The sequence below is a fragment of the Myxine glutinosa genome, chromosome 7 (assembly GCF_964187855.1).
Source record: "Myxine glutinosa chromosome 7, kmMyxGlut1.1, whole genome shotgun sequence".
Taxonomy (NCBI): domain Eukaryota; kingdom Metazoa; phylum Chordata; class Myxini; order Myxiniformes; family Myxinidae; genus Myxine; species Myxine glutinosa.
The window spans coordinates 40,197,047-40,485,404 of record NC_136267.1 but is presented as its reverse complement, the minus strand read 5'-3'; the positions used below and the strand labels follow the sequence as shown (position 1 = coordinate 40,485,404).

General features: G+C 46.5%; 3 protein-coding genes and 1 long non-coding RNA gene across 6 annotated transcripts in view; 2 read left to right on the top strand and 2 right to left on the bottom strand.

Moving 5' to 3' along the window:
- The window catches only part of LOC137431156 (long-chain fatty acid transport protein 2), a 64,681-nt gene extending 797 nt beyond the window's left edge, over nt 1-63,884 (top strand). Inside the window, exons 1-10 of one of the 2 annotated variants that reach the window (XM_068122163.2) lie at nt 1-123; nt 33,512-33,718; nt 34,511-34,669; nt 34,859-34,983; nt 45,264-45,458; nt 47,203-47,293; nt 47,853-48,051; nt 48,790-48,887; nt 56,245-56,375; nt 62,974-63,884. The exon at nt 1-123 is cut by the window's left edge and continues 797 nt beyond it. In XM_068122163.2, the coding sequence (XP_067978264.1) occupies nt 1-123; nt 33,512-33,718; nt 34,511-34,669; nt 34,859-34,983; nt 45,264-45,458; nt 47,203-47,293; nt 47,853-48,051; nt 48,790-48,887; nt 56,245-56,375; nt 62,974-63,150 (1,505 nt within the window). In that variant the 3' untranslated portion in view covers nt 63,151-63,884. Of the gene's footprint in view, nt 124-33,511; nt 33,719-34,510; nt 34,670-34,858; nt 34,984-45,263; nt 45,459-47,202; nt 47,294-47,852; nt 48,052-48,789; nt 48,888-56,244; nt 56,376-58,754; nt 62,213-62,973 lie in introns of those variants that run through there. The other variant, XM_068122162.2, reaches the window with a different exon arrangement.
- An 85-nt stretch (nt 63,885-63,969) lies between these two features.
- Nucleotides 63,970-96,069, bottom strand: LOC137431160 (uncharacterized). 2 transcript variants are annotated; one of them, XR_010985205.2, is made up of 3 exons: nt 96,020-96,069; nt 66,362-66,505; nt 63,970-64,365 (listed from the first exon to the last, which is right to left on the bottom strand). It is a non-coding gene; the product is annotated as an uncharacterized LOC137431160 (long non-coding RNA). The 2 variants fall into 2 exon arrangements; XR_013624063.1 differs by lacking the exon at nt 96,020-96,069 and having other exon boundaries at nt 66,362-66,748.
- Nucleotides 96,070-103,591: 7,522 nt separating this feature from the next.
- CDC42SE2 (CDC42 small effector 2) lies at nt 103,592-168,456 on the bottom strand. The gene is made up of 5 exons (XM_068122158.2): nt 168,289-168,456; nt 162,350-162,725; nt 156,166-156,270; nt 154,338-154,476; nt 103,592-105,216 (listed from the first exon to the last, which is right to left on the bottom strand). Exons 2-4 carry the CDS (start codon nt 162,401-162,403, stop codon nt 154,378-154,380), a joined length of 258 nt encoding a protein of 85 aa, XP_067978259.1. The 5' UTR covers nt 162,404-162,725; nt 168,289-168,456; the 3' UTR covers nt 103,592-105,216; nt 154,338-154,377.
- Nucleotides 168,457-186,332: 17,876 nt separating this feature from the next.
- On the top strand, nt 186,333-226,529 carry SQOR (sulfide quinone oxidoreductase). The gene is given in 10 exon segments (XM_068122150.2): nt 186,333-186,638; nt 188,180-188,350; nt 189,543-189,596; nt 191,576-191,770; nt 194,951-195,110; nt 195,113-195,159; nt 218,273-218,456; nt 218,598-218,665; nt 218,796-218,974; nt 222,349-226,529. Coding segments are annotated over 10 exon segments (1,314 nt in total). The 5' UTR covers nt 186,333-186,443; the 3' UTR covers nt 222,410-226,529.
- The last annotated feature ends 61,829 nt before the right edge of the window (nt 226,530-288,358 follow it).

Here is a 288,358-nt window from a genome sequence, read left to right as displayed (position 1 = left end):
TGCTCATGCTCGCCATGGCCAAGCTCGGCTGCCCCACGGCGTTCCTCAACTACAATCTCCGTGCTTATTCCCTCTTGCATTGCTTCCGCTGCAGCGGCGCCAGGAGCCTGATCGTAAGCGCTGGTGAGGTTCGAACACCACCTCCAACCACACGACCACACCGGTACCTTTCCTCCTTATAGTGGGGCGGCTTAGCCCAAATATTCAAAAGAATTGTGCATTTTGTGATACAAGCACCAAATTTGGCACACTAGTAGATTATCATATTATGAAAAGATCTGGATATTGGGCCATTTCAGATTCAGAGATTTGATTTTTGCAAGATTTGCAGATTTTGCAAGCTGAGATTGCAACGCCAGGGACGGCCGACTCCTTCCTACGAGCTGCCCACGTCACCCGCACAAGAAGAGCTCATCAAATCACTGCAGCGGCACTGCACATCCTGCAACACCGTGCGTATGAACGCCACTGTATGACATATGCTGATGATGCAGAAGACCTGCCTGAGTTCGAAGACTGGTGTCACCAGAGAGGAGAAGACATTCCCAACTTTCAGTACTGGGCAACTGTGCTGGAAGTGGAACTAGAGATGTTGGTACTGGTCTACGTGCGTTCTCTGCGGCAGGCTTCATTCACGACGTACCTTGATGCTCTGACGGAACTGGTCCCATGGTTCCATGCCTTAGACCACACACACTATGCCAGGTGGGTCCCTGTTCACCTGAGGGACACGGTTGCACTCCCAATGAAGCACCCAGATGTAGCCAGAGAATTCAGGGCTGGCAACTTCACTGTACAGAAGACGAAGAAGGTGTTCTCTTCGATCCCAATCGAATCGAAATCTTGCAAAAATCAAATCTCTGAATCTGAGATGGCCCAATATCCAGATCTTTTCATAATATGATAGTCTACTAGTGTACCAAATTTGGTGCTTGTATCACAAAATGCACAACAGGTTTGCTATGCTGCTACACTATTATGCAGATGCGTTTGTATGAATCGATCAAATAAACATATTTTTGACACGAGCGCAGTAAATAAATAAATAAATAAATAATAAATAAACAAATAAAATAAATAAACATATTTTTGACACGAGCGCAGTAAATAAATAAATAATAAATAAACAAATAAAAGAACTAAACATATTTTTGACATGAGCGCAGTAAATAAATCAATAAATAATAAATAAATAAACAAAATAAATAAACATATTTTTGACACGAGCGCAGTAAATAAATAAATAATAAATAAACAAATAAAATAACTAAACATATTTTTGACACGAGCGCAGTAAATAAATCAATAAATAATAAATAAATAAACAAAATAAATAAACATATTTTTGACACGAGCGCAGTAAATAAATAAATAAATAAATAATAAATAAACAAATAAAATAAATAAACATATTTTTGACACGAGCGCAGTAAATAAATAAATAATAAATAAATAAACAAAATAAATAAACATATTTTTGACACGAGCGCAGTAAATAAATAAATAAACATCGGCCAATCGATCGATCAATATTTTTCATTGATCACATCTCGATCTGTAGTCGAATGTGATGCGATGTGTTGACAAAGTGAAAATATGTGTTTGCAAGTAAATACATTTTGTTGAATCACCATCAAACACCATTTTTTTATGTTGCATATACTGTCATCCTTCCAAGGTCGGCAAATTGAGTACCAGCTTGCTGGGATGAATGATCCCGGTGTGTACCCCGGTTTAGAATAGGTACACCGTGTCCCTGCGCATCGTAAGAGCATGACCAAGGGTTGGCGTCAGGAAGGGCATCCGGCCATAAAAACATTGCCTCAAACAGGGAACCATGATTGTCATGGGGCCCGCAAGGCTAACCCCCGCTCTAGCGAGGAAAATGGCCTTAAAAAGATAATTCATTCATTAATTCAATCATACAGGGGTTTCAGTACCCATGATGCAGTGCGCGGGCGCCATGTTGCTTGGCAAGGTAAACAATGGAGAAAAGGTAAAAAGGCCAGTGTGGTACATTGTTTTCAGGAATCGTCAGAGAAACGATGTACCACCACCTAACACAACAAGAAGGCATAGAGACAGAACAGAAGGTATGCAAGAGAGGATGTTACGGAACAATAGACCACCTACTACTAAACAAGGCCAAACTCAAGAATTGCGATACCAAATTGTCCACAGCATGGATAGACTACAATAAAGCTTTTGACAGTGTTCCACATTCATGGATGATAACGTGCATGCAAATGTACAAGATAAATGCCCAAATAATTAAGCTGATAGAGAAAGCCATGGATCTTAGGAATACCACACTAATCCCGCAGCACTCAGAAGGAAAGATTGAAATACCAGGAGTAAAGATACGACATGGGATCTTCCAAGGAGACATCCTTTCCCCTCTCCTGTTTTGCCTGGCCCTGGACCCACTAAGTAACCTCATAAATGAGCAAGGACACAGATACACCCGAACATCCAATAAAACAAGCGTTACGCCTCGGGCCCCCGTCGGTGAAGTGATGTGAGTTGACAAAGTGGAAGACGCAGAAAACATGGAAGAGTCGATAATATTTGCGAGTGGGTTGAAGACACACCCACACACCAGATTAGAAGTTAGTAGTTCGTTTATTTTTCAAGATATTCCGCTCACAAGGTTCAGACATATGTGGTGGCGGCCATCTTGGATTTTGACGTGGGTTGCACCCACACACAAAATTAGTATTCGGTCCTTCGCTTACGCACGCACGTATGCACGCACGCACACACAGACCGACGCACGCACACACGCAGGCACAGACCGACGCACGCACGCACGCACGCACGCACAGACCGACGCACGCACGCATGGACGCACGCACGGACGCATGCACGGACGGACGCACACATGGACGCACACATGGACGGAGGAGAAAACCATAGTCCCCCATAGGAAAACCATAGTCCCATAAGGTCACAGGTTCAAGTATCGAGTCGAGTCGTGAAGTGAACTGCGAGGTCACAGGTTCAAGTATCGAGTCGAGTGGAGTCGTGAAGTGAACTGCAAGGTCACATGTTAAAGTATCGTGTTGAGTCGAGTCGTGAAGTGAAGTAAACTGCAAGGTCACAGGTTCAAGTATCGTGTCGAGTCGAGTCGTGAAGTGAACTGCAAGGTCACAGGTTCAAGTATCGTGTTGAGTCGAGGCGTGAAGTGAAGTAAACTGCAAGGTCACAGGTTCAAATATCGTGTCGAGTCGAGTCGAGTCGTGAAGTGAACTGCAAGGTCACAGGTTCAAGTATCGTGATGAGTCGAGTCGTGAAGTGATGTAAACTGCATGGTCACAGGTTCAAGTATCGTGTCGAGTCGAGTCGTGAAGTGAACTGCAAGGTCACAGGTTCAAGTATCGTGTCGAGTCGAGTCGTGAAGTGAACTGCAAGGTCACAGGTTCAAGTATCGTGTCGAGTCGAGTCGTGAAGTGAACTGCAAGCTCACAGGTTCAAGTATCGTGTCGAGTCGAGTCGTGAAGTGAACTGCAAGGTCACAGGTTCAAGTATCGTGTTGAGTCGAGTCGAGTCGTGAAGTGAACTGCAAGGTCACAGGTTCAAGTATCGTGTCGAGTCGAGTCGTGAAGTGAAGTAAACTGCAAGGTCACAGGTTCAAGTATCGAGTCGAGTGGAGTCGTGAAGTGAACTGCAAGGTCACATGTTAAAGTATCGTGTTGAGTCGAGTCGTGAAGTGAAGTAAACTGCAAGGTCACAGGTTCAAGTATCGTGTCGAGTCGAGTCGTGAAGTGAACTGCAAGGTCACAGGTTCAAGTATCGTGTTGAGTCGAGGCGTGAAGTGAAGTAAACTGCAAGGTCACAGGTTCAAGTATCGTGTCGAGTCGAGTCGAGTCGTGAAGTGAACTGCAAGGTCACAGGTTCAAGTATCGTGATGAGTCGAGTTGTGAAGTGATGTAAACTGCAAGGTCACAGGTTCAAGTATCGTGTCGAGTCGAGTCGTGAAGTGAACTGCAAGGTCACAGGTTCAAGTATCGTGTCGAGTCGAGTCGTGAAGTGAACTGCAAGGTCACAGGTTCAAGTATCGTGTCGAGTCGAGTCGTGAAGTGAACTGCAAGCTCACAGGTTCAAGTATCGTGTCGAGTCGAGTCGTGAAGTGAACTGCAAGGTCACAGGTTCAAGTATCGTGTTGAGTCGAGTCGAGTCGTGAAGTGAACTGCAAGGTCACAGGTTCAAGTATCGTGTCGAGTCGAGTCGTGAAGTGAAGTAAACTGCAAGGTCACAGGTTCAAGTATCGTGTTGAGTCGAGTCGTGAAGTGAACTGCAAGGTCACAGGTTCAAGTATCGTGTTGAGTCGAGTCGTGAAGTGAACTGCAAGGTCACAGGTTCAAGTATGGTGTTGAGTCGAGTCGTGAAGTGAACTGCAAGGTCACAGATTCAAGTATCGTGTTGAGTCGAATCGTGAAGTCAAGTGACCTGCAATGTCACAGGTTCAAGTATCCTGTTGAGTCGAGTCGTGAAGTCAAGTGAACTGCAAGGTCACAGGTTCAAGTATCGTGTCGAGTCGAGTCGTGAAGTGAACTGCAAGGTCACAGGTTCAAGTATCGTGTCGAGTCGAGTCGTGTCGTGAAGTGAACTGCAAGGTCACAGGTTCAAGTATCGTGTCGAGTCGAGTCGTGTCGTGAAGTGAACTGCAAGGTCACAGGTTCAAGTATCGTGTCGAGTCGAGTCGTGAAGTGAAGTGAACTGCGAGGTCACAGGTTCAAGTATCGAGTCGAGTGGAGTCGTGAAGTGAACTGCAAGGTCACATGTTAAAGTATCGTGTTGAGTCGAGTCGTGAAGTGAAGTAAACTGCAAGGTCACAGGTTCAAGTATCGTGTCGAGTCGAGTCGTGAAGTGAACTGCAAGGTCACAGGTTCAAGTATCGTGTTGAGTCGAGGCGTGAAGTGAAGTAAACTGTAAGGTCACAGGTTCAAGTATCGTGTCGAGTCGAGTCGAGTCGTGAAGTGAACTGCAAGGTCACAGGTTCAAGTATCGTGATGAGTCGAGTCGTGAAGTGATGTAAACTGCAAGGTCACAGGTTCAAGTATCGTGTCGAGTCGAGTCGTGAAGTGAACTGCAAGGTCACAGGTTCAAGTATCGTGTCGAGTCGAGTCGTGAAGTGAACTGCAAGGTCACAGGTTCAAGTATCGTGTCGAGTCGAGTCGTGAAGTGAACTGCAAGCTCACAGGTTCAAGTATCGTGTCGAGTCGAGTCGTGAAGTGAACTGCAAGGTCACAGGTTCAAGTATCGTGTTGAGTCGAGTCGAGTCGTGAAGTGAACTGCAAGGTCACAGGTTCAAGTATCGTGTCGAGTCGAGTCGTGAAGTGAAGTAAACTGCAAGGTCACAGGTTCAAGTATCGAGTCGAGTGGAGTCGTGAAGTGAACTGCAAGGTCACATGTTAAAGTATCGTGTTGAGTCGAGTCGTGAAGTGAAGTAAACTGCAAGGTCACAGGTTCAAGTATCGTGTCGAGTCGAGTCGTGAAGTGAACTGCAAGGTCACAGGTTCAAGTATCGTGTTGAGTCGAGGCGTGAAGTGAAGTAAACTGCAAGGTCACAGGTTCAAGTATCGTGTCGAGTCGAGTCGAGTCGTGAAGTGAACTGCAAGGTCACAGGTTCAAGTATCGTGTCGAGTCGAGTCGTGAAGTGAACTGCAAGGTCACAGGTTCAAGTATCGTGTCGAGTCGAGTCGTGAAGTGAACTGCAAGCTCACAGGTTCAAGTATCGTGTCGAGTCGAGTCGTGAAGTGAACTGCAAGGTCACAGGTTCAAGTATCGTGTTGAGTCGAGTCGTGAAGTGAACTGCAAGGTCACAGGTTCAAGTATCGTGTTGAGTCGAGTCGTGAAGTGAACTGCAAGGTCACAGGTTCAAGTATGGTGTTGAGTCGAGTCGTGAAGTGAACTGCAAGGTCACAGATTCAAGTATCGTGTTGAGTCGAGTCGTGAAGTCAAGTGACCTGCAATGTCACAGGTTCAAGTATCCTGTTGAGTCGAGTCGTGAAGTCAAGTGAACTGCAAGGTCACAGGTTCAAGTATCGTGTCGAGTCGAGTCGTGAAGTGAACTGCAAGGTCACAGGTTCAAGTATCGTGTCGAGTCGAGTCGTGAAGTGAAGTGAACTGCAAGGTCACAGGTTCAAGTATCGTGTCGAGTCGAGTCGTGAAGTGAAGTGAACTGCAAGGTCACAGGTTCAAGTATCGTGTCGAGTCGAGTCGTGTCGTGAACTGCAAGGTCACAGTTTCAAGTATCGTGTTGAGTCGAGTCGTGTCGTGAACTGCAAGGTCACAGTTTCATGTATCGTGTTGAGTCGAGTCGAGTCGTGAAGTGAACTGCAAGGTCACAGGTTCAAGTATCGTGTCGAGTCAAGTCGTGAAGTGAAGTGCAAGGTCACAGGTTCAAGTATCGTGTCGAGTCGAGTCGTGAAGTGAAGTGAAGTGCAAGGTCACAGGTTCAAGTATCGTGTCGAGTCGAGTCGTGAAGTGAACTGCAAGGTCACAGGTTCAAGTATCGTGATGAGTCGAGTCGTGAAGTGATGTAAACTGCAAGGTCACAGGTTCAAGTATCGTGTCGAGTCGAGTCGTGAAGTGAACTGCAAGGTCACAGGTTCAAGTATCGTGTCGAGTCGAGTCGTGAAGTGAACTGCAAGGTCACAGGTTCAAGTATCGTGTCGAGTCGAGTCGTGAAGTGAACTGCAAGCTCACAGGTTCAAGTATCGTGTCGAGTCGAGTCGTGAAGTGAACTGCAAGGTCACAGGTTCAAGTATCGTGTTGAGTCGAGTCGAGTCGTAAAGTGAACTGCAAGGTCACAGGTTCAAGTATCGTGTCGAGTCGAGTCGTGAAGTGAAGTAAACTGCAAGGTCACAGGTTCAAGTATCGTGTCGAGTCGAGTCGTGAAGTGAAGTAAACTGCAAGGTCACAGGTTCAAGTATCGTGTTGAGTCGAGTCGTGAAGTGAACTGCAAGGTCACAGGTTCAAGTATCGTGTTGAGTCGAGTCGTGAAGTGAACTGCAAGGTCACAGGTTCAAGTATGGTGTTGAGTCGAGTCGTGAAGTGAACTGCAAGGTCACAGATTCAAGTATCGTGTTGAGTCGAGTCTTGAAGTCAAGTGACCTGCAATGTCACAGGTTCAAGTATCCTGTTGAGTCGAGTCGTGAAGTCAAGTGAACTGCAAGGTCACAGGTTCAAGTATCGTGTCGAGTCGAGTCGTGAAGTGAACTGCAAGGTCACAGGTTCAAGTATCGTGTCGAGTCGAGTCGTGTCGTGAAGTGAACTGCAAGGTCACAGGTTCAAGTATCGTGTCGAGTCGAGTCGTGTCGTGAAGTGAACTGCAAGGTCACAGGTTCAAGTATCGTGTCGAGTCGAGTCGTGAAGTGAAGTGAACTGCAAGTTCACAGGTTCAAGTATCGTGTCGAGTCGAGTCGTGTCGTGAAGTGAACTGCAAGGTCACAGTTTCAAGTATCGTGTTGAGTCGAGTCGAGTCGTGAAGTGAACTGCAAGGTCACAGGTTCAAGTATCGTGTCGAGTCGAGTCGTGAAGTGAAGTGAACTGCAAGGTCACAGGTTCAAGTATCGTGTCGAGTCGAGTCGTGAAGTGAAGTGAACTGCAAGGTCACAGGTTCAAGTATCGTGTCGAGTCGAGTCGTGTCGTGAACTGCAAGGTCACAGTTTCAAGTATCGTGTTGAGTCGAGTCGTGTCGTGAACTGCAAGGTCACAGTTTCAAGTATCGTGTTGAGTCGAGTCGAGTCGTGAAGTGAACTGCAAGGTCACAGGTTCAAGTATCGTGTCGAGTCGAGTCGTGAAGTGAAGTGCAAGGTCACAGGTTCAAGTATCGTGTCGAGTCGAGTCGTGAAGTGAAGTGAAGTGCAAGGTCACAGGTTCAAGTATCGTGTCGAGTCGAGTCGTGAAGTGAAGTGAACTGCAAGGTCACAGGTTCAAGTATCGTGTCGAGTCGAGTCGTGAAGTGAAGTGAACTGCAAGGTCACAGGTTCAAGTATCGTGTCGAGTCGAGTCGTGAAGTGAAGTGCAAGGTCACAGGTTCAAGTATCGTGTTGAGTCGAGTCGTGAAGTGAAGTGAACTGCAAGGTCACAGGTTCAAGTATCGTGTCGAGTCGAGTCGTGAAGTGAAGTGAACTGCAATGTCACAGGTTCAAGTATCCTGTTGAGTCGAGTCGTGAAGTCAAGTGAACTGCAAGGTCACAGGTTCAAGTATCGTGTCGAGTCGAGTCGTGAAGTGAACTGCAAGGTCACAGGTTCAAGTATCATGTCGAGTCGAGTCGTGTCGTGAAGTGAACTGCAAGGTCACAGGTTCAAGTATCGTGTCGAGTCGAGTCGTGTCGTGAAGTGAACTGCAAGGTCACAGGTTCAAGTATCGTGTCGATTCGAGTCGTGAAGTGAAGTGAACTGCAAGGTCACAGGTTCAAGTATCGTGTCGAGTCGAGTCGTGAAGTGAAGTGAACTGCAAGGTCACAGGTTCAAGTATCGTGTTGAGTCGAGTCGTGAAGTGAACTGCAAGGTCACAGGTTCAAGTATGGTGTTGAGTCGAGTCGTGAAGTGAACTGCAAGGTCACAGATTCAAGTATCGTGTTGAGTCGAGTCGTGAAGTCAAGTGACCTGCAATGTCACAGGTTCAAGTATCCTGTTGAGTCGAGTCGTGAAGTCAAGTGAACTGCAAGGTCACAGGTTCAAGTATCGTGTCGAGTCGAGTCGTGAAGTGAACTGCAAGGTCACAGGTTCAAGTATCGTGTCGAGTCGAGTCGTGAAGTGAAGTGAACTGCAAGGTCACAGGTTCAAGTATCGTGTCGAGTCGAGTCGTGAAGTGAAGTGAACTGCAAGGTCACAGGTTCAAGTATCGTGTCGAGTCGAGTCGTGAAGTGAACTGCAAGGTCACAGGTTCAAGTATCGTGTCGAGTCGAGTCGTGAAGTGAAGTGAACTGCAAGGTCACAGGTTCAAGTATCGTGTCGAGTCGAGTCGTGAAGTGAAGTGAACTGCAAGGTCACAGGTTCAAGTATCGTGTCGAGTCGAGTCGTGTCGTGAACTGCAAGGTCACAGTTTCAAGTATCGTGTTGAGTCGAGTCGTGTCGTGAACTGCAAGGTCACAGTTTCATGTATCGTGTTGAGTCGAGTCGAGTCGTGAAGTGAACTGCAAGGTCACAGGTTCAAGTATCGTGTCGAGTCAAGTCGTGAAGTGAAGTGCAAGGTCACAGGTTCAAGTATCGTGTCGAGTCGAGTCGTGAAGTGAAGTGAAGTGCAAGGTCACAGGTTCAAGTATCGTGTCGAGTCGAGTCGTGAAGTGAACTGCAAGGTCACAGGTTCAAGTATCGTGATGAGTCGAGTCGTGAAGTGATGTAAACTGCAAGGTCACAGGTTCAAGTATCGTGTCGAGTCGAGTCGTGAAGTGAACTGCAAGGTCACAGGTTCAAGTATCGTGTCGAGTCGAGTCGTGAAGTGAACTGCAAGGTCACAGGTTCAAGTATCGTGTCGAGTCGAGTCGTGAAGTGAACTGCAAGCTCACAGGTTCAAGTATCGTGTCGAGTCGAGTCGTGAAGTGAACTGCAAGGTCACAGGTTCAAGTATCGTGTTGAGTCGAGTCGAGTCGTAAAGTGAACTGCAAGGTCACAGGTTCAAGTATCGTGTCGAGTCGAGTCGTGAAGTGAAGTAAACTGCAAGGTCACAGGTTCAAGTATCGTGTCGAGTCGAGTCGTGAAGTGAAGTAAACTGCAAGGTCACAGGTTCAAGTATCGTGTTGAGTCGAGTCGTGAAGTGAACTGCAAGGTCACAGGTTCAAGTATCGTGTTGAGTCGAGTCGTGAAGTGAACTGCAAGGTCACAGGTTCAAGTATGGTGTTGAGTCGAGTCGTGAAGTGAACTGCAAGGTCACAGATTCAAGTATCGTGTTGAGTCGAGTCTTGAAGTCAAGTGACCTGCAATGTCACAGGTTCAAGTATCCTGTTGAGTCGAGTCGTGAAGTCAAGTGAACTGCAAGGTCACAGGTTCAAGTATCGTGTCGAGTCGAGTCGTGAAGTGAACTGCAAGGTCACAGGTTCAAGTATCGTGTCGAGTCGAGTCGTGTCGTGAAGTGAACTGCAAGGTCACAGGTTCAAGTATCGTGTCGAGTCGAGTCGTGTCGTGAAGTGAACTGCAAGGTCACAGGTTCAAGTATCGTGTCGAGTCGAGTCGTGAAGTGAAGTGAACTGCAAGTTCACAGGTTCAAGTATCGTGTCGAGTCGAGTCGTGTCGTGAAGTGAACTGCAAGGTCACAGTTTCAAGTATCGTGTTGAGTCGAGTCGAGTCGTGAAGTGAACTGCAAGGTCACAGGTTCAAGTATCGTGTCGAGTCGAGTCGTGAAGTGAAGTGAACTGCAAGGTCACAGGTTCAAGTATCGTGTCGAGTCGAGTCGTGAAGTGAAGTGAACTGCAAGGTCACAGGTTCAAGTATCGTGTCGAGTCGAGTCGTGTCGTGAACTGCAAGGTCACAGTTTCAAGTATCGTGTTGAGTCGAGTCGTGTCGTGAACTGCAAGGTCACAGTTTCAAGTATCGTGTTGAGTCGAGTCGAGTCGTGAAGTGAACTGCAAGGTCACAGGTTCAAGTATCGTGTCGAGTCGAGTCGTGAAGTGAAGTGCAAGGTCACAGGTTCAAGTATCGTGTCGAGTCGAGTCGTGAAGTGAAGTGAAGTGCAAGGTCACAGGTTCAAGTATCGTGTCGAGTCGAGTCGTGAAGTGAAGTGAACTGCAAGGTCACAGGTTCAAGTATCGTGTCGAGTCGAGTCGTGAAGTGAAGTGAACTGCAAGGTCACAGGTTCAAGTATCGTGTCGAGTCGAGTCGTGAAGTGAAGTGCAAGGTCACAGGTTCAAGTATCGTGTTGAGTCGAGTCGTGAAGTGAAGTGAACTGCAAGGTCACAGGTTCAAGTATCGTGTCGAGTCGAGTCGTGAAGTGAAGTGAACTGCAATGTCACAGGTTCAAGTATCCTGTTGAGTCGAGTCGTGAAGTCAAGTGAACTGCAAGGTCACAGGTTCAAGTATCGTGTCGAGTCGAGTCGTGAAGTGAACTGCAAGGTCACAGGTTCAAGTATCATGTCGAGTCGAGTCGTGTCGTGAAGTGAACTGCAAGGTCACAGGTTCAAGTATCGTGTCGAGTCGAGTCGTGTCGTGAAGTGAACTGCAAGGTCACAGGTTCAAGTATCGTGTCGATTCGAGTCGTGAAGTGAAGTGAACTGCAAGGTCACAGGTTCAAGTATCGTGTCGAGTCGAGTCGTGAAGTGAAGTGAACTGCAAGGTCACAGGTTCAAGTATCGTGTCGAGTCGAGTCGTGAAGTGAAGTGCAAGGTCACAGGTTCAAGTATCGTGTTGAGTCGAGTCGTGAAGTGAAGTGAACTGCAAGGTCACAGGTTCAAGTATCGTGTCGAGTCGAGTCGTGAAGTGAAGTGAACTGCAATGTCACAGGTTCAAGTATCCTGTTGAGTCGAGTCGTGAAGTCAAGTGAACTGCAAGGTCACAGGTTCAAGTATCGTGTCGAGTCGAGTCGTGAAGTGAACTGCAAGGTCACAGGTTCAAGTATCATGTCGAGTCGAGTCGTGTCCTGAAGTGAACTGCAAGGTCACAGGTTCAAGTATCGTGTCGAGTCGAGTCGTGTCGTGAAGTGAACTGCAAGGTCACAGGTTCAAGTATCGTGTCGATTCGAGTCGTGAAGTGAAGTGAACTGCAAGGTCACAGGTTCAAGTATCGTGTCGAGTCGAGTCGTGAAGTGAAGTGAACTGCAAGGTCACAGGTTCAAGTATCGTGTCGAGTCGAGTCGTGAAGTGAAGTGCAAGGTCACAGGTTCAAGTATCGTGTTGAGTCGAGTCGTGAAGTGAAGTGAACTGCAAGGTCACAGGTTCAAGTATCGTGTCGAGTCGAGTCGTGAAGTGAAGTGCAAGGTCACAGGTTCACGTATCGTGTCGAGTCGAGTCGTGAAGTGAAGTGAACTGCAAGGTCACAGGTTCAAGTATCGTGTCGATTCGAGTCGTGAAGTGAAGTGAACTGCAAGGTCACAGGTTCAAGTATCGTGTTGAGTCGAGTCGTGAAGTGAACTGCAAGGTCACAGGTTCAAGTATCGTGTTGAGTCGAGTCGTGAAGTCAAGTGAACTGCAATGTCACAGGTTCAAGTATCCTGTTGAGTCGAGTCGTGAAGTCAAGTGAACTGCAAGGTCACAGGTTCAAGTATCGTGTCGAGTCGAGTCGTGAAGTGAACTGCAAGGTCACAGGTTCAAGTATCATGTCGAGTTGAGTCGTGTCGTGAAGTGAACTGCAAGGTCACAGGTTCAAGTATCGTGTCGAGTCGAGTCGTGTCGTGAAGTGAACTGCAAGGTCACAGGTTCAAGTATCGTGTCGATTCGAGTCGTGAAGTGAAGTGAACTGCAAGGTCACAGGTTCAAGTATCGTGTCGAGTCGAGTCGTGTCGTGAAGTGAACTGCAAGGCCACAGTTTCAAGTATCGTGTTGAGTCGAGTCGAGTCGTGAAGTGAACTGCAAGGTCACAGGTTCAAGTATCGTGTCGAGTCGAGTCGTGAAGTGAAGTGAACTGCAAGGTCACAGGTTCAAGTATCGTGTCGAGTCGAGTCGTGAAGTGAAGTGAACTGCAAGGTCACAGGTTCAAGTATCGTGTCGAGTCGAGTCGTGTCGTGAACTGCAAGGTCACATTTTCAAGTATGGTGTTGAGTCGAGTCGTGTCGTGAACTGCAAGGTCACAGTTTCAAGTATCGTGTTGAGTCGAGTCGAGTCGTGAAGTGAACTGCAAAGTCACAGGTTCAAGTATCGTGTCGAGTCGAGTCGTGAAGTGAAGTGCAAGGTCACAGGTTCAAGTATCGTGTCGAGTCGAGCCGTGAAGTGAAGTGAAGTGCAAGGTCACAGGTTCAAGTATCGTGTCGAGTCGAGTCGTGAAGTGAAGTGAACTGCAAGGTCACAGGTTCAAGTATCGTGTCGAGTCGAGTCGAGTCGTGAAGTGAACTGCAAGGTCACAGGTTCAAGTATCGTGATGAGTCGAGTCGTGAAGTGATGTAAACTGCAAGGTCACAGGTTCAAGTATCGTGTCGAGTCGAGTCGTGAAGTGAACTGCAAGGTCACAGGTTCAAGTATCGTGTCGAGTCGAGTCATGAAGTGAACTGCAAGGTCACAGGTTCAAGTATCGTGTCGAGTCGAGTCGTGAAGTGAACTGCAAGATCACAGGTTCAAGTATCGTGTCGAGTCGAGTCGTGAAGTGAACTGCAAGGTCACAGGTTCAAGTATCGTGTTGAGTCGAGTCGAGTCGTGAAGTGAACTGCAAGTTCACAGGTTCAAGTATCGTGTCGAGTCGAGTCGTGAAGTGAAGTAAACTGCAAGGTCACAGGTTCAAGTATCGTGTCGAGTCAAGTCGTGAAGTGAAGTAAACTGCAAGGTCACAGGTTCAAGTATCGTGTTGAGTCGAGTCGTGAAGTGAACTGCAAGGTCACAGGTTCAAGTATCGTGTTGAGTCGAGTCGTGAAGTGAACTGCAAGGTCACAGGTTCAAGTATCGTGTTGAGTCGAGTCGTGAAGTGAACTGCAAGGTCACAGGTTCAAGTATCGTGTTGAGTCGAGTCGTGAAGTCAAGTGACCTGCAATGTCACAGGTTCAAGTATCCTGTTGAGTCGAGTCGTGAAGTCAAGTGAACTGCAAGGTCACAGGTTCAAGTATCGTGTCGAGTCGAGTCGTGAAGTGAACTGCAAGGTCACAGGTTCAAGTATCGTGTCGAGTCGAGTCGTGTCGTGAAGTGAACTGCAAGGTCACAGGTTCAAGTATCGTGTCGAGTCGAGTCGTGTCGTGAAGTGAACTAAGTTCACAGGTTCAAGTATCGTGTCGAGTCGAGTCGTGTCGTGAAGTGAACTGCAAGGTCACAGTTTCAAGTATCGTGTTGAGTCGAGTCGAGTCGTGAAGTGAACTGCAAGGTCACAGGTTCAAGTATCGTGTCGAGTCGAGTCGTGAAGTGAAGTGAACTGCAAGGTCACAGGTTCAAGTATCGTGTCGAGTCGAGTCGTGAAGTGAAGTGAACTGCAAGGTCACAGGTTCAAGTATCGTGTCGAGTCGAGTCGTGAAGTGAAGTGAACTGCAAGGTCACAGGTTCAAGTATCGTGTCGAGTCGAGTCGTGTCGTGAACTGCAAGGTCACAGTTTCAAGTATCGTGTTGAGTCGAGTCGTGTCGTGAACTGCAAGGTCACAGTTTCAAGTATCGTGTTGAGTCGAGTCGAGTCGTGAAGTGAACTGCAAGGTCACAGGTTCAAGTATCGTGTCGAGTCGAGTCGTGAAGTGAAGTGCAAGGTCACAGGTTCAAGTATCGTGTCGAGTCGAGTCGTGAAGTGAAGTGAAGTGCAAGGTCACAGGTTCAAGTATCGTGTCGAGTCGAGTCATGAAGTGAAGTGAACTGCAAGGTCACAGGTTCAAGTATCGTGTCGAGTCGAGTCGTGAAGTGAAGTGAACTGCAAGGTCACAGGTTCAAGTATCGTGTCGAGTCGAGTCGAGTCGTGAAGTGAACTGCAAGGTCACAGGTTCAAGTATCGTGTCGAGTCGAGTCGTCAAGTGAAGTAAACTGCAAGGTCACAGGTGCAAGTATCATGTCGAGTCGAGTCGTCAAGTGAAGTAAACTGCAAGGTCACAGGTTCAAGTATCGTGTCGAGTCGAGTCGTCAAGTGAAGTAAACTGCAAGGTCACAGGTTCAGGTATCATGTCGAGTCGAGTCGTCAAGTGAAGTAAACTGCAAGGTCACAGGTTCAAGTGTCGTGTCGAGTCAAGTCGTCAAGTGAAGTAAACTGTAAGGTCACAGGTGCAAGTATCATGTCGAGTCGAGTCGTCAAGTGATGTAAACTGCAAGGTCACAGGTTCAAGTATCATGTCGAGTCGAGTCGTCAACTGAAGTAAACTGTAAGGTCACAGGTTCAAGTATCATGTCGAGTCGAGTCGTGAAGTGAAGTAAACTGCAAGGCCACAGTTTCAAGTATCGTGTTGAGTCGAGTCGAGTCGTGAAGTGAACTGCAAGGTCACAGGTTCAAGTATCGTGTCGAGTCGAGTCGTGAAGTGAAGTGAACTGCAAGGTCACAGGTTCAAGTATCGTGTCGAGTCGAGTCGTGAAGTGAAGTGAACTGCAAGGTCACAGGTTCAAGTATCGTGTCGAGTCGAGTCGTGTCGTGAACTGCAAGGTCACATTTTCAAGTATGGTGTTGAGTCGAGTCGTGTCGTGAACTGCAAGGTCACAGTTTCAAGTATCGTGTTGAGTCGAGTCGAGTCGTGAAGTGAACTGCAAAGTCACAGGTTCAAGTATCGTGTCGAGTCGAGTCGTGAAGTGAAGTGCAAGGTCACAGGTTCAAGTATCGTGTCGAGTCGAGCCGTGAAGTGAAGTGAAGTGCAAGGTCACAGGTTCAAGTATCGTGTCGAGTCGAGTCGTGAAGTGAAGTGAACTGCAAGGTCACAGGTTCAAGTATCGTGTCGAGTCGAGTCGAGTCGTGAAGTGAACTGCAAGGTCACAGGTTCAAGTATCGTGATGAGTCGAGTCGTGAAGTGATGTAAACTGCAAGGTCACAGGTTCAAGTATCGTGTCGAGTCGAGTCGTGAAGTGAACTGCAAGGTCACAGGTTCAAGTATCGTGTCGAGTCGAGTCATGAAGTGAACTGCAAGGTCACAGGTTCAAGTATCGTGTCGAGTCGAGTCGTGAAGTGAACTGCAAGATCACAGGTTCAAGTATCGTGTCGAGTCGAGTCGTGAAGTGAACTGCAAGGTCACAGGTTCAAGTATCGTGTTGAGTCGAGTCGAGTCGTGAAGTGAACTGCAAGTTCACAGGTTCAAGTATCGTGTCGAGTCGAGTCGTGAAGTGAAGTAAACTGCAAGGTCACAGGTTCAAGTATCGTGTCGAGTCAAGTCGTGAAGTGAAGTAAACTGCAAGGTCACAGGTTCAAGTATCGTGTTGAGTCGAGTCGTGAAGTGAACTGCAAGGTCACAGGTTCAAGTATCGTGTTGAGTCGAGTCGTGAAGTGAACTGCAAGGTCACAGGTTCAAGTATCGTGTTGAGTCGAGTCGTGAAGTGAACTGCAAGGTCACAGGTTCAAGTATCGTGTTGAGTCGAGTCGTGAAGTCAAGTGACCTGCAATGTCACAGGTTCAAGTATCCTGTTGAGTCGAGTCGTGAAGTCAAGTGAACTGCAAGGTCACAGGTTCAAGTATCGTGTCGAGTCGAGTCGTGAAGTGAACTGCAAGGTCACAGGTTCAAGTATCGTGTCGAGTCGAGTCGTGTCGTGAAGTGAACTGCAAGGTCACAGGTTCAAGTATCGTGTCGAGTCGAGTCGTGTCGTGAAGTGAACTAAGTTCACAGGTTCAAGTATCGTGTCGAGTCGAGTCGTGTCGTGAAGTGAACTGCAAGGTCACAGTTTCAAGTATCGTGTTGAGTCGAGTCGAGTCGTGAAGTGAACTGCAAGGTCACAGGTTCAAGTATCGTGTCGAGTCGAGTCGTGAAGTGAAGTGAACTGCAAGGTCACAGGTTCAAGTATCGTGTCGAGTCGAGTCGTGAAGTGAAGTGAACTGCAAGGTCACAGGTTCAAGTATCGTGTCGAGTCGAGTCGTGAAGTGAAGTGAACTGCAAGGTCACAGGTTCAAGTATCGTGTCGAGTCGAGTCGTGTCGTGAACTGCAAGGTCACAGTTTCAAGTATCGTGTTGAGTCGAGTCGTGTCGTGAACTGCAAGGTCACAGTTTCAAGTATCGTGTTGAGTCGAGTCGAGTCGTGAAGTGAACTGCAAGGTCACAGGTTCAAGTATCGTGTCGAGTCGAGTCGTGAAGTGAAGTGCAAGGTCACAGGTTCAAGTATCGTGTCGAGTCGAGTCGTGAAGTGAAGTGAAGTGCAAGGTCACAGGTTCAAGTATCGTGTCGAGTCGAGTCATGAAGTGAAGTGAACTGCAAGGTCACAGGTTCAAGTATCGTGTCGAGTCGAGTCGTGAAGTGAAGTGAACTGCAAGGTCACAGGTTCAAGTATCGTGTCGAGTCGAGTCGAGTCGTGAAGTGAACTGCAAGGTCACAGGTTCAAGTATCGTGTCGAGTCGAGTCGTCAAGTGAAGTAAACTGCAAGGTCACAGGTGCAAGTATCATGTCGAGTCGAGTCGTCAAGTGAAGTAAACTGCAAGGTCACAGGTTCAAGTATCGTGTCGAGTCGAGTCGTCAAGTGAAGTAAACTGCAAGGTCACAGGTTCAGGTATCATGTCGAGTCGAGTCGTCAAGTGAAGTAAACTGCAAGGTCACAGGTTCAAGTGTCGTGTCGAGTCAAGTCGTCAAGTGAAGTAAACTGCAAGGTCACAGGTGCAAGTATCATGTCGAGTCGAGTCGTCAAGTGATGTAAACTGCAAGGTCACAGGTTCAAGTATCATGTCGAGTCGAGTCGTCAAGTGAAGTAAACTGTAAGGTCACAGGTTCAAGTATCATGTCGAGTCGAGTCGTGAAGTGAAGTAAACTGCAAGGTCACAGGTTCAAGTATTGTGTCGAGTCGAGTCGTGAAGTGAAGTAAACTGCAAGGTCACAGGTGCAAGTATCATGTCGAGTCGAGTCGTGAAGTGAAGTGAACTGCAAGGTCACAGGTGCAAGTATCGTGTTGAGTCGAGTCGTGAAGTGAAGTCCCCCAAATTAAAAACATTTTTAGCCCACAGATTGCTATCGCAGTGAAGACGAAGGGTTCCTGGGGGCCAGGGGCACGGCTCGCATGGAGCTCGCAGCTCTCGACGGAGTTGAAAAAATATCTGTGGGAAAGAAATGAAACAAAGTTCAGTTATATACAACACAACCCTCTGCAATGATTACTGTAGCTCTGGCAAGGCCTTCAATGCCTTGAAAACATCAGGGCGAGAAAACTGATACAGACCTGCAGGGCTGGAGGCACAAACTTGTCCATCAAAACAACATTCTTCCCATTCTAGTGGCTCCTCCATGCACCTGATTCTGATGTACACTACTCTGTTGCAGAGCTTGGCAAGGGGCGAACCAGGTGATTTGCCGCTGCCTTACCAGTTGTTAAAGCAAAATTTGGAATTTGTTCATGTTGCCGGCGATAGCTCGCCTACTTTTCGCGAAGGACACCAAGGAATCTTGAACGTTCACAAACTAATACCGCAGACGGGACGCCCAGTTTAACGTCCATCTGAGGGACAGCACACATTGACAAATCACCCCGCCTGGGAAACTGCGGGATGACAGTTTTTTGCTGGATGGAGATTCAATCCAAGGCCGGACAGCTTCGAGGTGAGTGTGCGTACCTATTGTACACCGCTCCTTTCCTATGCCATCTCCAGGCATTGCAAATCGTCATTGCCGGGCACCGGAGGGGGCTCGGCAGTGACGCGCGCTGAAAGAGAGTACTCGGTTTTCACTCTGGTTTCTTTCTTGTTTTCTTGCTTTCTTGTTTGTTTGTCCGGGCGATATCTCAGCCATCCTTTGAGCTAGGAAGCTGAAATTTCGGCACAATAGTGAGAAAGTGCTTTGTCAAAAACGGTATTTTTTGTTTTTTGATTAATCAATTAATTGAGGAGTTATTTAATTATTAGCGATTAATTAAGTACTTATTTAATTAATCAAATTTCCTTTCTCTTCTGACCATTAACTCAGGCACCTTTTGAGTTAGGAAGCTGATATTTGGACATGCCAATGACCAGGTGATTGTGCTGCAAAAGATATTTTTGTACACTGCTCCTTTCCTATGCCATCTCCAGGCATTGCAAATCGTCATTGCTGGGCACCAAAGGAGGCTCGACAGTGACGCACGCTGAAAGAGAGTACTCAGTTTTCACTCTGGTTTCTTGTTTGTTTGTTTTCTTGTTTTCTTGTTGTACACCGCTCCTTTCCTATGCCATCTCCAGGCATTGCAAATCGTCATTGCCGGGCACCAAAGGGGGCTCGGCAGTGACGCACGCTGAAAGAGAGTACTCAGTTTTCACTCTGGTTTCTTTCTTTCTTGTTTGTTTGTTTTCTTTCTTGGTTGTCCGGGCGATATCTCAGCCATCCTTTGAGCTAGGAAGCTGAAATTTTGGCACAATAGTGAGAAAGTGCTTTGTCAAAAACGGTATTTTTTTTTTTGATTAATCAATAAATTGAGGAGTTATTTAATTATTAGCGATTCATTAAGTACTTATTTAATTAATTAAATTTCCTTTCTCTTCTGACCATTAACTCAGGCACCTTTTGAGTTAGGAAGCTGATATTTGGACATGCCAATGACCAGGTGATTTGGCTGCAAAGGATATTTTTGATTTATTAATTAATCAATTAATCGATTAATTATTTAATTATTCGATTAATGACCAAAAATTTTTTTTTTTTTAAGTTACAGATTCTGATGAAATAGTGGTAGTTTATGTGTTCTCTGACCAAATTGATTAATAATTTAATTTTTTTATGATTACTATTTATTTATTTTCATTATTAATCATTTATTTATTTTCTTTCTCATTTGTCCAATATCTCAGGCACCTTTTGAGCTGGGAAGCTAATATTTGGACATGAGTGACCAAGTGATGTGGCTATCAAGGATATTTTTGATTTATTGATAAATCATTTCATCTATTAATTATTTATTGATTAATCGATTAATTATTTATTGAGTAATCAATTAATTATTTAATTTTTTATAAATGACTTATTTAATTAAATTTCTAAAAGATACATCTTCGGATGAAGCACTAGTGGTTTAGTTATGCGATTGGCCAATTGATTATGAAAATATTTTGTGATAATCTTTTATTGATTTTAATTATACAATTAATCAATCAATTAGTGTACACCTCTCCCTCCCAATGCAGCCCCAATGAGCTGCACTGCGGTATTGCCGGGCGCCGGAGGCGCCCCGGCAATGCCGCGCTGCAGCATATTTAATTATTTGGCATGGGGCGGTGTACTTTGAATGTATGTGTACTTGTTTGTTTTCTTTCTTGTTTCCTTGGTTGTCCGGACGATATCTCAGCCATCCTTTGAGCTAGGAAGCTGAAATTTCGGCACAATAGTGAGCAAGTCCTTTGTCAAAAACGGTATTTTTTGTTTTTTGATTAATCAATTAATTGAGGAGTTATTTAATTATTAGCGATTAATTAAGTACTTATTTAATTAATCAAATTTCCTTTCTCTTCTGACCATTAACTCAGGCACCTTTTGAGTTAGGAAGCTGATATTTGGACATGCCAATGACCAGGTGATTGTGCTGCAAAGGATATTTTTGTACACTGCTCCTTTCCTATGCCATCTCCAGGCATTGCAAATCGTCATTGCTGGGCACCGAAGGGGGCTCGGCAGTGACGCACGCTGAAAGAGAGTACTCAGTTTTCACTCTGGTTTCTTGTTTGTTTGTTTTCTTGTTTTCTTGTTTGTTTTCTTTCTTGTTTCCTTGGTTGTCCGGACGATATCTCAGCCATCCTTTGAGCTAGGAAGCTGAAATTTCGGCACAAGAGTGAGCAAGTCCTTTGTCAACAACGCTATTTATTTTTTTTGATTAATCAATAAATTGAGGAGTTATTTAATTATTAGCGATTAATTAAGTACTTATTTAATGAATCAAATTTCCTTGCTCTTCTGACCATTAACTCAGGCACCTTTTGAGTTAGGAAGCTGACATTTGGACATGCCAATGACCAGGTGATTTGGCTGCAAAGGATATTTTTGATTTATTAATTAATCAATTAATCGATTAATTATTTAATTATTCGATTAATGCCAAAAAAAATTTTTTTTTTTAAAGTTACAGATTCTGATGAAATAGTGGTAGTTTATGTGTTCTCTGACCAAATTGATTAATAATTAAAAAAAATTATGATTATTATTTATTTATTTTCATTATTAATCATTTATTTATTTTCTTTCTCATTTGGCCAATATCTCAGGCACCTTTTGAGCTGGGAAGCTAATATTTGGACATGAGTGACCAAGTGATGTGGCTATCAAGGATATTTTTGATTTATTGATTAATCATTTCATCTATTAATTATTTATTGATTAATCGATTAATTATTTATTGAGTAATCAATTAATTATTTAATTTTTTATAAATGACTTATTTCATTAAATTTCTAAAAGATACATCTTCGGATGAAGCACTGGTGGTTTAATTATGCGATTAGCCAATTGATTATGAAAATATTTTGTGATAATCTTTTACTGATTTTAATTTCACAATTAATCAAGCAATTAGTGTACACCTCTCCCTCCCAATGCAGCCTCAATGAGCTGCACTGCGGTATTGCCGGGCGCCGGAGGCGCCCCGGCAATGCCGCGCTGCAGCATATTTAATTATTTGGCATGGGGCGGTGTACTTTGAATGTATGTGTACTTGTTGATTTATGAATTAATCAATTAATCGATTAATTATTTAATTATTCGACGAATGACAAAAAAATTTTTTTTTTTTAAGTTACAGATTCTGATGAAATAGTGGTAGTTTATGTGTTCTCTGACCAAATTGATTAATAATTTAATTTTTTTATGATTATTATTTATTTATTTTCATTATTAATCATTTATTTATTTTCTTTCTCATTTGGCCAATATCTCAGGCACCTTTTGAGCTGGGAAGCTAATATCTGGACATGAGTGACCAAGTGATGTGGCTATCAAGGATATTTTTGATTTATTGATTAATCATTTCATCTATTAATTATTTATTGATTAATCGATTAATTATTTATTGAGTAATCAATTAATTATTTAATTTTTTATAAATGACTTATTTAATTAAATTTCTAAAAGATACATCTTCGGATGAAGCACTACTAGTGGTTTAGTTATGCGATTAGCCAATTGATTATGAAAATATTTTGTGATAATCTTTTATTGATTTTAATTATACAATTAATCAATCAATTAGTGTGCACCTCTCCCTCCCAATGCAGCCTCAATGAGCTGCACTGCGGTATTGCCGGGCGCCGGAGGCGCCCCGGCAATGTCGCGCTGCAGCATATTTAATTATTTGGCATGGGGCGGTGTACTTTGAATGTATGTGTACTTGTCAATCATTTATTTCTTTGTTTTCTTGCTTTCTTTCTTGTTTTCTTGTTTGTTTGTCCAGGCGATATCTCAGCCATCCTTTGAGCTAGGAAGCTGAAATTTCGGCACAATAGTGAGCAAGTGCTTTGTCAAAAACGCTATTTTTTGTTTTTTGATTAATCAATTAATTGATGAGTTATTTAATTATTAGCGATTAATTAAGTACTTATTTAATTAATTAAATTTCATTTCTCTTCTGACCATTAACTCAGGCACCTTTTGAGTTAGGAAGCTGATATTTGGACATGCCAATGACCAGGTGATTTGGCTGCAAAGGCTATTTTTGATTTATTAATTAATCAATTAATCAATTAATCGATTAATTATTTGATTAATGACAAAAAAAATTTTTTTTTTAAAGTTACAGATTCTGATGAAATGGTGGTGGTTTATGTGTTCTCTGACCGAATTGATTAATAATTTAATTTTTTTGTGATTATTATTTATTTATTTTCATTATTAATCATTTATTTATCTTCTTTCTCATTTGGCCAATATCTCAGGCACCTTTTGAGCTCAGAAGCTAATATTTGGACATGAGTGACCAGGTGATGTGGCTATCAAGGATATTTTTGATTTATTGATTAATCAATTAATCAATGTATAGATTAATTATTTAATTATTTGATTAATGACAATTTTTTTTTTTTTTTTTTAGTTACAGATTCTGATGAAATGGTGATGGTTTATGTGTTCTCTGACCGAATTGATTAATAATTTAATTTTTTTATGATTATTATTTATTTATTTTCATTATTAATCATTTATTTATCTTCTTTCTCATTTGGCCAATATCTCAGGCACCTTTTGAGCTCAGAAGCTAATATTTGGACATGAGTGACCAGGTGATGTGGCTCTCAAGGATATTTTTCATTTATTGATTAATCAATTAATCAATGTATCGATTAATTATTTAATTATTCGATTAATTACTAAAAAAAAAAAATTTCCCCATTTACAGATTCTGATGAAATGGTGGTGGTTTATGTGTTCTGTGACTGAATTGATTGATAATTTAATTTTTTAATGATTATATTATTTATTTATTTTCATTATTAATCATTTATTTATTTTCTTTCTCATTTGGCCAATATCTCAGGCACCTTTTGAGCTGGGAAGCTAATATTTGGACATGACAGTGACCAAGTGTGACCAAGGTCACTCACTCGCCCTGCACTGCACTCTCTCCACCTCACCCCCAGGAATACCTCTGGCTACGGCTTCCCCTTCGCTCCCACCTCTTGTTCATATGTGTGTTGTACCGTCCACCAAACAGTGATGACTCCATCTACATCTCGCTGTCTGATGATATGGACCAACTTCTATCTACTCATCCCAACTCTCTCTTCCTCATATGTGGTGATTTCAATTGTCACCATGCCAGTTGGCTGGGTGTGGGTACCTCTCTCACCAGCCATGGCTCTTCAGCAAAGGACTTCTGCGACTCACTGGGACTGACACAATCTGTCAATTTCCCGACCCGGATCTCAGTCAACGGAACATCTTCTCTTCTGGACTTGGTTATGACTAACTTCCCTGAAAATGTCTGCTGCTCTTCTTCTGCTCCGATCGGATCATCTGATCATGTCCTTGTTAAAGTGGACATCTCTCTGACCATCCTCAGGGAGCCTGCTCAGCGTCGACGAGTCTGGCATTTCACTCAGGCCAACTGGCACAGTCTTCAAGCAGCCATCAATCATCTGGACTGGTCTCCCATCTCTACCACCTCTGACATCAACTCATCCTGGGAATTCTTCCAAAGTAAATTGCTCTCTCTCATGCACAGATTTATCCCATCTCGTCTTCAGTTGTCATACCCTTCCTCCCGTCCATGGTACACGGAATCTTGTGGTGAGGCTGTTGCCCAGAAACAACTTGCCTTCGTCTCCTGGAAAGCAAATCCAACGGAAGGAAATCTCATTTCCTTTCACAAAGCCAGAAACAAGTGTGTGTCCACCCTCAGGAGAGCCAGGAAACAATATCTCTCCGTTCTCAAGACCGAACTCTCTTATCTGTCTCCCTCTTCCAAATCCTGGTGGCGTCTGGTCAAATCCGTTTCTGGTGTTTGTTCCCCCTCCATCCCCTCCCTTACCTCAAACGGCTACACAGCTGACTCTGCACGTGAAAAAGCTGAATGCCTCAACTCTGTGTTTGCCTCTAAATCTTGTGTCCCAAACCCATCCCTCTCTGTACCCACCATACCCAGTCGTACCCTGCTGCTCCTGGACTCCGTGTCCTTTCCTCCTGACAAGGTGGAAAAGTTTCTGTCAACCCTCGACTCTGATTCTGCAACTGGACCCGACGGCATCAGCCCACGGGTCCTAAAATCCTGCTCTGCCGCTCTATCTCACCCTCTCTCTGTTCTCTTCACCCTCTCTTTTGCTCAAGGTAAACTGCCATCTGCTTGGAAATCAGCCAACATCACCGCTTTGCACAAAAAAGGTGCAAAAACAGATCCTAGCAACTACAGACCAATCAGCCTTCTCCCAATTATCAGCAAAGTCATGGAATCCATCATTGCTTCGGATATGAAATCTTTCCTCTTCTCCAATGGCTTGATCTCTGATCATCAATTTGGTTTCAGACCAGGTCACTCTACTCTGGACATGCTGCTTCTGCTGTCTCAACAATGGATGGAGGTCCTCAATGCCAAACAGGAAATTAGAGCTGTCTCCCTCGACATATCACGTGCCTTCGACACGGTCTGGCACCCCGCTCTGCTCACCAAACTCTCCTCCTTTGGTATCCATGGAAATCTCCACGCATGGCTGGCGGACTTCCTCTCTAGTCGTCGTCAACGTGTGGCCCTGAATGGGTTTCTCTCATCTCCTCTTCCTGTTCAGGCTGGAGTTCCCCAAGGCAGTGTTCTGGGCCCCGTGCTTTTTCTGGTCTTCATCAATGATCTCTCTGACTCTCTCGAAAATCCTCTCTATCTCTTTGCTGATGACTCCACTCTCTGCCGCTCCATTCCTCTTCCCTCAGATCGGCAGTCTGCTGCCTCCTCACTCTCTGAAGACCTGGACAAAATCACAGACTGGTCAAACAAGTGGAACATGTCTTTCAATCCTGACAAATCTCACACTCTTACTATGTCTCTCCGAAAAGATCGACTGGACAACCCTCCCATCTACTTTCTCAACAATCCTCTCCAAGAAGTTCTGTCGCTCAAGATTTTGGGTCTCACTATCTGCCATGATCTTTCTTGGGAAAACCACATTTCCAAGCTGGCCTCCAAAGCCAGTCGCCGACTGGGCATCCTCCGTCGTGCGAAGTCCTTCCTCGGCACACCTGAGCTCCTCACCACATACAAGGCTTTCATCCGCAGCTCAATGGAATACTGTTCTCCCCTATGGGCCGGTGCTCCTGCCTCACACCTAGCTCGGCTTCACGCTGTTGAAACCAAAGCTTTCAGAATTATTGGAATCTCCCGCGATGAAGCTATCTCTGAGGGCCTTTCACTCACTCACCGCAGGCAGGTAGGTGGTCTTTCTGTCTTCTACCGACTCCTCTCCGGCCTTGCACCCCCAGCTCTCTCTGTGCTCTGTCCCCCAAATATTCCTACAGGTCGCACAAGATCTGCCAGCAACCCTCTGATGGTTAAACTGCCGAAATCTCGGCTCTCTGCTCACCTTCACTCTTTCATTCCTCTTTTCTCCCGCCTCTGGAACAAACTCCCTCACTCCCTTCAATCCCACTCCTCCCTCCAGGTCTTTAAAACAGCTGTTCACCACCATCTCTTATCTTCCCCCATCCAAAACCTTGATCTTTTCTACCCCCGCTAATTCACCCCAGATCCACCTTGTTTGAAATTCCAACTTCTTTCCTGGAAGTCCTGGCAGTGTCCATATGTTTTATACCTCTCCCACCGCCCCCTTCCCATGCCCCCCCCCCCCCCCCAAAGCCCTCGCCCTCTCTCAAATCTCTCGATGTCTCCATGTCTCTCGGTCCCTGCTCTCAAATGTTGTGTTTGTGTCCTTCCCCCTCTCTCCCCATCTTGTCTACCGCTCCTGATGTTATATGTTTTATGTGTCGGTTTGTCTTTCTGTGTGATTAATGTTCGCTCTTTCACGAGCCTCGATCTTGTATACAAAAAAAAAAAAAAAAAAAAAAAAAAAAGTGATGTGGCTATCAAGGATATTTTTGATTAATTGATTAATCATTTAATCGATTCATTATTTATTGATTAATCGATGAATTACTTATTGATTAATCAATTAATTATTTAATTTTTTATTAATGACTTATTTGATTAAATTTCTAAAAGATACATCTTCGGATGAAGCACGAGTGGTTTTGTTATGGTATTAGCCAATTGATTAAGAAAATATTTTGTGATAACCTTTTATTGATTTTAATTATACAATTAATCAATCAATTAGTGTACACCTCTCCCTCCCAATGCAGCCTCTATGAGCTGCACTGCGGTATTGCCGGGCGCCGGAGGCGCCCCGGCAATGCCGCGCTGCAGCATATTTAATTATTTGGCATGGGGGCGGTGTACTTTGAATGTATGTGTACTTGTTGGCCATTCTTCCAGCCTCTACGCACGATCAGCAATGAAAATAGAAATGCATTGCAAATAGCCTGCAAGTAGTCAATCTCTCAATCAATCCCTTTCCCAATGCTTTGAACATCCAACAAACACTCGTCGTCTCAAACAATGAGCACATGTGTCAAATTTTCCAAATCTCTCTTTGCAGGCAACTGAGCTACAGGTATTCTTCTTTCAAATTGCACATTTTAACAGGTGGTGCATTTGTCCAAACTTCAAAAACAAAACTTGAAAATGTCTCGAGTTCCTATATTCCGAAGCTTACACAATTCCCCCACCAATCTCTTGCTGAAAAGCAATGGCAATGCTTTGCCTCCAGCAACCGCCCATCTTGAAAAGTCAATCACATGATCAACGTGTCTGGCCAATCGCACAACTTCTTTCTGCTGTATCCTCAGTTGCTCCTGCCGCTTTCCACTCATATGCTGAGGGCACAAATGATAAACTATGTGTTAACAGACTGAGATGGTAGCTTCGTCGAAACAAAAGCCAAAGAAGATCAAATAAACACCCACTCTATATTGGTGCCAATAAAGAGCGAATGATGGTTGGGAAAAGAGGTGGAGTGTGATGAATGAACTGGGTTGGTGAAGGAGATAGGTTTTCAAAGCATGTGGTGCAAAATGGTGTGCAGGTGTGAAAAGTCAGGCGATACCTCAAGCTGCTGCATCGGAGACTTTCCCTTGCGGTTGATTTCGCTCATCAGGGTAAAAATGGTAACTTTTATGTCATGCTCAACTTTCTACTTCACCTCTTGTTCCTCTGTAAGCCTGCAAAGAATCAACATCATCGAGTGGAGACACGATGTCGCAAGACACAAAGCTCCGTCGGCAACGACTTTTTCCGATATTGATGTATCGGCGGGTTCAAACCGGTATTTTTTTTTTTTTTTTTTTTTACCGCAGATTCCAAAAATATGTAATGTCCATTACTGATTCATATATGACGTACATATCATTCACACATGGCAATTCATGGCATACGTCATGCACTCAATCTTTACAAATTATGCTAAAAAAAAAAAAATTCATTTGAAGAATTTCAAAATGAATTTGGTTGATAGAGAGAGCAACAAGCGTTACGCCTCGGTCCCCCGTCGGTGAAGTCATGTGAGTTGACAAAGTGGAAGACGCAAGGCGGCCATCTTGGATTTTGACGTGGCGACCCAATTTTCAATAGCGTTCTTTCTTACGCATAGATACACCCACACACCCGATTAGAAGTTGGTACTTCACTTATTTTTCAAGATATTCCGCTCACAAGGTTCAGACATACATGGCGGCGGCCATCTTGGATTTTGACGTGGCGACCCAATTTTAAACAGCGTTCTTCCTTATGCCTAGATACACCCACACACCCGATTAGAAGTTGGTACTTCACTTATTTTTCAAGATATTCCGCTCACAAGGTTCAGACATACATGGCGGTGGCCATCTTGGATTTTGACGTGGGTTGCACCCACACACCAAATTAGAATTCGGTCCTTAACTTACGCACGCACGCACGTACGCACGCCCGCACGCACCGACGGATGGATGCACGCATGCACGGACGGACGGACGCATGCACGGACGCACACACGGACGGAGGGGAAAACCATAGTCCTCCTTTCGCTCTGCGGTGCGACGGGGGACAATAACGTCCAAAGAAACAGGAAAGGAAACAACTGAAATTAGTGAAACGGTTTTCCGACAACATCCAAATGGAATTTGCCCTAGATAAGTGTGCCAAAGTGCACATTCATGCAAGGTAGATCAACAACAACAGACAACATAAAAATCGACCGAGATACAACAATACAGGAGCTATACAACGAAGCATCTTACAAATACCTTGGAGTACAAGAGGGCCACCAAATCTGTCATAAAAAATGTGCAAAAAAATTACCAAAGAATACCTGCATGGTACGAGGCTGATCCTGAAAACATGTCTCACCCCAAGAAACAAAATCAAAGTGATAAACCAACTTGCAGTACCAGTGTTCCAGTACAGCTGTGGAATAGTAAACAGCTGTGAGGGTGGTGAAGGTTGACTCGTTTTTTACGGACCGCTTGCCAAGCCGAACGTTCGCCTAAGACTAGCACAGGTATTTGTAATTTTCCCAGGGTACCGGCGATGGCTCACCTACTCTTCACGAAGGATGTCAAGGGATCTTTAGCATCCAACAACTAATGCCAGTGGAGGGCATGCCAGTTTAATAATGGCACCCACCCTGCGTATGAAAAATCGAGATGACCGTTTATAGCTGGGTCGAGATTCAATCCCACGCTGGACACCTTGGAGGCGAGTGCGCGTACCTCTAGGCCATCATGCCACCCATCTTCATGATCCAACAAAGCTACTTATATATGGCGCTGGAAAAAAAATCACTTTCACTTCGGTACAAAGGTCATTGTTGCATTATTTGGCTTAGAACCTCCGCTCTGCTTAAAATTAGTGAAATGAAACATTTAGAACATTTTGAATTATTCTCACTCAGATTTTAACATCACCATAATGCATAGTATCAAGTTGTTCAAACTTTCTTTATTTAAAAAGATGATTTGTAATATTGGCTACCACTGGGTGGTGCTATACAATGCCCATTTACATAGAGAGATTTTTGGGTCCTCCCCCCACTCTGAACCCTCTCCTCCAGATATGCTACCCAGACAGAAACCCTCCTTGGGGTACCCTTAGGCAACATTAAAAATTTGGTTGGATTTAGCTAATAGTTTTTGAAGTATGTAAGAACAAACAATCAAAATATATATACATATACATATACATATACATATACATATACATATACAGACACAATACACATATACATAATATACACATATACATATACATATACACAATTACACATATCCATAATACACATATACATATACATATACATATACATATGCATATAGACATATACATAATATACACATATACATATACATATACATATACACATATACATAATATATACATATACATATACACATATACATAATATACACATATGCATATACATATACATATACACATATACATAATATATACATATACATATACATATACATATACACATATACATAATATACACATACACATATACATATACATATACACATATACATAATATATACATATACATATACATATACACATATACATAATATATACATATACATATACATATACACATATACATAATATACACATATACATGTACATATACATATACACATATACATAATATATACATATACATATACATATACATATACACATATACATAATATACACATATACACATACATATACATATACATATAGACATACACTACTCACAATAAGTTAGAGATATTGTGGGAGTGAGTTTTTTTTTATATTGGGGTTGGGGTTATGGTATTGAAATCAAGAATGCTGTGTTTTTTCACACTCATTTATAACCATAGAATTAGGACCAACAACTTTTTTCAACATAATTAATACACAAAATCAACCACATCGAAGAACCTGCCAATATCCCTAACTTATTGTGAGTAGGTTATTTATATATATATATAAATATATATATATATATATATATATATATATATATCTGCATCTGAGCTCTGCACAGAATCTTGTTTCTCACAGTCTGAGAGTCCTTTAGGTGCTTTTTTGCAAACTCCAAGCGGGCTTTCATGTGTCTTTCACTGAGGAGAGGCTTCCGTCTGGCCACTCTGCCATAAAGCCCAGATCGGTGGAGTGTTGCAGTGAAATCTGAACACACAATCCTGTCTCTGAGTTCTGCAGGCAGTTCCTTCGACCTCATGGCTTGGTTTTTGCTCTGATATGCATTGTCAGCTGTGAGACCTTATATAGACAGGTGTGTGCCTTTACAAATCATGTCCAATCAATTGAATTTACCACAGGTGGACTCCAATCAAGGTGGAGAAACATCTCAAAGATGATCAAGAGAAATGAGAGGCACCTGAGCTAAATTTCAAGTGTCATAGCAAAGGGTATGAATACTTATGTAAATGTGATGTTTCAGTTTTTTCTTTGTAATAAATTTCTAAAACTTTCTAAAATCCTGTTTTCTCTTTGTCATTATGGGGTATTGAGTGCAGATTGATGGGGGAAAAAAAGAATTTAAACGATTTCAGCATAAGGCTGCACAATAACAATGTGAAAAAAGTGAAGGGGTATGAATACTTTTTGAATGCACTGTAAATGAACAATTTCATAATTTTAATGAAAATCTATACATCATTCCACCTATATGTGCTCCATCGTTCATTTGTACTGCAGCTGTAAGTAGTTTGAATTTCAAACCAAAACCTCGTCCAATGATCTGGGGGCCCTGATCTGGGGTCTGCAAACTGGAAAAGTATCCCCAGTACGTTGTGCTTTGCTCTCAACCTAAAACAGCAATTTCTATAAAATGGTAGGGAAATAGGCAAAGTTAATTGTTCTACTCAATGGCAATGTGTAGTCCTCTTCAAACCTAACATTCTTGCTGAATGAAATCTGAACAAAGGTTCTGAACAAAAATTGCTAATTTGTTTACACATTTTGACGTTGATCTTCTTCATTATCACAATCACTGTCACAATCATCTGTCGCTGTCATAATCAACATCTTCTTGTGCCATGTTGGAGCAACTCTGCAGTTCACATGCAGCAGTGCACTTCGGACTGTTAAACATGCAAGAACATCCGGAGTGGCGGCAACTCCGCGTACACTTGCATGAGATGAGACTAAGCACGACATCTGGAGCTGGCAAGCCAGTCATCCACTGTTTCATTCCCAGCCATGGCCTCCTGATGGCTTGGGAATGTCTGGAAAGCAATCTAGGCTGCGCCTCCAGATCGCAGCTTGGTAATTTGCACGGAGTGTGTGCTGCAGCAATGTGTCCGCGCAAGGTGGGAGCTGTCCAGATTTGACGGCACCCTTTCTTGCACAGAACACATATCCTCGTCTTTTTATAGGAAAGCTGACATGTGATCTCTTGGATTTGGTTGAAAATGTATTGTGGCAGGTTTCACTCTGCTCCGAGAGACAAACACACGTCTCAGCATTTCTGGTTTTCCCGAAAAATTTTTAGACCTTACATTTTTCCTTGTTCACCAGTCCATGCATTTTAGACCTTGCAAGAGCATTGATAGTGTCGCAACCAGTCCATGCATGAAGCCCTGGCAGTGCAGAGCACACCTCAGGCCCCAATGCTGTAGCTTTTTTGTGATGTCAATCATCCTAATGTGTGTCTTTAAAAGTCCCATGATGGATGAAAACGTTATTCTTGATAGCACTGCTTAGACTGAGACAGATGATGAAAACATCAGTTCCTTCTGCCACCAAAACAATATCCTGGTACTTCTCTGCAACAGCATATTGTGCATATAGAAACCGTAGAGTGTCCGCTTCCTCGTAGCTGGATCTGAGAGCCTGGACCTCCTCACAATTCCCCCTGTTAAGTTTGAAGCATTTTTCCGCACATGTGACGAACATTTTTTGGTCACCTAGCTTCTCCCTTTTGGTTTCTTCTTGCCATGATTCTGCCAGAAACTTATTGAGATTTTTTTGTTTCTTTTACTGCACACACCAGCAAGCGTCTCCAATAGTTTTTGTCTTGCGACCAGGTCTTATTCTGTTGAATGTGCCACCTTCCTGTGATCCTCGGCTCACATGTTCACCAGATTTAATGGGCTGATCCCTGTAGACATTGAAGATCACATTGACACAATCAATTCCCTGAGCAGCATACAGGGATGACTCAAATATATGATCAGAGAGCTCTTCAAAATTACGATTTTCTCTATGCAGCGTCTGTATGTGAGCCATCGCATAAATCAGTGTTGCACGTGGTTCAGGAACATCTGCTGCAGGATCCACCATACTTTCTAGATTTCCGGCAAGCGTAGCTTTGTTGGTTTTCTTAAGAGTACCATCAACATTTGCCAGCGACCATGGTGCCCGCCCAAGAGGTTGACAAACCACGTTATGCATGTCAAGCTTTCAGTTCTGTGCAATGAGTGTCATAGTGACAAACAACCTCCTGTCAGCCTTCAGAACTATTTCCTTGTTTGTGCCCTTCACAGATTTCTTCTTTACTTCACCAAATGCTTTCAAGTTCAGCTTTTTGATTTTGTCATAGAAACCTTCAGCTCCTGCAATATCTGGTAAGCCTTCTTCCCTTTCTGCAGTGCATGTAGTAGGTCGCTAAAAACTTTGGGGGTGGCAGCTACTCCAGTCGAGATTCTGACAAGATCTGAACGGCCGTGGCCAAATGGATTTGCCCACTCGTTCTCCAGTAAACCAATAATTGCTCCAACATATGATTTGTCTTTCTGGATGCGAGGATTCCCGAGGTCAGGATGATTTAATTGACTCTGGTCCTGGACGATTGCCTCACGGTAGCAACATTATGTTCTGCTATGAGACAGTAGCGTGATATAGCTCCTGGATGGAGACTAAAGCCGCGTGTTCCTCCTGCAGTTTGTGTGTCCTTCTTCACTGGTTCTATTGACATGCTCTTAATTATATAATGAACAACTTTTGATCAGTACAAATTAAGATTTGACCACCAGAATTTGCCATGCAACCATAGTTTTGAATTACATGAATATTGCTTGAAAATGGTGGCCATTTTTAAAGATGGCGTCGAAAATGGCAATAAGCTACTCATTTGAAATGTCCATCATTCATTTTCATGGATGTCATACATGGATGTTAGTAAAAATCATAATGGGAATTACTTCCCCAACTTGATTCTCAACTTAAAAGTTTTGCACCTGCCCTCATGGACTAATGGACCCTCAACACCGTTGTCCTCTACCATGTGTCCACCCTTCATCTTAACCTATTGCTGCACATACTGTCAATTTGCTGTCACATTGTCCACAACTACATGTTCAAGAACACCTGGTGGGTGCTGGGCTATGCCTCAGGCCAGCAAGAGGTCTTGGAGGAAGCTATGCCTGAGTTGTGTGCGACTGGAGTGACCGTCTGGGTGCTGGGTGGACCTGCCACATTGCCTGGAGCGAAAGAGCTGGGAAGCTACGAGACCGAAAGTGATGAACCTTTGCCCCCTGCGTTGAGGAAAGGGATATCGCTGTCTTCGCATTTATTCTTCATCTACACATCTGGTACAACAGGTATGTTTTCAGGTACAGGTCCAGGCAAGTCTATGTAATAATTGGAAGTTTTTCACATTAAAAAAAACCATTAAAAACGTTTTTCACAACAACCAATTATTTTTGAGGTCACCACAGGCCAAAAGGTCAACATAGGCTGAATTTATAAAATCATCAATTTTCATCTGATTGACTTGAAAGAGGATTTGCATATTTGGTCACTGAATTGAACCACCAATTGTTTTTAAGGTAAAAATTTGTTTTATAGATTTCGCAAATATCGTGCTACGCATGACATATTTCTTGTTTGTTTGTTTGTCTGTCTGTCTTTCTGTGAATAGAATATCTTTTTAAAAAGTTGTATACGGATTCAGACAAAATTTGGTGGACAGGGGGGCTGTGTGACAAGGAAGAAGTTATTAGATTTTGGTGAAGATCCGAATATGAGAATTGAGTAATTCTTCACCATTGAGAGATAGGGCCAAAAACGATATCATAAAAAGTTGTGGATGACTTATGGCAAAACTAGGTGGATGACTTGGGTAAGTGACAAGAACAAGCTGATTAGCTTTTGGTTCAGGTCCAGATCCAGATCCGACCTATCGGTGGGATACAAAACGTAAACTGTTCAGCCTGGCGGAGGTGTATGCTCTCTACCCAGTGCCGTTCTAGTTTTTAAAAAATGTATTATGTCAATTGAGGACTATGTTGTGCTTTTTTTGAACTTGAAGATGTGGTAATTTTCAATGCGTGCTCAAGAATGCAGCAGAAACTCTGTGATTTAACTCAGATGTTTGTCATGCCAATGCACAGGCCTACCGAAGGCAGCCATCATCAGCCATGACCGAGCTTTGCGTGGCGCATGGGTTCCTTACTTATGTGGGGCCACGAAAGACGATGTGATCTACACAGCCCTTCCACTCTACCATAGTGCTGCCTCCATCATCGCCCTCTGTGGCTGCATCACGTTGGGTAGTGAAAACATTTTTCACGAGTTGCTGTATCCTGTCTAAAGATTTCGGGTCATATTAGCTGCTCAAACTGAAACATGAATCATCAGTAACCTGAACGATAACCTCAGATTAAAATAGAGGAGACCCAAAGAACTGTCAAAGACTTCCTCCCTCGTTTACTAAAAGTGTTCTTCCTTTTCTTTTGCAGGTGCTACACTGGTTCTGCGCAAAAAATTCTCTGCAAGCCAATTCTGGAATGACTGCCGCAAACATAACGTGACTGTGATACAGTACATCGGAGAGATCTGCCGATACCTCTGCTCCCAGCGCAAGGTGACTTCCATGGCTTGTGTGTCCTTGTTGACTGGTTCTATTGACATGCTCCTAATTATATATTGAACAACTTTTGATCAGTACAAATTAAGATTTGGCCACCAGAATTTGCCATGCAGCCATAGTTTTGCATTTCATGAATATTGCTTGAAAATCTGTGTGCTTCATCTTTAATCTTGCCCTTCATCTCCAGCATGGGACTTTTTAACAGTAGTCTACTGCTTATTGATGAGCTAGCTACATGCATTACAAATAGAACCATGACATTCAGTGAAAAATATAGTGGGCAAAAAAATAGAAACACCAGGGTACACATGCCGTACAACAAATATGCATGCAAAGTATGGGGCCACCACACGGACGTCACCGAAGCGTAACAAAAAACCACCTTTAGAGGCCATTTTTCCCCACAAAGCGGGGGTTGGCCTTTTTCGGGAACCGTGGTTGTTGTTGTTTTTCGGTCCCCTATTTGAAGCAATGTTTTACGGCCGGATGCCCTTCCTGACGCCAACCCTTTTTGCCGCCTTTAACGACAAACAGGGAATTACCAGTGAACTGGTACTCAATTAGCCGACCTCGGAAGGATGACAGGCTGAGTCAACCCCCCCACCGAAGACAACGTCACCGAAGCGTGAAAGATGTAAATCTCTTTCTGACAGTCCTCTCATTGCGTACCGTGTATACTCGAGTACAAGGCTATCCCAACCTTTTGCCAAAAAAAGTCAGCTCTTTTTCATATATACTTATATAGTCAGGTTCACTATGTCAATAAATTATATTTCGTTCAAAATCATGGTAGATTAGCAAACCTATACATTTTTGGAAAGGTTATAGCATAAGGAAACTAAAAATCAATGTTTACATTTGGAGAGATACCTGTATGGCGGCCATTTTGGATTTTCAAAATGGCCACTGTAAAATACATATTTTGTTCTATTTCTGCCTCTAATTACCCTAAAAACTTTAAAAAATATACTAAACCTATATTTTCAGGGACAAGGAATCCAATGAAAGTATCAAATTAGTGCTATGGGGAATGGTAAGACACGAATCAAAGGTTTTGAATTGCAAAATACTGTCTTTATATTCGCCATAAGTTGCATAATCAAATACATGTTATCATTTTGTACAGGCAGTTAATAACATCAAAATGTGTCACAATAATTCATATCACCAAACATACACAGGCAGTCAGCAAAATCATATATACACATGCAGTCAGTATAACTTCACATCTACACAGGCAGTCAATGACAAAATATACACAGGCAGTCAATGACAAAATATACACAGGCAGTCAATAGCATCAAACATACACGATTACAGAATATGCCATTTAGAGTTTGTCATCACTGTCCTGTGTGTCGTATCCGACAATATAGTCCGCATCGTTTTCACAGTCCGTTCCACACAAGCAAAGGTCGGTCAAATTGATTGGCAAATCGAATTGGTCGAATGGTCGATCGAATCGAATTCGATGAATCGAATCGAATCGAATCGATCTAATTAGTCGAATGGTCGAATGGTCGATCGAAGCGATTGGTCGAATGGTCGAATTGGTCGAATGGAATTGGTCGATTGGTCGAATTGGTCGAATCGAATTGGTCGGAATTGGCAAATGTAAACATTGATTTTCAGATTTTCCATGTAATAACGTTTCCAAAAATGTATAGGTTTGCTAATCTACCATGATTTTGAACGAAAAAACATAGTGAACCTGACTAATATCCCGTGTATAAGGCGGCCCCAGTTTTTTACCTAACATATTTTCCCAGGCGCATGCTTTGCACGTGAGCCAACCAACAAGCAAGACTAGAAACATCGAGAAACTAGAACGGCACTCAGTAGAGAGCATACCTCCTCCTGGCTGGCCATATCACTCAATGGTGAAGAAACACTTTCAAAATTCTACTAGCTGGATCCGGATCTTCATCAAAATTGAATCGATTCTTTCTTGTCAAACACACAACCTGTCCATCAAGTTTTGTCCAAATCCATTCATAACTTTTTGAGATATCCCACTATGTATCGTTGTTGGCCCTATCCCTCAATGGTGAAGAATCACTTAAAAATTAAATAATTCTCATATCCGAATCCATATTCAGATCATCACCAAAATCGAATCTATTTGTCCTTGTCGGACGTCCAACCTCTCCATGAAGTTTCGTCCAAATCCATCCATAACTTTTTGAAATATCCGGCTATGCATCGTTTTTGGCCCTATCTCCCAATGGTGAAGAATTACTTTAAAATTCTAGTAGCCGGATCCGAATCTTCACCAAAATCGAATCATTTAGTCCTCGTCACATACGCTACATCTCTGCCAAATTTTGTCCGAGTCCGTCCACAACCTTTTGAGATATTTTGTTCACAAACAAACAGACAGACAGTGGTGAAAACATAACCTCCATCCACCTTTGGTGGCGAAGGTATTCAACGGCAATTTTCAATGAGTAGCCTATGCATGTCGTCATCATCCATGTTTTTTGTCTGGTCGTTTGTTTAGAATTTAGATCACTAGGGCGTGCCCGCACGTACGTGCTTGCCCATACGTGCTTGCCCGTACGTGCGTGCAAAAAAAAAATGCGTGCAAACAACAACAACAAAAAAAAACTTTGAAACCACGTGGCAGTAACGACCACAGAACCCCCCCCCCCCCTCTATTTACATGAAATGGTTTGGTCCATTCGCAAAGCCAAAGCGAACGGCTTGCGAGTACGGTAGAACCCCCCCCCCCCCTCTATTTACATGAAATGGTTTGGTCCATTCGCAAAGCCAAAGCGAACGGCTTGCGAGTACGGTGACCATACCTTGGGAACCACTTGTCCGATTAATTTCAAACCTTGAAAAGGCACATCCTCGGGTCCCCAGCAATATACCTGGCAAGTTTCAATTAGATCGGACCCGTGGTTGTCGAGAAACAGCAGTCACAGACAAACACACACACACACACACACACACACACACACACAGACACACACACACACACACACAGACACACACACATACACACAGAGATTACTGGAATTATAGATAGATATTGCATTACTGATTATTGTCGATCTGTGTACCGCTAGTGTGCGCAGGACTCGGCATTTCTAAGAATCACGAACCAGGAAGTGGTGTCCGAGTTATTCTACCGGTACTAGTCTCTGTCGCCGATGAAGACTCACTTCCTTATTGAAAATGAATCCGAATGTATTTAACCGTATTTAACAGTATTAATTTATTATTACTAATAGTAATTATTGTGGTGCTGCGCACACACGACTCGGTTGCCAGAGAGGTAGCCCACAACGCGTTGCTACAACAAGTCTTTATTCAGAGCTCGCACTTCAGCACTGGGCGGGCTCGAGCTTAGAGCCCGCATATATGTCCCGAGGCCACGCCTTGCCCCCGGGTGTGGCCGTTCGGTCGAAAGGCGGGGCATGCCTTTTAGTTCCCCGCCTGGACGCTCGCGCCACCCACTGGTGCGCGGAATTATTGCCCCTTGTGCCCGCCACACGCGCCCCCCCAGAATTCCTGCGCACCTGAAGGGTGAGCTTGCGGGGAAGCCGGATGACCCAACCGAAACGCCCCCTGGCGATGCGTGCAGGGCTGGGGGGTAGCGAGACGGCGGGGCTGAGGGGTGCCGGGGTCTGACCGCCGGGGGGCGGCCTCGATGCGGAGGCAGAGCTGCTTGCGGCGGATGGTCCAGATCGAGGTGGGCCGGCTTGAGGCGGTCCACTGAGATACGATCCGGGGCACCGCCGATGTCGACGGTGAAATATTTGTCCCCAGTCTCCAGCACGCGGAAGGGCCCGTCGTACGGGGGCCATAGCGGTGCCCGGTGGGCGTCGTGCCGGACGAAGACGTATTCCGCCGTGCGAAGCTCCGGGGTGACGTGGGAGGACGGGCAACCGTGGTGTGCCGTCGGCACCGGGGCGAAGCTCCGTGCGGTCTCCTGCAGGGTGGAGCGCCGTTGCGCAGCGGATCAAGGAGTCGTGGAGTCGGGGATAAATTCGCCCGGTACCCGCAGTGGTTGCCCGAAGACCAGCTCCGCCGAGGACGCGCGCAGGTCGTCCTTGGGCGCCGTCCTGAGGCCCAGCAGGACCCAGGGGAGCCTGTCGGCCCAGCTGCCGTCGCAGAGGCTGGCCCGGAGCGCGGCCTTCATCGAGCGATGAAAGCGCTCGCACAGGCCATTGACCTGGGGGTGGTAGGCCGTGGTGCAGTGCAGTTGGATGCCGAGCCCTTACGCCACCGCGCCCCAGAGCTCCGAGGTGAACTGGGGGCCGCGGTCGGACGAGATGTCCGAGGGGGCACCGAACCGGGCAACCCAAGTGGCGATGAAGGCTTGCGCCACATCAGCCGCAGACGTCGCCGCCAATGGCACGGCCTCCGGCCACCGTGTGGTGCGGTCCACCATGGTGAGGAAGTGGGTGAACCCCCGCGAGGGGGGCAGAGGTCCCACCAAGTCGACATGGACATGGTCGAACCGACGCTCGGGCACCGTAAACGGGGCCAACGGGGCCTGGGTGTGGCAGTGGACCTTTGCGCGCTGGCACGCGAGGCACGTCCTGGCCCAGTCGCGGACGTCCTTCCTGAAGCCATGCCAGACGAACTTCGCCGCGACGAGCTTCTGGGAGGCCTTCGTGCCCAGGTGGGACAGGCCGTGGATGGCGTCAAAAACCGTGCGCTGCCAGCCAGCGGCACGATGGGGTGAGGCCGGCCGAGGGAGACGTCGCACAGGAGGGCCGCGCCCGCGACGTCGAATGGCACCTCGGTGACGCGGAGGCCCGTGACGGCGGTCCGCAAGGCCTGGACGCCGGGGTCAGCGGTCTGGTCCTCCACCATCCGGGCATAGTCGATCCCGAGGTAGACCGTGTGCGCGACGGACCGGGAAAGGCAATCCGCCACCGGGTTGTCTTTACCCGCGACGTGACGGATGTCCGTCGTGTACTCGGACACGGCATAGAGGTGACGCTGCTGCCGTGCCGACCATGGCTCAGCGACCTTGGCCATCGTGAACACAAGGGGCTTGTGGTCGACGAAAGCCGTGAACGGGCGGCCCTCGAGCAGATGGCGGAAGTGTCGGATCGCCAGGTGGAGCCCGAGCAGCTCGCGGTCGAAGGTGCTATAGCGGCGTTCGTGCGGGCGAAGTTGCCGGCTAAAAAATGCCAGCGGCTGCCAAGCACCACTCACCCACTGCTCGTGCACCACGCCCACCGCGTAGTCCAACGCGTCGGTGGTGAGGGCGATCGGTGCATCGGGCACCGGGTGCGCCAGCATGGTGGCGTTGGCCAGGGCCAGCTTTGTGCCTGCAAACGCCGTGGCCATCGGCTCCGACCAGGCGATGTCACCTTTGCCCGGCTTGCCCCAGAGGGCCTCGTGCAGGGGGCGGAGGAGCTGGGCGACGTGGGGCACGAAGCGGTGGTAAAAATTTCCCATGCCCAGGAACTCCTGGAGCCCCTTGATCGTGCGGGGGCGTGGGAAATCCTTGACCGCCTCCACCTTGGCCGGTAAAGGGATGGCCCCGTGCCTGGTGATGCGGTGCCCCAAGAAGTCGATGGCGGCGACGCCGAAACGGCACTTTGCGGGGTTGATGATCAGGCCATGCTGGCCCAGGCGTTCGAAAAGCGTGCGGAGGTGGAGCAGGTGCTCCTCCCGGGACGCGCTCGCGACTAGGATGTCGTCCAGGTAGACATAGATGAAAGGTAAGTCACGCAAGACGCTGTCCATGAGCCGTTGGAACGCCTGGGCCGCATTCTTCAACCCAAAAGGCATTCGCAGGAACTCAAAGAGGCCGAAAGGGGTGATGACGGCCGTCTTTGGGACATCGTCTGGTTGGACGGGGACCTGGTGGTAGCCCCGGATGAGGTCCACCTTGGAGAACATGGTCGTGTTCGCCAACCGGGCGGAAAAGTCCTGGATATGCGGGACCGGGTAGCGGTCGGGGGTGGTGGCATCATTGAGCCGGCGGTAGTCACCGCACGGCCGCCGGGCTTCGGCACAATGTGCAGAGGAGAGCCCAAGCGCTGTTGGAGCGCCGTACGATCCCCAGCCGTTCCAGCGTGGCGAACTCCGCTTTCGCCACGGCGAGCTTCGTGGGGTCGAGTCGGCGTGCCCGGGCGTAGACCGGCGGCCCGACCGTGGGGATATGGTGCTCCACCCCGTGTTTGACGGCCACGCTGAGAAGGTGGGCCGCGTGAGGGCCGGGAAACTGGCGAGGAGGTGGGTAAACTCGTCCGCTGCCGGAAGCGTGCAGACTAACCTCGCCGGGCGGGAACCTTTCAGCAAGCCGCTTAGCAAGCCGCTCAGTGAGCCGCTCAGCGAGCTGCTCAACGAGCCGCTCAGCGAACAAGCGAGCGAGCTGAAGGTTTCGGCCTGGACGAGACGTCTGCGCTTAACGTCGACCAACAGCCCATGCGCACATAGGAAGTCCTCGCCGAGCAGGGCCATTGGCACGCTGGCGGTAACGAACGACCATTGAAAGCGCTGCCCTCCGAACCGCAGTGAGAGGCAACGCTTCCCGAATGTGCGGATGGGTGTACCGTTGGCCGCAAGCAAAGCGGGGCCCCGGCCCGCGGTTTGCTTGTCGGACGTGGAGGCAGGGAGGACGCTTACCTGCGCTCCTGTGTCGCAAAGAAAACGGCGACCGGACAAGGTGTCCGTGATGAACAGGAGGCTGCCGGAATGGCCGACGCTCAGGGCCGCAAGTGAGCGCCGGCCAGGTCGTTTCCCGACCCATCAAAAGAACACGGCGGGCGGCACGTTTTAGCCTTGTGGCCGAACCTGGCATGGTAGTAGCACCAGGATTGCGGCGGTGGTGGTGGCGGCGGCGGTAGTGGGCGGGGCGCAGCAGCGGCCACGAGGGAAGCCGGGGGCGCTGGAGCCTCCTCACCGGGAGCCACTACGGCAGCACCGTAAATCGACCGCGTGTCGCAGGCTGCGAAAAACTTGTCGGCCTCTCCGGCCAGGGCGCGGGGTTCCGTTAGTTTGGAACCGGCCAGCGCGAGGCGCACCTGTATCGGTAGCTGGCGGAGGAAGAGTGCGCGGAACAAGAAATCCGGGCGCTGGTCCCCAAGCAGAGACAGCATGAAATCCATCCGGACGGATGGTCGTGTGTCACCGAGGGCGGGAAGGTCCAGGAGGCGGTCGGCCCATTCGATCTCTGTGAGCCCGAACGTGGCGAGGAGGAGATGTTTGAGCGCCTCGTACTTGTGGTCGCCCGGCGGGCGCCGAAGGATGGACACGACTCGGGCGGCAGTACCGGGCCCGAGGGCGGCGACCACGTCGTAGTACCGGGTCTCGTCCGCCGTGATGCCTCGGAGCTGAAATTGAGCTTCGGCCTGCACAAACCAAACGTCGGCTTGCACTTCCCAAAACTCCGGGAGTTTGACTGCGACGGCGTTGGTAGCCATGGCACGTTCGGGGGTCAGCAACGGCTGAACCAATCGGGATCACCAGTGTGGTGCTGCGCACACACGACTCGATTGCCAGAGAGGTAGGCCACAACGCGTTGGTACAACAAGAGTCTTTATTCAGAGCTCGCACTTCAGCACTGGGCGGGCTTGAGCTTAGAGCCCGCATATATGTCCCGAGGCCACGCCTTGCGCCCGGGCATGGCCGATCGGTCGAAAGGCGGGGCATGCCTTTTAGTTCCCCGCCTGGACGCTCGCGCCACCCACTGGTGCGCGGAATTATTGCCCCTTGTGTCCGCCACATTATAATAGTTTTAATAATAAATTAACACTGTTGTATTATAGCATATAATGCCTATCGGTGTGGGACATGTTTAAGTCTCATCTCGTACACAAAGTAAAACGTGCTGTTCGATCTCAGAATACGGATATTGCCCTCATCCCGGGAGGACTCACTCACCAGGTAATTTCTGGTCTTGTGTTTCTCTCTATCATGCCTGTAGAGGATACAAAATGGCGGCTACCAGGCATGAACATGACGAGTGTGGTCATCCTCATCCATCATGTTCCTTTGTCATTTTTGACCTACCCAGACTTTCCCGGACTACCGACTCAGACTTTTGACCTACCCAGACTACCCAGACTACTGTTTCCTATGACTTTTTTTTCCTTGTTTATAACTTGCAGAATCATCCCACAAAACAGTACTCGTGCATAAGACGACCCCCGAAGTTTAGGCCGTGAAAATCATCTCAAAAACTCGACTTGTACACGAGTATATACGGATATGACACCTGAGTATATATTGAGTATTATTATTGAATATTATTATATAATAAGCGAGATGCGACAAGCGTGATGCACAGGCATTCGTCCGGACTGCAATGTGAAACGGGAGAGCAATGGCGGACAAAGTGTGTGCGGAGTTCAATGTGGGTCATGAGCATCCTGTATCATCAAACAACTGACTGAAGGGAACTTCACAGCATGGGATACCATAGCCGGGTTGCTATGCACATGTTGCTCGTAACACGTGGACACCTGGCAATGCCTGCTTGCGAGTCCAGTGGTGTAAGGAGCATAGGCAATGGACTGTCGAGCAGTGGAGGAATGAATGTGTTATGGACTGATGAGTCGTCTTTCACCATGTTCTCAACTAATGGACATGTGCACGTGTGGTGACAGCCCAGGGAGCTCCACATCCCCGAATGCCTGGTTCCAAAAGTACAAGGTTCTGGTGATTCCATAATGGTTCCGGGCATGCTTTCCTGGCATGGCCTGGATATACTCATTCCATTAGAAGACAGGGTTGATGCAGCGCGCTAAGTTACCATCCTGAGCGATCATCTGCAAACCACGATACAGCATTTCTTCCCTGCTGGGAGGGGTCCCTTTCAGGACGATATAATTCTCCAGTCCGCAGAGCACGTGTTGTCATCGGGTGGTTTGAGGAGCACGAGGAAGAAGTTTTCCATCTTCCATGGCCCTCCCAATCGCCGGTCCTCAATCCCATAGAGCACTTGGGGGATTGCCTGGAGTGCTGTCTAAGTTGGGTTTCCACCTCCATCAAACCGACGAAGAACAGTGCCATATTCCTGCAGAACAATTTGAGACCATTCTTGACTCCATGCCATGTCGTATCCATACCATCCTGGATGCATGAGGTGGCCCAATACTCCAAGGCTCAAGTGCCATTCTGTTAGTGTTTCCATTTTTAAAATCCACGACCAGTACTTTCACATTAATTACAAAAGCATGATGAGACAAATATTTTGCGTTGGAACTATTAGGGTTAGGGCCCAGTAGTAGGGACGATCTGCTTCAACAAGCATGACAAACTGGCATCTCCCACCTCCCCTCCTCCAAACCAGTTCTCAACAAGTTCCTCCCACCTGCCCAGTTCAAAATCTCTCCCCACCCACCTAATTCCCCAACCTCTCACCGAGTTCCCAAGCTCCTCTGCCCACCCAGCTCCACAGCCCCAGCTTTCCTGCCCCCCCCCCTCCCCGGCGAGATTCCCAGCTCTCCCCCCTTCCCACCCATGCCGTCCCCTCAGAGCCATCCCACCCAGCTCATTCTGTCCATTCCGCCCCGGCCCGACCCACCCATCCCCCTGGCCATCTCATCCTTCCCGTCCACCCCGGCTCAACCTACATATCCCGTCCATCCCGCCTGCCCTGACTACGCTGTCCGTCCCAGCTCAACCCACCCATCCCATCACGCTCCATCCTCCCAGTCAGTCCCATCACCCCGGCTCAACCAGCTCGTCCCGTCCACCCCTCACATACCCCACTCCCGGCTCAACTTATCTTGTCCCGCCAATGTGACTTGCCTGACTCATTGGGTCGGACAAAATCTGTACCAACCCCGATTTGTGCAACTGGAACATCTTCCAAACTGGAGCTCGTGACAACTAATTTTCTACTCAACCTTTCTCCTCTGCCACTCTTGCTTCCTGGCTGAAAAAAGGAAAACCCTGGCACAACAACAACACACAACAACATGCATTTTAAGGCCATTTTCCCTGCTAGAGCGGGGGTTAGCCTTGCGGTCCCCATGACAATCTTCTCCATTTTCCCATATTTTCTGCATCTCTCCTTGTTAACCCCCTTGCCCGCATATATCCAGATTGAGACAATAAATCCAGATTAAATTCCCACATCCCAGATTTACTATTAAGGTATACTGACGTCTACAAATTTTTTTGTCCTATATACGTGACATGTTTTCGCTCCTCCATGAACCTGAGATCATTGCAACAAGAACATGAAAAATGTAATGCCCCTAAAATGAATGTTTTCCTCCCACTATTGTCGTTTCAAGTGAAGCAAATTCTTTCCTAGAGTGCAATAACCTGGACCTTCCATCCCCTTTTTTTAGCATGCAGATGACCGGGAGCATACCGTGCGTTTAGCTATTGGAAATGGTCTGCGCGCCGACGTGTGGCAAGAATTCGTCCAACGTTTCGGGAATATTCGCATGTGTGAGCTGTACGCGGCCACCGAGGGCAACGTGGCATTCGTGAACTTCCAGGGAAAGCTGGGCTCCATAGGCAAGAGTTCTTTTCTCACCAAGGTACTGCAACATTGATTCTCCAATCAAAATGTGCCCTTGATCGGCATGTCTGATTCCAGTAGTGAAAGCGATTTTTTTTTCTCTCTCTCTCATTGCACTTATATGAATGTGATTGGATGTGGCAATTTTTCTGGTCAACCTCTTGGTTGGCCAACCCCCTGCACCACTCAATTTCCTGGTGTAATGTCCTGCCTATTTGGTCATTACCTCTTGGGTGGCCAACCCCCTGCACCACTCAATTTCCTGGTGCAATGTCCTGCCTATTTGGTCATTACCTCTTGGTTGGCCAACCCCCTGCACCACTCAATTTCCTGGTGCAATGTCCTGCCTATTTGGTCATTACCTCTTGGTTGGCCAACCCCCTGCACCACTCAATTTCCTGGTGTAATATCCTGCCTATTTGGTCATTACCTCTTGATTGGCCAACCCCCTGCACCACTCAATTTCCTGGTGCAATGTCCTGCCTATTTGGTCATTACCTCTTGGTTGGCCAACCCCCTGCACCACTCAATTTCCTGGTGTAATGTCCTGCCTATTTGGTCATTACCTCTTGATTGGCCAACCCCCTGCACCACTCAATTTCCTGGTGTAATGTCCTGCCTATTTGGTCATTACCTCTTGGTTGGCCAACCCCCTGCACCACTAAATTTCCTGGTGTAATGTCCTGCCTATTTGGTCATTACCTCTTGATTGGCCAACCCCCTGCACCACTAAATTTCCTGGTGTAATGTCCTGCCTATTTGGTCATTACCTCTTGGGTGGCCAACCCCCTGCACCACTCAATTTCCTGGTGCAATGTCCTGCCTATTTGGTCATTACCTCTTGGTTGGCCAACCCCCTGCACCACTCAATTTCCTGGTGTAATATCCTGCCTATTTGGTCATTACCTCTTGGTTGGCCAACCCCCTGCACCACTCAATTTCCTGGTGTAATGTCCTGCCGATTTGGTCATTACCTCTTGATTGGCCAACCCCCTGCACCACTCAATTTCCTGGTGTAATATCCTGCCTATTTGGTCATTACCTCTTGGTTGGCCAACCCCCTGCACCACTCAATTTCCTGGTGTAATGTCCTGCCTATTTGGTCATTACCTCTTGGTTGGCCAACCCCCTGCACCACTCAATTTCCTGGTGTAATGTCCTGCCTATTTGGTCATTACCTCTTGGTTGGCCAACCCCCTGCACCACTCAATTTCCTGGTGTAATGTCCTGCCGATTTGGTCATTACCTCTTGATTGGCCAACCCCCTGCACCACTCAATTTCCTGGTGTAATATCCTGCCTATTTGGTCATTACCTCTTGGTTGGCCAACCCCCTGCACCACTCAATTTCCTGGTGTAATGTCCTGCCTATTTGGTCATTACCTCTTGGTTGGCCAACCCCCTGCACCACTCAATTTCCTGGTGTAATGTCCTGCCGATTTGGTCATTACCTCTTGATTGGCCAACCCCCTGCACCACTCAATTTCCTGGTGTAATATCCTGCCTATTTGGTCATTACCTCTTGGTTGGCCAACCCCCTGCACCACTCAATTTCCTGGTGTAATGTCCTGCCTATTTGGTCATTACCTCTTGATTGGCCAACCCCCCTGCACCACTCAATTTCCTGGTGTAATGTCCTGCCTATTTGGTCATTACCTCTTGATTGGCCAACCCCCTGCACCACTCAATTTCATGGTGTAATGTCCTGCCTATTTGGTCATTTACCTCTCGGTCTTATTTGAACTTATTTAAACCATCTCACAGATGTTCATCCCGTTTGAACTGATCCAGTATGACGTTGAACGAGATGAGCCACTGAGAGATACCATGGGTCATTGCATACGAGCTGGTCCTGGTAAGTCGGCCGGAAGCATCTGCGGGGTGAGGACTTTGGGTGAATAATCGTCACTTGATAACCAAACTGCCATATGAGGCAAACAAGCAGCAAATCTGTGAACTTGAAATCCTTTAAAGGCCGAGAAAAGGAACTCTCTGTGTACTCGGGAGTTTTGCTAGTATTAACACTCGGCGGATGCTCAGAGATAGAGCGTCTGCTCTGGGTCTCGTAGGTCAGTGATTTGACACCAATTGCGTCGTACCAAATACTTTTTTTTAAATGGTATGTGATGCTTCCTTGCTTGAATGTCAGCATTTATAGGATAGAGCATGGATAAACCCCATTGGTTGGCATCCATGGATATAAGGGAATTCCTTAAGTGCGGAGAGAAAAGTGTTGCCATAAAGATACCCAGAGTCCCTGTAGGAGTTGGGGGGACGGAAAGAGCGGAGTATTTTAAAATTTATTTAATTATCTTACCATGAGCTCCAATTATGATTTGGAAGTTCTCATTTGGTCTGTTTATGTAGAAGGGTGCAAGTACTCATCCAACACAAAACTGATTCCTTTTCCACAGGAAAACCTGGTCTACTTATTGCTCCAGTAACCCGACTGGCTCCTTTCTTTGGCTACATCGGTAACAAGTCCCTGTCGGAGCGGAAGTTGCTTCGGGGTGTTTTCCGATCTGATGATGTCTATTTCAACACCGGTGACCTAATTGTACAGGAAAGCGATGGCTATTTGTACTTTAACGATCGTATTGGCGACACGTTCAGGTGAGCCTTAACCCAATCGTAGTTGCAAAAGTACTTTGTATCTTTACATGGATGGGGATTTGTGGGATGAATGAAACTATGATTAGGAGTAATTGTGGAAGAAACACACCATTGGGTTCCTGTTTGCCATCATTACTTGGTGGACGTTACAGATCCCACGGTTCGCGAAGATTGGGCGAATTATCACCGGCACCCTGAACAAATCCCAAATTTCTGCGCTAACCTACAGAGGACACTGCATTGGTGGCAATTCCACGCCCCTGCAAGAACTGGCGCAAACCCTTGGCCACATCCTGCATACGAATGACCACGACCACTGGGTTACCAAGCTGGTAGACGGGGTGCTAATTTGGCTGCCAATTGGAAGGTTATTGAGTTAATCTCTTCATCTGTAGTTTCTATTCGAGAGAATACCCCCATCATCTGATAGGCAAAGAGGGAGGACATCTCTGCACGTTATATTGAGAAATACCAACGATCCTTGGTATGCAAGCAGCGTAGTGGTTACAAAGCACCGATTTATTATTGTAGAGTCAATGATGACCCCACCACCACTCACATGAGAGCTCACAGGTTGTTCAAAGGTCTTAGACTCCCTACCACCTTACCGGCAAACTTATATGTCGGCCTCTTGCCGAGTGCCAAGATTTCCATTAAACAAAAGTTTACATCATTGGAGTAAGGAGGTGAACTGATCTAGTTGTGTTACTGATGGATCTTTCTCCTCATTTATTGCAGGTGGAAGGGTGAGAATGTTGCCACAACAGAGGTGGCAGACATTCTGTCTATGTTGAGTTTCGTGCAGGAAGCTAACATCTATGGGGTCCACGTTCCCGGTGAGGTTAGGATGGCTCTTTTGGTATCCCTAAAAGGATTTCAACTCATTATTTCCTGCTTTTCTTTACTGAATCCTATTTTTACCCTGCCTTGTACATTCGGTTCCAGTAAATACTTTACTTGGAATGGGATTTTGTTGGTCGGTGTATTTGTGGTTTAGTGTTGTTTGGGTGGAATCGCAATCCGACGTTGTAAAAACGGTGATCTCTCCAGTAAGATGTGTTTGTACTTGTTGACCCTTAGTTGGTGGTCTTCAAATAAGCTTTAAATTCAGCCATATGGCATCGTAGAAAATGGTCTAGTTCTTTTGAGATCTGTGGCAACTGCTATGTTCACAAATAAATGTTTATTGTTCTTTCGGATGCATCACTTGGCTCCGGGTAGCATCACTGGCTGAGAGCGTGACTGTGCCACTGATGTAGTTCCCCCTTTAGTTTAGGGCAGGAATTTATAATTTCTTCAGTGCCGACGATTGCTCGTCTTCTCTACACGTAGGACACTGTTGGATCTTTGACGTCCACCAAATAATGCCGGCAAAAGGGGACGCCCAGTTTATCGTCCATCAGATGGATGGTGTACCATGTGATGCAAAGCCCGTCCTATGAAGAACCAATCTGACAATTTGTATTCAAGGCAGGAATCAAACCACCACTAAATAAGTCAAAGTTTCCTATGCACCATCCTGTCAGAACAACCTGATATTCACCAGACATCAGTAAATAATGACAGTGACCACATGCTTGGCTTCTTACTTAAAAGGTTAGAAACGGGGTGACAGAGCATTTGGGATGAGTGATCATCGTACTGTAAAAGGAGGGAAGTTTATTGTACACAGCTCCTTTTCTATTCCATCTCCTGGTGCTGCATGACGTCATCGCCGGGCACCGAAGGGGGCCTGACGATGACATGCGCTGAAAGGGATGACATGCGCGTTGGTATTTCAGTTTTCACTCCAGTTTCTTGCTTTCTTTCTTTCTTTCTTGTTTGTCCGGGTGATATCTCAGCCATCCTTTGAGCTTTGAAGCTGAAATTTGGGCACAATAGTGAGCACGTGCTTTGACAAAACGGTATTTTTTGTGTTTTGATTCATCAATTAATGAATTAAGAAATTATTATCGATTAATTAGGTACTTATTTATTGATTTCTCATCTGGGCGTTATCTCGGGCACCTTTTGAGTTAGGAAGCTGATATTTGGACACGATAATGACCAAGTCCACTGACGACGATAATGACCAAGTAGGACTTCCGGTTTCTCGATCGTGGTGGCGACTTTTGTTCTCTCCGTGCATCCAAAGTTGTTATTTTTCCATTCGTGTGTTTGTCAAATTTCCACTCGTTATTTTATTGTCTATGCATTATTGTTTGTTTATAGTTCGTTTTGGTTTGAATTTCCTGTTCAAATTAATCGTAATAAATTAATGGTTTTCTATTTGTCCGCGTACGCGGCCTTGTAGTCTTGTAGCCTGAGGCTTCCCCCGTCGAAGTTTGTTCACTTAAGTTCCTTCCTTCGCTGTTTTTCCTTGGTTCTTAGATTTTTCCCTTCTCCCCCGAACTTCCCCGAACATCCACTCTTTGTCTAACGTTTTAAACCCCCCCCCCCCCCAAAAACAAAAAAAAACAAACATTTATTTCCCTTTCTCCGCGTGTGCTGTCTCATCGTGTGTGTCTGTCCACGTGCGCTGTCTCGCCCGACCCCCATTATCTCCTTGCCTTCCACCTTTTACCCTGTTCATGTGACTCGTGTTTGTCCCTCTCGGCCCTCTCCCCGTTGGTATTTTTGTGAATATACAGTCACGTGAAAAAGTAAGTACACCCCATGTAAAGTTTTGACTTTTTCAACATATTTCAACATACAGCTATTTGATCTTCATTTCAACAATATTGATAGATAAAGGTGATATAATATAACAAATATCATGAAACATTTACATTTTGTAGTCCATTGTATAATTTAAATAAACATAAATGCAAATTTCGCATGTGGAAAAAGTAAGTACACCCCTACATTTATCACTACTTCAAATACCTAAAATTAGAATCAGGTGCACCAGCTCAGGTGCAAATGTTTAGAACATCGTCAGAGAGGATCTTGGAGGAACCTGTCTTATTTAAACCTCAGACATTTAGTTTGGTTTGCTCTTTGTTGTTGAAGTGTGCGGCGTCACCATGCCGAGATCAAGAGAGTTCTCTGAGGCCTTCAGAAAGAAGGCTATAGATGCCTACAAGTCTGGGTAGGGATTTAAAAAGATCTCCAGACAATTTGAAATCAATCATTCGACTGTCCGGAAGATCATCTACAAGTGAAGAAGATTCCAAACAACTGCCAACTTGTTCAGGCCAGGCTGCCCCAGCAAGTTCAGCCCGAGAGCAGACCGCAAGATGCTGAAAGAAGTCTCGAAGAACCCCCAGAATATCATCACGGGATGATGATGTCATTGATGATGTCGATGTCAAAGTGCACGAGTCTACCATTAGAAAGAGGCTGCACAAATTTCATCTACATGGGAGGTGTGCCAGGAGGAAACCTTTGCTGTCCAGAAAAAACATCAGGGCAAGACTAAAGTTTGCCAATGAACACCGAGGCAAAGACCAGCACTTCTGGAACGATGTGCTCTGGACAGATAAGTCAAAGGTAGAGCTATTTGGCCACAGTACCAGAAGACATGTTTGGCGAAAACCAAAGACAGCATTTGACCACAAGAACCTGATACCAAATGCAAAGCATGGTGGTGGAAATATTATGGTTTACGGCAGCTTGGCTGCATCAGGGCCTGGGCAGCTCACCATCATAAAATCCACTATGAATTCTTCATTGCACCAGAGGGTGCTTGAGGATAATGTGAGGCCATCTTTCGGAGAGTTGAAGCTCAACCAAAGGTGGACCTTGCAACATGACAATGACCCTAAACATACCAGCAAATCCACCAAGGAATGGCTGAAAATAAAGAAATGGAGGGTTCTGGAATGGCCAAGTCAAAGCCCGGATCTAAATCCCATCGAGATGTTGTGGGGGGATTTGAAACGAGCTGTGCATGCAAGAAACCCCTCAAACATCGCACAGCTGAAAGAATTCTGCATGGAGGAGTGGGCAAAAATTTCTCCCAGTCGATGTCAGATACTGGTAGACAGTTATAAGAAACGCCTACTTGAGGTTGTTTCTGCCAAACGGGGCAATACCACCTATATGAGGCAGGTGTGTACTTACTTTTTCCTCATGTGAAATTTGCAGTTATGTTTATTTAAATTATACAATGGACTACAAAATGTAAATGTTTCATGATATTTGTTATATTATATCACCTTTATCTTTCAATATTGTTGAAATGAAGATCAAATAGCTGTATGTTGAAATATGTTGAAAAAGCCAAAACTTTACATGGGGTGTACTTACTTTTTCACGTGACTGTATCACGTGCCTTCGATACGGTCTGGCACCCCACTCTCCTCACTAAACTCTCCTCCTATGGTATCCATGGAAATCTCCACGCATGGCTTCTGGACTTCCTCTGTGGTCGTAGTCAACGTATGGCCCTGAATGGACCTCTCATCTCCCCTCCCTGTTCTGCCTGGAGTTCCCCAAGGTTGTGTTCTGGGCCCTGTGCTTTTTCTGGTCTTCATCAATGATGTCTCCGACTCTCTAGAAAATCATCTCTTTCTCTTTGCTGATGACTCCACTCTCTGCCGCTCCATTCCTCATCCCTCAGATCGGCAGTCTGCACCCTCCTCACTCTCTGCAGACCTGGACAATATCACAGACTGGTCAAACAAGTGGAACAGGTCTTTCAATCCTGACAAATCTCACAATCTTACGATGTCTCTCCGAAAAGACCGACTGGAAAACCCTCCCATCTACGTTCTCAACAATCCTCTCCAAGAAGTTCTGTCGCTCAAGCTTTTGGGTCTCACTATCTGCCATGATCTTTCTTGGGAAAACCACATTTCCAAGCTGGCCTCCAAAGCCAGTCGCAGACTGGGCATCCACCGTCGTGCGAAGTCCTTCCTTGGCACACCTGAGCTCCTCACCACATACAACGCTTTCATCCGCAGCTCCATGGAATACTGTTCCTCCCTCTCGGCCGGTGCTCCTGCCTCACACCTAGCTCGGCTTCACGCTGTTGAAACCAAAGCTTTCAGAATCATTCGAATCTCCTGCGATGAAGCTAACTCCGAGGGCCTTTCACTCACTCACTGCAGGCAGGTTGGTGGTCTTTCTGTCTTCTACCGATTCCTCTCCAGCCTTGCTCCCCCAGCTCTCTCTGTGCTCTGTCCCCCAAATATTTCTACAGGTCGCACAAGATCTGGCAGCAACCCTCTTGTGGTTAAACTGCCAAAATCTAGGCTCTCTGCTCACCTTCACTCTTTCATTCCTCTTTTCTCTCGCCTCTGGAACAAACTCCCCCACTCCCTTCAATCCCACTCCTCCCTGCAGGTCTTTAAAACAGCTGTTCACCACCATCTCTTATCTTCCCCCATCCAAAACCTTGATCTCCTCTACCCCCGCTAATTCACCCCAGATCCACGTTTTTTGAAATTCCAACTTTTTTCCTGGAGGTCCTGGCAGTCAGTGTCCATGTGTTTTATATTTCTCCCACCCCCCCCCCCCACCCCCACCCCAACGCCCCCCCGCCGCCCTCTCCCCACGCCACATCCCCCCAAGCCCTCTCCCTCCCACAGAATCTTCCGTTGTCCCTGCTCTCAAATGTTGTGTTTGTGTCCTTCCCCCTCTCTCCCCATCTTTTCTGCCGCTCCCCTTATTTTGTGTTTTATGTGTCGTTTTGACTTTTTGTGTGATTAATGTGAGCTCTTTCACGAGCCTCGATCTTGTATGCAAAAAAGAAAAGAAAAAAAGTGTTTTGGCTTTCAAGGTTGTTTTTGATTTATTGATTAATCGATTCATTCTTTGATTATTTGATTAAAGACTTAATTAATTATTCGATTTTTTTATTTACAGATTCGGAGGAAACGGTGGTGGTTTGGGTATTATATTAGCCAATTGGTTAATAATTTAATTATTTACCATTATTATTTATTTATTTTCATTATTAATCACTTATTTATTTTCTTTCTCATCTGGGCAATATCTCAAGCACCTTTTGAGCGAGGAAGCTGATATTCGGACATGACAGTGACCAAGTGATGCGGCTATAAAGGATATTTTAGATTTATTGATTAATCAATTAATTGATTTATTATATTTATTGATTAATCAATTAATTAATTATTTATTTCATGATTAATGACTTATTTAATTTTCAAAAAGTTACTGCTTTGGATGAAACACTGGTGGTTGAGGTATGCTATTAGCCAATTGATTAAGAAATTATTTTACGATTGTTATTTGTTGATTTTAATTGCGCAATTAATCAATCAATTATTGTACACCTCTCCCTCCCAATACCGTTTCTATGTGCTCCACGGCGGTATCGCTGGGCTGGAAGATGTTATTTATTTATTTGGCATGGGGGCTGTGTACTTTGAATTCGTGGCCAAAAATATTGGCACCCTTGCACTTTTTTCAAATAATGCACAAATCATTTCTTCTAGAAAATTGTTGAAATTAAAAAATCTTTTCGTATCCACATCCACAAAATCCATATCCACAAAAATCCATATTTTGGTATCCATATCCGCAAAAAAAGCTGAAATAATTGCTAAATCTTAGCTTATTCCACATGGAAATCCTAAAATGGCACGGACAACATTATTGGCACCTTGTAGAAGCTGTTAGAAATAATTAGATTTCAAGCAGGTGATTCTCCTTTATTTTAGAATTGGACTCACCAATGGTGAGTTGCAGATTCTTGCAATATAAAAATCACTCACTCAACCATTTTGTAGAGAGAAAAGGAGTCATTCTGCTGTTTTGTGTCACTGCGTGTACCCCAATGAGCATGGAGAAAAGACAGAAAACCAGAGAATTGTCTGACGAGGTCAGACACAAGATTGTAGCCAAGCATGGACAATCTCAAGACTTCAAGTCCATCTCCAGAGACCTTGATGATGTTCCTGTGTCCACTGTACGCAATGTTATCAGGAAGTTTAAGGACTATGGCACTGCAGCTAACCTCCGTGGATGTGGCCGCAAGAGAAAACTTGATCGAAGATTGCAGCGAAGGATTGTTCGAATGGTTGAGAAAGCACCCCGATCAACTGCCAACCAGATTCAAGCTGACCTTCAGACACAACATACGACAGTTTCAACTCGCACCATCCGTCGCCAACTCAATGAAAGGGGGTTCTATGGGAGGAGACCCAGGACTGAGAGAGAGACATAAGAAGGCCTGGCTGGAGTTTGCCCAAAACACACCTGAACAAGCCAAAATCCTTCTGGGAGAATGTCCTGTGGATAGATGAAACCAAATTAGAGCTTTTTGGGAAAGCACATCATCTCTATGTTTACAGAAAACAAAATGAAGCCTTCAAAGAAAAGAACACCTTCCCTACAGTTAAACATGGAGGAGGTTCAGTGATGTTTTGAGGTTGCTGTGCTGCCTCTGGCACTGGGTGCCTTGAATGTGTGCATGGCATCATGAAATCAGGAGATTACCGAGGCATTTTGGAGCACAATGTTCAACCCAGTGTCAGAAAGCTGGGTCTCCGTCGAAGGTAATGGGTCTTGCAGCAGTACAATGACCCCAACACACACTTCAAAAATCACACAGGAATGGTTCAAGACAAACGGCTTGACTGTTCTGAAGAGGCTAGCAATGAGTCCAGATCTAAATCCCATTGAACACCTGTGGGGAGATCTGAAACAGCAGTTGGGAGAAGGCACCCTCAAATCTGGGAGAACTGGAGCAGTTTGTGCAAGAAGAAGGCCAAACTGCCAGTAGATAGGTGTAGGAAGCTTATTCATGGCTACAGGAAGAGCTTGCCTGCAGTTATTTTGTCCAAAGGCCGTACTACAAAATATTAAGCCTCGGGTGTCAATAATTTTGTCAATGCCATTTCTTTTTATTTTCTGATTTAAAAGGATTTATTAAGGTTTAAATCAAAAACAAAGGTTCTGTAATATTAACAGTGAAATAAAGAATTGTGGAGACCAAATACTTTCGTCAATTTCAACTTATTTTTAGAGAAAATTGTGAGTTATTTGTAAAAAGTGCAAGGGTGCCAATATTTTTGGCCACGACTCTATCTGCACTTTTTTAAAATTTATTTATTTATTTATTACAACCTGTGCTACAAATGCCAATTTTATCCATACTTGCCTTTTCCTTTTATGCCTTCTTGCTTCAATACCTTGTCACCGATAAATTTGATGTTTTTGTTATTTTATTTGAAAGCCTGTGTGGTGTTTCTTTATATGGGCCTATGTGTATTTTCTATGTGAGCACATTGTTGTTAAACACAGGACACGAAGGAAGGATCGGAATGGCTGCTCTGGTGTTGAAGCCGAAGGAGAAATTTGATCCGAAAGCACTATGTACGCACGTGTGCCATTATCTTCCCACTTATGCACGGCCGTGGTTTCTCCGTCTTCAGGTATCGTATGACTGTCATTTATTTTGCATGAAAATATATATCCTGAGTTGGGACCATTCCCATAATTTATTAAAAGGTTGTGTCTCTTTCTGTAAGTTGCAGAGACTTAGTTGGTCCCAGCCTGGTCCTCTGGTTCTGACAAAGCAGGAAGCTGTTCTACCCTCCTATTTCATTTGAGATTAGCTACCCACCGCTTCTTCTTCTTTCGAATGATATTGTAGACAATTATAATTGAAGATTATGGTAACGAGAGCCATTTGATTGCAGCATCAGTGGCTCTGTGCAGTTCTGCAAAGGACCCACTGAATCTCCTCTGCATGCAGACCTGTACTACATGTAGACCTGTCTGATCTTGATGGCCACAGGTACATTGTGGGTGATCAGTTTGCTTCCACTTATACATATGATGAGCAGTCCTTGGATGTCGGATTCACAGTCGGTTAAGACCACTCCACTGACGTCTCTGTAGGTCAAAGTATAGGGGCTCCTTTGTGAGATCTTGGATTATCTGGCCATTTTGAACTGATGCCTTTTCCCATTGCTGCCGCCACAACTCCTTAGCGTTAGTATTGGCCACCTAATCCAGAAAAGCTTCCGTGACTTCAGTCGAAGTTTTGGGGTTTCAGTAGCTCTTCGTGGATTGGGAGATCAGCATTGGATTGTTTCTGAAGGTACACTCTGGATGTTTGTGCTTGCATGCAAATGTCTGGGGGTGTGATGCTAGTCAGCACAGGTAGCCACAACGTGCTTAGTGTGACTGCTCGCAACCCAGACAGGTGCAGAGTCCTCTACAGTGGTATACACTAGGGTAAAGTGCGAAGGCTGCGTGCGTCAGCTCCCCAGCTATTGCCAGAAAGATTACAGATGAGGTTCACTCCAGTCTTAATTTTCTCACAAACCATTTTCAGATGTTCCCTGTATTTCAGACTGCGATCCAGAGTGATTCCAAGATATTTGCGGTGTGGTTCATTCTGGACTGACTTAATACAGAAGGAAACATTTCGTTTCACATGGCCAGGCGACTGCTCAGATGGAAAGCAGTGACCGTAGTTTTCGATGCATTGGGACGGAGTCTCAATTTGGTGAAATACTCCTCCAAAACCATGAGGTCGTTAGAAAGAACTCTGCTCACATCATCAAGATTGCACGATTGGTAGGCAAGAGCAATATCGTCAGCATAAGCAAACTTTCATGAAGTAGTCACAGGTAGGTCACTTGTATATGAGTTGAAAAGCATCAGGGCTAACTAACTCTGACCCTTGGGGGAGGCCATCATTCAGATTTCCTGGTGCACTGGTCATGCCCCCATGTAAGAATGACACGACGGTTGCAAAGCATAGATGCTAGTCCTCGCATGGTTGCATGGCAAGGAAGGAGTTTTGCTGTCTTGAGAAGGAGCCCATGTTTCCAAACTGTATCATAAGCTGCTGACATCTATCAAGGCAACGCCACTCTTGAAAGAGCGTTGATATGAAGCCTCGATGTACGTTGATAAAGCAAGAACCTGATCCACAGAGCTTCTCCTTGGTCTGAATCCTGCCTGTTCCACTGGAATGGAAGGCTTAACTAGCGATGAGATACGACAAAGCAGAAGACGCTCAAACAACTTGTATGATGTGCAGAGTAATGATATTTGCCGGTTATCTTGAAGGGTCATTTAGCAGCTTCCCTGGCTTGGGTATGGCGATAATCTTAGCTTCTCTCAACATCGAAGGAATGGTGCCAGACTGATGGATAGCAGTAAAGAAGGAAGTGCACCAAGATTTACCTTTAAGCACTGGATTCTGTAGGAATTCTGTTGTGGGTGATGTGGGCGACATTTGAGTGGACTAGCAGCATCAAGGTAGCGGAGAAGGTTCCAAGCCTTTCCTGCTGGAATGGGTAAAAGGTTTCCTGCAGAAGGTTCCAATAGTGTCAATGCAAGTGATTTTCTCTACTTCTGTGGAAAAACCACAGATTTACCAAAATTGGCTTTACCAAAGTTCCATCGACGGGAAGGCTTTGATAAGGTCAGTGGCACTTTAATCCCAACATGGATGATGGTGAGGGGGTGTTGACCTCATTGTGGGCTGCGATTACTCATCGATATAAACAAAGCAGAGAACAGGGTTGTAATCTCTATTTCATCTGCATGAGTAAAAGCAGCCAAGTGGTTCGGCATAATACAGGAAGAAACAGGTCATTAGCCAAAGCCCAATCATTCAACTGTTCACCAGCAAAGTTGTTGTTGCTGTATCCCCAGGTGTTACAGATTCGTCACTTCTGTTGTGGTGGTTTGCATCCACTGTAAATATTTCTGATTCCATATACTATTATTGCTTTCAAAAGGTTTATTGTCCATGAGCTGTTTTCAAAAGGTAAAAAAGTTAATGTTAAAAGAAACAGGAAACCGGATCGGGAACCGGAGGACGAAGAGAAAGAAAGGGCGGAGCAAGAGAGTCTGACAAGAAGGAGCCGAGCTATTTGCGGTCTGGAGCGAATGTTGGCGAACAACAGTCACTAGCGAACTTTCGGGTTTCCCAGGGAAGGGATTCCTACGACAGAGTGGTTAGCGCTGTGACAGATTAACCTGCGTGTCAGGTTTTGCGATCGATTCAGGAGAGAATCATCGCCGTGCCGTGCGCCACGAGACCGGGTGTCGGCCATTTTGACTCGCGCAGGACTTGTGCTTCGCTCGCGGTTTCGTCTCTTTTCGACCATTTTCACCGCATTCAGACGTCGATCTGGGGCGTGTGTGTGACGTGGCTTTTTGAAGGTTACTTCGTCCATACCCGAGGGTGCGATCTCTCCATCGCCTGTAGGACGCCTTTGGATTTCCCAGTCGCCTTGAGGGCGCCTTTGTACAGCTTCGGCTGTGTGACTGTATTTGCCATCCGCATGGGATTCTGGTCTCGATTGGACATCGTTCTGGCGATCGCTGGAGCGAATCAACTTCGTCTTGAACCCGGGAATAAGAGACATTGGGGAATGTTCTTGTTTCACTCACTTGGAGCACAGTGAGTTATATATTACAAAACTGATGGTACCATCATAGGACATATTGATTGTACTTTTGAATACTATTGTTGTTGTACGGTTATTCTTGTGTGATCCTAATACAATATTTGTTTGTGAGTAACAATTGGGGTGGCTTCTCCATTGATCTTTGACACACAGAATAACACATTTTTCTGCCGTGACTCCTCTCGGGGCTCTGAGGTACACCGTGACCAGGGGGTCGGGTAGGAGCACGTAACACCAGGAGTAGTGGTTGCTATTGAAAGCTCCAAGGTGAATTTCAGGATACTGTGACACTGGACAGGGCAGGGAGTGGCCAAACACAAACAGGTGGTTTGTAGATGTTGCTGATTGTTAAGCAACCAATATTCACACTTGCTAAGAAGATACCAGGAGTGTAGGACTCAAATATTACAGTCAATCAAATAGTGTGTGACTAATGCAGGTAGCAACGCTGTATTTATCATGATGTACCACAGCAGCAAGTTTAAAACTGCAGATTTGACAATGAGGAGGTGATGGGTCAGCAATGTGTTTCCTGGAGTGCGGTAACATCGATGTCATCCTCTCGGTCTAGTATGGAGAGATAATCCCATTTAGCTCGCGACAGGCCTTCTATGTTGAGCTGCACGATCCGTAAACTTCCTCAAATACTTCGGACAGATTTGCACCGAGAAGAGCCGTTGGGTTTGATTATAGAGATCAGCATAATAGAAAAATGATGTACAGTGCCCTCTATAAGTATTGGAACAGTGAAGTCAAATTTGTTATTATTGCTAGATACTCAATAAATTTGGATTTGAGATCAAAAGATGAATATATGATGTAAGAGTACAGGTCAACTTTTATTTCTTGGTATCTCTATGCATACATGTTTTACCATTGTAGGACAATAGCACCTTTTATGTTCAGGTCCCCCATTTTAGGTAAGCATAAGTATTGGAACAGATTAACTTGAAGTAAATTAAAGTAGTATAATAGTGAGTATTTGGTTGAATATCTCTTGCATGCAATAACTGCATCGAGCCTGTGACCCATTGACATCACCAAACCCTCGGTATCTTCCTTTGAGATGCTCCAGATCTCCCTGGTTGCGTTGGCAGTGTGTTTTGGGTCATTGCCCACTGAGGTTGGAGGAATATTCTTGTACATAGGCAGACAAAATGTTTCTGTACATTTCCAAATTTATTCTGCTGCTGCCATCATTCGTTACATCACCAATAAAGATGGGTGAGCCAGTTGCAGAGGCAGCCATGAAAGCCCAAGACAGGACACTACCTCCACCATGGTTCACAGATGAGGTAGTTGCTTTGGATCATATGCAGTTCCTTCCTTTCCCCACAATTTTGCTTTTCCATCACTTTGATAAAGGTTTCACTTGGTCTTATCTATACTATAAGAGAGCCGTTTGTCTTTGTGTCGCCATTTTTCTCAGAAATGGCATAACGGATCTTCATCAAACTTTCAGAGGTTCATTAGTGAGTGCTGGGGAGTGTTTTAGGCAACAACAAAAAAGTGAAAAAAAAAAGTTATATTTTTGGGGGGGGGGGATTAAAAAAAAATCGCTCTATAGTGCCTGAGCCTTTATAGCTATGTGAAAGGTATTAAATTATCCCTGGTTAGTGTGTGTGTGTGTGTTACAATTTATTGAATATAAATTTTCCTTAGTAGGTGTAGGGAAGTGTTTTAGGCATCCACAAAAAATAGGAAAACCAAAAAAAAAAAATCGATGCCGTGCAATGCCAGGTCTGTCTGTCCATAAAACCTAAAAAAAAAACTAAAATCCGAAAAAAAATCCTAAAAAGTCCATAAAACGTTGGTCCAGAACTCTGCTGGCTCACCTCTGTTCTTCTTGGCAAATTCAAATCTGGCCTTTCTATTTTTGGTGTTGATGACAGCTTTGCATCTTGCGGTGTAGCCTTTGTAATTCTACTGTTGAAGTCTTCTGTGAATGGGAGATTGTGATACTTTCATCACTGCAGTCTCTCTGGAGGTTGTTTGGGATGTCACTGACAGTTGTTTTATGGTTTGTCTTCACAGCTCTGATGATTTTTCTCTTATCAATTGCAGTTGCTTTCCTTTGCCAACCTGGCCGTTGTCTTATGCTAAATGCATTAGTGGTTTCATTCTTTTTCAGGATATTTCAAACTGTTGTATTTGCTATGCCCAGTTGTTGTGCTGTGGTTCTAATTGAATTCTTTTGTTCTTTCAGCTTTCAAATTGCTTGCTTTTCTTTTATACACAGTTCTCTAGTCTTCATGTTGGTTTATGCCTACTGATTCCAAAGGCAAAAACAAAGGCGAAAAGCAAGACTAGACATTTACAGCTATTTTATGTGCGATCAATGCAACAAGAAACACCTGAGCAACCAGAACCACCTGTCAGTCATTTGTTCTATTACTTTTGCTTTCCTGAAGTGGGAGTACTGAACATATAAAGTGATAGAAAGGAGAAGAACCAACCTTTAGAGGCCAATTTTCCACACAGAGCAGAGGTTGGCCTTTTTCGGGCACCGTGGTCCCCTTTTTGAAGCAATGTTTTACGGCCGGATGCTCTTCCTGCCGCCAACCCTGTTAGTCGCCTATTGCGACACACAGGGAATTACCAGTACTCACAGGGTACTCAGTTTGCTGACCTCGGAAGGATGACAGACTGAGTCAACTCCCCTGGCGTTAATTCAGCGATCGACCGGGATTCGAACCCAGGATCCTAGGATCCCAAGCCGGCACCCTAACCGCTAAGCCAACACCAGGCTGACTGAACATAAAAAGTGATATTGTTATATAATGGTAAAACATATATACATAGAAATACCAAGAAATAAAAGCTGACCTTCTGTACTCTTGTCTTGGATTCATATTTTGATCTCAAATACAAATTGATTTAATATATAGCAATAATAACAAATTTGACGTCATTGTTGTAATACTTATGGAGGGCACTATAAATAGTCTATTTGATAGATTTGATGACATTAGTTGGGCAAAACGCACACATCAGGGTGGACAATGGGAAGGTTGTCATCTTCCACCCCTGGAAAAAGATCAGAAAGCTGAAATTTACCGACACAGGAAGGTTGTCTCGCCTTCGCTATCAACATGGTACAGGTTGAATCATTATTGTTGGATAAACAAAGAAACTGTTTATATCTTTATACAGACAATTTTAATGCTGTGGAATCGTCAACTTACCACATTTGATGCACCACCGCATGACCACTGTCTCTATGTACCTGTTGCTCAAACTCATCCACAGCATTTAGGAGATGCTCCTGTGGAATGGCCTCGGCAGCATCTGTGATCCCCGGTCAAAGTACAACTTTTTCTGGCATGCTTTTTATGGTGCACCAATGTTTGAAAACGACCCCACATTGCCCAAATTGCAGGTAGTTTAAAATTCAGGCGAGAGCTTAGTTGTACCAACCGACTTCTGTTCTTCAAAATTGGGCTTTTGATCATTCCTACTTATCCCTCGCAATTTTGTAAAAGATCACCTTCGGACTCCTAGAAATGCAATAATCGCTTTGAGGACTTTATTGATAGGGAAGGCTGTCATTTCCACTTTTTTCATTTTATTATTTTCTTTCATATTGCGTACACAGGATTCCATGGAGTTGACCAGCACGTTCAAACATAAGAAGGTGCGCCTTGTGGAGGAGGCCTTCGACCCCAATGTTGTGACGGACCCTCTTTACCTGCTGGACGCGAAAGCCGGAACTTACCGGCCACTCGATACAGCCACGTTTGAGCTCATCCGAGACGGAGAGGTTAGGTTGTAATGGAGAAGAGGGTTCTGAGGATGCAAAGCTTAGACCTCAGTAAAAGTGGACTTGAAATAATCCCAGCACAGAAGTGCTTTTGTGAAGGATACACAACAGATGGCAGACTTCCTGGTGATGTGAAATTGCATCGTCAATGTTAGAACTTTAAATCTGCACCAAACAGGGCTTTGTCTTCAAATTTATAAGTTGTTCTTCATCATGTGTGAATGGTGGGAGAGGTAGAAATACCCTGTTTCTCATATCTGATGTTAATCTCATGAGAAATGGTTTCCATAAGAGCTTCTTGCGGTGCTTGGGGAAGGTTGTGAAGGCAAACTATTTGTGCATCAGTTGTAAATGAATTTTTATGATTTACATTCACTTGTAATATTATATTGTGTAGATTGATTGGCCTGTGATGTGTGAAATCCAGATATTTTTGTGCAGTCTATTAATATTCCTGGAATTTTGAAGTACATTTGTGTCTACTGATGTCTTTGTCAGTCATTTATGCACAAGCCCTGGTCACAAACACCTTGTCCTTGTTAAACTGAGTTCTTATAGTTTTAATGCATCTCTAACGTTTTAAAGCTATTCTGATACGTTTTGACATCTTTGTGTATTACGAGAGAAAGAGACGACTTGTTGTTCGAATCAACATGAAAACAATGCAAAACTTTCAAAATTTTTCATTGAAACATGTGAATGTCATGTTTTCTTGATGTGGAAATTACATTAAAAGGAGGACTGCATTCTATGGGTCCATGATTGAAGATTTTATGTACAATCCTATTGTGATGTTGCAACAAAATTGAAAGCCTCGAGTGTAAAGCTTGCTCGGTGCTCTCCCATTTATTTGCTTTTGTCTTTTCCCGATTCAAAACAGCTTCATTTTTATCCCCGAATAACAAAATGTCATGCTTGTGATATTTATAATGCCCTAGGACCGTCAAGGTGTGGAGCCAATGTGAGACCATTCAGGTAGGAGCGTAAAATAGTCCTTCTTGATGGTCATGAGTATAATCGCTAGCGATGCAATGCCAACAGGGCAGGGAGCAGTGCCAGTAGGGTGGTGACGAGGATTCCAAGGACCAGCACTGCGGCCACCCAAGGTCGACAACACAAGCGGCCCGCAGGGCCATGGCGGCGGAGGAGGGCGTCGTAGCCCGGTGTGTAGCTCTCCTCCATCCAATAGGTCAACGAGTCGGGGCCAAGAACGGCCGTGGCAGCATGCTGAAACAACCCACAAACGCTGAAATAACCCACAAACACTGAAACAACCCACAAACGCTGAAACAACCCACAAACACTGAAACAACCGACAAGCACTGAAACAACCCTCAAACGCTGAAACAACCCACAAACACTGAAACAACCCACAAGCACTGAAACAACCCACAAGCACTGAAACAACCAGCAAACGCTGAAATAACCCACAAACGCTGAAACAACCCACAAACGCTGAAACAACCCACAAACACTGAAACAACCCACAAGCACTGAAACAACCCACAAGCACTGAAACAACCCACAAACGCTGAAACAACCCACAAACACTGAAACAACCCACAAGCACTGAAACAACCCACAAGCACTGAAACAACCAGCAAACGCTGAAATAACCCACAAACGCTGAAACAACCCACAAACTCTGAAATAACCCACAAACACTGAAACAACCCACAAACGCTGAAACAACCCACAAACACTGAAACAACCCACAAGCACTGAAACAACCCACAAGCACTGAAACAACCAGCAAACGCTGAAATAACCCACAAACGCTGAAACAACCCACAAACGCTGAAACAACCCACAAACTCTGAAATAATCCACAAACAACCCACAAACACTGAAACAACCCACAAACACTGAAACAACCCACAGACACTGAAACAACCCATGAACACTGAAACAACCCACAAATGCTGAAACAACCCACAAACACTGAAACAACCCACAGACACTGAAACAACCCATGAACACTGAAACAACCCACAAATGCTGAAACAACCCACAAACACTGAAACAACCCACAAACGCTGAAACAACCCACAAACGCTGAAACAACCCACAAACGCTGAAACAACCCACAAACGCTGAAACTACCCACAAACGCTGAAACTACCCACAAACGCTTAAACAACCCACAAACGCTGAAACAACCCACAAACGCTGAAACAACCCACAAACGCTGAAACAACCCACAAACGCTGAAACAACCAACAAACGCTGAAACAACTCACAAATGCTGAAACAACCCACAAACACTGAAACAACCCACAAACACTGAAACAACCCACAAACGCTGAAACAACCCACAAATGCTGAAACAACCCACAAACGCTGAAACAACCCACAAATGCTGAAACAACCCACAAATGCTGAAACAACCCACAAACACTGAAATAACCCACAAACAACCCACAAACGCTGAAACAACCCACAAACACTGAAACAACCCACAAACACTGAAACAACCCACAAACACTGAAACAACCCACAAACACTGAAATAACCCACAAACAACCCACAAATGCTGAAACAACCCACAAACGCTGAAACAACCCACAAACGCTGAAACAACCCACAAACACTGAAACAATCCACAAGCACTGAAACAACCCACAAGCACTGAAACAACCCACAAGCACTGAAACAACCCACAAACGCTGACACAACCCACAAACACTAAAACAACCCACAAACGCTGAAATAACCCACAAACACTGAAACCCACAAACACTGAAAAACAACCCACAAACACTGAAATAACCCACAAACAACCCACAAACACTGAAACAACCCACAAACACTGAAACAACCCACAAATACTGAAACAACCCACAAATGCTGAAACAACCCACAAATGCTGGAACAACCCACAAACTTAAACAACCCACAAACACTTAAACTACCCACAAACAACCCACAAACACTGAAACAACCCACAAACACTGAAACAAACCACAAACCGAGACAGCCTTTGGAAATGAGTAAATACTGTGGCATAATCAACCAGGAAAACTGCTAATGCTCAGGCCCAATGTTTTAGTCACTCAGTGACCTTGAAGGGGGAGGAGGAGGCAAAGTTCCAATCACCCAAATATCACAGAATGACATGCATGTGACATACTTTTACATTAGACACCTACTGCACATCTCCTGTGCCTCAAATTCAATTTCACTATCCTCTAATTATCCTCTAATTCAAAACTACCCATCTTACCTCCTGTGCTGCATCCACCTTCCCTGCCAGGTCCTGAATGCTCCAACATGGACCATCTCTCCGTCCGGTATCTTCCAGCTCACTCCAAAAGAGAGGATTATGTCTCACCAGGCTTGGGGACTCTTCTGCATTTCCCCAATGCCTCTGTACCCAAAGGGCAAGATTGCAATCAACAATGTGACCCTATGTGTGCCCCATGATGGGATTGAGAACCAAATTGTTAAAACAAGTTCATTTCATCTTGGAATAAATTATAGTGAACAAACCAAGCTCTGATACCCAAATGGAAACGGGAGATCATGCCCGGTCAGTAATCACCTTGGTTTAAATTGGTTCCAATAACTGAACACTGTTACGTGCTCCTCCCAAACCCCGGTCACGGTGTACCTCCAAGCCCCGAGAGGTGTCACGGCAGAAAGATGTATTCTGTATGCCAAGGCTCAATGGTGAAACCACACCAATTGTTACCAACAAACAAGTATTGTATTAAGATCACACAAGATTAACAGTACAAAAACAATAGTAATCACTTGTACAACAACGATATCCTTCCTATGATGGTACCATCAGTATCGTACAATATAAGTCACTGTGCTCCAAGTGAGTGAAACAAGAACATTCCCCAATGTCTCTATTCCGGCATCAAGCCAAAGTCGATCCGCTCCAGTGATCGTCAGAACGATGTCTAATTGAGACCAGAATCCCGTTGGGTTGGCAGTTACCCTGCCAAAGATGGGCGAAGGTGTCCTCGAGAAGCGACGGGGAAATCACACCTTCAGGTATGGACGCCCGACGGCTCCCAATCGGCGAACCGCAGACCTCCCACTCAAAAGCCACGTTACACACACACACCAGATCCACGTCTGAATGCGGTGACAATGATTAAAGTGAGGCGAAAAACCTTGAGCAATGCGCAAAGCGCGCGAGTCAAAATGGCCAACGGCCCATTCTCGAGGCGTAACGGCACTACGATGATTCTCCTCGGAATCAACCACAAAACCTGTCACGCAGGTTGATCTGTCACAGCGATAACAACTCTGTCGCAGTAATCCCTTTCCTGGGAAACCCAAAGTTCACTCGTGACTCTCGTTCGCAAACGCCTGCTCCAGACCTCGAAGCAGCTAGGCTTCTTGTCCGACTCACTCGCTCCGCCTTCTCTTCCTCCTCTTCCTCTTCGTCGTCATCCGGTTCCGGTTTCATTTAAAACATTAACTTTTTTACCTTTTGAAAATAGTAACCTCTATTTCCCTTCCTTCACACAGCGTAGCGAAAGGGGGACTATGGCTTTCCCCTCGTCCGTGTGTCCGTGCGTGCGTGTGTGCGTGCAGGCGTGCATGTTTGCGGGCGTGCGTGCGTGCGTGCGTAAGCGAAGGACCGCATTCGAATTTGGTGTGTGGGTGCAACCCACGTCAAAATCCAAGATGGCCGCCGCCATGTATGTCTGATGCCATGTATGTCTGAACCTTGTGAGATGAATATCTTGAAAAATAAGCGAAGTAACAGCTTCCAATCTGGTGTGTGGGTGTATCTAGGCATAAGGAAGAACGCCATTGAAAATTGGGTCGCCACGTCAAAATCCAAGATGGCCGCTGCCATGTATGTCTGAACCTTGTGAGATGAATATCTTGAAAAATAAGCGAAGTATCAACTTCTAATTTGGTGTGTTGGTGTATCTCGGCATAAGGAAGAACGCTATTGAAAATTGGGGCGCCACGTCAAAATCCAAGATGGCCGCCACAATATATATGTCTGAACCTTGTGAGCGAAATATCTTGAAAAATAAGCGAAGTACCAAGTTCTAATCTGGTGTGTGGGTGTATCTAGGCACAAGCAAGAACGCTGTTTAAAATTGGGTCGCCACGTCAAAATCCAAGATGGCCGCCGCCATGTATGTCTGAACCTTGTGAGATGAATATCTTGAAAAATAAGCGAAGTACAAACGTCTAATTTGGTGTGTCGGTGTACCTCGGCACAAGGAAGAACGCTATTGAAAATTGGGTCGCCACGTCAAAATCCAAGATGGCCGCCACCATATATATGTCTGAACCTTGTGAACGAATTATCTCGAAAAATAAGCGAAGTACCAACTTCTAATCGGGTGTGTGGCTGTATCTAGGCACAAGGACGAACGCTGTTTAAAATTGGGTCGCCACGTCAAAATCCAAGATGGCCACCGCCATGTATGTCTGAACCTTGTGAGTGGAATATCTTGAAAAATAAATGAAGTACCAACTTCTAATTTGGTGTGTGGGTGTATCTCGGCATAAGGAAGAACGCTATTGAAAATTGGGTCGCTACGTCAAAATCCAAGATGGCCGCCACCATATATATATCTGAACCTTGTGAGCAGAATATCTTGAAAAATAAGTGAAGTACCAACTTCTAATCTGGTGTGTGGGTGTATCTAGGCATAAGGAAGAACGCTATTGAACATTGGGTCGCCACGTCAAAATCCAAGATGGCCGCCTCCATGTATGTCTGAACCTTGTGAGCGAAATATCATATCATAGCATGTTTTCTGCGTCTTCCACTTTGTCAACTCACATCACTTCCCCGACGGGGGACCTAGGCGTAACGCTTGTAACAAATGTTATGTTACAAAAGGATCTGTATCGCATCGTCTGCTTGCCGTACTATAACTTGAGAACTAATTAACCGATTTCAATGAAACTGACGACGGTGGCTTTAGGGAACTCCAAGGAAGGTTTGTGATTGTTACGGATTCGTCACTTCCGTTGTTGTGGTTCTCATCCACTGTAAACATTTTTGGTTGCATGTTCTATTATTGTTATCATTTAGGTGAAATAGAGATAACTGTTTTCAAAAGGTAAAAAAAAGTTAATGTTTTAAAAAGAAACCGGAAACCGGATCGGGAACCGGAGGAAGAAGAAGAGGAAGAAGGAGAGGAAGAAGAGGCGGAGCGAGTGAGGTCGGAGAAGGAGCCGAGCTGTTTGGAGGTCTGGAGCAAACGCTGGTGAATGGAGGTCACTAGCGAACTTTGGGGTTTCCTGGGAAAGGAATTCCTGCGACAGAGTTGTTATCGCTGTGACAGATAAACCTGCGTGACAGGTTTTGCGTTTGATTCTGAAGAGAATCATTAGAGTGCCGTTACGTCTCAAGAACGGACTGTTGGTCATTATACCTCGCGCCTGATTTCGCATCACTCCAGGTTTTTCCCCTCGCTTCAACCATTTCAACGCATCCAGCCGTTAACCTGGTGTGTGTGTGTAACGTGGATTTTGAGTGGGAAATTGCGGTTCGCCGATTGGGAGCCGTTGAACGTCCATACCCGAAGGTGTGATTTCCCAGCCGCCTCTTGAGGACACTTTTGCCTATCTTTGGCAGAGTGACTGTCAACCGAGCGGGATTCTGGTCTCGATACAACATCGTTCTGACGATCACTGGAGTGGATCGACTTTGACTTGAAGCCGGAACCAACTTTGGCTTGAAGCCGGGACAGAGACATTGGGAATGTTATTTTTGCTCACTTGGAGCACAGTGAGTTATATTGTACGAAACTGATGGTACCATCATAGGAATGATATATTGGTTGTACAATTGATTAATATTGTTATTATAATAATAATAATGCATTTATTTTATATAGCGCTTTTCAGGAAGCCCAAAGACGCTTTTCAGGAAGCCCTCCATTTTCATGGAGGCGGCCTAGAGTTGACTATGGGGACAAATCTGATACCCCTTATTGTACTGTTATTCTTGTGTGACCTTAATACAATACTTGTTTGTTGGTAACAATTGGTGTGGTTTCACCATTGATCTTTGACATACAGAATAACACATTATTCTGCCGTGACTCCTCTCGAGGCTCGGAGTTACACTGTGACCGGGGTTTGGGGAGGAGCACGTAACAGAAATTGGGGGCCTCGTCTGGGATAGAATTCCCTAACATTCCCAAAATTCCCAAATTTTGAATTTTCTAACATTCCCAAATTTTTCAAAAAATTGGATTTTTTTGTGTGAAGGTTAACAGGTGCTAACTGATAGTCACCATGGTGTTTGACGCAGAAAATATTGCGGTGTCCCCTAATGAGGTACAGTTCCAGGCGTTAAAAAGATCGGAACTCATGATATTGGCCAAATATTATAACTTGGAGGTCTGAGTTAGTATGAAGAAAGCAGAGATTCAGACATTGGTGGTGGAGTCTCCAGTGGGACAAGGAACATGGGAAGAGGTAGCCTTGGATTGGTTACCTGAGGAAAAAGGAAATGTGGAGCTCCGGAAAATGGAGATGCAACTGCAGAGCCAGGAAAGGTTAAAAGAGTTGGAATGGAAAGCTGAGAAAAGAAGAGCAAAGGAAAGAGCAGAACAGGAACGAGAACTCGAGGAAAGAAGAGCAGAGGAAAGGAGAGCTGAAAAGGAACTCGAGGAAAGAAGAGCAGAGGAAAGGAGAGCTGAAAAGGAACTCGAGGAGAGAAGAGCAGAGGAAAGGAGAGCTGAAGAATAAAGAAGAGCAGAGGAAAGGAGAGCCAAAAGGGAGTTAAAGGAACGGGACATGGAGTATCAGAAGGAACTTAAACTCAAGGAGCTGGAATTACTGGGAGAACGGAGAGAAGTAGTATCCATGCCGGCTAGTTCGACAACTAGTGAGAACTCTTGGGATGTTGGTAGGCATGTGAGGCTGGTTCCACCCTTCAACGAAAAGGAGGTAGCCAAGTTCTTTTTACATTTTGAGAAAGTGGCTCAAATGCTAAAATGGCCTGTGGGGTCCTGGACTATGTTAGTGCAAAGTGTTCTGGTGGGTAAAGCTCAAGATATTTATTCGGCTTTACCGATTGACCAATGTGCAGATTATGAGATAGTGAAGAAAGCCATTCTCAAAGCCTATGAATTTGTCCCTGAAGCTTACCGGCCAAAATTCAGGAACGCCAGGAAGAGGGAGAGTGAGACCCATGCGGAGTTTGCCAGAATGAAGGAAACCATGTTTGATAGGTGTTGTGACTCGAAGGAGATTGGGAAAGACTTCAACCTGTTACGACAATTGATTTTGGTGGAGGAATTCAAACAGTGTGTCCACATGGACATCAAAGTACATCTGGATGAGAAGAAAGTACCAGAGTTGTATGAGGCAGCAACCGTGGCAGATGACTATGCCTTGACACACTGGATGAGGTTCCACAAACCTAACTTCCCACCTAGAGTTAGCCAGGGGAGTTATGGTAAATGAGGTTCGGAGAACACATTTTCATGGAGGCGGCCTAGAGTTGACTATGGGCACAAATCTGATACCGCGACTTTTAGGGGTCAGAAGACAACAGTTCCAAGACAGACTTATCTTCCGGGGGGGCCGAGGCAGACCACGAGTTTTTCCTCCGGGCCTACTTGCGCTTTTTGCAAGAAACCTGGGCATTTGATGTCCCAATGTTACGCCCTGAAAAGGAAAAATCAGGAGCGGAGTCAAACTTGTGCAACTCCGAATGCATTGGCAAATGCGAGAAATCTTCCTTGAAGGACAGTGCCTTGTGAAAGTTCCCATGCAAAAGTTACGGCATCACAGAATGACCTTGTCCAAAAGGGTTACAAACCTTTTATTTCAGAGGGGTTTGTGTCACTGGATGGAGACTTAACGAACCAGAGACCTGTTAGGGTATTGAGGGACACAGGAGCACATCAATCTTTGATGCTTGAAGGCATTTTGCCATTGTCAGAGAAGACGGCAACTGGTGTTCGTGTTCTTTTACAGGGGGTTGGTGGCTTTGTTAAAGCTCCACTTCATGTCATCCATTTAAAGTCTGATTTGGTGTCGGGACCGGTCACCGTAGGTTTACAAGCCACTCTTCCTGTAGAGGGAATCTCTTTTATTATTGGGAATGATTTGGCCGGTGGTCAAGTTTCTGGTAACCCGATGTTGGTTGAAAGGCCCAGTATGGAAAATAACACCGCACAGTTAGAGCAGGAGATTCCTGGTATCTTTCCATCCTGTGCAGTGACTCCTGCTATGGGTAGGAAGCGCTCTGAAGAGAAGGAGAAGGAAGGCGATGTGGATTTGGGTTCCTTAGAGGTATTGGAGGAAAATTCAAAAGAGGAAATGGAGTGTCCGTCGGAGACATCTGGGAACGAGGTTGAACAAACGGTGCTGGTCCGAAAGAGACTTGTTGAAGAATAACACGGAGATTCGGAGATCCGGAGTTTGATTTATAAAGCCATTACAGAGGAAGAGGCTATGAAGATACCTGTTGGTTACTTCATGAAAGGGGAAATACTCATAAGGAAATGGAGACCACTGGAGGTGCCAGCAAATGATGAGTGGAAAGTTCATTATCAAATTGTGGTGCCACCGCCATACTGGAAGGAGATCTTGAGTTTGGCGCATGAGACACCTTTGGCCGGGCACCTTGGAGTGAACAAGACCTGTGACAGAATATTGGTACATTTTTTATGGCCAGGATTGCGACGTGATGTGGCGGAGTTCTGTAAATCTTGCCACGCTTGCCAGGCTGGTGGGAAAACCTAATCAGAAAATCCCATCCACACCTTTAAAACCAATTCCACCTTTTGAAGAGCCATTCAGCCGTGTCATTATTGACTGTGTAGGCCCTTTACCTAAAACTAAGGCTGGACATCAGTATTTGCTGACCATCATGTGCTCTTCCACAAGGTTCCCAGAGGCAGTGCCTCTTAGAAAAATTACTGCGGCAGTTATTGCGAAGGTCTTGATTAAATTTTTCACTTTGGTTGGCCTACCTCAGGTCATCCAGTCTGATCAGGGTTCCAATTTCATGTCAATGCTTTTTCAGCAAGTGGTACACCTGTTGGGAGTGGATCAAGTAAGATCAAGATCAACCATCCCGAGAGCCAAGGGGCCTTGGAAAGGTTTCACCAGACATTGAAGAATATGATCAGAACGTATTGTTTTGAATGTGACAAGGATTGGGATGAAGGAATACCCTTATTGTTGTTTGCTACGAGGGAATCTGTTCAGGAGTCATTGGGGTTCAGTCCTTTTGAACTTGTGTTTGGACATGCAGTGCGAGGACCATTGAAATTGGTGAAAGAACAGTGGCTACAGGAAGAGTCACAGTCAACAGTGGTAGAGTATGTGTCAACGGTTAGGCACAGATTGGCAAAGGCTTGTGAAGTTGCGAGAAGAAACTTGAAAGTGACACAGGATAAAATGAAAGTGAGACATGACGAGAAATCTCAGATAAGAAATTTCAGTCCTGAGGACCGAGTGTTAGTGTTGCTTCCTGTTCCAGGTCAGCCACTACAGGCTCGATATTTTGGTCCCTATGCAATCGAAAGGAGGGTTAATGAAACAGATTACGTGGTGACAACTCCCGACCGACGGAAAAAGCGGCAGCTGTGTCATGTGAACCGACTGAAGAAATATCATGAGAGGAAGCCTGTGGGGAAAATGGTCCCTGTCTCACCTGTCGTGCCTGTAGTCGGGGTGCAAGAGAATCCAGAGGTTGAGGCCGGTGTGAAGTTTGATAACATTGATGACCAGGCTTGTCCCAGATTGACGAACACGGAAGTGTTGAGTAATTTAGATGAGAAATTAGGTAATTTTACGAGGGAACAACAAGGACAACTATCCAGCCTAATTTTTGAGTTTGCACATTTCTTCACAGATGTACCTGGTCGTACTGACTTGGTATATCATGATATTGAGGTGGGGGAAGCCACTCCTGTGAAGCAACACCCCTATCGGATGAACCCTGTGAAGATGGAGTATATTCGGAAGGAGGTTCAGTATATGTTGGAGAATGACATCATCGAACCAAGCAGCAGTGAATGGAGCTCACCATGTGTGTTGGTCCCAAAACCCGATGGCAGTTTTCGCTGTTGTACGGATTTAAAACGGGTTAATGCAGTGACCAAGACCGACTCATATCCCATCCCGAGGATTGATGACTGTATTGATAGAATCGGCCCAGCTAAATTTGTAACGAAATTTGACTTGCTGAAAGGGTATTGGCAGATTCCTCTTACTGATAGAGCCAAGGAAATCAAGGCTTTAGTCGCACCAACTGGGTTGTATCAGTACAAGGTTCTTCCCTTTGGATTGAAAAACGGGCTGCTACATTTCAACGGCTGATTAATAAGCTTATTGCAGACCTTGAGGGGGTGGAGGCTTATCTGGATGATGTCATCATACACGCCATGACCATGGAAGATCATATTAAACAAATTCAGGCATTTTTCAAGAAACTGACCGAGGCAGGGTTGACCATCAACTTATCTAAGAGTGAGTTTGTAAAAGCACAGGTGGTGTTCCTAGGCCATGTAGTAGGTCAGGGTCAGGTGCAACCGGTGACAGCCAAGATAGAAGCCATTGATCGCTTCCAAGTTCCAAAAGGGAAGAAGGAGCTTATGAGATTCTTGGGTATGGCTGGTTGGTCCCGGCGGTTCTGCAGGAATTTTTCTGATGTGGTAGCCCCTTTAACGAATTTGCTGAGGAAAGAGACCAAGTTTGTTTGGGATGACAAATGTCAGGCTGTCTTTGCCCATGTCAAAGCAATATTAATGAGCTCTCCTGTCCTAGCAGCCCCGGATTTTCAAGCACCTTTCAAGTTGGCCATTGGTGCAAGTGATGTGGGGGCTGGGGCAGTTCTATTACAGGAAGATGAGGATGGAGTGGATCACCCGGTGTGCTACTATTCCAAAATGTTTAACAAACACCAGGCAAATTATGCCACCGTGGAAAAAGAGACCCTTGCTCTCCTGCTAGCGCTTCAGCATTATGAGGTGTATCTGGGAACTACTACCTTTCCTATAAAAGTCTTCACTGATCACAACCCCTTAACCTTCATTCAAAAAATGAAAAATAAAAATCAGAGGTTGATGAGATGGAGTTTGGCTTTGCAGGAGTTCAACTTGGAAATTGAGCATGTAAAGGGCAGGGACAATATCGTTGCTGATGCTTTATCCAGAGTGAACTAACTTTGGAAATTCCTGTAGGTTGTTTGGAAGTTTTGTTGCTTTATTTTGGGGAATATTAATTATTGTTGCTCACGTGAATTGATCATTTGGGGGTGAGTTTTACTTTTGTTTGTTAAAAGTGGTTAATGCCCACTTTCCTCCGCTTCCGGTCCGGTCTGGAGAGGACGCTGGCGTTACCTGTTCGCCGCTTCTCTGACTGGGTCATTGTACATAGTCTGCTTTTCTGGTGGTCGTGCCGGCTTTTTGGCCGTTGGATCTGCTCTCTGCTCGGTCCCGGCTCTGCTCCTGGCTTTGCCTGCCCAGCTCTTCCACTGTTGCCTCAGGCCCGCTCCCGTTGTTTGCGGCCATTGTTTGCGGCTGCGGCTGTTTACCGCTGCGGCCTTGCTGTCTTGGTTTGCGGCTGCGGCTGTTAGCCACTGCGGCCTTTGTTGTCTTGGCTTGCGGCTGCGGTCGTTTGCCGCTGCGGCCTTTGCTGTCTTGGTTAGCGGCTGCGGTCATTTGCCGCTGCGGCAAGGCCTGCTCGTCCTCCTCGGCTTTGGCCTCGTACTTGTCCCCTTCGCTCCTGCCTGGCATGGCTCTAAGGTACTCTGCCGCAAGGCTTCTTCTGCTCAGCACTTACTCCACCCCATCATGCATCTCTGCAATCAAATACCACGGACTCCTGCGACGACCCAGATATATTCATAGAGGCTTTGGTCGTAAGTTTGTTTACTTACAAACAGGTCACTTCATTCCCGTACTCTGGTCGGCTCAGCGCACTCCCACTCATCGTCCCAGCGCACCTGGTCACAGCAACGCACATGATCGCACCTCCTGTCTGCAAACCCTGGCTAAATCACCTGAGTTCATCGCCACCGTACAAACCAACATGAAGCTCACTTTGTTCAATACCCGGTCCCTCAACAACAAAAGCCTCATCCTGAACGACTACATTCTGGATAATAAATTGGACTTTCTCTGTCTCACTGAAACCTGGCAACAACCACTGGACTACTTCTCACTCAACCTCACTACACCCAATGGATATTCTTACATCAATAAACCACGCTCTGAGGGCCGAGGTGGTGGAATTGCCATAATACACCGACAGGACATCAAGACCAGCCTCATCTCCATCTCATCTGCTCAATCATTTGAACACCTGGCTTTTAAACTCTCTGGTCACACACAGTCAGTCATGGCTGTCGTCTACCGCCCTCCCAAACCACACCCATCATTCCTGTCTGACTTCTCCTACTTTCTGACCCAGCTCTGTTCCCTCTCCCCCTCAATCCTCCTCCTCGGTGATTTCAATATCCACATGGACTCCACTGACTCCACAATAACCACTGACTTCACTGATTTACTCACCTGCTTTAACCTCACTCAACATGTCAACTTTCCTACCCATAACCGTGGTCACATTCTGGACCTTGTCTGCTCTACTGGATTAATTTTGCACCATCTCTCTGGCTCCGACCTCACCCTCTCTGACCACTTAGCCATCACTATGACCATCAACATCCCCACCCCAGCACCAAGGCATTATCGCACTATCAACTTCCGTAAGCTAAACGCTCTTTCACCGACCTCATTCTCGTACACCCTCTCTGAAAAAATGTCCACTTCTCCCTTCGTTGACCTCCACACCCCTTCCGACCTCACTGACTACTACAACCACACTCTCTCCTCCAGCCTTGACCAGCCTTGCGCCTATAAAAACCAAAACAGTTTCTTTCACCCATTCTGCTCCCTGGTTTACCCCTGAACTCCGCCTGATGAAAACTCGTGCTCGCCAACTTGAAAGACTCCGCAATAAAACAGGTCTCACAATTCACTCCCAAGCCTACAAGGACCACCTACAACACTACAAAGATGCCCTCTCCCATGCCCGCTCCGCCTACTACTCTCAAATTATCCACTCTGGCTCTGGAAACCCAAAAGCACTCTTCTCTACAATAAACAAACTCCTCAGCCCCCTGAACACCACCACCCAGTCATTCACAGTAGACAACTGCATCTCCTTCCTTTCATTCTTCCAATGCAAAATTGACAACATCTACAACAGCTTAACCACCACCGCACCCACTCCCCCTCAAACCACCTGCCCCCCCCTTATCCTGCCAACCCCTGTCTCAGTTCTCCCCAGTCTCCCCTACTGACCTCTCTGAACTCCTCATAGGAATGAAAACTGCCACCTGCACTCTTGACCCCATCCGCTCCAGCTTTGTCAAGGCCTCCCTTCCTGCTCTCTCTCCACTTATCACTGCAACAATAAACTCCTCCCTGTCTACAGGCATCATCCCACCATCCCTCAAAATTGCTGCTGTTACCCCCATTCTGAAAAAACCTGGACTCAACCCTGACACCCGAAATAACTTCAGACCCATCTCCAACCTACCCTTTCTGTCAAAAGTTTTGGAACGCACTGTAGCCACTCAACTCAAACATCACCTCTCTGCCAATAACCTGTATGAAACATTCCAATCCGGATTCCGCTCCAACCACAGTACTGAAACTGCTCTCCTCAAAATCACCAACGACCTTCTCCTCTCCTCTGACGCCGGCAACCTCAACATTCTCATCCTCCTCGACCTCAGCGCCGCCTTTGACACCATCAATCACACCATCCTCCTCACCCGACTTGAAACCACCTTTAACATTACCGGCACTGCCCTCTCTTGGATCAAATCATACCTCTCTGACAGACGCCAGTTCATCTCCATCAATAACTGCAAATCCCCCACTGCTCCCCTCCCCCAAGGTGTCCCCCAAGGTTCAGTTCTTGGCCCCCTCCTCTTCATCCTGTACCTGTCCCCCCTAGGTCACCAAATCCGCCGTCATGGTCTCCAATTCCACTGCTTCGCCGATGACATCCAGCTTTTCATCTCCACCAAGTCCATCTCCACCGCCACCCACTCTATCCTGACAAACTACATCACTGAAATAAAATCCTGGCTTCAAATCGACTTCCTCAAACGTAACTATGATAAATCTGAAATAATCATCATTGGCCCAAAAACCAGTACAAAATCCTCCTCTTGACCTACAAAGCCCTCCATAACCTGGCCCCATCCTACCTGACTGACCTCCTCTCCAGACACACTCCCACCCGCAACCTCTGCTCTGCTGGTACCAACCTCCTGACCCCCCCCCCCCCCCCCCATCCAGACCAAATTCAGATCCTTGGGGGAGAGGGCCTTCTCCATCGCTGCTCCCACCCTCTGGAACTCACTACCTCACACCATCAGAGACTCCTCCTCACTCACCACATTCAAAACATCACTCAAGACCCACCTGTTCAACACTGCATTCAACATTTAACCCACAGCATTTAACCCCTGACTATCTCTTCTCCTTCTCCTTCCTTTTGCTTTGATTATTTACCTATTGATTTTTGTCTTTTTGCACTTGTTTTTTGTACTCTGTCAAAGCGCCTTTCGGCTTCTTGAAAAGCGCTATATAAAATAAATGTATTATTATTATTATTAAAAGAGTTTTTGCATGCAAACAAAGTTTTCACGATGATCCAACTTTCTTTCTTGAGGGGGGGGGGGGGGGGGGGGAGTGTTACGGATTCATCACTTCCGTTGTTGTGGTTCTCATCCACTGTAAACATTTTTGGTTGCATGTACTATTATTGTTATCATTTAGGTGAAATAGAGATAACTGTTTTCAAAAGGTAAAAAAAAGTTAATATTTTAAAAAGAAACCGGAAACCGGATCGGGAACCAGAGGAAGAAGAAGAGGAATAAGGAGAGGAAGAAGAGGCGGAGCGAGTGAGGTCGGAGAAGGAGCCGAGCTGTTTGGAGGTCTGGAGCAAACGCTGGCGAACGGAGGTCACGAGCGAACTTTGGGGTTTCCTGGGAAAGGGATTCCTGCGACAGAGTTGTTATCGCTGTGACAAATAAACCTGCATAACAGGTTTTGCGGTTGATTCCGAAGAGAATCATTAGAGTGCCGTTACGTCTTGAGAACGGACTGATGGCCATTTTACCTCGCGCCTGATTTCGCATCGCTCCAGGTTTTTCCCCTCGCTTCAACCATTTCAACGCATCCAGCCGTTAACTTGGTGTGTGTGTGTAATGTGGATTTTGAGTGGGAAATTGCGGTTCGCCGATTGGGAGCCGTTGAACCTCCATACCCGAAGGTGTGATTTCCCAGCCGCCTCTTGAGGACACTTTTGCCTATCTTTGGCAGTGTGACTGTCAACCGAGCGGGATTCTGGTCACGATACAACATCGTTCTGACGATCACTGGAGTGGATCGACTTTGGCTTGAAGCCGGAACCAACTTTGGCTTGAAGCCGGGACAGAGACATTGGGAATGTTATTTTTGCTCACTTGGAGCACAGTGAGTTCTATTGTACGAAACTGATGGTGCCATCATAGGAATGATATATTGGTTGTACAATTGATTAATATTGTTATTGTACTGTTATTCTTGTGTGACCTTAATACAATACTTGTTTGTTGGTAACAATTGGTGTGGTTTCACCATTGATCTTTGACATACAGAATAACACATCTTTCTGCCGTGACTCCTCTCGAGGCTCGGAGGTACACCGTGACCAGGGTTTGGGGAGGAACACGTTACAAAAGGATCCGTATTGCATCGTCTGCTTACCGTACTATAACTTGAGAACGAATTAACGGATTTCAATGAAACCGACGACGGTGGGTTTAGGGAACTCCAAGGAAGGTTTGTGATATATATATACAGACTTGGCATTTAATATGGAATTTTTTTTTTGTGGGGGTGAACTTACTTTTCAAGATGTCTTAGAACCAAAAGTTCATTCGAATTATGTTGAAATTATTCTAGATTTTGTTAATGTGACCTTTAAAAGAAACAAAAACCACATTTGACATTTCGAAGCAAATAAATTGATCCTTTAAAGTGATGTAAACTGATATCGAACTCAATTCATGGACAGTACTGTGTTAAACTTCTGTACGTTTTCCAGAAGTATCTCTTTATTTTGCACATTAGCCAATTTTTTTTTTAACAAAAACAAAAGTTAAATTATGACTGGGATTACGGACAGTAAAATTACAGTTCAGTACTTCGTGTAACCCCCACGAGCATTCAGGAGAGCACGTACACGTTGAGGCATGCTGTTCACGAGATTTGCCAAGGTTTGGACAGGAATCGCTTGCCATGCAGTGACAATAGCCTGCTGCAATTCACGCACAGAGGTCGGCTGCTGATCCAAGTGATTGATTTGACGCGTTAATTCTGCCCACAAGTTCTCTGTCGGATTCATATCCGGGGACATGGCAGGCCACTCCATATGCTCCACACCACGGTCAGCAAGAAAGTGTTGGATCATGGTAGCACGATGAGGCCGTGCATTGTCATCTTGGAAGACAGTTTCCTCGAAAGGCTGCACAAGCAAATGGAAGCAATGTTTCTTCCAGAATGGCCCTGTACTTGAACTGGTTCAGGTTTCCATTCAAAACAACCAGGTCAGTTTTGCCCCTTGCATGAAAAGCAGCCCAAACGGTCACCCCACCACCTCCAGCTTGGACTCTTGGCACTATACAATCTTTGTTGTAGGCTTCATGCACTTGTCTGTACACTCGGACGCAGCCATCTTGACGATAGACCAGAAATCTAGACTCGTCACTGAAGATCACGTGATTCCAGTGTCCTGGCTGCCATTGACGGTGCTCTCTGGCCCACTGCAATCGGCGCTGGCGGTGTTGTCTGGTCAGGCGTGGCTTTCTCAGGGGATGCCTGGCACGATAGCCTGCTTGAACCAGTCGTTGGTTGACTAGCCTTCTGGATACAGGCACATTTGCCAGTTGCTGCCACTCAGCCCTAAGCCGATTAGCTGACTTGGTATGGCCATTGCGGACTAACCGTTGCAGCTGGCGATCATCCCTCCTTGTGGTTCTGCGGGGACGTCCTGGCCTCGGTATTGGAGTAGGGACACCCCTCTGAGCATTTCGTTTCAGGATCTTTGACACCTGACCTTGAGTAATGCCATACTGCCGAGCAATAGAACGCTGTTTCATGCCGTAATTTCGTAAAGCCACCACTCCATGACAAACAGCATTGTCGAGTTGACGGACCATCTCCAGAGGAAGCGGCAATAACTTTTGGAGACGTGCAGCAGTTGTTTTCCACTAATACAGAACACAACAATCCTTGTATACCCAACTGTGAAGCCAATCATCAAATGCACCTGTCCGTACATTTTGCCACGCCACCTGTGATATAATCCTGTTGTTGACTTCTTGCTGCGACAGACAATCAGTGACATGGTTCTTTTAACAAATAAATCACCAAAGTGTAAAAGAAACTCACCAGATTGATATACTGAGTTAAGAAAGTAAACCCAAGTCAAGAAAAAAATAATATTCCATATTAAATGCCAAGTCTGTATATATATATATATATATATATATATATATATATATATATATATATATATATATATATATATATATATATATATATATAAATATATATATATATATTGTGTACAGGATCGTGGCTCGTGAAAGAGCTAATTTATCACACAAAATGAAAATAAATATGCAATAAAATGCAAATAAATATGCAATAAAATACAAATAAAATTTGCTCGTGATGCAAATAAATATATTTAAAACAATAAAAATAAGGGAGGAAAGTGGACAACATTTTGGTGTTACAAATGAGTTGTGAGAATTACAAACGGTGAATGTTACCAACCACATTCAATGACTCAAATATTGTTTTTTTTAATGATAATAAAGTTGTGAAAATAGAAGTAAGATACATTTTTGATTTGAGGTTACTCATGTTCCGACTGAATTAAAATGAGATGCCACAAAACTCTCATATTTGTTTAAAATAAAGTCATTCATAATTACCTAACAAGACGTGCTGATATGCAATTACCATTTCAAACAAACAAGGCCTTCCTTTACAAAAAAAAAGCGTATTTATTAAAACTGGACCCAAGTTATGTAATTCGCGTAAAAGGAGCCTTCGGCAAACTATTGGTGTTGTAAGCTTTAAAAACAATCTCAAAACGTTTATTATCAGAGGTGTTTAACAAATTGATGTCTTAATCACTGTTAAATGAGGAATGAGTGATATTGCAATGCTAATACAAAAGTATTGCATATTAAATAGCTGGTTCCTGCTCGTACACCGCCATCCCTCATTTGATAGTTTCAGCTTCTATTTGTCAGCCTTAATGTCTATCGATTTGTGTGCTGGTAAATTGCTATGTACATTCTGTGGCAAAGTTCGGTTAGGTTAGGTGTGTGTGTGTGTGCGTGTTATGCATGGTTGCGCTCTGCTCAAAGCAAAAAGCAGGGTTAGGCAATCGGTTGGTAACGTGTTGCATACATACGTGCGTGTCTGCATTTTTTAAAATTCATTTTCTCGCCAACCGTTGGTCCTATTGACAAAATTTTACCACAGTAGCGTCTCCACCTGTAGGATTTTTATGGCGTCGCCCATAGGGCAAAGCCGTCTAGAACAGTGTTTGTCCGTCAATATGTATGTCCCCTCAAATGTATACCAATCAGAGCTGAGGATCTGGTCACATGACAGGGTGATGTGATGACGTCTGATGTCTTTACGGCGTACAATGGCTGACTCCACACTCCGCCATTTTGATTCCTATGCCATTCAAGCCGGACATATCGTCGAACCTGTCATATATCACAATCGCCATGTGCTACCTTTACGTTTTTCATTCAGTGTAAAACACAAACAAACTGATTGTCAAAATGATCATCAAATATCAAAAGCATAAACGTTACGGATCTTTCAACAACACAGTAAGTATAGGCCTTAGGCTTCATGCCCCACCTTCAGGCTGCTTTGGACAAATTAGCCCAGGTTTCTTAATACTGTAGTATTGTTTTCATAATAATAATAGCGTTAATACTAATAATATAGTAAATATAATCGTAACACTGCAATCCCTTTGTCGTTATTGCAAAGTTTCTACATTGAAGCGGTGTATGGTTCATGAATCAATGATAAGCGGTGTATGGTACGAATAACTGCAGAAGTAAGGAATTAGCCTCGGTTTTTTTTAGTAATATCATTTTCATAATAATGATAAGGTAACGTTAATATTGCAACGTGATTCCCCAAGTGAACACCACAGGGATCACGAATGGCCAATAGTGAGCTTTTACTCTGAAGCGTTCAGTTCAATTGCGGACTTTATCTATGCGGGGTAAGAAAGGGGAGGAAGCTGAAGCGCTTACCTGATCGATCCCACCGGGCAGTCCCAACCTGCAAAAAATAACTCACACAAAAACCGGATTTAAAATGTACAGAAAATAATGAAAGGATTTATTAAAAGAAATGCCGGTAACAAGAAACACGACGGTAAAACTAAATTCCGAAACCGGATCCTTCACACCAGACTTAAACACAGACGAAGGGATAAAAAAACGTTGGAAAATAAAAACGTGTAGTTTATCGTGGCACTTAGCTCAACTCGCTCGGTGCGTCGTCAGGCCCTGAGTGCGCAGTCCGGATGCAGCTTCTGCCTTGGTGGGAAGAAGGCCTCGATGCGCCCTTGTCCGCTAGACCTCGATGAAGGCCTCCCACGCGAGGCGAACAAGCAGGCGTGCAGCCCGCTCCCCAGCCGTGCCCATCCTCACGAATTTGGCACGGAAACCGTGGCTCGTTGTTCTTGGCGCTCTGCCTCTTTCACCAAGACGCTCTTTTGGCGCGAATCGGGCCTCACTGGCTGTCGCGAGCAGCAGGCATGCAGCTTGCTCCCAAACGCGTCGGTCAACCACAGCCCTTCCGCCTCGTTCCGACCAACACTGCAAGATCTCGAAACACGGCCGCCACGATGAAACCCAATGAGGAGAGGAATGTCCGCGCACAGCTGTCTTCCACCAAAGTCCGATACCAAGGCTGTACTACCCCAAGATGTCGGTCAGCGTGTCCTTTTATCGGCCAACCTCTGACTTCATTGGTGCTTCTCCTCCAATCAATGCGCAGGCCGCCTGTCAATCAAAACCTCCCTCCCAATCATGGCCATTCTGGGCATGGCTCTCGGCCTACCCGAGTGATGTAGCTGGCGCGTCCAAATGGCCGTGCTCAGAACTGGCTTCCGGATGGTTTTATGGTTTATTATTTAGTGCAATTAATGAGCATTTCTCACTAGTGTCTATGGTGCAGTGCCAAAGGATAAATCACATAGGGTAAGACATACAAGGGAATTAACACAATCCCTAAACTAGTTAACATGACCCATTCCTCGTAATGAGGACGAAGATACAAGCTTAATCCAAACACACGGTCTAAACAAGTACTTATTACATCAAGGTTTCTACACGACATTCGGAGCACCTACCTATACAAATCTACCTTGACTAAAGTATCCCTACCCCCACAAACTTAACAATATTATAGTAAATCTAATCGTAACAATAATCCCTTTGTAGTGACTGCAAAGTTACTATAGGTTAAAATATATCATCTTGTATATAAATATTAAAGTAGCTGCCGTTTTGTGTCCGTCCATCACGCTACTTCATTACGGCGGTCAATGATGTCATTACGGCGTACGACAGCTGACTCCACTGACCGACATTTTTATTTATATGCTGCACAGGCCGAACATGTCGTCGAAGCCGTCGAACCTGTCGTCGAAGCGGTCAAACCCATCATGTGATTTTACACATGGACAGCTGTATGTTGCAGCGAGTAGAGTACTACGGCTACGCCGCTGTTGGACTCTCGGTCTTGTGTTATTCATAATGACGCCATAGATGACATGGCACGGACGCCATCTTGGAAAAATATTACACCTCTATATCTCCAAAACCACTCAATGGAAAAAATTGAAACAAGGCTCATTGTCAAGTAGTCTCCATGGGGAATAAGATATCGTTAAGCATTCGTCACTTCCGCCTTTGTTGTTATTATATACTTGTAGCATTTTTAGTTTCCGGTAATATTGTTGTTAAGATTTCTGTGTGAAATAGAGATGACTTTAGTAAAAGGGAAAAATAAATGTTTGTGGAGGAAAAAGAAAAACGTGGCAAAGAAACCGGAAGAGGAGGAAGGAGGAAATTGGCGGGGAAAAGAGACAGCCGTGAGTCGCATCAAGGCTATGAGCGGACTTCTTGATATTGGTCGCGAATGAATTGAGGCTTCCCGGGAAATGGATTGCCCGCGACATTGTCCCATATTGCGATTGCAATTAAACCTGCATCTCAGGTTTTGGTACCTTGCGTGAACTATTGTTGGTGGGAAAGCAAGAGCCTCCATTACAGGCCGATCCACAATATTTCCTCGAGGAAGCCGTCCACCTGGTGAATTGTGTTTTGTCGTTAGGATTCCCATATCGACATCATCGTGTGGATCGCCATTGGTTCCGATATCGGCTTAATTCCCATATCGACCTATTTATGTTGATCGCCGTTGGTTTCCATGTCGGCTAAATCGTTGGTGGACGTGGGGCGTGGATTGCACTCACCTTTTGGGGGATCATTACCCCACACCACCATCGACCCGACCTCTCACCATGCAACTCCTCGTCCGCAGCCGCGCTGATACTTGCCTGTTGTTGTTGCCGCTCTGCACGACTTCGACCTTTGCCCAACGTGGGGATTCGTGCACGGACTTTGTGATTGTAACATTCCACTCACGTTTGGCGTTTCTTGCTTCGAGAGCATTGGGGAATGATGGTACCATCATATGTATTGTTCATGAGATGCAAGTGATATTTTCATGGTACTTTCTTTAAGAGTGTTGTTATTGTGTATGTGAGAGTTCTAAAGGTGCAGTCACACTATGACGTTTTAGAGAAACCTATATCTAGCGTATGAAAAATCATAAAATAATGTCAACGCGTCGTCATACGCCCAAAAAAGCATCGAAAATTCTACAGCATGAATAAATTGGGCGTATGCATAACGTATTGAACGTATACATACATAGCGTATGTCTAACCTATTAGTAACCTATCACTAACTTATATATAACTTATGACAGCATATCACAGCGTATGGCCAGCGTATGGCCAGCGTATGTCCAGCGTTCTCGACTTATGCCCAACGTATGAGTAACTTATGAGAAACCTATGCGCAGCGCGCTCGGCGTGTTGCCGACGATCACGTGATGTTCTGCATAAATTACGGTGCCGATCTCGACAGTACGGATCTGGTGAAGTGCCAATTCGATGATGTCATACTGATGTTGGAGAACGACTAGTTGGTATTCTTGTCAAAGTCTCTCAGGATCCTCCATCTTCTCTGATGACGGGTGGAGAAGTGATGGTGAGCTACTCACAGGCCCCCATATATACAGTGACCGCAAAACGCTGGCAAAACGCCAATAATACGCGAGCTGTACGGTAGAAACACGTTCAATAAGTTACTCCATCGTCAGACATACGTCTAATACATCTGAATACGTCAATATGCGTTGCAGATACGTCAGATATAGGTTAGATATAGGTTAGAAGTAAGTTACTCATAGGTTATCAATAAGTTAGCTGTACGGTACACCTTCATGCCAACGTATCTCGACATATCTCGACGTATGAGTAACCTACCTCTAACGTATTTAACGTATGTCTAGCGTATGTCTAGCGTATGCCTAACGTATGCCTAACCTATGAAGAGGACGTCGGCATACGCCCAAAATTTTGTGCATGCACAAAAATGTATTTCGGCCTCTGCGTACAACAACGTATGCCAGCTTATACCAGCGTGCTTTTAACGTATACAACTTATACCAAACCTACCCCTAACTTATGTCAACGTACACCAGCGTGTTGGTGAAAATTCACATACGTCGGCATAAGTTACTGCTATACGTTATAGTGTGACTGCACCTTTAATACAATTACTTATTTTGCTCGACACAATTGCATTGGTGTGGTTTTACCATGGTTTATTAGAACACTCAAAATAACAAATCTTTCTGCCACGTTCCCTCTCGAGACTCTGAGGTGCACCGTATCCGGGGTTTGGAGAGGTAACACGTAACAATATGTTCATGATGAGGTCATCGGTGCCTTAGTTATGATGTCATAATTCGACAAGTATAACACTTCATCCGATCAGTATGAATTTTTTTTTTCTCTGCAACTGTTGGTCTGCTGGATACAAAAGGTTCACCATAGGAGCACCTCCTCCTGCAGAATATTTTAATGATAATTATGACATCGTAGGTCATGTGGTACAGGCACCATCTTAGATAAACCAAATAACGTTGCAACTCGATATCTCCGAAACTGCTCCATGGAAAAAATTTAAACGTGGCTCATTGTAAAGAACTCCGCATGCAGAATAAGTGTTAACGTTGACGTCATTGATGCCATAATTATGACGTCATAATTCGACAGGGACAACGCTTAGTCTGATCAAAATGAAATTTCTTGAGCATGATCTACGCAATAATTATATTATAAAATATTAATTTGTGATGTCATCGCTCACATGGTCTAGCAGCCATATTGGATCAAAAAAAACCCTTCAAAACAGAAGAATTGGCTCGCACAAAGTTAACTACGCAGGGTAAGTATTCCATGAATACCATCTAGTTAATTTGTTACTTGCCGGAAAAGATTCCGGCAAGTATGTTGATCTGTTCGTTTGTTTGTTACTTGCCGGAAAAGATTCCGGCAAGTATGTTGATCTGTTCGTTTGTTACTTGCCGGAAAAAATTTTCCGGCAAGTATGTTGATCTGTTCGTTTGTCTGTTTGTCTGTCTGTCTGTCTGTCTGTTTGCAGCACTGCGTCTACACCGTTGCACAGAGAATCGCCAAACTTTGCACACATATTGGTCTTGCCCTGGAATAGACTGTGCCCAATTGATGACGTCATCGGTGACGTGGTTCGGCCACCATCTTGGAAAAACCGAAAAACTTTGCACCTCTATATCTCCGAAAGTACTGTACAGAAAAAATTGAGACATGGCTCATTGTAAAGAACTCTCCATGGGGAATAAAATATGTAAATGATGACGTCATCAGTCACGTGGTTCGGGCGCCATCTTGGAAAAACGGCAAAACGTTGCGCCACTATATCTCCAAAAGTGCTGAACAGAAAAAATTGAGACATGGCTCATTGTAAAGAACTCTCCATGGGGAATAAAATATGTTAATGATGACGTCATATGTCACGTGGTCGGCCGCCATCTTGGAAAAACGGCAAAAATTTGCACCACTATATCTCCAAAAGTGCTGAACAGAAAAAATTGAGACATGGCTCATTGTAAAGAACTCTCCATGGGGAATAAAATACGTTAATGATGACGTCATCAGTCACGTGTTCGGCCACCATCTTGGAAAAACCGAAAAACTTAGCACCTCCATATCTCCGAAAGTGCTGAATAGAAAAAATTGAGACATGGCTCATTGTAAAGAACTCTCCATGGGGAATAAAATATGTTAATGATGATGTCATCGGTCACGTGGTTCGGCCGCCATCTTGGAAAAACCGAAAAACTCTGCACCTCCACATCTCCAAAAGTCCTGAATAGAAAAAATTGAGGTATGGCTCATTGTAAAGAACTCTCAATGGGGAATAAAATATGTTAATGATGACGTCATCGGTCAGGTGGTTCGGCCGCCATATTTGTCCTAAATGGCCGATAAAAAAGTACATTCCGGCAAGTCCTCGGTCTCTGACCGATTTTTCATTTGTCTGTCTGTTTGTCTGTCTGTCTGTTTGCAGCACTGCGTCTACACCGTTGCACGTAGAATCGCCAAACTTTGCACACATATTGGTCTTGCCCGGGAATAGACTGTGCCCAATTGATGACGTCATCGGTGACGTGGTTCGGCCGCCATCTTGGAAAAACCGAAAAACTTTGCACCTCTATATCTCCGAAAGTGCTGAATAGAAAAAATTGAGACATGGCTCATTGTAAAGAACTCTCCATGGGGAATAAAATATGTTAATTATGACGTCATCAGTCACGTGGTTCGGTCGCCATCTTGGAAAAACCGAAAAACTGCACCACTATATCTCCAAAAGTGCTGAATAGAAAAAATTGAGACATGGCTCATTGTAAAGAACTCTCCATGGGGAATAAAATATGTTAATGATGATGCCATTGGTCACGTGGTTCGGCCGCCATCTTGGAAAAACGGGAAAACTTTGCACCACTATATCTCCAAAAGTGCAGAATGGAAAAAATTGAGAGATGGCTCATTGTAAAGAACTCTCCATGGGGAATAAAATATGTTAATGATGACGTCATGTATCACGTAGTTCGGCCGCCATATTTGTTCTAAATGGCCGATAAAAAAGTACATTCCGGCAAGTCCTCGGTCTCTGACCGATTTTTCATCTGTTTGTCTGTCTGTTTGCAGCACTGCGTCTACACCGTTGCACGGAGAATCGCCAAACTTTGCACACATATTCGTCTTGCCCTGGAATAGGCTGTGCCCAATTTATGACGTCATCGGTCACGTGTTTCGGCCGCCATCTTGGAAAAACCGAAAAACTTTGCACCTCCATATCTCCGGAAGTGCTGAATAGAAAAAATTGAGACATGGCTCATTGGAAAGAACTCTCCATGGGGAATAAAACATGTTAATGATGATGTCATCAGTCACGTGGTTCGGCCGCCATCTTGGAAAAAACGAAAAACTTTGCACCTCCATATCTCTGAAAGTGCTGAATAGAAAAAATTGAGACATGGCTCATTGTCAAGAACTCTCCATGTGGAATAAAATATGTTAATGATGACGTCATCGGTCACGTGGTTCGGCCGCCATCTTGGAAAAACCGAAAACTTTGCACCTCAACATCTCCGAAAGTGCTGAATTGAAAAAATTGAGACATGGCTCATTGTAAAGAACTCTCCATGGGGAATAAAATATGTTAATGATGACGTCATATGTCACGTGGTCGGCCGCCATCTTTGAAAAACGGCAAAACTTTGCTCCACTATATCTCCAAAAGTACTGAACAGAAAAAAATTGAGACATGGCTCATTGTAAAGAACTCTGCATGGGGAATAAAATATGTTAATGATGACGTCATCAGTCACGTGGTTCTGCCGCCATCTTGGAAAATCCGAAAAACTTTGCACCTCCATATCTCTGAAAGTGCTGAATAGAAAAAATTGAGACATGGCTCATTGTCAAGAACTCTCCATGTGGAATAAAATATGTTAATGATGACGTCATATGTCACGTGGTCGGCCGCCATCTTGGGAAAACGGAAAAAAATTTCACCTCCATATCTCCGAAAGTGCTGAATAGAAAAAATTGAGACATGGCTCATTGGAAAGAACTCTCCAGGGGGAATAAAATATGTTAATGATGACGTCATCAGTCACGTGGTTCTGCCGCCATCTTGGAAAATCCGAAAAACTTTGCACCTCCATATCTCCGAAGGTGCTGAATAGAAAAAATTGAGACATGGCTCATTGGAAAGAACTCTCCATGGGGAATAAAATATGTTAATGATGACGTCATCTGTCACGTGGTTCGGCCGCCATCTTGGAAAATCCGAAAAACGTTGCACCTCTATCTCTGAAAGTGCTGAACAGAAAAAATTGAGACATGGCTCATTGTAAAGAACTCTCCATGGGGAATAAAATATGTTAATGATGATGTCATCGGTCAGGTGGTTCAGCCGCCATATTTGTCCTAAATGGCCGATAAAAAAGTAAATTCCGGCAAGTCCTCGGTCTCTGACCGATTTTTCATTTATTTGTCCTCCATCTCTCCTTTATTTTCTTCTCGTTTTTGTCTATGGAGGGGTGAATCTTATAAATGTTTTTGTAGGATTCACCTGGCTGCACCAGGATGGGTTTGAGAGTAGAGGAGTAGCAGTCAATATCCAAATCCTATACAGGTTCCTTCTGGTGACTCCATATTTGTCTTTTTAGATTCCTCCTGATACTCCAGCACTGCATCTGGTCAGTTGTTTGATTATTATTCTCATCGTATCTTATTGGACAATATTTCTTTATTTCTGTCTCTTCATATTTTTACCTGTGATACAAGAAGTTTGTGTGGTTGTATAGCTGGATCGGGATTCAAACCCAGGCTAGACAGCTCACAGGTGAATACACATAACTCTACGGCCTAGGCTATGCTGGCAGCCCTCTTCATCAGCCAACCTTGCTGTTTTTACACGACGAGACAAAATCACTTCCACTTCGCTGCAAAGGTCGGTGGTAGATGCTTTGGTTTGAACCTCCATTTAAAATGGGTGAAATGCAACATTTAGTATATTTGGAATTATTCTTACATATCAACATTTCAACATTGTGATGCACATTATCAAATTAAAATTAAGAATATTGGTTAGCACCAGGTGGCGGTATAACGTTACACATTTACAAAGACACAATCTTGTGGTGAGGCAGTTGCTCTGAAACACCTTGCCTTCGCCTCATGGAAGGCAAATCTAACTGAAGGTAATCTCAGTTCCTTTCACAAAGTTCGGAACATGTGTGTGTCTACCCTCAGAAGCGCCAGGAAACAATATCTCTTCACTCTCAAGACTGAACTCTCAAACCTGTCTCCTTCCTCCAAATCCTGGTGGCGTCTCGTCAAATCCGTTTCTGGTGTTTGTTCCCCCTCCATCCCCTCCCTTACCTCAAATGGCTACACAGTTGACACAGCACATGACAAAGCTGAATGCCTCAACTCTGTGTTTGCCTCAAAATCTTGTGTCCCAAATCCATCGCTCTCTGTACCCACCGTACCCAGCTGCTCCTGGACTCTGTGTCCTTCTCTCCTGACAAGGTGGAGAAGTTTCTGTCAATCCTCGACGACGATTCTGCAACTGGACCAGACGGCATCAGCCCACAGGTCCTAAAATCCTGCTCTGCCGCTCTATCTCACCCTCTCTCTGTTCTTTTCACCCTCGCTTTTGCTCAAGGTCATCTGCCATCATCTTGGAAATCAGCAAACATTACCGCTTTACACAAAAAGGTGCAAAAACAGATCCTTGCAACGACAGACCAATCAGCCTGCTTCCAATTATCAGCAAAGTCATGGAATCCATCACTGCTTCGGATATGAAATCCTTCCTCTTCTCCAATGGCTTGATCTCCGATCATCAATTTGGATTCAGACCAGGTCATTCTACTCTGGACATGCGACTTCTGCTGCCTCAACAATGGATGGAGGTCCTCAATGCCAAACAGGAAATCAGAGCTGTCTCCCTTGACATATCACGTGCCTTCAATACGGTCTGGCACCCAGCTCTGCTCACCAAACTCTCCTCCTATGGTATCCATGGAAATCTCCATTCATGGCTTGCAGACTTCCTCTCTGGTCGTAGTCAACGTGTGGCCCTGAATGGATTTCTCTCATCGCCCCTTCCTGTTCTGCCTGGAGTTCCTCAAGGCAGTGTTCTGAGCCGTGTGCTTTTTCTGGTCTTCACCAATGATCTCTCCGACTGGAAAATCCTCTCTATCTCTTTGCTGATGACTGTACTCTCTGCCGCTCCATTCCTCATCCCTCAGATCGGCAGTCTGCAGCCTCCTCACTCTCTGAAGACCTGGACAAAATCACAGACTGGTCAAACAAGTGGAACATGTCTTTCAATCCTGACAAATCTCACACTCTCACTTTGCCTCTCCGAAAAGACTGTCTGGACAACCTCCCATCTACTTTCTCAACAATCCTCTTGAAGAAGTTCTGTCACTCAAGCTTTTGGGTCTCACTATCTGCCATGATCTTTCCTGAGAAAACCACATTTCCAAGCTGGCCTGCAAAGCCAGTCGCCGTCTGGGAATCCTCCGTCTTGCGAAGTCCTTTCTGGGCACTTCTGAGCTCCTCACCACTTGCAAAGCTTTCATCCGCAGCTCAATGGAATACTGCTCTCCTCTCTGGGCTGGTGCTCCTGTCTCACACCAAGCTCGGCTTCACGCTGTAGAAACCAAGGCTTTTAGAATCATTAGAATCTCCCACGATGAAGTCGATTCTGAGGGCCTTCCTCTCTCTCACCGCATGCACGTTGGTGGTCTTTGTCTTCTACAGAATCATCTCCGGCCTTGCTCTCCCTGCTCTGTCTGTGCTCTGTCCCCCAAATATTCCTTCAGGACGCACAAGATCTGTCAGCAAGACTCTTCTGGTGAAACTACCAAGATCAAGACTCTCCGCTCACCTTCACTCTTTCATTCGTCTTCTTTCCCGCCTCTGGAGCAAACTCCCATACTCTCTTCAATCCCTCTCCTCCCTCCAGGTCTTCAAAACAGCTGTTCACCACCATCTCTTATCTTCCTCCATCCAAAACATTAATCTTTTCTACCTCTTAAAACACCCCAAAAATCCATCTCTTTCTATCTCCGACTTCATTCCTGAAATTCATAGAAAATTAATGTTAATTTGTTTTATACCGGGTACCCCCCCCCCCTCCCTCCCTCCCTCTCCCTTCCATAGATCGACCGACGTCCCTGTTGTCTACTGTTGTTGTGCTTGAATGCTTACCTCTCTCCCCCTCCCTTTATTGTATGTTTTATGTGTCCGTGCATGCTTTCATGTTTAATGTGTTAGCTCTTACACGAGCCTCGATTGTGTATACAAAAAATAATAATAATAAAAAAGAAGACAGAATTAGGGTCAAACTACAAATTCGTTTTCCAATTATTCATAATTCGATTCGTGTTGGAAATATAACATTCAATTGAAATTAAATTGTTCCTCGATCATAAATTGCCGTTTGTACACAGACAAAGTGAACCAATATTGCTGAAATCCGCTTTTTGCTTCGCAGCATGAATGCGGTCATGTGGCCAGCGAAAGTTGACGAGGCAATTCAATAGTTATCTGCTGGAGAGAAATGTGCATCTCGAAAGCATCACAAAAATCTATCAGACCCATTTGTGTTTACCCCAAGGTATCTTGGAGCATGTAATGGAAGTTTGTTTTTTTGTGGATCTGGCTGGATGAATACCCATGGATGGTTTACAGCTCACATCTCGGCGATTTTTTAAAAATTTCAATTCAACCAGTTATGGCTGGAATATAACTTCACCGATGACGTCATCATTCTCACCCTATACACATACCGTACCCCTTGGGGAGTTAACGTTTGTCACAACAGACAATGAATTGCTGGACGTCATGGATAAATATACAATGCTGCATGGTATCGTCGAGATTGAACAATCGAAGTCGGCCTACTTTCAGCATCAGGGAAGATGAAGTGACATCCTCTGACGAAGTGCAACTTGCCCTGTATGCCTCATCTCGTGGACGCAGAAAAGCAATGTTAAGTAAGAGTTTCTCAAATTCACCAAAAGTGCCAGGGTTACTGGTGACTATAAATGTTGCCACAGGAGGAGGAAGAGAAGAAGAAAAGAAAGTATATAATAATAAAAAACAAACAAACAAACAAACAAATGAAAAATCGGTCAGGGACCGAGGACTTGCCAGAATGTACTTTTTTATCGGCCATTTTCGACAAATATGGCGGCCGAACCACGTGACCGATAACGTCATCATTAACATATTTTATTCCCCATGGAGTTCTTTGCAATGAGCCATGTCTCAATTTTTTCTATTCAGCACTTTTGGAGATATAGAGGTGCTAAGTTTTTCGTTTTTTCCAAGATGGCGGCCGAACCACGTGACTGATGATATCATCATTAACATATTTTATTCCCCATGGAGAGTTCTTTACAATGAGAAATGGCTAAATTTTTTCGATTAAGCACTTTCAGAGATATGGAGGTGCAAAGTTTTTCGGTTTTTCCAAGATGGCGGCCGAACCACGTGACCTATGACGTCGTCATTAACATATTTTATTCCCCATGGAGAGTTCTTTACAATGAGCCATGTCTCAATTTTTTCCATTCAGCACTTTCGGAGATATGGAGGTGCAAATTTTTTCGGTTTTTCCACGATGGCGGCCGAACCACGTGACCTATGACGTCATCATTAACATATTTTATTCCCCATGGAGAGTTCTTTACAACGAGCCATGTCTCAATTTTTTCTGTTCAGCACTTTCGGAGATATCGAGGTGCAAAGTTTTGCCGTTTTTCCAAAATGGTGGCCGACCACGTGACATATGACATCGTGACACCCACGTGACAACAGACAAACAGACAGACAAACAAACGATCAGATCAACATACTTGCCGGAAAAAATTTTTTTTTCGGACAGACAAACACCAGAAAATTGAGGACACGGAAAAATTTTTCCGGCAAGTAACAAACCAACTGATCAACATACTTGCCGGAAATAAATGAAAAATCACTCATATAGCGACACTTGGCAAAAGAGAAGAAAGCAGAATGGCACCAGTAGAACATCCATTTGACCTCACAAATAGTTGGTGGGTGAATTCAGTTCGCCGATATGTAAATCCTATTCAAATGTCAAGTCAATCGGATGAAAATAGAGGATTTTAGAAATTAGAAATTGTTGTTGACCTTTGGCCTATGTTGACGTTTTGGCCTATGCTGATCTCAAAATAGTTGGTGGTTGAATTCAGTTACCTGATGTGTATATCCTATTCAAATTTCAAGTCAATCGGATGAAAATTGAGGATTTTAGAAAATTGAAAAAATGTGGTTGACCTCTGGCCTATGTTGACCTTTTGACCTTTTGACCCCAAAAATATATAGGATTTTGTCGGACCAAGAACTCTACCATTTGGTGAAGTTTCGTGAAGATCTGTTTAAAATTGTAACCTGTAGGCAAGTATAAGTGAGCGGACAGACAAACACACAAACCGGAGTGAGCAACATACTTGCAAAAAAATGTTTGTTTGTTTTGCCAAATAAACAAACGGATTCAAATGGAAAAACCTCTCCTCTGGCGAGGGTATCTAGCTGCTTGCTGACGGAACACACCCCTGCCTCCTACCTGCTTCCTTCATCCTTCGTTCAATTCATTGAACTCCTGCGACGTCAAACGACGCGACCAGCAGCGGGAGAAGTTCAAGAGAAAACACTAAACGGACGGAAAACCTGAACGCTGTTTCCCACGAAGTCCGCGTTTATTAATTACCTGAACGCTGTTTCCTACGACGTCCGCGTTTATTGAATAAATCATTTGCTGTTTTCGCACCAGAACCAGACTCTATGGCGAGTGAACGGTCGCAGATCTTCCAACCCTTTTTTTTTTTTCCTTCCCCGTTCCCTCTTGCTCCCTTACCTGTTTTTCCTTACTCAACCTGAAGATCGCGCGAACGGTCCCGCCGCATACAGATGCCATATAGATGTCTCCCCTCGCATGGGGGTGATGCCTGATGGGCAAGCCTGGTTTTGGCGGTCATCGTCAACACCAGGCAGGTGCACTCAGCCAGTCATCCTTCGGAGGTGGACAAACACCTGTCATCCTTCCGAGGTGGACAAACTTTTGTCATCCTCCGAGGTGGACAAACTGAGCACCAGCTTGCTGGGGCCGAAAGGTCCCCACCAAGAAAGAAAGAAATAATATGACTTATTCGGCAAAGATAGATGGACATAGATAGTGTCATGGCGGTGCGTCACAGACAAGGTACATATTGGCATGGCGGTGCGTCACAGACAAGGTACATAGTGTCATGGCGGTGCGTCACAGACAAGGTACATAGTGTCATGGCGATGCGTCACAGACACGGTACATCGTGTCATGGCGGTGCGTCACAGACACGGTACATCGTGTCATGGCGGTGCGTCACAGACACGGTACATCGTGTCATGGCGGTGCGTCACAGACACGGTACATCGTGTCATGGCGGTGCGTCACAGACACGGTACATCGTGTCATGGCGGTGCGTCACAGGCACGGTACATCGTGTCATGGTGGTGCGTCACAGGTACGGTACATGGTGTCCTGGCGGTGCGTCACAGACACGGTCATCGTGTCATGGCGGTGCGTCACAGACACTGTACATCGTGTCATGGCGGTGCGTCACAGGCACGGTACATCGTGTCATGGTGGTGCGTCACAGGTACGGTACATGGTGTCCTGCCGGTGCGTCACAAACACGGTCATCGTGGCATGGCGGTGCGTCACAGACACGGTACATCGTGTTATGGTGGTGCGTCACAGACACGGTACATAGTGTCATGGTGGTGCGTCACAGGTACGATACATCGTGTCATGGCGGTGCGTCACAGACACGGTACATCGTGTCATGGCCGTGCGTCACAGGTACAGTACATCGTGTCATGGCGGTGCATTACAGACACGGTACATCGTGTCATGACGGTGCGTCACAGACACGGTACATAGTGTCATGGCGGTGCATCACAGGCACGGTACACAGTGTCATGGGGGGTGCGTCACAGGCACGGTACATGGTGTCATGGCGGTGCGTCACAGACACGGTAGATCGTGTCATGGCGGTGCGTCACAGACACGGTAGATCGTGTCATGGCGGTGCGTCACAGGTACGGTACATCGTGTCATGGCGGTGCGTCACAGACACGGTACATCGTGTTATGGTGGTGCGTCACAGACACGGTGCATCGTGTCATGGCGGTGCGTCACAGGTACGGTACATAGTGTCATGGTGGTGCGTCACAGGTACGGTACATCGTCATGGCTGTGCGTCACAGGTACGGTACATCGTCATGGCTGTGCGTCACAGGTATGGTACATCGTGTCATGGCGGTGCGTCACAGACACGGTACATAGTCATGGCGGTGCGTCACAGACACAGTACATCGTGTCATGGCGGTGCGTCACAGGCACGGTACACGGTGTCATGGGGGGTGCGTCACAGGTATGGTACATCGTGTCATGGCGGTGCGTCACAGGCACGGTACATAGTCATGGCGGTGCGTCACAGACACAGTACATCGTGTCATGGCGGTGCGTCACAGGCACGGTACACGGTGTCATGGGGGGTGCGTCACAGACAGTACATCGTGTCATGGCGGTGCGTCACAGGCACGGTACACGGTGTCATGGGGGGTGCGTCACAGGCACGGTACATCGCGTCATGGCGGTGCGTCACAGACACGGTGATTTATCAGTGTGTCCGCCGTCCTTCGGATGCACGTTAAGCCGGGTGTCCCGCCTGCTATCATTAGTCGGTGCATGTTGTAGATCCCACGGTGTCCTTCGCCAAGAGAGGCGAGTTATCACCGACATCCTGAACAAATTACAAATTCCTGCCACAATTGTTGGTTCACGAGTTATCAAACAGAGTGACCACTATATTCGTCATGGGTGTGTCTGTCTGTGTGTGTGTCAGTGTTTGTGTCTGTCTGTCCGCAGCATAACTACCCGATGATATCATCCGATCTTGATGAAACGTGGGTGGGAGGTTGATATCATGATCTAGTTGTGTCCTGCCTCGAGTGGGCGTATTGCGCCCATTGGGGGTAATCGAGTTCAAGCTCCATCTTCTCCGAGGGGGTTGGTGGAATCTGACAGGGGTTTCGGTATTTGGTTCGGCCAATGTCATGTCTTGCCCCACGGAGCTCGATTTTTCATTTTCGCCCCAACGTCAAGGTCACAAGGTCACGAAATTTAGAAAAGTCGATTTTTGATGGTTTTATTACATTGTTCGCTTCCTGATGGGGTGAAATGTCGTGCATGATCTTATATCATATCACATACATCATGAAATACAAGTTTTCCAACAAATTTCAGAATCTTCGACCTTTGAAGGTCACAAAGGTCAAATTTTCAAAGTTGTCGGAATTGAACCGAATTTTCGGTATTGTGTAGCCAACTAACCTCATAACATTGCTCATTGAGCATTGTCATTGAATACCGCTCGCTCGTGAACCATCGTCGTCTCCTGACTTGTTATATTTTCTATTTATGAGGGGCAGGGGGGGAGGACACATTCGGTAATCAAGGTGACAATTCGTACATAGTATACATACCTCCACTAGGCTGAACAGTTTATGTTTTGTATCTCTCTGATGGGCCTTGATCTGGATTCGGACCTTAACCTAAATCTAAGCGCATTCTTCTTCTCACTTACCCAACTCATCCACCTAATTTTGTCATGAGGCGTCCATACATTTTATGCCTCCGCCGACAAAGTTTCCGGAGGTATTATGTTTTCGGGTTGTCCATACGTCCGTCCGTCCGTCCATCCGTCCAGGCTAAACCTCATTTTTCTCAGCAACCACATGTCCGATTGAGACGAAACTTTTCGGGTAGGAGTGACACCCATGCAGAATGTTATAATTGTGACGTCATAGGTCACGTGATATGGCAGCCATCTTGAATTAAACACAAAGAATTTTAAAATATATTTCTCGGAAACCGCGGAACGCAAAAATTTGATACTTGGCACATTGTGAAGTACTCCCAATAGGGAACAAAAGCATGATAATGATGACATCATAGGTGAAGTGGTGTACCAGCCAAAAATGTTTTAATCAAATTCCTTATCCTAAAAAACTGAAATTACATGCACATGATCTATGGCCCATTTGTATTGAAATATTAAATTTATGACATCATATGTCACATGGTTTGGCAGCCAAATTGGATTGAAGGAAAATATTAAATAATAATATATCTGAAACCGCTCACCCTATCGATGCGAAATTTTACAAATATCATCGAACAGCACTGTTGCATATAGTTTGAAAATGATGTCATAGGTCACGTGGTTTGGCAACCATCTTGGATAGAAAAACGAACCTTGTCCGATCAACACTAAACTTCACAAACGTGATCCCCTACCCATACATATGCAGAGTGTTGGCATCTACCCGTTGTGTGACTATGCGGAGGCATATTGGCGAGTCGCATCGTTATTGTTGAAATATCGTGCTATATATCATTTTTGGCCCCATCTCTCAATGGTGAAGAATCACTTCAAAACAAGACCGAAAGTCTAACAGCAGCGTAGCCGGGCTTATAAAATATTATAAACCACAAACACACATGATAAGCTTTTGAAACAGTCGCTAATGCTGTTTATAACATTAAACGAAGAAATTTGGAGGTTTCCCGACATCCCTGAGGTAAGTTATACTTACAGAACTGAGAGAAGATCTACTGTATCTAGATTATACCCCACAAGCGTTGGGTACGTACCGTTTTGTTGGAAGAGACGTAACGCCGATGCTTTCGATATTTGATGATCATTTTAACAATCGGTTTGTTTGTGTTTCACACTGAATGAAAAACGTCAAGGTAGAGCATGAAGATTGTGATGTATAACAGGTTCGATTATATGTTCGGCATGAACGGCATATAAATCAAAATGGCGGTGTGTGGAGAGTTAGCCGCTGTAACGCCGTAATGACATCAGACGTAATCACATCACCCTGTCTTGTGACCAGATCCTCAGCTCTGATTGGTATACATTTGAGGGGACATACATACATACAGACGGACAAGCACTGTTCTGGACGGGTTTGCCCATAGGGCGTAGCCGTAAAAACTATAATGGCACTCGGTAGAGCACGTACCTCCACCTGGTGAACAGTTTACGTTTTGTGTCCCACTGATAGGCCAGATCTGGATTCGGACCTGAACCAAAATCTAATCAGCTTGTTCTTGTCACCTAACCAACTCATCCCCCAACTTTAGTCACAACTCGTCCATAACGTTTTAAAATATCACGTTTTATCTCGCTTTTCGTCCAATCTCTCAATAGTGAAGAATCACTTAAAATATGATACTATTAGGATCCGGACATGGATATTCACGTAATATTTAACCAATTCTTCCTTGTCACACACCCAACCTCTCCACGAAGTTTCGTCCAAATCCGTCCACAACTTTTTGAGATATCCTGCTATATATCATTTTTGGCTCTATCTCCCAATGGTGAAGAATCACTTTAAAATTCTACTACTTCTAGCCGGATCCGAACCCGGATCTTCACCAAAATCTAATCATTTCGGCCTCATCACATACGCTACCTCTCTGCCAAATTTGGCCTGAATCCATCTACAACTTTTTGAGATATCTTGTTCACAGACAGACAGGGGTGATAACATAACCTACATCCACCTTCGGTGGATCCACCTTCGGTAGATCCACCTTCTGTGGCGGTGGTAAAGATACAAAATGAAAATTGATGATTTTATGCAGCCATGACCTTTGCGATTTAGAGCAAAAAAAAAAAATCAGCTTCTAGCTTTTGATTGGGAAACCAGTTCTGTGACCCAATATGCAAATTCTTCAAATTTCATGTCAGTGGACGAAAATTGATGATTTTATGCATCCTTGATGACCTTTAACCTTTTTATCTAAAAAAAAACACAATCGAATTCTACCTTTTGATTAGTGAACCAATTCAGTGACATGCAAAACCATCAATTCGATATGCAAATTATTTAAATTTCACGTGAATCGGGTGAGTACAAACTCCTCTACAAAAATGACGTCATGATTACTCACCAAGCCAAACAGTTCAATCTTGGTTTCATCAGACCACAGAATCTTGTTTCTCAGTCTGAGAGTCCTTCAGGTGCTTTTTTGCAAAATCCAAGCAGGCTTTCATGTGTCTTTCACCAAGGAGAGGCTTCCGTCTGGCCACTCTGCCATAAAGCCCAGATCGGTGGAGTGTTGCAGTGATGGTTGTCCTTCTGGAAGTTTCTCCCATCTCCACACAGGATCGCTGGAGCTCAGCCAGAGTGACCATCGGGTTCTTGGTCACCTCTCTTACCAAGGCCCTTCTACAGTCAATTGATCTGCAGTTGCTCGCCTGCTGTCTTGCACTTCAAAATTAATGCTTGGATATCAGGATCCTGGAGTATGCGCTTCAGCCCACTGTTGCCTTTGCTGACAATGTCTTTCCCTTGGAGTTCCATGCCGACCCCACCATATACTCGTGTTGCTTATACCTTGTGCTCAGGAAACATCAGCAAGTTGAGCCGTCTTTGCCACTGACATTCCTGCCAAACACTCCCCAACAATCACCCCTCTGTTATAGTCACCAAGGTCTCCTCTTGCAGCCATGCTAGAGATAATTCTAGGCAAGCAGGCCTGTGCAGAATTTTTATGCTTCTGCCAACGTCACCAGAGGCATTATGTTTTCGGGTCGTCTCTCCATGCGTCCATGATGTGTTTTCGTTACCATGATAACTTAAGAACGGCTGAACAGATACAAGTCAAACTTGGTACATGTATAATGATGTAAAGAGGAACCGATTGGATTATGGGATCAAGAGGTTAAAGGTTTGAGGTCCCGTTAGATAAAAATTCTGTTGCAGAGCTAACATTTCAACCAGTGATTGGATTTTGACCAAACATGGTACAAGTATATATTATGATGCAAAGATGAACCGATTCGATTTTGGCATCAAGAGGTCAAAGGAGGAGAGGGGTGCAAATGGCAGGTGGAGGGGAGGGAAAATTTGTTTACTCAAATTTATCTTCAGTGTGGATAGAACCCTGAACCACATTGCTCAAATCAATCATGTACACCAAACAACCTGTCCAGGTGATCTCACAAGTTTACAGACAAGAGAAAGTGCAAGGGTGAAGACCAGAAAGAAAAGTCGGCAATGAACGTGCTGACTTAATGTGATTGATTTTAACAGAAACCTCAAGGCTTTCCTGCCTCGAAGAATTTCAAAGCATCCACACGACCCCTGCAACTTTGAAGGGTTAGGAAGGATACACCGATTTCAAAGTGACCAACAAAAAGAAACGGACTTTCATACCTCCATCGAGGCGATGCTCCTTACCTGGCCATACCGGAGGTTGAGCCAGCGTTGGTTCACGTCGTTGGAGGGTAACTCCTCCACAACCAGCTGCTCGAGCATCGAGATTCGTGAGCCTGAGACGAGGACAATTAAACTGCACCTCGCAAATCAAAAATTCGTCACAAACTCCCTCGATATTCCTCAAACCATTTCACCTTTAAACCTCACAAACGCTCGTTACTCTGCCAGGCTCACCTTTGCCTGCCCATCAATAATGCAATAAGCGGATCACGTTTCAGTTCAATTGAAGGAACGAGTTGGCATGCAAAAAGCGTTGCCTCAATGGATAAGCAAATGCAACAAAACTCATTTCACAGAGATTTTACCAATTCAAAATATTCAGCTTCGCAGGTTTACAAAATTTAAGTTTAAAGTGAAATTGGCAGTACTGGGGAGTAAAGCTTCACATCTGCCTGTGACTACTGATACGCACCATAACAGCTGTAAACACCAGTTGTCCTTTACGGTTGCAACATCACCACGATTTCCCACAACCCCACAAGCATCTATCCTTTGCCAGAGATATCAGGACAGGAAGACATCTGTACTTTGGCGACAAGTCAAAAAGTTTCGCAAGACTCGGAAATGTACACCACCACCAAAACCGCACATCCTTTGCAGTGCCAAAGTTAAATTGTTTGTCTCCGACGGGACAGTTCTGTTCACACATCTTGCATGAAACTTTACAAAGTCAAAAAATCCACAATTAGTATCCCCCTTGGTTTAGGGTTACCCTAATAAATACATGAAGGGCAAATAATAAAATATATATAATTAAAAAATAAATAAATAAACCAATTAAACTCCAGTCATGTAAAATATCAACGACATGTTTTATTTCTCAAAAGACAGGCAAACAGACAAGCAGACAAAAAATAAAAACAAAAACAACAGTGCATGGACAAACAGGTCCAAAGGAATTGGAAACTGATGGACTTTGATAAATGGTAAACTGTTTTCGGATTACGGCATGGTTAAAACCCGCAGGCAGAATGCTGGAGGAATCGCACACAAACCATCAGCAAAAGACAACACCCCGACCTGCTACATAACTGCATGCTGACAACACCGGATCGACACGAATCTTTTTTAAAACGAGAGTCCATAAAACGTCCCTCGAGCACGACTTGGACACCTGTTAGACGCAAATAAGATCTCAATGAGGCCGCAGGCAGATGCTGTGCATCCTGCTTTGAACATTCCAGAAAAATGCTAGGGAACGCGATGACTTTCTCAGCCGAGGCTCAAGAAAGACCTGAGCGACTCGACTTGTGGACCACTTTGGGCCAGGGGAAATGGAAACGCAGGGTGGCGGAAGCGCAGACTTATTCCTATCCTGTTCACACTCCCCGTGTGGGTATTTGCTCCGTTCGCGGCCAAGCCTGTTGAAACTGCCGTTTAGATTAAAAAAACAAAACAAAAAAACCAAAGCACGTGGAAGAACGAATTAAAAAGGCAATGCTTTGGTGACAAATGAGTCCAAGTTTTGACTGCCTGTATTAAAAGAGAAAGTAAACGTCTTTATACATAATTAAAAACTCCACTTTGGAACAGTGCTGCGGAGAAAGCAAGACATAGGCCGAGATGACCTGCGATCGCAGGATACAATGACAATATAAAAAGAATTAGGCTGTCATTTTCTACCAATTTTGCTGGTATTGTTCACTGCAGCAGTACACCAATGCAGCTGCTCCCAAATACTCCATCATGGATGTCGCATTTAAGCGCCGAGGCCATGCAGACACTACAATCATAACTCGGCTCTGCCTTTGTCCAGGAATCATCGATAAAGTGTGGAATTTAAAGGCTGAGAAGGATGCAGACAGCAACCATGAGGAATCATGCGACATAACCATGAATAAACTCCCCCCCCACCCCCCCCCCCCCCCCCCCAATCCCCCAGGGTGGCGATTTAGGTTCCTGGACAAGGCAAATGCCAACTACAACATCGCATCACAAAGTTTAGTAGAATTAATATTTAAACAAGCCATGATACAAGACCCATCAAAATAAAATAGAGAAAAATCAGTGCAAAATAGTCAAATGCTCAAACATCTTAAGCAAACAAAATACATGGAACCCCAGCAAAACAAATAACGGCCTTAAAATTATTTCATAATAAAACAAATAAACAGGCGAGTGCTGCCTGCAGCTCGTTGCAAAGTGCGTGTTGGTGGTCAAGTGAATGTTGGTCCGGGTGGGAAGGGGGAGAGGAATGGGGCGGGGTCAGCAACAGCTGGGAGAGAAAACGCTTTGGATAAAGAAAATGAATTAAAATTTAAAAACATTTTAAAGTACATTTTCTAGGCTGTTATTTGTGGATCAAGGGCAACCAGGCATCAAACCAAGGTGACAATAAATGAGCAGGAATGAGACATGGCCTAGTTGAGCCACCCGGCACTCCATCCTGTGTTTTCCAGCCCAAGGATGGTGTGGAGGCTGCAAGAAGAGTGAAGGGAGAGAGAAAGGAGGGAGGTGAGCAATATAATAACTGAAACGTGGGGAGGGGTGGAGGATGAGGAGGTGACAAAGTAAAACTTGGTATTGCTGAAAGAAAATATATTTGTCAAGCAAACCTGTGAGCTCATAAGCAAATGGTTTTAATTCTACCTGGGCTAATCCACATACATTTCTCTGCCTTTTGTCCAGGCATATACATTAATATTTGGGCAACTCAAAATAATTTTAAAAATGGCTAAAAAGGATAAAAATAAATAGGTACCAACATGATACTATTCATTCGATACATTTTTTATAAACTTGATAAATTTAGAGTCAACTTTGATAAATCTTCATATAGTTAAGTCAAAAGGCAAATTCATTCAAACCAGACGCGGTGTAATGATTAGACCGAGGGTCAGCGACCTGAAGCCCCAGAGCCGCACGCAACTTCAAGGACTTGTGTGCGGCTCCCGACTCTGATCGATTGAACCCCCTTTTTCCTCATCAATTCTAAGAAAAATATTTTTGGGTTTTGTGAAAGGATAAAATACTACTTGAGAACTTTGGCCACAACAGGAAAATGCATCCGATTACTGGCTAATTCTGTGAGCACAACTCACACATTGTCCTCCAAGTGGTTATTTCGTCGATCTTGTCGGCGATAGCACAGCCTCAACCTCCAGCCTCAGTTTAGAATTCAAACGCCCGTCAAAAAGCTAGTGACGCAATGATTCTCGCTGGGCAGGTAAATGAGAATCCCAAATAATAATGAACGACTTGTATAAAAATAATAAACAATATGTCGTTTTGACATTTGATAACTCCCCCTTCAATAGATGGTGTGTATAACATCATCACATTTGCGATCCGCCATCTTGGAGTACAAGCAAACAAAGCAAAACTACACATGGACTGCATCATTGTGTTTACATTTGTTATAATAACAGTTAAATGGTGGGTTTTTTTTTTTTTGTGCAGTACAGTATTTTGTTATGGTAATTGTGTCGAGAGGGAGGATTGGGTGTGTCATATCAAAGACTGGCGACAACAATATAAAGATTTTCATATGGAAGCTTAACTTAGAGGAAATGCAAGAGGAATCCAGAACAAGATGTGTGTGTGCACGAGTTAGAGATAACACAATTACTTTAACCTGTCTCGTCCGGGTTTGATTCCTGACAAGATCATAAACTCTCCAATTAGCGCTTCACATGGAGGGGGTTTAGTCACAGGTTGAACCGACCTTCAGATGGACATCGAGCTGGGTGTCCCATTTACTAGCATCATTCATTTAGTTGGTTAACCCTGGTGTTGGCTTAGCGGTTAGGGTGCCGGCTTGGGATCCTAGGATCCTGGGTTCGAATCCCGGTCGATCGCTGAATTAACGCCAGGGGGGTTGACTCAGCCTGTCATCCTTCCGAGGTCGGCAAATTGAGTACCAGCTTGCTGGGATGAATGATCACGGTGTGTACCCCGATTTAGAATAGGTACACCGTATCCCTGTGCATCATAAGAGCGTGGGAAGGGCATCTGGCCATAAAAACATTGCCTCAAACAGGGAACCATGATTGTCATGGGGCCCGCAAGGCTAACCCCCGCTGTAGCGGGGAAAATGGTCTTAAAACGATCATTCATTCATTCATTTAGTTGGTATCTTTCAAATTTCTTGGGGTCTTTCTTGAAGAGTTGTCTGTCAACATTGCGACCTTCTGCACAAGGTATGGTGGCTTTCCAAGGGAAGAGTGCTTGCGTCATTTGCAGCCTGTCTGGAAGATGTGAAGGTGTTTATGTGGGGAAAAAGGGCTGTGAATATGTAGAGCTTTATGGTAGACATCACCTCACATTTAAACAACCTTAACAGAAAGCTGCAAGGAGCTGCAAGGAAAGGGAAACACAGCTGTCTTGCTTTTGGAAGAGATACTATTATTTGAGCAAAAACGAGCATTGTTTATGAGAGACACTGAGACACGTTCGATGATTCATTTCCCATCACTGAAACAATTTAGAGGCATCAAGCCATGAACTTGACATTAAGGGCTGGCAGGGTGGCCTTCGCCTCCAAGCTGTCAAGCCTGGGTTTGAATCACGACCCAGCTATAAAGCATCCTGGTGTTGCACAGGCAGGGTGATTCAATGTGTGTGCCGCCCCTCGTATCGACGTTAAACTGGGCATCCCGTCTGCCAGCATTAGTTGTTGGACGTCAAAAGGGGACACGGTGTGCATCGCGAAGAGTAGGCGAGCCTTCACTGGCACCATGAATGAGCCAATTAGAAATTCATGCCCAAACCAGCAGGGGGCACTGCATCTGCGGCACAGCCACACTCCCAAAAAGCATCCATAAGTTGCACACAAAGTCACTGAATGACCGAGAACTGAAACAATGCAACACTGAAAATGCAAGTTAATGTGGGTGTCCGTCCTGTTATTCAATGATCACCCCACGCACGAGAAGCAAAAAGCAGGGGTAAGCAATTGGTTGATGTCTGTACATCTAATCAGTTTATGATCATCAATTTATAATCGAGGTGCAACTTATTTAAATTAAATGTTATATTTTGAACACGAATCAGAACATGAATAGGAAGACGAGTTTGCCGTTTCACTGTACCTTGGCTCATAATCCCTCCCAATCTCGAATGTGCAGAGGAGAGTTAATTTATTTACTCTGTGCTTGTCTGGCAGTCAAACAAAATCGAAAATCATTTCAAACAGGAAACTTACTGTATTTAGTAAGCTTACTGGAAACAGACTTTTTTTTTTTTTTTGTATACTGAATCGAGGCTCGTGAAAGAGCTAACATTTATTTCACAAACAAATCAACCAGACAAACAAAATATACAAAAAGAGGGAGCGGAAGACAAGATGGGGAGAGAAGGGGAAGCACACAACCACAACATTTGAGAGCAGGGTCATAAAGGACACAAACACAGCAGGCACGGATAACTAATGTAACATGTTGGATCTCATGTGACGTAATAGACACTGGGAAAATGGTGGTAAAACATGGAATTAATTTATTTATATGACTTGTACAACCTTTATTTTATTTAAATTCAATTATATACTTGGACTGTATAACACAAATTGCCTTCATAATGATGGTGTTTTTGACCGAATTTGGGAAAAAAAAAAAAGGCTCTTTTTGGTATTTTTGTTGTCAACAATTTCTTATGGTGTAGAAAGCAGGTTTGAACATCTAACAGGTTTGAACATCTGCTTGAGTCGAGTATGTCAGCAGCTCTAACCAAAGCAGAGTCATACCAAATAATTCAAAAATGGTACGTGCTGCCACCTTGCTCGACGCTCAGCATTTTAAAAGAGAGGGCATGGACAAAACCCACAGGTTGGCAACCATTCATGCAGGCTTGATGGGTCAAATCACATCTTCCTATGTTGAAGCACCCGAGGAAGTTAATGTGATGGAACCAATTTGATGGAACAAAGTTTGATAGTACACGTGCATATTTATGCTCCAACAATGTTTTTCATTTCTGCTTGTGGTGCAGAAATGGTGGTTTCACTGGTCGGAGTCTGGCGGTTTCACTTCTTTTTGTAGTGAACTTGGTGATAAAGCATGGTAAAACTGTCCAAGTGTTTCAAAATAAATTTACGAGTTACTTCAACCTCAAGTGTTGGTAAACTGCCTGGAACATGCTTCTTTTTAAAGAATCTGGACACAAGGGTTGTTCCAGGGTAGTTAAAGATTCCAATCTTCCGTCTTATGGTGCAGAATGAAAATGTTGACACTGAAACCAGTTGGTCTTTCAACGGATTTTTTTTATGAAATAAGGAGACACCGAACCTGCCACTCAAAAAGGTTGTGTCAATGGAACAGAATGAAGGAGTTGCGAAAGGTGTGGAGGGTGGAGGAGGCAAGGTTTTCATCAAATATTAAAGTACATGGCTGTGTTTATTACGTTAGATGTCTGAGATCCGATGGGTAAAGCAAGTAGTTTTCTGCCAACCCCAAGGGCATGAGTGCCACCTAGGCTCCTGAAAGCAATGGGGTTGCAGATGCTCTGAGGGGCCATCTAAGTATATTTAGGCCTCAATTTCACATTACACTGGGGTAATGCAACGAAGACAGCTTTTTGTCTGATTTTTTTTTTTTTGCATAAATTTGTTTAGTGAATAGTTTTAAACTATGCTCACATATTTAGGATTGCACTCAAAAAGAATACCATTGACAAAGGAATAAATTGGTAAGATTAGACCCCATATCTTTGCTTAGTAGACAATGTGGACCCTCACTTAGGATTACCTAAAAAGTAAGAATCTTCTATCGGTTTTCATCATATGTATCAAAGTATTGATAAAGTTCAGATTAATCTGCCATCTTCTGCTTTGTCTGTCTGCCTCATGTTTTGGGACAGACACCGTCACTGTAAGCATTTGCATCAACCAGTTAGAAAATGGTCTGGACAAAAAAAGTAGAAAGTAGAATTTGCCACAAACACATCGATGGATATACCACGTTAGTTAGAAAATCTGCCCACGTTAGATGTCAACCCATTGTTACATTTGATCTCAATTAATGGTCACATAACAAAAAAAATCCCGTGAGAGGGTGAGGGAGAGGGAGAGGGAGAGGGAGAGGGAGAGGGAGAGGGGGAGGGGAGGGAGAGGGAGAGGGAGAGGGGGAGGGGGAGGGAGAGGGAGAGGGAGGAGAGAGGGAGCCATTCTTTGGTGGATTTACTGGTATGTTTAGGGTGATTGTCATGTTGCAAGGTCCACCTTCGGTTGAGCTTCAACTTTCCGACAGATGGCCTCACATTATCCTCAAGCACCCTCTGGTACAATGAAGAATTCATAGTGGATTATATGATGGTGAGCTTCCCAGGCCCTGATGCAGCAAAGCTGCCCCAAACGATAATATTTCCACCACCATGCTTTGCAGTTGGTATCAGGTTCTTGTGGTCAAATGCTGTCTTTGGTTTTCCCCAAACACGTCTTCTGGTACTGTAGCCAAATAGCTCTACCTTTGACTCATCTGTCCAGAGCACATTGTTCCAGAAGTGCTGGTCTTTGCCTAGGTGTCCATTGGCAAACTTTAGTCTTGCCCTGATGTTCTTTCTGGACAGCAAAGGTTTCCTCCTGGCACACCTCCCATGTAGATCAAATTTGTGCAGCTCTTTCTAATGGTAGACTCGTGCACTTTGACATCAACAGTGGCAAGAGCTACCTGTAAGTCCCGTGATGACATTCTGGGGTTCTTAGAGACTTCTTTCAGCATCTTGCGGTCTGCGCTCGGGCTGAACTTGCTGGGGCGGCCTGGCCTGAACAAGTTGGCAGTTGTTTGGAATCTTCTCCACTTGTAGATGATCTTCCACAGTCGAATGATTGATTTCAAATTGTTTGGAGATCTTTTTAAATCCCTTCCCAGACTCGTAGGCATATATAACCTTCTTTCTGAAGGCCTCAGAGAGCTCTTTTGATCTAGGCATGGTGACGCCGCACACTTCAACAACAAAGAGCAAACCAAACGAAATGTCTGAGGTTTAAATAAGACAGGTTCCTCCAAGATCCTCTCCAACGATGTTCTAATCATTTGCACCTGAGCTGATGCACCCGATTCTAATTTTAGGTATTTGAAGTAGTGATAAATGTAGGGGTGTACTTACTTTTTCCACATGCGAAATTTGCATTTATGTTTATTTAAATTATACAATGGACGACAAAATGTAAATGTTTCATGATATTTGTTATATTATATCACCTCTATCAATATTGTTGAAATGAAGATCAAATAGCTGTATGTTGAAATATGTTGAAGAAGTCAAAACTTTACATGCGGTGTACTTACTTTTTCACGTGACTGTGTGTGTGTATATATATATATATATATATATATAAAGCTCAGTTGACCTTTTTGCTCCACCAAATAACAGTGAAACGGAGTTGAGTAAATAGGGTGAAACTTCTGCAGATGCTGTGATAAATAACTACCTCTGTCGGTTTGAATGTTTGAAAGCGAATAGACATCTGGATCAATTTTTGAATTAAATTTAAATCCCGATTTATATATATAATATATAAACGCAAGTTGTCTGTGTTTGTCTGCGTTTTATTCAGAGATGGCTGAATGGATCTTCAAACTTTCAGAGGTTCATCAGTGAGTGCCTGGGAGTGTTTTCGGCAAACAAACAAAAATTGAAAAAAAAAATTCGTTTTTTTGGAGTATACGTATATTATATCTATATATATACACATATATATATGCATATATATATATACTAGCGGGGTCACCCGTGGGAATCCCACGGGCATGGATGTGTGTGACATTTCGACATATTGAGTTATATGCTGCACATTCATTTTTACAAAATGGTTACTGGCAAGTCATCAGATCCAGAAATGGTGTGAATTTAGTTATTTCACTTAATATGTGACCCCTCACTCCTCTCCACCTGACACTCTCCTGTCTCCACCTGACACTCTCCTGTCTCCACCTGACACTCTCCTGTCTCCACCTGACACTCTCCTCTCTCCACCTGACACTCTCCTCTCTCCACCTAGCACTCCTCTCCTCTCCAAACCCTCACATCCCTCTCCTTTCCAATCCCTCACCTCTCCAATCCCTCACACTCCTCTCCTCTCCAATCCTTCACACGCCTCTCCAATCGCGCCTCACACTCCTCTCCAATCGCGCCTCACACTCCTCTCCAATCGCGCCTCACACTCCTCTCCAATCGCGCCTCACACTCCTCTCCAATCGTGCCTCACACTCCTCTCCAATCGTGCCTCACACTCCACTCCAATCACTCCTCTCCAATCGTGCCTCACACTCCTCTCCAATCACGCCTCACACTCCTCTCCAATCGTGCCTCACACTCCTCTCCAATCGCGCCTCACACTCCTCTCCAATCGCGCCTCACTCGCCTCTCCAATCGGCTTTCCCCGTCTCGTTTCTCTCCTTTTTCTCCCGTCTCGTTCTTTTTCTTGCTCCAAATTGGCCCGTCGGAATCGGAAATCGGCCCGTCTCGCCCGTCGGAATCGGAAATCGGCCCGTCTTGCTTTTGTGCTTGTGCGTAAATAAATTGTGTTCATGACACCATTTCTGGTGTTGGGCTAGCGGCTAGGGTGCCGGCTTAGGATCCTGGGTTCGAATCTCGGTCGATCGCCGAATTAATGCCAGGGGGGTTGACTCAGCCTGTCATCCTTCCGAGGTCGGCTAATTGAGTACCAGTTCACTGGTAATTCCCTGTTTGTCGTTGAAGGCGGCAAAAAGGGTTGGCGTCAGGAAGGGCATCCGGCCGTAAAACATTGCTTCAAAAAGGGGACAAAAAAACAACAACTACCACGGTCCCCGAAAAGGCCAACCCCCGCTTTGCGGGGAAAAATGGCCTCTAAACGGTGGTTTTTACACCATTTCTGGATCTGATGACTTGCCAGTAACCATTTTGTAAAAATGAATGTGCAGCATCTAACTCAATATGTCGAAATGTCACACACATCCATGCCCGTGGGATTCCCACGGGTGACCCCGCAAGTTTGCATTGACGTTCGTCGATGGACTCGTTCGCCCGTCTCATTCGTTTTCTTGCTGCATCCTGTTCAAGTCTGCGTTCTTCATCGATCGTCTCATTCATTTTGGAAATAGAAGTTTCCACGCAGCGCATGAATTGTCACGATCCTCAAGAGGAATTTGTCTCGTAATCATCAAATGATAAATGGCAAGTAAATTATATTGTGGAAAATTAAAGATTTCAAATAAACCTATTTAAAGTGTATTCGCACATAACTAATTTTAAAAAACGAAGAAATATCTCTCGGTAATTTCCTGAAACATATTTTACTTCCGGCTAATAATGTTGAATTAAATAAAAACGAAGAAATATATGTCGGCATCATTGTTGACGTTTTTGTGACGACTGTCATCAAACGAAAAAGTAATATATCTTAACGGAAAAGCAAAAGCGAATTTTTAATATATATCGACACGTTGCCGTCGGTGTCATGTTGGGCGGTGTATGATACACCATGACGCGATTTTTAAAAATATATCTCTGCATTTTCCCGCGTGTGTGGAATGTTCTCAATTATTGCTGACACCGAGTCCAAAACCATCGATAAAAATGAAATCATATGGTGAGTTAGATTGGAGATAAAGGCGTGAGAGAGACTCAATGGCCTTGAAGTTGAAGTTACAGGCGTTTGAGAATTCATTTCGTTCTATAAACGGCAACTTTCATTGGATTTCCTTCCCGTTTTTTTTCAACCGAGTCGAAAACTATGTTAGCGACTGTGAAAAATGAAATGATATATCGAATTTTTAATATGTATCGACACGTTGCCGTCGGTGTCATGTTAGGCGGTGTATGATACACCATGACGCGATTTTAAAAAATATATCTGCATTTTCCCGCGTGTGTGGAATGTTCTCAATTATTGCTGACACCGACTCTAAAACCATCGATAAAAATGAAATCATATGGTGAGTTAGATTGGAGATAAAGGCGTGAGAGAGACTCAATGGCCTTGAAGTTACAGGCATTTGAGAATTCATTTCGTTCTATAAACGGCAACTTTCATCGGATTTTCTTCTCGTTTTTTTTCAACCGAGTCTAAAACTATGTTAGCGACTGTGAAAAATGAAATGATATATCGAATTTAAAATAGATATCGACACATTGCCGTCGGTGTCATGTTGGGCGGTGTATGATACACCATGACGCGATTTTAAAAAATATATCTCTGCATTTTCCCGCGTGTGTGGAATGTTTGTGGAAAATTAAAGATTTCAAATAAACCTATTTAAAGTGTATGCGCACATAACTAATAAAAAAAACGAAGAAATATCTCTCGGTAATTTCCTGAAACATATTTTACTTCCGGCTAATATGTTGAATGAAATAAAAACGAAGAAATATATGTCGGCATCATTGTTGACGTTTTTGTGACGACTATCATCAAACGAAATAGTAATATATCATAACGGAAAAGCAAAAGCGAATTTTTAATATATATCGACACATTGCCGGCGGTGTCATGTTGGGCGGTGTATGATACACCATGACGCGATTTTAAAAAATATATCTCTGCATTTTCCCGTGTGTGTGGATTGTTCTCAATTATTGCTGACACCGAGTCTAAAAGTAAAACCATCGATAAAAATGAAATCATATGGTGAGTTAGATTGGAGACAAAGGCGTGAGAGAGACTCAATGGCCTTGAAGTTACAGGCCTTTGAGAATTCATTTCGTTCTATAAACGGCAACTTTCATCGGATTTTCTTCCCGTTTTTTTTCAACCGAGTCTAAAACTATGTTAGCGACTGTGAAAAATGAAATGATTTATCGAATTTGATTTGAAATAAAACTGGGGGAGAGCAAGACACCACGGGCCTACAAAACAGGACTCAAAGCTATGCGAGTTAATAAAATGGTGGATATTTGTTTATAGCCACTCCCAGAATGGGTGGAGCTATGGGTGGAGCTACTCTGCAAACCGAGTAAGCCACACCCCGGACAGACACCCAACAGATAGACAGACAGACAGACAGAATCATCTACGGCTATTATAATATAGATATGCATATATGCATATATATATATATATATATATATATATGCATATATATATATATATGCATATATATATATATATGCATATATATATATATATATATATATATATATATATATATATATATATATATATATATATAGATATATATATATACAGACTTGGCATTTAATATGGAATTATTTTTTTTCTTGACGGGTTTCCTTTCTGAACTCACAATATCAATCTGGTGAGTTTCTTTTACGCTTCGGTGATTTCTTTGTTAAAAGAACCATGTCACTGATTGTCTGTCGCAGCAAGAAGTCAATAACAGGATTATATCACAGGTGGCGTGGCAAAATGTACGGACAGGTACATTTGACGATTGGCTTCACAATCGGGTATATAAGGGTTGTTGCGTTCTGTATTAGTGGAAAACGACTGCTGCACGTCTACAAAAGTTATTGCCGCTTCCTCTGGAGATGGTCCGTCAACTTGACAATGCTGTTTGTCATGGAGTGGTGGCTTTACGAAATTCCGGCATGAAACAGTGTGCTGTTGCTCGGCAGTATGGCATCATTCAATGTCAGGTGTCAAAGATCCCGAAACGCAATGCTCAAGAGGGGTGTCCCTCCTCCAATATCGAGGCCAGGACGTCCCCGCAGAACCACAATGAGGGATGATCGCCAGCTGCACCGGTTAGTACGCAATGGCCGTACCAAGTCAGCTAATCGGCTTAGGGCTGAGTGGCAGCAACTGACAAATGTGCCTGTATCCAGAAGGCTAGTCAACCAACGACTGGTTCAAGCAGGCTATCGTGCCAGGCATCCCCTGAGAAAGCCACGCCTGACAAGACAACACCACCAGCGCCGATTGCAGTGGGCCAGACAGCACCGTCAATGGCAGCCAGGACACTGGAATCACGTGATCTTCAGTGACGAGTCTTGATTTCTGGTCTCTCGTCAAGATGGCCATGTCTGAGTGCGCAGACAAGTGCATGAAGCCTACAACGAAGATTGTATAGTGCCAAGAGTCCAAGCTGGAGGTGGTGGGGTGGCCTTATGGGTTGCTTTTCATGCAGGGGGCAAAACTGACCTGGTTGTTCAGAATGGAAACCTGAACCAGTTCAAGTACAGGGTCATTCTGGAAGAAACATTGCTTCCATTTGCTCGTGCACCCTTTTGAGGAACCTTTGTCTTCCAAAATGACAATGCATGGCTTCATCGTGCTCGCATGATCCAACACTTTCTTGCTGACCGTGGTGTCAAGCATATGGAGTGGCCTGCCATGTCCCTGGATATGAATCCGATAGAGAACTTGTGGGCAGAATTAACGCGTCAAATCGACAACTTTGACCAGCAGCCGACCTCTGTGCGTGAATTGCAGCAGGCTATTGTCACTGCATGGCAAGCGATTCCTGTCCAAACCTTGGCAAATCTCGTGAACAGCATGCCTCAACATGTACGTGCTCTCCTGAATGCTCGTGGGGGTTACACGATGTACTGAACTATAATTTTACTGTCCGTAATCCCAGTTGTAATTTAACTTTTGTTTTTGTAAAAAATATTTTTGGCTAATGTGCAAAATAAAGAAATACTTCTGGAAAACGTACATAAGTTTAACACAGTACTGTCCGTGAATTGAGTTCGATATCAGTTTACATCACTTTCAAGGATCAATTTATTTACTTCGAAATGTCAAATGTGGTTTTTGTTTCTTTTAAAGGTCACATTAACAAAATCTAGAATAATTTCAACATAATTCCAATGAACTTTTGGTTCTAAGTCAACTTGAAAAGTAAGTTCACCCCCACAAAAAAAATATTCCATATTAAATGCCAAGTCTGTACATACATATATATATATATATATATATATATATATATATATATATATATATATATATATATATATATATATATACAGTGGAACCCCTAAATCCGAATTTAATTCGTTCCAGCGGCAGTTCGGATTGGGAAAAGTTCGGAATTAGAAACTATTTTCCTCATAAGAAATAATGGAAAGTGAATTAATCCGTTCCTGGACCCCAAAAACCCATTATCAAGACACTGTTAACTGCAAATACACATGATTCAAGGTAAAATGAGATGAGTAAATGCCCTAAATATCAAATAATAATAATAATAAAAACAAGAAATAAATGTACTAACATGAAAATAACTGCATTTACCTTAGTGGAGAGTTCTGATGGTGCATGTGGAAGCCGGAGAGGAGGAAGGAGGGAGAGGGTTTTATTGCTTGGAAGGTGAGGCACCTTCCAAGCTAACATCAGATGACTGTGGTTCTGGTGTTTGCTCTCTTTGTCTCTTAACACCACTTGTAGAGGGTTGGGGCTCACTAGGCTTGCTTTCTTTAGAGAACCACCTCTCCAAAGTTGCCTGGTGTTGGCGACTTTTCTTAATTTTTCTGAAGTGGTCAATCACATTGTCACTGAACAAGTTAATGCTCCTGTTAACCACTGCTTTATTAGGGTGCCACTTTTCAACAATGGCCTGTGTTTTAGACCAATAGAAGCACAGTTCTTTAATTTCAGCACTGGAAATGTTACCACTAGCTCCCTCTTCCTCCTCTGAAGAAATTTCCACTGCCATTTCTTCTTGCTGCATCTTGTGGAGGTGCTGAAGTTCTTCTGTGGTGAGTTCCTTGTTGTGATCCTCCACTAACTCCTCCACATCCTCTTCACTCACCTCCAAGCCCATGGACTGACCCAATGCTACAATAGCAGGCACAATAGGTTCTTCAAAGCCTTCAAAATCTCTCCCTGCAACACAATCAGGCCAGAGTTTCTTCCAGGCAGAGTTCATTGTCCTCAGAGACACTTCCCTCCATGCTTTGTCAATGATTCTTAGGCAATGGAGGATATTATAATGATCCTTCCAAAAGTCTCTGAGGGTCAGTTCAGTCTCGTTTGTCACCTCAAAGCATCTCTGGAACATAGCCTTGGTGTACAACTTCTTGAAATTTGAGATGACTTGCTGGTCCATGGGCTGGATGAGTGGAGTGGTATTGGGGGGCAAGAACTTCACCTTGATGAAGCTGTATTCTTCCTCCAAATCTTCTTCCAAGCCTGGAGGATGAGCAGGAGCATTGTCCATCACAAGAAGAGCCTTCAGGGGTAGATTCTTCTCCTCAAGATAAGCCTTCACAGAAGGGGCAAACTCCTCATGAATCCACTCAGTGAAGAACTGCCTGGTAGCCCATGCTTTCACGTTTGCCCTCCACATAACATTAAGCTTGCTCTTAATCACATTGTTCTTTTTGAACACACGTGGATTCTCTGAGTGGTACACAAGCAAAGGCTTTATCTTGCAGTCTCCACTAGCATTAGCACACAACAAGAGAGTAAGCCTATCTTTCATTGGCTTATGGCCTGGTACAGACTTCTCTTCCTTCATTATGTAGGTCCTCCTTGGCATCTTTTTCCAGAAGAGGCCTGTCTCATCACAATTGAACACCACCTGTTGTGCCACATACCCCTCAGTGTTCACAAACGCACTAAATTTATTCACAAAGTCTGCTGCTCCATCCTTATTCGAACTAGCAGCCTCTCCATGCATAACAACACTGTGGATCCCACTTCTTCTCTTAAACTTTTCAAACCACCCCCTACTAGCCTTAAACTCATCATCATCAGCACTACTTCCAGGCAAGTCTTTTATAAGGTCACCGTGCAGGAGCTTCGCTTTCTCACAGATAATGCCCTCAGAGATGGCAGCACCAACCAACTGTTTCTCATTTATCCAAACTAGGAGGAGTTTTTCCATCTCCTCCATAAACTTCGATCTCCTAGGGGTCAGAGTCGTAACACCTTTTGCCACATCAGCTGCTTTAATCACTTCCTTATTTTTCAAAATTGTACACACGGTCGATTTCGGCATCTCGAACATAGCAGCGAGATCCATCACACGCATACCGCCCTCATGCTTAGCGATAAGTTGTTTCTTCACCTCAATTGTCGCTCTCACCGCCTTCCTCTTATTCTTATTGCCTTCACTGCTCTTCTTAGGTGCCATGGTGAATGGGTAAGGGTTGTCTTCAAAGAAAAAAAGCACAAATCAAGGTGAAAACACGAGGTAAACTAGCGACGAACACACGAGATATGCTGCCAGAACTAGTACAACCGACGAACTGAAGGAACAAAGCGACTTCCGGGTTGTGCATGCGGGAGCAGGCGTGGGTGATGCTGCGCGAAGATGCGCGGGAAATATGAACGACGCTCGCGGCGGGAAATATGAACGACGCTAACGCTATGTTGGCGGTTCGGTTATAGAAATACATTCGGAATTAGGGACAAATTTTTCTCGAATTTACGGTTCGGAATTAGAGTAGTTCGAGATGAGGGGCGTTCGGAATTAGGGGTCACTACTGTATATATATATATATATATATATATATATATATATATATATATATATATATATATATATATATATATATATATATATATATATATATATATATATATATATATATATACATGCTCTGCTCGTATATATATATATATATATATATATATATATATATATATATGTCAAAATATTTGTAGCTCAGGATTCATATTGTAAATGATCGCACACAGAGCAGTAAAATAATTAATTCTTTATTAATAGCCTGACGTTTCAAGATCAAACTAGTTCTCTTTCTCGGAGGCGTTTTGTGGTGTTAACCATTAAGTTCCGTTGGGGACGGTTCACGTGATGGATTGGTCCAAGTCCTTGCCAATCACATTGGTCCAAGTCCTTGCCTTGCCTTCCTTTTCGCCTGTACGAGCTGTCCAACATGTATCATCTTGTCATCCTTTCAGGGTTCCCCAGTTGGGATTGCGAAACCAACGGAAAAGGAATGCAATAGTTGGGCATGAGGACCTTCCTTGGTTTAGCTGCTTCAACCGGCGTCCGCGGTTGCTTCGCAACCCGGCAGGTCTCGAAGTTATCCGTGACTCGTTAGCTTCAGGGTCGGAGGTCGAGTGGTGGGTCCGAGCAACCCCCTAATGAACCCCGCCCGTGCCCCGAAACCAGTGTTATTTTTTGCCTCCGCCACCAAAGGTGGACAGAGGTTATGTTTTCACCCTTGCTTGTCTGAGCAGGATACCTCAAAGTTATGTCGATGGATTCAGATGAAACTTGGTGGATAGTTTGGGTGTGTGAGAAAGAGGAATCATTTCGATTTTGGTTAACATCCAGATGCAGGTCCGTCCCATCAGTAGGATACAAAACAAACGGTTCAGCCTGGTGGAGGTATGTGCTCCACCAAGCGCCATTCTAATTTGTACAAGTAATACTGACACGTGGTACCATAGGCCTCTATGCCCAAGTACTGCCAAAACTATCGACACAGGCTCAGGATATTCTCAACAAAGACATTATTATGACTAATGCTGGGTCAGTTGACTGCAGAAAATTTCAAAGATATCCACACTGTGTGTTCCATTCCCAAAACCAATCTAAGAGCGAAGTTTTTGATGGCCCACACAACACAACCAATAATACCTTCAGCTTGCGGTACCCTCCGTTAGGCAAACCCTCTCTGTACAGTAGGGTGGTTCTTAGCTACATGAGGCAAAAAAAATATATATATTGAATTGTTTTACTCCTAACCTTTAATTATTTTGGTATCGAGGTAAAACTTCTGCCTGTGAAATATTTTTTGAATACATCAAGTTTTAGGGGTTGCACAGTGACTCATGGTTGCCAGCCACTCAATGTTTGCACCCGATAAGCCTCGATTTCCTGCAATCGGGAAACCTCTTGCGATGTTCTGTCACAACCTGAAGCAAATACTGGGTTTGCTATTCATCCCTTGTCAGGAGACGATTTTACTCTTCAATGGGAGCAACTGCATACACCAGAGTACAGCTGTCCTGCATTCAATTAACTTAAAAACAACTCCAAAATGTGCAGTACATAGCAAGGTCATAGGTCAACTGTAATGGTCAAAATCACAAGTATAGCAGTGGAGAATAAATAAATCAACTCCTAACATTTATGCAAGCCAAATATGTATAATTAAACTCTGTGTGCAACCCATAAATTTAATCCAAATGGCTTAAAATTTCACAAAAAGGGTTTTGTCAGACAAACAAAAAAATTTAAGTGTTAGGAGCATGACTTCTCCAACTTTCATTTTTAAGAACTACCCTACTGTAAAGTATTTGGTTTTGAGAACAGAAGAAGATACCTCTGCACTAGGTCGATTGGCTTCCCTAATGTATCCTTGGAAATGGGGTCCGTAAGGGAATAAAGCAGAATAGTTTTCATGTTGGTGTTCAGGAAATACAATACTGGAGTGAATAGTAAAACTTGGAGTTATATATTGTTGCGGATATGGGACTTGGCCTCAATATCCGCTTGTAAATACTCCCCTATTTCCCCAATACTCCCCAACTATCCCCAATCCCCCATTCCCTAGTCCCATTGCCTGTAAATAACACTCTGTAGAACCGACCTTCCCCTTTTTCCCCCATTAAATGTCGTGCCCAGGTCCACCGCATCTCACGTAGACAACTTTCGGACATCTTGCTAGTTATTCTTAGTCTATGTCAGTTAAGGACTCGTTTCCATTAATTCTGACTCTTCGTTGCACCAGAATGTGATTATATGGCACCAGTAGTGAGTTTAGGACCTTCCCATACCTCCTCCCATCTTCCCCATGAAACTACAACAACTACAACAACAACAACAACTACAACTACAACAACAGAGGAGAATGGGGGCGGCGCGGCGCGGGGGAGTGTGCGTCCTCACACCGGCTCGGTTAGCCGCCATTGACCATGCGCTCCGACGGGGGTTTTTTTTTTTTTGTTTGTTTTTTGTATACAAGATCGAGGCTCGTGAAAGAGCGAACATTAATCACACAGAAAGACAAACCGACACATAAAACATCGGGAGCGGTAGACAAGATGGGGAGAGAGGGGGAAGGACACAAACACAACATTTGAGAGCAGGGACCAAGAGACATGGAGACATCGAGAGATCTGAGAGAGGGCGAGGGCTTTGGGGGGGGGGGGGCATGGGAAGGGGGCGGTGGGAGAGGTATAAAACATATGGACACTGCCAGGACTTCCAGGAAAGAAGTTGGAATTTCAAACAAGGTGGATCTGGGGTGAATTAGCGGGGGTAGAAAAGATCAAGGTTTTGGATGGGGGAAGATAAGAGATGGTGGTGAACAGCTGTTTTAAAGACCTGGAGGGAGGAGTGGGATTGAAGGGAGTGAGGGAGTTTGTTCCAGAGGCGGGAGAAAAGAGGAATGAAAGAGTGAAGGTGAGCAGAGAGCCGAGATTTCGGCAGTTTAACCATCAGAGGGTTGCTGGCAGATCTTGTGCGACCTGTAGGAATATTTGGGGGACAGAGCACAGAGAGAGCTGGGGGTGCAAGGCCGGAGAGGAGTCGGTAGAAGACAGAAAGACCACCTACCTGCCTGCCGTGAGTGAGTGAAAGGCCCTCAGAGATAGCTTCATCGCGGGAGATTCCAATAATTCTGAAAGCTTTGGTTTCAACAGCGTGAAGCCGAGCTAGGTGTGAGGCAGGAGCACCGGCCCATAGGGGAGAACAGTATTCCATTGAGCTGCGGATGAAAGCCTTGTATGTGGTGAGGAGCTCAGGTGTGCCGAGGAAGGACTTCGCACGACGGAGGATGCCCAGTCGGCGACTGGCTTCGAAATTATAACAGCGAAATTTGATTGTGTTTTACAAAATATAAAAACCCGAATTTTGAAAGTCGCGCTATGGCGGATCAAGACAGCTGGGGTCCGGTAGAGGAGAGTGAGGCAGGGTCGGTCCAGGACCAAATTGAGGGACGTGAGGAGAGCGAAGCAGCGAGGGTAGCAGACGCACAAAATGGCGCCTCGCTGGTCACGGCGACCGCGACCGTGGCAGCGCCCCTGGTGGATTCGAACCTTTTCCTCCTGCAAATGAGGGCCCTTATGGAACAAATGGGGAACCGGATGGATGCTCAGAGTGAGCGATTGGAGGGCCAAATGGGGGTAATGGGAAACCAAATGGGGGTAATGGGAAACCAAATGGGGGTAATGAGGGACGAAGCGAGGGGTACCAGTGAGGGGTTAGACAATAATTTTAAGGGATTAGACAAGAAATTTGGGAAGTTAGACAATAATTTTGAGGAGTTAGACAAGAAATTTGGGAAGTTAGACAATAATTTTGAGGAGTTAGACAAGAAATTTGGGAAGTTAGACAATAATTTTGAGGGGTTAGACAACGGGATAAAAGAGGTGAGAAACGGGTTAATGGGGTTAGAAAACAGTATGGAAGGCAAATTGAGGGACATGAGGGACCAAGCGGAAAGGGAAGTTAAACAAATGGAGCAGCAGATAGAGGGGGTCAGAATGGGGGTAGAAACCAAACTGGATGCTCACAGGGAGGAAATGGAGCAGATGAGGGTGGCATCTGGGCAGGAGATGCAAGTGATGGGAGAGGAGATCAGAAGAGGGGTGAGTGAGGTCGGAGGAGTGCGCGAGGAGGTGAGGCACTGTAAGGAGCGCATGGAGAAGGAGGTGAGAAAGGGGACTGTAAAATTGCAAGGGGGTATAGAGGAGTTGACGCTGGGAGTAGAACAACTGACAGTGGGACAAAAGGAGTTGGGGGACCAGGTAAAGAAGAACACAGCGGTAATAGAGGGTTTTAAATCGACACAGAAGGAGATGAAAAAGGACGTAGGGGTAATTAAAAAAGAGTGTCAGACGGTACATGAGGACCTGACGAGGAAAATGGACAAGGTGGTAGAAGTGATGGAGGTTAAAGAGCGGGAGGTGCGGGAGCACATAGAAAAAAACAAAGTGGAGTTAGAGGAAGAACTTAAAGGGGCGCACGAGGAGATGAAGGAGGTGAAGCAGAAATTAGAAGAAGTGGAAGAAGGGGTGAGCGAAATTAAGAAGCGACGGAGAGAGGATAAGAAAGAGATAAAGGAGGAAGTAAAAGAATTGGTCCAAAGTCTGTGTTCGGATCGTGATGATGTGCTCATTAACCGGATGAGGGATTCGCAGATGATGGAGGAGAAGCGAAGAGAAAGAGGACCCGGTGTAAGTGGTGACCAATATGGTCGTGCGTATGATGCGCCAGGTGATTTAATAAGCTTGGGGGTCGAGATAGACCCGGATGTTCGTGAGAGGCCACGAGTGAGGTGTATGGCTGGTCCGGAGGGTATGGAACGAGAGGTGCGAGGTGTGGGTGAGCAAGGTTGTGGTGGTATGGAATGGGTAGCGGGTTGCGGAGGTGTGACCCATGCATCGACACCAACAGGGGTAGTTGTTGGAGGGACCGGGGAGGCACGAGAGCCCCTTGGGGGTAATGTACTGTGGGGGCCCGGCCGGTTCGGCCCCGCGCTGACCCCGCAAGGGGCGACGCACGGGGTCCGGCAGGCGGGCAACGACTCGCATACGAGGTGGTCCCACAAGGTCCCACTCGCGCCGTATGACGGCAAGAGTGATCTACGCGCGTACCTGGCGCAGTTCGACTGTGTGTGTAAGGGCAACGGTTGGGGTGAGGACGAAGGTGGAGTACACCTGGTGGCCGCATTGCGCGGCGCGGCGGCGGAGGTGCTGACGGCATTACCAGCGGGTGCTCTCACCCTGCCAGCCCTCCGCGACGCCCTAATTAATCGATTCGGCATAGAACAGCAGAGCGAGCTTGTTAAAGCTCAGCTCGCGCTGCGAAAGCGCAAGCCCCAGGAAGCCATCGGGGAACTTGCCCACGACATTCGCCGCGCAGTGGGGATCGCACATGCTAGCATGGCAGCGGATTCCCGGGAAAGCCTGGCGCTAGACCATTTTATCCAGGCCCTCCCGGACATTGAGCTCCGGCAACAGCTCGCCATGTGGCGCCCGCAGACTCTGAGCCAGGCGGCTGACGCTGCGGCCCGTTGGGAAGCAGCGAGGCCCCTGGCCCGGGGGGGCGAGCGTTTCGCAATGGCGGTCCGCCAGGTGGGACCCCCGATGGAGGGCGGACCCCTTAGGGGGCCCGCCCCCGACGTGGGTCCTGACCTGGCGGGCATGGTCCGGAGGCTGGTGGACCAGCGCCTGGCGGGACCTGGACCATGGCAGGCGGCCCCGGAGGTGGCCCGCGGTGGACCACGAGCAGGTAATCCAATTCGGACCTACAGGGGGGGAAATTTGGAATTCCGGAGGCAAGCACCTTATCAGGTGAGGTGCTATACCTGCAACCGTCTGGGTCACCTGGCGCGGCACTGTCGAGCCGCGCGCCGGGATGATCCCCGGCGGTTGAGGTCCTCAACTCCGCCCAGGGGGGAGCGGGTTAGCCGACCCCAGACACCCCCCCCGCCAGACCCCGGGAAACTAGAAGGTGTCGGGCACGTAGGGCGGTGTTCGGCAGCAGAGGATGGAGGAGAGCCCTCATTGACGCGACAGGTCATTTATTGTGGCCAAATTGGAACCGGTAGCCTGACAATTAGATGCAAAATTGCCGGCGTGGGGGTAGACGCCGTAGTGGACACAGGAGCTAGCGCCACGATCATCAGCCCTGTGGTCCTTGATTCGAGCGCAGGTGGCTGGGATAAGATCCAGCGCCTGCAAAATTATAGTTTGCAGCTTGCTACCGGGGTAACGGCCCCGATCATAGGGCGTGGTTCTGTGACCCTCAAGTTAGGGTCGGTAAGGAGGGAGATAGATGTTTGGGTGGCGGAGGTGTGCGACCCATGTTTAATAGGGTTGGACCTGTTGACTGCCAGCGGCTGTAAAATCGACTTGTGCCGGGGGATCCTGCAGGTGGGAGTAGAAGAGCTGCCGTTAGGGGGAGTGAGCACGGCCGAGAGAGCGGAGCTGGAGGCTTCCGAGGCCGTGACCATCTCCCCAAGGGCCCAGGCGATAGTGCCGGCCCGGTGGGCAGCTCGCCCAACGTGGCAGGAGTCCTGCGGCCTGGTCGAACCGGTGGCAGCGCAGTCCATACCGGGTTTAATCGTGGGCCGCACCCTTGTAAAAACGGACGGACCGATAGTGGCCGTCCGAGTAATAAATATGAGTACAGAACCACGCACTATAGTAAGGGGCACGAGGGTAGCTGGCTGCACCCCAGTTGAGGAAGTCGCGACAGTGAGGGGCGAGAACGTCCAGCCGAGCCGACCCCGGGGGGAGCCTTCAATAAATACTAGGAATTGGCCCGATCCCATTTGCGAGATGGTAAATCGTAGTAGTGTAGAGTTGGGAGGTACCCAGAGGGAGGCCTTACACAAACTGGTTGGGTACCATTTGGACCTCTTCTCCTTGTCCACCGAGGATATTGGACGTACGGGCCTGGTGAAACATCAGATCCACACCGGTGAGGCCCGGCCTATTCGTCAGGCCGCCCGACGGCTCCCTTGGAGCAAGAGGGCGGAAGCTGACGATCAGGTTGAAAAAATGCTCGACGCAGGCGTGATCGAGCCCTCGGGAAGTCCTTGGATGTCACCTGTTGTGCTGGTCAAAAAGAAGGATGGGACCACGCGGTTCTGCGTGGACTATCGCCAGCTAAACAACGTGACACTCAAGGACTCATATCCCCTGCCAAGGATTGATGACACCCTCGATGCCGTTGCGGGCTCAAATTGGTTCTCAACTTTGGACCTCAAGAGTGGGTATTGGCAGGTGGAGATGGATAGGGCAGGGAAGGAGAAAACGGCATTTTCCACAGGTAAGGGACTGTATCAGTTTACTGTGATGCCGTTTGGTTTGTGTAACGCCCCCGCCACCTTTGAAAGATTGATGGAACATGTACTAGGCGGCATGCCATGGCAATCATGCCTGGTGTACCTGGATGACGTCCTAGTACATGCCCAAACGTTCCCCCAGGCAGTAGCTAATTTGGACCAGGTGTTCGGGTGCCTCAGACAGGCAGGGTTGAAGCTGAACCCGAGTAAGTGCACTTTGTTTGCAAGAGAGGTGGCCTATCTAGGTCACGTGATCGGCCGCGAGGGGGTAAAAACGGACCCAGACAAAATTAAAGCGGTAGAGGAGTGGCCCGCACCACGTACCATCAAGGAGGTGCGGGGATTTTTGGGACTCTGCTCCTACTACCGGCGCTTTGTGGCGAAATTTGCGGAGTTGGCCCGTCCCCTCCACCGGCTTACGGAGAAAGGGACGCGATTTAATTGGACACGGGAGTGCCACGAGGCCTTCCAAAAATTGAAGGGGTGTCTAACATCCGCACCCCTTCTAGCTTACCCCACTAGTGACGGGACATTTACCCTGGACACGGATGCGAGCCAGGAAGGATTGGGCGCAGTTTTGTCTCAGACACAGGAGGGCGTGGAGAGAGTGATTGGTTATTATAGTCGGGCCTTAAGTAGGCCCGAGCGAAATTATTGCGTGACTCGCAAAGAGTTATTGGCTATGCTGGCTGCCATGAACCATTTCCACCCGTACTTGTACGGGCGGAAATTTTTGGTTAGAACTGACCATTCCTCCTTGCAATGGCTCCTTCGGTTCAAGGCACCGGAGGGCCAAATTGCAAGGTGGTTGGAAAAGTTGCAGCAGTACGATTTTGATGTGGCCCATAGGGCCGGGAAGGCCCATGGTAATGCGGACGCACTCTCTCGGCGTCCTTGTCTGGGGGAAAACTGTAAATTTTATGCGAGACACGAGGAGAGGGAGCAATTGGGCGATTCTGCCCCGATTCTCGTCGTCCGGGCAACCCGGGTGAGAGGGCCAATTTTGCCACTAACCGCGGACGAGGAATTCGGAACTTTGGCATGGAGCACGGCCCAGCAGGAAGATCCTGTCCTGGGGCCAGTGTTCAATTGGGTCAAATTGGGGCAAAGACCAAAGGGGGAAGAGGTGACCCCCCTCGGGGCACAAACAAAGGCATATTGGGCTCAGTGGCAGACCCTGGAATTGAAGGATAACATCTTGTATCGCAAGTGGGTGGAGGTTCCCTCTGATAGAACTTCCTGGCTGGTGATATTCCCTGACAAATTCAAGAACGTCATATTGCAACAGGTGCATGGTACCCGCTCCGGCGGCCATTTGGGCAGGACAAAGACAATATCGCGGGTACGCCGGAGGTTTTATTGGGTGAATATGGGGCGCGACATACAGGACTGGTGTCGGAGATGCGACGCCTGTACTGCCAAAAAGGGACCAGCACGGAGGATGAGGGCCCCCCTTCAATTACATCAGGTGGGGGCCCCCCTTGAGCGGGTGGCTATGGATATTCTAGGACCGCTGCCCCGCACCCGCCAAGGTAATAAGTATATCCTCGTTGTAATGGACTATTTCACCAAGTGGCCGGAGGCCTACGCCCTCCCCAACCAAGAAGCAGGGGTGGTAGCGCAGGCCTTCGTGGAAGGATTTGTGTGCCGGCATGGGATTCCACAGGAGTTGCACACCGACCAGGGACGAAATTTTGAGAGCAAATTGCTAAAAGATGTGTGCAGTCTCCTGTCAATTCGGAAAACCAGAACAACGCCTTTAAGACCTCAATCTGACGGGATGGTGGAAAGATTTAACCGAACTCTAATCCAACAACTGGCACTGTTCACCGCCACCCGTCAGGATGACTGGGACGAACATCTCCCTTATTTGCTTATGGCCTACCGAACCAGCCAGCACGGGGCCACCGCATGCAGTCCAGCGTTGCTTATGTATGGGCGGGAGTTACGGGCTCCCGCCGACTTGCTATGCGGTCCCGTGCCAGACACAGTGGTTAACCCGCCGAGGGAGGGGTACGCACGTCACCTAGAGGAAGGCATGGAGCTAGTCCATGCCTTCGCCCGCCGCCAACTCCATCTGGCGGGGGAAAAGATGAAGCGCAGGTACGACGACCGGAGCCAGGGGAGTCAATACGCTCCGGGGATGAAGATTTGGTTCTTTAATCCCCGGAGGCGGAAGGGAAGGTGCCCAAAGCTCACCTCCCCCTGGCAAGGCCCAGGAGTCGTCCTGTCGCAAATCTGTGACGTGGTCATTAAGATCAAAATGGGGCCACGAGCCCTCCCTCGGATCGTCCACGCCGACCGGATAAGACCTTACACCGGCGAGCAGGCGCCCCCGTGGATTGCCTCGGCTTTAGATGCCGAGGCGGGACCCAGTACCTCTGAATAAGGGGGGCTTATTAGTGCCAGAGGACTGGGGGATTGAGGAGCGATGGGCCCGGTGGGTAAGGGTGGCATCCTTGCCACCCTTCCCATAGTGGGGGCAAAGGAGCAATAGATTATGGGGTGTATGGCAGTGAAAACTAGCCCGGGTGGGTTAGGTTATATTGTAGGGATCTAGAAGAGATTGACATTAGGTGACGTTAAGTTTAGTTAGTGACTGATACCTGTAGTGGGGACGCAGGTAGTTTAGTGTGGATAATGACGAGGGAGCGCAATAGTTTAAAGGGACGACTGGGAAGCGCAAGTTTCAGAAGGGAGTAGTTAGCTGAGATGATGCCGTGTGTGTGTGAGGATGGAACAGGTGTGATTGCACAGGTGTGCAACTGGACAGGTGTGTGGAGCAGTGTGTGAGTAATGAGTGTTGTGGATCAGCGCGAATGCGCTTGGGGAGAGAAGGGTGCAGGTGGCACCAAGAATGAGAGCACAGGTGTGCAAGTACAGGTGTGTGGAGAGAGTTGGAGTAAGTGGTACGGAGTGGTGTGCATGGTGCGAAGGTGTGAATGGGGGAAGAGTGGACCCCCATCACGGATACCCGGGGCGGGTAGTGTAAGTGTTAGGTAGAGGGTACAGGTAAATTGTGGTAGGATATTGGCATCTGTGGTGCGGGTGACAGAATGGTGTTGCGGATGGGTGCATTAGTGTTGTGGAAATGGCTGGGCGTGTAGCCTGTTAGTGTGTGTAGTTGGTTGGGCACTCCACCACTGTGAGGATGTCGGCCAGGTGAGGCCGCAGGTGGGCTCTGGGAGCCGTTAGTTGTGGATGGGGCCCGAGGATCCGGAGGACGGACCCGGGTAGCCCAGTGCCAGAGAGGGCACCGAGTGGGGAGAGCGCCAGAGGGCCTTCCCCAGGTAGTTAGGTTAGGGTAAGGAGCAGGTAAGCTCGGAGGCAACCGCAGTGGTGGAGGTGTGCAGGTGGGTAGACCCACTGGGAGAGGTACACGTCGCGGCCCAGAAATTGTGCGAGGGCACCGGGAGATGAATCGGGGGAGTGAGACCCCAAATTGAAGAGCACCACAGTTTGGCCAATGGGAATTGGTTTTTAGAACCCATAGTGTAAGAGGGCCAATGGATTGGCAGGGAAAGACCCCGGGTAATGTAAAGTTGTTAAAGTCATTTAGGAAATAGTTAGGATTGATGAACCTGTCGCACCATACGCAGCCACTTACCTGTGGTGATGATGACACCACACCTGTGTTTTCTTTGTTCTGTGTTGCAGGAAGTAAGGATTGCTGTTGGATTTGTGAGACGCATCACGACGTGGATGAGACATTGGGGTGATTCCATCTCTCCCTCCTTAGGAGGGACTGATGATGAATTGGTAATGGCAAATTTTGATGTTCAGTTGGAGATGGCAAATTTTGATGAGAGTTGAAAATGGCAAATTTGATTGGTTAGGAGGGAGAGAAGACGAATTTGGTTTATGGGAGGAACGGGGAAGACAGTAGGGACGTTTGTTGATTTGTAAAATAGATGTTTATGGGTAGTGTTGTGTTTTGTGGATACAGTAAGGGGTAAGGGAGGGGCCATGTAGGTTACCTGGTGGGGGGGGGGGGGCGTACGGTAGGAACGTACCTGTCTCACCTGGTTCCCATGTGCCCCCAGTGTGCATCATCTTATATTGCGTGCACTTTTGCGCCCTTACCACCTTACTCACTTGTCTGCTTCTTTTGTCTCCCACCTCCGAGGATCTGGCTTTGGGGCAGAGAGAGAGGAGAGAGAGGTGCTGGCTACGCAGTTGTGGGCCTGCACTTTCGCTGCTCGCTGCCTGGATCGATACACCATATGGACCGCAATGTTTGTGGCCGCCCACCATGGACCGCAGTTCTGTTGCGGCCAAGCACCACCCATTGATGGACCTATGGGTCAACGTGGCACCTATGCCATACAGGTGAACCACTTTTAGTTGACACCACTGAAGGCCACAATACAGAAATGGACGCGGTTGGCGCCTTTCTTTATTTTTGAAAGAAGCCAGAAGGCCAAGTGCACCACACGAAGAGCAAGAGACACCTGCAGGGTTAGGGGTTGTTGAATTATTTTTATTCATTGAACAATGGTGACTGCACCGGATGGTGCTGACTGTACATGATGGGGTGGTGCTTTTGGTGCTTGGAAGGGGTGCTCTGCACATTATTAAAGGCCGTAAGGCCACAGAGCACTCGTGGGTTGGTGTATCGATGCTGGCATGCGTGCTCTCTCTATGCATAACATCTGCATGTGTTCCTCCAAAAACAGGTCCTGGATCGTAGTGTAAATATCAGCGTAGTCTTGTAAATAATGCTCCCTACCGGCTGTATGTTTAGTTTGCGAATTCTTTCCGGATTCGGTTATCCTGTGGGTGTGTTTCTGTGAGGAGAAGGGTGCAACGTCGCAGGGGGACATATTTACTCATTTGTGAATATCTGTAAAACTGTCGCACTCAGGGTAGAGTTAATAGTAGAGGGAACTACATCTGAGTGCCACACTAAAATAGGTAAAAATTTATCGGGTCGGGACGCCCCGAGGGTAGAGAAGGGTGCAATGTTGCGGATATGGGACTTGGCCTCAATATCCGCTTGTAAATACTCCCCTATTTCCCCAATACTCCCCAACTATCCCCAATCCCCCATTCCCTAGTCCCATTGCCTGTAAATAACACTCTGTAGAACCGACCTTCCCCTTTTTCCCCCATTAAATGTCGTGCCCAGGTCCACCGCATCTCACGTAGACAACTTTCGGACATCTTGCTAGTTATTCTTAGTCTATGTCAGTTAAGGACTCGTTTCCATTAATTCTGACTCTTCGTTGCACCAGAATGTGATTATATGGCACCAGTAGTGAGTTTAGGACCTTCCCATACCTCCTCCCATCTTCCCCATGAAACTACAACAACTACAACAACAACAACAACAACAACTACAACTACAACAACAGAGGAGAATGGGGGCGGCGCGGCGCGGGGGAGTGTGCGTCCTCACACCGGCTCGGTTAGCCGCCATTGACCATGCGCTCCGACGGGGTTACCACGAAGGGGCTGGCTGTCAGCTCCTCGTCAAGGGCGGAGCCTGGTAACCCCCCCGCACCCAATAAGAAGGGCGGACCGATTCCATCTGGGGCGGAGCTAACGAGCCGAGGGCGTGTCACTCCCCGCCGGATATACGCAGCCTACCGGACGTGACGTGAGATGCGCCCCGAGCTTGAAGAGGAAAGAACCAGTCGCGACCTCCGAGCGCTGTGACCTCCCTGCATCTACTGGACCGTACTGTACCCTGTCCCTGAGCCAAGGTGCACCTTGAGCCATCGACGACCCGCTTTCCTTGCCATCAATCCCCGTGTGAGTCAGTTTTTGTCCCGTTTGTCTGTCGTCTGTCGGGGCTAATATAAGAGTGTGTCTAAGTGCCTGCCTTTCTATGCTGTCCCTCTTGTCGTTGTAATCTGACCTTCCGCCCTAATATAACCTCCTCCGGAGGTCTTGAGAACCGTATCCCTGGTGTCGTGTCATTTTAATCCCAGCCGTTGTGTCCTTTTCCTTCATTGATTTAGCGTAGCGCGACTCGGCAACGTTCGAGTATAATCGGGTAACTTGTGCGGACACGGCGGCCATTCCGCTCGGCCCACCATAACATCAAAGTCGTGTCTGTAACAATATATAGGCAATCACATTTGTTATTATTTTTGACAAAGTCAACGGCCATTGCCATGATAGAATCAAATTTAGCGCAAAACCCCTCCGGTTTTTCTGGATACTTTTTGTTTTGTGAAAATAAACTCAGTAAGTATCCAGCAGTACACCAGCTGACAACTGCTAGAGCTCTGAAGGCAGCCAGCTTCTAATGAAAACTCAAGAGGGGGAATAGCAGAGGACATGCTGTGGTTGAAGAGAATTTTAGGATTGCAGCAAAAGTATCAGCATGATGAAGCAAGGAGACCAACGGAACATAGTCTTTCCTCAAGCATCGAAACCATAGGGGCGAATCCTCTACAATATAATAATGTCTGCCATGACGACAGGAGGTGGCGTGGCATCATGAAGCACCACATCTTATCTTGCAAGATCAATGTGACCCCTGGGTATTCCAGAAACTTTCACAAGAATGACAGCTTATATTGGAGCTCTTCAAGGTACAATAGTCAACCTTCTCATAAAATTCTCAACAAAGCAAAGTTGTCACAAATCAGCAGCAATTTCATCAATGATGAAATGATTGTTTTTCTCTACAAGAGCAAGACTTATGGAAAAGTGAAGTTGAACTGACAGTGGGGGTTAACAATTAGGCACAACCAGAAAGGGGGTAAATTTACAGGAAATGAGGTTATAGAGACAGATAGACAGATAGAGACAGATAGAGAGAGAGAGAGAAAGAGGGAGAGAGAGAGAGAGAGAGAGAGAGAGAGAGAGAGAGAGATAGATAGGTAGATAGATAGGTAGATAGAAATAGATAGAGAGAGATACAGAGATAGAGAGAGATAGAGAGAGATAGAGACAGAGACAGAGAGAGAGCGACAGAGCCATGGAGAGGAAACATTGAAATCAGCAAGTAAGAGGATTGGGTTAACAAGGGGTAATGGGAGTAATAAAGATCATGGGTCAGGATGGGAGGGTTGTGGAGGGGAGAGAGAAGGTGATGCAAGCTGACAGTGCACTGCTTGCTTGAAGCCCTGGAGAGAAGAGAAAGAACGGCCTCTGGAAGGTGGTTCAACAGATCGGAGAAGCGAAGAATAAAAGAGTTGAGGTGCACAAAAAAAAAAAAAAAACCTAGATTTTGGAAACTTAACCAGGAGGGAGTTTCTGGAAGAACACCATGCATCCTGATGTAGATAGGGAGGGTCAGAAGACAGAGAGCAGAGGGGGCAATGTTGGAAAAGATGACAAGACTGACAAGCATCACCTGGTCTGGATTTATAACTACTTGTCCTGCACACAGCAGATTTTGGAGGTGGGAGACCAAGAATCTCTCCACTTCAGGCATGCTTAAAGACCCTGGAAATGTCACGTCGTTCACACATTCCTTCACAAAGAACCAAATGACACTTCAATCAACAGCACATCTAACTATGCTCACCTTGCATTAACCAGAACCATTTGACGAGTGACAGTCCTCATCAACTCATCAACTCATCAACTCGTTCACGGTAGACAATATTGCACAACATTTTAGCATCAATCTAATTTTTACATGTTCTACAATAAAATGTCTTCGTTAACCTTTAACCACCTCGGATGTTGCACAGACCGAGTTATCACGATGAATGGTCCACAAAAAAAAAAAATCCTTTTTCGGCCCAAGCTTCTACCAATGGTCACAACTACCCAGCTCCACAGGTCAGCGTCCCACTCGGTCAACTTAAACACAACACAAGCGTTTATCTCGGTCTTGAATCAGCAAAATGATGAAATTCAGAATCATCAAATTGGTGACAAAACAATCAAGATAATCCAGCCTGGGCACATTCAAATATGGTCTCAATTTGCCTCTGTGCTTCCATGCACAATGTGAACACGCTCAGTGTTCTCTCAAACCCACACAGCACAGTCCGGGGCACGAGTCTGTATGCGGTCTGGGAAACAAACAGGAGGGGGTTGTCCACAAGTCATGGATAAACGAAAACAGTCGAGCGCTTGTAAAAGCACACGGCAACAACGTCACCGCTCGCAGACAGTGACACTTTCACCGGTTTCTCAGGAAACGACAAATGGAAAATTGCCAGAGCAACAAAGCCAGAAGCGCACCAGTACAACATGGCCAAAGAGCTCTTGGATTTAAAAAGGAAGGGGAGGAAGGGAGGAAGAGGGAATAATCATATTAATTTGAAAAAAAAAAAAAATAGATCAATTCTCAACAATTCCCAACTTCCTCCCCTTTGAAACACCACGTTTTCTAAATGCTCATCGACTTACAAAAGCATTTTCGTGAACAAAAAAAAAAGGTCAAAAGCAGCATTGTTGTGCACAACCCGTGGTTTCGAATAGGCCTCATTGAAGCCTGCAACATTAACAATTTCTATAAATTCCACCAACAGAGCGACGTGTCCACATATGTCGCAACAGATTGGTCAATAGTAAAGGGTAAAATGGAAAGCAGTCGTCGACTATGACGACACGCTTTACTTCGGCCGATATTCATACGCTCTCCACTTTAGTTGAGGAACATGGTTCAGATCATCAAGAAAGGGGTGGATGGGGGATGTGGGGTGGAGAAGAAAATTTATTGTACATAGTCACGTGAAAAAGTAAGTACACCCCATGCAAACTTTTGACTTTTTCAACATATTTCAACATACAGCTATTTGATCTTCATTTCAACAATATTGATAGATAAAGGTGATATAATATAACAAATATCATGAAACATTTACATTTTGTAGTCCATTGTATAATTTAAAAAAACATAAATGCAAATTTCGCATGTGGAAAAAGTAAGTACACCCCGACATTTATCACTACTTCAAATACCTAAAATTAGAATCAGGTGCACCAGCTCAGGTGCAAATGATGAGAACATCGTTGGAGAGGATCTTGGAGGAACAATTCTTATTAAAACCTCAGACATTTAGTTTGGTTTGCTCTTTGTTGTTGAAGTGTGCGGCATCACCATGCCGAGATCAAAAGAGCTCTCTGAGGCCTTCAGAAAGAAGGTTATAGATGATGTTGTGGGGGGGATTTGAAACGAGCTGTGCATGCAAGAAACCCCTCAAACATCGCACAGCTGAAAGAATTCTGCATGGAGGAGTGGGAAAAAATTTCTCCCAGTCGATGTCAGAGACTGGTAGACAGTTATAAGAAATGCCCACTTGAGGTTGTTTCTGCCAAAGGGGGCAATACCACCAATTAGAGCCAAGGGTGTACTTACTTTTTCCACATGCGAAATTTGCATTTATGTTTATTTAAATTATACAATGGACTACAAAATGTAAATGTTTCATGATATTTGTTATATTATATCACCTTTATCTATCAATATTGTTGAAATGAAGATCAAATAGCTGTATGTTGAAATATGTTGAAAAGGTCGTGGTGAGGTATTTATAATTATGAGGTGGTGAGGTGTTTTGAATTAGTTGGTGGTGAGGTGTTTTGAATTACCTGGTGGTGAGGTGTTTTGAATTACCTGGTGGTGAGGTGTTTTGAATTACCTGGTGGTGAGGTGTTTTGAATTACCTGGTGGTGAGGTGTTTTGAATTACCTGGTGGTGAGGTGTTTTGAATTACCTGGTGGTGAGGTGTTTTGAATTACCTGGTGGTGAGGTGTTTTGAATTACCTGGTGGTGAGGTGTTTTGAATTACCTGGTGGTGAGGTGTTTTGAATTACCTGGTGGTGAGGTGTTTTGAATTACCTGGTGGTGAGGTGTTTTGAATTACCTGGTGGTGAGGTGTTTTGAATTACCTGGTGGTGAGGTGTTTTGAATTACCTTGTGGTGAGGTGTTTTGAATTACCTGGTGGTGAGGTGTTTTTAATTACGTGGCGGTGAGGTGTTTTTAATTACGTGGCGGAGGTGTTTTTAATTACGTGGCGGAGGTGTTTTTAATTACGTGGCGGAGGTGTTTTTAAATTCGTGGCTGAGGTGTTTTTAAATTCGTGGCTGAGGTGTTTTTAAATTCGTGGCTGAGGTGTTTTTAAATTCGTGGCTGAGGTGTTTTTAAATTCGTGGCTGAGGTGTTTTTAAATTCGTGGCTGAGGTGTTTTTAAATTCGTGGCTGAGGTGTTTTTAAATTCGTGGCTGAGGTGTTTTTAAATTCGTGGCTGAGGTGTTTTTAAATTCGTGGCTGAGGTGTTTTTAAATTCGTGGCTGAGGTGTTTTTAAATTCGTGGCTGAGGTGTTTTTAAATTCGTGGCTGAGGTGTTTTTAAATTCGTGGCTGAGGTGTTTTTAAATTCGTGGCTGAGGTGTTTTTAAATTCGTGGCTGAGGTGTTTTTAAATTCGTGGCTGAGGTGTTTTTAAATTCGTGGCTGAGGTGTTTTTAAATTCGTGGCTGAGGTGTTTTTAAATTCGTGGCTGAGGTGTTTTTAAATTCGTGGCTGAGGTGTTTTTAAATTCGTGGCTGAGGTGTTTTTAAATTCGTGGCTGAGGTGTTTTTAAATTCGTGGCTGAGGTGTTTTTAAATTCGTGGCTGAGGTGTTTTTAAATTCGTGGCTGAGGTGTTTTTAAATTCGTGGCTGAGGTGTTTTTAAATTCGTGGCTGAGGTGTTTTTAAATTCGTGGCTGAGGTGTTTTTAAATTCGTGGCTGAGGTGTTTTTAAATTCGTGGCTGAGGTGTTTTTAAATTCGTGGCTGAGGTGTTTTTAAATTCGTGGCTGAGGTGTTTTTAAATTCGTGGCTGAGGTGTTTTTAAATTCGTGGCTGAGGTGTTTTTAAATTCGTGGCTGAGGTGTTTTTAAATTCGTGGCTGAGGTGTTTTTAAATTCGTGGCTGAGGTGTTTTTAAATTCGTGGCTGAGGTGTTTTTAAATTCGTGGCTGAGGTGTTTTTAAATTCGTGGCTGAGGTGTTTTTAAATTCGTGGCTGAGGTGTTTTTAAATTCGTGGCTGAGGTGTTTTTAAATTCGTGGCTGAGGTGTTTTTAAATTCGTGGCTGAGGTGTTTTTAAATTCGTGGCTGAGGTGTTTTTAAATTCGTGGCTGAGGTGTTTTTAAATTCGTGGCTGAGGTGTTTTTAAATTCGTGGCTGAGGTGTTTTTAAATTCGTGGCTGAGGTGTTTTTAAATCCGTGGCTGAGGTGTTTTTAAATCCGTGGCTGAGGTGTTTTTAAATCCGTGGCTGAGGTGTTTTTAAATCCGTGGCTGAGGTGTTTTTAAATCCGTGGCTGAGGTGTTTTTAAATCCGTGGCTGAGGTGTTTTTAAATCCGTGGCTGAGGTGTTTTTAAATCCGTGGCTGAGGTGTTTTTAAATCCGTGGCTGAGGTGTTTTTAAATCCGTGGCTGAGGTGTTTTTAAATCCGTGGCTGAGGTGTTTTTAAATCCGTGGCTGAGGTGTTTTTAAATCCGTGGCTGAGGTGTTTTTAAATCCGTGGCTGAGGTGTTTTTAAATCCGTGGCTGAGGTGTTTTTAAATCCGTGGCTGAGGTGTTTTTAAATCCGTGGCTGAGGTGTTTTTAAATCCGTGGCTGAGGTGTTTTTAAATCCGTGGCTGAGGTGTTTTTAAATCCGTGGCTGAGGTGTTTTTAAATCCGTGGCTGAGGTGTTTTTAAATCCGTGGCTGAGGTGTTTTTAAATCCGTGGCTGAGGTGTTTTTAAATCCGTGGCTGAGGCGTTTTTAAATCCGTGGCTGAGGCGTTTTTAAATCCGTGGCTGAGGCGTTTTTAAATCCGTGGCTGAGGCGTTTTTAAATCCGTGGCTGAGGCGTTTTTAAATCCGTGGCTGAGGCGTTTTTAAATCCGTGGCTGAGGCGTTTTTAAATCCGTGGCTGAGGCGTTTTTAAATCCGTGGCTGAGGCGTTTTTAAATCCGTGGCTGAGGCGTTTTTAAATCCGTGGCTGAGGCGTTTTTAAATCCGTGGCTGAGGCGTTTTTAAATCCGTGGCTGAGGCGTTTTTAAATCCGTGGCTGAGGTGTTTTTAAATCCGTGGCTGAGGTGTTTTTAAATTCGTGGCTGAGGTGTTTTTAAATTCGTGGCTGAGGTGTTTTTAAATTCGTGGCTGAGGTGTTTTTAAATTCGTGGCTGAGGTGTTTTTAAATTCGTGGCTGAGGTGTTTTTAAATTCGTGGCTGAGGTGTTTTTAAATTCGTGGCTGAGGTGTTTTTAAATTCGTGGCTGAGGTGTTTTTAAATTCGTGGCTGAGGTGTTTTTAAATTCGTGGCTGAGGTGTTTTTAAATTCGTGGCTGAGGTGTTTTTAAATTCGTGGCTGAGGTGTTTTTAAATTCGTGGCTGAGGTGTTTTTAAATTCGTGGCTGAGGTGTTTTTAAATTCGTGGCTGAGGTGTTTTTAAATCCGTGGCTGAGGTGTTTTTAAATCCGTGGCTGAGGTGTTTTTAAATCCGTGGCTGAGGTGTTTTTAAATCCGTGGCTGAGGTGTTTTTAAATCCGTGGCTGAGGTGTTTTTAAATCCGTGGCTGAGGTGTTTTTAAATCCGTGGCTGAGGTGTTTTTAAATCCGTGGCTGAGGTGTTTTTAAATCCGTGGCTGAGGTGTTTTTAAATTCGTGGCTGAGGTGTTTTTAAATTCGTGGCTGAGGTGTTTTTAAATTCGTGGCTGAGGTGTTTTTAAATTCGTGGCTGAGGTGTTTTTAAATTCGTGGCTGAGGTGTTTTTAAATTCGTGGCTGAGGTGTTTTTAAATTCGTGGCTGAGGTGTTTTTAAATTCGTGGCTGTGAGGTGTTTTTAATTTCGCGGCTGTGAGGTGTTTTTCTTAGGTGTTTTATGGCTGAGGTGTTTTTCTTAGGTGTTTTATGGCTGAGGTGTTTTTCTTAGGTGTTTTATGGCTGAGGTGTTTTTAATTACATGATGGTGAGGTTCTTATTACGTGTTTTATGGATGAGGCGTTTTAAATTACTTGGTGGTGAGGTGTTTTTAATTTCGTGGCTGTGAGGTGTTTTTAATTTCGTGGCTGTGAGGTGTTTTTAATTTCGTGGCTGTGAGGTGTTTTTAATTTCGTGGCTGTGAGGTGTTTTTAATTTCGTGGCTGTGAGGTTTTTTAAAATTTCATGGCTGTGAGGTTTTTTTAATTTCGTGGCTGTGAGGTTTTTTTAATTTCGTGGCTGTGAGGTTTTTTAAAGTTTGTGGCTGTGAGGTGTTTTTATTACGTGTTTTATGGCTGAGGTGTTTTTAATTACATGGTGGTGAGGTTTTTGTTACGTGTTTTATGGCTGAGGCATTTTAAATTACTTGGTGGTGAGGTGTTTTTAATTTCGTGGTGGTGAGGTGTTTTTAATTTCGTGGCTGTGAGGTGTTTTTAATTTCGTGGCTGTGAGGTGTTTTTAATTTCCTGGCTGTGAGGTGTTTTTAATTTCCTGGCTGTGAGGTGTTTTCAATTTTGTGGTGGTGAGGTGTTTTATTACGTGATTTATGGCTGAGGCGTTTTAAATTACTTGGTGGTGAGGTGTTTTAAATTACTCTGTGGTGAGGTGTAATCGTCCCAAATTTCCAGTCTGCACCTACCCCTCCCCTATGTATATGATGAGTTCTTTCTTGAAAAAAATAATAATAATAAAAAAAATTCAACCTAAATCTTCAACAAAAATATAATATCACAAACAACAAATACATTTGTGCAAAATAATTGTTTGTATTATGATTGGTGTAAATCATGACAACACAGCAACTCAGGTGCAGTCATTATCCTCAGCTAAAATAAGCCCGTTCCTCAGTAAATTTGTGAGGCGAGCGTATAGTATATATATATATATATATATATACATATACATATATATACAAATGCTTACACCTCACCACCCTGTACTTGATATATATACTATATACTATATATATATATATATATATATATATATATATATATATATATATATATATATATATATATATATATATATATATATATATATATATAATATTATATATATATATACATATACATATATACATATACATACACACACACACAGACTTGGCATTTAATATGGAATATTTTTTTCGTGGGGGTGAACTTACTTTTCAAGATGACTTAGAACCAAAAGTTAATTGGAATTATGTTGAAATTATTCTAGATTTTGTTAATGTGACCTTTAAAAGAAACAAAAACCACATTTGACATTTCGAAGCAAATAAATTGATCCTTGAAAGTGATGTAAACTGATATCGAACTCAATTCACGGACAGTACTGTGTTAAACTTCTGTACGTTTTCCAGAAGTATCTCTTTATTTTGCACATGAGCCAAAAAAAATTTCAACAAAAACAAAAGCTAAATTATGACTGGGATTACAGACAATAAAATTACAGTTCAGTACTTCGTGTAACCCCCACGAGCATTCAGGAGAGCACGTACACGTCGAGGCATGCTGTTCACGAGATTTGCCAAGGTTTGGATAGGAATCGCTTGCCATGCAGTGACAATAGTCTGCTGCAATTCACGCACAGAGGTCGGCTGCTGGTCCAAATTGTCGATTTGACGCGTTAATTCTGCCCACAAGTTCTCTATCGGATTCATATCCGGGGACATGGCAGGCCACTCCATATGCTCTACACCACGGTCAGCAAGAAAGTGTTGGATCATGCGAGCACGATGAGGCCGTGCATTGTCATCTTGGAAGACAACGTTTCCTCGAAAGGCTGCATGAGCAAATGGAAGGAATGTTTCTTCCAGAATGACCCTGTACTTGAACTGGTCCAGGTTTCCATTCAGAACAACCAGGTCAGTTTTGCCCCCTGCATGAAAAGCAGCCCAAACGGTCACCCCACTACCTCCAGCTTGGACTCTTGGCACTATACAATCTTCGTTGTGGGCTTCATGCACTTGTCTGCGCACTCGGACGCGGCCATCTTGACGATAGACCAGAAATCTAGACTCGCCACTGAAGGTCACGTGATTCCAGTGTCCTGGCTGCCATTGACGGTGCTCTCTGGCCCACTGCAATCGGCGCTGGCTGTGTTGTCTGGTCAGGCGTGGCTTTCTCAGGGGATGCCTGGCACGATAGCCTGCTTGAACCAGTCGTTGGTTGACTAGCCTTCTGGATACAGGCACATTTGTCAGTTGCTGCCACTCAGCCCTAAGCTGATTAGCTGACTTGGTACGGCCATTGCAGACTAACCGGTGCAGCTGGCGATCATCTCTCCTTGTGGTTCTGCGTGGACATCCTGGCCTCGGTATTGGAGAAGGGACACCCCTCTGAGCATTTCGTTTCAGGATCTTCGACACCTGACCTTGAGTAATAATAATAATAATAATTCATTTATTTTGTATAGCGCTTTTCCAGAAGCCCAAAGGCGCTTTGACAGAGTGGCAAACATAATGCATAACAATACATGAAAACAACAATTTCAAAAAAGACAAGAATCAATAGGGAAATATTTAAAGCAAAAGGAGGGAGAAGGAGAAGAGATAGTCAGGGGTTAAATGCTGTGGGTTGAATGTTGAATGCAGTGTTGAACAGGTGGGTCTTTAGTGATGTTTTGAATGTGGTGAGTGAGGAGGAGTCTCTGATGGTGTGAGGTAGTGAGTTCCAGAGGGTGGGCGCAGCGATGGAGAAGGCCCTGTCCCCCCAGGATCTGAATTTGGTCCGGATGGAGGGGGTCAGGAGGTTTGTACCAGCAGAGCGGAGGTTGCGGGTGGGAGTGTGTCTGGAGAGGAGGTCAGCCAGGTAGGATGGGGCCAGGTTATGGAGGGCTTTGTATGTCAAGAGGAGGATTTTGTACTGGATTCTCTGGGGGATGGGGAGCCAGTGAAGCTTGTAAAGGACGGGGGTGATGTGGTCACGGGTCCGGGAATGGGTGAGTAGACGGGCAGCGGAGTTCTGAATGTATTGGAGTTTATTGGTGATTTTTGAGGGTGAACCATAGAGGAGGCTATTGCAGTAGTCCAGACGGGAGGTGATGAAGGCGTGGATGAGGGTTTCTGCAGCCGTGGAGGAGAGGGATGAGCGGAGACGGGCAATGTTTTTCAGGTGAAAGAAGGCTGACTTTGTGATCTGTTTAGTGTATTTGTCGAAGGAAAGGGTTTGGTCAAAGATGACGCCAAGATTCCGGATGTGAGGGGAGGTGGATACTGGGATACCGTCGATGTTGAGGGCAAAGTTATGGGTGGATTTTGTGAGCGTTTTTGGGCCAATGATGATTATTTCAGATTTATCACAGTTAAGCTTGAGGAAGTTGATTTGAAGCCAGGATTTTATTTCAGTGATGCAGTTTGTCAGGATAGAGTGGGTGTCGGTGGAGACGAACTTGGTGGAGATGAAAAGCTGGATGTCATTGGCGAAGCAGTGGAATTGGAGACCATGACGGCGGATTAAGTGACCGAGCGGGGACAGGTAAAGGATGAAGAGGAGGGGGCCAAGAACTGAACCTTGGGGGACACCTTGGGGGAGGGGAGCAGTGGGGGATTTGCAGTTATTGATGGAGATGAACTGGCATCTGTCATAGAGGTATGATTTAATCCAAGAGAGGGCAGTGCCGGTAACGTTAAAGGTGGATTCAAGTCGGGTGAGGAGGATAGTGTGATCGATGGTGTCAAAGGCAGCGCTGAGGTCGAGGAGGACGAGAATGTTGAGGTTGCCAGCGTCAGAGGAGAGGAGAAGGTCGTTGGTGATTTTGAGGAGAGCAGTTTCAGTACTGTGGTTGGACCGGAATCCGGATTGGAATGTTTCATACAGGTTATTGGCAGAGAGATGATGTTTGAGTTGAGTGGCTACAGCGCGTTCCAAAACTTTTGACAGAAAGGGTAGGTTGGAGATGGGTCTGAAGTTGTTTAGGGTGTCAGGGTTTAGACCAGGTTTTTTTAGAATGGGGGTAACAGCAGCAATTTTGAGGGAAGGTGGGACGATGCCTGTAGACAGGGAGGAGTTTATTGTTGCAATGATAAGTGGAGAGAGCAGGGAGGGAGGCTTTGACAAAGCTGGAGGGGATGGGGTCAAGAGTGCAGGTGGCAGTTTTCATTCCTATGAGGAGTTCAGAGAGGTCAGTAGGGGAGATTGGGGAGAACCGAGACAGGGGATGGCAGGACAAGGGGGGGCAGGTGGTTGGAGGGGGAGCAGGTGCGGCGGTGGTCAAGCTGTTGTAGATGTTGTCAATTTTGCGTTGGAAGAAAGAGAGGAAGGAGATGCAGTTGTCTACTGTGAATGACTGGGTGGTGGTGTTCAGGGGGCGGAGGAGTTTGTTTATTGTCGAGAAGAGTGCTTTTGGGTTTCCGGAGCCAGAGTGGATAATTTGAGAGTAGTAGGCAGAGCGGGCGCGGGAGAGGGCATCTTTGTAGTGTTGTAGGTGGTCCTTGTAGGCTTGGGAGTGAACTGTGAGACCCGTTTTATTGCGGAGTCTTTCAAGTTGGCGAGCACGAGTTTTCATCAGGTGGAGTTCAGGGGTAAACCAGGGAGCAGAATGGGTGAAAGAAACTGTTTTGGTTTTTACAGGCGCAAGCTGGTCAAGGCAGGAGGAGAGAGTGTGGTTGTAGTAGTCAGTGAGGTCAGAAGGGGTGTGGAGGTCAATGAAGGGAGAAGTGGACATTTTTTCAGAGAGGGTGGATGAGAATGAGGTAGGTGAAAGAGCGTTTAGCTTACGGAAGTTGATTGTGCGATAATGCCTTGGTGTTGGGGCGGGGATGTTGATGGTCAGAGTGATGGCTAAGTGGTCAGAGAGGGTGAGGTCAGAGCCATAGAGATGGTGCAAATTTAATCCAGTGGAGCAGACAAGGTCCAAAATGTGACCACGGATATGGGTAGGAAAGTCGACATGTTGAGTGAGGTTAAAGCAGGTGAGTAAATCAGTGAAGTCAGTGGTTATTGTGGAGTCAGTGGAGGTGAAGTCAGTGGTTATTGTGGAGTCAGTGGAGTCCATGTGGATATTGAAATCACCAAGGAGGAGGATTGAGGGGGAGAGGGAACATAGCTGGGTCAGAAAGTAGGAGAAGTCAGACAGGAATGATGGGTGTGGTTTGGGAGGGCGGTAGACGACAGCCATGACTGACTGCGTGCAACCAGAGAGTTTTAAAGCCAGGTGTTCAAATGATGGAGCAGATGAGATGGAGATGAGGTTGGTCTTGATGTCTTGACGGTGGATAACGGCAATTCCACCACCTCGGCCCTCCGAGCGTGGTTTATTGACGTAGGAATATCCATTGGGTGTGGTAATGTAATGTAATGCCATACTGCCGAGCCATAGCACGCTGTTTCATGCCAGAATTTCGTAAAGCCACCACTCCATGACAAACAGCATTGTCAAGTTGACGGAGCATCTCCAGAGGAAGCGGCAATAACTTTTGTAGATGTGCAGCAGTTGTTTTCCACTAATACAGAATGCAACAACCCTTATATACCCGATTGTGAAGCCAATCGTCAAATGTACCTGTCCTTACATTTTGTCACGCGACCTGTGATATAATCCTGTTATTGACTTCTTGCTGCGAAAGACAATCAGCGACATGGTTCTTTCAAAAAAGACATCACCGAAGGGTAAAAGAAACTCACCAGATTGATATACTGAGTTCAGAAAGTAAACCCAAATCAAGAAGAAAAAAAAATTCCATATTAAATGTCAAGTCTGTATATATATATATATATATATATATATATATATATATATATATATATATATATAAATATTTTAAAAATTTATAAATATATAAAAAATATATATAAATATATAAAAATATAAATAAATGATCCACCATGCGGTAACCCGGGTTGCCCGTGATTTTTAAAATCATTTTACATAATTAATTAATCTATTTTAGGGGGTGTGTCACCCAGGTTCACGTGATAGGAAAATCCTTCGTCACAAATACATGCACGATATGGCACGTGTGTGACATGTGACATACATGTGACACACATACATGTGTTCCGTTAGCGAGCAGCTTGCTCAGCGTGTTCCGTTAGCGAGCAGCATGCTATCGCTTGCCAAGCCAGACGTTCTGCATCAACCACTTTGCAAACTGCTCGTCCAGTCACTCGGAAAAGGAGCAAAGTGATTTCATCCAGGTAAAATGATGTTTGACTTTAAACAAATTGCAGCAGAATTATGAAATAAAGAGTACGACCACATACATGTGTTCCGTTAGCGAGCAGCTTGCTCAGCGTGTTCCGTTAGCGAGCGAGCATTGAAACTCTTTGGCTATTCAGTTTGTTTTCATGTGGATTGTTATTGTATGCTGCATGGTTCTCAAGGCACCAATTACATTCTTACCCCCATTGGACTTAGTCCAAAACGAGGCTTATGGATTTGGTCTCATGGGTCCATGTGTCTGCAACCATCATGTGTCTATTCATCATGCATGTGTCTATCTCGGAGATTAACAGATTTTGTTCATACTTTGCAAACAGACAGTACATGATGGTACACATATGCACATCATTTTGTTTCGCGATGCGATCAAAGGTGGCCGAATGGCAGCCATTTTAGTTCTGAAAAACACGATGCTGAACACGTCCTTAACCATTTCTCGGACATGCATTTGCCGATGTTGTTCAAACTTGGCACACAAATAATGAATGACGGCTTACATATGCACGTCATTTTCTTTCGAGATCAGATCCAAGATGGACAACTGGCAGCCATTTTGTTACTGAAACCTGTTTCGAAAGATTTCTCGGACATGCTGTTACGGATTCGTCACTTCAGTCTTTGTGGTTTTCATCTACTTGAAGCATTTTTAGTTTCAGGTACTATTATTGTTACTGTTTCGGTGTGAAAGGGAGATAACTGTCTTCAAAGGTAATAGTGTTTCAGAAGAAAAACGAAATCGGTGAAGAAGAAACCGGATTAAGAAGAAAAAGAAGAAGGAGGCAAACGATAGGATCGAGAAAGATCTGAGGAGAAAAGGCTTATCTGCTTCGTGGTGGCGAGCGGACCTTGTCGACATTGGTCGCGAGCGAATGTTGGTTTCTCCGGGAAAGGGATTCCCGTGACAGTGTCGTTATTGCTGTTGCAAATAAACCTGCGTGATGGGTTTTGGTTCCGAGAGTGAATCATCGTTGGAGAGCAAGCTGACGCCTCCATTATCGGCCGGTCCGCCATTTCACTTCGCACCAGCCCTTCGCCCGGTTCCACGTGTGTGTCGTGGGTTTTCTCGGAGCTACCTCAGCGTGGGAACCGCTGACTGTTCATGTCAGCTTCATTGTCGGGTGAATGGAAGGTGTGAATTTCCACTCACCTTTTGGGTGAAACATTACCGGACCGACTTCGGCCCGATCTCTCACCAAGCGGCTCTGCTGCAGCTTTGACTGTCGACCCGACCTGGGTTCAGTCTCAGTACGACCTTTTCGTGCTATCACCAGAGCGGGGATAGACTTTGGCCTTGTGTCGTGACACCGTGACTTTGGGGAATGTTTCAGTTCACTCACGTTGGAGTACTGTGAGTTATTGATTAAGGAAATATTGGTGGTACCATCATAGGAATTGTATGGTTTATAATGTGCAAGTGAGAGTTTCCTTGTACTTGCGTTATTATTGTGTGTGTTTGAATACAATAATTGGTTTTGTATCAGTTGCTTGGTGTGGTTCTACCATTGGTCAATGGGACACACATAACAGCACATCTTTCTGCCATGACTCCTTTCGAGGCTCGGAGGTATACCGTGGCCGGGGTTTGGGGAGGAGCACATAACACATGCACAGTACAATTTTCTTCAAACTTAGCACAAAGACAACACAACACACATATGGAGGATTTTGTTTTGCAATTCGACCAAATATGGCTGAATGATGGTCTTTAACTCTAGACACTAGAGCAAAATTACTAAAATCACAGCGGGGGAAATGACATTTTATGTCTTATTCTTCATGTTTATATTGTCATGATATTATCGCCCAGGCCTCATATAGATATAGACATAGCTATACTGTATATACATATATACATATAAAATACACATACATATAAAACACACATAAAAAATACACATTAAAAAAACAACAAAAAAAAGCACATTAAAAAAAAAACATTAAAAAAAACACACATTAAAAAAAATACACATTAAAACACACACACACACACACACACACACACACACACACACACACACACACACACACACACACACACACACACACACACACACACACACACACACACACACACACACACACACACACACACACACACACACACACACACACACACACGCCATTATAAAGCTCGCAGTGTTAAGTGTGTAAAATTCTGAGGAGATTTCGGCTGGCTCAATAGCGCAGTGGGCTGTTGACGCGGAATCAATGGAGGTCCGTGGTTCGAGTCCCGTATTGAGTCAGAATTTTTCACACTTAGCCCCTCGCAGGAATTTGATTCCTGTTTGTAAAAAATATATGTAAAAATATATACATTAAAAAAAAATATATATATATATATATATATATATAGATATATACAGTGAAACCTTGACTTACGAGTTTAATTCGTTCTGTGACCGAGCTCGTAACTCAATTTGCTCGTTTCTCAAATTAAATTTCCCCATTAAAATGAATTGAAATGCTATTAATCCGTTCCAGCCCCCCAAAAACCACACCAATTTTTTTTGTTACGTGTTTTTAAATAAGAAAAATGTACTTTATAAATAACAAATAATGTATAAACAAGCACGACCTCGTATATACTGTACATAATAAGAGAATGTAAAGAAATAAACTGGTTTTATTAAGTGTATTTACCGTTATATACGTCCTCCTCAGCATCTTTTTCCAGAAGAGCCCTGTCTCGTCACAGTTGAAGCTTTGCTGGGGGATGTATCCTTCAGCTTCTATCAGTTCGGCAAAAGTTATAATAAAATCTTCAGCTGCCTTCACATCCGAGCTTGCTGCCTCACCATGCCTAACGACGGAGTGAATGCCGGTCCTCTTCTTAAAATTATCAAACCATCCCCGACTGGCTTTGAATGACTCTTCCGATGCCTCGTCCATTGATGTTCCCGCTGTCTGCTGCACCAAATCCCCGTAAATGTCTCGTGCCTTCTCACAGATGATGCTCTAGGTCACGGTATCTCCTGCGAGCTGCTTCTCCGTCAACCACACAAACAACAACTTCTCCATCTCTTCATGGACAGAGGTCCGGAGCTTTGAAATAATCTTAACGCCCTTGGCTGGCGTTATAGCCTTTATCGACTCCTTCTGCTTCAAAATCGTACATATCGTAGAAGTACTACGATCGTACTGCCTCGCCAAGTCGACAACACGCTCATGTTTTTCGACGATTACGTGTTTTATTTCCAAGCTCGCTCGCTCGTAACTCAGATCTCGGCTCGCATCACAAAGCAAAAAATCGACCGAGCGACGGCTCGTATCTCGGAAAACTCGTAAGTTGGTGCACTCGTAAGTCAAGGTTTCATTATATATATATATATATATATATATATATATATATAGAAACCTTGACTTACGAGTGCACCAACTTACGAGTTTTCCAAGATATACAGTTTTCCGAGATATATATATATATATATACAGTGCGTATCAAAAAAAGGTAATCCAAATTCAAGGGGTTAATATGCAAAGGTTATTTAGTTTGACAATTTACATGTGGTTTCCCAATTATGAGGAGATCCTCAGCTTTCCATTGATGCCTTTCATGCATCATTGCTGTCACACATGACCGAGTACATGTTCATTGAAAATGCCAAGTTCAAATCGCATTTTTACAAGTTTCGCTAATCCATGAAAGACAGTTTTAAATGGACGCATTACTTGTCGACTGCCAAGTTGATTATGTAAAATTGTTAAGCTGGTCTGGTAATCGTCGGTTGCGTCATCCTTTGTTTAAGATGGGTATTTAAGATGGGCCTACAGTGTATGGGTTTAGAGACAGTTTGAGTCATTGAAAATATGGTTCAACTTACGACTGAACAGCGGACTTTCGTGGTTCCAACCTTTCACCAAACTGGAAGTTTGCAGCGAACTCGTGATGCGTTCAGGGAAGTTTCCCAGAACGGGAGCCTCCAGCAGCCAAAACCATCTGGGCGAATGTTAGAAAATACCAAGAGCATGGCACTCGCCTCAACCGCAACAAGGAGAATTCTGGTCGGAGGCGCACTGGGCGATCGGAAATGAACATTGCAGCAGTAAGGCAGCAAGTTTTGGAGCATCCTAGGGATACCAGCGCAAGACGAAATGGGACGGGATTGCCTTCGGCAACATTCAACCGAATCACAAGACTGGACCTCCACCAACATCCATATCGGATTCACATCCGGCATCAACTTACGCCAGGGGATTTTGCCAGGAGGCTGGTGCTTGCCAAATGGTTGACAGCACGCTGCGAAGCAGATGCCAATTTCCTGCGGTATCTTATCGGCGACGAAGCCGCTTTCGCCATGGACGGCAAGATCAATACCCATAATGTTCTTGAATATGCACCGACAGGACAACCCCCGGAAATTAATTTTGACACTAACATGGACAAAAGTGGCCTGTTTGGTTGGGACTTTGTGGAAGTGGTCAGGTGATCGGACCATTTTTCCTTCAAAGGAATGTCAATGGTAACAGGTATCTGCAGATGATCAATGATGAAGTTTTACCGCAGCTGGAAGAGACTTTGAGCGACAGGTTCGTGGTGCCTTCAGATATCTCTGGTGGGCCCAAGATGGTGCCCCAGCACATCGTCTTATCGCTGTCCAAGATCGACTGAGGGAACTCTTTGGAGACCGAGTCATCGCCCTAAACCATGCAGTGGAATGGCCACCAAGATCACCTGACCTCACACCATGTGATTATTTCCTTTGGGGACATTTAAAGAACAAGGTGTTCCTAACTCCTCCCCGTGATCTTGACGAATTGCAGGGCCGTATTCGACATGAAGTGGATGCTTTGCACAACGACCCAGCTATGGTGAAATGAGCAGTTCAGGGCATGCTCCGCCGCTGTGAGCTTTGTGTTGAAAGGGGAGGTGGACATGTTGAAGGTGTGGGTGCATAAAGGCCAATCATTCCTGAGAAAAGTTCACATCTGATGTTCATTTTGCACCAATTATCCTAACTTGCATCGATTAGCCAAACTTGACAAGTTCAAATCGCATTTTTACATTTCCAATGACCATTTACTCGGTCATGTGTGACAGCAATGATGCATGGAAGGTATCAATGGAAAGCTGAAGATCTCCTCTTCATTAGTAAACCACATGTACATTGTCAAAATAAATAACCTTTGCATATTAACCCCTTGAATTCGGATTACCTTTTTTTGATACGCACTGTACTGTATATATAAATTCAACATCAAAATAGACATCAAATCTTTAAAAGGTCACTCATTGAAATCCTCCACGCAAAAATTAAAAATATTTGAACACAGGTAAAGTTCAGCTATCTTTACTAAACACGTCAATAAACAAGAGGTTGCCTCAATCACAAAAAAGCAAAAAGCATGAACATCACAAGGGATGGTGCAACAAATGTCACAGCACTGCAACACAAAGGCACGCACCTGAATACAGTCAAAACAAAATGACCCAGGAATGGACACAACACTCCTAACAGTCAAGGACAGAATGACAGCAGTCCTCAATATCGGGTGTGTCCTCCCTGAGCTGTGATGCAGGCTGTACACCTCCGACGTATGCTCTGTACCAGGCGTCTGATGCCGTCCAGGGGAAGTCTGGCCCACTCCTTCTGCAAGCCTTGAATGAGCATTTGCCGATTGACAGCCGTTGATCTCCTCGATGCAGGACATCGACCAAACTCATCCCATAAATGCTCAATGGGATTGAGGTCAGGGGAATAAGGCATCCAAGGCATCACTTCAACACCCTGTTCCTGGAGGAAGTTGGTCAGGCGAGCAGCATGGGGTCGAGCATCGTCCTGCTGGAAAACTGCGATGTCAGAATGAGCCTGGAGAAATGGCAGCAGAGGTCTCAAAACTTCATTGACATAACGCTGACTAGTGAGATTGCCTTCAATGACGACCAGAGGTGTCCTGAAACGGGTGGAAATGCCAGCCCATACCATCACACTGGGTCCTCCCCAACGATTGATCTGGTGAATACAGCATGATGCATACCTTTCCCCACCTCTGCACCATACCCATTGATGCCCATCAGCAGCATGGAGGCAAAATCTGGAATCATCGTAAAACAAGACTGCACTCCACTGTTGCTGTGTCCAGCGGCTATGCTGCAGACACCATCTTAGTCTGTTCCACCGATGCACTGCGTTCAACACTGGACCTCTGCAAGGACATCTTGCCACCAGGCCCCGACTTCAAGCGCCTCCGCACAGTAGAGACACTGATGCGGTTGTTGTGGCGACCTTTTGTCACTGCAGCTGTTTGCGTCGCAGGGCGGAAACGATCACGAAGATGCTGCAGCACAATCCAGCAGTCTTGGTTTGGGGTGGTTACCCATGGTCTTCCTCTTCGTGGACCATTATTCACAGTTCATTTCACCGTAACACCTGGTCAGGTTGGAAATTGCAGGCTGTGAGCAACGTTGGGCAATTGTTCGCTGGCTTACACCAGCCTCAAGCATCCCAATTGCCCTGAAACGTTGTTCAGATGCCAGGCGTGTCATCTGCATTTTCTTGTTGTTTTCCCTGTCAGAAGCCTCGCGAGCGACTATAGACAGCAGTAAATGAATGTTTCACCACGAGAACTGAAGCATTTAATTATATATTTAAAAGGAAAGATCCCTACACAGAACCACTCAAGCATGCCATTGTTGATCAACCAGGTGATTGAAGTGAAGTTCCCGTTACATAATCAGCCATTACAATTGAAGAAACGTGTTTGAAAAGCTGCACATAAAAATTAAAAAAAACATGAGTGATAAGTTTATTTTGATGTTCAAAACACACCACACCACACACACACCAATCGGAACAGATTATGTTCAGTTATTGCAAAAAAAAACCCTATCTGGAAGACACCAGCCAATGTCAGTCTGCTTTCTCAACTTCCTCTAAATGCCAGTGAAACATCTCAATTAAAAGTGTATAATCCTCCCCGATTGTTTTTTTTTTAAATAATCGCATCTGCATCTCAACACCAAATAAAGCACAGACTCCTCCAGTAAAGAAGTTTAGCTCACACTTCAACACGAGAGAGTGATTGGTCGAGCCAGAACCTAAACCAGCAGATCAAAGGGCTTGCACAAAACTTCTTCCTCCTTTATTATGAAGGACATGGCTGCAGGTTGCATCATTTGCTAGGAGCGCAGCTGTGCCACTGATGCAGTACCCACTAGAGCAGGAGTTTGTAATTTGTTCAGGGGGGTGCTGAGCTCATAGCTCACCTACTCTTATCGAAGGACGTCGTGGGATCATTAATGTTCAACTAATGCTGACACATGGAAAGCCTAGTTTAATGTCCATCCGAGGACAAAATGCAATGATGCGCCGACTTGCCTGCAAAACACCAGGATGGTAGTTTATAGCTGGTTCACAATTCAAAACCAGGCTAAAAGCTTCGAGGCCAGACATTGCGCCGACCCTCAAAATGGTTCTGACACAGACAAGGCAAATAATATGGTGTACATTCTTCAGTATCACTTTTCTATCTGGTGGTGTCCCAAAAGGTAGTATAAAAACCACCTTTAGAGGCCATTTTTCCCCGCAAGCGGGGGTTGGCCTTTTTCGGGAACCGTGGTAGTTGTTGTTTTTCGGTCCCCTTTTTGAAGCAATGTTTTACGGCCGGATGCCCTTCCTGACGCCAACCCTTTTTGCCGCCTTTAACGACAAGCAGGGAATTACCAGTGAACTGGTACTCAATTAGCCGACCTCGGAAGGATGACAGGCTGAGTCAACCCCCCTGGCGTTAATTCAGCGATCGACCGGGTTTCGAACCCAGGATCCTAGGATCCTAAGCTGACACCCTAGCCGCTAGCCCAACACCAGGGTTATTGTGACTCACCAAGCTGGCAAATCACATTGTTGGTAACTAATCCTGCCAACTAGATGTGAGTAAATTAAAAGTCTTGCTAAATTTCCATCAAAACGGCTCTGAAAAGGACGTCGATGAATTTATAAACTCGTGTAAATACTGTACAGGATATCCTGAACACAAAGGTGGTTAAAACAGAAAACATGCAAAGGTACATCATGAAAAAATAACCATCTTGATAGCACTTCAAGGAGAGAACTTTCAGCGTTTCTAGTTAGTCATTGAAACAAAGGAATTTGACCCGTCACCGTTTGTGGTTCCACTGAACACATTGTTGGAGTTGCTCTTTACTCATTTGACATAAAACGAAACATAACGAGTCCAAAGTAAAGCAAAGTATTATCAGGATAAAAATGTTCGAGGCTGCGGCAGGAAGGTCAATGTAACCCATGAAAAACCTCTCGAGTTTAAGCTTCACCATTTCCTGGGTCTAATCATCTCCATCAGCTCAATACCTTCAAAATGAAGAAACCCAGCAAAGCAAACTCCAACAATAACAAAATTCCCAGGAAAGCAAATGTCATTCAACACCTTACTTCTCAACCACCGCCAGTGGGACTTTTTAACATGGAGATTTAAAAATAAACAAATAAACGTTTAAAATAAAAATGCTTGGACTCATTAAAAACCTGTTACGTAACTTGTCACTTCTTGCCAATGTTAAGTTTCAGATCAACAAGCCATCCCTTGACGACATGGCAAGCAGCCCAAACATGCCAAGCACAAATTCCAGGACGTCTCTGTGCCTGGTTCATAGCACTACAGCCACAGCAAGTCGGTTTTAAGACAGCCCGTTGTTGGTGAACCACCCCGTGGAAAGGAGAGAAATAGATAAGGTAACCGGTCTTAACAGCCAAGACACCCAAAACTCCAGAAAGAATAAATACAAACTGGATGGAAAAGCAAACCAAATCGAATAAAGTGTTACGTAATCACACTACCTTGATTTATTCAATAACCACCACAGTGGTAAACAACACCCAACCACCCACAACAAATAATTTAAATTGATAAATCAGGGGTCAAGCAATCCTGCTACTCAATTAAGCCACAACAATCCACTGTCCACCACTCACCTTTCCCATGGAGTCTCCAAGGTACCACATTCCGACGTAGCTAGCAGGCTTTGATGTCTATGAACTGCATGGGTACATCAGACGAGATTCCATTGCTGTAGCCACCTTTAGACTGCATTTGATCTTGTACTTCTCCAATCTAAACAAGACAAATACATATCAGTCTCCTGCACAGGTTTCATTTAATTATAATCAAAAACATTTTTTTAAATAACTAGAGTTCATAGAATACCTTACCCCGCACTGCCTTGAGAAACAAGGCCATGAGCACAGTCTACAAGCGTTGAATTTGATTAGTTGTGATGACGTAAAATGCAGCAATATTTTGTCCAAGTACTACTAAACTGAAGTGTTTTCAAAGTGCCAACAAGGTGATTTGTGCTCAAGCATGTACCTAAATTGAAATAAAAAACATTTTCATGGTTATAGAGAAAGAATTTTTTTTTTACAAAAAAAAAATTAAAAAAAAATGGACATTTACCGCCGGTGCTGCAGCGGCATTTGCACCACCGTATCGCATTGACCACATTACATTCGTTATTCGTGCCTGTTATTTGTCCTTGACATCCTTAAAAACATTAACTTTCCTGTTTGGAATGATTTTCAATTTTGTTTGACTGCCACACAGGCAGAGCAAAAAAATTATGTCACTCCTCACGCGCATGCGTGACGTATGATTTCAGAGCCAAAGCACTGCTCAACTACAGGTTAGTTTTCTGATTCGTGAACAAAATAGAACATTAAATTGAAACAAAGTAGTTCCTCGATCAAAAACTGATGTACTGATGTACTACTTTTCCCTTTTCTCTTCTTTTTTGTCAGGCAATGAGCAACTATAAAAATAAAAATAATTTTTTTTTTTTAAACACCTTTAGAGGCCATTTTTCCCCGCAAAGCCTTTTGGCCTTTTTGGCCTTTTTCAGGCACCGTGGTTGTTGTTTTTGTTGGTCCCCTTTTTGAAGCAATGTTTTACGGCCGGATGCCCTTCCTGCCGCCAACCCTGTTTGTCGCCTTTTACGACAAGCAGGGAATTACCAGTGAACTGGTACTCAATTAGCCGACCTCGGAAGGATGACAGGCTGAGTCAACCCCCCTGGCGTTAATTCAGCGATCGATCGGGATTCGAACCCAGGATCCTAGGATCCTAAGCTGGCACCCTAGCCGCTAATCCAACGCCAGCAATATTTTGATGACATTTGATGAAATGAAATTTGATGACAAAAGCTCAAATAGTAAAAGCAAAATGTTCCCAAAGTTAGAGGAGGCCAGGCAAACAGCATTTTCTCTTATAGTGATCCAATGGTGGAGCTTGTACAAGCATTATTCGTAGGACATGAGATCAGCGTACCTTCATGTAATTTACAAGGGCAATTGTACACAAGGGATGACTGGACACAGTGTATGAGATTGAAGTGGAGGACGTATAGCACCAGGAGCCAAGTGCTCCGATGAGAAAACCAAGCAGGCCAATCGCAATGAACAAAAGGGTGACCATCTGTGCAATCCAATCCCATAAATAATCATCAGAATGTAAAGTAGATAACAGAAAGCAATATGTACCAAGTGTGAAGATCAGCCAAATTTGCCATGTCCTGCTTTTTGTACATTAGGCTGGGATCTTCACCTTACTCGTTGTATGTAATAATAAATAAATAACGTTGTATGTTAAAAAATTGTTTTTTAAAACAAACAAAAAAAAACTCGCATCAACTCTTGGCCTAAAGGGACATGCAAGTTGAAACATGGCCAGGGTGCATCGTGTATGTTTCATCCAGCTTTGATACAGCAGCAAACAATTCTAAATCAAAGCCACGTCCACATGACACACCGAGCCTGTGCTGCCGTTGAACATGTCGCCAGAACCAACGTGTGCAGTGTGTACAAAATTCATGGGTTCGCCGATCATGCTCCGATCAATTCGCCGCCTCCGTTTCTGTCCAGAACAAAGCAATTATCAAATAAAGGGTGGGGGCAATTATCAAATAAAGGGTGGGGGTAAAAGGGGAAGGGGGCGAGGGGAGGAGAGGAGACATGACAGAGTAGAGTCACATGAAAAGATGTGAATATGAGAACGTTTGGTTACATTTGCAAACTTGCAACCTGTGGCATAGTGTGGTGTGGCGGGAGCACGGAAGGAACAGATGGTTGCACAGAGATAACACCACAATGGCAGATTGATAGTCTACAATCGAATCCTGACCACTATAGTCACACATTGCACTAGTAAACAGTCATCTCCATCCCCACAATTCCATGGAGGGACCTGTGCACCAATCACCAAACATCAATCACACGAGGGGATGGGTAGAGGAGGCGGGAATGGAGAGGGGGGGAGGGGGGGGCTGGGAAACCAAGGTGAGAATTAATTACATTGCTGTACACCAAGCAAACACCACATAGGGCGGCGGAAAAGATCGACAATTCTGTATACTAAAGCAAATATAATATGAACGAATGAATGAATGAATGATCGTTTTAAGGCCATTTTTCCCCGCTAGAGCGGGGGTTAGCCTTGCGGGCCCCATGACAATCATGGTTCCCTGTTTGAGGCAATGTTTTTTTATGGCCGGATGCCCTTCCTGACGCCAACCCTTGGTCATGCTCTTCGATGCGCAGGGATTAAAGCAAATATAATAATAATATATAAATATTATAAAATATAATAAAATATAATATAATAAATATAATAAAAATATAAATTATATATATAATATAAATATAAATTATATATATATATATATATAATATAAATGCAAATATAATAAAATATAAATATAATATATTATAAAGCAAATATAATATATACAGTATAAATAAAAGGAAGGTGTCCGTCTGTCCATCTATGTCGCTTATTGTTTTCCATCTTTCCCACAGCTTCAGGCCATCGCAAGTCGACTTTTCTCAAAAGGGTTCACAATGCTTGATGATGAACCAGAGGGGAGCACCAATACCATCATTCCATCCTGGGATTGCTTCTGCTGTTTTTATTGTTGTTTTTGTCTGTGTCCCTCTTATTCTACCAAATCCAATACCATCCCATCACAAGTCCTTGGCTGTCATATCCACCAGTATAAAATAATCTGAGAGCATTTATCAAGCATCGTGGAGACGTTACACATTATGTGGTAGAGTAATCTCAGGCCCCAGTGCGACGTCGCTCGCTTCACTGCAAGCAAATTAAAACGTTTCATTACCTGCAAACACAAGTAATGGTTTGAGCGTCTGCTCCGAGTCCGGGTCACACCAAAAACCTCAGTGGTTTGAACCCAACTGTGGCAAAGTTATACCAAAAACTTCAAAAATGGTACATGCTGCTTATTTGCTTGATGCTCAGCATTTAAAAGGGATAAAGCATGGACAAAAAACCATATGCTAACAAGCATTGTGCAGGCTTGATGGGCCTCATGCATTGAAGTTCCTTGTAAGGGAACACTTATTATAGTTTGAGAATCAAAATCATGGGAACAATTAAAATCATTCCAATGTCCACTCGACTCGGTGACATATAGTCTAGTAGGAAGACTAGGTCCCCCTGCACCCCCCGGAGATATACTTCTAATCAGTGTTTCTAGATTGGAAAAAATGTGTAGAAAATGACTAGCTATGGCCCCAAGCTGAAAAAATGTCCCACATACCATTTTAATGCAAATTACTGCTGCAAATTTTATGCAAAATTATGCAAATTTTATGCAAATTTTTGATGAGGAGTAGAGTTGAGGGGTCTTTGAGGGCTTCATCGAGGTGCTCTCGGTTGCAAGACTGGGTCATTCTGAGAAGCACAGCAGGGTCAGAGATCATGATGTTCTCCTCCTCAGTGAATCTCTCCATCAACAGCCTCTCCATTGCCTCACACACTGTTTTGAGGCAAAAGAGGGACTTTGCGTAGGCCTTTCCACTGAGAACACCTTTGAGAGATCCACTTGTTACTAGTTGTGCCTCAAAGAGAATCTCTGCATATCCAGAACCACGCATCTTGTGTCCAGTGAGCATCCCGATGTAGTTCATGGATGTGTGGAAGGGTCCAATCGTTACTACATGACTAGCAAATTCATTTGGCCAGCGCCAGATGATGGGAAGGGCTTTCATGCAGACACCCAGATCAAATGTATTCAGGACCCATCTCTGACCCACCTCAGCAGTTGCTGCCTCGGAACGCTTCAGTAGCTCACGAACAACTGCGTTGTCTGTGATCGGTTGGTGGATAGGCGTGCAGTAGTCGACTGTTGATTTGCTGGGTGGGGGAGAACCAGTTGCAGAGGTGAAACCCCCTAGCCCAGGCACAGGCTGCAGGTCATTGCCATGCCATGCAGGCACCAGGCACAGACCGATCACAGACAACGCAGTTGTTCGTGAGCTACTGAAGCGTTCCGAGGCAGCAACTGCTGAGGTGGGTCAGAGATGGGTCCTGAATACATTTGATCTGGGTGTCTGCATGAAAGCCCTTCCCATCATCTGGCGCTGGCCAAATGAATTTGCTAGTCATGTAGTAACGATTGGACCCTTCCACACATCCATGAACTACATCGGGATGCTCACTGGACACAAGATGCGTGGTTCTGGATATGCAGAGATTCTCTTTGAGGCACAACTAGTAACAAGTGGATCTCTCAAAGGTGTTCTCAGTGGAAAGGCCTACGCAAAGTCCCTCTTTTGCCTCAAAACAGTGTGTGAGGCAATGGAGAGGCTGTTGATGGAGAGATTCACTGAGGAGGAGAACATCATGATCTCTGACCCTGCTGTGCTTCTCAGAATGACCCAGTCTTGCAACCGAGAGCACCTCGATGAAGCCCTCAAAGACCCCTCAACTCTACTCCTCATCAAAAATTTGCATAAAATTTGCATAATTTTGCATAAAATTTGCAGCAGTAATTTGCATAAAAATGGTATGTGGGACATTTTTTCAGCTTGGGGCCATAGCTAGTCATTTTCTACACATTTTTTCCAATCTAGAAACACTGATTAGAAGTATATCTCCGGGGGGTGCAGGGGGACCTAGTCTTCCTACTAGACTAATAATGGTTAGAAGCACCCGCTCCGAATCTGATAGTCGGGCAGTCCGTGGCCAAGTCATACGAAACACTAAAAATAGGGGAAATACCCCTTGGTGCTCACCTGGTGGAATAAACAGTATACTGCACCGACCAAAGGTATTTTAAACCAACTTCAATGGTTGCTAGAAGACAGGACAGCACGTAGATCGTAGAATCACACTAACATAATCATGTCATTAAACAAACAAACAAATACCTATCTTGGGGGGTGGTAAAACCTGGATCCACTTTGACCCCTGGTAAGATCCCCTTGGGCCTTGGGCCTCAATTTTTTTTTCATGCTGTGAACAAACTTGTTTCAACATACCACATATAATTTCTGTCACGTTTTGTCAGAACCACGTCAGCAGTTTGAGAAGAAGTTGCAAGTGTTTCGGACGGACTGACGACTCGCCATCGCATAAGCTCCCCGGAACTACGTCCCACGTGAGCTAAAAATGGTACATACAGCTTCATCACTAACAGCTCAGCATTTAGAGGATAGAGTACAGACAAACCACAATGGTTGGCATCAGGATGACAAAAATCGTCAATTGTCTCACTGAATGTCGATAGAAATGTGACGTCATACAAGTGGCACCACTTGTACCAAAAGCAGCCTGGGACTGGGAAGTTGCATCACTTCCCAGAATTTCAGTGGCTGTGTTTGACGTAAAGTCCGGTTTGGTCTCGTGCATTTATCTGCATTTTGTGTGATTTGCGTTGCAGCTCAACTATCCCGAGAGCACATAAAAACAAGACCGATAGTCTAACGGCATAGCCGGGCTGGGATCTGTTGAGTGGGGGATCTGCTGTCCCGTCATGCAACCAGATCCTCAGCTCTTTTTTGCTGGACGTTTGCAAAGGACATACAAACGCTGTTGCAGACGGCATTGCCCTATGGGCTATCACGTAAAAATACGGCTGCCGAATCACTTCACTGATGACGTCAAAAAAATTTTTTTTGTTTTTTTCTTCATAGACCAATTTATCCCTACATCACGCTCAAGAAATTTCATATTGAGCAGATCAAGTGTGCTTTATCTATATTAATACTCGTTGATGTATGACATCATAATGAAGGCACCTATGACATCACCATATGGTATTCCCCATGGAGAGTACTTGACAATGAGCCATATTTCAAAAAAATTTCCATGAAAATGTTTCGGCGATTATGTCAATCGGACCAACGATTGCGGAGAAAACGAATTTTAAAGGGAATAAACCCGCAAAATGCCTGCTAGGGGAAAGGACATACATACTTACATCGGACGGATAGACAAACACTCTTCCAGACGGCATTGCTCTATGCCGTCTATGGGCTAGGCCATAATAAATAAAAACACTGGTCTTTGCAAACGTATAAAATAAAATAAAAACACATTTAGAGGCCATTTTCCCCCGCAAAGCGGGGGTTGGCCTTTTTCGGGGACCGTGGTTGTTGTTTTTGTTGGTCACCCTTTTGAAGCAATGTTTTACGGCCGGATGCCCTTCCTGTCGCCAACCCTGTTAGTCACCTCTTGCGACACACAGGGAATTACCAGTGAACTGGTACTCAATTTGCCGACCTCGGAAGGATGACAGGCTGAGTCAACCCCCCTGGCGTTAATTCAGCGATCGACCGGGATTCGAACCCAGGATCCTGGGATCCTAAGCTGGCACCCTAGCCGCTAGCCCAACACCAGGGTTCTTTGCAAACGTATCATCCGTGGAAATACCACGCGGTGAAGACGTAGGTGTTAATTGAATTGGTGGTTTACAAGGTGGGTTAACGGACCACACCAAAACTACGGAAGACATAAAGAGTACATTGTGAAATTGTGTTGAAAGTGCAGTAGTCCCAATTATGAAATGCAGCATACAGATGGTACGAAGGAAGAGCACACAGAATTTTAACAATACACAAAATCAGGAACCACTGAAAATGGAAAAATGATTCTAAACAGCAAAACGTTACTTTCATAATAAGAGTTCACGTGCTAGGAACTTCAACGCAGGTGGCTGCCATTAGGCCCATCAAAGCCTGTGCTGGTATTTCCAACCTATGGTTGTTTGTACGTGCTCTATCCATTTTAAATGCTGAGGATCAAGCAAGGAAGTAGCACGTACCATTTTAAAACTCCTTGGTATGACTCGGTTGGAGTTCGAACCGCCGACCTCCCAGTCAGAGCGGACGTTCTAACCATTACACCAGAGTCTTCAATTATTTATTTAAATATCGTATTCTTCAGAATTATGAGCCATCTCTCACATGCAAAATGAAGGCAGTATATCTGTAAGGCATCCACTATGGAGCATCATTTCTCCACAAACAAGCAACTATATGTGTTTACAGTCTAGTCTTGGTCCAAAAGACCAATGAAGATTGACCATGTGACAACATCCGACAACGTGCAGGGGAATGGAATGGGTCCGTGGATAGTTGGACAAATTAACTTTTAGTTATTCGGGGGCCTATCAAGGTAAACATCTTGAGAAAAATTACAACATTACAACATCAAAAAAAAATAAGCAATCCTTCACTGGTTTGAAACCATCTAACATTACAAACAACAATGGATGAAATATACAGGGAGGGGTGTACAGTATTTCATAATTAAGAAAACATGAAGGAATGAGAGACAGATCGGATTTAAAAGCTGAGAGTAATGGAGGGAAAAGGAGAAGCCAAAAGAGGACAGGAGTCAGAAATAAAGCAAAAGGATGAAAGAGGGATGTATTGGCCACACAGGTGGAGGGGGGAGGGGGAGCGGGGCAGGCTGGGTTAAAGATAATCCACCATTTGAAAATAAAATGTGCAAGTAAAGCTACACGTAGAGCAAATGGATGACAACACTAACATTTAAAAACGGACAGGCATTCCACAAAATTATTTTATGAAAACTTTAAAAACTTGACAATAATGACTCCAACTAAACACCACTCAAGGTAAGTCATCCAAGCAAGACAACAGGTGTCCATGTGGGATGTAATGCTTACTGGCTGAGGCTGTTCCGCTACGCAGCAGCTGAAGCAAATCCAGAACTCACTCATTCTGGAAAAACACAGCAGCCGGAGGTGATCGGGGATGACGCTGCTGGAGGGGATTGGGAAGGGGTTGGAGGGAGGTGCAACTGAGGAAGTGGGAATCGACGCAGGCGATGAAGTAGAGGAAAATTGTGCGAAGCAGGAAGACGAAGCCCACTTGCTGAACCAATTGCCAAATGAAGGATCGGTGACGGCGAATCGGGGGGATACAAGGTCAACGACGAGGAACGGGCACTCAAAAGGTCTCGTCAACCTTATATGAAGATCAAATTCCAATTGGATGGAAGCACGGTCAAGGGCAGTTCACTTTAGTTTCCAATCACTTGTCCTGAAAATGACAAAATTACGAGAAACATCAATGATTTTGCACAACTATAACAAACAATTGTTTGAAATTCCAACTTCTTTCCTGGAAGTCCTGGCAGTATCCATATGTTTTATACCTCTCCCACCGCCCCCCTTCCCATGCCTCCCCCCCCCCAAAGCCCTCTCCCTCCCACAGATCTCTCGATGTCCCTGCTCTCAGATGTGTTTGTGTTCCTCCCCCTCTCACCCCATCTTGTCTACCGCTCCCCATGTTATATGTTTTATGTGTCGGTTTGTCTTTCTGTGCGATTAATGTTAGCTCTTTCACGAGCCTCGATCTTGTATACAAAAAAAAAAAAAAAACAAACAAAAAAACTATCAAGATGGCCATATTTCTTTCTGTACTACCATATAACCTTGACAATCAACATTTAGGGATAAAGCATAAATTAAGAACATGTGTCCCAATCTACAATCTATCCAAAAAATTCAACATCATGAAAAACTGAGGAAAACCATGTTATGATCAAGAAGTTGTTTTTATTAACAAGGTCAATCCTAAACTAGAACGCCACTTGGTGGAGCACATTCCTACACCAAGCTGAACAGTTTACGTTTTGTATCCCACCGATGGGCCAGATCTGTATTCAGACCTGAACCTGAATCAAATCGGCTTGTTAGATGTGCCATCATAATCAGTCCACAACTTTTTGAAATATCCTGCTATATATAATTTTTGGCCCCATCACTCAATGATTACGAATCACCTAGAAATTTAAAAATGAATGCATCCGGATCCAGATTCGAATCTCCACCAAAATTGAATCAACTCTTCTTTGTCACACACCCAATCGGTACACCAAATTTCGTTCCATCCTGAATCCATCCACAACTTTGAGATACCCTGTTTACAAACAAACAGACGAGTGAAAAATTAACCTCCATCCACCTTCGGTGGTGGGACCTGAATCACATATCAGGTGCACAACTTCAGTGCAGGTCAACTATTATGATTCAAGAACATCTTGGAAGACCGAGCGGTCTTTTGAGACTCCAAATTGACAAACTTGAGTGATGACAAAAAAAAAAAAAAAAAAAGTTTCTATTTTTCAGACCACCATTTAGCCTTGACCTTCAACCTGGAGGGATACAATATAAATTAGTGTAAATGTAAATCCGCCTTGATCTCAGATTCTCGGCTATCTAGAGAGCAATTTTGCTCTCATCGGACAAAACCTAGTCGACTTATGGTGAAAAATCCTAAAATGGTTACAATTAGATCACCACTTTAAAAGTTAGGTCAAGGTCAAAAAACATGAGGTCAAACCCACGTACCTTGTATTCACATTATTGATGCAAAATTTCATTACTGAAGTTCCAGCCGGTTGCGAGATACAGCTCGGAGGTTTGGAGGAAGAAATTTGTAAGCTGTGAAGCTACTTCTCTATTTGGCTATGTCCTTCCTTTCATTCGACAGAAATGCCGAAGAAAAACATTGCCAACCCACCGGGTTTAATTCTACGAGGTTGTAAAGGGCAATTATAATGGGTTTCGTTTGTTTCTAGGCTTTGTCAATTTCATATCAAAAACGCCAAACTGAACCGCTTCCTTTGGACACGGGTGCGTTTCTTTTTCTAAATGGTGGTTTTAGTACTCCTAGATGTCTAAGAAAGTCTGTAGTACTATTACAAATGGGGTGAGGGGGAAGTGGTGGCATTAATTGTAGAAACAAACTACAACAGCAATTAGCGTTCCCCTATGCTTAATTAATTGTAGATCAATTAATAAACACAATTTTATTAAAACAGCAGACATTTGATCTAAAAACTAAATTCAGGCATGACAAGTTGAGTAGATTGGTGACGTGTGTAGAGTTGGATATGAACTCAGACCTAAAAAGCAAATCTCCAGACAAAAATAATAATAATAATAATAAAATAAACAAACCCCACATTCTTGTCTGATCATCACCCTAAAGCGCTGCAAAATAAGTATTGCCAGATGCCGATCCTAAATGTGGTCAAAATGTAGGCCAAGATGGATCTCGAGAGCAGTGCCACCATGGGCAGGAGGGAACAGGGGCAAGACTGGTGAGGTGGACGGGGAGGAGGGTGAGGTGGACGGGGGGGAGAAGTGAGGTGACGGGGCGACGGGAAGGAGGGGTGAGGTGGACGGGGGGAGACGGATGAGGTGGACGGGGGGAGACGGACGAGGTGGACGGGGGGAGACGGACGAGGTGGACGGGGGGAGACGGACGAGGTGGACGGGGGGAGACGGACGAGGTGGACGGGGGGAGACGGACGAGGTGGACGGGGGGAGACGGACGAGGTGGACGGGGGGAGACGGACGAGGTGGACGGGGGGAGACGGACGAGGTGGACGGGGGGAGGTGGACGGGGGGAGACGGACGAGGTGGACGGGGGGAGACGGACGAGGTGGACGGGGGGAGACGGACGAGGTGGACGGGGGGAGACGGACGAGGTGGACGGGGGGAGACGGACGAGGTGGACGGGGGGAGACGGACGAGGTGGACGGGGGGAGACGGACGAGGTGGACGGGGGGAGACGGACGAGGTGGACGGGGGGAGACGGACGAGGTGGACGGGGGGAGACGGACGAGGTGGACGGGGGGAGACGGACGAGGTGGACGGGGGGAGACGGACGAGGTGGACGGGGGGAGACGGACGAGGTGGACGGGGGGAGAGGGGCGAGGTGGACGGGGGAGAGGGGCGAGGTGGACGGGGGAGAGGGGCGAGGTGGACGGGGGAGAGGGGCGAGGTGGACGGGGGAGAGGGGCGAGGTGGACGGGGGAGAGGGGCGAGGTGGACGGGGGAGAGGGGCGAGGTGGACGGGGGAGAGGGGCGAGGTGGACGGGGGAGAGGGGCGAGGTGGACGGGGGAGAGAGGGGCGAGGTGGACGGGGGAGAGGGGGCGAGGTGGAGGGAGAGGGGCGAGGTGGACGGGGAGAGGGGCGAGGTGGACGGGGGAGGGCGAGGTGGACGGGGGAGAGGGGCGAGGTGGACGGGGGAGAGGGGCGAGGTGGACGGGGGAGAGGGGCGAGGTGGACGGGGGAGAGGGGCGAGGTGGACGGGGGAGAGGGGCGAGGTGGACGGGGGAGAGTGGGGCGAGGTGGACGGGGGGGAGGAGCGAGGTGGACGGGGGTAGGGGCGAGGTGGACGGGGGAGGGGCGAGGTGGACGGGGGGAGACGGGCGAGGTGGACGCGGGACGCACGGGCGACGGGGACGTGGACGCTACGGGCGACGGGGACGCGGGACGCACGGGCGACGCGGGACGCGCGGGACGCACGGGACGCGGGACGCACGGGGACGCGGGACGACGGGACGCACGGGCGATCGGGACGCACAGGGACGCGGGACGCTACGGGCGACGGGGACGCACGGGAACGCGGGACGCACGGGCGACGGGACGCGGGACGCACGGGACGGGCGACGGGGACGCACGGGCGACGGGGACGCTACGGGCGACGGGGACGCACGGGGACGCGGGACGCACGGGCGACGGGGACGCGGGACGCACGGGCGACGGGGACGCGGGACGCACGGGCGACGGGGGACGCGGGACGCACGGGCGACGGGGACGGGGACGCGGGACGCACGACGCAACGGGCGACGGGGACGCGGGACGCACGGGCGACGGGGACGCGGGACGCACGGGGACGCGGGACGCACGGGCGACGGGGACGCGGACGCACGGGCGACGGGGACGCGGGACGCACAAGGGACGCGGGACGCACAGGGACGCGGGAGCACGGGCGACGGGGACGCGGACGACTACGGGCGACGGGACGCGGGACGCACGGGCGACGGGGACGCACGGGCGACGGGGGACGGGGGACGCACGGGCAACGGGGACGCGGGACGCACGGGGACGCCTACGGGCGACGTGGGACGCGGGACGCACGGGCGACGGGGACGCGGGACGCACGGGGACGCGGGACGCACGACGCTACGGGCGACGGGTACGCGGGACGCGACGGGCGACGGGGACGCGGGACGCTGACGGGCGACGGGGACGCGGGGACGCACGGGCGTCGGGGATGCGGGACGCACGGCGACGGGGACGCGGGACGCCCGACGGCGACGGGGACGCACGGACGACGGGGACGCGGGACGCACGGCGACGGGGACGCGGGACGCACGGGCGACGGGGACGCGGGACGCACGGGCGACGGGGACGCGGGCCGCACAGGGACGCGGGACGCACAGGGACGCGGGACGCACGGGCGACGGGGACGCGGGACGCTACGGGCGACGGGGACGCACGGGCGACGGGGACGCACGGCGCGACGGGGACGCCGGGACGCACGGGCGACGGGACGCGGGACGCACGGGCGACGGGGACGCGGACGCACGGGCGACGGGGACGCACGGCGACGGGGACGCAACGGGCGACGGGACGCGGGACGCCGGACGCGGGACGCACGGGCGACGGGTACGCGGGACGCACGGGGCGACGGGGACGCGGGACGCAACGGGCGACGGGGACGCGGGACGCACGGGCGTCGGGGACGCGGGACGCACGGGCGACGGGGACGCGGGACGCACGGGCGACGGGGACGCACGGACGACGGGGACGCGGGACGCACAGGGCGACGGGACGCGGGACGCACGGGCGACGGGACGCGGGACGCACGGGCGACGGGGACGCGGGACGCACGGGCGACGGGGACGCGGGACGCACGGGCGACGGGACGCGGGACGCACGGGCGACGGGGAACTGCGGGACGCACGGGCGACGGGGACGCGGGACGCACGGGCGACGGGGACGCGGGACGCACAGGGACGCGACACGCACAGGGACGCGGGACGCACGGGCGACGGGGACGCACGGGCGACGGGGACGCACGGGCGACGGGGGACGCACGGGCGACGGGGACGCGGGACGCACGGGCGACGGGACGCACGGGCGACGGGGACGCGGGACGCACGGGCGACGGGGACGCGGGACGCACGGGGACGCGGGACGCACGACGCACGGGCGACGGGTACGCGGGACGCACGGGCGACGGGACGCGGGACGCACGGGCGACGGGGACGCGGGACGCACGGCGACGGGGACGCGGGACGCACGGGCGACGGGGACGCGGACGCACGGGCGACGGGGACGCACGGACGACGGGGACGCGGGACGCACGGGCGACGGGGACGCGGGACGCACGGGCGACGGGACGCGGGACGCACGGCGACGGGGACGCGGGACGCACGGGCGACGAGATGCAGAGGTGGATGAAATTGATGAGATGGAGTCATGAAAGAAAGTGGAGAGGAGAGGGATTTGGAGGGGTGCTCCCTATCGCTGCCTGCCAGTCACCTGATAGCGAACGAGATTTCCACCACACACCACAATAGTATCAACAGCCACACAGCGCACGCACTTCTCTGATTGCAACCCCGCGCGCTCCACTCATCACACCTAACTCAATGGCAACACTATGTAGCTGCTCCGAAAGCAAAGCACCGCATGAAACGATCGATCAAAAGACGCCGACAACGATGAAACGTTTCATTCACCTGTTTTTGAATAAAACAAAATATAAAAACCCAAATTTCATGAATCCTCCACTCACTTCGCAACTAAGACGTTCTATGGTGCTCGTTTTCTTCCCTTCGGTCGATCTTTCGTTCGTTCCTCTATTCTCCCCTCTCGTGTCGGCTTTGCCGCCCCGACCGGCGTTACAAAACGTACGCAAGTTACCGGGGAGGACCGTAACCGTAAATGGCGATGGCGCGGACGTAAAACGCAAAGGCGTGGCCTGATCACTACATTATGATTATTCAAGATCACGTGTCTTCTACGTTTGATCTTTTGTGAGTTTTCTTGAGTCTCATTGAAGACCTTTAATACGTTCCTTATTGATTTTTCTTCCAAAGACCACAATTCAGTGTAAAATCGATATTTTAAAGCAAAGTAGTTCTTTGGATACACCGCCTTTTATAGTATGTCTACTACACCGCTACATATTTTCTTCATCTATAGTTCTATACTACACACTCAGTATTTTTATACACATATCATGATACTCAGGATTATAATAATAATAATAGTATCTACCAGCCACCCACAGAAATTCCGCATAATGTAAAATATAACTTCAATAACGTAATGTCGTCAATATTAAGCAAAGAACAGGATGCACCCAGGCCGTTGCTTGCAGAGTGCAAGCATGCCCCTCCAGTATGTACAGTACAGGCTGTACAGTACAGTACAGTACTGTACAGTGTACATATATCGGGTGCAACCCACGTGCAGACAATACATTTAAGGTTTATATATTTGATGAAATGGATTGTGAAAGTTTATATTCAAGAGCACTAGGTTACAATGATATGTCAGCCAAAAGACAAACTAAAAATGTATATTCATAATTTATTTTTATTCAAACATTAACCAAAAATATGGCAAGTCATGTGACCTAAAATGCAAAAATATAATTAAATATGGAATATTTCAAGTATGCTATGTCGCTACTTATATTAATCAAGAAATTTCTAATTACTAAAATTACTTAGTAATTAGCAATATTTAAAACGTGTCAATACTTATGCTGTTCTGCACTATCATAGATCAGACAGACAAAGGAATCATTGTAATTTCTTCCTCTTTAATGCATGAAGTCCAGCGTCTGTTTAAAAAACCCACTGTGGTTGCAATCTGTAAGCAGCTAAATCTATAATAATAATAAATGGAAGTGTGTGTGTGTGTGTATGTGTGTGTGTGTGTGTGTGTGTGTGTGTGTGTGTGTGTGTGTGTGTGTGTGTGTGTGTGTGTGTGTGTGTGTGTGTGTGTGTGTGTGTGTGTGCATCTCCTCAATAACTCCAAAACCATGAAACCTAGCAGCCCCAAACTTTGCATGCATACTTCTCGACCTCCACGGGATTGCATGAATAAAAACTGTGTGTTTGGGTGTGTTTTTGAAGATAATTTACGCTAACAGGCTTACCTTTGGTCAGCCTGCGTTCAGGTCTCTCAGCCTGGGGTCTTAATTCCGCCATTTTGTCCGCTCAACTCGAGTATGCCTTGCCACAGAACAGGTCGAATTCTGTACAATAAAGCTTCATATCTACGAATGGTAATATTCTTCTACATCCAGAGAAACAGCGTAAACATTGGCAACATACACTGCCCATATCTTCTTCAAACTCAAGAGAAGCTATTTATACAAACTCGGAAAACATTACGGAGAAACTTTGCTTCTTCCTCTTCTTATTCAAGCTCCTCCCCCCATCCCCCACGTGCCTGTGTTGGTGCGATGTGCGGTGCCTCGCCTGCTAGAAATGTTGTGCTATTTTATTTCCCCCTATTTGTGCCATTTGCTTTCATTATATGACTCCACACTTCCACATAAATACAAACATAAACATAGGGGCAATACCCCTGGCACTCACCTAGTAGAATAAACATTATACTGCACTGACTAAAGGTATTTTAAACCAATTTCAATGGTTGCAAGAAGACAGGGCAGCATGTAGAATCATACTAACATTATCATTAGACCTGAATAAAAAATACCTCCTCAGACCCCAATTTTTCTAATGCCTTGAACAAACATTGGTACATCACGGGTGATGAATGAAGGTTGTGGTGAAGTTTCATAGAAATTGCATGTGTAGTTTCTGAGAAAAAAGCAAATTCCTATTTTTTTTTGGGGGGGGGGGGGGATGAAACCTGGATCCACTTTGACCCCCAGTAAACCCCCTTAGACCCCGATTTTTTTAATGCCGTTAACAAACTTTAGTCACAACACAACAAATATCATTTGTGCCAAGTTTGGTCACAATCCTTTCAGCGGTTTCGGAGAAGAAGTTGCTAGTGTTGACTGGCGAACGGAATGACGACGCAGCATCGCATAAGCTCCCGTGAACTTCGTTCCTGGTGAGTTAAAAATTAACGTTTATCGACCTTGTGTTGGAGTTCTGCCATGTTGGTTTGAAATTTGAAAAAGGATCAACTGATATTTTGTGCTCTGTGTGAGGTGATATATTTTTGAATTGAATTGCAACAATTCCCACTTGAATTCCTCTTTGAAAGATCTCTGTTTGAAGGTATACTTTTGGCATTGTAGTTTGGATGTATTTTATTCATGTATGCATAGAGTACCACAACAAATTAACCAGCAGGATTGCCGTGAAGGCTTCCGCAGCTGAGCCTGGGTACTCTGTGTGGAAATCTCCGAGTTATAATGTCCGAGTTATGAAGGCAAAATAATTGGAAGGATTGGAATGATTAAAGCAATGATGGGATGAGTGAATTCCAAGCACTCATCATCAAATTCCTGATCTTCATAAGTATGAATTGCTAATCGCTTGCCAAGCCAGCCACTCCTTATCAACCTTTTCATTGGAGCGCTTGCTTGATTCTTAAGCTACTTGGCGAGTGCTCTACAATCTATTTGGTAACTATCAGGGTTACTGAGAAGGGCGGAGAGAACTGAGAAAGGGGAGGGGGCAAGAGAACTGGCAAGGCGGGGGACAGAGGGATTTATTTCAAATGGTGAGTTGAGGTGATGCTACTTTTGGTTGATTTCAGAAATGTGTTTGGGTGATGCCAGTTTGGGTTTGTATAAAATGGTGAGTTGAGGCAATGCCGGTGGGTAGAGGGGTCTTAAAGGGTCTTCCAGATCAAAAGGGTGTTTGGGGTCTAAAGGGGCTTCAAGGATATAAAGGGTTTTGGGGTCTAAAGGGTCTTCAAAGTCTTAAGGGTCCGAGTGGTCTTTACGGTCAAAAAGGTATTTGGGGTATTCAGGGTTTTAAAGGGTCTTAAGGGTGTTCAGGGTCTTCAAGGATCTTAATGTTGTTATGGGTCTTTGGAGTCTTCGGCGTCTTAAGTGGTGTAACTCCCAAGCATGTAATCTAATCTCTCAAGAATGTAAAAATCATGTAGAAAGGGTGTTAGGGGTCTTTGGGGTATTTTTGAAGGCTGAAGTGGCACATGAAAATACCCTTAGGACAATCCCCAGTTCGGACTTGGTCTGTGTGCCATATTTGGTGGCACTCCACTCCTCCCTCCTCCTTCCAAGGACCCACTCCTCCCTCCCTCCAGGGAACCCACTCCTCCCTCCAGGTCTTTAAAACAGCTGTTTACCACCATCTCTTATCTTCCCCCATCCAAAACCTTGATCTTTTGTACCCCCGCTAATTCACCCCAGATACACCTTTTCGAAATTCCAACTTCTTTCCTGGAAGTCCTTGCAGTGTCCATATGTTTTATACCTCTCCCACCTCCCCCCAAGCCCTCTCCCTCCCACAGATCTCTCGATGTCCCTGCTCTCAAATGTTGTGTTTGTGTCCTTCCCCCTCTCTCCCCATCTTGTCTACCGCTCCCCTTATAGCCTGGTGTTGGCTTAGCAGTTAAGGTGCCGACTTGGGATCCTAGGATCCTGGGTTTGAATCCCGGTCGATCGCTGAATTAACGCCAGGGGGGTTGACTCAGCCTGTCATCCCTCCGAGGTCGGCAAATTGAGTACCAGTTCACTGGTAATTCCCTATGTGTCGCAAGAGGTGACTAACAGGGTTGGCGGCAGGAAGGGCATCCGGCCATAAAACATTGCTTCAAAAAGGGGACCACGGTGCCCGAAAAAGGCCAACCCCTGCTCTGCGGGGAAAAATGGCCTCTAAAGGTGGTTCCTTCCACCTCCCCCCAAGCCCTCTCCCTCCCACAGATCTCTCGATGTCCCTGCTCTCAAATGTTGTGTTTGTGTCCTTCCCCCTCTCTCCCCATCTTGTCTACCACTCCCCTTATTTTGTTTTATGTTCCGTTTTGTGTCGGTTGACTTTTTGTGTGATTAATGTTAGCTCTTTCACGAGCCTCTATCTTGTATACAAAAAAAAAAAAAAAAAACTTTCTTTATTAGACTAATGGGTCATTCATGGGAAACGCACGGGCATAGACGTGAATAACATTTGGGCATCTTGAGTTTGATGCTGCACGAAGAGTTTTACAAAATGGGTAAACACCTCGCTCCCCTCACCCTCCCCCCTCCTCACTCCTCTCCAACTCCCCTCACCCTCCCTCCTCAAGACCACTCTCTCACTCTCTCACTCTCATACAGGAAGTGCAGAACTGGATGGCGATTTTGATGGTTGGTGACAAGGCGATTCACAAAAGGGTTGATATCCACACTACAGAGATACTACAGTCATCCTGTATCGTCTGACCTTTCCCTCCATCCTGTTTGTGGCAGGCTACATCATATATCGGATGTATACTGGTTAGCCATCATTTTTCATTTGATTTCCCTTGCCCTTGGCAAAACTCGTCGTTAATAAAGCATTCCTCTGGCTGATGAATGTTGTGCCTCGTTGACTATGCAAACTGGTGTCAGAAGTGGGATAAGCAGATCATAACGAAGAGACAAAACGATGACTAACTCAATATAGGGCTGCATAACAGAGAAGCACTGCAATCGCCATTGTGGAAACAAATTTACCTGACACATTATTGTTACTGGGTGTACTCCAGATGGATGTGACTCGTTCGTTCATTCGTATACAGCATAAGGCTGTGTTGTAGCATCGTTGACCGATGGTATGTTTGTTCCAATGATGCAAGGCCCTCTGCTGGTTAGGCAGGAATTTGGCCATGCTGCGAACGATAGCTCACCGACTCTTCGTGAAAGACACCATGGGATCTTTAACGTCCACCAACTAACGCCGGCCGACACGGGACGCCTGTTTAACGTCCATCTGAGGGACGGCACACGCATTGGTGAATCACCATGACAGTTTATAGCTGGGTGTATCAGAGAAATTATATTGAGTACGGCAGTGTATTGTCATTTGACATTACTTACCTCTGATTTTTTGTTGTTGTTGTTGTTGTTGTTGTTGTTGTTGTTGTTGTTGTAAACAGTTGTATTTCAGTTATATCTCGTAGAAGGAAGAATGTTAAGTATGATGAGGAGATGCAGGAAATGAAGAGACAACTGGAGGAAGTTACTTTGGAAAGAGACCAGGAGCATTCTGTCTTTCAGGCCTTACGGGAGTCCATAATTACTGAAAAACCCAAAACGCCAGGAGTTTAGCTGTTGTTCAAGAATGGAGGTTGCAACGGAATAATGGGCAGTAGATGAGACTGGATTGATGTTTCGCATTGATTGATGGATGTTTCATGGAGAAAGGCCTCAGGAGCATCAACGCTTTGGACTATTTAGCATTCTATTTGGAAGGGCCAGCCAAAACTGAAATACAGTGTCTGGATTGCGTGGCTGATGGAGATGTTTTTGGGTCTTTGCACAGGGGGTTTGGGGAGCGTCTTTCAGCCACAGTTGTTGAGAAATTTACACAAGAGACAGCAACAGGAAGGTGAATCATTTGCGGATTTCTCCAATGCACTTGTGGGTATCTTGGACTGCCTCACTCACATTGCATGCCCCAGAGGGAGTAGTAGAGATCAGGCAACGATGCAGAAGGGAGCATTTCATCGAGAGTTCTGCTGATGTCAGACTGTGGTGGAAGCTGAAGAAGCAGATGAAAGCAGACTCCTCAACACAACCACATCCCTGGAATAATTTGCCATCAATTATTGGCCAAAATAGGAACGGAACTCAGCAAGCCAAAGAAGGTTGCAAGGAACCTCTGCTCAATATCGGCTCCTGAAGATGGTCCAGTGGTGAATGTCATCCTAGATCCCAAGAAAGGGACTTCTCTCCTTGAAAACCTTTTGATGCAGCAGAAGGAGTGAATTGAAACACTCTCTCAACAACAAGCAGCATTAGCTCATCAAATAAAAGATCACACAAACACACCTATACACACACACACACACACACACACACACACACACACACACACACACACACACACACACACACACGCACACACATATATACATACATACATACACACACACATATATACATGCATGCACGCACACACACACACACATACATGCACACATACATACACACACATACATGCACACACACACATACACACACACATACATATACACACACACATACACACACACATACATATACACACACACACACACACACATATATACATACATACATACACACACACATATATATTGTTGCGAATATGGAATTTGACCTCCATATCCGCTTGTAAATATTCCCCTATCTTCTCCGATACTCCCCAACTCTCCCCTTACCCCATTCCCTAGTCCCATTGTCTGTAAACAACACCCATTAGAGCCGATCTTCCCCTTCATTCCCCCATTAAATGTCGTGCCCAGGTCCCCCGCACCACACGTAGACAATTATAGGACATCTTGCTAGTTATTCTTAATCTATGTCAGTTAAGGACTTGTTTCCATTAATTATGACTCTTCGTTGCACCAGAATGTGATGATATGGCACCAGTAGGAGTTTAGGACCTTCCCATACCTCCCCGCATCTCTTCCCATCATCTCAAGCTCCAACAACAACCACAACAACAGCGGCTTTGCGTCCTCACTCCGGCTCGGTTGGCCGCCATTGAACATGTGCTCGACGGGGTTACCCAGAAGGGGGCTCCCTGTCGGCCCCTCGTCAAGGGCGGAGCCGGTAACCCCCGCACCCAATGAGAAGCCATGGGCCGATGCCATATGGGGCGGAGCTAACGAGCGAGGGCGTGACTCCCCGCCGGATATACGCGGCCCCGCGCCGGATGTGACGTGAGATGCGCCCCGAGCTTGGAAGGAAAAGACGCCACCCTCCCGAGCGCTGAGCGACCTCCCCAGCTTGAGACCAAAGTCGCGACCCACAAGCGCTGTGATACCTTCACGCATCTCTGGACACCACCGTACGTGATTCTGTCCCTGAGCCAGGTGCACCTGAGCCATCGCGACCTGCCTCCCCTTTTCATCACCCCCCGTGTGAGTCAGCAACTTTTGTCCCGTGTGTCTGTCGTCTGTCCGGGGATAATATAAGAGTGTGTCTAAGTGCCTGTCTTCCTGTAATATACCTCTAGCCCCTGTAATCTAACCTTTTTCCGTACGAATATACTTGAGAATCGAAACCCTGGTGTCGTATTGTGTCATTATAACCCAGCCGGGTGTCTTCTCTTTCCTATTGAGCCAGCGTAGCGCGATTAGTCAACATTCGGGCACAATCGGGTAACTTGTACGGATACGGCGGCCATCCCGCTCGGCCCACCATACCATCAAAGTCGTATCTGTAACAATTGGTGTCAGGAGTGGGATTCGAGGCCCGACCAAATTTTGAAAAAAAAAAAAACGAATAGAGGAAAAAAAAAATTTGGTCAAAATTTGGAGCGGCCGAAATTTGTTTTGTTTTACGAAACTCGAATTTTGCAAGTCGCGCTATGGCGGATCAAGACGGCTGGGGTCCGGTAGGGGAGAGTGAGGTAGGGTCGATCCAGGACCAAAATGAGGGACAAGAGGAGAGCGAAGCAGTGAGGGCGGCAGGTTCGCAAAATAGCGCCGTCACGCACGAAGTAGCGGGCGCGCAAAAAGGCGCCTCGCACGAGCGTGCGGTAGCCGAGCCGGCTGTATCAGCGGGCTTTAACATGCAGCCGATTGACATGCAGGCCCTCATTGCGCAGCTACAGGCAGCTGTACAGATGAGTATGGGAAGCCAGATTGAGCGATTGGGTGAGCAAATGAGGGTTGATAGTGGGCGATTAGAGGGCCAAATGAGGGGTACCGGTGAGAAGTTAGACAATAATTTTGAGGAGTTAGACAAGAAAATTGGGAAGTTAGACAATAATTTTGAGGAGTTAGACAAGAAAATTGGGAAGTTAGACAATAATTTTGAGGGGTTAGACAACGGGATGAAAGAGGTGAAACATGGGTTAACGGGGGTAGAAAATAGAATGGCTGCCCAGGAGAATCAGATAGAGGGAGTGAAAAAAGGGTTAGAGGGGTTAGAAAACAGTATGGAAGGCAAATTGAGGGACATGAGGGACCAAGCGGAAAGGGAAGTTAAACAAATGGAGCAGCAGATAGAGGGGGTCAGAATGGGGGTAGAAACCAAACTGGATGCTCACAGGGAGGAAATGGAGCAGATGAGGGTGGCATCTGGGCAGGAGATGCAAGTGATGGGAGAGGAGATCAGAAGAGGAGTGAGTGAGGAGGTCGGAGGAGTGCGCGAGGAGGTGAGGCACTGTAAGGAGCGCATGGAGAAAGAGGTGAGAAAGGGGACTGTAAAATTGCAAGGTGGTATAGAGGAGTTGACGCTGGGAGTAGAACAACTGACAGTGGGACAAAAGGAGCTGGGGGACCAGGTAAAGAAGAACACAGCGGTAATAGAGGGTTTAAAATCGACACAGAAGGAGATGAAAAAGGACGTAGGGGTAATTAAAAAAGAGTGCCAGACGGTACATGAGGACCTGACGAGGAAAATGGACAAGGTGGTAGAGGTAATGGAGGTTAAAGAGCGGGAGGTGCGGGAGCACATAGAAAAAAATAAAGTGGAGTTAGAGGAAGAACTTAAAGGGGCGCACGAAGAGATGAAGGAGATGAAGCAAAATAAGAAGTAAAAGAATTGGTCCAAAGTCTGTGTTCGGATCGTGATGATGTGCTCATTAACCGGATGAGGGATTCGCAGGTGATGGAGGAGAAGCGAAGAGAAAGAGGACCCGGTGTAAGTGGTGACCAATATGGTCGTGCGTATGATGCGCCAGGTGATTTAATAAGCTTGGGGGTCGAGATAGACCCGGATGTTCGTGAGAGGCCAAGAGTGAGGTGTATGGCTGGTCCGGAGGGTATGGAACGAGAGGTGCGAGGTGTGGGTGAGCAAGGTTGTGGTGGTATGGAATGGGTAGCGGGTTGCGGAGGTGTGACCCATGCATCGACACCAACAGGGGTAGTTGTTGGAGGGACCGGGGAGGCACGAGAGCCCCTTGGGGGTAGTGTACTGTGGGGGCCCGGCCGGTTCGGCCCCGCGCTGACCCCGCAAGGGGCGACGCACGGGGTCCGGCCGGCGGGCAACGACTCGCATACGAGGTGGTCCCACAAGGTCCCACTCGCGCCGTATGACGGCAAGAGTGATCTACGCGCGTACCTGGCGCAGTTCGACTGTGTGTGTAAGGGTAACGGTTGGGGTGAGGACGAAGGTGGAGTACACCTGGTGGCCGCATTGCGCGGCGCGGCGGCGGAGGTGCTGACGGCATTACCAGCGGGTGCTCTCACCCTGCCAGCCCTCCGCGACGCCCTAATTAATCGATTTGGAATAGAACAGCAGAGCGAGCTTGTTAAAGCTCAGCTCGCGCTGCGAAAGCGCAAGCCCCAGGAAGCCATCGGGGAACTTGCCCACGACATTCGCCGCGCAGTGGGGATCGCACATGCTAGCATGGCAGCGGATTCCCGGGAAAGCCTGGCGCTGGACCATTTTATCCAGGCCCTCCCGGATATTGAGCTCCGGCAACAGCTCGCCATGTGGCGCCCGCAGACTCTGAGCCAGGCGGCTGACGCTGCGGCCCGTTGGGAAGCAGCGAGGCCCCTGGCCCGGGGGGGCGAGCGTCTCGCAATGGCGGTCCGCCAGATGGGACCCCCGATGGAGGGCGGACCCCTTAGGGGGCCCGCCCCCGACGTGGGTCCTGACCTGGCGGGCATGGTCCGGAGGCTGGTGGACCAGCGCCTGGCAGGACCTGGACCATGGCAGGCGGCCCCGGAGGTGGCCCGCGGTGGACCACGAGCGGGTAATCCAATTCGGACCTACAGGGGGGGGAATTTGGAATTCCGGAGGCAAGCACCTTATCAGGTGAGGTGCTATACCTGCAACCGCCTGGGTCACCTGGCGCGGCACTGTCGAAACGCGCGCCGGGATGATCCCCGGCAGTTGAGGTCCTCAACTCCGCCCAGGGGGGAGCGGGTTAGCCGACCCCAGACACCCCCCCGCCAGACCCCGGGAAACTAGAAGGTGTCGGGCACGTAGGGCGGTGTTCGGCAGCAGAGGATGGAGGAGAGCCCTCATTGACGCGACAGGTCATTTATTGTGGCCAAATTGGAACCGGTAGCCTGACAATTAGATGCAAAATTGCCGGCGTGGGGGTAGACGCCGTCGTGGACACAGGAGCTAGCGCCACGATCATCAGCCCTGTGGTCCTTGATTCGAGCGCAGGTGGCTGGGATAAGATCCAGCGCCTGCAAAATTATAGTTTGCAGCTTGCTACCGGGGTAACGGCCCCGATCATAGGGCGTGGTTCTGTGACCCTCAAGTTAGGGTCGGTAAGGAGGGAGATAGATGTTTGGGTGGCGGAGGTGTGCGACCCATGTTTAATAGGGTTGGACCTGTTGACTGCCAGCGGTTGTAAAATCGACTTGTGCCGGGGGATCCTGCAGGTGGGAGTAGAAGAGCTGCCGTTAGGGGGAGTGAGCACGGCCGAGAGAGCGGAGCTGGAGGCTTCCGAGGCCGTGACCATCCCCCCCAGGGCCGAGGCGATAGTGCCGGCCCGGTGGGCAGCTCGCCCAACATGGCAGGAGTCCTGCGGCCTGGTCGAACCGGTGGCAGCGCAGTCCATACCGGGTTTAATCGTGGGCCGCACCCTTGTAAAAACGGACGGACCGGTAGTGGCCGTCCGAGTAGTAAATGTGAGTACAGAACCACGCACTATAGTAAGGGGCACGAGGGTAGCTGGCTGCACCCCAGTTGAGGAAGTCGCGACAGTGAGGGGCGAGAACGTCCAGCCGAGCCGACCCCGGGGGGAGCCTTCAATAACAAGTAGGAATTGGCCCGATCCCATTTGCGAGATGGTAAATCGTAGTAGCGTAGAGTTGGGAGGTACCCAGAGGGAGGCCTTACACAAACTGGTTGGGTCCCATTTGGACCTCTTCTCCCTGTCCACCGAGGATATTGGACGTACGGGCCTGGTGAAACATCAGATCCACACCGGTGAGGCCCGGCCTATTCGTCAGGCCGCCCGACGGCTCCCTTGGAGCAAGAGGGCGGAAGCTGACGAGCAGGTTGCAAAAATGCTCGACGCAGGTGTGATCGAGCCCTCGGGAAGTCCTTGGATGTCACCTGTTGTGCTGGTCAAAAAGAAGGATGGGACCACGCGGTTCTGCGTGGACTATCGCCAGCTAAACAACGTGACACTCAAGGACTCATATCCCCTGCCAAGGATTGATGACACCCTCGATGCCGTTGCGGGCTCAAATTGGTTCACAACTTTGGACCTCAAGAGTGGGTATTGGCAGGTGGAGATGGATAGGGCAGGGAAGGAGAAAACGGCATTTTCCACAGGTAAGGGACTGTATCAGTTTACTGTGATGCCGTTTGGTTTGTGTAACGCCCCCGCCACCTTTGAGAGATTGATGGAGCATGTACTAGGCGGCATGCCATGGCAGTCATGCCTGGTGTACCTGGATGACGTCCTGGTACATGCCCAAACGTTCCCCCAGGCACTAGCTAATTTGGACCAGGTGTTCGGGTGCCTCAGACAGGCAGGGTTGAAGCTGAACCCGAGTAAGTGCACTTTGTTTGCAAGAGAGGTGGCCTATCTAGGTCACGTGATTGGCCGCGAGGGGGTAAAAACAGACCCAGACAAAATTAAAGCGGTAGAGGAGTGGCCCGCACCACGTACCATCAAAGAGGTGCGGGGATTTTTGGGACTCTGCTCCTACTACCGGCGCTTTGTGGCGAAATTTGCGGAGTTGGCCCGTCCCCTCCACCGGCTTACGGAGAAGGGGACGCGATTTAATTGGACACGGGAGTGCCACGAGGCCTTCCAAAAATTGAAGGGGTGTCTAACATCCGCACCCCTTCTAGCTTACCCCACTAGTGACGGGACATTTACCCTGGACACGGATGCGAGCCAGGAAGGATTGGGCGCAGTTTTGTCTCAGACACAGGAGGGCGTGGAGAGAGTGATTGGTTATTATAGTCGGGCCTTAAGTAGGCCCGAGAGAAATTATTGCGTCACTCGCAAAGAGTTATTGGCTATGCTGGCTGCCATGAACCATTTCCACCCGTACTTGTACGGGCGGAAATTTTTGGTTAGAACTGACCATTCCTCCTTGCAATGGCTCCTTCGGTTCAAGGAACCGGAGGGCCAAATTGCAAGGTGGTTGGAAAAGTTGCAGCAGTACGATTTTGATGTGGCCCATAGGGCCGGGAAGGCCCATGGTAATGCGGACGCACTCTCTCGGCGTCCTTGTCTGGGGGAAAACTGTAAATTTTGTGCGAGACACGAGGAGAGGGAGCAATTGGGCGATTCCGCCCCGATTCTCGTCGTCCGGGCAACCCGGGTGAGAGGGCCAATTTTGCCACTAACCGCGGACGAGGAATTTGGAGAGTTGGCTTGGAGCACGGCCCAGCAGGAGGATCCTGTTCTGGGGCCGGTGTTCCAATGGGTCAAATTGGGGCAAAGACCAAAGGGGGAAGAGGTCACCCCCCTCGGGGCGCAGACAAAGGCATATTGGGCTCAGTGGCAGACCCTGGAATTGAAAGGCAACATCTTGTATCGCAAGTGGGTGGAGGTTCCCTCTGATCGAACTTCCTGGCTGGTGATAGTCCCTGACAAATTCAAGAACGTCATATTGCAACAGGTGCATGGTACCCGCTCCGGCGGCCATTTGGGCAGGACAAAGACAATATCTCGGGTCCGCCGGAGGTTCTATTGGGTGAATATGGGGCGCGACATACAGGACTGGTGTCGGAGATGCGACGCCTGTTCTGCCAAAAAGGGACCAGCACGGAGGATGAGGGCCCCCCTTCAATTACATCAGGTGGGGGCCCCCCTTGAGCGGGTGGCTATGGATATTCTAGGACCGCTGCCCCGCACCCGCCAAGGTAATAAGTATATCCTCGTTGTGATGGACTACTTCACCAAGTGGCCGGAGGCCTACGCCCTCCCCAACCAAGAAGCAGGGGTGGTAGCGCAGGCCTTCGTGGAAGGATTTGTGTGCCGGCATGGGATTCCACAGGAGTTGCACACCGACCAGGGACGAAATTTTGAGAGCAAATTACTAAAAGATGTGTGCAGTCTCCTGTCGATTCGAAAAACCAGGACAACGCCTTTAAGACCTCAATCTGACGGGATGGTGGAAAGATTCAACCGAACTTTAATCCAACAACTGGCACTGTTCACCACCACCCGTCAGGATGACTGGGACGAACATCTCCCTTACTTGCTCATGGCCTACCGAACCAGCCAGCACGGGGCCACCGCATGCAGTCCAGCGTTGCTTATGTATGGGCGGGAGTTACGGGCTCCCGCCGACTTGCTATGCGGTCCCGTGCCAGACACAGTGGTTAACCCGCCGAGGGAGGGGTACGCACGTCACCTAGAGGAAGGCATGGAGCTAGTCCATGCCTTCGCCCGCCGCCAACTCCATCTGGCGGGGGAAAAGATGAAGCGCAGGTACGACGACCGGAGCCAGGGGAGTCAATACGCTCCGGGGATGAAGATTTGGTTCTTTAATCCCCGGAGGCGGAAGGGAAGGTGCCCAAAACTCACCTCCCCCTGGCAAGGCCCAGGAGTCGTCCTGTCGCAAATCTGTGACGTGGTCTTTAAGATCAAAATGGGGCCACGAGCCCTCCCTCGGATCGTCCACGCCGACCGGATAAGACCTTACACCGGCGAGCAGGCGCCCCCGTGGATCGCCTCGGCTTTAGATGCCGAGGCGGGACCCAGTACCTCTGAATAAGGGGGGCTTATTAGTGCCAGAGGACTGGGGGATTGAGGAGCGATAGGCCCGGTGGGAGAGGGTGGCATCCCTGCCACCTTTCCCATGTGTGGGGGGCAAATGCGCTATAGCTTATGGGGTGTATGGCAGTGAAAACTAGCCCGGGTGGATTAGGATATTGTGTGTAGGGATCTAGCGAAGATGACAGTAGGTAACGTTAAGATTAGTTAGTGACTGATACCTGTAGTGGGGACGCAGGTAGATTAGTATGGATGATAATGACGAGGGAGCGCAATAGTTTAAAGGGACGACTGGGAAGCGCAAGTTTCAGAAGGGAGTAGTTAGCTGAGATGATGCCGTGTTTGTGAGAATTGAACAGGTGTGATTGCACAGGTGTGCAACTGGACAGGTGTGTGGAGCAGTGTATGAGTAGTGAGTGTGTGGATCAGCGCGAATGCGCTTGGGGAGAGAAGGGTGCAGGTGGCACCAGGTGTGAGAGCACAGGTGTGCAGGTACAGGTGTGTGGAGAGAGTTGGAGTAAGTGGTACGGAGTGGTGTGCATGGTGCGAAGGTGTGGATGGGGGAAGAGTGGACCCCTATCACGGATACCCGGGGCGGGTAGTGTAAGTGTTAGGTAGAGGGTGCAGGTAAATTGTGGTTGGATATTGGCATTTGTGGTGCGGTTGCAGAATGGTGTTGTGAATGGGTGCATTAGTGTTGTGGAAATGGCTGGGCGTGTAGCCTGTTAGTGTGTGTAGTTGGTTGGGCACTCCACCACTGTGAGGATGTCGGCCAGGTGAGGCCGCAGGTGGGCTCTGGGAGCCGGTAGAGTTGTGGATGGGGCCCGAGGATCCGGAGGATGGACCCGGGTAGCCCAGTGCCAGAGAGGGCACCGAGTGGGGAGAGTGCCAGAGGGCCTTCCCCAGGTAGTTAGGTTAGGGCAAGGAGCAGGTAAGCTCGGAGGCAACTGCAGTGGTGGAGGTGTGCAGGTGGGTAGACCCACTGGGAGAGGTACACGCCGCAGCCCAGAAATTGTGCGAGGGCACCGGGAGATGAATCGGGGGAGTGAGACCCCAAATTGAAGAGCACCACAGTTTGGCCAATGGGAATTGGTTTTTAGAACCCATAGTGTAAGAGGGCCAATGGTTTGGCCGGAGAGAGACCCCGGGTAGTGTAAAGTTGTTAAAGTCATTTAGGAGATAGTTAGGATTGATGAACCTGTCGCACCATACGCAGCCACTTACCTGTGGTGATGATGATGACTCCACACCTGTGTTTTCTTTGTTTGTGTTGCAGAAATGAGAATTGCTGTTGGATTTGTGAGACGCATCACGACGTGGATGAGACATTGGGGTGATTCCATCTCTCCCTCCCTAGGAGGGACTGATGATGAATTGGTGATGGCAAATTTTGATGTTGAGTTGGAAATGGCAAATTTTGATGAGAGTTGAAAATGGCAAATTTGATTGGTTAGGAGGGAGAGAAGACGAATTTGGTATATGGGAGGAACGGGGAAGACAGTAGGGATGTTTGTGGATTTGTAAAGTAGATGTTTATGGGTAGTGTTGTGTTTTGTTGATACAGTAAGGGGTAAGGGAGGGGCCATGTAGGTTACCTGGTGGGGGGGGGCGTACGGTAGGAACGTACCTGTCTCACCTGGTTCCCATGTGCCCCCAGTGTGCATCACCTTGCATTGCGTGCACTTTTGCGCCCTTACCACCTTGCTCACTTGTCTTGTTTTTGTCTCCCACCTCCGAGGATCTGGCTTTGGGGTAGAGAGAGAGGAGAGAGAGGTGCTGGCGACGCAGTTGTGGGCCTGCACTTTCGCTGCTTGCTGCCGGGATCGATACACCATATGGACCGCAATGTTTGTGGCCACCCACGATGGACCGCAGTTCGTTTGCGGCCAAGCACCACCCGGGGATGGACCTATGGGTCAACGTGGCACCTATGCCATACAGGTGAACCACTTTTAAGTAACACCAAGTGCACCACAAGAAGAGCAAGAGACACCTGCAGGGTTAGGGGTTGTTGAAGTTATTTTTATTCCAATGAACAATGGTGACTGCACCGATTGGTGGTGGGGTGGTGCTTTTGATGCGCGGGAAGGGTGCTCTGCACGTTATTAAAGGCCGTCGGCCACAGAGCACTCGTGGGTTGGTGTATCGATGTTGGCAAGCGCGCTCTCTCTATGCATAACATCTGCATGTGTTCCTCCAAAAACAGGTCCTGGATCGTAGTGTAAATAGCAGCGTAGTCTTGTAAATAATGCTCCCTACCGGCTGTATGTTTAGTTTGAGAATTCTTTCCGGATTCGGTTATCCTGTGGGTGTGTTTCTGTGAGGAGAAGGGTGCAACGTCGCAGGGGGACATATTTACTCATTTGTGAATATCTGTAAAACTGTCGCACTCAGGGTAGAGTTAATAGTAGAGGGAACTACATTGCGTGCCACACTAAAGTAGGTAAAAATTTATCGGGTCGGGACGCCCCGAGGGTAGAGAAGGGTGCAATGTTGCGAATATGGAATTTGACCTCCATATCCGCTTGTAAATATTCCCCTATCTTCTCCGATACTCCCCAACTCTCCCCTTACCCCATTCCCTAGTCCCATTGTCTGTAAACAACACCCATTAGAGCCGATCTTCCCCTTCATTCCCCCATTAAATGTCGTGCCCAGGTCCCCCGCACCACACGTAGACAATTATAGGACATCTTGCTAGTTATTCTTAATCTATGTCAGTTAAGGACTTGTTTCCATTAATTATGACTCTTCGTTGCACCAGAATGTGATGATATGGCACCAGTAGGAGTTTAGGACCTTCCCATACCTCCCCGCATCTCTTCCCATCATCTCAAGCTCCAACAACAACCACAACAACAGCGGCTTTGCGTCCTCACTCCGGCTCGGTTGGCCGCCATTGAACATGTGCTCGACGGGGTTACCCAGAAGGGGGCTCCCTGTCGGCCCCTCGTCAAGGGCGGAGCCGGTAACCCCCGCACCCAATGAGAAGCCATGGGCCGATGCCATATGGGGCGGAGCTAACGAGCGAGGGCGTGACTCCCCGCCGGATATACGCGGCCCCGCGCCGGATGTGACGTGAGATGCGCCCCGAGCTTGGAAGGAAAAGACGCCACCCTCCCGAGCGCTGAGCGACCTCCCCAGCTTGAGACCAAAGTCGCGACCCACAAGCGCTGTGATACCTTCACGCATCTCTGGACACCACCGTACGTGATTCTGTCCCTGAGCCAGGTGCACCTGAGCCATCGCGACCTGCCTCCCCTTTTCATCACCCCCCGTGTGAGTCAGCAATTTTGTCCCGTGTGTCTGTCGTCTGTCCGGGGATAATATAAGAGTGTGTCTAAGTGCCTGTCTTCCTGTAATATACCTCTAGCCCCTGTAATCTAACCTTTTTCCGTACGAATATACTTGAGAATCGAAACCCTGGTGTCGTATTGTGTCATTATAACCCAGCCGGGTGTCTTCTCTTTCCTATTGAGCCAGCGTAGCGCGATTAGTCAACATTCGGGCACAATCGGGTAACTTGTACGGATACGGCGGCCATCCCGCTCGGCCCACCATACCATCAAAGTCGTATCTGTAACAATATACATGCATGCACACACACACACGCACACACACACACACACACACACACACACACACACACACACACACACACACACCTACCTAATTCATATGGTAGGATGACTAGACTCGGAGGAACCGCCAAGTTCAAATTCAACAATCAAATTCCCGGAATGATTCACAAGTGCCTTGCCTTTAAACCACGCCCACATCATTACCAATGAGCGTTGTGATTGGTTACTTTTAGCTGAGCCGTCACAACATTGCCTTACGTTTATTTTGGCGATAATAAAAATGAGACAGTCGAGTTAACCGTCCATATTATTAAGGTGATTTTTTCCTGAGTTTGGAAAACATGTTCGTGAGACAGCGAAGGGAACCTCAAATTCATGGATATCACGAAAAATGAGGGAATTGATAACTTTGAATGTGACTGTACTACGTCACCGAAGACGTGAGGAAAAATTCAAATAAAACAACAACAACAACAACAACAACAACAACCTTCCAAAGTTCTTGTACTTGCTGTCACCGACAATTATATCCGTGTTCGGCGTTCGGCCTTCTCTTACACAACCTTTTGTGGAGTCCCGCACCACCCATGCGTGCAATGACCGCGTTGCGCCTCGAAATCTGGCGGAGCCTTTCTCAAGCACCTCGATGGTCTATACCTGTCCGCCGGCAGCACCATGACGTGGTGGTGGCGGGGGGAGGCTCGGCAGGTATTACCATGAGTGCAAGGATGCGCCGAAAGCTCGGGTCGAACGGTTCTGTGGTTGTGGTGGAACCCAGCGAGGTGAGTAAAACTTTTATTTTTGTTTGTGATGTTTAAACACCTTGTTTCCTTCCCTCAGGTACAACTCGAACCGATGATCCCACCCCCCTTTCCTAAACAGGCATTGCCACCACACCTCGCTTGCAAAGGTGTTCCCCCAACACACTTCCTGGAAAAGTGCTCCCTCACCCCACTTCCTGGAAAAGTGTTCCCTCACCCCACTTCCTGGAAAAGTGTTCGCTCACCCCACTTCCTGGAAAAGTGTTCCCTCACCCCACGTCCTGGAAAAGTGTTCCCTCACCCCACTTCCTGGAAAAGTGTTCCCTCACCCCACTTCCTGGAAAAGTGTTCCCTCACCCCACTTCCTGGAAAAGTGCTCCCTCACCCCACTTCCTGGAAAAGTGTTCCCTCACCCCACTTCCTGGAAAAGTGCTCCCTCACCACACTTCCTGGAAAAGTGTTCCCTCACCCCACTTCCTGGAAAAGTGTTCCCTCACCCCACTTCCTGGAAAAGTGTTCCCTCACCCCACTTCCTGGAAAAGTGTTCCCTCACCCCACTTCCTGGAAAAGTGTTCCCTCACCCCACTTCCTGGAAAAGTGTTCCCTCACCCCACTTCCTGGAAAAGTGTTCCCTCACCCCACTTCCTGGAAAAATGTTCCCTCACCCCAGTTCCTGGAAAAGTGTTCCTTCACCCCAGTTCCTGGAAAAGTGTTCCCTCACCCCACTTCCTGGAAAAGTGTCCCCTCACCCCACTTCCTGGAAAAGTGTTCCTCCGCCCCCCTCCCCCCCTCCTTTCCTTAACAGGTGTTGCCACCACACCTTGCATGGAAAAGTATTCCCCCACCCCACTGCCTGGAAAAGTGGCGTTTGCACACCCCACTGCCTGGAAAGGTATTCTCCCGACATTACCTGGAAAAGTATTCCCCCCCCCCTGCCTGAACATATGTCTTTCCGCCCCGCCCCCATGCCTGAACAGGTGTCTTTCGCCCCCCCCCCCCCAATGCCTGACCAGGTGTCTTTCCGCCCGCCCCCCATGCCTGAACAGGTGTCTTTCCGCCCCCCATGCCTGAACAGGTGTCTTTCCGCCCCCCATGCCTGAACAGGTGTCTTTCCGCCCCCCCCTACATGCCTGAACAGGTGTCTTCCCACCTCCCCCCAATGCCTGAACAGGTGTCTTTCCACCCCCCCCCCAATGCCTGAACAGGTGTCTTTCTGCCCCCCCCCCATGCCTGAACAGGTGTCTTTCTGCCCCCCCATGCCTGAACAGGTGTCTTTCCACCCTCCCCCCGCCCCCCCCCCCCCCATGCCTGAACAGGCATCTTTCCACCTCCCCCCAATGCCTGAACAGGTGTATTTCCGCCCCCCCCCCCCCCCCCCCACCCAATTCCTGAACAGGTGTCTTCCCTCCTTCCTCCCACTTGAGTCGGTGTCTTACCCCTCCCCCCCCTTGTGCAGATGTCACCCCCCCCCCCCCCCCCAATCCCCACCGCCTGAACAGGTGTCCCTCACTCATTTTCTGAACAGTTGATGCATCCCACCCTCATCCCCTCCACCTGAACAGGTCCATTACTACCAACCGCTCTGGACATTGGTCGGGGCTGGGGCCAAGCCCCTCCACGGGTCGGGACGGCCTACTGCCAAAGTTATTCCATGTGGGGTGACCTGGATTAAGTCCTCTGTGACTCAGTTTGACCCGGATAACAACACCGTCCACACAGCTGATGGTCAGAAGGTGTGAGAGAAGTCCGTTTGACATTTGCTATATACACCACTTGCACTCGAAATTTGTACCCTGCTCTGTATTTGGGCAAGATACACAATGTGATTATTAAATATGTAAATACGGTGTACTTGTAACAAATTACAAACCTATTAAACACAATTTACAAGCACGTTGGTTAATATTGAGGAAGTCGTAACGCAGCATGTGGAATTCAAACCTAGAACCTCGCATCGTGAGCTTCGCCCTCAGATAGTTGGCTCAAACAGGCCAACCCAAATATAATATTGCAATGCAATGTAGGCATAGGAAGAAACCATTTGACTCCTTGTTAACTCAACTGGACTAACGTCCAGTTGAGTTCATCACATACTGAACCCTTCGGCGTCCGGCGTCTGTCGTCCGTTAACTTTTCGACGTTAACACTCCAGCGTCCACAAATATCAACCGATTCTGATCAAACTTGACATGGAGCATCCTTACCCCAAGGACCGGTTTGGTATTGCATTTCAGCCAGATCCCTTGAAAAATGGCGGACTTAGGCGACCATTTTGTTTTTGGTCATGAAAACGACGTTAACACTCTAGCGTCCACAAATATTAACAGATTTTGATCAAACTTAGAATGTTTAACCCTTACCACACAAGGTAGGTTGCTATTGCATTCCAACCCGATCCGTTGCAAAATGGCCGCCATAGGCCGCCATATTGTTTTCAGCTCCAAAACGACGTTAAGACTTTAACGTCCACAAATATTGATGGATTTTGATCAAACCTGGTGCGTGAGACTCTTACCACACAAGGTAGGTTGCTATCGCATGTCAACCCGATCTGTCACAAAATGGCCGCCATAGGCCGGCATATTTTTTCAGCTCTGAAACGACGTTAACAATCTAGCGTCCACATATATTGACGAATTTTCATCAAACTTGGCATGTGAGACCCGACTTACTTTAAAGTTGTCCAGTCAGTTCAGTTGAGTTCTGCTTCCCTGGAAGCTCTAGTTTTTGTTCCCAAGGGAGGGAAAAGGGAAGGATATTGGTAGGTGTGAGTTAAGCGGAGTTAGAGTTTTGTGATTTGATCAAAAATTAATTTCACTTATTTAACATTTTATTTGATGGAATGAATGAGTAGAATCTCACATACATGTGAAGCCAATCATCATGCCCTCCCTCCCTCCAACCGCCTGATCCTTGTCTTTGCAGCTTACGTACAAGTATCTTGTCATCGCCTTGGGATTGCAACTTAACTACAACCAGGTATGATGTGGTCGTGCTAATGGTAGATGGCTGACCAGAAATGAAGCTTTGTTTTCTGAAGGCTTGATGACCTAGTAGTTTAGTTACACCTTTGGCAGGGTATTGTACAGCAATTTATAATTGAGTGAATTATTACCTGCAGTGTATCTCTACTAGCAGATGTGGAAGCAATGTATAAACACCTACTGTTTTGTAATTCAGGTGCATTGCTATTCAAACGATCGTCGTCTTGGTTTGTCTTGGTGTTACGGTCTGTGACCTTTTTTTCTTCTTCTTTGAAACACCGGGATGACAGTTTGTAGCTGGGTCGGGATTTAAACCCAGGGTAGATAGCTTGGAGGTAAGGGTGCGTACCTCTAGACCATCCTGTTGGCCCAAAACCATAATGACAACCGTGTTTTGTTCTAGAAGGTAAAAGGATTGCATGAAGCATGTGAAAGAGACAGTAAAAGACTTGCAAGGCCACCACCATGCCTGTGGCACTACCGTTAGACCAACGTAACTTGGTCCATTTGCCCAAAGTTAGCAACCATTCCAACCTTTCTCAACATTGGACCAACATCAGTATGCTAGCTGGGAAAGGAGCAAACCCTGTGCAGGATTTGGGCCTCGCATCAAGAGATTCCCAATAATATTCAGGGCTTTTTACTATCCCACCTCTCAAAGGTTGTATGCTGGAGCCTCAGCCCACAGGTTATTAGTAACGCTCACAGTAACGCTGTCTAACACTGCTGGTATCAGTGCAGCAGCTGACATTGTATTTAGTAATATGCAGTTCTGTGCCTTGCACAGATGGCAAGTAAGCTGGAAGTTGCATTTTAACTTGAATACCTTCTTTCTTGGCTGGAATTCAAAGGCCTTGTTAACTATAGAATGGATGTGTCGAAACAGGTGCCCATGTTGGTCAGGACCTTTGCAGCATGTTGTGGTGTGCCACATAGGTTCATGCTCGTCACATTTAAGGGGTTGTGTGTGTGGTGTGTGGTGTGTGGTGTGTGGTGTGTGGTGTGTGTGTGTGTGTAAAACTGCATTGCTAGCAAAAGCCCTGTAGGTTGCAAGCTGATGAGAGGTTCCAAGGAAGTACAACTCTATGAAGTATGCTGTCTGCATCCGGCCTTTGACGTCTCATTAATTGGAGATGTGGTCTACCTATGAGTGGTTGACCAGATGGAAGGTGAGGCGCAAAAGCTCAATGGAGTTTGCTTCAACCAGAAGATGTTTACTGAAGGAGAAACTAATTTTTTCAACACGTTCTTTTCCGTGAGATATAGTGCAAGGACAGTTTCCAGGAGATGGACCTTTTATCAAGTTTGTCTATGGAGGTGGCTAGCTCATCGATATAAAATGGGAGTCGTTTTTGACAATGACCTGTGAAAATATTCAGAAAAGACGTTAAAAAAAAATTCCAAAAATAATAAAACTCCCTTATCGCAGCTTAATCACTGTTGGTTCAACAGTCTTGTTTTGAAGTGGAAGTTCAAACTTGTGTGGAATGAAAGAAATGTTCCAGTAAAAACAAGACCACTCTTGCTGCAGCACGAGAACTATTCATTTGTTTTCTCCGGAGTTAGCTCGAAGAAGAACTTATTAGGAAATCTCAACCAAAACGTCACAGATATTCATCAGACCCCTAGCTCGAATGAACCGGAGGAACGTTCCACTCCTCCCCTCTCACCATGCCCCCTGCCCCTCTCATCCGAGTCGGGCTGCTCCTCACATCTGTGAAATGACGAAAAGGACGCAATAACCTCAACTTGTTTTGGGTTTCACCTTTTGCTTCCATTTTGGAGCACATCTGAAATAGAATGGCTCTTTGGAATCTTATCTTTGATCTCTGCCATCTTGGGAGGCAGGTGCAGGTGTTTGCCTTGTAATAATGTATTAAAGTTTTATTACCTCTAAACATTAACATTTTAAATGTATTTACTTATGCGTTGTTGCTTTTGCTCACCCACCCAATCCCTACTCGCACATTTCAGATTAAAGGTCTTCCAGAGGGCTTTGAGTGTCCAGGAATTGGATCGAACTACTCCACCAAATATGTGATGAAAACGTGGCAAGCAATGCAAGACTTCAAGAGTGGAAATGCCATCTTCACGTTCCCAAACACACCTGTAAAGTGTGCCGGGGCACCACAGAAAATAATGTACCTTACCGACGATTACTTCCGCAAGGTGCGGTATGCAGCTAATACAGCAATTGGCCATCTATCTTGTACAGATACGCAAACGTGACCATGTTGAATCACATCCCCGTTTATTCCATCCGTTCCCCCATGTCTTCCTTCTGTCTCATTCCATCCAGCTTCTCCTTCACTCCACACCGTTTTTCTCCTTCCTTCTCTTCCTTTTTGCAATTTTAATTTTCTCAATTTAGCCCTTTCAATGCACAATAAATAGCCGATGGCCTCCAATAGTGGTGTATGATAGTTAGCAGATGCTTTCAATTATTGGGTTTAGCTTTGATTCAATTATGGATTATATTTTATGATATTGCACTTTCGACAGGTGTATGAGATCGTACAAGTTCCGAGTAATGATGTGAAAAGTCTTATGATCATCATATTTTAAAAACTATTTTTCTAATACTTTATAGAGCGTTACAGCCGACCTTGTCTACAGCAGACTTCACCATTAACTGTTGTGTTCCTGATGGAATTGGATCTGGTTTGAATTGCCTTTATTTCAGAGCCAGCAGGGGTGAAGCATCACATGACGTCGTATTTTAGAGGAGATGGAAATCTAGTTGTCCTGTTGAAAATGTGAATGTGCAATTGTGGCTTTAGGCCTTTGGATGTGTTTGCGATGGCCACATTTCCCTGTGCAATATTGGGCAAATGTAGGGTTATTCATCTGACCATTTCTGGCCCCACGAGCCTTACTAAAATGAGGCTTTTAACAAGATAATGATTTTTTATTTTTTTTGTAAAAAAAGATCGAGGATCGTGAAAGAGCTAACATTAATCGCACAAAAAGTCAAGCCGACACATAAAACATATAATAAGGGGAGTGGTAGACAAGATCGGGAGAGAGGGGGAAGGACACAAACACAACATTTGAGAGCAGGGACATCGAGAGATCTGTGAGAGGGAGAGGGCTTGGGGGGAGGTGGGAGAGGTATAAAACACATGGACACTGCAAGGACTTCCAGGAAAGAAGTTGGAATTTCAAAAAAGTGGATCTGGGGTGAATTATGATACATTATTTCTTCATTCTATTATTAGATTATCTGGAATTGGGATTCCAGATAAGATGTTGTCTTCATGCAGCGTCCATCCGTCCATTACCTGTTTTGACTTTCCCGGCCAAACCAGTGGGCCGATCTGGCTGAAGTTTGGCAGCAGGGTTCCGCTTCTAACTGGTAACGGGGATTGCAAAGCTTGTTCCGTTCACCTAACTGGAAGTGTGTCAAAATGGCGGACTCGGTAAATTCCTTCAAAAATCTTTCTCCAGACCCCCCCCCCCCCCCCCCCCCCAATCAGAATGTCACCAAATTGGGGTACAACACTAGGCCAGGGTATGAATGTTAAATTGCAGAAGTCACGCCGATCACGTGACCGGAAGTGTGTCAAAATGGCCTACTTGTTCAATTTTTTTGGGGAAATCACATAAATTCCTTCAAACATCTTATTCTCTGCACCCACCAGGCAGAATGCTACCAAATTTGGGTTAAAACATTAGGCCAGGGTCCAGATAAGATACAGGTGCAGTGGTCCTATTTTTATTATTATTACCCCACGCACACGAAGCAAAAAGCAGGGTTAAGCAATTGGTTCGCACTTGTCTCTGTCTGTATGTTCACTTTTCTTTCTGTCAAAATGTCAGCTCATGATCGAGGAACCACTTAATTGAAATTTCATTGTTTTATTTTGAACACGAATCGGAAAACAAACCTGCAGTTTAGCAGTACTTTCACTCTGAATTTGTCACAATTGTGCATGCGCAGAGAGGAATGAGATGCATATTTCAGCCATGTAGCCGCTTCAATAATTGGCTATGTCCTTCCTGCCATCTGTCCGTCAAAAATGAAGGGGGAAGAATAACCTTTCTAACCCACCGTGTTTAATTGTAAAGGGTTCTAGCGAGTAATTCTAATGGATTCTAAAGGGTTCTAAAATGTAATTCTAAGGGGTTCTAAAGGGTAATTCTGATGGGTTTCGTTCATTTCTCGGCTTTGCCCGTTTCGTATTAAAAATTACAAACTGAACCGCTTCCTTCGGACATGGGTGCAATTGATTTATTTTTATTCTATCTGCCTGTCAGCAAACAAAATTGAAAATCATTCGAAACAGGACAAGTCAGGAGACGATGATGGTTCATGAGCGAGCGGTATTCAATGACAAAGGACGGACTATAACCGAAAACAAGCCCGGACAGGCCAGGCCCGGAAATGTCAAAACGAAGGTTACTGACCTTGAAATGATATATAAAATAATGTATAATCAGTTATGAGGTTAGTTAGCTACACAATACCGAAAATTCGGTGAAAAATGAAATAAATGAAAAAACATTGAAATCGTGCTCCGTGGGGCTAGACGAGCTCCGTGGGGCTAGACACATGACATTCGCCTAACCAAATATCGAAACCCTGTCAGATTCCACCAAACCCCTCGGAGAAGATGTAGCTTGAACTCGATTACCCCCTAAAAATACATCTTTTTGGGGCGTGGCTCCGCCCACAATGGGCGCATACGCCCACTCTAGGCAGGACACAACTCGATCATGATATCAACCTCCCACCCAAGTTTCATCAAGATCAAATGATATCATCAGGTAGTTATGCTGCGGACAGACAGACACACAGACAGAGACAGACGCACACGCATGACAAATATCGTGGTCACTGATAACTCCGTGAACCAAAACTTACTGTTTTAAGAACGTCATAAAGGACACAAACGGGCACAAATGACAAATGTAACGTGTTAGATAAGGTGGCGTAAAAGACGCTGCATCAACAACAGTCCAAAACATTTTTTTTCTACAACCTATAAAATCTCGATTTTCAAATTAATTATATACTTGAACACTGCAGAACACAAATTGGATTTTTGGCACTTTCAAACCCTTCCGTTTTGCAGTACTTGAACAAAATATTATGGCATTTTTCACCATCATAACCAATCAAATTTGCCACTCGCAGACCCCGCCCATGTCCTTGTTGCTCAAGACTGTGTGAGGTAAGGTGTTCTATGAACTCTCTAGTTGTGAACTGTGATTGGTGCAAATAATAATACAGTATACGTAAACGTTTACGGAGCGCTTCAAAACAATTCTGGAAAATACATTGTGTGGGTTGATGTAAATGATTATTTAATAGGTTGCGGTATATATTTTGTTGGTTGTTGTTTACAGGTCGGAAAACGAAAAGATGCAAATTTGATGTTGAACTCGTCTCTTGGGGTGATTTTCGCCGTAAAGAAGTACGCGAATGCTCTGCTACGTATCATTGAAAAGAGGGACATCAATTTGAATTTTCGCCACAATCTGGTGGAGGTACGTGCTGACCGCAAGGAGCAGTGTTCGAGAAGCTGGACTCTCCCGGAGAGATGGTGACATTCAAGGTAAATGTAAGCCGCGATTTCGCTGTCATTGTATCTGTAATGCGCACTTTGCTTGGCTAATACATGATATGACATGATGAAGTATGAAATAACGATTGAGATTAGCACAGGCCACAACCAAATGTGATCATGTGTATAAGTAGCAAGGATGGATTTACTCGGCTCTATGTTTATAAATGACACTCTTGGATGGCCATGAACACAGACCACTCTGAGCTGGAGGTACGATAAGACCTCCACAGATGCCGAAACGATATTTTCAGCTACGACGTGTAATTGCCATCTTTGGACTACATTCGTTGCGTTCCAATGATCGTTCCACCAAAAGCCGAACCTGGCAGTGAAACGCATGGGAGGCAATAGCGGGAAGGCACTTCTTATAATCAAACGGGGGTTATTTACAATGAAATATGATTTTCATGGACAAGGAAAGACAGGACAATCGATGAATAACGGTACGAATCTGGCGGCCAAAAACAAAATCAAAGGGAAGGAGGAACATGCAATCTTATGTACAACTAGAGCATCACTCGGTAGAGAACATGCCTCCGCCAGGCTGAACAGTTTACGTTTTGTATCCCACTGATAGGCCGGATCTGAATCTGGACCTTGACAAAAATCGAATCGGCTTGTTCTTGTAGCCTACCCAACTCATCCACCAAGTTTTGTCATAAACTTTTAATCCTCGTATCTGGATGCGGATCTTCACCAAAAGCGAATCGATTCTTCCTTGTCAAGCACCCAAGCTGTCCAACAAGGTTTGTCCAAATCCGTCCATAACATTGAGATATCCTGCTAACAGACAGACAGACAAGGATGAAAAGATAACCTGCGCCCACCTTCGGTGGTGAAGGTAATTAGGCGCATGAGACCATTCGTGCTTGCTTCACATCAGCAGACCAATTTTATCCATTAAAATGACGTAATTTCATTGGGGGAATAAGTGGAGGAATGTAGATGAGACGATGTGGCACAGCACATTGTCTCAAGTGGCATGCCACATTGTCTCAGGTATAGGATATTGAGTGAGCATCTTTCGTTGCTTACCTAATATCCTATACCTATTTTTCTTTCTTTATATATTTATTTTCACCATTTAAGAAAAAAAGAAGAAAAATGCTAAATATTTATTATTTTATTTATAAAGTGCTTTTGGTGTGCGGGGGGGGGGGGGGGGGGGGGTGGGGGTATAAGGTGAAGGCAATTCTTCGGTGAGAAACACACATCAACCACACCCCCCTTGATGAGACCCCACAGACATGACACTTCACTAAGATGCAAACAATCACCTATCTGAACTCGAACTACCTACCAATACTGCAAATATCCATATACCCATATATTTCCATAATTTTCAGGTACCATGTCCAATTCCAATTTAAATCCATCTACTATTTTTGCTGTTGCTACCTTTCCAGGGAGACCATTCCACGCATCACTACTGTGAGTGAAAGACCCTTACCTGAGTACCGTCTTACCTCTCCTCTTCTTTGCTCTCAGGCTATGGCCCTTGATCCTATCACTGTCTACTGTGCTGAATAATTATTCTGCACTTATTTTGTCCATACCCTTCATTATCCAAAACATCTCTTATAATATCCCCTCGTAACCACCTCCTTTCTAATGCACAAAGCCGTGTCTCCTTCAGCCGCTCTTATAGCCGAGTCTAGCTAGGCCTGGAATCAATATCGTGGCCCTGCACCGAACCCTCTCTATGGCAGCTATGTCCTTCCTGAGCGGTGATGACCAAAACTGCACACAATATTACAGATAGGGCCTCCCCAAATTCCTATATAATGTTAAAACCACCATTTGTATTTACGAGTACAGTATAATTAATCTCTCACCGAAGACAACCTCAAACCCGACTAGCTATGGCTGCTTGGCTTTACCCCCCGTATATATAACCAGCCCCAGATCCTTCGCGTGTGACACACTCCAAGATTACCCCTTGGATCATGCAATCCCTATTTTCATTATTCTTGCCCATCCAGAGCACCTTATACTTGTTTATGTTAAACTACATCTGCCAATATTTTACTCAATCGAGGCAAGTATCAATACTATCCTGAACCTGATCACTACCCCCTCTGATAACCACCTCTCCACTGCACTAAGCTTTGTGCCATCTGTAAATTTACTGTGAAGATCTACCCTTCACCCCACTGTCCAAATCCTTGATGTAAATTATGAATAATAAAATATGAATAATGCCGACTGCCTTTTATTAGTTTGTAATTATTTAAATGGCGACTCATCTGGTCCCTAATAATCGTCTCCAACATCTTCCCTGCAACTGAAGTCAAACTAACAGGTCTACAGTTCCCAAATTCTTCTTTGGATCTGTTATTTTATAACAGTGTTGCATTTACTTGCATCTAATCCTCCAGTACCTGTCCTGACTCCTGTGAGCTATGAAAGATATCCGTTAACATCCCGCTTACCTGCTCAGCCACCTCCCTCAATACTCTGGTGTGCATATTATCTGCCCCCCCCCCCCCCCCCCGTAGCTTTATCTACTCTTAGATTTCCGAGCTGTTTGTTTACTTCCTCCACTCCGACCTGGATCTTCTGTGAAAGCTCTTTCTCACCTCTTTGATAGGTACTTTTAGTTATTGGCAGTTCTCTGACTGTTCTTGTGTAAATATTGAAACAAAATACCTGTTTAATAAGCCTGCCATTTTGCGTTCCTCACTAACCACTCTCCCTGTGCTATTTCTCAATGGGCCCACACCTGTCCTACCCTGTTCTTTACTCCTAGTATACTTAAATAATGCCTTGATGTTATACTTGATATTCTTAGCCATGTCCTTCTCATACTCTGTTTTGACTTGCCGAGTTATTTTTTAGGTTATTTCGGAGTATGTCTCCAAAATAACTTCGAAGAGTGCGTCAGGTGTCTGTCCGTTACCATTTGACTAAAACATGTCCTCGCAAACTACCTGACCGATTATGGACCAAATTTGGTACGATGCATCAGGACAGCATGGTCTCGTGGGGTTGGGCTCCCCATCTGGATGCGCCACCGATCAAGGGGGTGAAAGGAGGGTTTTGCCCTAAATATTGGTATTTCGTTCAAAAATCTTCTCAGGAACCACCAGGCAGATTCAGACCAAACTCGCCACGAGGCATCGGGACCATGCCCTAACCTTAAGTTGCGTGCCTCATGGTCATATATACCCTGAAAAGGGGGCCACGGGCCCCCCACAGATCCCTCATTTTCACTAAAACATCTCCACAACTACTTGAGCGATACGGACCAAATTCGGCACAATGCATCAGGACAGTAAGGTCTCATGGGGTTGTGCTCCCTATCTGGATACACCCATTCAAAGGGGGTAGAATGGGGGGTTTTGCCCCCAAATATTGGTATTTCATTCAAAAAAATTCTCATAAACCGACAACCGGATCGAGACCAAACTGGCCATGTGGCATCGTGCCCATGCCCTAATCTTAAGTTGCGTTCCCCATGGCCATATCTTCCCTGGAAAGGGGGGCACAGGCTCCCTCCCTTAATCCCCCATATTCACGAAAACATATTTTCCTCTCAAACTACATCACCGATTTGGACCAAATGTGGTAAGCTACATCAGAAGGGATACCCCTCCCTCCTCCCTCAGCCCTCCCCCTTCCACAGATCTACCAACGTCCTTGTTCTCCACTGTTGTTGTGCTTGTGTGCTTCCCTCTCTCCCCCCCTCTTGTCTCCTGCTCCCTTCATTGTATGTTTTATGTGTCTGTGCATGTTTTCATGTTCTATCTGTTGGCTCTTACACGAGCCTCGATTCTGTATACAAAAAAGAAAATAAGAACAGTAAGGTGTAGTGTAGGGTTGGGCTCCCCATTCAGATCTGCCCCCTATAAGAGGCTGAAAAGGGGGTTTTGCCTCAAATTCAGGTAATTTATTTTAAACTTTTCTCAAAACTGTGGGGAAACTAGAACGGCACTCAGTAGAGAGCATACTTCCACCTGGTTTGCCATATCACTCAATGGTGAAGAATCACTTTTAAAATTCTACTAGCTGGATCCCGATCCGGATATTCACCAAAATTGAATCGATTCTTCGTCGTCACACACAACCTGTCCAACAAGTTTCGTCCAAATCCATTTATATTCTATAACTTTTTAAGTTATCCTGCTACATATCAGTTTTGGCTCTATCTCCCAATGGTGAAGAATCACTTTTTAAAATTCTAGTAGTCAGATCCGAATCCGGATCTTCACCAAAATCTAATCATTTCGTCCTTATGACATTCGCTACATCTCTGCCAAATTTTGTCCGAATCCGTCCACAACTTTTTGAGATATTTTGTTCACAAACAGACACAGACAGACAAACAAACAAACAGACAGGGGTGAAAACATAGCCTCCATCCACCTTTGGTGGCGGAGCTAATAACCGACAGTCCCCCATGGGGCTATTTTCTTAACTTGCCTCTGCTTCCTCCTCTACTGATATAAATCTCACTCTAGGCATGTTATTTTATATCGAACAAATACCTCCTGCTTCTCCTTAATGGCATTCCTTATCTTGCTTCTCAACCACCCTGGTCTCTTCCTTTTCTCACTACTCAACCACCCTGGTCTCTTCCTTTTCTCACTACTCAACCATCCTGGTCTCTTCCTTTTCACACTACTCAACCATCCTGGTCTCTTCCTTTTCTCACTACTCAACCACCCTGGTCTCTTCCTTTTCTCACTACTCAACCACCCTGGTCTCTTCCTTTTCTCACTACTCAACCACCCTGGTCTCTTCCTTTTCTCACTACTCAACCACCCTGGTCTCTTCCTTTTCTCACTACTCAACCACCCTGGTCGCTTCCTTTTCTCACTACTCAACCATCCTGGTCGCTTCCTTTTCTCACTACTCAACCACCCTGGTCTCTTCCTTTTCTCACTACTCAACCACCCTGGTCTCTTCCTTTTCTCACTACTCAACCACCCTGGTCTCTTCCTTTTCTCACTACTCAACCACCCTGGTCTCTTCCTTTTCTCACTACTCAACCATCCTGGTCGCTTCCTTTTGTCACTACTCAACCACCCTGGTCTCTTCCTTTTCTCACTACTCAACCATCCTGGTCTCTTCCTTTTCTCACTACTCAACCACCCTGGTCTCTTCCTTTTCTCACTACTCAACCATCCTGGTCTCTTCCTTTTCTCACTACTCAACCATCCTGGTCTCTTCCTTTTCTCACTACTCAACCACCCTGGTCTCTTCCTTTTCTCACTACTCAACCATCCTGGTCTCTTCCTTTTCTCACTACTCAACCACCCTGGTCTCTTCCTTTTCTCACTACTCAACCATCCTGGTCTCTTCCTTTTCTCACTACTCAACCACCCTGGTCTCTTCCTTTTCTCACTACTCAACCACCCTGGTCTCTTCCTTTTCTCACTACTCAACCACCCTGGTCTCTTCCTTTTCTCACTACTCAACCACCCTGGTCTCTTCCTTTTCTCACTACTCAACCACCCTGGTTCTTCCTTTTCTCACTACTCAACCACCCTGGTCTCTTCCTTTTCTCACTACTCAACCATCCTGGTCTCTTCCTTTTCTCACTACTCAACCACCCTGGTCTCTTCCTTTTCTCACTACTCAACCATCCTGGTCTCTTCCTTTTCTCACTACTCAACCACCCTGGTCTCTTCCTTTTCTCACTACTCAACCATCCTGGTCTCTTCCTTTTCTCACTACTCAACCACCCTGGTCTCTTCCTTTTCTCACTACTCAACCACCCTGGTCTCTTTCTGCTTCTAGTTTTACAACTCATTGCAATGTACTTACTCTTCACTCTACACATTTGTTCCTTTAAGGTTTCCCATTTCTCTGATGCTGATTGGCTTCTTGATAGCCTCTGTTGATCTCAATCTCTCAATTTTCTCACCATACCCTCAAGGTTTGACTTCCTGAAATCTCATAGCCTTGGTACTCTACTATCATGAACTCTAACTCTCAACAGAATCCTTGCACACACATGGTTATGTGATCCGAAAGGCGTGATCAGTTACTCTCCTCATTAAACCGTGTCTCGCTAACTACTTTGGCCTCAAACTCTTCCATCTTATGATTTAAACTCCTGGCATTGGTATAGAATCTCAAAAAAAGAGAAAAAGAAAAAAAGCCTGAATTCCTTCCTTAATTCCCACCGCAAACCTTGCTTCCCCCTTTCTCTCCAGCATCTGGCCATCATTCTGGAACACTCCCTTTGTCCCTGAAATTATTCCACTGCTGCCTCTTCAATGCAAAACCTTCCTCCCTCCACCATTCTTCCAGCCATAGGTTGACATCTATCGCTCTGCTCATAATTTATATTCCATTTCCTAATCTTGGGAGAATCCCAGAAAACATGACCTCACAACCCTTTGCTTTCAGCCACTCACCCAATATCCTGTACCTATTGTTAAAAACCTCCAGGTAAATTTTCCCCAAATGATTTGCTCCTATTTAGAGCCTTAAGACTCGGTGAAAACAGATTCTGTGAAAATCCGTTCAGTTTTGATTAATTTATTTGCGTGGAGATTTGATTTTGTATGAAGTGATCTTACATGGTGCATGTTGTAGGCCTTGCCTACTGTTAGGCCGCTCATTTCCTGGTCATAAACGTGTCTAAATGAATTTTTGTTTCAAGTTGTGTATATCACATGTGTATATCACATGTATATCACATGCCTGAAATTATAAGCTAATGGAGTATGAAAGGATTGTAGATGCATGGCTTAGAAATTGCATTTTATGACTGTCAAAGATTAATTTTGGTGAAAACATGGTTTTTGCTTTGAACGGCCTCACACCCTCATTTTAACTCTGATTCAATTTCTGTTTTCATGCCTGTTAGTTGCAAAGATAGACAAAGACACGGTGAAAACAAATTGTGTGAAAATCCGTTCACTTTTGATTGATTTACTGTGTCGATTGATTTTACATGGTGCATTACTTAAATGCTCCTCGTGCTCTTCATATAGGCCTTGCCTCCTACCCTCTTCCCCTATCCTCCCCAACTCTCCCCCTTCCCCTCCCATACCCTCCCGTCACCCCTCCTCCTATACCCTCCCCTTCCTACTCCACTTGCCTCCTCTTTCCCCTCCCCTCCTCTTTCCCCTCCCCTCCTCTTTCCCCTCCCCTCCTCTTTCCCCTCCCCTCCTCTTTCCCCTCCCCCTCCTCTTTCCCCTCCCCCTCCTCTTTCCCCTCCCCCTCCTCTTTCCCCTCCCCCTCCTCTTTCCCCTCCCCCTCCTCTTTCCCCTCCCCCTCCTCTTTCCCCTCCCCCTCCTCTTTCCCCTCCCCCTCCTCTTTCTTCTCCCCCTCCCCCTCCCCCTCCCCCTCCCCCTTCCCCTTCCCCCTTCCCCTCCCCCTCCCCCTTCCCCTCCCCCTCCTCTTTCTTCTCCCCCTCCCCCTCCCCCTCTCCTCCCCCTCCCCTTTCCCCTCCCCCTCCCCTTTCCCCTCCCCCTCCTCTTTCCCCTCCCCCTCCCCCTCTTTCCCCTCCCCCTCACCCGCCTCTTTCCCCTCCCCCTCCCCCGCCTCTTTCCCCTCCCCCTCCCCCGCCTCTTTCCCCTCCCCCTCCCCCGCCTCTTTCCCCTCCCCCTCCTCTTTCCCCTCCCCCTCCTCTTTCCCCTCCCCCTCCTCTTTCCCCTCCCCCTCCTCTTTCCCCTCCCCCTCCTCTTTCCCCTCCCCCTCCTCTTTCCCCTCCCCCTCCTCTTTCCCCTCCTCCTCCCTTTGCCACCTGCTCCCTCCTTCCTTCCCCTCTCTTCCTTTCCTCCCCTCTCTCCATATCCTCCTCTCCCCTCTTCCCCCTCCTCCCCTACCCTTCCTCCTAATATTCCCCCTCCCAAATATTCCCATTCCCCCTCCCATCCCTTCCCCTCCCACTTCCCTCACCACGTATTACTGAATGAAAGTTTATTAACATTCATGTAATTACGATGAAATTATAAATGTTAACATTTTTAAAATCCGATTTCAATGTCTTGATCCAAGCAGATAACCTCACAATGGGTAACATTGTGCATGTTCCCTCACATTGTGAAACTTTTCATACTTTATTACTATCCATTTGATTTGGAGCTGAACACGTCATGATAAACTGCAAAGCCAATTGATCAGCACGCCCCCGGCCGATCTCGAGCGCCTCCTTGTGGTCGACCTGGAAATTGATCACCAAAGTCGCTGAATCAGAGGCCTCCACTTGATGAACATTTTCCCCTCTCGTTTTCCACGTTGTAGTTTCAGGAAACCACAAGGGGCTCTAAAACTTCTTCAATATTTCAGATGATAAACTATCCACTCACGGTGGTGGAGATAATATACAACATGTATTCCTTGTGAAGTTCCCGCTTTGACCATTTTCACAAAAAAAAAAAAACTTGCACTAACCTCCAACCCCTCTATTCACCGAGACTGATAAAATACCACAGATTGGAATAAACTTACAAAAATCCATAAAGCATATGAGGGCTTCAAATTATTATTTTTTTAAACACGACGTACTTATTTTATGTGTAATATTTGCAAATTGTATTTACCTCCGCCACAGAAGCCTGGTGTTGGCTTAGCGGTTAGGGTGCCGGCTTGGGATCCTAGGATCCTGGGTTCGAATCCCGGTCGATCGCTGAATTAACGCCAGGGGGGTTGACTCAGCCTGTCATCCTTCCGGAGGTCGGCAAATTGAGTACCGTCTTGCTGGGATGAATGATCACGGTGTGTACCCCGATTTAGAATAGGTAAACCGTATCCCTGCGCATCGTAAGAGCGTGACTAAGGGTTGGCGTCAGGAAGGGCATCCGGCCATAAAAACATTGCCTCAAACAGGGAACCATGATTGTCATGGGGCCCGCAAGGCTAACCCCCGCTCTAGCGGGGAAGAATGGCCTTAAAACGATCATTCATTCATTCATTTCCGCCACAGAAGGCAGACAGAGGTTTTGTATTCACGCCTGTTTGTCTATCTGTAAGCAGGATGTCTCAAAAAGTTTTGGACGGATTCGGACGAAATTTGTGGGACAGGTCAGGTGTCTGACAAGGACGAATTGTTTGGATTTTGGTGAAGATCCAGAGACAATGATTTTTTACTTGATTCTTCACCATTGAGAGATCATAGGGCCAAAAACGATATATATATATATATATATATATATATATATATATATATATATATATATATATATATATATATATATATATATTGTTACAGACACGACTTTGATGTTAAAGTGGGCCGAGCGGAATGGCCGTCGTGTCCGCACAAATTACCCGATTGTACTCGAACGTCGACGAAGCCGCGCTACGCTGGCTCAATAGGAAAGAGAAGACACCCGGCTGGATTACAATGACACAATACGACACCAGGGGTTCAGTTCTCAAGACCTCCGGAGGAGGTTATATTAAGGCGGAAGGTTAGATTACAACTACAAGAGGTACATCATAGGAAGACAGGCACTTAGACACAACCTTATATTATTCCCGACAGACCACAGAGAAACAGGACAAAAACTGACTCACACGGGGATTGATGGCTAGGAAAGCGGGTATTCGATGGCCAGCACAAGGTGCACCTTGTGCTCAGGGACAGGATGGCGCGGCCCAAAAGATGCAGGAGGTCTCTCAGCGCTCGAGGTGGCGTCTTGTCGTCTCAAGCTGGGGGCGCATCTGACGTCACGTCCGGCAAGCGGCTGCGTATATCCGGCGGGGAGTGACACGCCCTCGGCTCGTTAGCTCCGCCCAGATGGAATCGGTCCGCCCTTCTTATTGGGTGCGGGGGGGGTTTACCAGGCTCCGCCCTTGACGAGGAGCTGACAGCCAGCCCCTTCGTGGTAACCCCGTGGGGCGCATGGATAATGGCGGCTCACCGAGCCGGAGGGAGGACGCACACTCCCCGCGCGCGCCGTTGTTGTAGTTGTTGTTGTTGTTGTTGTAGCTGTAGTTGTTGTTGTTGTTGTTGTAGCTGTAGTTGTTGTTGTTGTTGTTGTAGCTGTAGTTGTTGTTGTTGTTGTTGTTTGGGGAAGAAGATGGGAGGAGGTATGGGAAGGTCCTAAACTCACTACTGGTGCCATATAATCACATTCTGGTGCAACGAAGAGTCATAATTAATGGAAACGAGGCCTTAACTGACATAGATTAAGAATAACTAGGAAGATGTCCGAAAGTTGTCTACGTGTGGTGCGGTGGACCTGGGCACGACATTTAATGGGGGAATAAGGGGAAGGTCGGCTCTACTGATTGTTATTTACATGCAATGGGACTAGGGAATGGGGGACTGGGGAAAGTTGGGGAGTATTGGAGAAAATAGGGGAATATTTACAAGCGGATATGGAGGCCAAATTCCATATTCGCAACATTGCACCCTTCTCTACCCTCGGGGCGTCCCGACCCGATAAATTTTTACCTACTTTAGTGTGGCACGCAATGTAGTTCCCTCTACTATTAACTCTACCCTGAGTGCGACAGTTTTACAGATATTCACAAATGAGTAAATATGTCCCCCTGCGACGTTGCACCCTTCTCCTCACAGAAACACACCCACAGGATAACCGAATCCGGAAAGAATTCTCAAACTAAACATACAGCCGGTAGGGAGCATTATTTACAAGACTATGCTGCTATTTACACTACGATCCAGGACCTGTTTTTGGAGGAACACATGCAGATGTTATGCATAGAGAGAGCGCGCTTGCCAGCATCGATACACCAACCCACGAGTGCTCTGTGGCCGACGGCCTTTAATAACGTGCAGAGCACCCTTCCCGAGCATCAAAAGCACCACCCCACCACCAATCGGTGCAGTCACCATTGTTCATTGGAATAAAAATAAATTCGACAACCCCTAACCCTGCAGGTGTCTCTTGCTCTTCTTGTGGTGCACTTGGTGTTAATTAACAGTGGTTCACCTTTATGGCATAGGTGCCACGTTGACCCATAGGTCCTTCCACGGGTGGTGCTTGGCCGCAAAAGAGCTGCGGTCCATTGTGGGTGGCCACAAACATTGCGGTCCATATGGTGTATCGATCCAGGCAGCCAACAGCGAAAGTGCAGGCCCACAACTGCGTAGCCAGCACCTCTCTCTCCTCTCTCTCTACCCCAAAGCCAGATCCTCGGAGGTGGGAGACAAAAGAAGAAACAAGTGAGTAAGGTGGTAAGGGCGCAAAAGTGCACGCAATATAAGGTAATGCACACTGGGGGCACATGGGAACCAGGTGAGACAGGTACGTTCCTATCGTACGCCCCCCCCCCCCCACCAGGTAACCTACATGGCCCCTCCCTTACCCCTTACTGTATCCACACAACACAACACTACCCATAAACATCTACTTTACAAATCAACAAACATCCCTACTGTCTTCCCCGTTCCTCCCATAAACCAAATTCGTCTTCTCTCCCTCCTAACCAATCAAATTTGCCATTTTCAACTCTCATCAAAATTTGCCATCTCCAACTCAACATCATAATTTGCCATTACCAATTCATCATCAGTCCCTCCTAGGGAGGGAGAGATGGAATCACCCCAATGTCTCATCCACGTCGTGATGCGTCTCACAAATCCACACAGCGATTCATCTCCTGCAACAAAACAAAGAAAACACAGGTGTGGAGTCATCATCATCACCACAGGTAAGTGGCTGCGTATGGTGCGACAGGTTCTTCAATCCTAACTATTTCCTAAATGACTTTAACAACTTTACACTACCCGGGGTCTTTCTCCGGCCAAACCATTGGCCCTCTTACACTATGGGTTCTAAAAACCAATTCCCATTGGCCAACTGTGGTGCTCTTCAATTTGGGGTCTCACTCCCCCGATTCATCTCCCGGTGCCCTCGCACAATTTCTGGGCTGCGGCGTGTACCTCTCCCAGTGGGTCTACCCACCTGCACACCTCCACCACTGCAGTTGCCTCCGAGCTTACCTGCTCCTTGCCCTAACCTAACTACCTGGGGAAGGCCCTCTGGCACTCTCCCCACTCGGTGCCCTCTCTGGCACTGGGCTACCCGGGTCCATCCTCCGGATCCTCGGGCCCCATCCACAACTCTACCGGCTCCCAGAGCCCACCTGCGGCCTCACCTGGCCGACATCCTCACAGTGGTGGAGTGCCCAACCAACTACACACACTAACAGGCTACACGCCCAGCCATTTCCACAACACTAATGCACCCATCCACAACACCATTCTGCAACCGCACCACAAATGCCAATATCCAACCACAATTTACCTGTACCCTCTACCTAACACTTACACTACCCGCCCCGGGTACTCGTGAAAGGGGTCCACTCTTCCCCCATCCACACCTTCGCACCACGCACACCACTCCATACCACTTACTCCAACTCTCTCCACACACCTGTACTTGCACCCTGTGCTCTCACACCTGGTGCCACCTGCACCCTTCTCTCCCCAAGCGCATTCGCGCTGATCCACACACTCACTACTCATACACGGCTCCACACACCTGTCCAGTTGCACACCTGTGCAATCACACCTGTTCAATTCTCACACACACGGCATCATCTCAGCTAACTACTCCCTTCTGAAACTTGCGCTTCCCAGTCGTCCCTTTAACTATTGCGCTCCCTCGTCATTATAATCCACACTAATCTACCTGCGTCCCCACTACAGGTATCAGTCACTAACTAACCTTAACGTTACCTACTGTCATCTTCGCTAGATCCCTACACACCATATCCTAACCCACCCGGGCTAGTTTTCACTGCCATACACCCCATAAGCTATTGCGCATTTGCCCCCACATGGGAAGGATGGTGGATTTGCCATCCCACCACATCGGGGGTCTCTCACTACCAATTTTGCACATCAAATTGCAACAAATTAAAAATTTGCCAATCATCTGCCAATCACTGTACCATTACCAATCATCACTCTGCCAATCCTTTGCCAATCATCAAATTTTGCTTTTCTCTAATTTTGGGTCCAAAACACTAACCTCATCACCCACTCGACTCACTAATACCTCTCGGTGCGCCAATTCCTGTCCAAAGCCCGGCTTCGTAAAGCCAAACAATGGATGCTGGTTGTTTTGTGCCAGCGGCTGGCTGCATCCCGCATTCGGTGCAGGGAAGGAGGTTTACCCGGGCCGAGATCCCACGCACCATCTCGGCACGGAGCCATCCAATGCCCCGATCTCGACCTGCCGGCACGTCTCACCAAAAAGTGGTCGCCATGACGACTCTTTCTCTCGGGCCGCCCGCTCCGCCTAGTGGAGCACAGACGCGGCCGTTCAAAGCGAGGCCCAGCACGCACCGAGGGCCCGATTCGGCTATAAGTCGTTCTAAACTCTACCCCGTCTAACGTCGATGCTTCACCTGCATGCTTACACCCCGCAGCCCGTTCCTTGCTCACACATCCAGCCGTTTCCATGCTCCTCGTACCTTTCCTTACACACCCAGGTACCCTCATTCCACTCACAGCCTTGGTCACACACCTGACCACCGAACACTTCGGCACACATTCGTTGCTCGCACACCTCACCAATACACCGCTTCGCGCCCCCTCCTCTGTCACCTCCTCTGTGACAATCACAGGTGTGCCCTCATTCGCACACCCATCCACGTGCCTCACCACCAACTCCAGCGTGCATTCCCACTCACGCTCTACCATTCCAGGTGTGCATCCTTCCATCCCAGGTGTACATCCTCGCTCACCTGTCACAACTAACTCACGCTCCATGTCACTCTCACTACTTTCACCTCCATTCCTGACAGCGCACTCACCCTTACTCTTGACAGCGCACTCTTTCCCCATGCACCTGTCCGTCACACACCTTTCTCGCGCACACTCTCCCGTTACACCCTCTGTAACACTCACCACAGGTGGACACTCTTCCTTACTTCTGACAGCGCACTCTTTCCTCATGCACCTGTCCGTCACACACCTTTCTCGCGCACACTCTCCCGTTACACCCTCTGTAACACTCACCACAGGTGGACACTCTTCCTTACTTCTGACAGCGCACTCTTTCCTCATGCACCTGTCCGTCACACACCTTTCTCGCGCACACTCTTGCGCACACTCTCCCGTCACACCCTCTGTAACACTCACCACCCCGCGCTTCCATGTGCTCCCTCGCACACACGCTACGACCGACTCACTCTCGCCAGCACCCTCACTCCTTGGCACGCACTTTTTCCTCACACACCCCAGAGTCGGACTTTCTCGCACACCTCCTCTTTCGCACACCAGACCTGTCGCACACTTCACCAGTGGCCTCTCACGAACACCCGGGTCCATCTCGAACCCCAAGCCTCTTAAATCACCTGGCGCATCATACGCACGACCATATTGGTCACCACTTACACCGGGTCCTCTTCCTCTTCGCTTCTCCTCCATCACCTGCGAATCCCTCATCCGGTTAACGAGCACATCACGATCCAAACACAGACTTTGGACCAATTCTTTTATCTCCTCTTTTATCTCTTTCTTATCCCCTCTCCGTCGCTTCTTAATTTCGCTCATCCCTTCTTCCACTTCTTCTAATTTGTGCTTCACCTCTTTTATTCCCCGGTACGTCTCCTCAAGCTCATCCTCTAAGGCTACCTTGACCGTTTCCAGGTGCGTCCTCACCTGCCGGTCCTTCGTCTCCATTACCTCTATCACCTCGTCCAACCTCGTTGTCAGTCCCTCACGTACCATCTGACATTCCCTCTTCGTCGCTATCAAGTCGTCTTTTAGTTCTTTCTGTGTCACTTTTAACCCTCCTAATACCGCAGTGTTCCTTTGAACCTGCTCCGTTAGTTCTTTTTGTCCCTCCGTCAGCTGTTCCACCTCCTGCGTCAGGTCCTCTATGCCCCCTTGTAACTTTACAGTCCCCTTTAATAATAATAATTCATTTATTTTGTATAGCGCTTTTCCATGTGCTCCTCACAGTGCCTCACCTCCTCGCGCACTCCTCCGACCCCCTCACTCACTCCTCTTCTGATCTCCTCTCCCATCACTTGCATCTCCTGCCCAGATGCCACCCTCATCTGCTCCATTTCCTCCCTGTGAGCATCCAGTTTGGTTTCTACCCCCATTCTGACCCCCTCTATCTGCTGCTCCATTTGTTTAACTTCCCTTTCCGCTTGGTCCCTCATGTCCCTCAATTTGCCTTCCATACTGTTTTCTAACCCCTCTAACCCATTTTTCACTCCCTCTATTTGATTCTCTTGAGCGGCCATTCTGTTTTCTACCCCCGTTAACCCATTCTTTACTTCTTTTATCCCGTTGTCTAACCCCTCAAATTTCTTTTCTAATCCCTCACCGGTACCCCTCATTTGGCCCTCCAATCGCTCACCCTGAGCATCCATCCGGTTTCCCAACCGCTCACCAAATCGCTCATTATCAGCCCTCGTTTCCTCCCTCATTTTCTCGCTATTCTGGGCCATAAGGGCCTTCATTTGTATGAAAAAAAGGCCCCAATCCATCGGGGGCGCTGCCACGGTCGCTGGCGCGGTGATCAGCGAGGCGCCATTTTGCGCGCCCGCTTCTTCGTGCGTGACGGCGCTATTTTGCGAACCTGCCGCCCTCACTGCTTCGCTCTCCTCCTGTCCCTCATTTTGGTCCTGGATCGACCCTACCTCACTCTCCTTTACCGGACCCCAGCTGTCTTGATCCGCCATAGCGCGACTTGCAAAATTCGAGTTTCGTAAAACAAATCCAATTTTTTTTTTTCGTTATAATTTCGTCGAGCGCAGTACGCGCTCCGAATCGATTTTCCCTCCCAAAATTTGGGCCTAATAAATTTAGTCCCGGGTTCGAATTCCACTCCTCGACACCAATTGTTACAGACACGACTTTGATGTTAAAGTGGGCCGAGCGGAATGGCCGTCGTGTCCGCACAAATTACCCGATTGTACTCGAACGTCGACGAAGCCGCGCTACGCTGGCTCAATAGGAAAGAGAAGACACCCGGCTGGATTACAATGACACAATACGACACCAGGGGTTCAGTTCTCAAGACCTCCGGAGGAGGTTATATTAAGGCGGAAGGTTAGATTACAACTACAAGAGGTACATCATAGGAAGACAGGCACTTAGACACAACCTTATATTATTCCCGACAGACCACAGAGAAACAGGACAAAAACTGACTCACACGGGGATTGATGGCTAGGAAAGCGGGTATTCGATGGCCAGCACAAGGTGCACCTTGTGCTCAGGGACAGGATGGCGCGGCCCAAAAGATGCAGGAGGTCTCTCAGCGCTCGAGGTGGCGTCTTGTCGTCTCAAGCTGGGGGCGCATCTGACGTCACGTCCGGCAAGCGGCTGCGTATATCCGGCGGGGAGTGACACGCCCTCGGCTCGTTAGCTCCGCCCAGATGGAATCGGTCCGCCCTTCTTATTGGGTGCGGGGGGGGTTTACCAGGCTCCGCCCTTGACGAGGAGCTGACAGCCAGCCCCTTCGTGGTAACCCCGTGGGGCGCATGGATAATGGCGGCTCACCGAGCCGGAGGGAGGACGCACACTCCCCGCGCGCGCCGTTGTTGTAGTTGTTGTTGTTGTTGTTGTAGCTGTAGTTGTTGTTGTTGTTGTTGTAGCTGTAGTTGTTGTTGTTGTTGTTGTAGCTGTAGTTGTTGTTGTTGTTGTTGTTTGGGGAAGAAGATGGGAGGAGGTATGGGAAGGTCCTAAACTCACTACTGGTGCCATATAATCACATTCTGGTGCAACGAAGAGTCATAATTAATGGAAACGAGGCCTTAACTGACATAGATTAAGAATAACTAGGAAGATGTCCGAAAGTTGTCTACGTGTGGTGCGGTGGACCTGGGCACGACATTTAATGGGGGAATAAGGGGAAGGTCGGCTCTACTGATTGTTATTTACATGCAATGGGACTAGGGAATGGGGGACTGGGGAAAGTTGGGGAGTATTGGAGAAAATAGGGGAATATTTACAAGCGGATATGGAGGCCAAATTCCATATTCGCAACAATATATATATATATAATCACGATATATCAAAAAGTGGTGGCCGACCTTTGACAAAACATGGTGGATGAGTTACAGTGAAAACTTGGTGAGTGACAAGAACAAGCCGATTATCTTTTGGTTAAGGTCCGAATCCAGATCCGGCCTATCAATGCAATACAAAACATAAACTGTTCAGTGTGGCGGAGGTTTGCAATCTACCCAGTGCCATTCTAGTTTGGATTTGTTTCCCCTAATGTAAAGAAAAAATATATATTTTAATTCAATGAGTACGAGTAGACGTCAGATGATTTGGGATTACTAGGGCATGCCCGTACTATATCTATATCTAAAATTAAATCCCCCCCCCTCTATTTACATGAAATGGTTTGGTCCAAAGCGAACGGCTTGCGAGTACGGTGACAATCCCCCCCCTCTATTTACATGAAATGGTTTGGTCCAAAGCGAACGGCTTGCGGAGTTTGGTAAAGAAATCGCCATAGCATGCACAAACGCGCAGGAAAGCGAAAGAATCGCAAATTAGTTTTAATTAGTTTTAAAACATAGTTTAACGCCAACATAGCGGCAACATAGTTTGCCAACGTGAAATAAATGAATACGCTCTCAAATGTGCCGTCCGAGGCAGAGTCTGTTCGGCACACGTGATAGCTCGCTGCTCTCTGATTGGTTGAATCGTTTTTTGGACATAGCTCGGTAACTACTTGTCCGATTAATATGAAACCTTGAAAAGGCACATCCTCGGGTCCCCAGCAATATACCTGGCAAGTTTCAAGTATATCGGACCCGTGGTTGTCGAGAAACAGCGGTCACAGACAAACATACAAACATACAAACATACACACAGAGATTACTGGAATTATAGATAGATATCTACTAGTGGGGTCACCCATGGGAATCCCACGGGCATGGAGGTGTATCGTTGCGATCGGTGCAGCCGTTTTTGCGGTACCCGGGACGATAACGTTATGCGGGAGTCCAAACCTGAAAATTCTGGAGACCAAAGCTGAAATTGCAAAAACTAAGTAGCCTATTTTACTCCAGGGGGTCCCAGGATTACCCACCCAAAATTTCGTTGCGATTGGTTCAGCCGTTTTTGCGGTACCTGGGAACGGACAGACACAGACAGACAGACAGACATTTGGTGAATTAGAGTAAGATGAGCTGACATATATTACTGTCCATATTCTTTTGCCATGTTTCATGAACAATGCACCGAATCGTTACCCTTGTTGGCACAGAACTGAACACCGAGCCTTTTCACAGAAGTCGTGCGTAATTAATTTACATGGATAATCGGCGATACATTAATCGATCACTTGGCAAATTTCTTACCGCAACCAGCAAAGCATCTGTGTCACAACCAGTCATGGCACAGAACAAAGATGCTGCTGATATATTTGGACCCACAACAGATGATACTCTGTAGGCTGATAGGTATCGAATTTATTTTGTGCCCCACGTGATCCACAATTCATCAACAGGTAGCAGATGGGTATGCAGCAATGACGATCACAACATGATCTGTTTCCGCGGTTCTAATGATCCGCTTTTAGGGCTTACTAACAGTATAACATAGTGATGAATGTGCATCAGTAACGGAAGGGAGGCATGCCTGATTTTCTTGGGGAATTTTCTTTTTATGCATCCGCGACGAAGTCACTGGAGCATTGTTTTTGGGTTCTCCGTCCAGCTGTCCATCCGTGATAGGTTTTCATTACTGCGATAGCTTAAGAACAGCTGAACAGATCAAGTCAAACCTTGTACAAGTATGCATAATGATGCAAGGATGATTAGATTTTGGGGTCAAGAGTTCAAGCGAATAAGAGGAAGCAAGAGAATAAGAGCGAGGAAGCGATAAAAGCAATGAAGAGTAGAAAAGCGGGAGGGCCGACGGGAGTTGTGGGAGATATGTTGAAGGCAGCAGGAAGTTGGGGTGTGAAGAGAATGACAGAGATCTGTAATCTGGCGGTGAAAGAAGGCCGCATTCCAGTGGATTCGGAACTGAGTACCCTCGTCCCTCTATACAAGGGGAAAGGTGACCCTCTGGACTGTGGCTCGTACCGAGCGATAAAGTTATTGGAGCATGGAATGAAGGTATTGGAAAGGGTGCTGGAGAGGAGGATAAGGAAGAAAGTGAAGATCGACGAAATGCATTTTGGATTTATGCCAGGAAGAGGAACGACAGACATGCTTTTTATTGTGAGGCAGTTGCAGGAGAAGTACATGGAGAAGAGGAAGAAGTTGTTTTTTGGGTTTGTTGATCTGGAGAAAGCATTCGATAGGGTTCCACGCAAAGTATTGACATGGGCAATGAGGAAGTTAGGAGTGGAGGAATAGTTGATCAGAGTAGTGATGGCAATGTACAAAAGAGCGCGCACAGCTGTAAGGACGAAGGACGGGAACAGTGGTGAGTTTGAGGTGAAGGTGGGAGTACATCAGGGGTCGGTACTAAGTCCACTACTATTTGTAGCTGTGATGGAGGTGCTGGCTCAACGTAAAGGAGGGTTTACCGTGGGAGTTGTTGTATGCAGATGATCTGGTGTTGATTGCAGAAAATATGGATGGACTGAAGGAAAAGATGAACACATGGAAGGAATGTATGGAGACAAAAGGTCTGAAGGTGAATATCGGAAAGACGAAGGTGATGGCAAGTGGTAAAGCATGTGGTGAGGTGGAAAGAACTGGGAAGTGGCCGTGTGCTGTGTGCAGGAAGGGTGTCGGAGTGAACTCCATTCAATGTGCGCTGTGGGTTCATCAAAAATGTAGTGGTCTGAGAGAGTCATTAACCAGTGTAGCAGCTACATTCAAATGTAAGGTGTGCACAGAGGGAGCTGCAGATGGAGGAAATGTTGAGTTGGATCTTGGAGACGGCGTGAAGCTGGAAGGTGTGAAAACATTTTGCTACCTCGGAGACATGCTGAATGGAGAAGGTGGATCAGACTCGGCAACGGTTGCTGGAGTGAGATGTGCATGGAAGAAGTTTTGGGAACTGAGTGGCGTGCTGATGAGGAGGGGAGTGTCGTTGAAGCCGAAGGGAAAGGTGTATGCTGCATGTGTGAGAAGTGTTATGATTTATGGGAGCGAGACATGGGTAATGAACGTAGAGCAGCAATGAAGGTTGCGAAGGGTGGAAATGCGAATGGTTCGATGGATGTGCGGAGTATCGTTGAGAGAGAGGAAGACAAATGATGAGTTCCGAAAAAAGATGGGAATAGAGCCTGTGATTGATGTTGTGAAGAGGAACAGGTTGAGATGGTTTGGTCATGTGTTGAGGAAGGATGAAAGTGACTGGTTGAGAAGAGTGATGGAAATGAATGTAGAAGGAAGTAGAGGATGGGGAAGACCGAGAAAGACTTGGCCAAAGATGGTGGAAGAAGAAATGCGGGCAAGAGGGTTAACAAGGAGAGATGCAGAAAATAGGGCAAGATGGAGAAGATTGTCATGGGGACCGCAAGGCTAACCCCCGCTCTAGCAGGGAAAATGGCCTTAAAATGCATGTTGTTGTTGTGGTCAAGAGTTCAAAGGTCAATGGTCAGGGGTCCATTTGGGTAGGCATATCGGTCAACATCGTGATGTTGAAGAGTGCCCTTCTCGTTTATACATTGTTGAGGCTCATGGAGGAGCGAGAACACAGATTGGATCAGGACGTTACATAATGAAAGGAACAGAAGAAAGAGAGTAAGAGGGGTGGGAAACAAATCGACAGCAGGGTTGAGGAACAAAATTGAAGGAAACTTGGAGAAATGAGGGATGTGGGAAGAATGAGGGCAGGAAGATGACACAGAGGGGTGAACAAGCCGGATAGAGCAGCAAACTCTGAATCACAGAAGTGGAAGGAACAACTGGAATCTCAGAAAGAGGTTGCTTGAGGAGGCTTAATGGATGTAAAGAAGATCATGGTTGTTAATGATGTTAAGATTACAACCGCTGCTCTGACATCCGATTATACAGCCAGGAGAACAACTGGAATTCTTTGCTGACCTTAAGCTCAGCATCAGGAAGTGCTGACATTCTTGGTCAATCTCCGAACATTACAAGCGTGTTATGAGGGATATTGAGTTACTTCGTGCGATCAAGTCTCTCTTTTGTAAATACTTGGTATTAGTGCAGTCACACCTTTTTGACTTTACTGACTGTCTTTGCAACATAATTATCAGCAATATCCTTGGTCATCGGGGATGTGTGTTCACAGTTTGTCATTGTGGTATAGTTAGCCCATCCACCCCGGTCAGGCGATCAAGTTTCTGGGCCCACCTGATGAAAATTGTTCCACCCTGAACCAATGGCCTTGCATTTCGATTCAGCTGGACATATAAGTCTGTCATTCCTGGATTCCTGGCAGAAGATGCACAGCGACTCGTCTATATATTCACCGCATTTGAAGTGCAATGGGATTTACACCTATCTACATCGTGTGTGTGTGTGTGTGTGTATGTGTGTGTGTGTGTTAGAGTGTTAGTGTGTTAGTGTTAGTGTGTTTTATATATATATATTGTTACGTTTATGGGGGGCAGACAATGATTACCTTAGAGCCAGGTAGAATTCGATAGATTACCATGCTCAGTATGTCTTGACGAAGAAGAAGAACCCCCCGTACATAAGTAGGGTTCCGGTAGACTGTGTCGTGTAAGTGTACAAGTGTCCCCATGAGAGGGGTGGGGTTATGTTAATTAGTTAGGGATTATGGGTAATGAATTCCCTGCATGTAACTGCCTCTGTTATTTCCCCTCTGTTCTTTATGACAATGCAGCACACACACAAGCCAGGCAATAGCACATTAAAAGACAGTAAATTCAACTACCGCTGGCACTGCCAGACGCCACATCACCACATCAAGCAGGCAGGTACGGGAGGCCACGCCCCGGAGAGCAGTGATTGGTGAGATTTGTTGAGCAAAGAAGAGAGGGACTGGCTGATAGGAGCAGGCCCGGGCGGTGTCGGATGACGTCAGAGCCTTGAGTACAAAGGAGTTGGAGGGCGGACATTTTCTCTCTCGGCTTCTGGATCTGAAAGTGAACGGGCGCCGATACGCTCTTGTGGTGGGACAGTCTGAATGAACGGTCGAAGTTTACGAGCTCTTGGCTGTTGGGTTTGGTGGTGAACGGTCATGTTCCGACATCATCATCATCATCATCATCATTGTGATCGTGTGGAGGAGCGAACTGCGGGCTGAGGCCTGCGGTTTTCCACAAGCAAACTGCACGGAGGCCTGTGCTGTTCCCGCCAAGGACGCGGGGGTTTTGACGATTCCCGAGGGGGTTCAGGAGACTCTCACAGCTAAGTACCAAAAAACAAACGTGCTTTATTTTCACCTCTATTTTTCCCTTTGTGTGTATACGGGTCCGTGTGGGAGCGCTCCATTTAGGAATCTTATTTCATCATGCATTCCTTGTTCGCCGGCATTTCTTTATAAAAGCCGGTATTTTTGTACATTTTAAATCGGTTGGCATTTATTATATTATCACAGGTTCTAAGACGTCCGGTGGGACCCGTGAAGGAAAGAGCTTCGTCCTCCCCCATGCGCACGTGTATTAACTCCGCTAAATTTTGACGGAACGCCTCGGAGTGTTAAGCTCGATCAGCAATCCGTCCGAGACCGGTCTTTATCGGCTACGGACAGCACAATATATATCACCAGCACCTATGTCTGATGGTGTTAGTGGTCACTTCCACTGTAAATTGAAACCCACAGAGGTGTAAGTATGTTAAATAATTCAACCGTAACCACATGCACTATAAAACACACTATACGTGACGTTGTACAGCATTTTTGGATATTCTCCCAATACAAGTGAACTCAAATCTATTCCAGTCAGGTCAACATTTTAAGCCCTTTTGCATCTGAATTTGGAAAATATTTCTGAAATTATGTCCAAAGAAAACCTTCACTGTGTATAGTGCCTGGTGTCGCTGGACACTATGGGAGGTGATTATAGAACGCCAGGGGGCGATGATCAATTTGCATCAAATCATAACGTGTTCAACACATAATGGATTACAATTTAGCATGCAAAGTTTCACAATTGCAGAGAAGGTGCACATTGGTGGTGCTTATCTGCTGAAATATTTTAAAATATCTTTAACCACAATCTTGGGTTAGTAAAATATTAATATGGACATCTAAATATATATATTTTTTGGTCTAACGTTATTCATTAAGGTATAGGGATATAATACCGTTCAATGAGACTATGATGCTTCCTTACCCTCCTAGTATGAGATGATGCATGTAACCCCTCCGATGGGACCTCCAGATGTTTTGCTGGGCAGCCCTGTGGCAGACAGTGGAGGTTGGGTGGATGTAAACAAGTACACTCTGCAACACACCCGCTACCCCAATGTGTTTGGCATCGGCGATTGTACTAATGTTCCAACGTCCAAGACAGCTGCAGCAGTTGGTAAAGGAATTATCAACAACTCGCTACACATAATGGGTTATATGTAGCCCTGCCTCTCCATCACGCAACCTTGCCGCCTCCTAACCCACATATTGCATTATGTCTGTGAAAATGAGCGATTGTATGGCTCCTGCATTTCAGCGGCCCAGTCTGGTGTGCTGGACAAAACGATGACAGCCATCATACATGGGAAGAAATCGACGAAAAAGGTATGTCCTGTTGTTTTAGTTATGGTACCCTAAGGTTTCAAAACTATAATCCACATTTTTTTTTTTTTTTTTTTTTTTTTTGGTAATGGTAATGTTATTGCTTATCTGCTGTTGTCAAACCTATGTACAGTACGATGGCTACACATCTTGCCCGCTGATCACCAGCTATCGTACCTGCATCCTGGCGGAGTTTGATTTTAACGCTGAGCCACTGGAGACATTTCCCATAGACCAGAGCAAGGAGCGACGTACCATGTTCCATATGAAGGCTGACCTCATGCCTTTCCTCTACTGGAACCTCATGTTGAAGTAGGAGCATAAATTCAGCAAAACAGCAATTCGGTGGCGGAGGTTGTTTTCACTGCTATTTGTCTGTCTGTCTGTCTGTCTGTCTGTCTGTGTTTGTTTGATTGTTTGGATGGTGCTCTATAACTCTATACACTTAATATAATGCATGATGAGCTCTAGTTGCTAACATGTTGTTTGGAAAGTGAAAACTTGGTAAACTTGGTTTGGAAAGTTTTTGTCACTGATCTACACATAATAAAAATATTTAAAAAAGGAACCCTGGTGTTGGGCTAGCGGCTAGGGTGCCGGCTTAGGATCCCAGGATCCTGGGTTCGAATCCCGGTCGATCGCTGAATTAACGCCAGGGGGGTTGACTCAGCCTGTCATCCTTCCGGAGGTCGGCTAATTGAGTACCAGTTCACTGGTAATTCCCTGTTTGTCGCTAAAGGTGGCAAAAAGGGTTGGCGTCAGGAAGGGCATCCGGCCATAAAACATTGCTTCAAAAAGGGGACCAAAAAACAACAACAACCACGGTTCCCGAAAAAGGCCAACCCCCGCTTGCGGGGAAAAATGGCCTCTAAAGGTGGTCACTGATCTACACATGATACCCCATAATGTCAAAGTGGAATTTTAAAAAGAAATTTGCACAAAATAATTTAAAATGAAATACAGAAATATCAAACCGACATAAGTATTCAGCCCCCTGAGTTAATAATTCGTATAAGCACTTTTGGCAGTGATTACAGCTTCAAGTCTTCTTGGGTATTTCTGTATCAGCTTTGCCTATCTGGATTTGGGGCGTTTCTCCCATTCTTCCTTGCAGATTTGCTCAAGCTCTGTCAAGTTGGATGGGGAGCATCGGTGAACAGCAATCTTCAAGTCTTTCCACAGATTCTCAGTGAGAATCAAGTCTGGGCTTTGGCTGAGCTACTCAAGGACTTTCATGCTCTTGTTCTGAAGACATTCCAGTGTTGCTTTGGCTGAATGCTTGGTGTCATTGCCCTGTTGGAATGTAAATCATCACTGCAGTGTAATGTCTTTTGCACTATGTGGCAGGTTCTGCTCAAGGATTTGCCTGTATTGGACTCCATTCATTGTTCTCTCTATCCGTACAAGTCTCCCAGTCCCTGCCGCTGAAAAGCATCCCCATAGCATGATGGTGCCTCCATGCTTCAGAGGAGGGATGGTGTTAGATGGATGATGAGCTGTGCTCGGTTTCCACCAGATGTAGCGCTTGGCATTCAGGCAAAAAGAGTTCAATTTTAATCTCATCAGACCACAGCATCTTTTGCCTCATGCTCTGAGTCTTTCACCTGCTTTTTGCAAACTCCAGGCATGCTGTCATATGCGTTTTTCTCAGGAATGAAATCCGTCTGGACACTTTCCCATAAAGTTCCGATTTGTGAAGTGCAGCAGAGACTGGTGTCATTCTGGCAGGTTCTCTCATCTCAGCCAAGGAACTCTGTAGTTCTGTCGGAGTGGTCAATGGGTTCTTGGTCACCTCCCTGACCAAATTCCTTCTTGTCCGATTACTAAATTTGTTTGGACGGCCAGCTCTATTAAGAGTCGGGGTAGTTCCATTTTCTTTCCATTTCCTAATGTTGGAGCTCACTGTGCTCTAGGCAATTTCCAACACTCTAGAAATTGGTTTATACAGAATCATTGGAATCTCCTGCGATGAAGCTAACTCTGGGGGCCTTTCACTCACTCACTGCAGGCAGGTTGGTGGTCTTTGTCTTCTACCTTCTACTGACTCTCTTGAAAATCCTCTCTATCTCTTTGCTGACGACTCTACTCTCTGTCGCTCCATTCCTCATCCCTCAGATCGGCAGTCTGCAGCCTCCTCACTCTCTGCAGACCTGGACAAAATCACAGACTGGTCAAACAAGTGGAACATATCTTTCAATCCTGACAAATCTCACACTCTTGCAATGTCTCTCCAAAAGGACCGACTGGACAACCCTCCCATCTACTTTCTCAACAATCCTCTCCAAGAAGTTCTGTCGCTCAAGCTTTTGGGTCTCACTATCTGCCATGATCTTTCTTGGGAAAACCACATTTCCAAGCTGGCCTCCAAAGCCAGTCGCCGACTGGGCATCCTCCGTCGTGCGAAGTCCTTCCTTGGCACACCTGAGCTCCTCACCACATACAAGGCTTTCATCCGCAGCTCAATGGAATACTGTTCCCCCCTCTGGGCTGGTGCTCCTGCCTCACACCTTGCTCGGCTTCACGCTGTTGAGGCCAAAGCTTTCAGAATCATTGGAATCTCCTGCGATGTAGTCAACACCGAGGGCCTTTCACTCACTCACCGCAGGCAGGTTGGTGGTCTTTGTCTTCTACCGACTCCTCTCCGGCCTTGCTCCCCCAGCTCTCTCTGTGCTCTGTCCCCCCCAATATTCCTTCAGGTCGCACAAGATCTGCCTGCAACCCTCTTATGGTTAAACTGCCAAAGTCTAGGCTCTCTGCTCACCTTCACTCTTTCATTCCCCTTTTCTCCCGCCTCTGGAACAAACTCCCCCACTCCCTTCAATCCCACTCCTCCCTCCAGGTCTTTAAAACAGCTGTTCACCACCATCTCTTATCTTCCCCCATCGAAAACCTTGATCTTTTCTACCCCCGGTAATTCACCCCAGAGTCCTTGCAGTGTTCATATGTTTTATTCCTCTCCCACCTCCCCCCAAGTCCTCCCGACGTCCCTGCTCTCAAATGTTGTGTTTGTGTCCTTCCCGCTCTTCCCCCTCTCTTTTGTGTCCTTCCCCCTCTCTCCCCATCTTGTCTAACGCTCCCCTTATTTTGTGTTTTATGTGTCGGTTTGACTTTTTGTGTGATTAATGTTAGCTCTTTCACGAGCCTCGATCTTGTATACAAAAAATAAAGAAATAAATAAAATACCCTTTCCCAGATGTATTCCCAAATCTATCTCAGAGTTCTACAGACTTCTTTGGACTTCATGGTAGAGTTTCTGCTCTGACATGCACTGTCAACTGTGGGACCTTATATAGAAAGGTGTGTTTCTTTCTAATTAATGTTCAATCAACTGAATTGGCCACAGGTGGACTCCAATAAAGTTGTTGAGACATCTCAAGGATGATCAAAGGAAATTGCATACACATGAGCTCAATTTGGAGCGTCAAAGCAAAGGGGTTGAATACTTATTGACTCGAGACATTTCGGCTTTTTCTTTTTAGTTATTTTGTAAATATTTCTTTAAAAGAATTCGACTTTATCGGTGACGTCCAATTTTAATTTAATCCATTTTTAATTCGGGCTGGAACACAACAAAATGTAAAAAGGTCAAGGGGTGTGAATACTTTCTGAAAGGACTTTATTTTACATTTCACAATAATGTTTCTGTTGATTGCTTGAAATTTTAACATTTTCTCTTTGTGCTGCAGGGGCTTTTGGGGTGGACCTGAGCCATACCGCAAAATAATGGGCCTTGGCCTGCGGAAGTAAGGCTGGCTCGACGGCACAAAACAAGACAAACACAACCTTTTGCTTTCACCATTCAAGCTCTTTTCAAAGCATCTCTCAATATATTTCATTCTATGTTTATTAATTACCTTAAAAATAGCTTACATTTAATTTTCTATTTCCTCCATTTAGTGTATTCATCTCTACAACCTTCTTTTATCAATCATATTTTGAATTGATTGTTTCAATCTTTGGACCTTTTGGATTACCATATTAACTTTGCACACAGTTGGGTTTATGTTGGATGGGGTTTTATTTGAATGAGATTTTTTTTTTTTTTCGCATTTAATGATGAGATTCTTGATTTACAATTTATTACTCTCCTAGCATGGAATTATTGCTCTTTTCAAAGGATCCCTTCTGGGCTTGAAACGGTATCATTCTGGGCTTGTTTGCCTTCTCTCTTGAGGCAATATATTGTCGTGTTCAAGCCCTCCCTGAAGATGGACCACTGAATGGATGGACCAAACTGCTTTTGCTCCCTGGACTGTGATCAAATTATGGTGGGATCAAAGAAAGCCCATGAGAACCTTAGCTCTTGTAAAACCAACGGATTTATTTCCCAATACAAGCAGGGGAGGATTGAATTCGACGATGGGACGGGAGGAAAGAGAAATTCAATAAATAACTATATACAATGAGGTTAAAACAACTCCAAAGAAACCTGAGCATCACACGAGCTTCACAGACAGGGAAAAGGAAACAACAACCGGGTGGCCTTTAGCCTGCTGTGGAGATGGCGAGCAGTCTCAAACATGCAGCCGACAAAGCAGGCCATGAGGTAGGCGAGTCGGGGAGCAAGGCGAAGACAGGAACACGGGCAGGCAGGCAGGATGATGAAATACCACGTCTCAGGAGCACAATCAAACCTCTCAGGAGCACCAAACTCTACACCTCCCTCAGAGTGCTTTTTCTACTTCCTTTCTGGCACGATGCCAATTCTCCTCAGGAGCCTGATTAAATTTCGTCAGGAGCACCAAAACTCTACACTCTTCAGAGCGAGCTTTTTACACTCCCTCTCTGGCACGATGCCAATTCTCCTCGGGCATGCTTTTTTTCACACCCTCTCAGAGTTCCTGGACGTGCCACTCAAGTTCCTCGCCTTCTCCCCGGACACTCTCCGCCCTCGAATACGTTCATAGCTCCACCCCCATCAGGAGACTATCATCACTTCACCCCCTCTCTCCGAAGCCACACCCAGTCCTCCGCACTTGGGAGATTACAAGAGTCTTTACACACAGTTCCTTCACTTTAAACCCAAGATATTTAATACAACGCACCACCCTCCATATGGTGCACATTCAAACAGACAATTCTTAAGCTACATGTCCAGGTTATACATCGGAATTGGCTAATTACTCGTACACGGACCATTATACTCTATATCTGAGTTTTATCTGTTCTGATGAAAGATAATCCCCCCCCCGACAAATGCTCAGCATGCACACAGGGCTCGAGATGCGTACTCGGACACGACGCCACTACCGGCCCCGAATCCTCCGTACCACGGATAACTCCACGGCACAGAGGGTTGTCGACCAATCACTGACGCTGACAAAGGCGACTGCATCAAGCAGGGTCCTAGCATCCACAGTCTCGTTACCTACTTGTTGGTACAACTACCTGAGCTAGGGTCCATGACCTCAGCGTTCACCAGTCTTCCAACTACTACGGCCGAGCGAACTGTGGCTGAACGCTGGCTAAGACTACCGAAGTGAAACAGAACTCTCATCTATCTATTACGTACACACTATATCCAATCATCGAAAGAAAGGACTCAAATTAGCAGGTTTACCAAATATAAGCACTATGTACAGCAAGCAGGCAGGCAAAGACACCCATAATAAGTATTTCCCTTATACAAACTTGCTTACATAGACATGGCACCATCATTCATTCCACGGAAGAAGGAGACAGGAGGAATAGAAAGAGGCAGTTCAGAGTATTGGTATGACTCCTCACTTCCTTCACACAACCAGGCGGGGCTGTGTTGGTCCAAATGTGGGAATGTTTGGGAGGGGGGAGGTTAGGTTATGGTGGATGGGTGGTGTAGTGTCGATGAGAGTGCAGCATAGCAATAGCGTAGACTTCGAGGAAGGGTGTGAGGCGTGAACAATGCCTCACCCATGTGGGGACAGAGGGTAATCGTTGATAACTCTTAGGGATGTTGATTCCCTTTGTGCATCCAAAGTAGACAGTTAGAGGTTCTTAGAGAAAGCAAGAAAAAGACAGCATAAGTATATGCGCAGCCCCACGGTGCACCGTAGACCTCGGCGTCACCGTGCCCTAGTTTCGCTCTGGATGTAGGGTCGTTCGTCCAGGCAGGAAATCCCTTGAGCAGGCAGTTTTCTTCTTGATGTGTTCCTGGCACACACACACCACAGAGCATGTCAGAGACACGTAGTTTCCCAGATCAGATGAGCCATGTCATTAATTCGATTTGTCGGTTAGAATCCCTCCCCGTGTCTAGAGGGTTGAAGGATGCATATGCATTGTGGGGGTTTAGCTCGGACTTCCCCCTTCTTCATGCAGTATTCAGTCACCATCCAGAATTTATCCAGTATGGAAGAATTTATCCAATATCCCGTAATCTATGCAGTCTCCCATACCCCGTCATTCTTCACCACATTGCGTGCTTTCCTTCCTAAATAAAGTTTCAAATCTTCACCTCCCATAAATAATTATGGATCTGCAGCTCACTGCAGACCCCTTCAAAAATGGGGTTTAAAAAGATTGGCTCATTTAAAAACATTTCAAGGGAGTAGTTACAGTTATCACGGCACACGGTAACCACCTGCCATGCCTCCAGCACACTCCTGTAGAACAGGGGGACTGATGCAATATCAACTTTCTTGGTGTCAATTAGGAACAGTTCTTGATCGTAGCCGAGTTTCCCTGCCTGCCGAAGCAGGCAGTGAGCCAAGGCCTTCCACGAGACGTCCGTATACAGCAGTCGACGAAGCGACAGGAGGCGAAAAGCCATCACTTTGTTGGTAATGGCGATCAGGCCCTGTCCTCCTTCAGCAACAGGTAGTTTAACGCAACAGGTTTGAGCCAGTGCTTTCCCCCCCAAAAGAAGTCAATAAAAATAGATTGTAGTTTTTTAAGAATAAGTGCCATAAAAACATGCCAAAGCATTAATGCTGCGAGGTTGTTTATAACGAGGGTTCGGCCCCGATAGGAGTGTTGACAGAGTAAGCCCTTCCATTTTAGCAGCCACTGCTCAGTCTTGGTAATCAGCGATTCCCAGTTTTTAGAAGTAAAATCCTGAGTGCCGAGAAAGACCCCAAGGTAACGTATCCCATCGTGTGCCCACTCAAGCTGCATTGGCAGGGTCGGAGGGGGGATACCATTCCGTGGACCGAAGTAAAGAGCTTTGGTCTTCTGCCAGTTGACCTTTATGGAGCTAGCCAAGGTAAACTCATTGATGGACTCGACCAGGGCACAGATATCTTCATCAGAATGAACAAATGTGTAGAGGTCATCCGCATAAGCGATGGTCTTTACCGGATTGGCCGAGGGCAGAGGACAAAAGCCGCGAAGCCGTGTGCGCAAACGACACAGAAGAGGCTCAACGGAGAGAGAATAAAGAAGGCCGGACAAAGGGCACCCTTGGCGAATACCCCGAGTCACAGAGAAAGGCTGACTTAAAATATTATTCACCTTAAGCAGGCTAAAAATGTTATTGTACAATAATTTGATGTGACCGATGAAAGTTTTCCCAAAGCCAAACCCCCGTAAAAGGGCAAAGAGGTAAAAATGATCGATGGTATCAAAAGCCTTTTCTTGGTCTAAAAACACGAGACTGTAGCGACCCATGGGTCCCCCAAGCAAGACCGGCATCAGAATCTCCTTGCTCCAGCCGGTGACGTCACCGGCGGGGATCCCCGGCGCCAGAGTGGCTGGTCACGTGACCGCCAAAGCGTGCCGCGCGTGCGGGTATAATGAGCTACACCTGTGGATCACGTGACCACCGAAGCACGCCTCGCTTGAGAGGCGTGGCTTTCTGTTTCGGTTTCGGTTTTGCTTTATAAGGCAGCCCGATAAACGGGCTTTTGAGTGTTCCCGAGTTGGTTTTACGAATAAACATCTTCTCGGACGAGTTTGTGCCTTGCCATCCTTTTATCCGTATTCTGCTGGAGTCCGGACTCCTTCAAGACCAACATTTCTTTGTTCCGCGGTACAAATGTCGATCACGTCACGCACAATAAAAATACAATCATGTATTGTTCTTTTTGGGATACAGTCGGATTGATTGGGGTGTACAATATCCCCGATGACAGGCTTGAGGTGGTTTGCGTTTTTGAGAAAGAGTTTCTGAGATAATTTTTATAGTCCGTGCAAAAGAGGGGAATTGGACACCAATTCCGAAGTTGTTGAAGGTCTCCCTTCTTGGGTAGAAGGGCAAGTGCAGCCCTACGGAAACTGATTGGTAATAAGCCTGAATGCAGGCCCTCAATTAAGAGGCCGAGCAGTTCGGGTCCCAGTTGGTCCCAGAAGGCCTTATAGACCTCCGCAGGGATTCCATCCAGCCCCGAAGCCTTGCCCATGGGCAAAGAGTTCCCCAAAGGTAACTTCCTCGTCCAGTTGCTGCCGTGCAGACTCAGACAGGGTTGGCCAGGGAAGCAGTCATGGAAAGAATCACATCATTTTTTGTGTTCCTGGCACAATACAAATCTGAAAAGTATTCTTTGACCAAAGTTCTGATCTAGTTTTGGTCCCGAGTCGTTCGACCTCCTTGCGTGCACAGCGAAGTTATTTGCTGGTTTCTCTTCGCTCGCAGTTCCAAACCAAAGAAGAATTTTGAAGAGGTATCAATAAAACGCAGGTTCTCCATTCGTAGTCATATTAGAGCCCCTCAAGCCCTCTTCGCGCAGAGCTCAGCAAGGAGGGCTTTCTTCTTCACAATTAAAGAACAAGTCCTTTCAGCGCTGGGGGCCAGAAGGTTTGATTGCAAAGAGAAGATCTCTTTGGCGATGAGAGATTGTAGCGCTGTTTCATTTTACGTACAAAAGGAGTTATATTGTTGGCAAAAGGACCTAATCTGGGCCTTAGCGTTATCATACCATTGCTTAGCGGCTTCCACAACATTCGAACTTCCCAAAAGGCTCGGAAAGCATCAAGAAACGCGTCATCTTGCAAGAGACTCACGTTGAAAGTCCAGTAAGCGGCATCGCAATTTCGGCCGGAGAAAGGACATGAAGAATAGCCATATGGTGGTCCGAAAAACCGCTCGGGGCTACATCAGCGAGATCCACAACGTTTAAGGAGTCACAGTTGACATAGATTCTGTCCAACCTCGCAAGAGACAGCTGGCCATTTGCACAGCGGCACCATGTATATTGACGTGCGGATGGATTCTGGAGCCTCCACACATCCACAAAGGAAAACTTAGGCAATGCTCTCCTTAGAGGCACCAATCTTGCTGGATGAGGCTCTGCTCCATTGCGATCAAGAGTGGGGTCTATTGTGCAGTTGAAATCCCCACTCAGACAAACAATACCATCAAAGTCAAGGTGTGTGAGAGTAAAATCCAACTATGTAAAAAAATTAAATCTTTCTGTGCTATTACTAGGTGAGTATACATTAGAAATTTACTGAGACGAAATGCCCTTTAATAATTTCTTTAAAAGCAACACCCTGTGCACAGAAAGAGTGATGCAAATAGAAAGCAACTCCAGCACGAGAGCAGGCCAAGCTGCGAAAGAACCACTGTCCTTTCATCATTCTGGTCCATTCGCTAATGCAAGAAGGGCTACACCTCGTCTCTTGCAAAATAACAATATCAAAACGTTTATGCTGGACAAGCAACTTTACCTTGGCCTTATGCAGGGGAGAACACCCCTCATTAATATTTCAGGTTACAATAGAAAAGGTCATCTTGTAAATTTAAGGAAAAATAATTAGGTGGGGAAGAAGTCAGACTGTGCCTGCAGCTCCTTCCTGGCTTTGAGCACACATTTCCTAAAGTGAAACACTTGTGACTCTGTCACACCAAGCTGTTCTGCCTTGAGGAGGACATGTTTGGAGGAAGTTATGAAAGCAGACAAATCTGAAAAGAAATTATTGGTTTTGATTTGTTTCTTTCGAAACGTTAATTGAAGAAACTTTAAGATCTTGGTGTATGAAACTTCAGCGCCTCCCTCGGAACCTTGAACCAAACCTGGATCATTCCAGGCTTCAATACTAGCACCGGAGGCAAGCGACGAGGCACCGTCTGAGTCATCATCAGAGTAGTTTTTATTTACATTGACATACTCTGAAGTGAGTGTTTCCACAGTGGTAAACTCACCCTTTACCGGAGGTGGGACCGGTGTTTCCGTAATGGGGGGTTTTAAAATCCACGTGAGAAACTGAAGTTTCTGCAACGGAGGCTTCGCACTCTACCGGAGGAGAAGAAGTGGTTACATTTTCCGCCTCCATTGTTTCAGCCATTTCACACTCAACAAGGAGTGGGGGTGCATCAGGCACCTCATTAGAGGTTACCTTGCCAGTAGCCATGGAGGTGTTTACGATCGGATCTGGGGCCGTTGTACGTGGCTCACCACAATCAGGTATGGAAACGTCTTCTTCTTCTACACCTAAAACGCTGAATCTGTTTTGCAAAGCAAAACCAGCCGTGGACGAATCCGTTTCTGAAGCAGGAACGTTAAGCTCCTTTGCCGGCGCCATCTTTTTCGGACGGCTCGATTGCACGTCCTCACCAACCCCACCACGTTTTTGCCTCTTCTTGGAGGTCACAGTGATGAAAACCCCTTCTTCCGCCGGGGGTTCCTCAGTTTCCAGCCTCAAAAGTGAAGTCTGATCCAGCATCCTGGATGTGCCACTCGAGGCAGCGTTTGGCTCTGTCCATGTCGATGTGCCACTCGAGGCAGCATTTGCCTCAGTCCGTGCAGATGTGCCACCGGACATAGACGTCAGACAAGCACCTTTCAAATGTCCGTGCTCCCCGCAGGTGAAACACGTCATCGTCTCCGTTGCGATGTACATAGTGTAATTTCGCTTATCAGCAAACAGTGTTGCCGACGCATTGAGCGACTGGGCGTTGTTTAGCACGATGTAGCAATGCTGTCGGAACGTCATTATGTGACGAACCGTAGAATCAGATCGCAAATGAAGAGGAATCATGGAGACTCGTGACACCACGGTCCCAAACTGTTTTAAAACGGAGACAATATCTCCGCTTTTCACGCACGGCGGAATATTCGACAAAATCACTTTCACCGCCGGCGTGTCCATCGGACTCACATTAACAAAAATGTCCGGCGGTACCGACAAACCGGTTTCGACCGCCTGGGCTACGTAGCGCTCCTCTGAAAGAAAAACCACAACTCGTTGGTTCATCTTCGAAGCCGCTAAAACGTTCTCGATCCTAACGAGAGCTCTCCCAAGCCCAACACAATGCTCTCGACCCGAACTCCATCGGGCGGACTCACGATGACTCCATTGCTTCGAGTCAGCGACTCGTAAATACTATTGTGCAAACAACCGTTGGCCATAGCGATAAATGAACCAAAACGAAGGAAATATTTGAAAAAACAAAACAAAATAGAACCTATTGCAAGCAAGGCCTGCAGGCGAAGGTAAAATGAAAAGAAATAGAAAAAGGGAGCCGATAAACGACGATGATGAAAAACACGGCAAGCAGAGCACAGGCCCGAAGAACACAAGGTTCTTTAGCTTAGGTCTCGCACACAAACTCACCGTGCACGCTCTCTTTCTCTCCCTTGTCTCAACAAGGAAAGGAAACATGGGGAAAACTTCACAAATACGTACAAGGACATAGAGGAAGTGAAATGGGGGATAGGAAAGACAACAACACAACACAGTACTCACAGCTCCTCACATACAGCTGCCTTGATGGCACACCCATGCACGACTCACCAACGACCAGCAGGGGGCGCCAGTGAGAGAGAAAAGAGAGAGACAAAGAAAGAAAGAGACTTTGACATTTGAAGTTCTTTTAATATCAAAATAATACAATTTTTTTTAAATATATTTACACCAACCATAAATACATGAAAAGCAATGAAACGAAAAGGTTCCAGAAGTATCACGGCACACAAATTGCCAAAATTAACCATTTGCTTTATACAAACTACAAAAACTACAAAAATATTAACAGTTGGTTCTCAGGAACTTCACACAATCCTTCATGACACCAAGTATTGGTGAATTCATCAAGATTGTTTGCATCCTTACAGAAAGCAAAACTCTAGTTTAAGTCTTGCTGACACGAGGGCATTGAAAAACAACATGACATTGCATTCCCCGACAAGTTTACCATTCAATTTCTCCCTTCTTGAGAGATATATTGCCAGCTTGGCTGTTGCGACAAGAAACCTCATTAACATGTTTTCTTTGCTTGACTTGGCATTAAAGCCAAAAACAAAAGAACGCAACGAGAAAACAACATTCATTCTGTGTGCCACAAGATTAAACCACCGAAACAAAGGAACCAATCTCACACAATTAATGAAGGTGTGGAACACGACCTCTGCACATATGCAGAACGGGCAACATGTGGATGTAGGAGAGAAATGGTTGATTAACTTATTGGAGGGGACTATCCAGTGGATCAGTCTCCATTGGAGGTCACCAGATCTTTTACTTACGAGCTTGCTATACATGGAGTCCCATACAGGTTCAGAGGGGGTCCCACAGGCAACAGTCTCTTCCACCGGATTACTCCATTTAGCGGCATATCCCCCAGCAGTAACTTGACACATGACTTGTATAGCTCTTTACTGCTAGTCTCTTGAAAGGGGCTTAGCCCCATGCTAACCAGGGATAAGTCTTCCGACTTGAAGTGCACCAATAACCCAGGAAAAACCCACTCATCGTGCAATGGTTCAAGCTCGTGGGACCAGTATTCTCTCAGCCGTACCCCTATTCGTATCACCTCTCTCAACACGTTTGCAGTCACTCTTTCGGACCAAATTCCTGCTAGCTCGGCGACTTCTCGAGCTGATTTCCACCCGCAACCTGAAACATGCCGGAGGTGCCATGCTTTTGTGATGCCGGCAATTATGAAATGCTGGCAGAGGTCCTCACTTTTGGGCATGTTAGGGAAAAGCCGATTGCAGAACAAAGGCTCTTGTGCAAACATATGGATGTCGTAGTTGTCTTCTTGATGACACTGTGAGATTCTGCCAAGCATTCAACACACACTGATAAAAAACAGGAAGAGGAGATATGTCAACTTGTTGAAACAGAACCAAGAAACATTCACGGCCATATGCCAGCCCGCCAGCTTGCCGCAAAATGTGGGTGGCCAAAACATGGTTTGGTAATTGCTCTTCCGCCTAAAGTTTTTTCACAGTGCATAGCCGAAAGGCCATCATACAGCTCCTGCCGTCGACCATACTCTGGCCACCCTCGGACATTGGACGGCATACAATGTTTGGCCGTAACCAGTGATGACCTCCCCAAAATAACTCCAACAGTTGCCTTTGCACTTCCTTCACCAAGTCTTCTGGTGGTTGCAGGCAGATGAATCTGTGCCACAAGAAGGAGGCGACTGGATTCTTGACTACCAAAACTCGGCTCTTATACGAAAGGTGAGGCAGGGCTCTCCTCCACCTACTCAATCTCTGTTTTATGCGTTCAGCAACACCTTCCCTGTTCTTCTGGCTGAACTGTGGGGATCCAAGAAACACTCCAAGACAGCAAACACCTTCATCCACCCACTTTAAACTTGCAGGAAGGTGTATGATAAAAACATTCATTTGCGCCATTCCAGATGGGCCTTGCGCCATTCCAGATGCACTGTTCCTGACAGAGGGAACCCATAAAGCTTTGCTCTTTTCCCAGTTGCACTGCAACGAGGAAGCTAAACCAAACAAATGTCGGCACTTAGCAAGAACTGCAATGTCGTTATTGTTTTTAACAATGACTGCGACATCATCAGCATATGCCGATACGACACCTGGAGGGTGTTCAGGAGATAAACTCATTCCAGAAACGTTATTCCTTAGTAACACAAGAAGCGATTCCAATACAAGGGTGAACAGTAAACCGGAGACAGGGCAACCTTGCCTTACCCCCCTTTGAACCTGTATGGGAGAACAAAGCTCATTGTTAACCTTAACTAAACTGACTATATTGTTGTACAATAAAGCAATATAAGTTCTGAAATTAGTTCCAAATCCACAAGCTTCAAGCACATGATTTAAAACGACGTGATCGATGCTATCAAAATCCTTTTCTAAATCAAGAAAAATTATACCAAAGTCATTCTGCACACAGTTGCCATCGATCAGATCTCTAATGAAAAATATGTTATCATACATGGATCTACCTGGGATACAGTAACTATGACCAGGGGGAACCAAATCGCTAATTGCCTTTTTAACTCTATTCGTCAGAACTTTTGAAAGGATCTCAAATTCTTCATGTGTCGCAAATCACCAGCCTTTGCAAGAAGGGACATCACCGCTCTTCTCAAACTGAAAGGCAATTCTCCATGAGTCAGTGATGATGCAAGAACATACATCAGTTCTGGACCTAACAGTTCCTAAAATTCCACATAAAATTAAGCCGGCAGACCATCGATTCCAGGGGCTCTTCCGGAGTCCATTCCAGCCAGGGCTTGCGTTAACTCCTCGAGTGTAATTGGCGAGTCTGTGTCCAGCCGCTGGGGCTAAGTTAATGAGGATAGGTGAGATCTTAAAAGTCTCATTGTTTCATCACAAACAACCTGTTTTGAAAACAGTTTGGAAAAGAAATCTTGAACACATAACCGTATGTCTCTGGGATTTACAACAACAGCTCTGCCAGGATCAATTACAGAAAAAATGTTCTTGGGTGCTTTACTGACAGAATCGAGACGAAAAAAAGCTTTACTAGGGGTATCTAAAACCTTTAAGTTCTTAACCCTAAGTCTGAGTAACAACCCTGCTGCTTTCTCCTGGATTAACTCTCTTAACTGAGTCTTCTTTTTCAGTAATAACTGATAGTTTCTTACATTATTATTCCAAGCCAGTTTACCTTCGAGCTGTACAATGTCAGCTTCCAAACAAGTCATTGTTACATTCTTAACATTTGTAATGTTTGCTCTAAACTGTTGACAAAACACCCGAATCTGGGTTTTCGTATTGTCCCACCAAAGATTTACTGAAGAAAAATAGGGCTTTCTTCGGATTTGATTCGCCCAGAAAACTTGAAAAGCTTCATTAAATAGACCATCTTCCAGAAGACTGGTATTAAATTTGCAGTATGCACTTTTATTTATTGACTGAGGAAAAAGAAACCCGGTGGTTACGAAATGATGGTCTGAGAATATTGACGGAAAATAATCCGGAGAGACGATGGAGTTTCTAAAAGGTGAGTTTATATACCATCGGTCGAGTCTCGCAAAGGACACTCTTCCTCTGGTGATACGGCTCCAGGTAAACTGAGGTTCATTGGGGAAAAGTACCCTCCATACATCCAGCAAACCAACCCGAGAAACGAAAGGGGATAAATCAATACATGAGTCAGGATGAGGTTCTGCCGAGGTCCTGTCCATTACAGGTTCAAAGTTACAGTAAAAATCACCCCCGATACACACACATTGGTTTCGATCAACTGTCTGCAGGTGATTAATCACAGACGCAAAGAAAGCTTTCTGTTCTGTACTCTCACTAGGTGCGTACACATTGAATGATGTGAAATGGAAATTATTCACCACCAGTTCTAGAGAGCTAATCCGGCCTTTAACAATCTCCTGGAGGAGGATTGACTCAGGTACTAGCCCTGGTCCAAGTACGAAAGCAACACCTGACGAAAGAGAAGACAGGTTGCTAAAAAAGCACTGTCCCCCTAAAAGACGACACCAATCATATTTTAAGTTCTGGGTGATGTGCGTTTCCTGCAGTAAAAGTACATCGACATTTTTTTGCGCCGAAACAAACTTTGCACTTGAGTTTGGCGGTTTGGGTTTGCACCTCCACCGTTAATGTTAAAGGTGCAAAATGTAATTTGCTTCATTCCTTATCAAAAGGCTCGACTGGGTGTTGCGAAATCTCAAGACCGGCTCTTGTAATAATTTTCTTGAGTCAGTGAAACTGTGACCTTGTTAGTGGAAATTATTTGGCCTTTCTCGTAATTTCTTTTGCTGATTGAATAAATGAACTTAAATCAGGAAGTGTATCCCTGATAACCTCATTTCGCTGTCTATAGGTTTCATGCAAAAAAGAAAGTACTAGTTGAGGAGATATCATTGGCTGACTCAACTGAGACTGAGACAACTCGGGCACCTCGTCATCCTCATCAGATTCCAACAAGTCTGACAAGGTCCCTTCGGGATTGAGGATGTCGGCTTCCGTGGTCACTATGGGAATTGTTAGTATCTCTGGGGATTCGCTGGAGAGCTCCACTGTGCGATCAACGTTGCCATGGTGATCTTTAAGCTCATACATTTGAACCTCGGCGTACATTTGAACCTCCGTTTCACACTTGTGGAGCACAATCACCGAATCAATTAGCGACTCGGTAACACAGTTTTGAATCTACATCGGTAGAGCAGCACTGTGGAGGGATGAGTCAGTCACTGTCTGCTCATTCACTGTGACTAATGATCGTAACGGTACATACGAGGGTTTAGCAACGTCTTCAGCGTTGCCACTTATTTCACCCATATAGCAATCTGTATCCACAGAGTTGGGGCACAAACTTTCAGACATATTATCCTCAATTGCAGCACCTGATTCACTATCCTTTTTTCCAAACCTAATGGAAGCATGAGGAATACATTGAGGTGCATGTTCAGCTACACTGGCCTTCTCCAATACCACCATTTTGGATTACTAGTAGTAAAAAAAGGAACCGATGTCCATCGTTTTTTAGAACCAATAATAGGATCCTCCTCCATTCCTTCGCTACATGAGGGAATGGCAGCAAAAGTTGTGCAGGTTGGGGTCGCTTCGGTTTCTGTAACAGGAAGTGAAGTACGGTCGTTTTCAAGATTCGGGACATGCACATGGATGCTGCTATCGTTCATCTCACTGCAGGAGGGAACAGCAGGAACCAGTAAACTCTCAGGATTAGCTTCAGTCGGTTTAATAGGAACACGAGGGTTCTCATCCTTTTTACACTCGGTGTCTACGTGACCATTTTCCCCACACTTTGAAAATGAAACCTTGGGACAGAAAGGTTTAACGTGACCAAAGGCTCCACAGTGAAAGCACGTTAGTGAGGCTGACGAGGCGTAGGCCTACATTTGATACTCCCGATCATCGGATTTTACTTTAAATGAAATATTTAACCCTGTGTCGTCACCACGATCGGGAAGTACCATGTAAACTTGGCGACGGAAACTCATAACATGTTTTATCCTCTCGTCTCGGCTCTTCAGGGGGATCATGGACATTCTCGACACAACTGTTCCATACCGAGAAAGGACTGACATCAGTTTGTCGCTTGATATAAATGGTGGTACATTTGATACGACGATTTTCATCGCTGGAGTATCCATTGGGGATGCTAACATAAAAACACCACCCTCTGTGGTTAAACCTGCACTCACGACGTCGTGAACAAAATTTTCTTCAGACACGAAAATAACAAGTTTTTGATTGATTCGTGAGGCAGCCCGGACATGTTCGCACCCGATTATTTTCCCCATTGCGAGTACCACATCCTCATTGAGGACTCCTTCTGGTGGAACACACACAAATGCATGCTTCCTCGTTACTGTTGAACGCCTCTAACTGAGAGCGTGTATTCGCCATACCAGCGAAATAACACCCCCCACTTGTCTGAACCGGACAAGAAGGTACCAAACCTAAATAAATAGAACTAAAATAAATAACAAACATGCATTATAAGCACAAAAAGGCTTACAAAGCGCAGTCAAAGCTGGTAGGCTTCACCCAAAATGGGCCCGCCCTCAACCCTCTCTCTCTCTCTCTCTCTCTCAGACAAAGGTGTAGAATGGATGAAAACAAAATGCCAAAGCACACAGGATGGAAAAGGAGAGGGAGGGAGGAGAGGAGAAAAACACACAGATGGCTCACCACGAAACAGAGCAGCTGCATGCGTTGGCCATGATGCCACACCCAAATCAAAACAGCCAGCAGGGGGCGAGAGAAAGAGAGAGAGAGCGAGAAAAAGAGAGAGAGAAAAAGAGAGAGAGAGAGAGAGAGAGAGAGAGAGGGAGAGAGAATTTGAATTTGCAACACCATTTATTTCACAAAAACACACCAGGTCAAGTTACATTTTTACAGGAGAGGAAAAAAATAGAAAAAAACAACAGTTCTTAATGTTATTATTAAAAAGAAAAGTCCAAATTCGATTCATTCACAACACATAAGGCTTCATTAATACACCATTTGCACTCAAAGAGTTTGACATTTTCATTCGCCACATAATAATCAAACTCTAACCTTATTCTTGCAGACACCAGCCCCTTAAACATAGGAACAACATCAAATCCATGCCCATTATCAATTTTAATTTTCCTTGATTTATATATTGAATATTTTACTATAGCAGCTAAGAAGTTTAGGAGAACACCAGAGTTCTTGCAGGAGGGTCTGAAAGGTACACCAAAAATAAAAGAATGTGAAGTAAAAGGAAAAGACAACTGATCAAAAAGGTGTGTGAGAATCGAGAAAAGAGGTATTAGCCTTCGCATTTCACATAGGCATGAAAGAGATCCTCCTTCTGTTCACAGAAGGGGCATGCTACTGGTACTGAGCTGTCAAGGTGATGAACAAAGGTGTTCGTAGGGAGAGCCCAATGTGCTAGTCTCCACTGGATATCTGCTAGGAATCCGTAAAATAGGTAGTTTGTACATATTAGGCCACAGTGGCGTGGCAGGAGACCCTGGCCCTAACCTTTCTGACCACAAGGCCACTCGCGCCACTCCGGAGAAGGGTGATGCTTGGTTTTCTCGAAGGAGCTTGTGAATACCCGCCTTTGTTACCAAATGAAAATGAGATACAAGTTCACCATTCGACTGGAGAGCTGGGAGCACCTTAATTTCAGGGAAGGACAGCCGAAAATCCTCGACATTGTTTATACCTTCCCAGCCAATATTTAACTCCTTAAACTTCCTCTTGACGATGCGTATAATTTGGCTGACAATACGCACAGATCTAAACCAAGAATGGTCGCCACCCTGCCAGAAGACATCCATTTTGTCCCAGATGTATCCCTCAGGTCACAAACTTTGCCAATTCCTCCTTGAGTAAATTTCCTAATCAAAGTCAGACTATGAGGAATGCACGGAAAAAACCTGTTATAGAAAATAGGCTCTTGGATAAACATCCGGCAATTATAAGCCTCAAGGCAACGATGAACCCCAAAACCGTTCCAAACTCTCAGCAAACCCTGATAAAAAAAATTGGGATTGAAACTAAGCTGACACGGTCAAGGTTCACCAGGAACAAGTGCCTATCATAACACAGGCCTCCTGCTTGTTGCAACAAGAAAAACGCAAATGAGCGCCAGGGCAGCTCTTCAGCATACAACAGCAGTTGCACAGACTGTAGGCGAAAAGCCATAAGCTGGGTGGACACATCCACAATTCCATGTCCACCCTCCTTCCGAGGATGGTACAGTATTTGCGGCCGAAACCAGTGGTATCCATTCCAAAAGAAATTAACCAAGACCCGCTGGATGGCTGGTATCAACTCCTTGGGTGGCTGCAAGGCAATTCGTTTATGCCATAATCTTGCTGCTATCAAGTTATTTATAACAAGAGTGCGGCCTTTGTAAGAAAGAGATCGCAGCAGTCCTTCCCATCGTTTCAACCGGTGTGTAATTTGTTCAATCATTCCTTCCCAGTTCTTCATTTCTACTTCCTGGTTGCCGAGATAGACACCAAGATATTTGACCCCATCTGTTTTCCACTCTAAATTATGTGGGAGTGACGGTGGCAGTGTTAAAGAAAGGTTATTTGAACCACACCATAAGGCTACACTCTTGCCCCAATTTACTTCGGCGGAAGAGGCCGCAGAGTAGTCTTTAAGGCAACGCTGCACCGCAGCAACACTACTTGGGCCTTTAATCAGAACACATACATCATCAGGCATCATCCAAAGGACAAGTGTTAAATTTCCAATAGGCACAAGTATGCTTAAAATGAGGAAAGGATAGGCCCATAGTGACCATGTGGTGGTCGGAGAAGATAGACGGGACAATATTTGAGAAGGTTATCATATTCCTAAAACGTGGGGTGATGTACCATCTGTCAAGTCTCGCTAAGGACACATGACCATTGGAACATCGACACCATGTGTACTGTTGGTCATTTGGGTGTATCAAGCGCCATACATCAAGAAAACCCACGACGGAAAGGAAATGGGAGAGGTCACCATGGGCTTCGGGATGTGGTTCTGGTGAGTTCCTGTCCAATTTGGGCTCAAACGTGCAATTAAAATCACCCCCCATGCATATGCACTGATTGAGGTCAAACAATTTTAATTGCTTTACCACAACAGTAAAGAAAGTTTTATAGTCAGTACTTTCACTCGGTGCATATACATAAAAATAATAAATTTTAGGTTATTAATGACCAGTTCCAGGGAAGCAAACTGACCCTTTATCACCTCCTGAAAGAGGCAAGATTGATTGTGATTGCAAATCTACCATTGATTGTGATACAACCGTCACATCCACCTCCTCCTCTGATTCCGATAAGTCAGACATTTCCCCCAAAAGGGTCTGGGTCAATACCCTCAGCCATGCCTGTCCAAGCCCTGGTTTTAACAAGAACCCAACTCCAGCAGATACAGACGACATGTTACTGAAGAAGCATTTACCTTTAAAAATGATGCTCCAGTCATGTTCAACCTTCTCACTGAAATGAGTTTCCTGCAGTAAGATCACATCAACTTGTTTCCGTTTGAATAAACTATTTACTTGGATCTGGCGGATGTTATTCGCCCCACCACCATTTATATTAAGAGTTGCAAGAGTGAGTGTCTTCATATTTGTTTGTGAATTTTATCTGACGCTGAGAAAACTCAAACTTTGCCTTTGTTACTTGCAAAATCGAAGATTTTTCAAGTATATTGGTCGGTTCCGTTTCTGGTTCTGTCTGTCTGTCTGTTTGTCTGTCTGTCTGTTTGTCACCGGCCTACAGGTCACAATTCTAAACCGATCGTCACGAAACCTCACCACGTTGTATAAATCGTCCCAATTGAGAAGCCTATTAATTTTGAGGTCAAAGGTCATCTAGAGGTCAAATTTCTAAAATCGCCATTTTAAATCCGATTGACTTGAAAATTGAAGAGCATTTGTATATCAAGTCACTAAATTGGGAAACATACAATTTTTGAGGTCAAAAGGTCAGAGGTCAACTTAAGGTCAAATTTTTAAAAATCATCAATTTTCATCTAAAAAGCCATCAATTCTCAACCGATTGACTTGAAAATTGAACAGCATTTGCATATTGAGTCACTAAATTGGGAAACATACTATTTTGAGGTCAAAAGGTCAAAGGTCAAATCAAGGTCAAATTTTAAAAATCAGCAATTTTCATCTAAAAAGCCGTCAATTCTCAACCGATTGACTTGAAAATTGAACAGCATTTGCATATCGAGTCACTAAATTGGGAAAGATACTATTTTTAGGTCAATAGGTCAACTCACGGTCAAACCTCCAAAATCATCACTTTTTATCTGAAAAACCGTCAATTTTCATCCGATTCACTTGAAAATTGAACAGCATTTGCACATTGAGTCACTAAATAGGGAAACCAACTATTTTTGAGGTCAAAAGGTCAAAGATCAACTCAAGGTCAACCTTCCAAAATCATCATTTTTCATCTGAAAAATCGTCACTTTTCTTCCTATTGACCCGAGCTTTGATCAAGATTGTCAATTTTAATCTTGATGAAATGGACAATTTGCTGTATCAATGGAATTTTTTTTTTCTTGGGGAGGGGGGCGTATTTTGCAAGTATCGTGCTCTGCATGACGTCTTCTTGTTTGTCTGTTTATTTGTCACCGGCCTACAGGTCACAATTTTCAACCGATCTTCACGAAACTTCACCAAATGGTAGAGTTGGTCAAAAGCAAGAAGCCTATTGTTTTTGGGGTCAAAAGGTCAACATAGGCCAAGTTTCAAAAGTCCTCCATTTTCATCCAATTGACTTGAAAATTGAACAGCATTTGCACATTGTCACTAAATGGGGAAACTAACTATTTTTGAGGGCAAAAGGTCAAAGGTCAACTCAAGGTCAACCTTCCAAAATCATCATTTTTCATCTGAAAAATCGTCACTTTTCTTCCTATTGACCCGAGCTTTGATCAATGTTGTCAATTTTAATCTTGATGAAATGGACAATGTGCTGTATCAATGGTATTTTTTTTTTTGTTGTGGGGGCGGGGGGTGGATTTTGCAAGTATCGTGCTGCGCATCACGTCTTCTTGTTATTATTTTCTTTAGTCGATGGAACTGTGATTTTGTTAGGTTTAGTTCCTCAGATTTTTTTAGGACCAGTTTTGCAGCCTGAATAAAGTGACCCAAATCAGGGAAATGATCAAAAATGACAACATTCCGTTGTCTGTACATTTCATTGAGAAACGAGAGAACAAGATGAGGAGGTACTACTTGGTGCTGATCTACCATTGATTGTGATACAACCGTCACATCCACCTCCTCCTCTGATTCCGATAAGTCAGACATTGCCCCCAAAGGGGTCTGGGTCAATACCCTCAGCCATTCCTGTTTTATGAACAAGCATGCCAGCGTCTGGGGATCCCCAGAGTGCTGGGTTTGGGAAACATCGGCAGCCTGACTACGACTTTCCTCAAATGGAGTCAAATCATTGTTTCCACACTCCTGTGTATTTGCGTTTACACCCTCATTTGCTAAATAAGCATAATTATGTTGGACCATAGTTTGATCAGAGCCCTTTATACACAGAGTTTGGCCAACCCGGTTTCAGTTTTTAGCGATCACGTGACAACAGGCGCCATGTTAAAGCCCTACGCGCGAGCTACAAAATCTAACTAAACAGGTCTACTGACTACTGCCGTACATTTATCGTGATCGCTTGTAAATGTACAACTTTCACCTTAAAACTGAGGGAAATACCATGCTGTTCTGCATGGGGATGCTCCAATCGAAGGGAAAAGGGGGCAAAGATGCATTATTTCCCTCGAGATCCTGAAAGGAGACGAATTTGGGAGATTAAAGTTCGTCGCAAAAATTGGAACGCCAATGATACCTCACTTCTGTGTGCCATAAGTACCGCAATAAGTTACTCGATCTAAATTAATGTAGGGTCTACATAAATTCATCCGCAAACAGTGTATATTAACGCTAGATCTAAAAAAAAAAAAAAAAAAAGGAAAATAAGGCCCTAACCTGGACAACCCTCCCATCCACTTTCGGAATAATCCTCTCCAAGAAGTTCTGTCACTCAAGCTTTTGGGTCTCACTATCTGCCATGATCTTTCCTGGGAAAACCACATTTCAAATCTGGCCTCCAAAGCCAGTCGCCGACTGGGCATCCTCCATTCGTGCGAAGTCCTTCCTTGGCACACCTGAGCTCCTCACCACATACAAGGCTTTCATCCGCAGCTCAATGGAATACTGCTCTCCCCTCTGGGCTGGTGCTCCTGCCTCACACCTAGCTCGTCTTCACGCTGTTGAAACCAAAGCGTTCAAAATCATTGGAATCTCCCGCGATGAAGCTAACTCCAAGGGCCTTTCACTCACTCACCGCAGGCAGGTTGGTGGTCTTTCCGTCTTCTACCGACTCCTCTCTGGCCTTGCCCCCCCCCCCCCCAGCTCTCTCTGGGCTCTGTCCCCCAAATATTCCTACAGGTCGCACAAGATCTGCCTGCAACCCTCTCATGGTTAAACTGCCAAAATCAAGACTGTCTGCTCACCTTTACTCCTTCATTCCTCTTTTCTCCCGCCTCTGGAACAAACTCCCTCACTCTCTTCAATCCCACTCCTCCCTCCAGGTCTTTAAAACAGCTGTTCACCACCATCTCTTATCTTCCCCCATCCAAAACCTTGATCTTTTCTACCCCCGCTAATTTCACCCCAAATCCACTTTTTTGAAATACCAACTTCTGTCAGGGAAGTCCTTGGTGTCCTTGTGTTTTATACTTCTCCCACCCCCACCCCCCACCCCCCCCCCCTTCCCACGCCTCCTCCCCCCAAAGCCCTCTCCCTCCCACACATCTCCCTGCTCTCAAATGTTATGTTTGTGTGCTTCCCCTTCTCTCCCCATCTTGTCTTCCGCTCCCTCTTTTTATATATTTTGTTTGTCTGGTTGATTTGTTTGTGAAATAAATGTTAGCTCTTTCACGAGCCTCGATTCAGTATACAAAAAAACAAAACAAAAAAAAAACAACTCATATTCTGAAAATGAAGTCTGAAAGTGAAAATTAAGGGGAATGCATTTAAGGAAATAGAGTACAAAGAGAGCAAGTACATAGATCCTAATCATGTATGAGACCTAATCATGTATGAGTAGACTAGTCAATTGAGCCAATCTTCATCACTTCCGATATACCAGCAGAAAGTACAGAGTGAATACTACACATAGTCAGTCATTGAACCTGTTGACACCAAAGCCACCAAACATATATTTTTTGGAGCAAATTTTTTTCCTTATTTCATCATTCAAATTGGCAACATATTTTCTTCTTTACTTATATTGATACTTTAAAAAGTGATGTACAGTATTCCATTACAAATGAAAAAATGAACATTTTCATATAACTTTTGATCAAACATTGCTAATTTCTATTAGAAATGGTGATTTCCAATTATCAAAATTGTTGCCAATTTAATGATTTACCAATCATTTTGCATTTAAAATAGGCCCTATTCATGTGAGCAAACTTTAAATTGAACTGTGAAAAATGTGGGCTCAAATTGTGGAGAATATTTTTCTCCTTCTGTTGATCTATCTTTACCTTCGCAAAAGCGGAAGGTTATGTTTTGATCGCTGTGTATTTATTTGTATGTCTGTGTGTGTGTGTGTGTGTGTGTATGTTATTCGCATAACTCAAAAAGTATTCAACCGAATTGCATGAAATTTGGTGGGATGATAGGTTATTATCCGGGAACCATTTGATTAGATTTTGGGAGCAATCGGGTCAAAGGTCAAGGTCAAGGTCACGAAAAGGTCAAAACTGTTCACTGTTCTGTTCCCTACACTCCCATGCCAAGTACAGAACAGTAGCTGCGGCGAAGGTATGCGCTCTACCGAGTGCCCGTTCTAGTCTAAGATTTTTATGATTCTACATCACGAGTTATTACAAGATTTGTCAAAACTCCACATAATGCGGAGTCCGGTGTCAATTGATGAGTTAAACACACAAAGGGATATAAATGAATTAACATAAAAAAAATTAATTAATTCCATCCCATATAGACATAATGGATGTAGCATGGAGATTTTTATTCTTCAAACGAAAGAAGTGAAGCCCAGCAATTCAAATGCCCTCGTTTGGGATGGCTGAATGTGAAAAAAACAAAAGCTCAATGCACCGTAAATGAAAAATAATGGCCCAGTGAAATTCCAACAACTCTAGTCAATACTGTGTACATACATTTGTGTAACAGGGACAGGATTTGCAAGTGACTAAACAATGAATGAAACTCGGGAACATAAAAATTAACCCGTCTCCAATAGCAGAAAGTTGCATGCACGCATAGACTTAATATGTAACTCTGTGCATGCACGATTGAACGCACGCGCGCGTGCACTTGACGTAGGGCTCCAACATGGCGCCTATTACCGAGTTGGCCAAACTCTGTGTATAAAGGGTTCTGGTGAGAAGGAGAAAAAAATTACCCGTGCAAAGAGTGCTTTAGTGTTGTCCAGGTAAAAAAGGAAATTGTAATACCCTCTGCCACCATCACCAGGTGGCGCTACACGGTACACATTTACATAGATTAATTTACGCACCTCCCCTGGTCCCGCACACTTCCTGCATGAGGCCCTGGCCACATAGCCTATGTGACCCCCCAGCCAAAGTTGTATTTGTATTTGTACCCGGAGTAAAGTATATAAGCGTTTATAGCTGGAGTACCCGGCGTTGCTCAAGTGAAAAAGAAACATTAACATATTTGAAATGAGGGCAAATATAATGGAAAAGCAATTACATCCAAATCAGAATCCATCACAAATGTCAAATCATAATTTCCCGTTTTGTTGAATATATGCTGCTGAATGTGCCGTTGATCACGTTTCTGAGTTGAGTAAAATGTCGTTCAGGAAGAAAAAGAAGCCCTACTACCAACTTCGTACACTTCCGGAATTGTTTGATTATTTGTGTTCAAATGTCTGGTGATTGTTTTGTATTTATTTATGCGAATGTGTAATTGTATATAACTGCCATTAATCAAAAAGGCTTCAGCACTGTAGAGCAATTTTTTTTTTTATCCCAAAAAACGAACTTTTTTTTTTTTTTTTTTGCCTAAAACACTCCCACGCACTCACAGATGAACCTCTGAAAGTTTGACGAAGATCAGCCATCCCTGAGAAAAATGGCGACACACACACAGACAGCCAACGGCTCTCTTATATAGCAGATAATATACAAGACAAGGATGGCTGTCCGTTCATCCATTCCCTGTTGCACTGCTTGGCTGTGTGTGAGGACAGGAGCACTGTGATTGGCTCCTGGCAAGATTATTATATAGGCTTATTAAAAGCCGATATTCAAAATTTGATACTGTGGCGGACACAAAAGCCCACTGGCGTGGTGACATCATTCCACGCACCAAGTGGGCGGTGGCCACGCCCGAGGGGTAGGCGTGGCCTCATGATATACACCGGGCGACCAGCCCGGAGGAGTTCAGTGTTACAGTGTAGTCTTACAATAAAGACGTTTATATGTTACCGCTTGTCCGCTTCCTCCTTGCTCACAAGCAGCGCGCGTAACGCCGCGCTTTACTGGTGACCCTCGACGTTGGATCTGCCGGAGCGATCCTTCCACACGCGACGCCATCGCCATGGCCGCCTTCATCAAACTTCCGGAATTTTGGGAGGCTCAGGCCGAAGTCTGGTTCGTCCAGGCCGAAGCCCAATTTCAGCTTCGGCACCTCACCGGCGATGACACGCGCTACTGCCACGTCGTCGCCTCCCTCGGGCCCGGCACGGCCGCTCGAGTTGTGTCCGTCCTTCGCCACCCACCGGACGGCCACAAGTACGAGGCACTCAAGCGGCTACTCCTAGCCACGTTCAGCCTCACGGACGACGCACGGGCCGACCGCCTCCTGGATCTCCCCGAGCTCGGTGAGACACGCCCGTCGGTCCGAATGGACCATATGCTGTCACTGTTGGGCGACGAAGCCCCCGGTTCGCTATTCCGGGCGCTTTTCCGTCGCCAACTTCCAGCGCAGGTTCACCTCGCGTTGGCCGGGACCGGGCTAACGGAACCCCGAGCATTGGCGGCCGAGGCGGACAAGTACTTCGCCGCTTCGGACACGCGGGCGAGCGTTGGCGTGGCCGTCACGGCCTTCGACGCTGATGTTCCACAGCATCATCTTCTACAGCACGCTGAAGTTCAGCAGCATGCTGATACGCACCTCGTGAACGCCGCCACGCCCCGCCCACCGCCGCGGCGAAAACCGCCACTGCGGGGAAACCCGTCGACTCCACCGGCCTGGCGGAGCCAGCCGCGCTCCTCCAGCTCCACCACCTGGTGCTGGTTCCACGCCAAGTTCGGCCACGAAGCTCGGCGGTGTCATCCGCCGTGCTCCTTCAACGGGTCGGGAAATGCCCGGGCCGGCGCTCAATTGTGGCGATGAGCGCCGGCCGTTCGAGCAGCCTGCTGTTCATAACGGACACCTTCTCCGGGTGCCGTTACCTGTGCGACACGGGAGCGCAGGTGAGTGTCATTCCCGCCGGCACGTCAGACAAGCACGCCGCGGGTGGGGGCCCCGCGCTGCTTGCCGCGAACGGGACGCCCATCCGTACGTACGGAAAACGCTGCCTCTCTCTGCGGTTTGGAGGGCAGGTTTTCCGATGGACGTTCGTCACCGCCGACGTGCCCATGGCACTGCTTGGCGCGGACTTCCTGTGCGCTAATGGGCTCCTGGTCGACGTCAAGCGCAGACGGCTTGTCCAGGCCGAGACGTTCAGCTCGCTCGCTTGCGCGTTGCCTAGCTCAACGAGCGGCTTGCCAAGCGGCTTGCCGAACGATTCGGTTCCGGCCACGTTGGTCTGTACGCTTCCGGCAGCGGACGCATTCACCCGCCTCCTCGCCGGCTTCCCGGCCCTCACGCGGCCCACCTTCTCGGCGGGGGCCGTCAAGCACGGGGTGGCCCATCACATCCCCACCGTCGGGCCACCGGTCTACGCCCGGGCACGCCGCCTCGAGCCGACGAAGCTGGCGGTGGCAAAAGCGGGGTTCGCTACCCTGGAGCGACTCGGCATCGTTCGGCGCTCAGAGAGCGCTTGGGCGTCGCCGCTGCACATCGTGCCGAAGCCCGGCGGGGGATGGCGACCGTGCGGGGACTATCGCCGTCTCAATGACGCTACGACTCCCGACCGCTACCCCGTCCCCCACATTCAGGACTTTTCCGCCCGTTTGGCGGGCAGGTCCTTCTTCTCGAAGGTGGACCTCATACGCGGCTACCATCAGGTCCCCGTCAGGCCGGAGGACGTCCCGAAGACGGCGGTCATCACGCCATTCGGACTCTTCGAGTTCCTGCGCATGCCCTTCGGTCTGAAGAATGCAGCTCAGGCGTTCCAGCGACTGATGGACAGCGTCCTGCGCGACTTGGATTTTGTCTACGTCTACCTGGACGATATCCTCGTCGCCAGCGCGTCCCGCGAAGAGCACCTACGCCACCTCCGCACGCTCTTCGAACGCCTGGGCCAGCATGGCCTGATTGTGAACCCCGCAAAGTGCCGGTTCGGCGCCGCCACAATCGATTTTCTGGGGCACCGTGTCACCAGGCACGGCGCCGTCCCCCTGCCGGCCAAGGTGGAGGCGGTGAAGGGGTTTCCGCGCCCCCGCACGATCAGAGGGCTGCAGGAGTTCCTGGGCATGGTGAACTTTTACCATCGGTTCCTGCCCCGTATCGCCCAGCTCCTGCGCCCCCTGCACGAAGCTCTCCGAGGTAAGCCGGGCAAAGGCGACGTTACCTGGAGCGAGCAGATGGACACGGCGTTCACGGGCGCGAAGCTCGCCTTGGCTAACGCCACCATGCTCGCGCACCCGGCGCCCGATGCACCGATCGCCCTCACCACCGATGCCTCGGACTACGCGGTGGGCGCGGTGCACGAGCAATGGGTGCGTGGAGCTTGGCAACCGCTGGCGTTCTTTAGCCGGCAGCTTCGCCCGCCCGAACGCCGTTACAGTACCTTCGACCGCGAGTTGCTCGGACTTCACTTGGCGGTCAGGCACTTCCGCCATCTGCTCGAGGGCCGGGCGTTCACTGCCTTCGTCGACCACAAGCCGCTGATCTTCGCGATGGGCAAGGTCACCGAGCCGTGGTCGGCCCGGCAGCAGCGTCACCTCTCGGCCGTGTCCGAGTACACGACGGACATCCAGCACGTCGCGGGCAAGGACAACCCGGTGGCGGATTGCCTTTCCCGGGCCATCGCCCACGCAGTCCACCTCGGCATCGACTATGCCCGGATGGCAGCGGACCAGGCCGCTGACCCCGACGTCCAGGCCTTGCGGACCGCCGTCACGGGCCTCCGCGTCACCGAGGTGCCGTTCGACGGCGCGGGCGCGGCCCTCTTGTGCGACGTCTCCCTCGGGCGTCCTCGCCCCATTGTGCCCGCGGGCTGGCAGCGCCAGGTGTTTGACGCCATCCACGGCCTGTCCCACCCGGGCGCGAGGGCCTCCCAAAGGCTGATCGCCAACAAGTTCGTCTGGCATGGCCTCCGGAAGGCCGTCCGCGGCTGGGCCAGGACGTGCCTCGCGTGCCAGCGCGCCAAGGTGCACCGGCACACCCAGGCCCCGTTGGCCCCGTTCACGGTGCCGGAACGCCGGTTTGACCACGTCCACGTGGACCTGGTGGGACCTCTGCCCCCCTCGCGGGGTTTCACCTACGTCCTCACCATGGTGGACCGCACCACCCGGTGGCCGGAGGCCGTGCCCTTGGCGTCGACAACGGCGGCCGATGTCGCGCAGGCTTTCATCGCCACCTGGGTCGCCCGGTTCGGCGCCCCCTCAGACATCTCATCCGACCGCGGCCCCCAGTTCACCTCGGAGCTCTGGGGGGCGGTTGCGCAGGGGCTCGGGGTCCGGCTGCACCGAACCACGGCCTACCACCCCCAGGCTAACGGCCTGTGTGAGCGATTTCACCGCTCATTGAAGGCCGCGCTCCGGGCCACCCTCCGCGACGGCGGCTGGGTCGACAGGCTCCCCTGGGTCCTGCTGGGCCTCCGGACGGCGCCCAAGGAGGACCTGCGTGCATCCGCGGCGGAGTTGGTCTTCGGGCAACCGCTGCGGGTGCCGGGCGAGTTCCTCCCCGACTCCACGGCACCATGGTCCGCGGCACAGCAGCGGTCCGCTCTGCAAGAGACCGCCCAGAGGTTCGCCCCGGTGCCAACGGCATGCCACGGGCACCCACCGACGCACATCGCCCCGGAGCTTCGCACGGCGGAGTACGTCTTCGTCCGCCACGATGCCCATCGGACACCACTGCGGCCCCCGTACGACGGGCCTTTCCGCGTGCTGGAGACCGGGGCGAAGCACTTCACCCTGGACATCGGCGGTACTCCTGACCGCGTTTCGGTAGACCGCCTCAAGCCGGCCCACCTCGATGTGGACCATCCACCGCCAGTGGCCCGACCCCCACGTTGGGGCCGCCCTCCTGCGGGCGGACCCCCGGCACCGCCCAGCCCCGCCGCCACGGCGCCCCCCGGTCCTGCACCCATCCCAGGGGCAGCCAGGGGCATCCCACCTGGTATCCCTGCACCCCGGACGCCGCCGATCGCCAGGGGGCGCTTCGGCCGGGTCATTCGTCTGCCCCGCAAACTGGCCCTCCAGGTGCGTGGGAATTCTGGGGGGGCGCGTGTGGCGGACACAAAAGCCCACTGGCGTGGTGACATCATTCCACGCACCAAGTGGGCGGTGGCCACGCCCGAGGGGTAGGCGTGGCCTCATGATATACACTGGGCGACCAGCCCGGAGGAGTTCAGTGTTACAGTGTAGTCTTACAATAAAGACGTTTATATGTTACCGCTTGTCCGCTTCCTCCTTGCTCACAAGCAGCGCGCGTAACGCCGCGCTTTAATACCATATTTCACGATCTGAACTCATGGCCTAAATAATTATGTTGAAATCTCGAGTGAAATCTGTCATGTATGATCAGGACCCAGGTTTTTTGGAGTGAAATCTGCACCTGGAATTTATCAGCGTGTCATGGACAGTTTGTTTGCCGCCGAACGCAACGTCGTTTGTTACCAGGATGATATTCTGGTTACTGGTCGTACGGACGCGGAACATCTACAAAACCTGGAGAGAGTTCTGAAGAAGCTTTCGGACTCCGGCCTACATTTGCGTCGAGACAAGTGCAAGTTTATGGTGCCATCAGTCACGTACCTGGGTCATACGATTGATGCCGAGGGTCTACACCCGACAGATGAGAAAGTCCGAGCTATCAAGAATGCTCCTGCTCCACGAGATGTGACCGAATTGAAGTCATACCTCGGTTTGCTTCAGTTCTATGGTCGTTACATTCCGAATGTGACCGACGTTTTGGGCCCCCTTTATCGGCTTTTGAGGAAAGGAGTCTCCTGGAGCTGGGGGTCTACTGAACAATCAGCATTCCAGACCTCTAAGGATCTGCTCAAATCGTCCAATGTTCTCGTTCATTTTGATCCAGAGAAGGATCTTGTGCTGACATGCGATGCCTGTCGGTATGGAGTGGGGAGTGTATTATCACACGTGATGCCTGACGGTACGGAAAGACCGGTTGCATTTGCATCCAGAACGTTGTCCCCGGCAGAGAATAACTATTCCCAACTTGACAAGGAAGGATTGGGAATCGTTTTCGGCGTCGGCAAATTTCGCCAGTACCTTCTTGGACATCATTTCACGATTCGCACTGATCACAAGCCGCTGATCAGTCTGTTTGGTCCGACTAAGGCGACATCTGACACACTACCGCCCAGGATCATCCGCTGGTCCCTGTTTCTCGCTGCTTATGACTACACCATATGTTATAAGCCAGGTTCGTCTATCACAAATGCAGATGCCATGAGTCGGTTACCCCTTCCAGAATCCGTTGATGATTCGCCTACACCAGGATCCATTATCGCACTGATGGATCATCTGGAAGATTGTGCTGTCGATTCCGGCCAGATCCGCACTCATACTCGACGAGACCCCGTTCTGTCCAGAACTGTCCAGGCTGTACAGCTTGGATGGCATTTGCTACCTGAGGGTGACCCAGATTTTGCGGCTTTTAAAGCACGTAAAAACGAACTCAGCGTGGAAAATGGTTGCCTACTCTGGGGATGTCGTGTCGTGATCCCGAAAAATCTGCGTTCCAGGGTCATGGATGAAATCCATGACTGTCACCCCGGGATTGTGAAGATGAAGTCACTCGCCAGAAACTATGTGTGGTGGCCGAATCTTGATGCTGATATCGAACATCATGTTCGACATTGTTACCCCTGCCAGAGCACCCGGAATACACCTGCGAAAGCGCCACTGCATCCCTGGGAATGGCCCAGCGAACCGTGGCATCGCCTACATCTCGATTATGCCGGGCCTATTAACGGCAGCATGATTCTAATAATTACGGATGCGCACACAAAATGGATTGATGCCTATGTGACGCGTGGTACTACGTCAGCCATTGTCATCGAAAGACTCAGATGCTGTTTCGCCACTCATGGTCTGCCCAGGATGATCGTGAGTGATAACGGTTCGTGTTTTTCCAGTACCGAGTTTGCCGAGTTCACACGTCGGAACGGCATCAAACATAAGTTTGTCAGCCCACATCACCAGGCTTCAAATGGCTTGGCCGAACGATCCGTAGGAATCATCAAATCCGGATTGCAGAAACTTCAGAAGGGAACCCTGGAAACAAAGCTGTCTCGTCTCCTGTTCAAATACCGCATCACGCCACAATCAACAACCGGTGCAGCTCCGTCTGAGTTATTGATGAAACGACACTTGAGATCGACACTTGACAATCTCAAACCAGACATATCATCAAATGTTTATCAGAGCCAGCTTAATCAAAAGTTGGTGCACGATAAGACGTCCAACAGTCGATGTATCAACATTGGAGATCCAGTGTTTGCCCGAAATTTTGGTGCAGGTGCAACGTGGCTACCGGGGGACATCATCGAGAAGCCAGGTCCACTGTCCTGCGTGATTCGCCTGCAGGACGGCCGCGAAATTCATCGACATCAGGACCACATAACCTACCGTCACTGTGAGTCGATAGAGCCTGTAGCATCGTCACAGTCAGGACAACGGTTCGACCCACCACTGCCGGAGATCGTCGTGGCCGCTCCAGCCGGCTCGGATGCCCCGAAAACCTTTGCGAACGCTACACCCTTCGTGGAGACCAAAGGAATCACCTCGGACTCTGTATCCACTGGTACACCGCGACCCAAAGGGATCACCTCGGACTCTGTATCCACTGGTACACCGCGACGCTCAATGCGTGAGAGAAAAGCACCCGAGCGGTTGAATCTTTGAAGATGTTTTTTTTCACGGTGACACATGTTCTATTTTCACGGTGACACATGTTCTATTTTCACGTATTTTCATTATTCTCATTGTCGTTTGCACACATATTTTCACATGTTTTGGAAATGTTGCTTTTGAAATGTCAATTCTTGAAATCTAGCACGTATTGCTCTTGGTAATTTTGGACTTAAAGGGGAGGATGTCATGTATGAAGTGCAAATATTCACCATTGTATCCCTACACCGTGACCACATTGTATCCCTACGCCCCAGCTCGGATGGCGCTGAGGTGAATCGGGCCTGTATCGGCAGAGTGAATAAACGTGTACGACAATTGATCGTAGTTTGTCGAGATACCTTACAAAATCAGAACTAAACTAGATGGTATTCATAGAATACTTAGCCTGCGCAGTCAACTTGGTGTGAGCCAACTCTTCTATTTTTGAACGTTTCTTTTTTTTTTGATCCAATATGGCTGCCAGACCACGTGAGCGATGACATCAGAAATTTATATTCTCTAAGTAATTGTTGCATAGATCATGCTCAATACATTTCAAACTGATCAGACTAAGCGTTGTCCCTGTGGAATTATTACGTCATAATTATGGCACCAATGGCATCATCAATAACAACACCTATTCCACATATGGAGTTCTTTACAATGAGCCACGTTTCAATTTTTAAAATGCTGACACGGCACACACTTTACTTTACTGAAATGCAGACACAAATGTTATATTTTCGTCAAAAATCATCGGAATTTCAGCAAATCTGTTTTGGTCGTGTGTTAATATACCTCAGCGATCGACAAATCTGAAATCAGAATTTTATTTGAGGTCAAAATGACCCCGTGAGGTCGCTCCGTACTTTGCCTGCTCGTCATGTGCAGTGTGATAATTAATTCCATGCCCACACTAGATGACGCTTCTTCTTCATGCAATAACAACTTCGAGCTTCCAGACCGTACATCCAATCATGTTGAAATTTTGCACACATGTTACACTTCATTACCTCTACTATAATATAAAGTTTCATATCGATCAATGAAGCGGTTCAAGAGTTATAATTTATTTTTTTCGTTTAATTATTTCTATCTGCCAAACCACGTGACTTATCGAAAATTCCAAAAGGTCATTTTAGTAGCATGATATGCTGAACACATCTGTGAAGTTTCCCCTCGATAGGATCAAAAATGAGGGAGGAGCTAGGTTTCAAAGGTTTATGCCTAAAAACGCCATAACTCTGAAACCATGTGATGCATGACGTATATGCTCGCTGACCTATCTGTTCGTCATGGGTATGCGATTCTGCCTGCCAAGTTTGGCCTTGATCTGTTCAGTGGTTTTTGGAGAAAGTTTGATTTTAGTGGTTTTTCAGGCTTTTCACTCAAAACAATATGGCGTCCCAACAACGTGACTTAAGGCATCATTACAACTTTATTTCTGTATCAATTTATACCGAGAAGATGCTTAAGAAATTTCATCCTGATCGGATAAAGTTTTTTTCTTGTCGAATTATGACGTCATAACGGCGGCACCTATGACGTCATCATTCACATATGTTATTCCGCATGGAGAGTTCTTTGCAATGAGACCTGTCTCAATTATTTCTGTGCAGCAGTTTTTGAGATATAGAGGTGCAAAGTTTTTTCCCCAAGATGGCGCCCATACCACGTGACCTGTGACATCATAATATTCACTAAAATATTCTACAGGAGGAGACCTTCCTAGGGTGAAAATTTCATGTCAATCGGACCAACTGTTGCCGAGAAAATGAATTTTTAAAAATGCAGACATGCACGTATGCGTGCAAGAAGAAAAAATTGCAAGTATGACGTACGTACATACCCGAATGCTTAACCCTGCCTTTCGCTTCGCGAGCGCAGGGTAATAAGGAAAAAGCGATTAAAAAAACTAAATAATGAAATTATAGGCTCCACCAGACGTGAGGAAAATTGGCTCCAAATTTAAAAAAATTCCACTCTTTTAAAGGGAATTATTACCCTCGCCAGAGGAGAGGGTGTTGCATTTGAGTCGTTTGTTTGTCTGTCTGTCTGTTTCTGTTTGTCCGCACAGAATGAATATGGTTTTCTCTGCAACCATTGGTCCGATTGACGGAAATTTTCAGCATAGGTGTGCCTCCTCCTGCAGAATTTTGATAATTATGACATCATAGGTTTCCCGGACCCTCACCACGAACCATAATTGGGCACTAGAGGCTCCGAAACTGAATACCCAGCAGGGGGGAGTGTTTTGGTCCCGAGCTGGACTCGGACATAGAGGGGTCGGGAGATGGAGCCTTGGAAAAACTGGTCCCCATAATTAATTTGGAACAGCTGCAGAGAGGGACCGAACAACCCAAAGAGGGGGTTGTTACCTGCAGCTGCAGTTTGGCATGCGATACCAAAATTTTAAAAAAGAAATTTAAATTTAAATGGGAGTTTAATTTGGCACAGACATGGAGGGAATTGGTCCCCGGGCTGTGGAATTCGGACCATCGGTCATTGGGGTCGGCCTCGTGGGAAATTGCCCCACTTGGAAATTGGGTTGTGCCAGCCGGCTGGGGAGCTGTGCTGGCAGGATTTAGACGTGGGTCCGACCATGGGTGTCATGGTACGACCTGGGCCCCACGGGGGGTCTGGTGGAGTGTGGCGTCCTTTGTCCATCGGGGGCACCGCCCGAGCGAGTGTCTCGGGCCGGCAGGGTCGCCGGACCCTGGTGGGGGTTAAGACCTGGTTAAGACACCGAGGTGATTTCTCCCAGGCACCTGGCGTGGTGGTCCTCGGGACCACAAGGGGTGAGGTGTTGTGGGCCGCGCTTTGGTGGCGGAACCACGGATGGCCAAAAAGGGCCTGATGTTGTGACCACCCGGGCATGTGGCCTGGCAGCCTCTCCCTGAGACTCTGGGACAGCCAGCATGTGGCGACCTGCCAAGTTGTGCTGGTCTATGGACGTGGGTCGAATCGCATGGACAGGGATGGATTATAGCCCACTGGACAACCATTGGAGCATCTGTGGAATGTGATAGCGTGAGAATGATCTTCCAAAGATATTCTGTTGTGATTTGTGGACTCTCGGCTTGGGAAGAGAGCCATGGGATGGAATCGGGAAATTTGGCACAAGCCGAGCATATGGGGCCATGCTTGGATGGCACGTGTATGGAGAAGGACCCTTCTTTGGTGAAGATAGTGGATTGTAAAAAAAAAATCATTGCCACGGGTAATTTGAGGGTTAGATGCAAATTTAAGGGTGAACTTTGTGAAGAGGTCAAGTGGACACTGAAAGCAGTGACACCATTATTAAGACAGGTGTGTTAGACCAAAGTGTTGGAGGGTGGGATAAAATTAATAGGGTGGTAGGACACAGCCTTCAACTGGCTACGGGGGCGGTGGCGCCAATATTGGGGCGTGGGGTGGTGAGGATGTCGTTGGGTAGTCTGGAGGTCAGTGTGGTGGCATGGGTGGCCGAGGTGTGCGATGAATGTCTTCTGGGATTGAGTTTCTTGGTTGAACATCTGAATAATGGACGTGGAATGAACACGACTGCCAACTAGACCTTGGGCGTGGTCATATGTGGTTGGGCACTGAGAGGCTTCAGTTGGTGGGACTGGGGGATGACGAGGAGGTGCAGGGGACGTGGCTGGAGATGCCACGCACTATGACCGTGCCTCCCAGGTCTGAGGCCGTGGTGATGGCGGTGTTAGCAGCAGGTGCTAAACACATTGGTCATCTGGGGCTAGTGGAGCCGTGGTCCCCACGGGGGACCAAAGGATTGATGGTGGGTCGCACCCTTGTGGACACTCGTGGGCCCATGTTGGCGATTCGGCTGCTCAATTTGTCCGATCACCCTTGCACGGTAAGGGGCGGAGCCGTCGTAGCCAAGTGTAGTAGTGTAGTAGAGGTCACTGGAGGAAGTGGATCCACACGCTTGCCAGTACAGCCGGAAAGAGGGGAAAATTTGAGGGGAAGAGGGGAAAGAGGGGAAATGTGATTGGCCAGAGGGAGTGCGGGACATGATGACACGCTCTGAAGAGGGCCTAACATTTGAGCAGGTAGAGACATCGCACAATTTGGTTGGTAAGAACTTGGATGTTTTGTCTCTCTCGGTGTCTCTGTCTCTGTCTCTCTCTGTCTCTGTCTCTGTCTCTGTCTCTGTCTCTGTCTCTCTCTCTCTCTCTCTCTCTCTCTCTCTCTCTCTCTCTGATGTTGGACGCACGAGCCTCGTCAGGCACTAAATTAGTACTGGTGAGGCTCGGCCTGTTCGCCAACTGCTACGGCGGCTCCCTTTCACTAAGAAAGAGGAGGCGGAAGAGCAGGTGAGTAAAATGGAAAAAGCCAGATTTATCGAGCCCTCGGTGAGTCTTTGGGTGTCACCCATTGTGCTGGTGGAAAAGAAGGATGGGACCACTCGGTTCTGTGTGGATTATCGCCAGCTCAATCACGTGACAATCAAAGACTCGTATCCCCTGCCAAGGATTGATGACACCCTCGATGCCGTTTCAGGCTCAATTTTTTTTTTTTTGCTACATTGGATTTGAAGAATGGTTATTGGCAGGTGGAGATGGATAAAGAGGCGAGAGCGAAAACAGCGTTCACCACAGGAAAAGGTCTCTGGCAGTTTGTTGTCATGCCTTTTGGATTGTGCCTTGCCCCTGCCACGTTGAGCGTCTGATGGAACGTGTTTTAATTGGCTTACCATGGCAGACTTGCCTTGTCTATCTGGATGACATATTGGTCCACACTCCCACATTTGAACATGCTGCCAAAATTTTGTCAGAGGTATTTGAGAAGATAAGGGGTGCCGGGTTGAAATTGAACCAGAGCAAGTGCGAAATTTTCAGGAGGTGACTTACCTGGGTCATGTGATTAACAAGAGCGGCGTGGCCACTGACCCTGGAAAGGTAAAATCTGCAAAAGAGTGGCCCACCCTAAAAATGTAAGAGAAGTCAGAGGATTTTTGGGCCTCTGCTCTTACTACAGGAGATTTGTGGCAAACTTCGCAGAAATTGCAAGACCCTTGCACAAATTGACGGAGAAAGGAGCCAAATTTGTATGGTCAGAGAGCTGCCTCGAGGCATTGTCACTTAAAACAACGTCTGGTGAAGGCCCCAGTTTTGGCATACCTGACGGATGATGGCAATTACATCCTTGATACGGATGCAAGCCAGGAAGGATTGGGAGCTGTGTTGTCACAAATGCAACAGGGAGTCGAGAGGGTTATTGAGTATTACAGTCGGGCCCTTTTGAGGCTCAAGCGAAATTATTGCGTTACCCGCAAAGAACTATTGGCCCAACTGTCTGCAGTTGGACACTTTCACCCTTACCTTTATGGGAGGGAGTTTGTGATCGGAGTGGATCATGCCTCCTTGCAATGGCTTCTTCGGTTCAAAGAACCGGAGGGGCAAATTGCAAGGTGGTTTGAGAGGCTGCAGCAGTATAACTTCACTGTGCAACATCGGCCCGGCAAAGCTCATGCCAATGCAGACGCTCTCTCTCGGCGCCCCTGTTGGGATGCACAGTGCAGGTTTTATGACAGGCAGGAAGCCAAGGATCCAATTGGGCAGGACCAAATTGATGCATGCCTATATGCAGCGAGAGTGACCAGGCGAACTTTACCACAACCCCCCACCTGAATTGGGCGATGTGAATTGGTGAGAGAGTCAAGGGGAGGATGCCGTTTTCTGCCCCCTTTGTCATTGGCTAGAGGAGGACAAAATATCATCTTGGGAAGAAATTGCTCCACACAGGGCCCAGGTAAAGGCCTATTGGGCACAATGGCAGATGTTGGTTTTGAAGGATTGCCATTTGTATAAAAAGTGGGTAACACCAACGGGCGATGTAGCTTCCTGGTTGATCGTTGTACCAAACAAATTGAAGGAAGTGGTAATGGGGCAAGTACATGGGACAAGGAAATTGGGACTTTGAGCATGGCCAAAACCTTGTCAAAATTGCGGCAGGGGTTCTACTGGGTGAATTCTGGCAGGGACATTCAAAATTGGATGAGATCCTGCGACCTCTGCCGCGGTAAAAAGGGACCCCCACATGCGCGCACGGCCCTGCTCCAGGCGTACAACGTGGGAGCACCGCTTGAGCGGGTGGCAGTAGATGTGGTTGGGCCCCTGCCAGTCACCTGCCGAGAGAACCGGTACATCATGGTGGCAATGGACTACTTTACCAAGTGGCTAGAAGCCTACCCATTGCCCAACCAGGAAGCCCTGCTGGTAGCTCAAGATTTAGTTGAGGGATTCTTCTCCCGGTTCGGCGTTCCGCAGGAGCGCAGATTCAAAGTTCCGGCCCTGGTCGGTGTGCGAGCTCCTCCAAATTAATAAGACCCGGGTGACCCCTCTTAGGCCTCAATCGGATGGGATGGTGGAGCGATTCAACAGGACCCTTTTGACACAATTGGCCCTCTTTACCTCCGAGCACCAGCAGGATTGGGACGAGCACCTCCCCTCTGTATTGATGGCATACCAGACTGCACAGCATGCGACCACTCGGTGCACCCCCGCCTTGTTGATGTTCGATCGGGAAATGCAAGTCCCCACAGATTTGTTGATGGGACCGTCACCAGAGGAACCGGGTGGAGCATCTGTGGAAAGCTATGCAACCAATTTGAAAAATAGCATGGAAAAGGCTCACGAGTTTGCGAGGAAGCAAATTGGCTTGGCTTCCTCGCATATGAAAGTGCGGTATAACACTCAGGCACACTCACCTCAGTTCCTTCCCGGAGACCATATTTGTCTCTACTGGCCCCGGAGGAGTAAGGGGGTGTTTCCCAAACTCACCTCACCCTGGAAGGGCCCAGGGATGGTGCTTCGGCAGGTGACTGATGTGGTTTTCAAAATTCAGATGGGCCCACATGCCCTTCGACAGATAGTCCACGGGGATAGATTGAGCCCCTACCTGGGTCGCGAGGGGTCCTGGGTGGATTGGAAGGGTGCGGGGGAAACTAGGTGTAGTGAATGACACTCTTGGACCCGACCAACCCCCAACTACCTGCACATCAAGGTAAGGTAAGGTGCCTCTTTATGATTACTGTCCCAGGCTTCAGTACTTGCTCATATAAATTGGGACATGAGAATTTGGAATAGGGGCGGGTGAGAGCGATTTTTTTTTTGTATACAAGATCGAGGCTCGTGTAAGAGCTAACATTGATCACAAAAAGACAAACTGACATATAAAACATAAAACATATGATAAAGGGAGCGGGAGACAAGATGAGGAGAGAGAGGGAAGCACACAAGTACAACATTTGAGAGCAGGGACATCCGGAGATCTGTGGGAGGGGGAGGGATTTGGGGGGGGGGGAGGAGGCATGGGAAGGGGGGAGGGGAAGGTGGGAGAGTTAAAAAACCTCTACACCTGGACACTGCAAGGACTTCCAGGAAAGAAGTCGGTATTTCAAAAAAGTGGATCTGGGGTGAATTAACAGGGGTAGAAAACATCAAGGTTTTGGATGGGGGAAGATAAGAAATGGTGGTGAACAGCTGTTTTAAAGACCTGGAGGGAGGAGTGGGATTGGAGAGAGTGAGGGAGTTTGTTCCAGAGGTGGGAGAAAAGAGGAATGAAAGAGTGAAGGTGAGCAGAGAATCTTGATTTTGGCAGTAATCACCATAAGAGGGTTGCTGTCAGATCTTGTGCGACCTGATCATCTATCTATAATTCCAGCAATCTCTGTGTGTATGTTTGTATGTTTGTATGTTTGTATGTTTGTATGTTTGTATGTATGTTTGTCTGTGACCGCTGTTTCTCGACAACTACCGGTCCGATATACTTGAAACTTGCCAGGTATATTGCTGGGGACCCGAGGATGTGCCTTTTCAAGGTTTTAAATTAATCGCAGAAGTAGTTACCGAGCTATTGCCAAAAAACGATTCAACCAATCAGAGAGCAGCGAGCTATCACGTGTGCCGAACGTGGCGAACAGACTCTGCCTCGGATGGCACATTTGAGAGCGTATTCATTTATTTCCCGTCGGCAAACTATGTTGCCGTTAAACTATGTTTTAAAACTAATTAAAACTAATTTGCGATTCATCGTAACTGCGATTTGCGACCTTCCGGACAGTGAGGACTGCACTTCCGGCAGCCAATCACAGAACGCATTATTGCGTAGGCGTGGCCGATGTGAGAGCGAGCTGAGCCCAGCGCGTGCGCCATTACGGTACGTAATTCGATTTCTTCCGGAGAAAATAATAATTTCTCGATTTCTTATGCGCATTATTTCTCCCAATTCAGTCAGAGCGAAGGGCGGAAGCGAAGAGCGTTGTTTTTTTTGTTTACGGGCGTACGGGCGGGGTAGAGCGTACGGGTAGCGTTTTTTTTTTTTTTTGGCAAGGAACGGGCACCCACGTACGGGCATGCCCTAGTCTATCTATAATTCCAGTAATCTCTGTGTGAATGTCTGTGTGTCTGTGTGTTTGTCTGTGACCGCTGTTTCTCGACAACTACCGGTCCGATATACTTGAAACTTGCCAGGTATATTGCTGGGGACCCGAGGATGTGCCTTTTCAAGGTTTGAAATTAATCGGAGAAGTAGTTACCGAGCTATGGCGATTTAGCCGTTCGCCGTTCGCTTTGGCTTTGCGAATGGACCAAACCATTTCATGTAAATAGAGGGGGGGGGGGGGGGGTTCTGTGGTCGTTGCGAATGGACCAAACCATTTCATGTAAATAGAGGGGGGATTCTGTGGTCGTTACTGCCACGTGGTTTCAAAGTTTTTTTTTGTTGTTGTTGTTTGCACGCACGCTTTTTTGCACGCACGTACGGGCACCCACGTACGGGCACGTCCTAGTCTATCTATAATTCCAGTAATCTCTGTGTGTGTGTCTGTGTGTTTGTTTGTTTGTCAGTGACCGCTGTTTCTCGACAACCACGGGTCCGATATACTTGAAACTTGCCAGGTATATTGCTGGGGACCTGAGGATGTGCCTTTTCAAGGTTTCATATTAATCGGAGAAGTAGTTACCGAGCTATGGCGATTTATTTACCAAACTAATCACAGAACAGGTTGCGGGGTAGGCCAGCCAATCACAGAACACGTTGTTGCGTAGGCGTGGCCGATGTGAATTCGAGGTGTAGCGGGCGCCATTTGGAGGAGCTGGGAGGACTCAGTCGTGATAGAGTGAGCCTGAGTGAGTATATCAAGACAAGAACAAGATCTAGAAGGAGGTATGTACGGTGCGATTCATATAATATATTGTTTAGTTATCGTCGATGAGGAATTTGGGGTCGGAATGGGTGATCGGCCTGGGTGACTGGGTCTCGACTAGATGCTGGGCCGCACCAGGGAACGGGCACCCACGTACGGGCACGTCCTAGTGATAATAATGATTACTCAGACAAGAAACTCCAAAAAAGATTACATTTCCTGGAAGCTGATATGATAACAATTAAAAAACTGAAGATTTGAGGTCTCTAGCTCAAAGGATACATTTATTAGAGCACATGTTCCAAATGATGGCCTTTGCGCCTTAGACACACTTGAAGCCGACGAGCGAAGTTGTCAATCACCCTGACACACTCCTCCTTCCTGATGGCACAAATCTTCTGGTTGATGGCCACTTTCAGTTCAGAAATGGATTGAGGACGATTCTCATACACGTGGTCCTTCAAGAACCCCCAGAGATAGAAATCTGGGGGTTCAGATCGGGTGAATGCGGAGACCACTCGGGTTCGCGGCGCCCGCTGATCAGCCGATCAGGGAATCGGTGGTCCAGCCACTCCATCGTGATGTTGGCTGTATGTGGAGTTGCCCCATCTTGTTGGAACCATTGCACATATCGATTCACGCCACGACGTCTCCCAAGTCCCCTCCAGAACTTGTTGAGCACCACAATGTAACGCTCCTTTGTGACAGTGACTGCCTCCTCATCTGCGTCTTCAAACCAAAACGGTCCGATTATGCCATGTTTTGAGATGGCCACCCAGGCCGTGCATTTCACAGAGTGCAAGGGCCTCTGAAGCACCTCGTCTGGGGCTTGTGTGCCCCAGAACACATTGTTCTTGCTATTGACATGCCCACAGAGCAAGAAGTGTGCTTCGTCGCTAAACCAAACATCATCAAGAAAGTCAGGATCCTCTTCGATCTTGTTCTCGAACCACCGGCACATCACAACACGTTTTGCCATGTCAGCTGGTGTGAGTTTATGCTTGATCTGGATCTTGTATGGGTACAGCTGAAGATCCTTGATCAAGATTCTTTGCACTGACGCACGTGAAAGACCCAGCTCTTGGCTACGTCTTCGGATGGACCTTTTCGGGCTCCTTCCGACAGAATGTCTCACCGCATTCACATTGTCAGGAGATCTTGCAGTCATCTTCCTGCCAGAACTGGGTGTTTCTGCCTTCTTGTTGAGGTTGTTTACTGATCCAGTGGCTTGAAATTTGTGTGCCCAACGATAGATTTGGTTTTTCTGGGGATAGTTGTTGAAGTTGAACTTCCTGCGAAATTTTGCTTGCACCGTTTTGAATGATTTCGTCTCCAAATAAGTAGTGACGCAAAATATTTTTTCCTCCTTTGTCCAAGGCATTTTGATTGATAATTATTAGTTGTTATGGTCTCCTCTCTTCAAATCTGAAAAAAAAGAACAAGAACATTAATATTGGCAGAATTATTAGCAGTGACATGGGTTCCATGTATTTTGAGACACACTGTATGAGCCATTATGTTATATTAACTTCTATTGTTCATACCCAGGTTTTCTGTTTTACTGCATTAAACCTTTTATTCTTATTCTTAAATGATGTTTTTCTCCTCTAATTCCGAGATATATCAAAATAAATTATTTGACAGTTAGGGCCTACTTTCTTTTTCATTTATTGTTTTGGGGAGAGGGGATGTTAAACAAAACGTATTATTCCAACTTGACCCACGGCGGGAGTATGCGCTCTACTGAGTGGCGTTCTAGTTTTTTTAAGTGATTCTTCACCATTGAGAGATAGGGCTAAAACCAACATATAGGAGGATATCTCAAAAGGTAATGGATGGATTTGGACGAAACTTGGTGGACAGGTTGTGTGTGAGACAAGGAAGATTCGATTCAATTTTGGTGAAGATCCGGATCCTGATCCGGCTTGTAGAATTTTTGAGTGATTCTTCATCATTGGGAGATAGGGACAAAAACGATATATATCAGGATATCTCAAAAAGTTGTGGATGGATGATTTTGATTAAATGTGATTCTGTATTGTCATTTTCTGGTCTACTCTGGGATACAAAACGTAAACTGTTCACATTGTGGAGGTACGATCTCTACTGAAGTGCCATTCTAGTTTCTTAATGAATTGCATCGTCGAATAGCTAAACCACCACTGCTTCATCCGTTGAAACCAACATTGAAAATTTCATGTCAATCGGACCAACGGTTGCCGAGAAAATGAATTTTTAAAATGCAGACACGTACGGCACACGTACGGCACACGTATGCACCTGAATGCTTAACCCCGCGTTTCGCTTCGCGAGCGCAGGGTAATAAGGGAGCTCCTGTGTGCTTGAGAACTTTCAACATTCTAGAAATTGTTTAATATCGTTCCCCAGATCTCTGCCTCCTCACAATTATATCTCGGAGTTCTACAGACGTTTCCTTGTACTTCATGATCGGGTTTCTGCTCTGACATGCACTGTCAACTGTGGGATCTTATATAGAAAGGTGTTTCTTTCTAAATCGTGTCCATTCAAATTGGCCACAGGTGGACCCCAATGAAGTTGAGACATCTCAAGGATGATCAAAGGAAATTGGATGTACCTGAGCTCAATTTGGAGTGTCATAGCAAAATAATTGAATACTGATTGACTCAAGACATTTCAGCTTTTCATGGTTAATTATTTTGTAAAAATGTCTGTTTAAAAATTCCACCTTGACCTGCGGTATTATGTGTAGATCACCGACAACAAATATCAATTGAGTCCAGGCTGAAGTTGATCCATTTAAAGTTTAATTTAATCCCGATTTAATCCATTTTAAGTTCGGGCTGTAACACAACAAAATGTGAAAAAGTCAAGGGGCATAAACAAGTCTCTGTATGTCAGGTGCATTGCCCAAGATGTTGACAGATTTTAATCTTCATAAAACAAGTTTTCCATTTTGCGGTTGAAGTTTATAACCATGAGGTTGTTGCTTATTGCTAGTTTTGACACAAAGGTAAACTTACTCGTAAATTTGTGTATTTTATAAGGGTATAAGGTATTTTACCTCTGCCACCGAAGGTGGATGGGGGTTATGTTTTCACCCCTGTTTGTTTGTCTCTTTGTTAGTTGGTGAACAAGACATCTCAAAAAGTTGTGAACGGATTCGTTTGAAATATGGTGGATAGGTTGGGTGTGTGATATGGAAGAATTGACAATTTTGGTGAACATTCAAATCCGGATTGGAGAATTTTCAAGTAATTCTTCACCATTGAGAGATAGGGATAAAAAAGACATATGGAAGGATGTTTCAAAAAGTTCTGGATGGATTCGAACGAACTTGGTGGACGGGTTGGGTGGGTGAAAAGGACTAATTGATTTGATTTTGGTGATTATTTGAATGCAGATCCGGATACAATAAAAAGTTTTAAAAATCTTTTAAATGATTCTTCACTATTGAGTGATAGGTCTAAAAGCGATATATATCATGGTATTTGAAAAAGTTTTGGATGACTTGTGAAAAAAATTGGTGGATGGGTTGGTTTAGTGACAAGAACAAGCCAATTCGATTTTGGTTCATGTCCGGATCCAGATCTGGCCTATCAGTGGGACACAAAACGTAAACTGTTCTAGTTCAGTAATATATTCAACATGGCATGTTCAAATGTAAATTTGGATGTGGTAGTTAGGACAATGGGAAATACCTGCAGATCTGTAGGACACGTATTATTATTATTGATAACAACAGGTTGACGACATGACTGGAAGAAGTGAGAAATTCAGGAATGAAAGTGGCTTTGTAGGTCACAGGCAGAGAGCTTGGCAAGCAGCGTAGGATGCCAGGCTATAAGGAATGCCTGAGGTATGTCCAGGGAGACGGTCTTGAGATCTTGTTTGAGATTTAGGGCCTGCAGACATTGCTAAGAAAGGGGCCGCATTATGCCCAGGGTGTGACTATGATGGAATCCAAACTGATGGTCAGAGATCAGGTTGTTTGAAAACAGAAAGTATTTGACATCAGTAAAGCAATTATATGGATTCCATGACTTTGCTTGTCATTGAAAGTAAGTTTTCTCGTCTATAGTTGAGAGGATCAATCGGTGATTATTGAAGAACCAACTGATTTTAAAATCAAGGGAGGCGCAAAACACCCCTCCCTTTTTATAAGGGATCGTTTCTCTGTATGCAGCTTTAACATGGGGACTGAAAAATCGTTTATCGGCTTCTATGGACGAAATCAGCTGCAAATTTCAGAAGTAAATGCTTTGTTCGTAGAGGTAATATGCTCCAAATTTCAGAAGTAAATGCTTTGTTCGTCGAGGTAATATGCTCCAAATTTCAGAAGTAAATGCTTTGTTCGTCGAGGTAATAGGCTCCAAATTTCAAAAGTAAATGCTTTGTTCGTAGAGGTAATGTGCTCCAAATTTCAGAAGTAAATGCTTTGTTCGTCGAGGTAATACGCTCCAAATTTCAGAAGTAAATGCTTTGTTCGTCGAGGTAATATGCTCCAAATTTCAGAAGTAAATGCTTTGTTCGTCGAGGTAATGTGCTCCAAATTTCAGAAGTAAATGCTTTGTTCGTCGAGGTAATAGGCTCCAAATTTCAAAAGTAAGTGCTTTGTTCGTAGAGGTAATGTGCTCCAAATTTCAGAAGTAAATGCTTTGTTCGTCGAGGTATTATGATGCAAATTTCAGAAGTAAATGCTTTGTTCGTCGAGGTAATATGCTCTAAATTTCAGAAGTAAATGCTTTGTTCGTCAAGGTAATGTGTTCCAAATTTCAGCAATGTCTGTTTTTGCATTCTTGAGTTTTATTAAGAAAACCCTCGAATCAACGTTGGTGTCTGTCAGTCCGTCCGTCCGTCCACCCAAAATGGGTTAGCGCTCATATCTCAAAGGCTATATAAAGGGTTAGCGAATTATATTATTATATTATACATAAATATATTGTTACGGATCTCAGTCGTCGGCCTTTTCCCCTTACCAAGGGGGGGTTAGCCCCTTGTCTGATACTGACCGACGTGAGTCCTGGAAATCCCAACGCTCCTTCCGGTCGGGAGCAGCCAGGGTAATTGGTCAATGAAAAGTCCCAAGGACCTGAGTGCCACTCCTGACCGTGAAGCAGGGAAGAGACTCCCGCTCAAACCACAGTTTTAGATAGACTAGTTGCCGAGCAGTTTTTAGCAACCCGGAGTTCGAGCCATTTAACAAAGACGAACCCGATTATAAACGTTGGCCGAAATCGCACCACAGGAACTCAATGGGGAAATCTCTAAAACGATCGGATGAGCATGAAGAAGAAGGCAAATGTAGGAAGAACAAATATTTATAAATTATTTACACAAGACGAAAGGAAGAAAAGAAGAATGAAGAAATGTAATTTACAGGGAAATGGAAGGAGCAGAAGGACACAGAGCAATTCCTAGCTTATCTACACAGGCTTACTTATTCCCCAGGGACAGGACAACACAAACAGACTCACACGAATGGGGAATTGCAGGTAGGATTGGCTGGAGGGATGAGAAGGTTCAGGTGGTCCACAGAACGGGCGACAGGGAAGTCCGAGGGTCGTGGCACGACGTCGGGGTTTGCGTGCCCGCACTTGTTCTTTTGGAGGTAGGTTCTGGCAGTTGCCGTCAGTGCTGGTTGGTATTGCGAGCAGGGCGTGCCGATTCTCATTCGCCGCAGGACGTTCGCGCCAAGCAAATGAACAATCCTCCTCACTGGTGTTCCTTGCTCATGCACCTCCCTTCCACAGAACTTCTCAGTGTGTGCTCCCTCACTCATCTGATGAAGCAGTCCCTCTCTCCTCGTTTTATGAGGCGAGTCACGATCAAGCCGCCGGCCTCCAGGACACGCCTATCAGTCCCTCACCTCGGCTCGGGTTGGCCGGCGAGGACTCACTGGCTCCACCTCCTGACGAGCGGCTGACAGAGCCATACCTTGGTTCTCCATCTTTAGCCAACCTCGTGTTCAATGGCGGCCCCCATGCAGAAAAGAAGAGCATCTGCTCCCATTTGCATGGCGATCGCTGTCGCAAAAATGAAAGGGTTGAAGGGGGCCTGTCTTATTTGATTCGATGCAACGCAAATGAACTAGTGGAAAACAGAGCCTTATACTGAACACAGAATAAAGAAATAACTATTGAGGGAAGCCTATGATTTGCTACATGATGCGATGGACTAACTAAGGTGCGATCAATTAACAGCCAATTAAGGGGAAATGTACACAGGGAATTTACCACTAAATTTACAAAGTGAAGGTTCTAAAAACCATAACAATATATAATATTATATTTATATATAGTTATTATATTATATAAAAAGGGTTTTTTTTCTATACAAGATCGAGCCTCGTGAAAGCGCGAACATTAATCACACAAAAAGTCAAACCGACACATAAAATATATAATAAGGGGAGCGGCAAACAAGATGGGGAGAGAGGGGGAAGGACACAAATACAACATTTGAGAGCAGGGACATCGAGAGATCTGTGGGAGGGAGAGGGCTTGGGGGGAGGTGGGAGAGGTATAAAACACATGGACACCGCAAGGACTTCCAGGAAAGAAGTTGGAATTTCAAAAAAGTGGATCTGGGGTGAATTAGCAGGGGTAGAAAATATCAAGGATTTGGATGGGGGAAGATAAGAGATGGTGGTGAACAGCTGTTTTAAAGACCTGGAGGGAGGCGTGGGATTGAAGGGAGTGGGGGAGTTTGTTCCAGAGACGGGAGAAAAGAGGAATGAAAGAGTGAAAGTGAGCAGAGAGTCTTGATTTTGGCAGTTTAACCATAAGAGGGTTGCTGGCAGATCTTGTGCGACCTGTAGGAATATTAGGGGGACAGAGCACAGAGAGAGCTGGGGGAGCAAGGGAGGAGAGGAGTCGGTAGAAGACAGAAAGACCACCGACCTGCCTGCGGTGAGTAAGTGAAAGGCCCTCAGAGTTAGCTTCATCGCGGGAGATTCCAATGGTTCTGAAAGCTTTGGTTTCAAAAGCGTGAAGCCGAGTTGGTGTGAGGCAGGGGCACCGGCCAATAGGGGAGAACAATATTCCATTGAGCTGCGGATGAAAGCCTTGTATGTGGTGAGGAGCTCAGGTGTGCCAAGGAAGGACTTCGCACGACGGAGAATGCCCAGTCGGCGACTGGCTTTGGAGGCCAGCTTGGAAATGTGGTTTTCCCAAGAAAGATCATGGCAGATAGTAAGACCCAAAAGCTTGAGCGACAGAACTTCTTGGAGAGGATTGTTGAGAAAGTAGATGGGAGGGTTGTCCAGTTGGTCTTTTCGGAGAGACATAGTAAGAGTGTGAGATTTGTCAGGATTGAAAGACATGTTCCACTTGTTTGACCAGCCTGTGATTTTGTCCAGGTCTTCAGAGAGTGAGGAGGCTGCAGACTGTCAATCTGAGGGAAGAGGCATGGAGCGGCAGAGAGTGGAGTCATCAGCAAAGAGATAGAGAGGATTTTCCAGAGAGTCGGAGAGATCATTGATAAAGACCAGAAAAAGCACAGGGCCCAGAACACTGCCTTGGGGAACTCCAGCCTGAACAGGAAGGGGGAGATGAAAGAAATCCATTCAGGGCCACACGTTGACTACGACCAGAGAGGAAGTCCACAAGCCATGCGTGAAGATTTCCATGGATACCATAAGAGGAGAGTTTGGTGAGCAGAGCTGGGTGCCAGACCGTATCGAAGGCACGCGATATGTCAAGGGAGACAGCTCTGATTTCCTGTTTGGCATTGAGGATCTCCATCCATTGTTGAGACAGCAGAAGCAGCATGTCCAGAGTAGAATGACCTGGTCTGAATCCAAATTGATGATCGGAGATCAAGCCATTGGAGAAGAGGAAGGATTTGATATCCGAGGCAATGATGGATTCCATGACTTTGCTGATAATTGGGAGCAAGCTGAGTGGTCTGTAGTTGCAAGGATCTGTTTTAGCCCTTTTTTGTGTAAAGCGGTAATGTTTCCTGATTTCCAAGATGCTGGCAGATGACCTTGAGCAAAAGAGAGGGTGAAAAGAACAGAGAGAGGGTGAGATAGAGCGGCAGAGCAGGATTTTAGGACCCGTGGGCTGATGCCGTCTGGTCCAGTTGCAGAATCAGAGTCGAGGTTTGACAAAAACTTCGCCACCTTGTCAGGAGAGAAGGACACAGAGTCCAGGAGCAGTTGGGTTCGACTGGGTAAGGTGGGAACAGAGAGAGATGGGTTTGGGACACAAGATTTTGAGGCAAACACAGAGTTGAGGCATTCGGCTTTGTCACGTGCGGTGTCAACTCTGTAGCCATTTGAGGTAAGGGAGGGGATGGAGGGGGGACAAACACCAGAAACGGATTTGACCAGACGCCACCAGGATTTGGAGGAAGGAGACAGGTTTGAGAGTTCATTCTTGAGTGTGGAGAGATAGTGCTTCCTGGCACTCCTGAGGGTAGACACACACTTTTTCCGAGCTTGGTAGAAGGAACTGAGATTGCCTTCAGTTGGATTAGCCTTCCAAGAGGCAAAGGCAAGTTGTTTCAGGGCAACTGCATCACCACAAGATTCAGTGTACCATGGATGGGAGGAAGGGTAAGACAACTGAAGACGAGATGGGATAAATCTGTGCATGAGAGAGAGCAGTTTCCTTTGGAAGAATTCCCAGGAAGAATTGATGTCAGAGGCAGTGGAGATGGGAGACCAGTCCAGATGATTGATGGCTGCTTGAAGACCGTGCCAGTCGGCCTGAGTGAAATGCCAGAGTCGTCGACGCTGAGGAGGCTCTCTGAGAATGGCCAGAGAGATGTCCACTTTACCAAGCACATGATCAGAAGAACCGATTGGAGCAGAAGAAGAGCAGCAGACATTTGCAGGGAAGTTTGTCATAACGAAGTCCAGAAGAGAAGATACTCCATTGACTGAGATCCGGGTCGGGAAATTGACAGATTGTGTCAAACCCAGTGAGTCACAGAAGTCCTTTGCTGAGGTGCCATGACATGACTGGTGAGAGGGGAACCCACACCTAGCCAGCTGGCATGATGACAGTTGAAGTCGCCACATATGAGGAAGAGAGAGTTGGGATGAGTGGATAGAAGTTGGTCCATGTTGTCAGACAGCGAAATGTAATTGGAGTCATCACTGTTTGGAGGATGGTACAGAACACATCTGAACAAAAGATCGGAGCGGAGAGGAAGCCGTAGCCAGAGGTACTCCTGGGGGTGAGGTGGAGAGAGGGCAGTGCAAGGAGAGTGAGGAAGAGAGTTTTTGATAAAGATAGCAACCCCACCACCAGGACGAGGCTCAGGTCTATCATACCAGAGAAGGGAGTAACCAGAAAGAGATATTTAGGAATCAGAGACATCTTGAAGGAGGAAAGTTTCTATTAAGCAGATCAAGTCTGGATTGTCAGAAGCAACCTGAATGGAGAGATCAATCAGGTTTGAGCGAAGGCCTCGGATGTTTGAGGTCCATAACGTTAATGAGGAGAGAGGGGGAGCATCGGGTGCAGGACAGGGGAGGGGAGGGGTAGGGTAAGATGAAGGATGAGAGGGGGAGGTAGGGAGAGCAGTTGATCGTGTGTCAGAGATTACAGAAGAGTTACAAGAAAGGGAAGGATGAGGAGGACGAAAGGTTTGATGGTGATGGGATGAGGCACAGTGAAGGGTTGTTTGAGGAGGGGGAAGAGGAAAGTAGAAGGTTGGGGGAGGTGGAGGTATGAGATAGAAGGGAGACGAAGTGGGGAAGAGGCGGCTTTGAGGAGGAGGGGGAATTGGAGAGGAATGGTATGGGGGGAGATTTGAAGGGGAGGGGTTGAGGGGGGAGTTTTTAAGGGGAGGGGTGAGGGGGGAGTTTAGGAGGGGTGGGGCAAGGGGGGAGTTTAGGAGTGGAGGGGCAAGGGGGGAGTTTAGGAGTGGATGGGTAAGCGGGGGATTTGGAGGGGAGGGGCAAGGGGGGAGTTTAGAAAGTGGATGATTCATGAAAGACGAACATTGATAACAAATTGGGTTTATTGTGATTTTTAAGTTAGCAATCCAATTAAGAACGATGGAGGAGGGATGGAATGAATGTGAATTTAGAACATGCAGTGAGGGAGACATATAAGAGATTGAATTTTTTTTTTTAAAGTGGAATGAGTTGGAGAGGAAATTGAAAAAAGCCTTTTAAATAGGAAGAAAAACAGCGTGTTGTAATATACCACTGAATAAAACACTGCAGGGGAACGTTTAAACATATTTAAATAATATTTAAACAGAACCTTGAAGAACAATCTTATATTCACAAAATACCAACGGGGAGAGGGCCGAGACCTAGAGGGACAACCACGAGTCAAGTGAACAGGGCAAAAGGTGGATGGCAAGGAGATAATGGGGGTGGGGCGAACAGCGCACGTTGACAGAAGCACACGAAACAGCACACGTGGAGAAAGGGAAATAAATGTTTTTGGGGTTTTTTGTTTTTTTTGGGGGGGGGGGGGGGGTGGGGGGGGGATCGGGATTTAAAACGTTAGACAAAGAGTATATGTTCGGGGGAGAAGGGAAAAATCTAAGAACCAAGCAAAACACGAAGTAGGGAACTTAAGTTAACAACCACCAACGGGGGTAGCCTCTGGGTACAAGGCCGCACACGCGGAGCAAACAGAACATGATTAATTAATTACGAGTTACAGGAAATTCAAACCAAAACGAACTATAAACAAACAATAACGCATAGATGATAAAATAACGAGTTGAAATTTGACAAACACACGGATGGAAAAACAAGAAGACGTCATGCGGACCACGATACTTGCAAAATACGGCCCCCCCTCCCGAAGAAAAAAAATTCCATTGATACAGCAAATTTTCCATTTCATCAAGATTAAAATTGACAATCTTGATCAAAGCTCGGGTCAATAGGAAGAAAAGTGACGATTTTTCAGATGAAAAATGATGACTTTGGAAGGTTGACCTTGAGTTGACCTTTGACCTTTTGACCTCAAAAATATTTGGTTTCCCTATTTAATGACGCAATGTGCAAATGCTGTTCAATTTTCAAGTCAATCGGATGAAAATTGATGGGTTTTTTTCAGATAAAAAGTGATGATTTTGGAGGTTTGACCTTGAGTTGACCTTTGACCTTTTGAGATAAAAAATAGTATCTTTCCCAATTTAGTGACTCGATATGCAAATGCTGTTAAATTTTCAAGTCAATTGGTTGAGAATTGACGGCTTTCTCGATGAAAATTGATGATTTTTAAAATTTGACCTTGAGTTGACCTTTGACCTTTTGACCTCAAAAATAGTATGTTTCCCAATTTAGTGACGATATGCAAATGCTGTTCAATTTTCAAGTCAATCGGTTGAGAATTGATGGCTTTTTAGATGAAAATTGATGATTTTTAAAATTTGACCTTAAGTTGACCTTTGACATTTTAACCTCAAAAATAGTATGTTTCCAAATTTAGTGACTTGATATACAAATGCTATTCAATTTTCAAGTCAATCGGATTTAAAATAGCGATTTTAGAAATTTGACCTCCAGATGACCTTTGACCTTTGACCTCAAAATTAATAGGCTTCTCAATTGGGACGACTTATACAACGTGGTGAAGTTTCGTGACGATCGGTTTAGAATTGTGACCTGTAGGCTGGTGACAAACAGACAAATGGACAGACAGACAAACAGACAGACAGACAGACAAACAGACAGAACCACAAACGGAACCGACCAATATACTTGAAAAATCTTCCATTTTGCAAGTAATAACTTCACTTTGGACGCCCGGAGAGAACCAAGCCTCAAGGTCGGAAGCTTCAACAACTAGGCCGTGCGGCACGAAATACTCGACTATTTTCTGCAGGTATGAAAGATTAACATCGAGAATCTCCCGAGGAATACACTCCAGGTACACACACGTAAGATAAATACAGTTTCGACAAAAATACAATTGTGAAAAATTACTTAACTTCGAGCGTGCGTGAAGATTGTGGAACAGCTTCGAAAAACCGTGACCACCCCGACAAGATCTCGCGAGGAGCCCTTATTTTCTATGCCCCTGGCATTTTCCCCAAGAATGTACTTGTACTACTACTACTACTACTACTACTACTACTACTACGCCACGCCATTTTGCTGCTCCTCGAGCCGTGCTATTTTCGACATTTCCTTCTCAACCTCTTCCGTTTTCGTTTGTATTTTTGGTTTATTTGGGTTATTTGAACCGAGTTGGTTCATTTTGTTAGTTTACTTTGACGTCCCGTTTGAGTTATTAGCCCTTTGTGTTCGGGCCTAGCATGCGGCCGCACCCGTGTGGGACTAGATTTGCCGTGCCCAATTTGTGGCGTATCACAAAACTGTTTGACTTCCTTGTTTTTGCTTAATCACCCTTGACTTTCTGTGCTAAATTTGCATAGTTTTGGCGATTAAGCCGATAAGTTATTTGCTCAACGCCCGTTTGATTATCCTTTTGAGTTAATCATTAGCATACCGGTACAGTCGTGCTAAGATAAGCAAAAGCTCGCGAACGAGCTCATTGATATTTATTTTTTTTCATTTTCATTTGACGGGAAATATACATTATACCGTTAATAGTAAACATGCCTCTGGATGGTACATGGGCAAAAACGGCCGCTACTACCTCTGGTGCAGGTGGGAACCGCCCTGCCCACCCGTTTAAGGCGTTAACAAGGAAGCACGGGGTGAAATGCGAGTTGGGACAAATCACCCAAATCGAGGCCTATGTAAACGCACTCGCTAGTGTGGTTGATCCAGCAACGATAGTTGCAGCCTCGAAAATGTATGGACAAGCTGTGTTCTTTCTTAACTCAGAGGCTGCAGCAAACAAAGCCATTGAGAAAGGGATTAGTGTGGGAGGACTCTTTGTACAAGTCGAGCCGCTCTCAAGTCTTGGTACAAGGATAATTATATCTAATATACCTCCTTACGTGCCTGACAATGTCGTGGTGCCTTTCCTGGAACGACTGGGAGTGTTGAGATCACCCATCAAGCCTGTGTCGTTGGGCTGTCATGAGCCCTCCCTACAACATGTCTGGTCTTTTAAAAGACAAGTCTCCATTGAATTGGGAAAGGATGCTGAATGTGAGGGGTCGTTTGTTATTCCTTTTGACGGAAAGAATTACAGGGTGTTTTATATGACAAACGAACCCCGTTGTTTTGTATGCAAAGCGAAGGATCACAGGAGAGCAGACTGCCCCACTATCATTAAAGAGGTTGCAGCTCCTCAACGTCCAGATCAGCCTCGAGAGGATCCCAGCGTCACTGAAGGTAACCTAAGAGAGGCGGCTGCTCCTTTGTGCTCGAGGGCAGTGGACCCTCAAGAAAGTTCTATACCAGCTTCTCATCCCAACTCTTCCGCTGCCATAAATCAATGGCAGGCAGTGGGAGCACGGAAGGTGAAGAGAGCACAGAAGAGGAAATCAGAACCCGCAGAGGATGGGACCACGGAACACCCTGGTAAAATTGAGGATGACACGGGAAGTAATGTGTCAAAGGGATTTGTAAAGCCTAGTATTCTGAAGGAGAAAAGAGTGGTAACCCAATCCGAAGAAATGGAAGAAGAAGAAGAAGAGGAAACTATTCATCAAACGACAGGATATGGAGAGTCTTCTCTCTCAGATCCACCCAAAGACAGTTTGAAGAATGAACAGGGAGACCGTCAGGTAGTAAACCCAGCACGGTAAAGACAAACAACCTAGAGGTATCTGACTTGACAGGGCCAAACGATACTGTGATGTTGGCTCCTGAGAAAATGCATCCAATAATAACAACTGCAACGAAGCTTCAAAATAAACCAGGGATTGAAACATCTACAAGAGCAGTTCTGAACCGAAGGATTAACACCGAAGTTTCAAAGGATTCTGAAGTTGCATTCATCGGTGGGACAGACAGAGAGAGGGAACCAGACACACAAGCATCAATAAAGTTGCTGGCACTGACCGACATCTCAGGTGATGTCACTTCACTCACTGTTGGCGCAGAAAGGGGAATAGTTGAGCACATCTCTATTTTGCCACCCCAAAAGGTTGGATCTCCTATACCAACTGAGGAGGAGGCATCCATTCCCACAGGTGAAGCAACGTCTGCCACATCAGAGCCAAAGGAGCGTTCCTCTGTGCCAGAAGATTATGCCAAGTCAGCCTTGAGAGACGACATGGCAGAAGACTTGACACATTGTACAAGTACACCAAAGGAGAAGGATCTTGAACCTCCAGACAGCGATGATGAGGAAAGTATTGGTGATGGGGAAGACTATCAAGGGTCACTGACTGGTTTAGAGACAGACCTACCTGCAGGACGCCATTACTGCATTCCCAGCCAGGAGATACTCGAGTTCCTGGAACAAAGCTTGCATAGCAGGAAGAAAGTGGAAAATGCACTGAAACGGTGGAAAGATTATGACTTGCTAGTGCATTCCTTGTATGCACTAAGGAGAGAGGGACATAAAACAAGGACTTCAGGCTCGGCCGAACAAGCCCGAGTCAGGAAGTTTCTAGCAAAGTTGTTGAGTTACGGGCCTGAATATAAATTCGTTTAGGAGGATGAATTTCACAGAAACAAAACTCTCAATACAATAATGACTGTGTAGCGGCTACCGCTGGGTTTTCACAATCGCCTTGCACCTATCAAGGACGCGGAGCGATCACCATGCCGGGCTCGTCCAGGACGCCCGGGCAGGCTCGCCCTCAACTTGCCAGGCCGCAGCCAGGATGCTGGGCCACGCCCCCTCTCGCCTTTCCTGGGCAAACGCTCCGGGATAATATGTATATATATTGCTGCCCGATAAACGGGCTTTTCAGAGTGCCTGAGTGTTTGGTTTGATTAAAGCAACTCGGATGAATTCCAGCTTTTTGTCGCGTCCATTCTTCCAATCGACGTGGGAGCCCCAGCTCCTTCATTGGTGACCTACCGACATGGACACGGCAGTCGCCCTTAAACTGCCTACCTTCTGGGAGGCTCACGCGGCGGTTTGGTTCGCACAGGCGGATTCCCTGTTCGCCCTGTGAGGCATCACGGCCGACGACACCCGCTTCCACCATGTGGTAGCAGCGCTCGGTTCGGCCACCGCAGCCCGCGCCCTGAGCCTCCTCGAGAGCCCGCCAGCCGCTGACAAATACGGCACGATTAAGAAGCTTCTCCTCGACGCTTTCGCCCTCCCATCGGCGGAACGCGCACGGCGCCTGCTCGACCTGCCCGAGCTCGGCGACACGCGCCCTTCCGAGCGAATGGACTACATGCTTTCACTGCTCGGCGAGCACTCTCCGGCATTCCTGTTCTGGGAGCTGTTCCTCCGTCAGCTGCCTAACCCGGTACGCCTCGCCCTGGCAAGCACGACGATCACAGATCCCCGGGCCCTTGCCAGAGAAGCCGACAAGATCTCCGCCGCAGGACAGCGCATCGCAGCGGCGACATGGGACCCACCGCCGTCCGACGCAACACCCATGGCGCCCGAGCACCTGGCACGGTCGACGACCGAACTGCCGACGCAATTGGCGGCCGCTACCCCGAGCCGACCACCTCCAGCACGACGACCGGGGCCTCCACCTGACCAAGCGTGGTGTTACTATCATGCCAGGTTCGGACAGAAGGCCCGGACATGCCGACCCCCGTGCACCTTCGGCAGGCCGGGAAACGGCCGGGCCGGCGTTCATTACCAGCCATGAGCGCCGGCCACACGGACAACTTACTGTTCATCACGGATAAAGCGTCCGGACGGCACTTCCTGTGCGACACCGGCGCCCAACTGAGCGTCATACCCGCCTCTGACCAGGACAGGCAATCCGCGGTTTGCGGCCCCTCCTTGGTTGCGGCCAACGGATCGACCATCCGCACCTTCGGCCCGCGCAACGTCACCCTCTGCTTCGGCGGCCAATGCTTTGCTTGGACGTTTGTAACCGCAAAGGTGCCCATGGCTCTGCTAGGCGCCGACTTCCTCTGCGCACACGGACTGCTGGTGGACGTCCAACGGCGTCGTTTAATCAACGCCGAAACCTTCAGCTCCCTGGTATGCACATTGAGCAGCTCCGCGCCGACCGAGCTGGCCTGCGCCGTCCCGGCGGCGAACGAGTTTGCTCGCCTGCTCACGGAGTTCCCGGCCCTCACGCGGCCGACGTTTTCGGCCGTCGCAGTACGGCATGGGATCGAGCACTACATACCAACCACGGGCCCGCCGGTCTATGCCAGGGCCCGCCGCCTCGACCCAGCCAAGCTCGCCGTGGCGAAGGCCGAATTCGACGCGTTGGAGCACCCCGACATCGTGCGGCACTCCGATAGCGCGTTGGGCCTCGCCACTGCACATCGTGCCAAAGCCGGGGGGTGGATGGCGCCCGTGTGGTGACTACCGCCGTCTCAATGACGCTACCACCCCCGACAGGTACCCGATCCCGCATATCCAAGGCTTCTCCGCCCGTCTGGCGGGACGGGTCATTTTTTCGAAAATTGATCTCATACGGGGATATCACCAGGTACCTGTCAGGGCGGCCGACGTCCCTAAAATGGCAGTCATCACGCCGTTCGGCTTATTCGAATTCTTGCGGATGCCGTTTGGTCTCAAGAACGCGGCTCAGGCGTTCCAGCGCTTGATGGACGGCGTGCTGCGTGACCTGCCGTTCCTTTTCGTTTACCTGGACGACATCCTCGTCGCCAGCACGTCCCGGGCCGAGCACCTCCTCCACCTCCGAACACTGTTCGGGCGCCTCAGCGAGCACGGCCTCATCATCAACCCGGCCAAATGCCACTTCGGCACGACGACCGTTGATTTTTTGGGCCACCACATCACCAAGAACGGGGCCGTGCCGCTGCCAACCAAGGTCGAGGCCATCACCACGTTCCCGCGTCCCCGCACCATAAAGGCCCTGCAGGAATTCCCGGGAATGGTGAATTTTTATCACCGCTTCGTGCCCCGCACTGCTCAACTCATGCGGCCCTTCTACGAAGCCCTCCGGGGCAAGCCGGCCAAGCACGACATCGCCTGGTCCGCAGCAATGGATGCGGCCTTCCAAAGCTCAAAGCGGGCCCTCGCCGACGCAACACTGCTCGCTCACCTGGTGCTCAACGCTCCCATCGCCCTCACCACGGATGCCTCCGACTACGCGGTGGGCGCCGTACATGAGCAATGGGTGAACGGAGTTTGGCAGCCACTCGCTTTTTTCAGCCGGCAGCTCCGGCCGAACGAGCTCAAATACAGCACGTTTGACCGGGAGCTCCTCGGTCTACACCTGGCCGTCCGCCATTTCCGCCACCTCCTGGAGGGCCGACCTTTCACGGCGTTCGTCGACCACAAGCCGTTGGTTTACGCCATGGCCAAGGTCACGGAGCCGTGGTCAGCCCGCCAACAGCGCCACCTCTCCGCCGTGTCGGAGTTTACCACGGACATCCGGCACGTCGCCGGCAAAAACAACGCCGTGGCCGACTGTCTTTCCCGGGCCAGCGGGAACGCGGTCCACCTGGGCGTGGACTTTGCGCTTATGGCGGCGGACCAAACCACCGACACCACGGTGCAAGCCCTCCCGGCGGCGGACACGGGCCTCCGCCTGGCCGACATCCCCTTCGCGGACACTGTCCTGCTCTGCGACGTCTCCCAAGGCCAGCCTCGCCCCATCGTGCCCGTCACCTGGCAACACCGCATCTTCGCCTCCCTCCACGGCCTTTCCCACCCGGGCCAGAAAGCTTCCCAGAAGCTGGTGTCGGCGCGATTCGTCTGGCACGGCCTTCGTCGGGACGTCCGCGATTGGACCAGCACCTGCACGGCCTGCCAACGGGCCAAGGTCCACCGACACACCCAGGCCCCGCTGGCACCTTTCACCGTGCCCGAACGACGTTTCGACCACGTCAACGTGGATCTGGTGGGCCCCCTCCCCCCGTCACGGGGGTTCACACACCTGCTCACCATGGTGGACAGGACCACCAGGTGGCCGGAGGCCGTTCCCCTCGTCTCCACCACCACCGCCGACGTGGCGCAGGCTTTCATCGCCACCTGGGTCGCCCGCTTCGGCGCACCGGCGGACATCTCGTCAGACCGCGGACCACAGTTCACCTCCGAGCTGTGGGGCGCGGTCGCCCGCAACCTGGGGGTCAAGCTCCACCGTACTACGGCCTACCACCCCCAAGCAAACGGGTTGTGCGAGCGATTCCACCGCTCCATGAAGGCCGCGCTCATGGCCGGCCTTCAAGACGGCGGTTGGGCCGACCGGCTGCCGTGGGTCCTTTTGGGCCTCCGCACGGCCCCCAAAGAGGACCTCCAGGTATCCACCGCCGAGCTTGTCTATGGCCAGGTGCTATGCGTCCCGGGCGAATTCGTGCCCGACGCTACCAGTCCCTGGTCCGCAGCTCACCAGCGCTCGGACCTCCAGGAGGCCGCCCGACGGTTTGCCCCCGTGCCAACATCCCACCACGGTGACCCCCAGTCCTACGTCCCCCCAGCACTTCGCACAGCGGAGTATGTTTTTGTGCGTCACGACGCACATCGGGGGCCACTCCGGCCGCCGTACGACGGGCCCTTCCGGGTGCTGCGACGGGACGACAAGTCGTTCGTCATCGACATCGGCGGCAGGTCGGACCGGATTGCGGTGGACCGCCTCAAGCCGGCGCACGTGGACGTCGACCACCCACCACGGGTGGCCCTTCCGCCGCGGCGAGGCCGCCCCCCGTCCACGGTGCCCCCCACTCGACCGCCCACCACCACACCGGACCCCCTCCCACGACCCGCCAGGGGTCGCTTCAACCGGGTCATCAGGACCCCCCTCAAATTGACCCTGCCGGTGCAAGTCGATTCTGGGGGGACGTGTGTAGCGGCTACCGCTGGGTTTTCACAATCGCCTTGCACCTATCAAGGACGCGGAGCGATCACCATGCCGGGCTCGTCCAGGACGCCCGGGCAGGCCCGCGCTCAACTTGCCAGGCCTCGGTCGGGACGCCCGGGCATGCCCGGGCAGGCTCGCCCTCAACTTGCCAGGCCGCAGCCAGGACGCTGGGCCACGCCCCCTCTCGCCTTTCCTGGGCAAACGCTCCGGGATAATATGTATATATATTGCTGCCCGATAAACGGGCTTTTCAGAGTGCCTGAGTGTTTGGTTTGATTAAAGCAACTCGGATGAATTCCAGCTTTTTGTCGCGTCCATTCTTCCGATCGACGTGGGAGCCCCAGCTCCTTCAACATCAAACTTACGAATAGGATCATTGAATGTCAATGGCTGTAAGGATGCATTCCGTGTGCACCAGGTATTGTCATTCTGTGTGAAGGAAAAACTTGAAGTAACCTTTTTGCAGGAAACCTACACGACCCCAGAGGCTGCATCCCGATGGGAAAACCAATGGGAAGGCTTGGCCTTTTTCAGTCACCTAATGGACACATCTTGTGGAGTGGCTACCCTCTTTTCACCAAAGAGGAAACCTGAAATACTTGTCGTAAAGGAAACCAGTGTGGGGCGGTTGCTACATATAAAAGCAAAGTTTGAAGAATTTGTTGTCAATTTCGTCAACATTTATGCACCTTGTGTAGGAGTTGCAAGGGGGATTTTCTTCAACCGGTTGCAGAGATTCATGCTCACCTTGCCTGGTGAAGAGTGTGTAATTCTTGGAGGAGACTTTAATTGCACTCTAAACCCCTCCCTTGATCGAATAGGGCAGGAGCCGCATAATCCCTCTGTAAGAATATTACAACAAACCATAACACTGTTAAACTTGAGGGATACTTGGCACATACAACACCCCACAGACAGAACATTCACGTATACGAGTATCAGAGGTGGTCATATATCACAATCCCGGCTCGATAGAATTTACGTGTCTCACCGTTGGTGTAAGATTGTCAGTGACTCCGGCATAAAAGTTGCCCATTTCACAGATCACAACTTGGCCTGGATTAAGTTTTCCCTGGCGGAAACAAGGCGAGGCCCTGGCTTGTGGCACCTGAACAATGCTTTAAGTCAGGATGAAGCCTTTTTGTCAATCTTTTTGAATTTTTGGCAAGCCTGGAGGAATAAAAAAGGAGATTTTTGCTCACTTGGATTCTGGTGGGATGTAGGCAAGGTACGATTGAAATTGCTGTGTCAGGAATACTCGTATGGATCGAGCAAAACACTTGGGTTAGGGATCAAAAGACTGGAAGAGGAACTGCTGCACCCTGAGAAGTACCTGGCCACACTTACCTCTACTGAACTGCAGGCATACCAAGAAAAAAAGAGCACCCTTAAAGCATGTAGTCGTGTGAAGGCACGAGGGGCGTATGTGTGCTCTCGTTTGCAGTTTATTTCTGAGGATGAATATGTCCTGAATTATCTCAAAGGGGTGGAAAAACGCAAAGGTCAATTCAGGACTATAGCGAGTGTTCTCACAGAAGATGGTCTCTTGCTCAATGGCTCTGAGGGTGTTCAAAAACGAATTAGAGCCTTTTACGCTCAGCTGTATTCGGGTAAGAGCACAGATGCAGGTGCAGGTGGCACTTTGTGGAGTAGTCTTCCTGAAGCCTCTGTAGAAGACCGGGAGCAGCTGGAGACTCCATTATCTCTGGAAGAATTGAAAACCGCCCTGCACAGCCTATCAAGAGATAAAGCCCCTGGCATGGATGGCTTATCATTTGAATTCTATACAAAAGTATGGGACTTGGTTGGACCTGATTACCTAAGCGTAGCTCAGGAAGCATGTGATACAGGTATAATGCCCCTTTCTTGGCGTCGAGCGATGCTGGTCTTGATTCCCAAGGAGGGTGACTTGAGAGACTTGAAGAATTACCGCCCTGTGTCTCTGCTGTGTGTGGATTATAAGGTCATGGCTAAAATGTTGTCACTCCGTCTCGGACCAGTCCTGACAAAATTAGTCAGCCCGGACCAATCTTATGCCATTCCAGGCAGGACAATACATGACAACATATCCCTTGTCAGAGACCTGATACAGTATGCGGACATGACTCGGACTCAAGTCGGATTTCTTTCCTTGGATCAGGAGAAAGCCTTTGACCAGATGAACCATGAGTATCTGTTTGAAACCTTGCTAACATTTGGGTTGGGGAGGAGATTTGTAGACATGATTCAGATGTTGTACATGTCAGCAGAATGCCTAGTCAAAAGTCAACGGTTTCTTGCTCGCGCCCTTTCCATTTGAGAGAGGAATAAGACAAGGATGTCCCCTGTCCGGCCAATTATATTCCCTATGTATCGAACCCTTCCTTTGTTTGATGAGAAGAAGGCTAACTGGCATTGTGGTGCCACACAACAGGGTCAACCTCAAACTTTCTGCATATGCAGATGATGTTCTCGTGTTTGCCAGTAATGCAAGGGATATGCAAATAGTTTATGATTGTCAGCAGGTCTATTCAGCAGCATCGTCTGCTACAATCAATTGGAGGAAAAGCTCGGGGCTTCTAATTGGACAAATGCAGGTAAAGGAGTTACCAACACTTTTTCAGAAATTGACCTGGAGTCGCAATGAGCTCAAATATTTGGGGGTGCACTTATCCACTTCCCATGGGTCCTCACCACTCATTAACTGGAACACTTTAGGGGACAAGATCGAAGCAAAGTTGAGAGACTGGAGTGGACTACTAAAAGTCCTGTCTCTGAGGGGAAAAACACTCCTTATTAAACAGTTTATAATTCCGAAGTTAGTATTCAGGCTCTCTTGCATAAGCACTCCAGAGGAGTTTCTGGTTAAGATGCAGAGGAAGCTACTGGACTACTTTTGGAATGGTAAACACTGGGTTTCCCTGGGCATTTTGAGCTTGCCTTTTTCAGAAGGTGGACAGTCTTTTCCCTGCCTTCGAAGCCACTTCCACGCATCCAGGCTGAAGACCATACAACGTTACCTACATGTGAACCCTGCACCGCAATGGTGCTCACTGGCATCATACTTCTTCAGCAAAGTGCTCAATCTTGGGTACAAAAGGAATCTTTTCATCATTACATCTCGGAGCCTGTCTAGTGCTACATTGCCTCTCTTTTATCAAGAAATGCTGAAGGCTTGGAATGTAGTCGACGTACAAAGAACAGTTCCTTATCCAGGCAAGGACCTGTTGGAAGAACCGCTCATTCTCAACCCTCTTCTACAGGGCCCAACTCTGGCTTCCTTTTCAGTAAGAAGGAGCCTCTTAGATGGTAGCATATCCACAGTGGGAGACCTTCTGAACGATGGTAAGAGAACGCTTTTACCCAAGGAACTCGCAGCGAAAATGGGCCTGAGGACAATCAGGATCCCCTCCAGGATACTTGAAGAGGTCAAAAGCTCCTTGCCTCCCGATTGTCTGGAATATCTAGAGAATCCCAAAGAGGGCGATGGATCTGGACAGATGTCCATCGGTAACTCCATGGATTTTAAAATCCGACCACGATGTTGCGAGCTCTCTCAGCCAATACCTGCAAACAATATGAGTAAGACCCCTGGCACAGTGGAAATGTCGTTCTGTGGGCTATCAAGGAAAAATATATACCTGCTAGTGATCCACTCGCTCCATTATATAGCTCTTGCAACCCGACTGGATACTCCCTGGCGTGAGATTCTTCCACTTCCTTCGACTGTTCATCCACGTTGGGATTCACTCTATCTCTACCCAACACCAAGAATGATGGCAGACTTAAGTTGGAGGTTGCTACATGGTGCACTGAGCTCTGGATCTATGATGCGGCACTTCACTAACTTCTCAGAGGACTGCTGCTTTTGTGGTGAAAGGGAAACTATATTTCACATATACCTTCAATGCCACCGTCTTGAACCAGTGTTCTTACTGATGAAAAATCTTCTCTTGCGCTTCTGGCTTCACTTCTCTCCAACACTTTTTATCATCGGGCACCCAGTAAAGAAACGAAGCAAGTCACGAGATCTCCTTGTTAACTTTATTTTAGCCTGTGGGAAAATGGCAATATATAAAACCAGGAAGGCAAAAATTGAGAAAGATGTGGTGGAACACAGTTCTGTATGTCTGAAGGGCTTAATACGCTCACGCATTATTTCGGAGTACAAGGCGGCAGAATATAGTAACACTGTTCAAAAGTTTAAGGAAACCTGGACTATAAATGATGCACTTTGTACGGTCTCCCCATAAGATACTTTGCTCTTATTTGTATAAATGTGTTATTTGGCATTCTTTTTTTTTGGTGTTCTTTGGCGTTCTTTTTTTTGGTGTTCTTTGGCGTTCTTTTACCTTCCCCTTATCTGTCTTGGTAGTGCTTTCTCTTCAAAATGCTCTACCTTGTCTACTGTAGTTCAAACCATGGACTTGCAGAGATGAGGAATTGAGCGACATTAAACTGGGAACATATGTTTGCCTGAGCTTGCATGAGCTCTAAACGCAAATCTCTGTAACCTTTCCAACAAAAGCACTACTACTACTACTACCACTACTACTACCACCACTACTACCACTACTACTACCACTACTACTACTACTACTACTACTACTACCACTTCTACTACCACTACTACTACCACTACTACTATGACTACTACTACTACTACTACCACGACCACTACTACTACTACTACTGCTACTACTACCACTATTACCACTACTACCACTACTACTACCACTACTGCTACCACTACTGTTACCACTACTATTACTACTACTACCACTACTACTACCACTACTACCACTACTACCACTACTACTACTACTACTACCACCACTACTACCACTACTACTACCACTACTACTACTACTACTACTACCACTACTACTACCACTACTACTACCACTACTACTACCACTACTACTACTACTACTACTACTACTACTACCACTACTACTACTACTACCACTGCTACTACTACTACTACTACTACCACTACTACTACCACTACTACTACTACTTTCTTTTCCAAACACAGATCGATCCAAGGATCAAGTAAATAAGTGGTAATAATTAAATAAATAACATTGTGTTCCTATATGCTTTGCAATTGTTATAGTCGCTCTAAGGAAGTAACACCAAAGCTGGTAATACAGGTGTGTTTGCAGGGGCTTCAATTCTATGAGTGCTTTAAGGCTTAAACACCCACAAAGAAAAGTCAAACCTAATGAAACTGAGACAGGGACAACGCATGCTGGATTTAGAGTTGTGGAGCGGCCCGAGGCCAAACAACTTGTGGGGGCCCTGGCATAAAAATTAAATTGTCAAATTATTACTTGCAAAATCGAAGATTTTTCAAGTATATTGGTCGGTTGTGTTTGTGGTTCTGTCTGTCTGTTTGGCTGTCTGTTTGTCTGTCTGTTTGTTTGTTTGTCACCGGCCTACAGGTCACAATTTTCAACCGATCTTCACGAAACTTCACCAAGTGGTAGAGTTGGTCAAAAGCAAGAAGCCTATTTTTTTGGCGGTCAATAGGTCAAAAGGTCAACATAGGCCAAAGGTCACCAAATTTGCTAAATTTCTAAAATCCTCAATTTTCATCCGATTGACTTGAAATTTGAAGACCACTTGCATATCTGGTCACTGAATTCAACCACCAAGTATGTTTGAGGTCAACATAGGCCAAATGGTCAACATAGGCCAAATTTCTAAAATCCTCAATTTTCATCCAATTGACTTGAAATTTGAAGAGGACTTGCATATCTGATCACTGAATTCAACCACCAAGTATTATTGAGGTCAACATAGGCCAAAAGGTCAACATAGGCCAAATTTCTAAAATCCTCAATTCTCATCCAATTGACTTGAAATTTGAAAAGGACTTGCATATCTGGTCACTGAATTCAACCACAAATTATATTTTAGGTGAACATAGGCCAAAAGGTCAACATAGGCCAAAAGGTCAACATAGGCCAAATTTCTAAAATCCTCAATTTTCATCCAATTGACTTGAAATTTGAAGATAACTTGCATATCTGGTCACTGAATTCAACCACCTAAGAATTCTTCAGGTCAACATAGGCCAAAAGGTCAACATAGGCCAAATTTCTAAAATCCTCAATTTTCATCCAATTGACTTGAAATTTGAAGAGGACTTGCATATCTGGTCACTGAATTCAACCACCAAGTATATTTGAGGTCAACATCGGCGAAAAGGTCAACATAGGCCAAATTTCTAAAATCCTCAATTTTCATCCAATTGACATGAAATTTGAAGACGACTTGCATATCTGGTCACTGAATTCAACCACGTATTATAATTTAGGTAAACACAGGCCAAAAGGTCAACATAGGCCAAATTTCTAAAATCACCAATTTTCATTTGATTGACTTGAACTTCTAAGAGGATTTATATATATGGTCACTGAATTCAACCACCATCTATTTTTGAGGTCAACAGAGGCCAAAAGGTCAACATACGCCAAATTTTTAATATCCTCAATTTTCATCCGATTGACTTGAAAATTGAACAGCATTTGCACATTGAGTCACTAAATAGGGAAACGAATTATTTTTGAGGTCAAAAGATCAAAGGTCAACTCTATGTCAACCTTCCAAAGTCATCATTTTTCATCTGAAAAATCGTCACTTTTCATCCTGTTGACCCGAGCTTTGATCAAGATTGTAAATTTTAATCTTCATGAAATGGACAATTTGCTGTATCATTGGAAAACTTTTTTTGGGTGGGGGCTGGGGCTGGGGCGGCGGATTTTGCAAGTATCGTGCTACGCATGACGTCTTCTTGTTTATTGATTGATGTAAAAGTAAATGTGCCTAATAATGTTTTTCAGGGTTTATTTTATTTTTTACCCCTTTTCATGTTTTACCGCCAGCATGAAAAACAAAACAAATGTTTCATATATCACAAACAGATTAATGGAACATAATGTACTGCATAAGTTATACATGAACTACAACAACTGGGCTTACGTGCTTTTCATCTTGATTCGTTATAGTTCTTCGTGTGTTCTTTATGGTCTTCATCTCGGAAAAATAATTGCACAACATCAGCACCAAGTACATTCAGAGTAATTTCAACATTTGGAAATGTAACTTTGCAATCTTTGTCAAGAAGAACCTTGTACAAGAACAGTTTTTTTGGCATATTGTCATTGTAGTCGTCTTTGTAAAGATTCGCAATAGCAGCAAACTTCACTAATTCGTTACCAAGGCTATGCATGCCTTGTATATGCTAACAAGATTGTGGTCGAGAGCAGAGATCACAAGCATCTATATTTTCCAGGTGACTAAGGAAGCCAAACAGTTTTTTTTGTAATACTAAGTCGATGCTTCTGTAAGAGCTAAGACATAGAACATACAATAAAGGTCGACAAGAGGGGGAGAGAGAGGGAAGCACAAAGACAGTAGAGAACAGGGACATCGGGAGATCTGTGTAAGGGAGAGGGCTGGGGCTGGGGTACATGGTATGAACAAGATGGACACCACAGGGACTTTCAGAAAAGAAAACAGAATTTGAAGGAGGTGGAATTGGGTTGGATGAACGGGGGTACAAAAGATCAAGGTTTTGTATGGGTAAAGATAAGAGATGGTGGTGGACAGCTGTTTTGAAGACCTGGAGGGAGGAGTGGGATTGAAGAGAGTGTGTGAGATTGTTCCAGAGGCGGGAAAAAAAAGAGAAACGAAAAAGTGAAGGTGAGCAGAGAGTCTTGATTTTGGCAGTTTAACCAGAAGTTGGTTTCTGGCAGATCTTGTGCGTCCTGCAGGAATATTTGGGGGACAGAGCACAGACAGAGCAGGTGGAGCTAGGCCTGAGAGGAGTCGGTAGAAGACAGAAAGGCCACCAACCTGCCTGCAGTGAGAGAGTGAAAGGCCCTCACAGTTAGCTTCATCGCGGTAGATGAAAATGATTCTAAAAGCCTTGGTTTCTGCAGCATGAAGCCGAGCTAGGTGTGAGGCAGGTGCACCAGCCCAGAGGGGAGAGCATTATTCCATCAAGCTGCAGATAAAAGCTTTGTATGGGGTGAGGAGCTCAGGTGTGCCAAGGAAGGACTTCGCACAACAGAGGATGCCCAGTTGACGACTGGCTTTGGAGGCCAGCTTGAAAATGTGGTTTTCCTAGGAAAGATCATGGCAGATAGTGAAACCCAAAAGCTTGAGTGACAGAACTTCTTTGAGAGGATTGTTGAGAAGGTAGATGGGAGGGTTTTCCAGACGATCTTTTCAGAGAGACATAATGAGAGTGTGAGATTTGTCAGGATTGAATGACCTGTTCCACTTGTTTGACCGGTTTCTGATTTTATCCAGGTCTGCAGAGAGTGAAGAGGCTGATGCCTGCCAATCTGAGGGATGATATATGGAGCGGCAGAGAGTGGAGTCATCAGCAAAAGGATTGAGGGGATTTTCCAGAGAGTTGGAGAGATCATTAATGAAGACCAGAAAAATAACACGGCGCAGAACACTGCC

Excerpts from the sequence above, each read along its gene's own strand:
- CDC42SE2 (XM_068122158.2), bottom strand. The coding sequence starts at position 162,403 with ATGAGTGAGTTCTGGATTTGCTTCAGCTGCTGCGTAGCGGAACAGCCT. Across the intron at positions 156,271-162,349 it reads TAGCGGAACAGCCTCAGCCA|AAACGGAGGCGGCGAATTGA; the intron begins GTAAGCATTACA and ends TGTTCTGGACAG. Across the intron at positions 154,477-156,165 it reads TCAACGGCAGCACAGGCTCG|ATTGGAGAAGTACAAGATCA; the intron begins GTGTGTCATGTG and ends TGTCTTGTTTAG.